This window comes from Centroberyx gerrardi, chromosome 6 (genome assembly GCF_048128805.1).
Source record: "Centroberyx gerrardi isolate f3 chromosome 6, fCenGer3.hap1.cur.20231027, whole genome shotgun sequence".
Lineage (NCBI taxonomy): Eukaryota > Metazoa > Chordata > Actinopteri > Beryciformes > Berycidae > Centroberyx > Centroberyx gerrardi.
This window is the reverse complement of record NC_136002.1, coordinates 2190919-2454097: the sequence shown is the minus strand read 5'-3', so window position 1 is coordinate 2454097 and position 263179 is coordinate 2190919. Positions and strand designations below refer to the sequence as shown.

General features: G+C 41.9%; 7 protein-coding genes across 7 annotated transcripts; 4 read left to right on the top strand and 3 right to left on the bottom strand.

Moving 5' to 3' along the window:
• Positions 1 to 13520: 13520 nt before the first annotated feature.
• On the top strand, positions 13521 to 24177 carry pou2af2 (POU class 2 homeobox associating factor 2). Its single transcript, XM_071905555.2, has 5 exons — positions 13521 to 13653; positions 15037 to 15137; positions 19390 to 19429; positions 20338 to 20642; positions 21829 to 24177. The coding sequence occupies exons 1-5, from the start codon at positions 13644 to 13646 to the stop codon at positions 22270 to 22272; spliced, it is 900 nt and encodes a 299-aa protein (XP_071761656.1). The 5' UTR covers positions 13521 to 13643; the 3' UTR covers positions 22273 to 24177.
• Positions 24178 to 26439: 2262 nt separating this feature from the next.
• On the top strand, positions 26440 to 31382 carry LOC139916634 (pou2af1). The gene is made up of 5 exons (XM_078284230.1): positions 26440 to 26621; positions 26948 to 27089; positions 28170 to 28221; positions 29147 to 29448; positions 30734 to 31382. Exons 1-5 carry the CDS (start codon positions 26440 to 26442, stop codon positions 31082 to 31084), a joined length of 1029 nt encoding a protein of 342 aa, XP_078140356.1. The 3' UTR covers positions 31085 to 31382.
• A 10788-nt stretch (positions 31383 to 42170) lies between these two features.
• On the bottom strand, positions 42171 to 57346 carry LOC139916633 (POU class 2 homeobox associating factor 1). The gene is made up of 5 exons (XM_071905559.1): positions 57258 to 57346; positions 48472 to 48599; positions 43988 to 44027; positions 43517 to 43809; positions 42171 to 42847 (listed from the first exon to the last, which is right to left on the bottom strand). The coding sequence occupies exons 1-5, from the start codon at positions 57271 to 57273 to the stop codon at positions 42413 to 42415; spliced, it is 912 nt and encodes a 303-aa protein (XP_071761660.1). The 5' UTR covers positions 57274 to 57346; the 3' UTR covers positions 42171 to 42412.
• A 21274-nt stretch (positions 57347 to 78620) lies between these two features.
• LOC139916624 (uncharacterized) lies at positions 78621 to 96597 on the top strand. The gene is made up of 11 exons (XM_078284368.1): positions 78621 to 78934; positions 81253 to 81374; positions 82371 to 82395; positions 82703 to 82749; positions 82903 to 83561; positions 85124 to 85229; positions 86146 to 86292; positions 90724 to 90784; positions 91470 to 91633; positions 92573 to 92668; positions 93071 to 96597. Exons 1-11 carry the CDS (start codon positions 78766 to 78768, stop codon positions 93086 to 93088), a joined length of 1614 nt encoding a protein of 537 aa, XP_078140494.1. The 5' UTR covers positions 78621 to 78765; the 3' UTR covers positions 93089 to 96597.
• Positions 96598 to 116545: 19948 nt separating this feature from the next.
• Positions 116546 to 120526, bottom strand: atf5b (activating transcription factor 5b). Its single transcript, XM_071905557.2, has 4 exons — positions 120343 to 120526; positions 119440 to 119661; positions 117856 to 119044; positions 116546 to 116890 (listed from the first exon to the last, which is right to left on the bottom strand). Exons 2-4 carry the CDS (start codon positions 119576 to 119578, stop codon positions 116704 to 116706), a joined length of 1515 nt encoding a protein of 504 aa, XP_071761658.1. The 5' UTR covers positions 119579 to 119661; positions 120343 to 120526; the 3' UTR covers positions 116546 to 116703.
• Positions 120527 to 131429: 10903 nt separating this feature from the next.
• On the top strand, positions 131430 to 169927 carry LOC139916636 (alpha-2-macroglobulin-like protein 1). Its single transcript, XM_071905562.2, has 36 exons — positions 131430 to 131591; positions 133436 to 133646; positions 135543 to 135699; positions 136759 to 136811; positions 137714 to 137734; positions 138369 to 138537; positions 138640 to 138724; positions 143478 to 143595; positions 143709 to 143823; positions 143935 to 144044; positions 144329 to 144493; positions 146215 to 146451; positions 146588 to 146651; positions 147138 to 147283; positions 147418 to 147567; positions 148170 to 148451; positions 149393 to 149480; positions 149782 to 149929; positions 151789 to 152014; positions 152987 to 153113; positions 154287 to 154408; positions 155340 to 155391; positions 157830 to 157913; positions 158517 to 158693; positions 159242 to 159323; positions 161342 to 161498; positions 163558 to 163632; positions 164210 to 164375; positions 164473 to 164669; positions 165142 to 165357; positions 166123 to 166241; positions 166879 to 166969; positions 167141 to 167209; positions 168424 to 168529; positions 168815 to 168856; positions 169400 to 169927. Exons 1-36 carry the CDS (start codon positions 131509 to 131511, stop codon positions 169420 to 169422), a joined length of 4533 nt encoding a protein of 1510 aa, XP_071761663.2. The 5' UTR covers positions 131430 to 131508; the 3' UTR covers positions 169423 to 169927.
• phldb1b (pleckstrin homology-like domain, family B, member 1b) lies at positions 169920 to 250886 on the bottom strand. The gene is made up of 22 exons (XM_078284376.1): positions 250760 to 250886; positions 249464 to 249553; positions 244028 to 244151; positions 241795 to 241965; positions 221887 to 222012; positions 213752 to 215271; positions 195489 to 195749; positions 193992 to 194129; positions 193738 to 193875; positions 191570 to 191698; positions 189123 to 189278; positions 188158 to 188268; positions 187989 to 188078; positions 182841 to 182957; positions 182503 to 182608; positions 182048 to 182092; positions 180207 to 180546; positions 178284 to 178374; positions 177700 to 177846; positions 176969 to 177188; positions 175415 to 175500; positions 169920 to 173597 (listed from the first exon to the last, which is right to left on the bottom strand). The coding sequence occupies exons 1-22, from the start codon at positions 250793 to 250795 to the stop codon at positions 173457 to 173459; spliced, it is 4383 nt and encodes a 1460-aa protein (XP_078140502.1). The 5' UTR covers positions 250796 to 250886; the 3' UTR covers positions 169920 to 173456.
• Positions 250887 to 263179: the final 12293 nt, after the last annotated feature.

Below are 263179 nucleotides of genomic sequence, written 5' to 3'. Positions count from 1 at the left end.
AACGCAACTGGCTCTGTTTACTGAGTCTAGTCTGTCAAAATGCTAACAATTGCAATGCTGCACCGCTTAGCAAAGCTAGTGAACGCCAAGTCTAAGGGCAGGGGCATTGCAAGGGCGGCAAGCACACTTAAATTTTCTTTAGAAAATTTAGCCTTTTCTAGTTAGTCTTCAAATTTTACTCTCCATGAGTTGCTTCAGAAACTGGCCAATATCGGCACCAAAACCTGCAGGTAAAGTTAAGAAACTGTAACATTAAATGGTCAAATTTAGCCATGATAGAAGCTTAGTGTAACATTAGCCAAAAAGCCACCCGCCCAGCTACAGTATTGGTTTGCGTTAGCCTGGTTGTTGTTTAGCTAGTTCGCTATCCTTGCTAGCTAGTTGGAATAGCAAAAGAAACATCAATGCGGTAACGTTATGGAGTAACAAGGATGGGGATTTTCAGTTTTTTATAATCCCTGATCAATTATTAATCAATTAAATGAATGACATGAATTCCAGAAACTTGGAAGTTGATAGCACAGTTGTGGGAGGAGAGATTCATGCTCTACATAACCCTGCTAATTAAAACTATTTTTACTCTCACAACATTTAAAATAAACTATGTTTTACTTAAGCAGATTTTTACACCAGTCATTTTATTTCTACTCAAGTTGGATACTTCTACTTCTACACACACACACACGCGCACACACACACACACACACACACACAGAGTGCTGTTGTTTAAGTAAACAGCCTCAGTCCTCTCCGTCAAACACAATGACACACACATACTTGCACCCACCCACACACACACACACACACACACACACACACACACACACACGAGTACACACGCAACCCTTGACCACAGAAGCACCTGTTGAGGAGCACTTGCAGGTCTAGACAGGTGAGTAAACCAAACACACACATCTGGGCCCTGAGGGAAGACACTGTACATAAAGGAGTGATTTAAGCAAACGTTGGGTTCTGTTTTCTTTTAATTCTTCTTGTCAGCTCGCATGGAGAGAGAAGCCGATTGACTGGCCCACCTTTCTGTGCTTTTGCACGACAAATGAATTGAAGTTGTCAGGCCCGACGCCATCAGCCAAAAACGTATGAAATACAGTCATTATGGTCCTATATGTTTTGATTCATGAGGTCAGTTTGGAAAGCAAACAGACTGCTGTATATTGCGCATACGCACACATAGTGAAAAGCAGCCGTTATCCAAGGTAGCGCGCAAGAGGAATAAGGAGAGGGTTAATGATGCCTGTTACTGTGAAAAGAGAAATGCTTAGTGTGCTGAGACTGAATCAACATTCGAACTTCTTCAATCAAGAGAGCAGACAGCCAACGCCTGCCCCCACTGTGCAGCCTTCTTACCTTACATAAGTCAGGGCCTGAAGACACATCTGGAAATCAACTCGTCCAACATCAGGCCTCAGTGTGCCCACGGCGGAGGCTTCGCAAATGGACCACACGTTGTACATCAATTTAGTCTGGACGTATTCTTTTTCAATTTGCGGGCCTCACTTCATATGTCATTGCTTTACGCGTTCATTTCTTTTCTGGCTGGATGCTCTGCGCTGCGTCAGTGTACGAGGCCTCATCTGCACGAGCAGTGCAGCTATTTGCCTTAGAAGCGAAGGCATCCCAGCAAACATTGAGACTGTTCAGTAGATGTTGATACACACCGACATTGGAAACCTGAGTAAATGAAGCATCGGAATGAAAGTTGAGACGATGGCCGTAGTCGTCCATAGATGCATTGTTTAGTGAGATCGCCACCTAAATATCTTTCTGATGTCAGTTCAGAACAGTTTAGTAGCCCTAGTAGTGAAGCCTTGAATAGATGTTGATACGATGGCTTGAACCAACATTGAAAACCAGTGTGAATATAGAGCCAAAATGAAATTTGAGACGTCCGTAGTTGCCCATAGCTGCTGCCTGCATCGTTTCATGAAATCAGAACCTAAATATGTTTCTGATACCACTTCAAAACAGTTTCCAAAGCTGTTTTAATATTAAATTTTACCATGCCATAGTACCATATTGTGAAAAGTTTGCGTTTGTTTGGGCTCACATTGAACTTGGCCACCGCCTGCATGTCACTGTCCGTCAAATGCTTGCAGGAATGCTTCAATAGCAGGACTTACCCAACCTAAACCATTATGCAATATTCACACGAGCACAAAGAAATTGCTACAGACTGTCAAGCAAGTTGAGTTTTTATTCCTCTTCAAATGTTAAAAATACACAGAGCTCGCTATTGAGTACGGTGCTGACAAAGAGTTTATGAATAGCTCATTAGCAATGATTCCTTAGTGCTGCCTCAGTTCTTTTCCACTGTCTATTACTGAGTGGAAACAAGCCCTCCCCTAAAAGACGGCTGGCTTTCTTTTCAGACTCTATTAAACACTGGACACTGGGTGGCCTGATGGATTAATGCACACAACACTATTCATGCTATTATCCATCCTGACCTTCCTCACAGCAGTGTGTGTGTGTGTGTGTGTGTGTGTGTGAATCAGAACTTCAAAGGCCTTCGCCAAGGGTGCCTCATTCCATTCAAGGGGACTGAACCTGTCAAAGCTGCTTTGCCATATACAAGACGCTGCTAAAGAAGCCGGGCGAAAGAGGCCCACTTGAAAGAGGCACGCATTCACACATCAAGTGAAAGGGCAATATTTATGGTGTGCGAATGTGCGGCTCACTTCACTTTCTCTCGCTCCCACCCTTGCCCTATTTCTTGCGCACACAAGCGCATACATCAATACAATGCACGCAGCCCTTTTACGCCCTTATACACATTCCTACAGTTGTTACAGTGATTTTACTTCGCTGAACCTGCGGCGTTCGCTGACGTCCGGCCTCGCCACATGCCGACCTCCCGGCCCCGGCAGCCCATTAGCCTGTCTGTGAACTGAGGGGCAGCTTCTCCACTGGGCATGGCTGGTACTGTACAATGTGATCCAGACTGGAGGGGGGGGCGGGGGGGCAAATGTAAACATACGCTTCTTCTCCTAGTCCACTACCTAGGCCACATGGGTATATGAGAATCCAATGATCCAGCCTGGTCTTGTGACTCTTTTTTTAAATGAGCATAAAATGCGAATAACGTGGTCTGTGCATGAAAAATGAGAAAATTGTTGTTTTCATAGGATTACATAGAGGAGATATGACTAGACACAGGCAGTAGTTTGAAGTAGCGCGGTGGAAAATAAGGGTAGATGGGCGGATACATTTACCTTCAACTCCAACAACCTGGGTTCAATTCCCAACTCATGATAAGAAGTTCCTACTGTGAGTGAAGCTCTCATTTTTAGCAAAAGATTTTCTTATTTAACCATGACAAAAATCTTGACATAACCCTAATCCTAATCCTAACCTAAACTTAACCATTAGCTAACCTTCTCACGTGATGAACATTGAAAATGTCGTGTCCAACTCAGTGCTGTTGTCACCTAATCCTGTCATGGAGGAGGAACTTCACATTATTCGTGTCCACGACATGTAATCTGCTTCTCAGAGTTTGTGCTCATTTCACAAATTTTTGTGAGACTGTGTGTCGGTGTTACTTCACCAGGCTGATAAGGAGAAAGTATGACCAGTTCTCTCCCAGTAGCCTGCTTTACCTCAGATTTCCATCTCTTGCTCCATCTTCTAAAGAGGGCTCTGCTTTGAAACTCTGGCTAAATAAAGTGTCCTGCTTACTATCACTCCTGCACATTAAAAGAGAACTTGTTTATAAAGTGCTAAAGAAATGGATTAGATTCCCTTCACCTTAATATGTTTCCATGTCTTTGGCCAAGAGCTGGCTACTGTAATATATCACTACTGTACTAAAACAAAGTACTCCAACTGTCTTTGTTCAGCAATAAAGTTGCCTAAATTCATTGTTTTTTGTTTCATGAGAACATTTCCATTTTGCTGTTGTGCCGTTTTGTTGATTGAGAAGTGTGACTTTGACATCGCCTAATCACAGCTCGCTGATTCGTGTCTGCTTAGTTAGATCAAATACTCAATACTTGCATTTGGTACGTCTGATAAGACAAAGCAGAGTGGATTCTTACTCTTACTCATATCAGGTGAAGTTGGCTCAGTACCCTTTAGCAGTGATGGGCTTAAATAAGCAATGAAGAGAGGGAATATAAATCTTCATAGTCTCCCCAAATGATTGAGCATGGAAATAATAATGCGCACCAAGATAAAGTATTTCTCCGAGGGTCAGATTCATGTGAGCAATATTCCTTGTGCCAAAGTGATGTGAATATCTGTGCACGCAAGCCTTGAATAAACATTTATATTACCCCACTCAGCAAAATACATCTTCCAGACTCTCCGAAGAATCTAAAGTATTTCTCTGGAGTGTGACGAAGCAGTATAATTTCCAAGAGAGAGAAAGTGGCTGGGGCTCAGAGTCATTTGAGACATACCGAAGCTTTACAAGCTGGAATTTAGTTTTATGAGAATAATCCCTATATGTGCATGATACGCACAGGAACCACGAAGAATGACTCCAATACAGCTTCCTCCTCCGCCGTAGACAGAACGCTTAGCCCTCTGGAAAATTCCACTCAGCGGGCCAAGACAATGTCCTGCGATAAGAAGCGTGTTATTCCTGATGGTGACAGAGAAAATAACAACCATTTATGGGATCTCTACGAGAATGAAATCCAAAACGATTTATCATGTATTTTAACCAAAGATATTTACAACATGCTGCTGGCTTTGCCATTAAATCTGACTGCCGAGCAACATGTTAGATATTTCTAATATGGCTTGACTTGCCCAGGGGTTCTCCGATGTTTTCATGTCACGGAACCTCCAAGTAGACACACATTAAGGCAGCGGATTCCTATTTGATCAGATAGAAGAAGGAAAGAATTCTAGACAAGTCAGACTGTTGTATGCACAAGGCCAGACTCCTTGCTGCTCCTCGACACCCACCAGTCTTTACGTAACAGGTAGCAGTGCAGAAGGGAGGGACGCTCTTTGGAGCATCTCCTGTAAAGAAAGGAGAAGAGAAGAATGTAGACAGTCTAGGGGTCAGCTGATATGGGCTTTTGATATTTTGCTGATAGCCGATATTTTGTGCTGATTGTTCAGAGTTTTATTCTTGTCAGGTCAAACAGTAGCAGTAGTAGTGGTAGAAGTTGTAGCAGTAGTAGCAGTAGTAGTAGTAGTAATAATAGTATTAGTAATAGCTGCAGAAGTAGTAGTAGTAGCAGTAGCAGCAGTAGTAGTAGTAGCAGTAGTAGTAGTAGTACTTACTCACTCTCCACATTCAAGAAATCCCTTAAAACACACCTTTTCAAAACTGCTTTTAATCTCTAACTCTCTTTTGGCCTCCTGGCCTTTTATTTTAACTGTCTTCTCTTTCTCCCTATTTGATATGTTCTATTCTCTGTCTTATTCATTGATATTATCTGTTTTGTATCTTGTTGACTATGTAAAGCGTCTTTGAGTATCTAGAAAAGCGCTAAACAAATATAATGTATTATTATTATTATAGTAGTAGTAGTAGTGGTAGTAGAAGTAGTAGTAGTAGTGGTAGTAACAGTAGAAATAGTAATAGTAGACACTGACTGGCTGATATCCAGTTTTAATAAAAGGCCAATATCAGCTTGATATATCAGTCTGACCCATCTGACACTAATACAGTCTGTTCTTTGTTGACAGTGAAAACAGCAACAAGGAGTGTGATCAGACAGACTGTGATAAATCATGACTCAGTAGTTTAGCATAATTAGCAAAGCTGTCAAAAACACCCAGGGAGGCGGAGATGGGAGTGAGTGTTTATCTGTCTGTTTATTCATCTGTCTGACTGACTGTTACGTTTACGCATGTAGGCCTCGGTATGGACGGGCGTCTACATTTTGTTCTATGTGTCTGTTTGTCTGGACTGGCTTTCTGACTTTTCTGTCACTGTATTTCTCTTCCTGCCCTGTCTGTACTTTTTTGACCACTTTAACTCAGAGTTGTCTTTTACTGCCCTCTAGTGGATCTGCAATATTGTGCCATGACTTCAGTACTGCAGAGCACTTCGGCTGTCATGACCAAATGATTCCACTGGAGGTCATCTTACACACACACACACACACACACACTCACTAGTTGATATATGGACATGTACATATCCATATAGTATGATACCGTATGTGCATGTCACCTGTGGGTTGATGACAACAAAGCACTGAATCTCTGAAACTGTATTATTACTGTGCAGTGTGCATTTTATTGCATGAACTTCTTGTGAATTTAGATTTTTTTGGAAACCTTTAATATCGATTTTTGCCACCAAAACACTTAAATTTGTCCTGACTGAGTTGCACATTCAAATTATTAATACTTTCCTAGCATTGCACTGAATAGTTATTAGGGGTCCAAGCACCGAAGGTGCTGGAACCCTATTGTATTTGCAAGGATTCTTATTATTATTATTTTTCTCCGCTAAAAGTATGTGCAGCTCAGAAACCGTAAGTCCCAGAGCAACCACATTTGGCAGGTGGGTTCCTATGGCCCCCCACTACTCAGGCAAGGCCATTCACCCATGTCGACCAGATGGCGGCGCTATAACAAGCAACTTTACGTTTTGGCCTATAACTTCTGAACCGTAGGTCGTAGAATCAAAATTCCCACTGGATTCCTTGGGTTATTCCGCATCTATCTGCATAGGCCACGCCCATTTCCGTCTGACTAGATTTTCCGCCATTTTGAATTTTATCCGAAACTCTTTTTTCGCTACTCCTCCTAGGCCGTTCATCCTATTCACACGAAACTTGTGTGTGCAGAATCTTGGGACCGTCCTCTTTCAAATTTGCAGAAAGGTTATCGATAGGTCAAATGGTTTGGCTTTTATCAACCAATAAACTTTTAACGAAACACGCCATAACACTAAATTGCCCATAACTCATTAACCATTCATCGAATTAAGCCAAAATTTGAAACACATGTTGAGAAGTGTTGCGTGAACACACCCCCAAAAGCATTTGGAGTTCCATCACTAGTGGGCGCTATAAATGCAAAAAGTTTATATCTCGTAATTGGCTACATGGATTCGTACGAAATTCGGTTCGCACGATCTAACCCATAAAATTTGGTAATGATTGATTAAAGTGGGCGTGGCTTATTACAACAAATCTAAATTTCTAGACATTTCACATTCCAAAATTCAAAAAATCTAAATAAATCACCCGTACATCCTACAGAGCTGAAATTTTTTCAGCACATCCACTGAATTGTGACAAAAGTTTGCCTCACTGCAACCTATGGTCAATTCAGAAGTCCGTCACTCTATATTTTTCAAAATATGCAAAATCAATTAACATCTATATCTCCACAAGTCTTCATTTATATGCTACCAAAATTGACACAGACATTCTCTAGATGGTAGATATCAAGTGTGTCAAATGGTGTTCAGATCGGTCAAACGGTGAGTCCGCAGTGATATTCAATATCTTACTGTAATTAGTACTGTATGCACATCATTTTCTATTTCGCCAAATGTTTGATCAAACTTCACCAAAATATTTGACAATACACCCGAAACCAGCAGAATGATGTGTGATTTTTTTCAGAATTTTATCACAAACATTTTGACTGTTGTAAGCGTTTTAAGTTTAAATAGACAAAAATACCCCAGTTTTGCACATGTGATGTCATTGCCTCAACTTGTGAGAAGGTGTATAGAAACCATGTCTACCCAGTGGTGCAGTCAGGAAGTCACCTTCTCTGGGGATGCAAAGGTCCAGGGATCGAATCCCCAGGTGGCCAAGTCCTATTTGCCAACAATGCAGTAATTCATGCATGTGGTATGTCTTCAAGTGCTTATTGAGGTCATATTAAGTCAAGGGTTTCCTATTGTGACCCCGTGAAAATTTATTTTTATTATTATTTTTCTCCACTAAAAGTATGTGCAGCTCAGAAACCGTAAGTCCCAGAGCAACCACATTTGGCAGGTGGGTTCCTATTGCCCCCCACTACTCCAGCAAGGCCATTCACCCATGTCGACCAGATGGTGGCGCTATAACAAGAAGTCACACTAAAAAGGCCATAACTCCCACACCTTAGGTCCAACTGACACGAAACTTAATACACATATGCAGCTGAACGTGCTCTACAACTTTGCTACCGGGACCACCCATGTCTGCCATACTGAATTGCCGCCATTTTGCGTTTTATGCAAAACAGTTTTTTCCCTAAGGCTTTTTCAATTGTTGTTCTATCAACACCAAAGTTGTCAAACAGCATAAGGAGCTTGAGATACACAAACGGACTAAAAACTGGCCAGATCGGATAAACGGCATGGCCGCTGTCAACCATCAAACTTAAGAAAGTTAGTCTGTTAGCACACAATTGGTCATAAGTCATCAACCGTTTGTACAATCATCACGAAACTTGGCAGATCTGTTGCGTAAGGATAGTGAACCATGTCTGCAAATTTTCATTAAAATCGATAAATAGGAGGCGCAACAAATGTCAAAACAATGGCATGGTGTTGTGAAGTCCCTACACCCTTAGAAGAAATGGTTCCATAAAGAACCTTTTCGGGTTCTATGACTTGGTACATATTTGGAACACTCTAAGGTTCTATATAGATACTGTATACTGTGCTAGCATGCCTTGCCAACTGCTAGCATACATGCACACCATGCCAGCATGTATGCTAGCAGTTAGAGCCCCAGAGAGAGAGAGACGTCTACTGCACACTGTCTAGTATTCTTTCTGAGGCTTTCAATATGGTTTGGATTATCACCTATAACTACTGACTTGTCCCTTTGTTTTGTTTCCCAACTGTGGTACACACCAAAGTGGAAGTTGGCAGAGTGGTAAAGCTCAGGTCTTTGGACCACAAGGTTGTGAGTTCAAGCCCCTGATGAACTGTGATCATTTTGAAGTTTCATGAAAAGTAAATCAACACTAAATCACACAGTGCAGAAAACTCAAAGCAGGTGTTTGACATCATCTGTCAATGGCAAAATACCTGAATGGCATCACTGATTGGGGTGTGGCCAGACCTTTCAACCCATAGAGAGCAGTGCAGCAGCAGTTTTCTGGCCCATGTGACTTACTATTGTTTTATTTGTTAATGGAGAGTACTACAATGTTCTATAATGTGATTAGCACTGTCATTCTGTCAATTATAAGTTGCAGTATCACACTACTTCTCCCTTTAGTTAGTTTCTCCTCACTAAACCTATAACGGGTATTTGGCTCAGTAGGTAAAGCATCGGCTTTTCATTGTGGAAGGTTGTGGGTTCAAATCCAGACTTGTTCTTTCCAAAGTCATTAATCATCAAGGACAAATAATAGAAAGTTTGGCTGTTGTTGAACAACAAGCAATGTGGTTGCAATGAAAAGATTAACTTGACAGAAGTCACGGGCCAACACAAAAGCCAGTGTTAGACTGCATCTTTGATCTTCACGTCAGTTTTTGTGTGTGTCTTTCTACCTTCTGTAATGCTTTGTCTATCTGTCTGTCTTATCAAATTGTGCTTGGACCCCTCAATCGCCGCTTGTGGCTATATTTATAGTTGTTATTGTTCATATACAGTTATAGCCTTGTTCTTGTTAGTTGTTAGCTCTGTTCTTGTGTTTTAAAGTTGTTGTTAGCTACAGGCTGAGACAGCTGCAGCCCCCTTTCCCAAACAATTAGCATTTTGCTAGCAACAAAACTGTAAAAAAAAAAAAAAAAGTAACTGAAGGATTCACAGGTGACGTTAGTTGATTGCTATTTTATTTCATGGAACAAAATGTAGTATAGCTAGTAAGCCTCTGTGTAGTACAGACTTTATTTGGTTTCTTGCAAATCCCATTCATATTTTCCATAGGGATTTCTGAGCGCTCACCAAACAGAGTTAACTCTACAGCCTGCAGAATGACATCAGACTTCGCCTCTCTGTTCCAAACAAACCACAAACGTAAAATGCGTCACTTCCTGCTTTGCCAGAGGATTTTTTCCCAGGAAAGCTTTCATGCTTTCATGAACTGGATATGGGTTGAATCATTGTTGTGTCACATCAATCAGTGATCGACAGTAGCAAAACATTTGCTTATGAAAATGTGGCGGAATTATTACTTTAAAAGGACAGCAGAACAACACACACACACACACACTGATATGGTCACACTCTGCAGCCCCAGTCATTCCTGTAACAGAATGTGACACCATTCATGGGAAACTGGACAGATCTCTTCCTTCCTGTTCTATCCCAGATGTCCGTTGCTGAGGAGAGCTGTGCATCGCTCTTATCTCTGAGTCATTAACTGATAAAAACTCCACGCAGCAGCCAGCACACGGAACGCCACCTCATTACACAAATACAGGCGGCCGCAACAACGCTATTGACAAGGAACTCGGCGCTGTTAACTCACTGTGCACACCGGGCCGGGCTCAGACCTGCCATGTTGATTTGGCACCGTATAGGGGAGGGAATGTGTCCGTACCTGAGAAAAGCCCCGTTCATTTCCTCATTGCAAAATGCAATATCATACCTCGTGAATGATTTGCTGCCTGAACCACAGCAAAATGATGAAATACTGTGATGCTTTATTGATCATGGTGGGGAAATTGTCTTTTTGGACAAGAAAGAAGTGCGCTTCTTCTTCTTCTTCTCAGGTTATTTTCAGTTAGCCTACATAAGGTTATAAACACTGCAATTAATGTGATTATACTGCATTTATGGACAGGTTATTTACCTTATGCAGGCTGGGTTCGTGACAGTGTGTCAAATCAAGAAAATATTTGACATACTTAAGTCATTTGGGTTAAGTCTACATATGTAAATTGGGTTACTGACAGGAAAGAAGGGAAAAATTCACAATTCTTTCACTAACCAATGATTAATACTAAAGTATGATGGATGTTTTGTATGATTTAATCTGGTGAACTGTAAAATTCCATAGTTCATGTCCTGTTTGAAATCATGTTGTTTTCCTCCTGGTTTGTTTGCTTTATGTTTTTTCCAAAATTGTCTCTAAAATGAAGTCGGCACTATGCTAGAGACAGGAAACTTTGCATGCTGGTAGTTTTGAAAGCAGTACGGCTTCCTTTGCAGTAGCACCTCAGTCGGCCATGTGGGGGCGCTGTAATGGATGGTCAAAGATGAAAACCTTTTTAAAAGCTCACACATTTGATGCTACTGCAACTCTGAAACTTGGTGCACACACCCAGCTATTTCAACTCAGTTTGAACCAAAATCTGTCACAGTGTGACAAAATTTCATGAAATCCTAAATACTATAATTACTATACTGTTGAATCAAGTAATTTAAAGCCTCAAGAATGATATATAATTATGTACAGTAATGTTCACAGTTTATTTATGGCACTTCATCCTACTCAGTGCTACTATCTCCATGCACTGCAGAAATCTCACCATTTGCAACCATACTGTATATCACACTGTCTGTATGTGCATAGTGGTAGAATGCTGAGTGTATAATATGTAGCATGATATGTATGATCAAGTGTTGGGGTCAATTCATGAATGAACTCATCAATTCCAATTCAACTGAGGAATTGGAATTTGAAAAAAAACCTCTACAGGAAACAGAATTGGAATTGAATCGGAATTTCAGGAACCTTTCAGCTGGTATTTGATGCAGAACATGTAATCATACTACATTATGACTGAATGTATTTGATTTGTTGAACTGTCTTTTATTTGATTCATAATGTTTGATTTGTAATGTTTAGCAAGTCGAGACAAACTCTCTTAGAAGTGGAATTTCATGGAAGTTAATGAAATTCAATTCTGTTTCCTGTTGCACCATATGTGCAAGTTTGTGGTTACGTTGCCATGTTAGTTGTCAAGTGTTTCTGTGAACCATGACAAATTTAAATGCACTGCACTTGGCAAGTAAAGCGATTGTCATTCCGATTCTGATTATAGTTAAGATTACGATCAGCATGCGAAATTTGTCTGTGATTGAGGTTTTTATCTGAGAGTAAGCACAGCAGACATGATCACTGTAACACTTGTTATACGTGTTAGCTCTGTTTCCAAATTGCATGCAAATCACTTGGCCTATATGGTGGAATTAGCTGTTCACAGTAATGTTCCTACAGCTATGGATGCATATAGATCATTAGTCACGATCTCACTGGATGGATGTCATCACTATGAAATAATGTGTCAAAGTGTAACCACTTTTGAATCTTTATCATAACACATAGGCATCAAACATGAAATTGTCACTTGTATCTACACTGAATGGACAAAATAGTAGGGACACTTACTCTTTCATGAAGTACACTGATGAGGTGAATCCAGATAAAAGCCATCATCCCTTATTGATTTCCCTTATTAAATCTACACCAATCACAAAGGAGGAGATGTAGCTACAGAGAAGCAGACGAGTTAGAGAAGGATTTTTAAAGCTTTGAGACAGTTGAGATGTGGATTGTTCTAAAGGAGCTGCAACTCAAAATCAGGAAGATATCCCTAATATTTTGTATATTCAGTGTATATTTTTATTCATAATATCCACATTTTAAATAACTTGACACAGTCACTACAACTTTCTACAACATCTAAAAGATTGAGAGATTTTAAAGTGTCTTTGGCTGGCTGAGGCAAACAGCTAAAAGTAGGATAAGAGCTTAATACCAGATACAAATTGAGTGGCCAACTGTGCCTCTAGCTATTCTTCTCTATCCTGCAAAGTTGAGCTGGCACATTTGTTTTTTATTTGCTCTAAGTCATTTACACAAATTTCAGCACATCAATTTGAGTAGAAAATTGCACAATTGTACTTTTATGCAAAAACATCCCACATTTCAGAAAACACCTCATGAAAGTCTGTTTTTTTTTTGTTTTTTTTTTTTTAATAAAACTGAGGGTTGAGGGTTTCATATGTGTGTTCAAAGTTTCAATTTAGAAGTTTACTAATACTATGTTGTGTTAGGTTTGTGGCAAAATGCTATGTTGCAGTATTGTTTGTATCAGTGCCTGAGCAGTTTCTCAGCTAGAGATACAGTTTCCATGTGTTTAATTGATACCATACCAATGTAGCTGTTAGTTAACATAAGCATGATGAAAAACCTGCAACGCTACAAACTAAATACACTTCCTTATACATTCTGAGTTGCTTCAATAGTATTGCATAGCACCATAATAAAGTCAGCTTTTATTATGTTATCTCCTTTCTGTCCTGAAATGCCAAACCTGAAGTACAGAAAACCAAACAAAAACACACATTATCCTATATGAGCCTTTCCCATCACACCAGCAGTAAGGTAGCTAGTGCGGCTATAAATCAAAATGTGGAAATAATATATCCTTTCAAAATTAGAAGGTGGGGGGGGGGGGGGGGGGGGGGTGTTGCCTGGCTGCTTCCCAGTCTCTCTCTTCAATGCTTATGATGCTTACTCCCCCTAATCTTGACTGCACATGCAAATAGTCTAAAAAACGTCCCTACCAAACATTTGCATTTAAACAAATAGATAAAGGTCATTTCAAAAAGCTGCCTCTCCATGACTGCAGTGTGTGGTGGCATGTTCCATGTGTCCCTGCCCTCCTGACAGCGTGGTTAAAGCTCCCATCGTGGCATGATGCTCAGTATGGTGCTGAACGCTGGGATTTAGCTACTGTAGGCAAATACCTCAGGGGAAGAACAGAGAGGCCTGTGTCAATACTACCGGTCTGCAGCATCATGGACCCAGGTAAGAAACACTCATTCATTATTAATACAGGCTGACACAGCTGCAAGAGGTGGTTGCCATCGCTATTGTCATAAACAAATGTAATCTTACCATTCTGATGATAGAGATTTTGTTTAAAAAAATTGACTTTTTACCCTTGTGAAAATCTGATTTTGTTTTCTTCTTTCATGGAGAAATACATGTATTTATTATTGAGAGATGATAGAGAATCCCTTCAAATTTTGCAGGATCATTTTGGTTTTGTGATGAAATAATTTGCCATTTCGATCATATTTGATGACATTTGATTTGACTAAATGAACATGAATGTTACCTGTGCTACTATTGATTGTCCATGGTTGCTCCATAGTAATATAACGAATGTTCTAGTGCTAAGTTGCAATGAAAAAAATTGTCAACAAGGAAAAAGTAAGCTGTCAGTGCAAGGTGTCACCTGTCAGTAAATGTCATTGCCTTCTCTATAATACACTTATATCAGTGTTTGATGTTTAAAGGCCATTTTTAATATCACACACTCAGAGGTTATCATATACTTCGTTAGTTACTTAATTAGTATAAATTCATAAAATATGCGGGATAATGCCTGGCAGGTTGTTGTTTTATTTTGTGGCAAAGTGCAAAAGCCCAGATTCTCCAAAGGACATTTCATATTTTCAAGAACAAACTATAATCCCATTGGTCAAGAGAAGTAGGCTTAGTTTATCTAAAAGATCCATTCAAAAAGCTGGGATCTTTTACATAAAGTTTTTTGCATGCAATTTCCGTTTGCATAATAAAGTTTGCATTTTCATCGGGTTTATGCTTCTGCTTCCCAGGAATGTGCCCAAATCACACCAGCACATATTGGATGTTGAGATTTATACTGACCAATGTAATGGCAACGACCTGGTACTATGATGCATACACAAAAAAAATCTGTTATGTGACTAATCTACATAATGTCTATTTAAAATACTTGATTTCTCTGTAAATCAATAAAAACAATAGTTAGCAATAGTTTATTTTTGACATAACCATCTAAAAGCCCATTTCTTTACTGTCAGGTTTAACCGATGGCGTTTGTACTAAATTGCTTCTTTTTAACAGTCAATTTGCATCGACCAAACCAAAGGCAATTTCCATGACATTTACACACGTATCCCAAAGAGTCATTCGCCTATATGCATAAAACTGTGAAACATTCAAATGAATACACATTTGTGGGGAAGAATGAAAATTTGTATGAAGTCGTATAAAGCACAGTACGAGTTAAACTGTTTTTGGGTGGGTACCAATCGCTTATGATGTGGCAATCCACCATTTTGTAAAGTTATTTGAATCACTTTATCACACTGAGACAACAGCTGCTATAAACTTACTCTTTCGTTTTTCTCTTCCATTTAGAATATTCTAAGAGAGTGTACCAAGGCGTTCGGGTCAAGCACACGGTGAAAGACCTGCTGGCGGAGAAACGATCCCGACAGACGACCGGCCCGAGATATAGTGTGAGCACAATCTACCCTAAACTGATTCTGCTTTTGTATCCCTTGCCATCCTGTCTCTCCCCACTTCATTTTTCTCCCAAACCAAACAGTGCCTGACCACAGTTGACATTCTGTTGGTGGCACAATTAAGAGGTCGTCTTTTAAAATCTCCCTGCCTATTTACACTTTGGCTTGGTTTTTTTGTGCGCTAACGTTCCATGGTCGATGCATTAACCACCTGTACCTCCCCCCCTAAACGTTCAAGTCTTTCTCCGCTCAGAGAGAAAAAACCCCGAGCGCTCGCAAAGCCAATCTGTAAATAGCTGAGTATGTGTGGAGGGAGAGACACAAAGCGCGGACTCCCGTCCTAACCTCACAAAAGAACACTGAGACAATGCTAGCAATGGTGACAGCCATGATCTCCAAAACTCCCCGAGGTGTGTGTGTGTGTGTTGGGGGGGGGGGGTGACGGGGGCGGTTGGGGCTGGACGGATAACGCAGACAGACAGAAAAGGGCCGTGCAGGAGGTAGCCTATGCAAAGTTAGATCCATGCACACCTGCCAGCCGACATTGTCCTGTGCCATGCACAGCCACAGACAAACCTCCCATTGTTGTTCTCAGACACACACACACACACACACACACACACACACACACACACACACACACATATACACACATGCACACAGAGACAGGAGACAGAGAGAGACATCAGGCTCTGCTTAGACGTCTGCCTGCACAAACAAGACTGGCTTTTCATCCTCAAACCGCCCTGTCAATGCCCCTTTACAGGACAGTATTCAGTATTTGTTTTCTGTTAGCGTTGGCATGTCCACTCTATAGATACACCAGCCACGGACGGCTCAGGTAATGGGGAGATTGTGTAAGAGAGTAAAAGAGAGGATACCATCAGATGCAACAAAGAGAGACGAACCCAAATGCTTCCATACTCTAATGCAATGCTCATCGCACATTGCTAGTATGGGAAAGAAACTGCCATCTGTGTACAAACACCAAGGGGTATTTCAGTTCCATCATGGTGCCCAAAGTTTTCTCTCTCATTACAATTGCAAGACAAGTAGCAAAGAGATCATAAGCAGTACCCCTACGCAGATTTGATTTTTTTTTTTTTTTTTCTACAAACATTTTTCAGAGGCAGAGCTGCTGGAGGCAGAAATGGTCTCATTGGTTGAGTTAAACCTCAAAAGAACCACAGTATCTTTGGCTAAGTAATGTTAGACTGAAGCTCAGTGAAAACGCCTATAGCACTCTTGATACTAACTGAAAAAATACAATCTAACCATACAAAGTTATCTAGGTTAGCTTGTTAGCCTAGCTGACCTTCCAAGTTCAACTAACCTATAGCTATCTAGGTAAGCTAGTTAGCTAACATGCTGACCTTCCAGGATCATGAATGCCATGGGAGTGAATAAATTAAATAACAAAGTCATTGCCACTCATATATTTTATTTATATTTTCACCAGAGTTCCATCTCTGGTTCCTTCTTCTCCTGCCATTCAAGTTTGCTAGTTAGCTAACTCGTGCTCCAAAAAACGGTGGTTCTTTGGTTCAGTGGGCTAAGGCACATAATCAAAGTTGGCTGCAAAGTTATGGGTTTTAATCCTTTGTCATGTTTCACCCCCTTCAATGTCTACAGTACTTAATCTAATAATGTTACAAGACTGCAGGTCAAAGCCAGGTTTATAGTCTAAACCAGGCATCATGGTGTGTTTGTGGAATCAGCAACATGCAGTTTTCAGAAGAGACAAGTGACTCTTTCAGGGGTCAGTGAGTCCAAAGACAAGAGCAACAATAACAATAGCTCAAGAAATTGGCTTCTGCTTTTCTTAGGCAACTTTTCCTATATGTGAAATACACCCACTCATGGATTATGGAAATGGGATTATGTTGCAGACCTCAAAATCTTGATTGTTTGTTTACGTTTCACTTTTAATTAGCCTTCACTGAGGTATAGATGCAAAAGTCAAGATAAAAGTTGATTTTGCATACATACTGTTTAGTTTTAGAAGCCCTGATTGTAATTGGCCCACCAAAACTGTTCTACCAAAGCTATGTTTAAAAAGGTAGTGTGACCATTGCTCCAAATTTGGATCAAATATAAACATTTTTATCATGTATTTTTCTATTTCCTAAATCGAGTCAAGTCAAATCTGCACATAATAGGTCGTGCATAAATCATACTGTGTTGTATACAGGTTTCTGGCCTGTAGTTCTTTGCCCATTCAATAGGAGGTTTACTTGTATGTTTACAAATGGGGTCAGGAGAGAATAATAGGCAGACCCATGAAGACTTAATGATGCACAGAGAAACAGAGTAGCTGAAGCCATCTACACCCCCACTCGAGCTCATGTTGTCTTTTATCTCAGTGCATAAAAGGCCATTGAGAGAGAAGGGCAAACTCTGACCGCACAGTGATTCTCTTCATGTTGCAACATGGTGAGGCAGAACTAAGGGACACTTTTCCGTCACAAAGGACCTGCTGTCCTCACAGTAAAAATACAGACATCTTACATCATTTCACTTCATAATAAACGTCAACTTCTCGTTTTATAAAATCCCTAATGAGAGGGTCTGTCCAAAGATGTAATCTCCAATGATGATTTTGCATAAATGGTTGCTCGAATTATGTTTTAAGTTTGTGAGAGATTGTTGTAAGGTCAATACAATTGCCAATAGAAACAAATGTCACTTATACACTTAAACAGACACTATCCTTATATAACTTAATATTAGTTTGATACTACTTAGGGTTAGGGTTAATGATGTGTACTAAGAATTTTCAGTTCTGAAGATCTTTGTCAGCCTAAAAAAGTAGTAAGGTTTAAATTCCACTACAATCCCTGGGTAAAATGTTTAATAAGCAACCGATACTCACAATTTTTGATAAGATAAAACTTTACTGATGCCTGTAGGGAAATTGGTTTGTTGCAGCAGCAAATAGTAAAAAGCAAAGAAAAATAGAATATAAATGAGAATATAGCAAATCGGGGTCATTTAAACATACGCAACTGACAGTTTCAATGCTACAACTTGTATGAATGAAAGTGTATAAAAAAGAAGGGGTTACAGCATTGTGAGGGTGTTCAAAATAATAGTAGCAGTAGAATCAATATGTATGTGCTGTACAACAAGTAGATGAAAATATGAAGTATATTCGCCGCAGGAAGGAATAGTTTTATATGCAACAAGGTCAAATGACATCATCGTTTCTAATTCCATATCCACGTTAACGACAAGCGTTTTTTTGGGGGGGGGTTTTGACGGGACGTTTCCAACCCCCCAGCTTTATGATGTCTCTCTGTCTGGTGCTTGCTTTGCCTCACTCTGCTGTGCTGTGAGCCCATGAGCTTGAGCGAGCTGATTTCCATACGCAGCCTTCAGAGATGCACTGAGCCATACCTGAGCCACATGAGGAAGTCTTGGCACTGGCAAATAACATTCAAATTCAGCCCTCAAAATTTGCTTGCCTCCCAGCCAACACAGCCTTTATATCAACTCTTTCATGTTAGCAATATGCAAACAAGAGAGCCTGTCCTCTGGAGCCCTCGCCGTGTGTCTCTATCTGTCTCCCCCACCCTCGCCTCTCCCTCTCCCGTTCTACCCATCTCTCTCTGTCTGTAGAATACAAATAGACAGGGAGCTAACTAGAAAATTGGTCAGCGAGATAAGATGAAACTTTATGATCCCTGGAGGGAAACTGGGATGATGCAGCAGGAAATAGTAATAGGATACAGCAAAGAAACATGTTAAGCAGGAATGTATGAATGCAAAGCATGAGAAGAAGTATGGATTACAGCATTATGAGGATGTGCAAAATAACAGAAGTTAATGAGACGAATGAATGCAGAATATGCAGAATATCCAAGTATACCAGAAATATAAAATGTATGAAGTAAATGTCAAATTTATTTAAAAAATATCAATATGCAATATATAACAAATGAAAAGGATTGAGAGAGAATTACTGGTCAATACAGTAAGACACTGTTAGTCAACACTGATCTGAAGTGCAAAAATGTATCAATTTGTTGCTTAAAGGCATTAAAAGGAGAATTTTTTAAAGGGGAAGTAGTGTTGTGCTGGTAACCAAAGCCAACCACAAAATGTGCTTCAGTAAACTCAAAGCTATACATTTGCAAGGTACAAACATGAAATGTTTTGCGAAGTTCAAGTGGATTTTGGCTTTATTGAATCATAGAAAGTCATATCACCATGTCATACTAATGCCTGCTTTATTTCTCTGTCACAGGGAGGTGCAACCACTCCACCTTCATTTGTTCAAATGCCAGGTGAGACTCACTCATTAGCGAAACCACCCAAAAACTCACTAGCCTCACTTGTTCCTACCTGCATTATGCAGGATGAATCGCGATGTGTAACATCTATTTATTCTGTTAATACCAGTTAAGTCCCTGAACAATAGAGTGACATTTTCTCAGGGAAATTTGTACATCACTCTGTATTAACAGGGTTGGACCGATATAATACCGATAGTGGCCTTGGTCAATATGATGTAGGAGAGGATATGATATGAGGATATGATTTTATTATTATTATTTTATTATTATTTATCAGTCTGCAAAAGCTGTAGTGAAACCTGCCTCACTCTGCCTGAAGGAACTGCTAACGAATTTAACAATTTCATTAGGCTGGATTTCAATGGAGAGTTTTAGTGTACCATGATGGTCTAAATGCTGTTTCAGGCTTTTCCCCCCTGACAAGAAGAAAATTCTGGGAGAAACACCAAATACTGATACCGAAAATATTGTTATCAGCCTTCAAAAACCCATATCAGTCGAATATCAGTCGAACTGGTAAAAGGGCGTGTACTGCAAATTGAGAGATTATCAGCACAAACATAATTTTACATATCCTGAAATAGTGGTTGATAAGGTCGTCAGTGATAATACCATGTTCATGTTATAATCTTTGAAATGTAGTAAATAGTTGGTTTAGCTGTATATTCTATGGATTTTGGAGGTAAAGTAATCCAAAAGTACCTGAAATTGATTAGACGTCATATTACCGAGTTTTACAGAGAAATATGTCACTGATTACAATTGTAGAAGCAGCAGAATATTATGGATTGGAAAGGTTACTTGAAAATCCACCCATACAGGTTACTTGAATCTATATTCTACAGATATTAAAGGTAACCCAAAAGTAACCTTTCCAACCCAACGCATCTACTCTGCAGGATCTCACATGTTGCCTGGCTACTACGGCATGAGGCGTCCCTTCATCTCCGACTCCGACTTCTGCCCGTCGACCAAGCAGTTCTCCACCGACGTCTACTCATCCTCGCTGGGGGGCAAGCCGCTGGGCTGTGACCCCTCCGCCATGGCCAGCTACTCCTCCCTCATCGACAGCTACTACCCCGAGACCTTCGGGGATTACCGGAGCGCCGCGGCCTTCTCCAGCTCCGGAGGGTCCATCTTCCCCTCGTCGGCCCTCTCCTCCCTGCTGCCTCCCTTCACCGGAGAGTCCTCTCATTTGTTTCTGGTAAGGAGCAGGGGTCTTCATGTCTCTCAATTTAAACAATGCAGAAAAACCAAGATGAGAGAAGAGAGGAAATAAAAGCTTTGTTGACAATGTTTTTTCATGGCTGCTAGCCCTTGTGTACATACTTTGCTCAGCCCCAAAGGTAATCTACAGAAAGGAAGGACTGTAAAAGGTGAGGGTTGGGATTCAGGGGGCCCCATGGTTACCTTTGCTTTGGGCCTCCAAATCACTAAGTGCACCCCTGATCCCATCTAGATGCTGGAGAGTGGTTGAACTGGTGATTACTGTCTCCTCACAGTCCATAGTCCGTTCTGTGTGGAGTTTGCATGTTCTCACTGTGTTCTCCTCGGTTTCCTCCTGTCAGTCAGGTGGATCGGAGACTCAAAATTGCCCATTGGTGTGAATGTGAGTGTCTGTCGATCTGTGTTAGCCCCGTGATAACATAGATGATGTGACATCATGTTGAGATATTTCCAGCGCAGCTACAATGGAGTTTGATAGCAGAAAAAGAGAAAGAGATTTAAAACATCAATGGTAAACGTCGGGTTTTGGTGTCAGTCCCTCAGAATCAAAGAGAGAGGGCTTTGTTCTAGACTCACCATTTTGAACAATCAACAATCATACAGAGAGAAATCCATCATAGAAGAGGCAGAGAGACCAATGTCCACCGACAGCAGCCTCAATAGACCAGAATGCAATGCAGCCACAAGACATGTTTGAGTCAGGAGCCACAATCATAGGCATAGACATGACATGCCCCAGTGTTCACCAACTTGCCAGTGAAACATACAAGCTTTTTCCAAATTTTCCTCTTGGGCTTTCTGCAGGTTGATACCCTAGTAGTACACACTAATGGCTGTCTGCCATCTGTAATTAGTGATTTTGGCAACACGCAAAATAATTAGCTTCTCAAAAGTAACTATCTAGCTTGAAGTCACAACAGACTGGTTACACTCGCAGGGTGAGAACCAGGGCGATGCATTTGCTGGGATTAGGAAAAGTGGGACAAAAAATCCAGTATATATCCTATATATATGTTCATATGCCCATACACCCTGACAGTGTGGATTTTTCCTTTACTAAACGAGTAGAGGAAATTAATGAATACATCCTCTCCTTTCCTCTCCTCTCCTCTCCTCTCCTCTCCTCTCCTCTCCTCTCCTCTCCTCTCCTTCCCCTGCTCCAGAGGGAGTCCTGGGAGCAGTCGGTTCCAGACTCAGTGTCCCAGGTGGAGGCTCTCTGTCCGGACAGCCTGGCCTCCGTCAGCATCCCGGCCTCCATGCCCAGCCCGGAGCCTCCGGGGAGCCCTTCCCAGTACCGCTCCCCGAGCCGAGGCACCTCCATGGGCCCACCCTCCGCCGCCCAGCCCTACACCCTGCACTCCCTGGAGGACGCCCACTACCACCCGTTGACCACCACCGGCTCCTACCCGGGCCCCTCCTCCTTCCCCTGCCCTCCCTACATGACCGGCACCGTCAACGACCTGGTGTCCAAGATGGCGCCGCTGGTCACGGACGAGGCGGCCGAGAGCCACGGCAGCCTCGCCCCCCACAGCGAGGCTCACTCCTCCTGGGCCAAAGAGGACGGAGGCAGCTCCTGGTCGCCCTACGAGATCAGGAGGTCCTACTGACTGGATGAGGGGGTCCAAGGTTGAGAATGGAGGTTTCACAGACATTCGTACATATCAGAATTAGGTGTCGGCTCGGAGAGGAAGGAATATGCCACTGTCCCTACTGTTGACGCAAGACGTTACATAGTCAACAAGCACTTGACACTGTGCAGCATATTCACTGCTGGCTCTTACTCGTTCAAACAGCTGATATGTTTTATTGATGGATAGGAGTGTGGTAGCCTTTGTTCACCAAGCTTTCCATGTTAAGGACCCCCTAAATAGATACACTGTAGGACATGGATCCCTATTTAAGAAGATTTCTCACCAGCGACAATCATCTGAGGAGATTGTTAGATATGATTTAGCACAGATTTACATAAGTGTATACGCTGCAGGTGGGGAAATAACAGCGGAAAGCGTGAAAACTCTGATCAGGATAGTGAATCTTAAACGGTCACACAAGATTGTAACTGGTTGTGAATAGAATGAAAGTGCAAATAAACTACTCTGCATTTTACTGGGGGCCCCTGGGTGTCCACAGACCCCACCACCTATTTGATGTGACCCCTCATTTTCATCGAGCATTTGCAACGGGACGACTGGTAAGAAAAAAACAAAAAGTCAGATGATTTCAGATTTCCAGATTGAAAGCTCTGCTTTGCTTTGTTCATCATATGGATATGTGGACATTTGATTGCCAATCAGTTTTATGAGGGAAAATATTAATCTGAAAATTACAATCAGTACCAGTAATTACAAACCAGTTATTGTTTTTAATTGAGAGTCATCCCAGTATTGCTCTCCTGAAAGGATTAACTTTACTTTTTGATCTAGAAATGACCATCAATGAGCTCTTATCAAGGTTTAACTATGAAAAAGGGTTGAATAGGCTATATGTATATCCTTATGTATACAATATTTGTGTGTGTGTGTATATACATATGTATATATATATATATGTATATATATATATATATACACACACATGGAGTGTATATACATACTCCAAAATCATAGCCATCATGGCATGTTCAGAAATCATATAACCAACCACTTTTCAAATTTTGATTGAACAGGAGAGGCTTTGCTGTTTGACCCAGGAATAAACATCGCAGTAAACAATAAACAAAAAAACGAAATAAAGAAACATTGTAATATTGGGGATGGTTATTTTATTAAACTCCTAACAATAAACTCAGGGAAAGTTTAAGCACTATATACATACAGTAAGGCAGGTGAACTGGGAATAGAAGTTCCTCGTTTTGGCCACTAGGTGGAGCGCGTGCACCACTGCTGCAGCAGGTGAAACGGAGTCTTGGGCTGCAACAACACAGGCAGAGAATATATGAATGCAATGGAGAAATACTGTACCGGGGGTTGAAGAATACTTGGTCTGTTTAATACTGTGTATGGAAAACCTTATGAAAGCTACTTGTATGATTACCAGATGACCTGCTGCGCTTCTACAGCGGCGGATATGAAACACGCACATGTTGGCTCTATGAAGGATCAAGGTGTCCAGTTTTCATGGAGTGGGAGTAATAGTAATAATAATAATATTCATAATAATACAGGTGGTTTAATGAATATTATTTCACCAAATGAGAGGAAAAACCGTCCAGCTGTTTACAAATGGCCAACTGTGAGAAAATTAGAATAAAATGACTGTATTGTGCTGTAATGACATAATTGTTTAATTTCTAATAGTTACATGTAAGTCTAATTGTCTGCAAACTTAAATGTCTATGTGAGTTATTCATGTCATGCTTCTTTACATGTGTTGCTGTCTGTCGGCTAGTGAGTGCTGCCAAACTTCCCAATGCTTCCCTGTATAAACTATTAAAATAAATAAATATTTTTCAGCATGAAACAATGTTACATGTGGTGATTTAGTGCTTGGACATGAATGAAGAAGGCTGGTCTACATTGAAGAAGACACAACTTGATATTGCATGGATCTTCATGGGGGAAATCGTTATTCTGAAAGATTTTTATAAATAACCAAAAGGTTGTATTAAAAAAATGCTTTAAAACTATAAAGTCTACTACTTTCCTTGAAGGCTTCAGCAGGTGAATGGAGAGAAAGTACTTTGGGCGATGCCAAAGATGGCTACTACCCTTTGCCACGCCCACTACTTTCCCACTTTTGTGTGTTTTTGTTTGGAATAAAGTTTAAAAAATATGTTGTAATATGTTGTTGGCGTATTGAGTTGTCCTAATAAACGTCTCATCGCAGCCACAAAGTCATTAGCGAAGTTTGAATCGAGCATATGACTGACCTAATGCTGTAGTGCTTAATGAGGGGGGGGGGTGATGTCCTGATATCTAAAAAGGAGGATAAAATGTATAAAACATTAATTTCTTTTTGGTCAAAATGTAAAATAATATTATATTCTATTAAAGGGGAGCTTATACTATGACTATATGTGCTGAATTTTAGTGAAAAATCTATATTTTTGAGTTGCCTCTGAATATTCAAATTGAAAGTAACGCGCAATCAAATCATTGTCAAATCATTGAGTTCTAGGGGTTTTAAATAGTAGGCATGGAGGGAGAAAATCACAAACTAATATATCCCCAGCTATATTACAATATTGTTGTATGCTCTGCCGCTGCTGTAAAACATTTGTGTTGAGATTTTTGGAGACTTTTGTGAAAATTTCGTTCTTGGCCATTTTACTGAGCCAGAAAAGGACGTTGTGGAGTCCCATAGGTCTTCTTCAGGGAGCCTTTCTCTTCATCTCAGCCATCATGTCTGGTGAGTTTGCCATTGGATTTTCGTCTGGAAAATGATTGTGATGTATTTTCTCCTGTAACACAGAAAAGAGAAAAGAGGAAATGTTTAAAAGACAAACTTAAGGACAACACATTACCAGAAGCCACATCAACACTGCTTTTCCTATAGCCTACCAATTCATTAATTCTTTCATCACAGCTTTAAATTGCGCACATGGTGACCAGCAGTTAAAAAACAATCTACAAATTGGTGAATCTTTGTGCATTAATGCCACCTGTTAGTTAGTTGATGGACTCTTCAGCTGTAGCCTAACAGGATTTTACCATTAAAACAGCCCTACACTGTATATCGACTTTCATGGATTTATTATACGTTTCATTCTTATAACTGCAGTCTTCTGACACACGTCGGGACATGTAGATTATCTTTTGCAATGGCATTTTATCATAGTTTAATTGCTCGTGTAAGTGAAATTTCAGCCGGAGCCTTTTTTGCCTGTACGACTCGTGCGTAAAGGAGACGTTATGAGTAACCCGGCTTTGAGTGGGATGTGTCTGCAACGGCGTATTTTGGCCCACTATTTGCCACATTTAAGACAAATCATGAAGTGACATTTCGGTGTATGAATATTTATCAGATGGGATTTCGCAGCCGCTTCCACGCTGCTTATCGAATCGCCTTTTTCAGCCAGCGGCTTGCCACTCCTGGGCGCTTTAAATTACGCCTTTAAATTACGTGCTGCCTATGCTGAGGCGTCCCTCCTGGTTCCTTAATCAGGCGGTTGGGAACTTCACTTATAGAAAAAAATACAGCCAATTATCGCCGCATGCGTGCCACGCTATTTCACATAGCCTACAGATACATATCCACAGGTTGGGGCGATTTAACACAGGTGGGAATAGCGTGTTACCTATGCTCCACATATGACTGAAATCGCTTTTGAAGTTTCATTAGATAACTGCGGCTTGAACAAACTGAAGGTGAAGCTATATTAAATGGCTGGACACGGGGCTCCAGATAGCGCTACGTTGCGCAATAACTAGACTGGGTTTTCATTGATAGGAATATGGCTATTTTACCGATACAAATTTTACCCTTTAGAATCGGCTATTACACACAACTCTACCTTACACCGATCACTTAAACGCATTTCTCAAGCAAATAATCCCATTTTATTGCCGATCGAGCTTTGTTTCCAGCCTCTTTTAGCTCCTTTGTTATACTAGCCTGTGAGTTTTACGCGGCAGCCAGCAGCGCCTTTACCAAACGACCCCTCTAAACGCATAGTTTAACCCCAGGAATACTTCACATTTGCCCCTCGCAGCGTGTAATCTACAAACTACGCATATATGATCTGAAATGTGCACTTACGTTAGTGTATTTTGCACCGCTTTTCCTTTCTTCCTGATCTGGGCGGGGTGGCTAGAGAGCACAGTCCACAGAGTGGAATGAAAGAGCTTGCTGATGGCGTAATACGAGACGGCAAGCCGTTCAGTGCTGTAAAGCGGGGCTCCTGGTGTGGGAGCCCCCGGGAGCCTCAGAGGCGAGGACCCTGCGGGATAAACCCAGAGCCAGAGCGCAGAACGAGCGTTGGCAGTGCGCTTTTACGCACAGCAGTTTCGGGCAAAACGTTGGATACCAAAGTGTTGCACAGAATTGGAAACAAGAAATTATATCAGATCTTATTATTTATTCATATATCCAGAGTTTTCTTTCTCAAATAAGTTGGCTAAACCTAATGTGTAACAGTTAGGGTCAGGGTGTTTGGCACGATATGGCAACATGATGTCTTTGCACTTTATGGGAAACAAAATAATGCATGAAATCAGTTGGGAGTTTGAGCATGAGACTTTGAGCGTGTATATGAGGGGGGGGTCAGCAGCTTGGGGTGACAGGAGAGGAGTTGGGGAGGTTGTTCTGTGTCTGTCATTGTCTGGTCCGATGGCGGGTGTTTAGTAAACATGAGCGGCACGCTGTTCTTTGTCCTTGTCATGCAGATAAGCCGAGGGTGTACCAGGGCGTCCGAGTGAAGACCACGGTCAAAGAGCTGCTGCAGAGGCAGCGAGCCCGAGAGGCGGACAGCAAGAAAGTCAAAACGGTAACACCCCCCGCCCCCCCCCCCCCGCTCGCTCCCCCCCCCCCCCCCCCCCCCCCCCGGTGTCCCTGGCCCCCACTGGTCTTGAGGACCCTGGTTTTATATCATTATGCTTAAAAAAATGGGTAATCTAAGTGAATCTGCCACTGTATCCCCATATATTGTAGCCCAGTGATTCTCAACCTTTTTCATATCAAGGAACCCTAATTTAGTCCACATTAGACCCCCATTTGATGATGATGTAGGTAGAGAGATAACAGCGAAACTATGATCAAAATAGTCATTCTTCTACATTCTCTAATTGTTTTAACTTCTTGTAAATGAAATAATTGTGACGTTTAACAATTCATCATTGCTGGGGACCCCCTGGAACCCCCTCAAGGACCCCAGGTGGTCCCCGGACCCCCCAAACACGACATTCTCTCCCTCTTTCTCTCTTTCTCTCTCTCTAATATATATATATATATATATATATATATATATATATATATATATATATATATTATCTTAACTGCCACTCTGCAAGCGCCCAAAACAATGAACTGCCCTTGTAAATCTTTGACTGCCCTTCCACCAGACAACATCCTGATATTTTGTTTTGAATATAAAATCCTTGAGCTAATAGAGACTTGTCATTGTGAATCCATTCCGCACAATATGCCGATCGAACACATATGGGTTGACCAGTCATTTGAACCGTGTGCTTATGCCACTTCCACTTCAGCACACATTTGAACCAGGATCCATGAAATCCCTATTAGGACAGGCATTATGATCGGTGATTCCCCAGTCAGGCATATACAAGCGCACACACGCGGGCACACACATACATACATACATACATACATACATACAGACACACACACACACACACACACACACACACACACACACACACACACACACACATTTACAGAAAAGAAAAAAAAAACAATATAGGCTATCCGAGCAAAACTATATATTTTTTTTAAATATTGATTAACGGAAACACATTAATCCAAATGTTCTGGTGCAGAAAAGCTGATCCTTGTCTTTTTCTCTTTTCTTTTTCTGGCTCTTTCTTGCTCTCCTCCAAATGTGCAGATATCCCAGACTTGCATGGACATTCAGGATCTGTGTGCGTCCACTTTTCCAGGTAAGCTGACCAAGTAATATCCCGCGATGTCCAGTGTCCAAAGTCCATTTAAAAAACGCATCTCCCCGACTGCAGCCTTTCTGTCCACCCTCACCCAAAAGAATCACATGCAGCAGCACAACAATGCTGTCTGAAATTTGCATGCAGCAGCAACTGTGCAATTACACGAAATGCAAATTCATCCATTCCACGAGTCTGATGAGCTTACTAACTACAAATCTATTGTTTAATATACTATAGCAAAAACCACTCTGTGCCAATGTGGGCGTTGCAGCAAGCAAACCTAACTACGAAACAGATTATTGGTATGATCAAAAGAAACGAAGTCCAAAACAACACTGCACACTTAGTTTGCATGGATCATAACAGGCAGCAACCTGTCCTGACCCTGTTAACTAGGAGCAACATACTCACATGGAAGACCCAAACACGACCACAACTAGTCAGAAAAGTCTACTTGGAATACAATTCTAGTTAACTATTGACAGCTACATTCCTAAAGTGCAGTGTAATGGGTGTCTTTTTATAAACGTGCATTCAAATGTGTTGGCTGATGGTGCTGTGACATCATGCTTATTTAAATGTCTGCCTGTGGTCTTTTGCCATGCCAATAGAGACCCCCGTGCTCTTATGTTTTTGCATAATAAATTCTCGATCTCACGCATATAGCCTATTCTATAGCAATGGGAGTAGATTGGGACAACATTTCAGCAATGCAGTCTTTAATTATTTATTCATAAAAAATAAATAAATAAGAGAAATAGAGAAGTGATATAGGCCTAATGTTTAAAAAAAACACTATGGTAGCCTATCTTTTATTGCCAGACCCAGATTACCATTCTGACGAGTTTTGTTCCTCCTTTATTTATATGTTTATTTATTTAATTTTTGCTATAACTTGTATGTTTGACGTGCACTCCGACAGGTCGGTACATGGACGCTACTGCAGCTGGTCACGTAGCAGACACGAGCGGCGGTGGCGCGCGAGCCCTTCAGCTGCGCGCCGCCTCGTTCCCAGTTCTGGACGGCGCGTGCGGCATCCAGATGCAGGAGAGCGCCTTTAACGACAACCAGCAGCAGTTTGTGGACGTGATGTTGCCGGGTAACGGCTACAGCAACAACGACAACGGCAACAGCTACAGCGCCTCCCTGCTTCCCCTTCCCAGCTTCCCGCTGCCTTGGTCTCATGGACTCTCCTCAGATGCAGACTACTACGGACATGGAATGGTAGGTATTTAATCATGACGGGGTTTCCTTTTCCATAGGCTAGTCCTGGGTGATAACGTGCTGTTTCTCCTGTAGAGGGAACGGAATGCCAGACTCCATTAAAAAAATCTGTCAATTTAACATGGCCTAACGAACACATCTCGTAGAACATGACTTGAGACCTTTTAAGAATCATTGGGCTCTTGTGGTAAAGTCGGCATATATGTAGCCTATATATAATTCACCAACCAGCACGTTGTCAGAATTGGTTAATTGGTCGCTACCACTCACCACTGTCTGTTTTGGTGGAGGACGATAGGAATAACAGGCGAACCTTTCTAAAAATTGAAATTACATTGGAATAAGTAGACTGGATGTAGGCTATGCCTAATCGGAGAGTAACAGTAGCCTAACAGTAACCCAAGTCATAGGCAACATTAAATTAACAATTCGAATGGGCTTTGGCGTGACTGTCTCTTCATTCTAGAGAACAGGGTGTCTTATTATATTTGGGCAACTTTAAATTAACAGCTGCCCATATACATTTTTGTGTTGGATCCAGTCACTAAGTTAGAGTTCAAACTTGGCGTTTCCCGTCGGTGTAGTTTGTAAACAAAGATGTAATGCTGTCAAGGGCTGAAAGCATGTTAAGGAACTACAACGACCATAATTCCTCGCGCCCATGACGCACTTCATCAGTCCTCAAGATGGACTTGTATGCTGAGGAGATAAACCTATTTGCAACTAGCTGCATGTCATATCTGCTTCACAAAACTAGCAACAATCAAATGGGAGTGTAATAGGCAGCTAATGTTGCAGTAGCAAGTTAGCAAAACAGCAACAATATCAAAGACTGAGCTTGCTAAATGAAACGTCTACAAAAATACAGACAAATATAGCATGTTTAGATATATACACACAACTGGAAACAACATTTTGTGCATCTTATTGTCTGACTGAAGGGTGTGGGGCATGATAGTTTATTGACCCTAAATCAGTAGTCCATCTGTTATCTGGGGGCCCTCGGGGGTCTTTGAGAGATCCCAGGGGTCCCCAGCAAATAATCCCCAGCAGCTATAATTTAATTAACTAGCAATTATCCTGCCACTCTCACCACAATTATCTCTCCATGTACAGTGAAGACAGTTACACAGTTCAACAACTCCACAGAAATGCTCCCATATGGGTCTCTGGGGCATAATCTTTTGAAAAGGGGGCTTGTGGCCTGATGTGTGTGCATTCGATGGTCTGTGACATGAAAACGTTGTAACCCCCCCGCCATCTTGATGTTTTCTTCTCTCTCCAGGCTCCCTCCTCACCGCCAGATTCCTTGAAGCTCTCCAGCCCGGTGGATCACAACAGCTACTCGCCACAGGACTCTTTCTCCTCCTCCTCGTCATCCTGCTACAACTCGCCCACCAGGATGGAGTCCAGCTACCACAACTTCACTCCAGAGCACTACCACTACCAGCACTGCAACCTCCACGACTGTTACTGCCTGCCCCACTGCTGGCCGGCCCAGCAGGAGAGCTTCCCCGCCCCCGACTACGCACCTTACTACGGCCCGACAGACTATCCGTACGCCTGTCCCGTGGAAGAGAACTATTTCAAGAGGGATTTCCCGATGGGTTCCGAAATGTGCTACAATGTACTATGATGTGACCTTCGACAGTATTGTTTTGTTATTTGATGTAAATACGATGCACTGCCAATACACAAAGTTTGTAATGAGGCTGCCACTGCCGGCTCCACAGTCCGCTTTGCATTTCAGCGTGTGCTCTGATTGCTTTTTGCTAAGAGAAAATGGTTGACTGAATGGATGGCTGAATGGATGGAAAGGTTGACTTTATTTTTGTATCAGTGATTCCTGTTTTTTTTTACTACTTAGATTATTTTCATATGGATGCATACCTTTTGTTGCTGTACTAAATAAAATGTGATAAACCCACCATGAATACCATTGCAATTCATTTCTGTATAAACCTGTTTGAAAGTTCAAGTTTCTCTCAAGGTTGACTTAATGTTACGGCTGATTTGACAACCTAACTATGAAATTAGCGAGTAGGGATTCTCTTTCATTTTGACCACTCAGCCATTAATAGATTATTATATTACAAAAAATAATTAATTCTTAAGGGGGCAACATTAATAAATCACATTCCTACTCTATTTCTATCATCTTTACCAAAAAGCAATCTTTAGCCTGGTTTCTTGTGCTGAAATCAATTACAAATCACAACTAACAAACAATTCAGTCAGTTAGGCAGTACTAGTTTTTACTCTGATAGTATTTGGTCACCATAGAATATCTTTGGCAAACAGTTAAGCACTGTCAATGATAGATCAAATTGTTACATTTTAAGTTCTGATCAGAGTCACTGCACATAAGTGCATAAATAAATCAACAAAACCCCTTCACTGGCATTAACTTTTGGGTTGTGATGCTTATCTTCTACAGAGCTTTATTTGGGTCTGAGAACCTGAGCCTGACCTGAGGTGAAACTTTAACAATTCCGTGAACTATTTCTGTCAAAACAGCGTTTGGTGCGCCCCAACACGGCTAAGGACCCATAAGTTGCTAACAACAGCATCTGTCAACAACCCTTTTGAACGCCAACCCGACCAAAAGCCGCATGTCAAAGCTTTGATCCGGGTTTAAGGTGCTGCGAACAGTAACAAGGTCAGGGCTCTCAGGCAGTGCAGTGAAAGGGCTCTGGCATGTGGGGGCTCCTAACTGAAACCACAACAGTTTCAACAGTAAAAGGCACCATCCTCTCTAACTTGACCTGCCCACCGCTCTTCACTCTGATCTGCTACTGTAAACAAGCCTCCGTACTGGTGAAGTCTCCCCGTTTACCTTCAGGGTCACTGCAGCTCCATCGTTGAGTTCCGCGTTGGCAAGAGGTTCAACAAGGATCAATGCAGGGGAGGGGGTGGGGGTGGGTTGAAGTTGAAGGGGGCTACTCCTATTTCACTGGCTGACATGCTGCATCCCTTCAGGTGTCTGATAAGGCCGTGAATGGGTCGCGTCTGATGAGAGATCAGGACATCGCCTGCCTCGCTCTGTCTCATCTGTTGTGAGGTCTTCACTTTCGCATTAATCAAAACACCCCGACACGTCTCCATCTTGCCTATCTCTCCACGCCAGATAAGAAGCCGAAGAATTTGTTATCCACACAATACATGTCTGCTGTTTTGCATATTAAAAGGGAAAAACTCCACCCTCAGATACTCTTACACCGGTAGATATCATCAATCTGCGATGCTCCATGCATTCCAGGAGTTATTTGGTGAAGTGTTGTAATTTACTGCGCTGGTGAACCCACTCGTGTACTTGTACTTCAGTTGATGGTTTCTGACAGTTCCCAGAATGACCCATGCCCCGTTACTCATAACACAGCTTCTACGATGGATTTCTCCCTGTATGATTGATGAACGTCGGTGCAAAATAGCGAGTCTAGAAAGAAGCCCTCGCTCTTTGATAATGAGGGACTAGCACCAAAACCTGACGTTTACCACTGATGTTTTAGATAGCTGAACATTTTCCACACATTGTCTACCTTTGGCCAGTTATCCACAGGAATAAGAACAACGCATCACCAAACACCAACACCACCAGCTATTTTGAACAGTGTTAAAGTGTTTTAGGGTGGATTTCTTGGCTTAAAGCTTGCACGTTCTACTTTGAAACATGGCTGTGAGCCTTTGCTCTGTAACAAGACTATATCAAATAGGGCAAAGATCTAAATATCATTGCACAGCTGCCTTATAATCTCTGCAAATGGCAAGTCGAGTCTAGCTGTGAAAATTGAAGCATTGAAATGCTTGCTGAGAGTGACAGACAGTTCGGGGACTACAACTGTACCATTCAAAGAGTTCCACTGTGCCAAAAAGTGGGAAGGATTTCAGAGGGTTTGACCCGGGTCACAAGAAAGTCTGCCAAGTCTGAGAAAAAACACAAGAAGGAAGGCTTCATGTCTTCCCGGATGCGCTACAGACCCAGCTCTCGTTCACGCGAACCAGAACGCAGTGTGTCAAAGTCAAACGCTAAGTGACTGGGGTGTGTGTGTGCAGAGTGTGTTCCAAAAGCCTGTTAGCATTGCCCCCCCACCTCCCCTCCTCATGCCAACTGATTGCTGCTGAACAAGCAGTTGTGGAAATCCCCCTGCAGAGGCTTGGCAGCACCTGATCGCTGCACCTCGGACCTGCGAGGAAACACCCACACTCCAGGCCATGAAGCGCAGCAACCACCAGGCAGCCGACTGTGTTTTTCCCAGAGCCAGGGGGAGTATTCGGAATTCACATTTTTCCCGATAAAAAGCATTTCTAAGGAAATTTACAACACACCTTGATTCAGCACATTTCTGCGCTGTGTGATACAGAAAAAAAAAGCCCCCTCACTACAGGACAGTTATTGGTTGTTTTTTTTGGCATGTAGCAACTGAGAAGGTGATAACAGCCAGACAATGTACTAACTTAATTTAACTTAACAAAATGTAATAAACTATCCCTCTAAATGAGTCAAAAATATAGATTTCCAGATAATGTCATAACATCACATTTTTGAAGAGGCATTTATTACTACTTGGTGTTTATATTTTATAATAACTGACCAATAATATAAAAACTCATGAGAAAAAGTAGAATGTAATACCTTGAGTTACTAAACCCTTCATCAAGTAATAAATGCTAGTTAATGTAACAACGTGAGATAATAATAATAATAATAATAATAACAATAATAATAATAATAATGATAATAATAATTTATTTATTCATTTATTTGTGTGGATAAAAAGTATGGGGGAAAAAAGCAAGAAAAACAACAAAATGGTAATGTGTTGCATTAAAAATGAATGCAAGTCGTCTCCTTTAATAAATAAATAAATTACCAGATTTTGTTGATTGATTTTCAACCCATGTAGAGGGACATTTTTATTACATTTTGACAGGTTAATACATTATCGCATTACATTATCAGAATACATTATAGCACAATACAGCTTGGCACTTGAGAACGACTTCTCCCAGCCAAACCGGTTCTTTTACACAGTAAGGTGATGTTGTACAACCGATACAGCTAGGAGCTAGGACCTTTGATGTGTCATGTTCTACAATGCAATCAAATATATAGAATCAAATCCTTGGCATCTAGACAGAGTGCAGAAATGGTGGCCTGAAGTGCTGCCTGTTTCCTTCCTTTCACTCAGTCCTATTGGAGAAAACCAGTCATGGTTCCATGTAGAAACCTTTTCCTTGGTCATATTTTTCCTAGTTACCTGGAAAAATACGAAATCATTTTCTGATTGCGTGTCATTGTAACCCTTTTGCAATGCAAGATATCGCCCAACTTTAAACTGAATACTATCAGTTCTCTGAAGAGAATAGCGGATGGTGTAATATTAAGAATATCACATTGTATTTCACAATATCTGATAAATGAGTGCTTCACCCGTGTTCCTATCCGAGGGCGTTTCTTTATTGACCAAATCAAGCTCTGTATTGACCCATTCATATTGCCCCAAGATAACACTACACCACAACCAGGCCTGATAGCACATATAGGTCTGCAGGTCAAGCTACACTGAGAAAGTGACAAGAAAGTCATATTTGCACATTGAGCATGAAGTTAGAGGTGGGTGCACTCACCTAATGCCAGTTTAGTGTTTATCCAACATGGTAAAGTCATAATGTGTGACATTTTCATATATATGAATGTATGTTTTGCTACTCTCTATTACTGATTGCTTTAACAGAATAGTGATTCAACCTATATCCAGTTTTTGGTTTGTTTGGAATAAATAGAAGCAGAACTGGGTAGTTAGCATGAGCCACCATGGCTGAACAGACAAAGAATGATTGACAGGTGACAGTTGACAGGTGATAAATGAGGATATCACCTTAGGATTTTTGGAGGAACTTTTGACAAACTTAAAAAAAAAAAATTGCCAAACAAAGCAAGGATTTTTCCAGGGAAACACCAGAGACAGCGGGTGCTTTTATGTTGAATCACTATTGTGTTACATCAGTCAGATAAAGAGTACCAAAACAGACATTTATGTATATAAAAACGTCATGGATTATAAAGTTAACATGCAAATTCACAGTTTACACCACTGTTTAGAATTGGTGTCAATACAATTCTGAAATCGTCACACATCATACTGCATATCATCTGCTTGTGAACCGCAGAGTTCAACTTGTGCACATTTCCTTTCATGACAAAAAAAAAGATTAGATTTGCACCTCCACCCTATTCCATTTTATTTGCAGTCTGCTATCTTGATGTGTGAAGGCTTGGGATGTTTGAGGGTGACTCACTGCAATTATTGCGTGAGGGCCAGCGGGAGGGCAGGCCCCAGCGTGATAACACCGATTAAATTACCACCGCTGCTGTTGGTGTTGCACCTCCTCCATCACATCCACCTGTTTTCTTAGCAGATAAAAAACCGAGATATAGCTCATCCACAAGCGGTGGGGGAAAAAATAATAATTGTTCTCAGAAGGATCGTGTTTTCATTGTTCCCTATACCGGATTTAGAGAAATGTTACGGCCCTTGGATGCGTAAAACCCTTATAAAAGCAATCGTGATTTCAAAAATGCATGGCGATCATTCCAACGCTGAGTTTGTTTGCCTTGGCAACCCTTGAAATCCTTTTATGAAAAAGTTTGTCTCCATCTTCGTCACAAAGCGTTGCAGCGGCGTTCCCAGAGATCACCTGTCAATCAAGCAGTGAGTCCAGTACTGTGACGTCTTTCTCCTTGGATTTACTGTTGATGAAGTTTGAGTTTCTGTAGGTGGCAATACATAAGGTATATGTGTATAGATTTGTTATACCGGCCATCCATCTTTGGAGAAGTTAAAAGGTCTATTTCCCTTCCCTTCCCTCCCAGGAGCTGCTACTTGATCCCCTAGACTTCCAGAAATTGAACAAAGCTAACTGTTCCCGTACCATCAAACTGCATGCAGAGACAAAAAAAAGCCTCCATGAGTTCATCTAACTCTTGGTTAGTAGGAAAAATAGAAAATTCACCAAAAGCCAAACAATCCCTTTAATTATCTGAAAACTTGTGATTTTTGGAGATTTTCACCTGATAGCAGCAATATAATGTCAGGACAGGTCACTGAACATAGTTAATGATAGTTGATAATAATGATGACTAATTGACAACTAATTGCTTCCATTTTCTCTGCTGACTCAAACATATCTCCCAATATCTCATGCAAAACCTCAAAGTCAATATTTGCCCTAAGTGCCGCCATTTTGGAGCAAAACAATCAATTCCAGTTCCAACCACTATTCAAAAGTCAGAGCCGGTTAGAACGCATGCATCGTCTTTGATGGATGAAGTTGACAGATATATCTGTTTCATCGCACACACCACATCCTGTGACTCTGAAAGAAAAAAACAAATACATAAATACATAAATGTTAAATATTTGTCTGCTTATTTTGAATTATTTATTTAATAATACATATTCATGCTATGCATTTCACTTTTTATGTGTTAATTAATTAACTGATTAATTACATTTTGTCCTGAATATTCCTCCATTCATGTCTTCAGATTATGCGTTTGATTCCAAAACTACCACGAGTTCGCATTTTAGGTTTTTGCTGTAACTCTCAGTTTATGACCTTTCCACAGACAAAGTGAAATAAAGATGAATTATCATCCATTTGTTAATTAATAATGAACACATGCGGTGTATGCTGATGAACACTTCTACCCAAAGTGTCTATTCTCTGTATATTGTGCACATCGCTCGATTGATAAATCTTTAACTGAATATCGGTGTCAATTTCAACTTACAACTACTAGTTATGACCTTCAGAATTCATGAGTTCATGACTTGTGTCGCTTATTAGCATACTTCCCAGCATGCATTGCATTTGAGCTCTCCAGAAAGCCTTCCTTTATGGCGTTTAATTAGTCTCACAACCCGCGCACATAAAAACCAGTCGCGCGCACGTGATACGAGCGCACAGAACAGTATCCGCGAGCGGAAAAGCATCCTCGCGAGGGAGCATTTCTGCTCCGCGTGCACAAATGCGGTCCCGCGAGCACGGGGCTGTGACGAGCGCTCGCTCGACCCTCCCTACGCGCTCGCAACTGCTCAACACTTGCTCGCTCGTCAAGTTGACTTTTGAGACTTTGGAGGCGGGGATAACATCTCACTCCTTTGCCTAAACCTAACCAATCAGCGGCAGAGTAGGGGCGGGTCTTCCAGAAAATGGGGTAGGAAAAAAAATAATGCGTCTCTGACCCCTTTTTTGGTGGCAGAATCATCAAGAAGATGTCGGAGAAAAAAGAGTTGTAAAAAATGTTACATTTTGGTTATGCACGATTTACTTGTGTTAAGGGCATTGTAGATGTGGCTGTTCCTCACTTTACCTCTTTTTTCTCCGACATCTTCTTCTTGATGATTCTGCAATGTTATCCCCGCCTCCAAAGTCTCAAAAGTCAACTTGACGAGCGAGCGAGTGTTGAGCAGTTGCGAGCGCGTAGGGAGGGTCGAGCGAGCGCTCGTCACAGCCCCGTGCTCGCGGGACCGCATTTGTGCACGCGGAGCAGAAATGCTCCCTCGCGAGGATGCTTTTCCGCTCGCGGATACTGTTCTGTGCGCTGGTATCACGTGCGCGCGCCTGGTTTTTATGTGCGCAGGTTGTGAGACTAATTAAACGCCATATTTCCTTCCTCTTGTTTGGACAACGTTACAGGATGGAGACTTGTTATGTACAGTATGTATGTTAGGTGACTTATAGGTCAGTCTCTGATATATATTTAAAAAAAAAATGAAAATCATGATAACCATGATGAAAATTAGTATTTAGTTCAATCCCTAAACATAACAGAAATTTCAGCAATTCTGTTAATCATGGCCAAGTACTTATTGTCCCATATGTTTGTATTAGAATTACTGCTTACTTCTTGCTGCATGGTATTAACACTAAAAACCTTCCAAGTCGTGAAAGAGTAAATAACACTGACATGCTGTTCATCAATTAGTGGACTAATAACTAATAAACACTTGTCAACATGAAAACTTATTGCCTTAATTTCCCTCAAGACCAGTCAAATATATTGTATTTGTAAACGATAGATAGATAGATAGATAGATAGACAGATAGATAGATAGATAGATAGATAGGACATGTAAACACATTTCCCGCCAGAAGCCAGTTAGACAGGGTCACTCTCTCTCTCTCTCTCTCTCTCTCTCTCTCTCTCTCTCTCTCTCTCTCTCTCTCACACACACACAAACACACACACACACACACACACACACAGCTTTCTTGGCATATGGTTTCGTCTGGGTTTTCCCCCCACATCTCCTAAAAAACAGGTGGATTGAGATCCATCACCTGTTTACATCACCAATACCTCCGAATTATACGCTGCTGTTGCCACACAGCTCATAAAAGGACCAATATAATAACACTGAACACCCTTATTATAATTATCATCACAGGACTGGATCACTATGTAGTAAAACGAGCATTCGGTAAACAGGAGTATGCGATGGTGCCGTGTACAAAAAAATTCACAAGTGATTGGATAGGGATTTTTTTTTAAAAGTAACACACCTATTCTGCCACCTAAGAAAGAAAAGAACTGGCTCTTCATAACTTCAGTGAGTAGCTGCTGACAAAGCAGGTCTACATCCTCTGAACAAAGCCGTCAACATCTCATTACAGCGCTCTGATGGTGTTTTTCCTGAGCGGCTGCCATCATTTTGATCTCTCAGGCAAAACGCCAGTTCTCCAGTGAGTGGATGTCTTGTTAGAGCTTTATGAACCAAAGAGGGGTCAACAATGGATAATCAAAACAGACATACAGTGTGGTCCACCTCTGATATGATGGATGCGATGCAGTTTGATTGATTACAGATTTATTGTAGAATTTATCAATACTACACTGGTTGTCTATAGGAAGACCTTAACCTGAACTGATTGACTTTGATCAGATTCCACATAACTTGGGTTTCAGTGGAGAGTTTTAGTGTCCCATGATGGTTTCATATGCTGTTTCAGAGGCTTTTCCACCCTGACAAGAATAAAATTCTGGGGGGAAACGCATGTAATTTTTGGGATTTTTTGGCATGAAAACAGTCAAATTTAAAGATATTGAACATTGGCACACTATATACAGTTTAGCTTCAATCCAAAAATATCAGTTCCAGTAATGCCCTTGAAACACCAATATCAGTCAAACCTGCTTATGCAAACACAATCAAAAAAACAGATGTGATCATTTCACGCTCGCCAAATTGTGAGCTTGTGTTACGACTGAGGCGTGAGAGAGGAACCAACTGAACGGGAATCTAATCGGGGATGAATTGTGAAATGCGTATTGCTGGCCTCCTCGGTCTTGTCAGTCTCTGAGAAGAGGGGGCAAGACTTCTCGGGCCCCGAGGCGCAACCTTTCCACAATAAGCCTTGGCAAGGTTTCCATGTGTCGCGCCCCTCTGTGCTATCGAAGGTGCTGCACGGGCACGTCCCAGCAACACCTCCTGGGCCCGCCGCCGAGCTCGGCATGTTAAATGTTTACCTAAGCACCCTAAGCCCCTCAGGGGTGTCTTTGTTTCACCCGCACTGTTTGCACTGTTTCCTATTTTTCCAGTTTTCATTACTGTAAGTGCAAATGTATGTCTGTATTGCTGCCATCTTGGCCAGGGCTCCCTCAAAAAAGAGATCTTGTAATCTCAATGGGACTCACCTGGTTAAATAAAGGTTTAATAATAAAATAATAATTAATAAAAATAAACCCAAAGTTCACGAGCCAAGGACCACACCATCAACTGAATGCAAATGAGGATGTTTATTTAACAGATATGAATGATGAAGAGGAGACTGCGATGAATGGAGGATGGAGAGATGTAGGCGAATCATCTGCGGTGTGGGGAAGGTTTCGGCGACGGATCCGCCCTTGCTCCCGAGCACAGCAGCAGATCCCCAGGGGGCCCTGTAGTAGAGAGGAGGAGTGGAGAGAGAGGGAGAGAGAGAGGGAGAGCGAGAGAGATCGAGAGAAAGGGGAGGGAGGGTGGGGCACGTAAAGGAGAACGAACAGGTATGCTGGGCAGGTAGGCGTTTAAAGGGAAACGACACGAAGGGGAGTGATTGAGGTGTGGTCCTGCTCCCGAACCTCAGCTAATATAGCTCCAATTGTTTTTTCCTCCAGTTTTCCCATCACCTCAGCATGCCCCCACGCCTCCCTCAGATACGATCTCAAGTGTGTCAAGGTGTGACTTGAAGCCCTTCCCTGCCAAGACCAAGGGCACAAGTCCCCAACCCAAGTAGAAGAGGATCCAAGGCATTCTGATGTGATACTAAAAGTTCAAAGCCTTTATTTTACATTGATTGATTGATTGGGTATGAAAAGATACAAACAATACAACCCAGAGGATAACACATAAAAGCATACATAAACATGCTGTTTCCAAGATGGCCCTCGATGGTATACAAAATCAGAACTAAACAATACGCAAAAAACATACTACTTGATGGGGAAAAAACAATAGAAATTTGACATTAGTAGGCTACAACATATTTTATCCATAACCTCTAATGAAGTAAAATTCCTACTAACCTCTATGAGATAACATTCCTAAATACTATCTGGCATTTTGTACACAAACCATTCTGCAAATAGTAAGTAATAAAAAGCAAAAAAAACACTCACAGGACCTGCCTGTCGCTAATAGTTTGATCGTTAACGGGATGCAAATGTTCTTTGTGCTACATTATTTACTCGTGGCACCCTACATGAGCGCACACTAGAATGGACCATGGCTATCTGTGATCCTCAGTATTCAGGGGCATCACCATTGATGACATCATACATGTGGTTCTGCTTCAGCTTTGTTCTACCCTGAGCTGAACTGGTAACATGTCCACTCTCTGGAATGCTTGGCTGCCAACATGAGTTTCGGTATATGCATTTAGTAAATACCGAATTATATTATTTTGCATAACCTGTAGTTATGCAATTGGCAATCTAAAAATGTAAAACTGACCTGCATGTTTCAGCTCAAATGGCAGCCTGACCACGGCTCATTCAAGGTGGAGAAGTGACCGTACCTGACACCAGAATTTCATTTGGGCAAATAATCAGGTCTCAATTTAGGGGGGATGGGCCACTCTTATCTGTTGATTTAGGCTGATAAAATGAGATTTTTACATAAAAATCTTGCCAAGTGCAGCTTCAATTTACATTAGTAATCTGAAAAAATAAATCAGTTTTAACTTTTCAGCTTGTCATCGTAAATTTTTCAGATTGCCATTGTAGATGAACCTTTACTATCACAATAGAGTGCCTCGGACCCTATTTGGTATTTCATGCATTCCAAAGAGCATCTGTTGCATTTTGCCATGGACATTTCTAGTATCAAGTAGCACTCACAAATCTTCTCCAAGTATAGTAAAGTTCTGTAGAAACCAAACATCCTTCCCCCCCAACAAGTCCCGAAGCGTTAAACTATACAAGATGTGGCATGGTACAGGCAGATACAGACAGTCACCGGCCATCCAACTCCTTGTTTTTCCTTGGTCAACGCCCCCCCACAGGCATGAGTCTAGCATTACTTCTCCAATACTCACATGAGTCATTAGCTGGGAAAACAGACAGCAGCAGCTGAGGCTGCGACCTCAAGGCAACGAGGAGGTGGACAGCGGCGGTTGATGTTTAACGCTTTCTCGGAAAACTGTTATTGTCTCTGTCATAATTCCTGTTTGGTAGGACAACAGAGTCTGCTTATACTCTTCAACGGAAATGTTTGGGTTGTCAATCAATATGGTACGAAAACAACTTTCACTACATGGAAATAATAGAAACTGAGTGCAATACTGAAGTAAAATATATGTATATATACGTATATATATTTAAAAAATAATAATAACTTGACCCCTGAGAAACGGACTGCAAAACAAAAAAATACTGATCACTGAAGAAAAAATTTGACACCCTGGAGATTTCATATCTTCAGACATTCGGTATGAAGAGTGAGCTGCTGTATGAGTCTTTGCCCTCCTCTTCGCCCTCCTCCTTCGGATCTTCCAGCAGCTTCTCCAGTGGGTTCGGTGGTTCGGGCTCCACTTCTGGATCCTCATCCAGAGATCGAGGTTGTGGCGCGGGGTTCAGCTGCTGGTCTGAAGGCTGCGGGAGGTCCAGGATCTGGGGCTGAGGCTCGAGACCGTGGGCCTCCAGCTGAGGGATCATGGTGGTCAAAGACATGGGCAAGGGCATGTGGAGCAGAGGTGACCCAGACAGGGTGGCAGAGCCGGGGGTAAACTGGACCCCTGAGGTGGGCATGGTGGATATGGTGGTCAGGGGCTGGCCCCAGGGCAGGTAGGTCAACCCTGAGTCCTGGAGGTCCATCTGAGGGAGGGAGGCTTGTGCTGGGGCCACAGGTATGGTCTAGAACAACAACAGATATAATCAAAATACTGATTTTGATCAAAATGAATAGACAGAAAGGGCATAGTTTGTCTAGTTTTGGTTGATAAGACTGACCCTGTTCCCACTGCGAGCAACACAATCAACAAGTCACCAGATGTCCATTACTGTAATTTTCCTTAGAACTGAGCGACCAGGGAAACTCGGCCAATGTGTCGCCGTCAACAAGCTTTTCTCGGTCATTAGCCATTAACAGCCAATGAAATTTCCATGCTTCCTTGTTTCCCTACCGATGTGATTTTGTTCCATGAGCAATAGTTCCACCTGACAAGTTCAAAATGGATGATGAAGCTGATTCCAGCCATACAAAGCTCCTCTACATTACAGTAAACATCTCAAAAACGATGGTTGGAGAGCATTTACATTGTCGTTGTGGTCGATGGTAAGTTCCGAAGTAATTTTACAGTAGTGATTTCTCTATTTTTCATGCAAGTTTAGTTTTCTCTGGAGTGTGTCCATACTCGACACGAGAATTTAATTTGGTCAAATATGGTGAATCTATAGTGTCTTAATTAGTGGGGATGGGACGCTCTTCACTGTTGTAGCCCCACTTTGTGATTTAGGCTGATCAGAAAAAAAACACTTTAAACTTGTTTTTGTTCCCACATGGGGGTAATATCTCTCACTCACCCCAAAGTTAGTGAGCAGCGGTGCATGTGTGTAGGTCAGCATGGTGTAGCTAGGGCAGAGAGTCTGCATATAGACGTCCGCTGTGAGGGTGGGCGGGGCTGGGTAGGCCAGGGGCTGAGCCGAGGGGTCCTGCTGGTTATAGTCGGGCGAGGACCAGGGCGTCACAGCAGCCTGTAGCCCGGCGGCGGTGGCAGTGGGCGGGGCTTTCCATCCTGTGGACTGCAGCCCTCCATCAGTGGCTGTGGCTGACGGGTCGGCCGAGGAGCCGCTGGCCACCTCGAACCCAAAGCTACCTGTATTTAAAAGGGATTTTGGAGTTGTTTGAGTTTGGGTTATTAAAGACATGCAGGAACACATTCTTCAGTTACAGTTTGGGAAATGTGTCAGGCAACTCTCAGCTGGCACGACATGAAAACTGTTGTTCAGGTTGTTATAAATGCAATGGCAGCAGACAAAAGAATGACTTCGTACCTTGTGCGTATGATGACTGATTGTTGTGTGGGACCACATCCTGGAGAAACAGATTACATCAATAAAGAAAGTGAGTTGGATGTCAATAAATTACAGTAGAACCATAATCATATGTTGGTACGGTAGATAGTCTATACTGTATTGTTGATATATAAATATGCAGTATTTACAGTTATACTGATCAAGCCCAGGTGTGTGGAGCAGGTGAGTCTTACAAATCGTGTGTGTGTGTGTGTGTGTGTGTGTTAGAGAGAGAGAGAGAGAGAGAGAGTTACAGATACAATCCAGAATTGATTTGACCCAAATGGGAGTGTATTCACATACAGGTATGGTCTTGAACAGTCTGATTTGTATAAAAGAAGCTTTTTGGATTGTGAGTCATATGTGTGACTAAAGCTGTGAGATTTTAAGCATTGCAAAAATGCTATCGTGAATGAAGAAAGACAACATTGATTTCCTCTGCAAATAACTGTTGTAAAGGGTTAGGGTAAAAAATAAAATAAAAAAATGATTTGGCCCTGCTACAGCAGTTGCAAAACCCAGGCTGAACACACAAAAATGAAGCTTGTTGAAGCTCGTAACTCTCTCTCCCAGAGGGAGAGAGCTAGTCATGATTGTGCAACTTGTGTGTAGCTTGGTTATTTAGGGTGTGTGTATCATTGTGTTGCCATAAAACTGTTTTCCACTGAATAAAGAAATTCATATTCACGCATCAATAACTTGATACACAACTGGCAACAATGGCAACAACGGGGGAAATATCTTCCAGAGGCCGCAGCTTACTGGAAACTTCCAAGCTGCAGCTTTATAATCAGTTGGATGACAAAAGTAGGAATCTTATTCCCTGAAGGCACAATTCACATGCTTGTCTCACACCAGTCCACTGCTTGAAGCTGTTTGGAGAGAGAGGGTGGAGAGAGCTCAGAACACACAAGGATTTGCCAGCTCCAAGTAAAAAAAAAAGAAAAAAAAAGTGGAAATGTCTTCATCAGTGGAAATGTCTTCTGTCATTTTCTGTCAGAATAGCCATTAGAGATCCCAGGTTGAAGTTAAAGGACAAGTGTTGTAATTGACTTTTTTGGTGTACCCACTTTCCCTCAACCTGCCTTGTCTAGTTGAAGCTATTGAGGCTCCTGTTGACGGAGAAATTGGTCTCTCTCTTCTTCTATGATGGATTTCTCCCTGTATGATTGTTGAACGTCTCTTGGTGCAAAATGGCGACTCTAGAAAGAAGCCCTCGCATTGATTCTGAGGGACTGACACCAAAAACCTGACGTTTACCTTCGATGTTTTAGATCGCTGAAACATTTTCTGCTATCAAACTCCATTGCAGCTGCGCTGGAACTATCTGGATGTGACATCACATCATCTATGTTTGGCCAGCTATTTGTGGGAATACGAAAAATTCACCATCAAACAACAAAATGGACCCAGAAATAGTCAATAGCTGTTTTTGTATACAGTGTTAAAGGGTTTTAGGGTGGATTTTTTTCTTTGAGGCCTGGAGGAGGCCACATACTTGAAGGACTCCACTCCATTATTAAGACCGCCTCAAGACAGACAGCACAAATGAGCCAAGTCATCTACAGGTTAAACGGTTCTGCTCAGTCATCCCCTGTTTGCTTATCTTTCTCTCTCTTTCCCTGTGTTGATTGTGCACACCCAGATGTGCATTGTGCACAACTACGTACGCGTAATCTCTCTTGAAAGACACCAGTATGCGCACATGAAAAGTTCTGTTTGTTCTGCGTGCCCGACCGGAGGACGGGTGCGCAACAAGCAGTGATACGGGGCAGGTGTTGAGAAATGACAAGGAACTACAGAATAAGCAGCGGTGACGGTACTGTCAGCCTTCAGGCGCTACACCACTCACTCGAAATACTGTATCCAGCAGAGCGTTAACATCTCTTGCTCGAGCAGAAGCCATGTGTTGCTTCACTTTTACTCAAGTACTGACAGTGAGAGGGTTTAGCTAGAACATTGCCCAAGAAAAAGTGAGAGTATAGCTCACTGATCATCTTTGAACAGAAATTTTTGCGGTTGTGCAGATGTTCTAAATTTGTTCTCTGTAAAATAAATGGATTAGCTGCTTTGGCCGTGTTCCTTGCAATTGATGTGATGAGTTACTTTTCAGTCCGAGGCTGAGGGATGGTCCTGTTTTAATCACATCAATAAACCTAGTATCAATTATGGGAGGTATGTCCTGACTGGGTGTGTTTTACTGTAAATGACAGCCCACTGACTGCTCCTGTCAAAAAATTAAAACATAGCCAAGTAAAAGAGGGAATAAATAGGCTACACAAGTAGCTCAAGTAGAAGCAGAAGCACAGACTAGGGTTAGACGATTTTATCAGGCCCATAGTGACCTTTTATTAAATAATAATAATAAACTTTTATGCTTTTATTTATGTAGCACTTTAAAAAATGTCTAGTTTTTCAGTTTCAAATACAGTGTGCAAGAGACTCGGAATACATGACTGTCCTATATGCATCATTTAGCTGAGGGGGCCCAAGTTAACTGGTTGAAGGGCGGTCAGCTCAACCCAACCTGCTGCCCCTCACATAAGGGCCAAGCAAATCTGCAAAAATGCGAACCTGTGCTCTGACTGAAACTGACCGTCCGGCCTGCAACCACCTGGCTATGGAGGCTGATTTTCGGAGGAGATTCTGAAAGTGATACAAGTCTCGTAATCTCAGTACAGAATCGCAAGCAACAAGTGTAACTAGCTCTGTGTTTGTTTTAATGGTACAACTTGACTGCATACTGTACACTGAATGTACAAAATATTAGGTACATTTTCTCTTTTCATGAAGTCCACTAATGAGATGAATCTAGGAAAAAGCCATTATCCCTTACTGATTTCCCTTATTGATTTCCCTTATTAAATCTACACCAATCACAAAGGAGGAGACGTAGATAGAGAGAAGCAGACAAGTTAGAGAAGGATTTTTTAAGTTTTGAGGCAATTGAGGCGATTTTGTGCATTCAGTTTGTGTTCCTTTCATTAATTATGCGCATAAATGGAGTAAGTTGATGTTTTAGATGCTTGGCAATACACCAGGAGAGATGTAAAGGTATCCATGTCTAACATCCTGGATGATACCTAACATGAGCTCCAACAGCTATTTCCATGTTCCCATGGAAATGCTTTCACAGGGAAAAAGGAGTATCATCAATAACATTTTGCATCCTGTTGGAAGAGAAGCTACACCTACATTTTGTAAAACGACACTTTATCCCCTTTTTTCCCCCCTCTTATCAGAGGGAGTGTTTGAGCATTTGGAGGGAGAGTGTGCGTGTGTGTGTGTGTGTGTGTGTGTGTGAGTGTGTGTGTGGTGCAACGTGTGTTGTGTGTTGTCTCCTGCTCTGGTAGGCATAATAAATAGTAAGTGGGAGGTCTCTTTGGCAAGGCTGCGAGTTGCTTTGCATAGGGCCCTGTGCCCAGCCCTGGAGCCATGCAGGGGAATGGCTGTAACTGTCATGGAAAAACACCTGGATTATATAAGGACAAAATCCCCTGCTCTGGGATAGGCCCCGGGTCCCGACTGCTAATATTATTGGCTCAACAGGGGCCCATTCTTTCAGCTCTAGAAGGCAGATCTAACGCAATCTGTAATTTGTTAAATGTTATTCCAATTGCCAAATTCTGCTTCTCCGAGAAATCTTGATCTGTCATGTTATGTTGTTATTTCTGCTTGACAGATTCCTTTGTCCTAAATTCCTCGTTCCTTTTCGAGAGCATCATTATCATCGCACACACCGCCACACACATATTTTTTATAATTTGAATTTTATGGCTTCCTCACGAGAGAAATCAAGCAGATCATTCAACCTCCACTCATCTTCAAGTTGATTCTGATGAGTGAGAGTGCCAGTTACAGCAAATCGTCAGAAAGCACTGGGGGGAAAATGTACCAGAGATGCCACTTTAAATATTCAGAGATCCATCAGGTAAGACTGGCAACACAGAGTCCATTAAAGATTTAAATTGTTTCATGTTTTTGGTCATGACCGTCATAAGACAACATACAAAAAGAAATGATTAGTTCATTGAAACTTAGCCACCACCATCATTGCCTTAACAAGGAATCTTTCCCTTTTTAAAATTTTTTTTAGTTGGATCTAGATAGATCCATTGCAGAACATTTATACTATACACTAGGAAACATGCAGTGGGCCATTATGCAGTCCCAACGTAATTTTTTTAATTTGTTTTGTTGTGCATATAATGTTTCAGACAGAAATATACAGTATATTCAAGACCTCTAAGAACAGGTTCCACATGGTATTATTCCTAATTATGTACTCCTAATAACTCCTGACATTTCATTGCCGTAAGAGACATTATTTCAGCTTCCTACTGAACTCAGATTTATAAGATGCCATCTTTTGTTGCATGCTGAAGTTTCTCACATGATTATTGTATTGTATCATGATCATTTCTGCCCTTTATACAGAATGCCAAGTGCCATGGTTCCCTCACCACAGTAGGGGGCGCTGTCTTGGTGCTGTGTGGCTCCTGGCCTCTCTTCCTCCTCAGCAGTTCTTTGACTGGATCTCTGACTCGAACACCCTGGTAAGGCCTGGACCTGGCCAGCACTGATGGTGGCGCTAGAGAGGCGGGAGACAGAGAGAGACACGTGAATTAAAAACACGTGACTCCACTTCACTTCCCTACAGCTATTGTCTGTCAGTCGCTGTCATGGATATGACTAGTGCATAGAGTTCATGAATAGAGGCAAACATGGCAGGCACAGACTCTGCAGGCTTACTGCGGCACATGTGGCCTGACTGCACGAACAGTGAATACTAACGCAGAGAGGAGTTTGGGTGTGAGCAGGGATGTAGCAGTGTTTGTAGAACAGTGTTTGCCATCTTTTTAGGCTGATGTAAGTCTTTATGACATAAATTCAATGAATGTATCATACTAAGTTACATCATAGTAAGTAGTTTCTTACATAAGTAGCAGTATTTTACATCATAGTAAGAAGTATTTTACATCATAGTAAGTAGTAGTATCTAACATCATATTAAGCAGTAGTATTTAACATCATATTAAGAAGTATATTACATCATAGTAGGGCTGAAACGATTCCTCGAGAAACTCGAGTAACTCGATTACTAAAAATCATCGATGCAAATTCTTTGCATCGAAGCTTCGTTTAATCCATATAACTATATACACACTCAGTGTTTCGCACGGATGATTATTACTGTTGCACAACGCGCTGGAGAAAGAGAGAGAAAATAGCGAGGGGCGAAGAGAAGAGACAGGCCAGAGAAAACGACAGAAAGTGTCCAAAGTTTCGGATCCAGTGTTGCCACCTTGGCGACTTTGTCGCTAGACTTAGCGACTTTTCAGACCCCCCTGGCGACTTTATTTCTCAAAAGCGACTAGCGACAAATCTGCCGACTTTTTCTGACCATGGGAAGCAATGTTAATGTGTTGAATCCCAAAGCATTTGGCAATAAATTGGTTCGGCTGATGCCGGTTTTCTCTACTTGCTTGTCTAATCCAGAAAGGTCTGATGATCGCAGCGCTTCCCACACACAGCGTAGCTCCTTCCCTCCGCTGAGAGCAGGGACTGTAGGATATGGTCCACTTGTAATTGCTACCGGCGTACGCCGAAACTGGCCGGGTGGGCGGAGTCAGCACTTAATATTAAAACGGGATGAGATGAAGGCTAGTAAAGAATGCACGTTAATTATGGCTATATGTAATGGCTAGTTAAGAACGTAAATCAATATGGTGGCTAGTTATGATGTCCCTAAGTTAGCTAAGTTTTGCTCAAGAAAATAACCACAGAAAATAAAATGCTGCAGTCAATTTGTGAAAGCCTGAGCTTCATTCATGTTATTATTATGATAGTCACACACATACACACACACACACACACACACACACACACACCCCACACACACACACCTACTCCCCTCACAGTGATGCATAAAATACCCCAGAAAGCAAAATATCAGGTGGTGTAAGTAGCAATTGGAGCCTAAAATGCACCAGTCCAATACAGCAGGTATATTCAGTTTAGTTTGATTGCAGTGAGTAGGGTCAGCAGGTGTAGGGCAACCCTTCAACATAGTAAATAAATGTACATTAGCCAGTCTTATGAACTTGTATGATATTTAGGCCTAGTAATAAATATCAATAATAATTATTATTTCACCTCGTTTTCAGTAAATCACAGTGTCGTATGGACAGCTTCGTGCGGACAGCTTTTCTCTTTTGTATATTTACTATTGCTCTTTAATAAAGCAAAAGTATTTCTTATCCGATTACTCGATTAATCGATGGAATAATCGGTAGAATACTCGATTACTAAAATAATCGATAGCTGCAGCCCTACATCATAGTAAGAAGTACTTTACATCGTATTAAGTAGTCATATTTTACATCATATTAAGAAGTATTTTACATCATAGTAAGTAGTAGTATCTTACATCATATTAAGCAGTAGTATTTAACATCATATTAAGAAGTATATTACATCATAGTAAGAAGTACTTTACATCATAGTAAGTAGTTGTATTTTACATCTTAGTAAGTAGTAGTAATCGTACCTTATAGTATGTAGTATTTTACATCATAGTAAGTAGTCATATCTTACATCATAGTAAGTAATAGTATCTTCCATAATAGTAACTAGTAGTAATCATACCTTATAGTATGTAGTATTTTACATCATAGTAAGAAGTATTTTACATTGTAGTAATTAGTAGTATCTTACATCATAGTAATTAGTAGTATCTTACATCATAGTAAGTAGTATCTTACATCATAGTAATTAGTAGCATCTTACATCATAGTAATTAGTAGTATTTTACATCATAGTAAGTAGTAGTATTTTACATCATAGTAAGTAGTAGCATCTTACATCATAGTAATTAGTAGTATTTTACATCATAGTAAGTAGTAGTATTTTACATCATAGTAATTAGTAGCATCTTACATCATAGTAATTAGTAGTATCTTACATCATAGTAAGGAGTAGTATCTTACATCATAGTAACTAGTAGTAGTATATTATATCATAAGTAGTAGTAAATTAAATTGAATTGAAATTTCATATCATCAGTTGTATCAGCAATATCTTTTATTATTAGTAGTATCTTACATCATAGTAAGTAGTAGTATCTTTAATTATAAGTAGTAGTTTCTTACATCATATTAAGTAGTAGAATTTTTCATCATAGGGTCTTTTAAAGAAAAAAACGTATAACTAAATTAATGCTTTTCTGAAAATAAATTGTTGTTCATATCGGTAGTTGTTTTCCTTATGATGATCACTGACTCAAGGTCATATGGTTTACCAACCTTTTTATTTACCACTACATCACTGGGTGTGAGTGCTGGGGGTTACTTGTCCTGGCCCTACATTTTTTTCAGTTTCAGCGTTTCTGCGTTATTTGATTTTATGCAGCGGGTAGCGACACCAAACTGAGCAGACGAGTCAGACAACAGAGGTCGTGAGTCGGATTTGAACCCACAACATGCCTTCGCCCACTCAGCCACACACACAGAGACAGAGAGCGTGACGGATTACAGTGGATCCATTTGATGTAGACAGATGTAGAATTCCTGTATAGAATATTATCCTCTCACCACGACCGAAAACCTATGAAAACATCCACTCATCTGGATGTCATTTATCACCAGTTAGGTCACAAATGAGTACTTGACAACAAATCATGAACAAGTACTTTTCCTGTATCTGTGATTTGAGAAATTACACGTTTTGTGCATTCTTTTTGCTCCTGGCTGTGACCCAAACCTGTTGCTACAGTGGCTATAAAAAGTATCCACTCCCCTTGACTTTGTGCACATTTTCCTGTGCTGCAAAATAAGTTAAAAATACATTTATTTGGGATTTGTGGTCTAAAATCTATGCAAAGTACTCATATCTATCAAAGTGGAGTGGTCTTTGCTAAATTAGCCTTCTGACTAGTTAGCTAGCTAACAGTTAGCTCAGGTTAACTGAGCTGAATCCTCTCACGCTACAACTTTAGCTGCAACTGTAATGGACATTTGGAAACAAATCCAGACTATATTCACTTTTTCTTATAACATTACTGAATGTATCTACAGCCACACCACAACAAGCATATTCAGCTAGCTCTCTTTTTCTAGCCTGGTTGTTCGATATTTCGCCATTATTTACGTACAGAAATTGAACCACCAGCTGCAGTTGCTGGGAGAGTTTGTGATGCAACTGCAAAGTCTCTATACATACTGTATGCCAATGCACATAAGAAGCAGTCGTTTACCGTCTTTCTCCAGGTAATAACACCATGAAAGAAGATTTTCCGTGCTTATATCGTACGAATGAGATGAATGTCCTCAGGAGCCAAGCTAGACAGAGACTTTAAATGGTCTTGACTTACAGTATGTCCAAATGTTTACAACCAGTGACTTCCTGCAAGTATAAGCATGAAAAGAAATCAGATATGACAGTGAGGGCCTCTTCTGAATGGACTTAAAGCAACACTACATTTGGAACTGTAGACAATATCATCAGTCAGTGTGGCCTGAGGCTGCAAAGTCATTGAGTGTGATGGCATTTTCCCCCACAGCACTGCAGTAGTATGAACCATCTGCAGCTGGATGGTGATCTATGACAGCAGTTGTCTTGTCACAAATAACCAAATGGACCTCCCATTGATCAGATTTTGTCTCAGGGGCCCATAAGGGAGTTTGGATCATTTCCAGTGATTTGAATTATAGCAAAATGTAACTATTACTCACCTTGCTGGGGACCCCCTGGAACCCCCTCAAGGGCCCCCGGAGGTCCTGGCACTGCACTTTGAGGATGACTGATCCATGAAAGAAAATGCTCAAGAGCCATAAACGGTGAGCTGTTCCTTCGGCTCGTCATCCTCTCTTTCCCTCCATCACTTTCTCTTTCTCTCTGCTCCCCCCCCCCCCCCCCCCCCCCCCCCCCCACAAGCTTGCGCATGCACACACACGCAAACACACATGCACCATCAATCTTTCAATGACAGGATCGTGCAATAATTAAGGGTCAGAAGTTAAATGGTTTGACAGTGCTCGGCTTACAAGGCATCTGCAATAAACTATTGCCTGCTGGCATTCTACTTTCTCTGAGGCCTCAAGTGGATTTACGCAACCAGGAAGCAGTAAATGTGGGACTCAAAGCGGAATGAGGCAAGATGCTTCTCTGTGAAGATACACCTGTCTTATCAGTCCAAATCACAAAGCGGGGTCGCAGCAGAGAACAGTTTTATCTGCCCATTCCGTTCGCCTTGCTCAACTTGCACGAATTCATCAAATTCCTCATCAATAATAAGCTACTGCTTATTGATTGCCCATGTCAAAGACAAGCTTCTCTCCAAGCGACAGACAATGAAATTTTCTTAAACTGAATCTGAAGGTGTTTTGCTCACTTGATGGTAGTTGTTGTTGTTGTTGTTGTTGTTGCAGCACATATTTCCCTTTTCCTGCTCAGAATTTCCTCCCGCTCGCGTGCCTGCCTGCCTGCCTCTCTAACCTTTAGGCTAGCATTGCTGTTCCCAATGCTTCCAGTGACAGAGCTGGGAGCTTAGCCTCCATCATTCACCTGAGGCTGTCCGGACACTTTCTAGTCCAGATTTCTATCAGCAGCTTGATTGACCTCGCTGCCTAAAAATTCCTGCCTGGGTCGAACAGCCAGTGTAGTCCGGTGTTGGACGGTATCGTATTACAGTAGTGTAAGGGATTACAATTTCAAATTCAGTAATTACATTACAGTTACTAATCCCAGTAACGCTCCGTTACTGCGTTACTTAAACCTTTTCTTTTCTCTGCTACTTTTTTTTTTTTTTTTCAAAATCCCTGTTTGTTTTTTTCCTCATATGTATCTTAAGGACATGCAGCAGGTTTACGTTGGCTACTACCTAAAAAAGCAAAACAAAAGATGGAGGGTGAGGGTGAGACGCAGACTTTCAGCAGCTGGAAGTTTTCCTATTACTTTGAATTGATCTCAGGCAAGGGTGCAAAGAACATTATGCTCCGATGTAAACTTTGTGTGAGCAGCAAAACTCTTTCCACAGTGAAAAACACAACATCCAATTTATCAAAGCATCTGATACGCAACACAGCAATGTGAAACTCCCCTGTTGAGTACTTAGTAATGTGATTACTTTTTAAATGAGTAATAAGCAAAGAGTAACTGATTACATTTTCAGAGTAACCAACACTGATGTTGTCAGGCAGAGTTGCCTTTCTAGCCAAACAGAAAGTTGTAACATGTCGCCATGCTGTAACATTCTTAAAGTAATAATCTCTGACATTTTCACGTGAATAAATTTCCATTGTACTAGTTTCTGATTGCTATAACACAATAGTGGTTCAACCTATATCCAGTTCATGAAAGCTACATTTGCTTTTTACACTTACATTGCTAAGTGTCTGGTAGATCTTTCCTCTGGTGCGCAGGAAGTGATGCATTTCACATTTCCGGTTTGTTTAGAATCAACAGAAGAAGAGCTGGGTAGCTAGCATGAGCAGCGATAGCCACCATGGCTGAACGGACCCCAAACTTAAGGTTTTATGGGTATAAGGAGACGGATGTTGACATCTGAAAGCCAGCAGTTCCTCCCTGATGCTCATATTCAGCTATTTCTTCATGTGTTCTTAACTGCTATGAACATCGGAGGAGGTCAATTACAGCAAAGAGTGCAGACAAGTCCATCATGCTTAGCTAAAGTTACGAGAACAGGCATCAGATTTGTTTTGACTCCGCCCCGCTGCCAAAATCTCTAACCTGGCATGATGACAGCTTACTAAAACTCAGATAAACTTGTGAGTCCATGTGACCTAATTACAAGTGAACCAAGGCCTGTAAACAGGCCTTGGTTCACTTGTAATTAGGTGTGAACATAAACAAACAAAATACAAAAATGTAACAAAATTAACTTTTGGTTAATTTATGGTTAAACTGTGGTTTGGACCACAGAAAACCAGCTGCAGGTGTGATCACACCTGTACTGTAGAACATTTCAGAGATACCAGACCAGCCCTAGCGTTGCAGGAGACCGGGAAGTGGATGGTTGTCACACAGCCAACAGCAACAAAAGACTTCTAAAGAAGCCAGGCAAACAGCCAAGGGACTGGAGGTAAGATTGTCCTGCAAACAGGGGTGTGGCGGCAATCACTACTACTGATTTATGACAGCGGTGGAAATGACCAATGATAGTGCCCGTAAAGGAGTTCGGTTACTTTATAAATCACCATTCAAACAGAAGGGTTCATTGAAAGCCATTTTGATTAGCCTCTTTTTTTATAAGGTCTAGTGACATGTCCAAGCTTTCATACTGTGTTGATCCTTTGGAGCAACACCCTTGGAAAGAGCTTGAGGTTGAGAAATCGAGTAGAAAAAGACAGAGTGAGGAGCTGAAATGTGGATTTTTGATGATGAAACCACATGGCGTCATGCCTTTAAAATTCCATTTCCTCATCATAAAGTATTTTATCAAGATTTGTGTGCTACTAGACATTTGGATGCAAAAATATCCATTCCTAAAGTTGTTTACGGATGAAAAGTCTAAAGGAGAGAACTGTGATTTTAATGTTTGAATGTATGTAAAAACCAGTGTTGTTTCAACCAGCATTTCAACCAAAGTATGGACCTTGAAATCACAGCTTAAAATAGATGTTGGCTTGGTTTGGAGATGCACTGCACATGTGTGTCCGCGTTACCGTGCTTCGCTGTTTATATAGCAGAGAACTTATAAAACATAAAGCAATAAGTGGGGAAATACATGCAAAAATAAAATAAACACAGCAATATGGATGTTTGATAAGGTATGGAATTGAACAGCAGATACGCTTTCATCTCTCTCTCTCTCTCTCTCTCTCTCTCTCTCTCTCTCTCTCGCACACACACACACGCGCGCACGCACACAGGGACTCTAGCAAAAACAAAAGAGGAAGCTCCACAGCTGTGGAGTATTTTACTGTGGTGGAGCCTGGTACCATTTTGCATATCAAGATTACAACTCATAGCAACACATAGCCCAACTTCCAAATGTACATCTTCCTCTTTCCAAAAGATTTCAACACGACAGTTTCACTACTCATCCTGACACTGTATCAGTTCAACCTTATCGTGCTGTTTTCTCCTGCCAGCAGCTATCCAAAGCTCCTAAATCTCTTTAATTAAATACCAGGATTAAAATGTTCTGAGTGGATGGAGAAATAACTTCGTACTTATCATTTGCGTGTTTTACTGACATGATTATCATCCCCAGTAAAAGTTACTGAAGCAGTATGTAAGTTAATGTAAAAGTTGTGACATCCCCAAACACAGCAGTTAAATAATGAAGAAATGATACACTTTCAGGTTCTCTGAATTCGATCAAGTGTTTTTATCTTGGCAGCAAAACCAAATTATGACAAAATTCAAACCGACTCTTGAGAATATTATTCTATATGAGCTTATACAGTTTACAGCATGTCGGCTTTGCATGGTAACACCTACTGGACGTCCGCAAAGTCAGGAATCATAGGAAAATCACTCACTCAATACAGTCAAGAGCAGACTGCCACCATTTGATCCTTATGATTCCAGACGGTTCAGACACCTTGTATTTGCCGAAGGCTAAAATGAATGACACAGCAAATTGTGGGAGCTTGTCAACAAGACTGAGTCACCTTTCCCTGCAATATGACCACAGCAATGCAGCCCACTGTCTCCTCTGCGGTACAGACAGTAGGCTTAAAGCCAAGTGGTTTTATGCATCAGAGAAAGGCACAAACAGAAATATGCCATTAATGTAGTCAGTGTTGTTATTTGTTTGCTGTTCCCTGTTCAACAACACATCCATATTCTATTCTATTCTATTCTATTCTAGTCTATTCCCAGAGTGCCAGTCACTTAAAGGGGCCCTTCATAAATGGCCATGATTTCACACATATCCCATACTGTTCACAGTTATTGCAAAAACAAAACCGACAAAAAACACAAAAAATTGAGAGCTAATGAGAGTTAACAAGAGTTAATGAGAGTTAACAATGTCATGTGCAGGACAATGATGAAATACAGTTCAGCACATACAGTATGTTCAACTAAGCTGTCGAAAGAAAGATATTATGTAAGATACATAAGTGGTAATAGCTATTAATGTACACTGACTTTACAAAATATTAGGAACCTCTATTAGGATAATATGGGATGATCATCATGAAAACAGTAAGTGTTCCTAATAATTTGTACCGTCTGTGTCTATCATTTAAACAAGACAGCAATGATGTAGTGTACTTACATTTCTCCCAGTGCATTCTGCACAACACGCCTCTCAGAAACAACAATAATTTGATTGCCGCTGCTTATCTGGACAGCAGTATCTTATAGTTTAACTGTAAAAAATCAAAGTGGCAGGTTGACCGAGGTGCTTTTTGAACAGCCTGGAGCCTGCCACCAAACCCCCTGGGATGTCACAGCTCCTCCAACCACAAATCTCCCTCATGCATCTAGTTTCAGTGTATTGACACTACTTAAGTTTAATTTGCACGTACTACACAAAAGGTGAAAACATTTCAAAAAGAGGGAAGAAAAACAGTACAAACGGTGGAACCTAAATGATTGTACTAACAAACTGTGGCGAAAAGAGATGATGATGCCCTTTTCTTGTTTAATAGCCGATTGATGACTTTCCATGATGTTTTGAGAGGTGTAAACAAACTTTATGAATTATTTCTGTTTTGCTATTTTCAGTAAATAGGTGAATTTATTAATGTATTTCATTCATAGGGTAGACATTGATGGTTTTCTTGTATAACTGAATAATTTGATTGGCAGATTTATTTAGAGCCCATGAGGAAAACCAACTTTTTTGGAATTCATTAGCTGTATATATTTTTCAAGAGTTAAGCTATAAACGGTTGGTATACTAATTCCTCATCACTGAAACTCTAAATGGTTTCCCAGGTGAAATCATCAATTAGCATCTTTAAACATCAATATATTATTGTTAAATTAATTGTGATACCTTGGTACTACCACAAACAAATGAGACCATGGTGGAGATGACTGGTAGCCTCTATCTCTAGCTTTAGCTCTGTTTGCTCTGGAAGAACAGCGCCCTCTTCCTGTTTTGTGCCGTAAAGCAATCCAGCAGTTTTCCCTCCAAATCCGAGCTGATGGCACACAATGTAAAATGCAGAGTAGAGGCCGCTAGAGGCTGACAGTCAGTCTCATTTGTTTACGGTAATTATACTAATGTCTGAAAATTTATGTGGTCATATTGATGTTAAAACGTTACACATAGCATCTTTAAATCAATCTTCACTTCTTGTTGAACACTGTAATTTGAGAATCGTTCCATCCCCTCCGGTCTTGCTGCGGCAGGTATAGTAAAGTGGAAAATTGGATACTGATCTGAGATGTCGGTGCACAGGATGCCAGTCATTACTCAGCAAGCTAACAGCTAAAGCTATTATCTGTAAGAGTAGCAAATGAAGAAGCCGGTTGGTTTGAGTCCAGAAAAAAACATAAAAATCTGCTGTGAGAGAGTGTGTCTCTAATTTGAGTTAATTTAATTAATTAATTTAATTTTAAATTAACGTTAAACTCAGCAAAAAGAAAACAGGTTGTACTTTCTTCGTGGAGTAGTCAATAAAACTGTCAATGTTAGCGTCAGGTGGCTTGCAGAGGCAGTTATCACTTGTTTATCTCCAAAGTAAGAAGGAGGAGATTTCAAGTTAAGTGTGATTCAACATCAGTCGACATCAGAAGAGAACAAAGTCTACTCCCCTGATAAACTGAAAATCCTTACAAAACACATTCCTCCACCAACTAGACTATGAAAATGTTGTTGTTTTGGCAAGAGTGATTCCCTAATTTGTTATTTTTTCAGTGGACAGCAATATCCTTCCCCAACCCCTTACACTGATTGGATAGCCTGTCTGAATTTGTCTGTATAACAGGCAGACTATGCTCGTTGTTCACATTTTGTTCACAAAGAAAATGTAAAAAGAAAAACTTGCTGAGGCTTTTCTGGCCAAGTATGGATAGATACAGATACAGCCGGCAGTGGTTGCGTTGTTTACAGTCATTTCAGCAGGGTTCAGTTCCTCTTTTCAAGACATGAAAGGGGCTTGCAAGACAATAAGAGTTATAAATGGAAGGATTTACTCCACTGAGAAAAGTCAGAATTCTGACTTTAATCTCAGAACTCAAATACATTTTTCACATGTGGCCCTAATCCTCTTCCGTAGGTATCACATGTTTCAAATGGCGCATAACTTGTTTGATTGAAACTCTTCAAACTATATATAAACTGCGTTAATGATAGCTTGGTCCTCAGGCTATGAGTGACCATTAACCTGCAGTGCATGATGCTATGAACGGTTTATGTCTCCTCAGTTCGAGTCGTGAAATACGACACTTCTCTAAGGTTACTCAAACAAAACAGCAACAACAGTTTGACGTTGGACTTGAGAAACAGGAACCACACAACTGGGTTATGTTCTCCTTCTTTACTCCCTATGGATTCCAAACCTGATCCTACAAAACCACCCGATCCTACAAAACCACCCAATCCTACAAGAAACACCAATTGGCTGGATTTGATTCTCGGTGCATTGAATTCCTCAGGACAAATGTTTTGTTCTCACCAGGCGCGACGTCGCATTAGCATAGAGAACAGCTGCAGAAATCTGGAGTCTAAATTCAGTCTGTTTGGCCGACGCCGAGACTGAAACCGGCCTGCGTTGGTCTATCTAGCGGCGCAGGAGGGAAACACCTGCATGTACTTAGAGGTTGACTGACCACCAACGCACAAAAACCACAAGCACAAACTCTTGTGACAGTAAGTCTTGAAACATCTGCACATTTCAGTGCATAAACTAAAAATAAAAAAAGATGAATTTACAGTATGCATTACATCAGTTTGATACGGCTTACTATGACGTACATTACATGACATTTAAGTCCTAAAGGTTCATGCCGCACAAACTCCCACTACATCTGCCCCTGCCTTACTTACAGTCCTGAGCATCATGTTCAGACGATGACCATTGCAAGATGCAGAAAAGAAGCAAGAACTTACATTTTCACTCTGCATTTTTTTTTTTTTTTGGAGGTTCAGTAAGTTCCAGCAAAGTCCTTCAGTCCACTGTGTGACTACACTTTTGTCTGCTGCTGGATTTTGAATGTGTGCAGTGGGTGATGCAAAGCACGGCTCCATGTAGATAGCTGATGCAAAGAGGTTCTCAAATGATTTAAGAGGGGAGTCTGGGCTTATAGTAAAATGCGATTGTACATCATGGGACATTCACTCAAGCACGTTCGGTGTTTTGCACAGCGGCGGCGGCGTGGATTTGTTTTGACAGCACCGCGGCAGGCTGCGTCAGTCACAGATCGCCAGCCTCGAAGAGCATGTGAAAGAGAGAGAGAGGGGGAAAACGTCAGAAAGACGAGTAAAAGACTGAAACGCGGTGAGGAAAAGAGAGAGAGAGAGAGAGAGAGAGAGTGTGACTGAACCATCTGTCCGTGAAGGTTACAGTTATTTTTCACTGAGCGCCCCGGTTTGTCAGTTTAGCCTGTGGGCTGAGTTTCGGCATAGATCATATCTCCGCGGCTCCCATTAGAGTTTAAGGACTTCAGCTGCCATCTCCGTCTACAGCAGCTTCACTGCTGACCCAGACAAAGACATTGGGATTCCTATCTGAGCCTCATCTCTCCCAGTCAACTGCAAGTGCCAGCAAGTGAGGCTCTTTAATACATCTAAACCCAACTACCGCACTGTAAAAAGACAAGGGAGGTGACTCATCTGCAGGCAGGGATGCATCCCTACAGGCTCGACTGGCATTTAAAAAAGAAAACACTAGAGACAAGGCAAAATACAGCGCTAGAAAATGCGTGTCACGCCGGATAGCATCATGCGCATAAGAAGTGTAATTGCCTTAGGGCTTTCTCAGACGAAACTACACACACATTCCTCAAGGGTAACCTGTTGTCATATCATCATTTTAAAGGAGAAATCTACCTTAAAATACTTAAAGGTTTTGGTGTTAGTCCCTCATAATCGAAGAGCAAGGGCTTCTTTCTTGAGCCGCCATTTTGCACCAACGTTCAACAATCATACAGGGAGAAATCCATCGTAGAAGAGACCAATTTCTCCGCTGACAGAAGCCTCAATGGACCAGAATGCAATGCAGCTACAAGACACGCTGCGTTTTGAGTCACGGCTGCAGATCATTCTGGGAAATGTAGGAAATCAGTAGTAGTAGACGAGGCAGATTGAGGGGAAAGTGGGTTCTCCAAAAAGGTAAATCACAACACTTCATAAAGTAACTCCTGGAATGTATTGAACATCACAGGTTGATGATACAGTATATGACAGTGTAAGAGGATCTAAGGGGGGATTTCCCCTTTAAGCAATGTTTCCATGTTCTATGCTCAGTAGGCCTTGCTAAGAGGAAAACTGTGTTCCTCACCCTGGCTATACTAGGTGTTCCATATCTAAGCTACATCAGTTACATTGTATTTTTACAGCTAAATACCATTAAAAAAACTAATTAATTAATTTTAAAAAAATCCCAAAACTATAAGCACTGTATGTAACTACAAGCATGAATTGCATTCTTGTCAGGGTGGAAAAGCCTCTGAAACAGCATTTAGATCATGGGACACTAAAACTCTCAATTTAAACCCAAAGAAAGAAGAAGAAGAAGAAGAAGGTGGACGACTGACAGGTTTTCAATGAACAGACAACACCGGCCCCATATATCAGCAAACATATCAGTCTACCTCTGATGTACAGAGATGAGTGAAACTGTAGAGTGACAGTGAAAGACAGATAAAGGGAATGGCATGCAGTAGAGGTCATAAGTCAAACCCATAATGTATTGAGTACACCGTTTGCATCTGCATGCTCTCTCTATGAACTTTAACAGGGATGCCGATGGCAGAAACTGTTGACTACTTTGCAGAAAGTATCTATTTAGGCATTCTGCAGCTCCACTGCTGCGCTAAAGTCACATATTTCCATCCTGCGTCTCAAACTACTTTGACCTGATGTGACCTTATTGTCTGACCTCTCATGCTTAACGACAGGCCATGCCGGGTGTGGCTTGTGTGTGTGTGTGTGTGTGTGTGAGAGAGAGAGAGAGAGAGATGGGATTTCCATGCAAAAGGCTGGTAAACCACTCTCCTCGCAGTAAAGCCTAATGAAAGAATGTGATAGAGCAGATAGACGGCCAAAACATTCTCTGAGGGAACGGGGAGTGAAAGGAGGTAGAGACAGCGAAGTGACAAGGAGGGCGGGGTTAGTGTGTGTGTGTGTGTGTGTGTGTGTGTGTGTGTGTGTGTGTGTGTGCCAGGCTCCAGCACTGCTTGGCCCTGGCCTGTGTGTACATGCCAGCCCTTAAAGGGTCTGAAGCATGCCTCGACCTGCAGAGCAAACAGATCTGCTCTGGGGGCTGTGGCTTCACGCTCACCTTTCACTTACTCATACTTACATACTCTCTCTCTTTCACTCACACACACACACACAAGCACACACACACACACACGCACACACACGCATGTTGCACTCACTTTCCCTTACCTGGATGTCAGGCCGGAGAGATGGAGGACACTCTTTGGCCCTTCACCCATCTGGAGGATCCAGGCTTGAACTCAAAAGAACACTTAAGGGGGGGAAAGTTGCAAAGTGCTTGCACAGCTGCTCCTATTGAATAAATGGTCAAACAGTGAGAGGATTTGACAGAATATACAACAACTAGTGTTAATCTTACTCCTGGTTTATTCTGACATGCGCAAAGGGCTATGAGTTGGAGTTCAGAAGAGTAAATGGGCAGTAAGCTCCTGAAAAAGTACAGGAACCATCCCCGTATCAACTGAAATAACATAGATAACAGTAAATGGAAATGAATGCGGGTGGCATGCAGTGCAGTGCAAAGTCATAAAAAAAAAAAAAAGAAAGGATTCTTTCAGTGTTTGTATTGACTGCAAAAAATCTGCAGCACGTCTGGAAAGCCCCCAGAGTGGCAGAAGTGGTTCTTTACCGGCTTAATATTTACCTTGCACACAATGAAATGACTTGCACATTAGTGAGTGAGCAAAATGAGAGCGTTAATTTTTGATGAAAGGTCATCAAATCATTCATGGATGGTGGATGTTTTTTTTTTTTTTTTTTGCTGTTTTGCAGTTTAATATGAGTATGATTAACGGCGCCGTAGATTGGCAGCACAGCATTTGCTTCTGTGATCCCCAGTGCTCCAGTATCCATTCATTTATTTGTTTATTAGAGAGAGAGAGAGAGAGAGAGAGAGCGGGACGTCTTTCTCTGGATACTGATTAAAAATTTTAATTCTGGTATGAGCACATGTAGTTTTAAAGGGTCAAATCCTTCTGAGCTACACTGGTTAATGAGTATAGAATAGTTAATATCACAAAAAAAAAAAAAAAAAAAGCCTCTCCACAAATGAACTCTCTGACATTCAATACAAGTCTAGTCATTTTTTTTTTTTTTACAGGAAAAAAATTACAGTCGTCGTCAAAAAGAAAAAAGAACATATTGCATAGCACTGCATACATTACAATTCTGTAAAAATGACATCAAAATCAGACAAAGATCACAGAAAAGTCTATGTAAAATAAATATAAATGCATAAAAAACACATAAACAAACAAACATAAATAATAAACATGTTAACATAACATAATAAATAAATTAACATGAACAACAAAAAAACAAAAATCAATATGCTCCTTGGAAGGCTAATCGGATTTTTGCAATAAAAACATGAACATAGACTATAATGTTTTAGCGTTATACTGTTATAGCAGTATATTATATGGTCTGGTGGTCTGCCTGGTGCTGCAGCCATGAAGACATCAAACAGCACGGCGGCCATATTCAGGAAGCTGCGGCACTTCCCTTTTCTGCTTCTGAGTGGCAGTGGGCAACAATGCCAGGTGCTTTTACAGTTTATCTTAGTTAAACATCAGCTTTCCTCAGAACAGTCTATCCCGAGTCGGGTGGGGGCAGAGAGACGGGCTGACCTCACAAAGCACGGACTTGTCCCACTGTGTCATTATTAAAGGGAAAGACAAATAAAATGAAATCTTTTCTCCACAAAGGCTCATAAAAACCCACAGCATCGTCTATCTCTCACAGCTTTAAAGGAATAGTTCACCCAAAAATGAAAATTCTGTCATCATCTACTCACACTCATGCCAGTTGAAACACGGGTGAAGTTTGTCCATATAACACACAGGGAGGTTGCCAGCACAACTCCATAGCAGCCTTCTCCAAAACAACTGAAGTCAGTGGGGACCAGTTCTTCAGAGTTCCAAAAAGATTTATTTACACCATAATATAGTGCAAATCTTAACTACAGCTGATTGATTTGCTGACTGACTGACTTCAGTTGTTTTGGAGAAGGCTGCTATGGAGTTGTGCTGGCAACCTCCCTGTGTGTTATATGGACAAACTTCACCTGTGTTTCAACTGGCATGAGGGTGAGTAGATGATGACAACATTTTCATTTTTGGGTGAACTATTCCTTTAAGTACAAAAGTAGATGTTTTACAGGTCGCTCAGGAGGCAGCATAGTTGTGAGATGGAGTAACCATCTCAACAACAAGGCAGGAGTAACCAATTAGAAGTGTATCAGGATCTGTCCGGTTGGAACTAGTTCCACGATAAAACATCAATGAGTCCTGCTGGCGATATCCACATAGAGGAGTGACTCACATTTCAATGGCGTGTTGATTCATCATTCGGTTTAGTGGGTGGGGAGATTTGGACATGCACTCGTATTGATTTGATTTATCCGCACTCTGAAGGGCTTGTTAAACATTATACATTCATTATACAAGGAGCATTCCTGTGTGCCATGCTGCACAATAAAGTCAGACATAATGGATTCCCTGGTGCATGCATGGCTATGTGCATGAGGTGTTCCCTATAGCGCTGACATGTATCTGCTTTCAGCATGCAGCAGACATACTGTGTCCAAGTGAAATTTTATTGTCATTTTTTTGAGTTTGGAATTAAAAGTAGGAGTTGGTTTATATTTCATTCACCTTTGATCATTCGTGATCCTTGAATGTTACTTTATGCTTGTGTGGTGTTATCTTTTTTGCAGTTAAATATTTAAAAAGATAGGAAGTTTTCTCCAGATGGGATATCATATCTTTGATTGCTCAATATCTCAGAATTCAAAACTCATAATTTGGTCCCAAAAAAGAGAGAAGGAAAAAGTGTCATCTCTGATTTACAGTTTTTGATGAAAATAGCCACTACCATCACTTTAGGAATTAATCGACTTAAGCGACTACGAGACAACCGATCTCGCAGCGAGCGGCACCCTGCGGCTTCTCCTCAGCCCCGCAGAACAGGAAGGTTCATCACACAATTGCCTTCAAACTCAAAAGCAATGCCGTGAGCTGCAGTGAAAGCGCTCACATGCTACATTGAAACTCATTTAATGAATACTCCCTTCAGCTCTAGCACAAGTGGGGTCTTGCACAGTTTCTTCAGTGTGAATCAAAGTAAACCGTGACTAAATACTCTACTCACACACACACACACGCATACATATACCGTGCCCTGCAGTTCATATTTGAGGCCTCAATGACGCATGTGCCTTTCTGCCAGTTAAAGTTGTTTTGGTTTTTTTTCAATCTAAACATGTTAACACATTTGTTTAACTAATATCAATCATAATTGGTGGTTCATGGTATGGGGAAATGTCTTCCGGATGTGAATTGGTGTAGGGGCAACTCAACTACTCAACAAACCTGTTTAACTGTTCCTGTCTGTGTAACAGATATATATAGGGAATTCCACCATATTGACGGGATGATGAGTCAGCAACGGCACATTGTGGCCCCAAGAACGAGAAAACAGTCAAGCAAACTGAATTAGAAGAATGAAAAATAGAGAACAGAGAATGGAGGAAACACAACTGTTGCATGCTGGTCTGATTCTGAACAGCATAAGCTGCGGGAGCCTTAACATATAGATAGAGAGAAACTCCAGTAAGTCTCAGGAGCCAGAAGGGTGGCAGTTTAAAGGGGTGTGTTTCATTATAATGCTCTACTGCCACCTGGTGGTAAAACATCTTCACTACAGATCATACAAGCAAAAGACCTTGCAGGATGATCCCCAAACACTAGATGGCGCCAGAGGTTTGGATACGATCGGTTTGCAGTTGCTGCCCATCATTTACAATGGAGATGAATGGGCAGATGATGCAAGTGTGGTTGAAACTATTTGGTTGTAGCAGCCAAGAGGAAGATCATTTCACGGTGGGTGATCACGCAACCAGTTAACACTCCAGTTGAACCACTCTAACTTGGCACAGTTTTTGGCTTACAATTATGACCAGCCAAATACACTAAAGGCTTTGCAACTCTTTTGTTTTTTTTAAATGCTACTGTCTGTCTGTGTCGACACATTCTTATGAACACAATAACTCAAGAACAATACATGACAGAAACTTCATACTGCACCACAGGTTCTGCCTATAGAGTAGATGATCCGATTGGATTGTGAAGCACCTTGCTGCACAAATCTCCATATTAATGAGGAAAAATGTTCTTGAAACTAGCGACGTGTACTGAATGTGCCTATAGTCTACAATAGCATGTTGCAAAATATTCCTCTTAAATGCAGTATCTTGATTTAAGGGAAATATTCTACAACACCACTAAATGTAATATGTGAAGCAAAAGCATGTTGCAGTCTTAATGCAACATGCTGAGGTGACAGCCAGCATTTTTTTCATTATGCCTTTTATTGTTTCCTTAAAAAACAATACAATACGCATAAAATAAGCAGAATCATTACCACAAAAGTTACAAAATCAACTTGGTAACTTGGGGGTTTCTTCTCCTTCCAATGCCTGCATGTCAACATCTTCATGCATATGCCAAAATGCACACTAATTTACAGAAATAGCCTGACATTGGCCAACCACCCATTAATGATTCATATTTAGTAATAAATGCGATTTTAGCTGTAAATACATACCGTAGCTTGCAACATGATAGCAACGAATACATCTATTAAACATGAATACTCAGTTTAGGTGAAATTCCAGCGGTAAGAGGAAAGAAGAGGACCTGAGGTGGGACTGCAGTTCCCAGCATTCTTAGTTCAGTTATGACATCATTCGCATGCAACGAAATCCCTTGGGAAGAGCAAGGTCCCTGGTGTCGAGGGAACTGCTGGTGCTAGAGATGGATAAAGGCAAGGCAGACTTTATTTATATAGCACATTTCATACACAAGGCAAATACAATGTGCTTCACATAAAACAGAAAAAATACATATACGCTCCACAACTATTTAAAATGACATTAAAAAAGAAAGAAAGAAAGATATTGAGCAGTCACTCTCACACTGGTGACACCTCTGGTCAGCCAGTATCAAATTAAGTGTGCCTTACCCCTGAGGATATTCAAAGATAATCACCACCTAAAAGACCTCCCGGAAACACCAGAGCTTAGAAACCCCCCTTATACTGAGTTTCAGTAGCTCTGAGAGTGACTGATCAATTTAGATGAGATCTTGAAGGATTCTTCGAATGAGCCAAGAGTCTTTCCAGTGGTCTTACCCCACCCTATAGGCAGCCCCCACAGCCCCTATAGGACTTGTAAATGTTCCTTTAGAACAATACACAGATCATCTAAACAATTCTAAACTTCAAGAAATCCTTCAATTCTTAATACAGGTTTGAGGATCCCATCAGAGCGGAGAAACTACTCACTAGAGTTCCTCTAGACTCCTGTTGGGATCCTGTTTGTGACGCCAATTGATGAATAATTTTGTATAAAATAGGTAAAACATAAATAAAAGAAATAAAAGAAATAAATAAAGATAACACCTGTTACATCTACATACAGATGATTTAGCAGAAGGCCACAGAGAAAAGGAATGTTTTGAGACGACTTTTAAAAGAGCTGACAGTGGGAGCACATCTCAGTGCTTCTGGAAGTTTATTCCAGTAACTGGGAGCATAATTACTAAAAGCAGCTTCACCTGATTTAGTTTTCACCCTGGGAACAACTAACAGACCGGTCCCAGAGGACCTCAGAGGTCTGGGTGGCTCATATCCTAAGAGCAGGTCAGAAATGTATTTTGGAGCTAAGCCATTTAGCGCTTTATAGACAAGCAGCAGAATTTTAAAATCAATTCTATGGCACACTGGAAGCCAATGCAGTGACCTAAGAACTGGTGTAATGTGTTCTGTTTTCTTAGTCTTAGTCAGAACTCTGGCAGCAGCATTCTGAATGAGCTGTAACCGCCCCAAAGTTTTTTTGGGGAGACCGGAGAGAAGACCATTGCAGTAGTCTAACCTGCAGGTAATGAAAGCGTGCATCAGCTTTTCTAAATCAGGTTTTGACATAAGACCCCGTACTTTGGTTATATTTTTAAGATGATAAAAGGCTGATCTTGTAATGGTATTGATATGTTTGTTAAAAATTGAGATCGGCATCCATAATAACACCAAGATTCCTAGCTTGGTCTTTACTCTTGAGAGACAGGGAGTCAAGGTGAGCCCTAATTGTCTGCCTCTTTTCCTTAGTACCAAAGATAATTACCTCAGTTTTGTCTTTATTTAGCTGAAGAAAGTTTTGGCACATCCAGTCATTAATTTCCTCAATACACTGAATCAGAGAATCTACAGGACCAAAGTCACTTGAAGAAAGAGATATATAGAGCTGAATAAAGACCGGGTTCCGGCGTTGAGTGCGGGCATTCATGTGACCAAGTGATGTCTGGATGTATGAAGGGCAGTACGGACTGGCTCGTGGTCGGGGTTGAAAGTTATCCGAGCTTGGACTCTTGCAAGCGGGTTTTGCAGCAGCAGCAGTAGTTGGAGCAGCTTGAGTGCAGTTCTTTCTTTTTGACAAAGCCTCCTTGAGGCAGTAGGAGCAGAAGAGGCAGAATTTTCATGATCCAGGACATTATCAACCAGGAACTGAAATCTTCATTCGAGTCTGACAGGGAGGTGAAACGTTATCTAAGATTTGAACACTGGAATGGATGGAATTTGGGCTTTTATTTGCCAGACGAGAGCTCCAACAGCAGGTTTGGGCAGAGGTGGTACTGGTGCCGCCGAGCTCGCCGAGCTTCATGTCTTCTGCCTCCGAGGATTCCTCATAAAGCTCGGAGCAAGACATCTTGAATAGGAGGCAGTAGGTAAGGCATCACAAAAAGACAGTGTCTCTTTCTCATCGCAAGCAAATACTGATCTGTGTAGAATTTTTTGGAGTGATAACAGTGACAGAGAGAGCAGCACAACCAGTCAGCAGCAGCGTGTCAGGTAGGACGCGTGGGGATGAACGAGGAGCTGACAGATTAAATGGCCCGCCTTGTTTGAAGTGTCAAACGTGATTGGTGTAGGTTTGGATCAGCTGACAGTCAGCTGATGTGGCTGATTTATGTGTCCTGTAGATACAAAGTAGTTCACACACCCAAATCTGTCAAGATGTTTTTGCAGCTACTGGATTCTGTGATTGTTGAACGCACCCCGTTTCTTTGCATCTGAGCGCGATGCCTTTTGTCTTTGACTTGTGTGTCCTGCCTGAAGACGAAAGCAAGCTTCATTCATGGGGAAATATGGTTTTCATTTTGAGGAACATTAGCACCAACAATACCACTGGTGTGAGATACAGGCTACCAATCGTCTCCGTGTCTGTCTGCGTTTTGACACATTCTTGTGAACACAATAACTCAAAAATGCATGACAGAAACTTCATACTCGCACCACAGGTTCCCCCTATGGAGTAGCTGATCTGTTTAGATTGTAGAACACCTTGCTGCATAAATTTGAATATTAATAAAACAATTAATGAGTAAAAACGATTTATAAAGCCTTAATACTTTTTAAGATATGGAGTTCATATTAATATCACCCATGTGTTATGTACATTAGGCAGCTCAAGTGCCTCTTGTTGATATATTTTACTAATATTGTTGTTATGCCCGCCAAGAACTTTGCAATAAACTTTATTATTATTTATTATGATTGTAGTGTCTTGGAACTATATAGATCAAATACTATTGGTACTGATTACCGCATCATATATTATCATCCAATCAGCATTTGCACAATCTCGCACTACCCACAATGTGTGTACAATGCCATGTAACCTCACACTTTGCATACTATGTCACCTTCCAGCTTCAGGAATTATGTCTATACTCCATAATGTGCATCATTTATTTCAAGCATCTCTTCCTGTCACTACCTCATGATTTACTGAACCCATAAAGTGCCATACTGCTTGAATGAACATACTGAATGTTAAATATACTGTATATATGTAAAATGAAATGTATGTGTATCATAAAGTATGTGTTGCATTCTACTGTGCCAATGTATGTATGCAAGGTCCTGCTGTCTTTGTACTATATGTTTGTATGTGCCACAACACAAAGTTATTGATATTGCATGTCTCTGCGCAACAGCACCAAGACAAATTCCGGTACATTACATTTATTTGAACTCGTCAACAAAATGATTCTGACATGAATTACAGGTAAGCTGCATTCATTCCAGATAACAATTTCTGACTCATCTGCCCAACACTGATCATTAGACAAAGAGAAGCCTGCTGTGATCTGAGCATGACATTTCTTAGGAAAATGTCATGTTACAATTGTGCAGTTAAGGAAACATGATTTTACAAGCTCTGAAACGTATCATGAGTGTCTGGAAAGCGTCCAAAAATTCTCACATGCAATAATTCAGCTACAACTTGTTTTGTCTTTTCAACCCTCACACATTTAAAAAGGTTTATACTCCGCCTGAGGGCTACATTACCTGTTTCCCTCCTATTATTCTCCTATACTACTCCTGTAACTATGCTGATAGGAATGAAGTTGCTTGAAGAACATCCATATGTACAGTACGTACCCACAATTACTGTGTACAGTGTATGGTACACAGTAGAGTTCCATCGTTACGGGTTTTACCGATATCTATGTAATGTAGCTGCCGATTTTGTGCCAATATTCAGTATCTTTAAATTTGACTATTTTCATGACAAAAAAAATCCCATCACTATTGGGTTAATTGAATCAGATACAGAGTAGCAAATTGTAGTAGTAATTGATATAAAATGGTATGGAATATTAGGGGAAAGCAGGGCATGTTGTTACACTTTTTACTCATTGGTGTATTTCTCAATAGTGCCTTACTACTGAGATACTATATTTTTCTAGCTAGATTCTCTTCTTCTTCTCTAAAAAAATTGCATTTTTAGATTTTGAATAATTTACTGGAAGAAAAAGTTATTACTGATGAAATACCACTTGACAACTTGTGACAACTTACCAGGCATGTGCAGAGGGGGGATGTGGATGTCTCCGTCTCCTTTCTTAGCTCAGTAGCCCAGATTCTCTCGTTTGCTAACATTATTTTTTCATTTTACATAATATATAGTGATTGGCTGCAAGATGCCCTCGAAAGCAAGAAGGGTAAAAGTAAAAGAGAAAGTAAAGCAGAAGGCAGCTAGAGGAACTAAAGACAGCAGGTGAGAGGCAGACTGGGGAGTCAGACGGTGGCAGGGCAGCTGATTTACCTTTATCATGCAAGGAAAAAAATTGATTTAGTGACTTTATCTTAAAATCTATCCAATAAAGATTGTTACATTTTGTTTAGAGTCTTTAGCTTGTACTATTATGATAGAAATATAATAAGATAATTGAGGATTAATCACTAAGATATATATATTTTTTTAATTTTATTTAATATTTAGCACAGGCAGACAGAAATGCAGAGAGATGAGGGGGAGAAAGAAGAGGACAGTGAGACAGAAAGACAAGAGATGGAAGCAAATATAACAGATGAGTAAAGTAAAGGGATAGAACAACACCGCATTGCTGCACTCCTAAAACACAGAGATTATTCCACAGACTGTTTGACACTGTAGATGCCCCTTTTTTCATTTGAGCGCCTGCCCCTGAAGAACTCTCTGAAACTTACCCCATGTCAGGGCATGTTGTCACACCTGACGGGGCATGTTGTCGCATAGACAAGTATGCTGTGTTTGTGCATACAATTCCATGAAGTATTATATACAATAATAACATGAACAACATACTTCATCTCAGAAATCGACACCCACCACACACCAGGTAAAATAACCCTTCCCTCACCCGTCCTGGGATGCTTAGACAAACATAAATTCTGATACAATTTCTAACAGTATGTACATGTAATATATACACATTTAATTTGATGTTTTATTATGTAAAATGGCTTGTTAGTCACTGAAAGAAAGCAGTGATAATAGTAATCTGCCTCTGTGGCTGTATGTGAGGGTGAACCAGCAGTGAGGCCACTTGCTACACAAGCCAAAGGTTAGTGGGCACAAGTACCAAAATCATATTTATTCAGAGAAGAATGAATGTAAAGCTATTTCTAATTAAAAAAAAAATAATGATTTGGATAGTTATGACAACATGCCCTGAAATCAATGTGACAACATGCCCCACCCAGGCTTTCCTGACAAAGGTCCCTTCCCTGAGCACAGAGCTTCACTAAACCGTCCAAATGTATTATCAGGTTATAGCTGACCCTTGCTTTTATGTGTCACAATGTAACATTATTTTGATTCCTTTATAAGAAAAATATGAGAAGAGAAACACTAAGATTTTCATGATTTACTTTCAGCTATACAAATTGCTTGAGTGTTTTGACTTAGACTGTAGTATTCAACATAGGTAACCTCTTATTAAGCAAGTAAATATTTTTGTAATTGGACTTTTGGCCCTAAAATATTTCGTTTCAGAAAAAAAGCCACTGAGACAACTTACCCACGTGACAACTTACCCCGCTCTCCCCTAATTTAAAGCGCGTGTCATTGCAGGTTTTACAGTAAAAAAAGGAGAAACCTCAGATCATATTAGGAGGAGTTTTATATATTTTTTCTGTTTTATGTGAAGCACATTGTATTTGCCTTGTGTATTAAATGTGCTAGCCTATAAAAATAAAGTTTGCCTTGCCTTGCCTTGCCTATTGGAGATGGGTGACATTTACTGGCCAGTACAGGCTTTATTGGAAAATTATATTGGTCTGAACCTTGTACGTAAAAGGTGAGTTTTATGTACGAGGTTGGATATCATGTGAAGAATATCCAGCAGTAGGTCTACAAACCTTTCTACAGCTAAAAGCAGTAAGTCACGCCCTGCCCTCCAAAATCTTCACAGGCCTTCTTGCTCTGAGGATCTTTTCCTTTTTGTGTTTTTTGGCAGCAGGGTTCATTGAATATCCTATGAGGTGCCCCTCAATCTGCCTGGGGGAGAATACAGCCTACTTAAGGATCTTGGTGCTGGTTCAAATGCCATTTCTTATTCATGTTCCCTTTATTCACCACCTTTAACAGATCTAGGGTAATGTGGGGTCATTTGTGCTGCTGTCAATCATTTTTCTTATATTTTGTAACATAATACTCTGGATCAATACAAAAGGCAACAACTATTTTCTCCTTTTGCCACATACAATTTTTTTGAAAGAATGTTTTTTAGACTTCCTCACTATTTTTCAGGAAATGTTTTGTATTTACCGTATTTCCTCTAATAGTGGCCTGTAGTCAATTAAAAGCCGGGTCTCCGATAATGGCCGGGGCCGTCGTCGACACAAACAAATAAAGGCCGGTCTCAAATACAGGCCGGGGGAAAAAACAAAGGAAACAAGACTAGGTCAAAACCTAGTATATAGCTGCACCGTGTCCGTCTCCGCTCTCCGCCGCTGCCTCTCCACCGCGCCCACGGCCCGCATTGATCCTCCCGATCCAAGCCCCGGACCCCCGCCGAAATCTCGGCCGGATCACCGGGAACACATCGGCGCCCAGGTTCAGTTAGCTTCAGTTAGCTTCAGCTTACATGCAAACAACGGTGGATACCGGTAAACTCCTGGTGCCTGTTTGTAACTGTAGTTTGTAGTAACGTACAAGTGCCACAAGATGGCTCGGCCGGCGGAAGTCTCTGGAGCATGCCGTCGTCGATTACCGTAATTATCGTAATGCATTGCAGTAACAAAAAAACGTCTACCTAACGTACCCCAAAGCAGATCAGAAAACAAGGAGGCTTCGTACTAAAATATGAGCAAATATACTTATCAAACAGAGGGAATTAGAAATAAAGGCCTGTCTCTAATATAAGCCTGCTTCCAATAAAGGCCTGGTACCCTCTGCAGTTGAGGTAAATAAAGGCCCGGGCCACTATTAGAGGAAATACGGTAGTTACAAATTAATCATGACATACCCTGTGCTAATCTGCCATCTATGGGCTGCTATCAGTAGATGTTAGAATTAAAAGTTATAAATATAAGCTATAAATCTGCAAAGCTTAGATCTGAAGGTTTGATCAGTAGTCCCTGAAGCTATGCATCACACAAGATTCACATCAGCCAAAATTGAATCAAAATGAATCATGGATTTTGTTTCAAACATTTTTTTTTCCCAAAAAATTTGAAATGGCAATTCATAGTTTGACATGACTGCCCTTAACTTTTTAAATAAGAGGCACAACTAACCCCACTGCAGGGATCAATTCCCTTTGATGTTTGATGTTAGCCTAGTTGAAATTACTAGGCCTATGTCCAAGTGGTAAAGATTATGCATTCCTGAGCAAACAGTCTCTTAGCATATCCAGTCTTTCTTTTTATTATTTTTTTTGACACATTTTATTTTCCATCAAGTGCTCCTTTTCTCATGGAACTGCTTTGTAATATTTCTTTGCTTATTTATTTATTCATTTGTTTATTTGGCTTTTTGTATCAGTTTATAGGCTGTACTATTCCATACTCTATTCTGTATGGAGGACCGGAACTGCCAAAATCAAAAATAAATAAAGAAATAAATAAATGACTCAATAAATAAATAAATTCCCCTATTTATTTATATTTCTGTTTTAATTTGCTTCTGTGTTTATTTACCTTTGTATTAATTCCCCTATTTATTTATACTTCTGTTTTAATTTGCTTCTGTATTTATTTACCTTTGTATTAATTCCCCTATTTATTTATACTTCTGTTTTAATTTGCTTCTGTATTTATTTCCCCAAACGTATTTATTTCTGTGTTCTATTTTTACATTTACATTTCTTTATGCGTTTCTGCTTCATTACGCAAATGAGGGGGCTGTGTCTCATGGGGTCAACTTTTCGCCTATTGGTTGATCGACATCAGAGTGCCTAGATCGACTATACATGCCTTGCTCCCACACCGGTGGCCAGGCTCACTCACTACAGAAATGGCTACCTTCAGTCAGGAGATCGCTAGAGAAAGGAAAGTTTTTTGCTTGCGGGTTTGTCTATCGGTGACATTGCAAGGCTTTTTGGGGTTGGTGAAAGAACAATTCACCGTCGGATGGCAGAGTATGGCATAAGGTGCGTGTGCATGTGAGGTCTCGGGGTGGGTTGCTGTTGCGGTAAGTTACAGGATTTTATGTATTTGTCTGTGAGAATTTAAAATTATAGCAACTGGTGTTACGCTGAAATCTGTGTGCCGTCAAAACGTGTCCGCTAAAGTAGCATGAGAATGAGAAATGGATACGATAGTTTATGGTATTTCAGTCCGATTAGCATCGGGTAACGTTAGCGATTTAGCTGCAGTCCCAATGAGAAAGTGTTTGATGTGGGCCTGTGAATACGAGGAAGCCTGTTGGCCACAACGACAACAGTTAGCAATCGTCTAGTTAACCAGGTCCCGAAAGGACAAACCTACTATGATCGAGGTTAGGGGCTAAGTTAGTGCCGTTAGTGGCATGCTAATCTAGCGTTAGCGTTAGCGTTAGCTAAGGTTAGCTCCTCTGGCTCACTTTGCGGACACATCTCTAACGTGGCAAAACTCGAACAGTACTTTGTTTATCGGGGACTCTGCTCACCGCAAACATTTCACTTCTAACGCCAACTGAATGGAAGGGAGTTACTGGCTGATGAGATGTAACATTTCATGTTCTGTCTTTGCACCTAGTCTGGTAACTCTAGTCTTGTAATCAGCTGGGGTTGTGGCAAAAAATAACTAGAAAACCTGAACAACGAGACTACAATAAACGCTACCTTTCTCGAGGTTGTAATGTCCTATTTTTTCTTGAGACTGTGTTTAGAATCAACTACATAGTAATTATTGAGGCTGTAGTTTGTGGTAATGTTACTGGATTGCAGTATATTGTAAGGCGTAGGTATTACTCATGATGCAATATCCTAAAAAATATTTGAGATAATTGGTTGCATTAAACATTGCTATTCCCTGCTATGAGGCCAGCACATCTCAGACAGTCATTAAATAAATATACAAATGTTATAACAAAGTATAAACTATAGTATAAAATAATTTATGAATCAGAATTGCACATTTTGCTACATACCAATGTATATTCTTTTGTAATGGAACAACTGATGACTTCTGTGTTTCTGTTACTCCACAGATTACATCGATGAGTTGATGGACCTCATCTTTGATCACGTCTTCCAGGACCGTGCACCTTATGTGAGCCAGGTTTTGAAGATCCCCATCCCAGAAGACCCGTGCGCCCAGTCTGACAGGCCATCATTGCAGCCACGTGTCTCGGTTCAATCAAGAGGCAGTCTGAACCCGACGTAGCTGGCAGCATCAGGGAGCTCACAGCATATGCACAACACCACACACACTGGTATCACTACGCTGACCCTGCGACCTAGAAAGCCCCAGCACTAGCTGACAAAGGATCTGTAGGCTAGACACTGAGAAGAGGGTACACATACTGTCAATATATTTCATTTGAATACTTAGTCTCTTCTTTTGTTGTTTTGGTTATCTGGCATGAGGTCAGGTTGTAGTTGGGTGTTTTCCACGAATACATAACAGATAACTAAAAACATCAAATTATAAATCATTTTGGTCATTGATACTGCACTACTTAACTACACTGCAATAACTGCTACAGTGGAACACTCCCCTGTGTAAACTCACAGATGTAGATTTTGTAACATAACAGCACTCCATTATGGTCCTGCATAAGCAGTGTTATGTTTTTACATGTGCCTTTTTTATGCTTTTTCTAAAATAAAATAATTGTATTCTGTATGAACAGTCAGTGTTGTGGTTACTTATTGGTTTCACATTTACTTTACATGGGTGTGTAAAGGGAAAAACATATATAATCCCACACACACTGTCTACACTTATATGGTGCTTTATTACATTTCAATGACTGAAATGTAATAAAGCACCATGCAAGTGTAGACAGTGTGTGTGGGATTATATTACTTATTCAGTAACTTTTGTCCTATGCCCCTGTCACTAAAAGACTTTTAAGTGTGCTGAAGTCTTTTCTACATGGATGTGTAATAAAGTATAACAACACAGTTATTTTACTCAAATTTATTGTCATGTAAAGTATTATCCAAAGTCACATGTTCAAATCAATTCATGCACAGAATGCTTAAAAGAAACTTAGTGCTCTATACCTCTAAGCTGTAAGGGCCCATAGTCTGCTTTATAAATGTTCATTGCATTCTGTAGTGAGAACACATTCAAACATACAGGCTCCAAACCAGGATGATCCACCATGCATGTAGGTGGATCCTGAAGCTGATTCATTCTTCTGGTAACCTAAGGAATGAGAAAGGGTAACTTATTGAATTTTGCAAGCTTTATAGGAACATTACACTGATAATTACGTTTATCTATATTATATGTTTATTATTTAGCACAGACAATTTAGAGTAGATGTGAGTACTGTACAAACTAATGTACAGGACAAAGAAAGGTGTCAACTCTAAAAGAGGTAAGATGTTATGTACAGGGGGAATGACCAGCAGGCCTCCATGAGATGCAATGGTTGAATATTACAGCTATAGTTCTAAAACTGTTGAGCTAGCGTTATAGCTGAATAACACTGGCATAAATTACGACAGTCATATGTCCAAATGGTAGAAAGCATGGGGCATAACCATATGTTTGCCGGTGTCGTGACTATATTTGTATCCCCTGAAGATGTTGACCCCATGAGACACAGCCCCCTCATTTGCATAATGAAGCAGAAACGCATAAAGAAATGTAAATGTAAAAATAGAACACAGAAATAAATACGTTTGGGGAACTAAATTGGGGGAAAATGCAAAGGGAAAATATAATACAGACATAAATACAGAAATAAATAAAATGAAAAGAATTAATAAATAAAATGGAAAATTAAATGGGAAAGTAAATAAATAGGGGAATTTGGTGCATTTAATGGCATATTTATTTATTTATTGAGTCATTTATTTATTTCTTTATTTATTTTTGATTTTGGCAGTTAAGGTCCTCCATAATTCTGTAGGCTATACTGTCATAAAATGTAGAATGTTCTCTTTTGTATAGTTCCTTGCGTAAAAAAAGCCCATAATCAAACACGTAAATAATATAAATCAGCAATAAATGCATAAATAAGTTAAACTAAAACAAAAATAGGCTAATGAGTAGCCTAAAAATGGCAAAATGGGGCACACTGAATCGCCTGGTGATGATCAGAGATAAGAGATGAAGCCTAAAGGAAATGTAACTGAGCCAGCGCTGTGGCAGCGGTACCTGCCTCTGTCAGACACAGAGTGAGCTGTAATAACCTGGAAAAACTGGTGCTGTGAGTCACTGAACATGAGCTCAGCACTAAAGGATAGTGGTTTACGCCCAGCTGTAAGATTTAAGTCCATATCTGACGCTGAACCTTGGCAAAGAGGGCTTTGGGCTACTTGACTCCCAGGTTACACAATTATACACGCTGTACATTATTCAAACTTTCGACATTTTCCTTCATCCGAGTTAGGTGCACGAGATGCGGGGTCGATATAAACGAAAGGACACACAAGGGACAAGTGATGAAACAACAGAAAGGGGAGCTGGGCTCTCACCTCTGCCAGGGGAACCTGCGACGGGCTCGGCCGGGCCGGACTCACCTGTTCCCGGGTTGACCGTCCTGGGATTGGACGGCAGTAGTAAGAAAGGTAAGACAGCCAAGCCTACCTGGCGACAATAACTAATAACCAGTCAACTAGCATGGTTAGCCTGCACCAACCCCGATAACGTTCCGTTCTCTATTGTTTGAGAAGCGTATGCCAAACTTTAATCAAAAATGGGCGATTTAATGGTACCTTGCTTATCGGCAGACGTACACACCTCGTAGAACATGACTTGCGACATTTTATGAATTGTTAGGGTCCTCTGGCAAATTCGGCATGTTACATAATTAACTAGAAGGGCACTCGGAGAGCGCAGACCTCCGCCAAGGTTCGTGCTATTATTGCTTGTTCGTGAGTCGGATCCGGATCCGCTCCAAAATTTAATGGGTTCTTCCTTGGCCCATGCTACACCCTTCCACGAAGTTTCATGAAAATCGGACCAGTAGTTTTTCCGTAATCCTGCTAACAGACAAACAAACGGCACCGAAAACATAATCTCCTTGGCGGAGGTAATTAAGCAGTACTTTTAAATAATATCTCAACTTTTAGAATTGTTTCACGCTGTTCGCTACCGCCCACCGCGGTGCAATTTGGTGGAAGACGAACTGGCGGAGCAATCCTAACAGTTGATATGTAACTGAAATAGGTAGGCTACTGTTGTAGCCTATTACATGCATGCTGATTTGAAGAGTGGATCCTATCGATTCTTGAAAGGTTTTAAGTCATGTTGTACGAAGTGTGTACCTCTGCCGATAAGCATGGCAGCGTTATATGCCAGATTTTTGCATGGAGTGTGGCGTAACTTTCATAGGAATTTACTGAGGCTAGGTTGGCATCCTGACTGTCTTGTCGTGGCTCAAATTCAGGTCGCCTACACATTTGAAGGTTATGGGGAAATGTGTCACTTAATCTCCGCACAACATTCGCAGAAGTAATGCTATCATAAATTATTTCAAATGTGTTGTGTGTGAGTGTGAGTGTGTGTGTGTGAGTGTGTGTGTGTGTGTGTGTGTGTGAGAGAGAGCGAGAGAGAGAGAGAGAGAGATAGTCTAACTGCCTAACTGATGTTCCTGTAAGGAAAAACCTTATTCGTTTTAATTTCTTTTTGTCTTTTTGGAATATAGTTTACCCATGGATGGATTACTGAACGGGCCAACCGGGCACAGGCCCAGGGGCCCAAGAGCTCAGAAGGGCACCTAAGCCAGAGCCTGATACATGATGATGCTGTCACTAACTTTACATTTACTGCCCTGCAGTCAAAGGGCTTAGTCATTTATATCAACACCAAAGCCCCAAAATTCCCCCTATAATAACCTAAACATTTGTTTTGAAGGTGTCACCATGGCACTGTCAAAGTGAGTGTTCCCCTCAGTTTATCTATAGCGCTACTGGTAGGTTTGCACCTTGTAATTCCTTTGTAATTGTTTATTTAGTTTTCTCTCCCATAAGTGCAATAACAAAGAAGGGTAATAGCCATAGCAATATTATATACGCAATGAGGGCATACAATAGTTTTTTATGTTCATCTCACTTTTGTATTTAAATAACTGTTTTGAATATGAATTTGAATGCAATCTTTAATAGCCTAGTTATTATCATCTTTCAAAAAAGATAAGCTTGTGTAGGCTTCCACTTTCTTTTCCATTCTCACTAGATTAACGGGTGTGTTAGGTAAGACTATTTTATGATTCTTTTAGCCTTCAGAGGTCTACCTGTTTTTGGTATTTAATTTGCAACATGACTTGCATTCAGTTGTTAGAGGTGACTTCAACGGATTCCAAAATTATATTTAGATAGGTGTTTTTCTAACGTGCTGTTGGCTTTGAGTGTGTAAATTCTGAGCTTGAGATTCAGGTGATATTGTGCGATTGGCTCTGCGTATACTTGTGCCGTTTACTTGTTGCAGTAATTTCTTGTTGAGGTAGCGCGTGGGGGTGGGGTTAATAACCATGTGATACTAAACTTTTCAAACACATGTACATCTGAGGTGGATTTAATTGGTGAAATCGGTAGGGAATCACAGCTTCCACCTGGATTCACTCAGTTTATTTCATATAACTAGTGCAGTGCACATTCGCCCCGCTGCTGCACAGAGCTCTGTTCGCTTGTTTATTCAAAGTTTATTAATATTGAACGTGTCGCGTGTCCAAATTGCACCAAATCCGACACTGGGTCCCCAGCAATACACCCGCCAAGTGTGAAGTAGATGGACGAACGGTTCTCGAGATATGCGAAGGACACACATACAGAGATTCCTTGCTTTATAGTATGAAGAGCAGGTGTTCCTAGTGTTTTGTGCAGTCAGTATATTTACTGTACAGAACCACAACTATGAATCACATTCTCCACTGTTTTCCCTTTAGGCCCAAAATGCTCCAATTATGATGGTGAGAAGAGATACCTGGGAGTCCGTGTCAAGATGCCAGTGAAGGACATGCTGAGAAACATTCGCCTAGCCCAGGGATGGGACCCTCAAGATTTTCAGGTAAGAAGTCAGCCTAGTATTAACTCAAATTGTTTTTGCTCATGTGGCCTTCTCTCTATCATAAGAGATATTAGTCAATATGAAACTTAAAAAAATACATGATCAGTTAGGGAGTGATCACACCTTAAGTTGTTGAATTTTTGTGTTTTGTTCACTTAGCTTCACACTGCCTAATTACAAGCAAACCACAAAAGTTACATGAACTCACAAATTGACTGTTTACTCAAGTTTTGGTAACCTGTCTTCCTGCAAAATTAGTGTTTTTGCTAGCAGGAGTCAAAACTTAGCTAAGCATAATGGCCGTGTCCGTGCTCTTTTCCGTAACTGACATTCTCTGGTGTTCATACCAGGTAAGAACACATGAAGAAATAGCTGTCCAGACTACAGTTTGTCCTTGTTTCATCTTGTTATGTTGGGCTAAGCATGAGCAACTGCTGGCTATCAGATGTCAATATCTGTCTCCTTATACCCATAAACCTTTGTGTTTGGTGTTGCTTCCTTTAGATGAGTCAGATTATGTTCTCACTCCTAATGAACCGCACCACAGTTTGCTTGAAAGAGGACTGAGAGACGGATTTTCAGGCATCTTGGTGCGGTTATTTGGTGCCACCCAAGCCTGAATGGCATTGTTCTCACCTGGCCAAACATGCTGAACTAAAGGAGTAAATGCTCCAGAGTTTGCTCCAAGCATTCTTGGTGTTCCTTAAACAGTTACTGTTTGTCTGTTAGGCAAAACAGTATAGATTTGATGCCTAACTGTTTGTCCGTTAGACATCAAATCTAAACTGTTGTGCCCTCAAGCAAAGCACCTAACTCTAGCAATTGCTCCAGGGTGCTTGATGACAGAAGCCCACCCAGTCCATTTAATCCCTAATATGATGTATATTTACGTGTGTGTTTGTGTTTGTACAATATGTCTGAAGAACTGGAAGCAGATCTTCTTTAACTGATGCAACTGTTCTTTTCTTTTCACATCACGCTGATCCGTGATCACAGGAGAACTGTGGCAAAAGATCCAAAGGTTAGTAAAAACCTAGACCCATCACAGTGTGGGTATCGCTTTGGCCTCCAGCTAATGGCACTGAATGCCTTTGAAGCTACAAGTGTTTGCTCTCCCGACTCTCCCTGTCTGAATTAAGCTCCAGGACATACCCCTGTTTACCAACTACAAATAGTGAAGAAGCACAGTATTTGTCAATGGGAGGAAGCAGAGCTAACTTATTCACACATCAACCAAACTCCTTTGAGGGGCAAATACTGTATACTTACACACTTGTAGAGTGGGTTGACACCTCACAATGAAATTCACAAGTCTTTTTCTTCCACAGGAGACAAGAAACGAGTGAATACTTGTGCAGAACGTCGAACTAGCAAGGTGAGTGTTGGAAAACACACAGGGAACCCCCCCCCCAGAAGGTTCATCCAGCTTTGTGCAAGAGGCAGGTTTTCAGAGTGTAGTAAATCATGTGTCAGTTCTGAGCAAGACGCAGAAATCACTGTGCATACCTTGGCTGTCTTTGACTTTCAGAGAAAACGCCCCACAAAAAGCCTGGAGGAGCTGGCGATCATTGTGGAGGTGCTGGAGGAGGATCTCAAGACTGGCAACACCTACAGCTCCCCTCCCCAGACGTTCTCCCCCTCCAAGCTTCCAATGTCTCCTGAGTACTCCCCTGAGCCTACTGATAATGCATGGGGATCAGAACCACATTTATACAGCTGCTCCCTTAAGTATGACCCAGAGAGGCAGATGCCCAGAACAGCAGACTACTACTTCGCTGGTCTCAACAGCCCTTCTGATGAATACAGCAACAGCAACTACCACTGCCTGCATGCCATATCATCTCACCAAGGTGCAGGGTACAACAGCGACGAGTCTGATGAAATGATCCCCAGCCCTGAATCCTATATGACCTACTCACCAGGCACAACAGAGTACCACCAGGCCCTGTCCCCTCCCGATTCAGTGTATGGCAGCCTTCAATCCCCCAGCTCTGACCTGCACCAAGACAGAAATATAGGAAGCGATGGTGGAGGAGGGGAAATCCAGGAGGAGTGGATGGCTCCCCAGAACCAGAACTGGAACCTGAACAGCGCTGCTTTCTTCTGGACTCAGCTGCAAAGAGAGGAAAGCCATCTGAGGGACATCTCTGATTCGGTACTGCTGGCCAAAGATGGACACGGCAGGACGTAAGTTTGGTCAAAATATGTCTCTGTGTGTATGGTAGGGTTGGCAATAATATATGTCACGGTTGGACCCTGTGTTCAACATGGCTTTGGTCTCAGTGAGAATCAGCTCAAATAATGGAATTTGGGATTTTTTAGGGTTTCAGAGTTAAGGTGGGGTGTTTTGTTAAGCAGCCCACCTTGCTTATAAAGCGCTGTGGCGGCAAACCCTGAGTGTCATGGACAAGGCTACATTGTAAATGACCAAAAATTTCCAGGAATTTCCATCAGTGATGATTCAGTACATCATCCCCAATGTATTCTTCCAATCATGGTTCCCTACTGGTGTGTGTGTGTGTGTGTGTGTGTGTGTGTGTGTGTGTGTGTGTGTGTGTGTGTGTGTGTGTGTGTGGAAAATGAATGATGCCAATCTCAGTGTGAGTGTTGGGCAGGTGACAGGTGCTACATGTAGCATTTTAACATCAATAAATCAGAGACATTAGTATGTTATCCGTAAACAAATGATACCATGACTGAGAAGATTGGCAGCCTCTACCGGCAGTCTCTACCGGATTTGGTGGGAAATCTGCTGGATTGTTTTACGTCACAAAGGGAGACTGCTTTATGGTACAAAACAGGAAGAGGGTGCTGTTCTTCCGGAGCTAAAACTACAAGAAGTTAAAGCTTTCAGAGTTTCTGGCAATGGCAGATGGTGGAAGGAGTGAAAGGCTGATAGGGGAAAAGTCACAATCAAATTTCAGCTCTTATCCTTTTTCTTGCTCTTCAAAACAGACTGAGAGCAATGCCAGAGAGGGGGACAAGTAGCAGCATCCTCTTTGCGACAGGGGTCGGGGGTTTATGGGAAATGTGGTCTTACAATACCATTGGCGTGAGATGTAGGCTAGCAATCGTCTCAACCATGGTCTCATTTGTTTACAGTAGTTATACCAAAATATCACAACTTTTTTGATAATGATATATTGCTGTTTAAAACTGCTATATGTAGCACCTTGAACATTGATTGTTGTCAGAGCTTGCAGTATCCCACTACGTCATGGTTATACCCACTATTCATATCTTCAGGACAGTGATCCATACAATAGCACGGTCACTCACATGCAATGGAGTTGATATCATAACCTGTTGTACAGGAATTCAATACACAAAAGGAAGTGACAGTATAAAGCAGGGAATGAGGTAATGGTGTCTCCAGTGGAAATATTAGATAGAGTGTTTTGTTTTCACTTTTGCTGAAGTTCATCAAAGAGTTTTTGTAATTCTTATGTTTAGGGTCTAGGTGGTTATCACGGGCATCTCAAAGAGCACAATAAGACTGAAGGAGGATGGTGGTATGGCAAGCAGAGATATTCATCTACTGCAGCATTGCCATATAGTGCCATATAGAAGTTGATATACTGTACCTGTTATACCTCAGTCAACAGATATTTCACTGTTTACATTATGATAAAAAGCACTTTCTATAGGGTAGTACAGCTCCAGGCATCTGAGATCGTCTGCTTCTTCTTTGTATTAGCAGATATACTCATAGTCAAGTTCCATATGAATATGTTTTCTTCTCCCTCCAGAGTTCTCCATAGAGTGGTGTGTCTGGGGAAGAGGGCGCTGGGCTACGCCATCGCCAAAAGGATGGCAGCACTCAACAACCTGGACCTCAAAGACTCTGAGGGAATGGTACAAAACAATTTATGAGCTTTTCCTGTATTATTTGTATATAAATCTGTGCCTCGAGGATTTCACATTTTTTTGTGATGATTGTAACCAAAAATGCTTACATTTACAGCGACCTTTCTAAAAAATTGTGATAAAATTTACAGTAAAATTGTGGGAATTACAAATTGCAAGTCAAACAAAAAATTGACAAAGAATGCCAAGAATTTTTATAACTACCTCCCATTAAGAGTCATATATGATCACTTCCTGTGATAGCATATTGCATATTACAGAAACTATTGGAAATAGTTTAATGCTCATCTTTTTTTATTTATTTATGAACAGAAAAAAGACCTTTACTTTTGAAACACATGTAGCATAACATAAAAATAATTTTGTAAACAAGAATTTGTTCTTAATTTGATAAAGCTTAGATAAACAACTCATTTTAGCACACATGTATTGCTATTCAAGACCTTAGGCTTTGAGGATACTTTATGAATGAATGGCCAAATGATTGTAGCATAAACACTGCATTCTGTAGCTCTGGACATTTCACATGTAAAAAGATTCTAGTCATGTTGCAAAATTGCAAGTTCTCACAGATACTGGTTGAATTTGGATTAATTATTGCAACTGTAAAATCATACATCCCTGGAGGGAATGAATAACACTTTGCAGTATAAGCATTGCAGTACCAAGACGTTGTCTCAGCTTTCATTTTGGTGCTTTATTTACACTGGTTTTCAACGGTGGTGCAGGCTATTCAACATCTAAATGCATGCTGGCTACTGCTACTGCTGCCACATTGACAGATACTACAGAATGACAGTGTCATAGTTGAACAGACACTTTCAACACATTTTGCAAGCAAGTTAGCATGATGTCTCATCAATGGACAAGTGGTAGTTTACTGTTAACGGCCTTCTGTTCCCAGACTGCCCTTCACCTGGCCGCCAAGCAGAACCAGCACCAAATGGTGGAAGACCTGATCCATCTAGGTGCCAGCGTCAATGAGAGGGACGGGTCAGGAAAGACCTGCCTCCACCTCAGCGCTGAGAACGGCTACATCCGGGTTCTGGAGGTAAGCACTTTGGATTTCCTTTCTACTGCTTTTTTAATGTGTGGGTGGGGAGCAGTGGCGGACTCAGGCTGTTTGAAGGGCAGGGGCGAAAAAATAAAAAGGGCACCTACTGCATGACATGGGGCCCCACCAGTGCGCAAAAAGCTATGATGCATCATGTATGATGAAATAGTCTTCATCCTTGATTAAGATTAACATTATGTTATTAGGCGATCCAAATTAAAAGTATAACCACACCCCTATGATAAAAACACACAGGGAACTATAAACCTTTAAAATGTTTATTTCACAAACACCTCCGAAGTAAAACACAGTAACTACATCTTAGAAGGTTACTTTACAACTTGAATATAGTCTATTATCGCGCAAAAAAATATCATGCCACAGAAAAGCATTAAGTAATAGCCCACTGTAAGAGATTATAGGCTATGCCACAAGGTCACTATAAACTCACCGCTGAGTAGGCTATCACAAACACACTGTAAGTGCCAAAAAGAATATAGTGATTTTTCGTTAGGGATGCAAAATGAAATGGTGAATAAAAAGAATATATGAAAATTGCACTCACATAGGCTATAGTCTATCACCACTAACCATTATCACCTTCAAAATAACAAAAAAGCTATCAACTCCATAATCCCAAAATGTAAACAGTTAGACTTATAGGCCTACTGTAGTTTAGGGGCTTTGTTTGCTTTGTTTGTAACAGGTTAGGGAAGGATTTTTACACTTCTGCTTGATTTCCAAATTGAGTCCATAGGTTAGCATAGAATCAGCTAAGCAAGGTACCTGTTTAGTTAGCTAGCTCCTTAGGCATCTAGGCTAAAAAATGTGATACAGCTATCTATAAAAGCACTTGCAGTGTACATACATTAGTATTTAGTAATTGGTAATTTGGTAAAACTCAATCTTTACAACTTCAAAGAAAGCTTGCTGTATTACCTACCTCACACACTGTAGTAGGATGTCAGGGTTACAGCTCAGACTGTATTAAGCCCCCTCTGACATCTGAACATTCTAGAGGGGGTGTGGCTAAAACTGAAAACTTAAATGGATGGAATAGATGTAAGTTTTTAACAATGGGAATGAGTATTTTAAACTTTATTGTGTCACCGTTGGCAACAATTTACTTTGTCTTTTACTATCAAATACAGTTAACCTAACATAATCTAACCTAACCTAAAGGGTACATTGAAAAATAAAAATCAGGGACAGTGCAGATAAGATTACATCAAAATGCTAGCTAGATATTAGCCTGACTTATCGGCCCCTTGCAAAAACGCAGAAAAGATTTGTTAGCGGCCATACAATGTGTTTTGAATGTAAGCAGGGTTTGAGAGGTAAATTCAAAATCTTATCAAAGTATTTGGCGGCACCCGAAGACTGTCGTCACGGCACCCACTTTGGGAAAGCCTGCCCTAGAGAGGGCACGTTGTAGGGGAGACTGTAGGGCACTGCATCTCATTTTCTTCACTGGGATTTTTTTCTCTCCATTGCAAGGGCACTTCATCGTGTTTTCTCACTTGGAAGGGCATCTAAGAGGGCACTTCATGAGTTTTTCATCAGAAAGGCACCTATAGGGAACCTCAAGTTTATCCCATTGTAAGGGCACCTATATGGCACCACATCACATTTTCTCCACTGGAGGGGCTACCATTAGGAAACTTCCCCACATTCTCACACATGTAGGGACACCCTTTACAGCACTGCATCACATTTTATCCACTGGAGGGGCACTTTTTGGTACACTGTCATGTAGGGGCGGCATAGAGGGCACTTCATAACGGCACCCTTTTCCATTGGAAGGGCACCCGTAGGGAACGTCAAGTTTAGATCATTGTAAGGGCACCTTATAGGGCACTGCATCACGTTTTCTCCACTAGAAGGGCACTCATTAAGACACCCCCCGAGTCCGCCAGTGGTGGGGAGGGGTGATGATGCAAAGCCACATTCACGTCATATCAGAAGAAGTAAAAGAATGGGATGACATGGAATGGAACATCTTGACATTGGAAGCATTCATGTATATAACTCATTGGAACACCCGCATCCAAAATCATTTTTATTAATGAATTTAAAATCAACCATAAATGACCTGCAGCAGATATTGCTTGCTTTTCAGAAGTAAGAGTTGATTGTATTAGTGTGAATGTTACTGATAATTTTGACTTTTTATTACTATTATCTGCCACTGTTTGCCACCTGTGTTGACACATTTCATTCACCAAGTGGGAGTCCTTCTTGTAATTATGAAGAGGCTGGCATGAACGTTTTTCGCAGTCGGTAGCTTGTATTTATGGTAAATCCAGCATGAGGTGAACGCAGCATCAGCACTGCATTCTGGGATTTTCAAAATGACCAAAAATTACTGAACCCAATTCATTCATTTGTTCATTCACTCCTGTTTCATATGCAATGTATAGACACCACTGATCGGATTTTGATGAAATTTGCATCTAATCGCTGTGTTCCAGCATATTCTAAATTACACTGATTGGCCAAAAGGGGGCGTTACAATAACAGGTTAAAGGTGACATAGGCCCCATTTACACTTGTCATTTCATGCGTCCCTTATCCGGATAGTATCCAGATATGATTAATCCACATTCCATTTACACTTGGCCACATCAATGCATCTCCGTTAGCCAGATAGAAATCCGATTGCATCTCTCCCTGCTTTCCCACGATGTATGCAAATGTGGAGACGGCAGGCGCCACAGAAATTCTGTTTTTTTATGCATTTCTGTGTATTCTTCAAGTTAGACGGCAGGTGCTACTTCACACAGATTATAAAAAAAAAAAAAAACACTTGTAGTGAGACTGTGCGTACTGCTACAGAAACTGACCCATGCGTGCGCACATTTTGGAGACAGTGGGGAATGGCGACTTCGATGACAAAGTAGTGAAATAAAGTAAAAATGGCCTTTACACTCATTTCCAGGCCGACTCTACAGCAAATTAGAAATCCCTCTAATAATAATATTCCATGTCAGAAGAACGTCTACAACTAAACAGTGTCTTTGTTGCCTATCGTTTGTCCAAAAAGCATCTACATTTCATTATAGGCTCATATGGTGTGAATTAGTCTGAAGTAAGTGCATTACAGTCTTTTAGCCCCAATTTGTTCCAAATAATTGCAACAAATTCAAGGTGTTAAGTAATTGGACTTAATGTCATAAGGTTATAAATGAATGATGCGTTATGGTTTTGTGGTGGTTTGAGCAATCGGATATCAAACTGTCTCCAATGCGTCTTGGTTGCATTTACACTTGGCTTTTTTGCGTCTTGAGCAGATGGCTCAGTGTAAATGGGGTAATATTTGACAAGGTGATATATTTGTTAATGATTGGCCCAGAGCTGGACTGCATCATTCGTGCAGGGCGACGTGTTTTACTGTTGCCTTGTTTTTTCTCATATGAAAAATCTCTTTGCGTACCTCATACTTCTCTAGCTGCTGTGACATCTGAACATATGTCGTTTTAATGTGTCATTAATTTAATGCAGACTGTTGATTTGTTAAGAATAAACGCAACACAACTGGAGATGGCACTTGCATACTTGGATCTGCATTTTCACATCAGCCACAAGTCTGGCAAATACATTAAAGCACAAGTGTAGTATTTGCAGTGCAGTGATCTAGGTAATATCCGGACTAAATGTTTTTGAATGAGTTTGGTTCCTCTCAAGATTAACTTAATGATCCTAACTGGCAACCCAAATCCTAAGTAAACCTAATTATCCTAACTGGTAATTCAGGTATATTTATATAAGCATTAAAATGGCTCAATCTTCAGTGGACTCAGTAAACGAAGTTTGTGAACAGACAAACAACTCTGACAAAAACTGACTTGGCCGGTTTTGTGAGGCACACCAGCTCCCCAGAGCTTGTGCTTTCGTGTCATCCTGTAATTATACAGTGTACTTTGAGTGTTTTAAATATTTCACCTGTCTTGTGTTCATTAGTGAACTTGCTTTGTGATTCATCCTGTATGACACATGGCTGATTTTGGGACGCCATATGCTTCATAGCACAAGAAGCCACATTGTCTACATGTCAGTGCGTATTTGATGTTAAATTTATGTCATATCTGCGTACAGAAAAGGAGCAAGTATTTCAGGTATACAAAGGTGAAGCTCAATGCTAACTTTCTTAACCAGTCATTATGGTTTAAAGTAAATGTTTTCTCAGTACAGTCACAATACAACTCGAACAATGGCATTTGACAAGACTCAGATGATAAAAATATATTCTTATGAATTCTTATGCAACTCATTGCATGTCAAAGCTTGTGCAATGTACAGTCAGGAACTTGCCGCTCAACAATCAATTGGTCTATCGCACCTTTTGAATTCAGTATATTGTAGGTATTTTTGTTCATACATGTCTGTGAACTTACATATGGTATATATACTGTATATGTTTTGTTTCAGGTTCTGAAACATATGATGAAAGACGGTGTGTACGTTGATGTTGAAGCCACTGATAAGTATGGTATGTACTGTAACCCATCTATTTCTTCATCTCAAAAGATACTGGAACCTTAAGAATAACACATCTTTGTAAAGAAACCTTATGTCTACTAGTGTCTCATTCATGAGCATGGGTCTGATAGAGGTTTTTGTTTAGCTAGTTCTCTACTGAGACTGGGAACAAGAGATGGCATGATTATCTGCAGGCTAGCTTGACTCACTGTCAATGAAGTTGTTGATTTTGGCCATTGAGTACATGACGCCTTCCTCTTCCTCTGTTGTTTCTTTGTTCCTTTGTCGGTATGAGGACCACACAGGGATAGAAACATGAGGAAAATCCTCCAAAGTGATGATATTTTACTGGTCTTCACTTCTATAAGGGGCTAGTTTAGAGTTGGGGCTTGGGTTTAGGGTTAAAGTAATAATCCATTACATTTTCATAGAAATAAATGTCTGTTTTGCTATTCCCTATCACTGATTGATGTAACATAATAGTGATTCAACCTATATCCAGTTCATGAAAGCTTTTCCATTTGCTCTTCTTAACACCCGGTGTCTGCTAGGTCTTTCCTGGGAAAAATCCACTGGTGAAGTGTTAAGGTTACGCATACAGTGGTGATAGTTAGGGTTAGGAGTTAGGGAATTAATTTAGTCAATGGACGCTCCTCATTAATTTAGTAATACAACGTGTGTGTGTGTGTGGCCAGGGATGAGTGTCCTCCAGTGTGCTTCGGTGGCTCTGAACGCCACGGTACGCGAGTGGGAAAGGAGCGCTTCCCCCGGTGAAACCAGATTCCACACACTCCGCAAAGAGCAGATGATGGAGACCCTGGAGTGTCTGCTGCAGATGGGCAGCTACCTTCACACCACGGTCAGTAGCTCCATGTTAGCCTGCGCAAAGATCCAGGCCTCCTTTCTTGTTTACTTGTACAAATCTGGCAAGCGCTTTCTGTCTATCAATAAAAAGCATTCAATCAGAAATATATGATCTGAAATCAGTGGTAGCTCTTTCTCAACCATGCCTTTAGGTGATGTGAAAATCTCGCTCCACCCGCGTTGGGTGGTAACGCGTTATAGTAATATTCTTACTTTGCCCAGTAACGAACAGTGCAACAAATTCCTGTTTTCATTTCACTAATGACATTAGTTACCGATCCAAAAAAAATGAGTTGTTACTTTTGTTATCACTCCTCTAAATATCATATTCAAGTTGAATTATCCAAAGCTATGTCCAAAATTGACTATGTCCCAACTATGTCCAAAATTGAGAGCAGAATAGGTAGTACAACAATCAATGCACTCAAATCACAAGAGTCAAATCAAAAGAAAATTTACTTTCAGTGCATACACAAAACATGTCCTGCCAATACACTGTATACAGGCAGAAAATACCAAGATTTAACCGAAAACCAAATAAAATCAACAAATCAAAATGAAAACTAACTAAAATTGGAGAACCCATCGTCAAAATGAACTAAAACTAAACTGTAATGGAAGTGAAAGTAAAATATAAACTCAAGGAAGTCATAAAACATTGCTAAGCTTGCTAACACTAGCCACATTTTTCATTATGGCCTCCATCATTGTCATAATTTGGCATGGCAGTGATTGACAGGGAGGATTAGAAAAACACATTCATTCTCCACATTAGTACATGGTAACGTTGATTGAAATTTAATGAACTCAGTGAATCACACATAATGTGCAGATCTGATTCCTCAAAGGACATTTGTGGTGTTTGTATGACAGAAGCAAACCTTGAGGCTGAGAAGCTGAACTATGTCTCAACATTTTAATGACTCTCTTTCAGAGTTGTGGTTATGGGGAGAATGCTTTTGAAGTGGCCTACAAAAAGGAATCTGACCAGTTTATGCAAGGAGTGGTTTCCAAATCCAGCATAAAGAAGGTAAGTGGTTTGAGAAGTTGGTAATACAGCAGAGCCGTTTTTATGCAACCATGTTTTTGAGCTGACTGGTATACTATTTTTAACTGCACTGTCTGTGACAACGCATGCATCTGAAGGCATGTCAGTTGCATATTACACTATACTAGATGTTTTTCAATCTCTGTTCAAGTATTTTCTGTATTTCGAATATTGTAAGCTTTGCCTCTGTATTTTTCAATGTATTGCAGTCAAGCTTCTGTACTTCATTATAATTTTGACAGTTGTCACTAGGCAACTTTTTGCAATAATGACTTTTATTCCTCTATAAACATTTACTTAGGCATGTAGATGTTTAGTGCTTATCCAGAGATGCTTTTGATTCTGACTTATGATCATTAATTCATGTCTCACTCTCTTTCTCAGGGGAGCTATGTGACCTAGAACTGGTTGATCCTTTAGCACATCTGTTTCTCCTGAAACTATGTGTTCATCTGCCCGGCAAGGCATATTGGAGACCTGACAGTAATGTTTCTGAGTTGGTTCAGGCTTGAACTTGCCTTGGAGTAAACCTGTGTGGTTGGAAAGCCCTCACCCTAATTAGTGGGGCTCTTTCGCTCCAAGCATGAATTCAAGCTTGTTATGTAAAGCATCTGATGTTTTGTGCGAGGTGAAAATGCCTGACTTGCCATCAGGTGTTTCTATGGCCTGCATAATACTTTTAGGTGCCCATTAGCTGGTTTCTGTGAAACTTCCATTGTTTGTTACATTAAAGTAACAAGTTGCCCCAGTTAGAAAGTCTTTGGAAATCCAGTTGTAAAATCCTATAGGAATGGTCTCCAAATATGATAGAGCCCAGTTGGAGCCGGTTTAGGGTGCTATTGGACATGTCAAATAGAGTAGTTAGAAATCTGTCAGATTTAGACAGAAGTGGGTTTTCAAGCAATTAGAAAACACTGTGGGGCCTCATTTCAAATGCAATCAGATTGTCCAATAGTATCCTTAAAGACTGTCCCCAAAAAACAGTAGTTTCCAGTTGGGGTCTATTTGGTTTTTTTTGGAGCCAGTGAGGTAGCATTCCTGTTGGATTCCTTTGTGACTTTTGGACTAGAGGTCATTACAAGTTATTAGTACTGTGTGGTGAGAGGGATGGGTGCTGTGTCATTTTTTCATATTTTATAGCTGCCTGGCCTTACATTCTTTTGTGACTCGGCCCCTTTGAAAGTGAGAGCCGTTGTTTTTAGCGTACCAAGTTTTTTATACCGTTTATCAGATTGTTATTCTTTATCATCTGTTTTCACACTCATAAGGAGTTGTTCTGCATTACCACTTGGTATATATTTGGCCAGAGGTAGTTTTTGACTTTAAAATGGTCTGGTTTTGACTCATCTTGATGACTTAACATTAGACTTGAAACTAGGGATTCAGGATACTGTTTGCTACTTTAGTGCACGTGCAAGATTTAAAAGACTTGCAGTTGAATATTATTATTCTATGCCATATGCAATGTACCTTGAAATGTATACTGCTGGTTTTTGTTTCTTCTCTGAATAGTTCTATTTTCAATCTGTCCAGACTCTTTTCTTGACATGTCTTCTAAAGTCTGTTTTCAAGTCCATAAAACCTGTGTGTATCTATTATACAAGTAATTGATCTGTTCATATAGGTTGTATTAACCTACAGATAGCACTACTTCTGTCGGATTAAAACCAACCAAACAAAAACGATTAAAAAAAAACGAAAAAAAACACTTTTGTATTTGAGAAAACGTCAGCCATACTCATGTTTTTCCAAACTTTTTATCAGATGACAAATGAAAGCAAATAAGCACAATGTACCATCTCAGCCATATGTTAGCATTTTGTTTAGCATGTGTTTTCCTTATTTTATTAGGTTTTTACAATGATCTGACGATGTTGACAAAAATGCAGGACTTTAATTTCAATGGGCAGAACTTTGGGGTAAATGTTTCAAATTCACTGTATTCACTTTTTGCCGTAATGCCCTACTTCTCTTTCACCTAATATATAACTTAACAGATTTTGGAAAACCTTTTGAAAGTGTGATCACTTTAAGTGAAAAGTGGTTTGACAGGTACAGTCCACATGCAGTGTAAATAACTTTTATAATCATATTTTTTCAATTTTCCACAAAAGCAAGAGTTTTTCTCTGACATGTTTTGTCCCAGTTCTCAAGAAGCACTTATTTTCTGTTTGCTTTGCCAACACTGCACTTATGTCACTTTCTCTATTACTTCCATAATAAGGGTATTATTTACTGGGTTATTGGCTGTTTTGATCTTGCAAGTAACAAATGTTTAAGAACTCCTCTGTTCTCCTGTGCTGTATATTACCTCCTCTTTGTGAATTTATAATGTGATGGTGGTGGACAGCAATGAAAAGGCTGAAAACATTAGATTTAATATAGGAATAGCTTCATATAATATATGAATAATATATATGGGGACATGTTTTGTTTGTTTTTAATTGTGGGGTCTTTAAGCAAAATTTGAGTTCTTAAGTAGGCTACTATAGCTAGGCTAAGTTGAAAGTTACCTTCTACTTCTAGATTGGACTGCAAGGCCATGTTGAATTGCTACTGTAGGTCAATGTTAAGAAAAAAAATGCTTAATTCTTTACTAATAACATTAAAGTTAAATAAAATGAGTCACTAGTAACTACAAAAATAAGTACAGTGTTTATTAAATTGTTAGTTGTAAGTAAATGTAGAAAAGTGACTAGTGACTCACTAGTATTTAATATAGCCTTTAACAGCTAGTAAAATTACAATAGCCACTGGTTAGGGTTTGTGTTTGGTTCAGTTTTGGGAGCAGCTGGCAGAATAGTGACTAGTGACTAAAAAATAAGTACTAGTGCTTAATTTTTAGTGATTAGTGCATTTTAGGGAGTAAATGACAAAAGGCATTTCTATTATTAGCAAAACTGTGGTTCTTTGGCTCCGCCCATTGAGGTTTAACTCAACCAATGAAATTATTTCTGCCTCCAGAGCAGCTCTGCCTCTGAGAAATGTTTGACTACAACTCCAATTACCTATGAAACTAGAAGGGCACTCGGAGAGCGCAGACCTCCGCCAAGGTTCGCGCTATTATTGCTTGTTCGTGAGTCGGATCCGGATCCGCTCCAAAATTTAATGGGTTCTTCCTTGGCCCATGCTACACCCTTCCACGAAGTTTCATGAAAATCGGGCCAGTAGTTTTTCCGTAATCCTGCTAACAGACAAACAAACAAACAGACAAACAAACGGCACCGAAAACATAACCTCCTTGGCGGAGGTAACAACTAGTAAAGTTACAATAGCGACTAGTAGCTGGCAGAATAGTGACAAAAAAAAAAAACGACTTTACTTTAGTGACTAGTGCATTTAAGGGAATAAATAAAACGGCATTACTATCAAAACTGTGGTTCTTTGGCTCCGCCCATGAAGGTTTAACTCAACCAATGAGATTATCTCTGCCTCCAGAGCAGCTCTCCTTTCAATAAATGTCTTTATAACTAAAACTCCAATCTGTAAGACCCATACTTGTTACTGTGTTACTTGACTGTTTTTAAATTAGCAGTGCCACTCCCTTATATTAAAGAGAGCATGAATATAACAGACTCTCATTCATTCCTTCTCTTTGCACATTATTGTACAGAAGCTTATTACACCCATGAGTTTGGCTTGTAAAACAGACAAGAACTGTGACAAGTATTTTTTTTGCCTCCATTTCACAGCAGGTCATTGCAATGTAATACAATTTGTCCAGCTGTTTTCTTAATATTTTATAAATGTTTTGTAAAACATGTATTGTTTGTAATGCATACTCAGTTGTGTTTGCGGCACAGACTCAAAGGGATAGTATTGTATGTCAATATCACACTTGATCAGCATATTTCTGTAACAATATCTGTGGGATAAGTATAAACTAGAAATAACCGCCTCGCGGTTGTATGCCTCCGCCAATAAACTGTTTTATCATTGCAAGGACAGTCTTTATTTATTGAACATAATTAATGGGATTATTAGGTCAACTTAAAGGATTTTGGTGTCTGCAAAAGTAAGTGACAGCACTTCCACCGTTTTTGTAGAATGACCCAAGATCGTTTTCTCAGCTACAGTGGTAAGCAAAACATTATGATGTCACAGTGAAGTGTCACATCAGTGACAGTGTCTCAACAGTCTCAACAGTGTCACATCATTTTATCCTAGACATTAGACATTTGTGTGAAATTTTGTCATAATTAGCGTATGAATTCTTGAGTTATGGCCAAAAACGTCTTTTGTGAGGTCACAGTGACCTTGACCTTTGACTTTTGACCACCAAACTCGCACATCCTGAAACCATTCAAGCTTGTTGATGATTCAATAAAAAGCTCTTCTCCTCAATACCTACTTGATTCTCTAAAACATCCAATGCAATACTGGAAGACATTTGGAGGAAAATGATTTAAAGATGCTAGGACCTGCAGCTAAGTGGCTGATGTTACAGTGGCTGGTTAGGATTCCTATGTGCACTATATATGAGCCAGATGTCCTAACTGTTGTACTATAAAAAAAAACTAACAGGCACATGTGAATTGAGTGCATACAGATCCTTCAACTAAAATATTCAGATATGATTACATCCGTCAGAGATAGATAGATAGATAGATAGATAGATAGATAGATAGATAGATACAGATGCAAACCCATGTATTTATGTTGATAAAAAAAAGTATCATACAAATTTAACTTGACTGTCTCATCTGAACTCAAAGTACAGGTCAGTTTTTCTGACCTGTACTAATGTGCTTTGTATTATTATATTTAATGTGGTTTGTATTTTTGTATTTTAATGTATTGATGACTCTTGCCCAGAGACTACAGATGCAAATTAGCCTTTGGCTACACTATATGTTGTATTGTGCGCTGTCCCTTTCAAATAAACAAATAAAATACATGTGTTAGCATGGAACCTAGTTTCACTCAACAGTGAATTCTCAAGTGTTAGCATAGAGCCTAGATCAATCAAAATTGTATGCTAAAGTGTTATCATTGAGCCTATATTCAACATAGTGTTGCTAAAGTGTTAGCATGGAGCCTATTATTATTGTTCAACATATGCTAAAGTGTTAGCATGGAGCCTATTATTATTGTTCAACATAGTGTATGCTAAAGTGTTAGCATGGAGCCTACTATCACTCACCAGTGTATGCTATAGTGTTAGCATGGAGCCTACTATCACTCACCAGTGTATGCTATAGTGTTAGCATGGAGCCTATTATTATTATTCAACATAGTGTATGCTAAAGTGTTAGCATGGAGCCTACTATCACTCAACAGTGTATGCTATAGTGTTGGCATGGAGCCTATTATTATTCAACATAGTGTATGCTAAAGTGTTAGCATGGAGCCTGCTATCACTCAACATAGTGTATGTTAAAGTGTTAGCATGGAGCCTGCTATCACTCAACATAGTGTATGCTAAAGTGTTAGCATGGAGCCTGCTATCACTCAACATAGTGTATGTTAAAGTGTTAGCATCATCCGGTCGCTTCACTGGCTTCCCATCTCTGCACACATCAAATTCAAGACACTCGCCTACAGAGCAGTACATCAGACTGCCCCTCCCTATCTACTATCACTGGTCAGGTTCCAAACCCCGCCTCGTTCCCTCTGCTCCTCCACCCTTGCAGGTCGCCTCGCCCCTCCATCGCTGTGTGGGCTCAGAAGTCGCTCATCCCGGTCGCGACTCTTCTCATCCCTGGCTCCATAATGGTGGAACGGTTCCCCCCCCCCATGTCAGAATGGCTGAATCACTGCCCATCTTTCGGCAGAGACTATAAACACATCTCTTCAGGTTACACCTGGACCCCTCTTGAACTAACCTATCTTCTTACCCTTCTTTAAAAAAAAATAAAAAAAAACAATGCTACTTATTCCTATTAAAAGGTTTAGCTGATGAAGACTGTGATGCACAGTTGGTTTCACTACTGTTGACAAAATGCACTTATTGTAAGTCGCTTTGGACAAAAGCGTCTGCTAAATGACATAATGTAATACATGGAGCCTACTATCACCCAACAGTGTATGCTATAGTGTTAGCATGGAACCTATTATTCAACATAGTGTATGCTAAAGTGTTAGCAAGGACCCTACCACTCAACATATGCTAAATATTAGCACTGAGCCTCCTATCACTCAACAGTGTATGCTAAAGTGTTAACATGGAGCACTGAAGCCAATAATCTATCAGGGACACATGTATGATTTTGGTGTCTATGTTCTCATCACTTACCCAGTGAATTGACCAACAGGGCAATATCACAAAAACTTGGTGTATTCCTTTCCAGAACACTGACCTAGGTGTATATTTTGCACATTTATTTATTAGCTGCATGACTAGATGCAGAAAGCATACTATCTGTAGACCAGAGTTGGAGAGTAGATGATTATGTGAATTGTCAGATTACATTTTGGTAAATGAGTTTGAGTAATTAGGATTAGGTTGTGCTCCAGTTCCACCTTGTTATCAACAGAAGTTAGGGATCATAAAATGAAATGAAACACACACACTCATACACACACAAACATACTGTAGTAAACACCTAAAGCAGGCCTAAGCCTGCCTTTTGAACATATCTGCTCTAGGGCTATTGCTCTCTTTCACTTACTGACTAACATCTCTCTCTCTCTCTCTCTCTCAATATCTTTAAATTTGACCAATTTCATGCCGGAATTAAAAAAAACAACCTAGTGTCTCCCCTTGGCAGGGTGGAAAAGTCTCTGAAAAAGCATTTAGAACACAGGACACTAAAACCACTCCACTCCACTGAAACCCAGGATAATAATAATAGATAATAAGAATTAAAGCTATACTCTTTAATTATAAAATGATGACTTATTTTCAATTTAAGTTATGAAAATCCACCCGTCAGCGCTGCACGTGACCCCCCTAGTTTGTTCCATTCCAGCACTTGTGGTCGGGCATTACCAGTGGCAGAAATCTACATGGCGCACAGGAAGTGATGCGTTTTACATATTTAGTAAACAAGGAAGACAATTATTCTGCGATCTGTGGACTATTTTGGTTAGAGAGAATAATGTCAACTACCAAGAGCTAATACATTAGATTACTTATTTTAAAATGTTGAAATTCTGTGCATTGTTTGGCTGCAATAATTGGAAAGAAAAAGTCTCTGTCTTTTCCCTGCCCACTTACAGGAAGAGAAGATCATTTTCCTCCCATTGATCGAATAGGCAGGGAGGTAAAGTCAACATCACACCTGGTATAGATGTGAATGCACATTACACGTGGGAGATTTGAATTGTCAACAAAGGAGGGCACATAGAAGATCAGCTGGTCGCTCCTGCAATGCATTGATGCCAGAAAACACTGTATTTAGGCGGTCTGTTCCCTCCGTTGAGAAATTGAACCGAGTTCTGAGTTGAAGCTGGGAGCTGCGTCATACTGTTTTAGTGCGCCACTTAACACGCTAGCGTTGGCGCTGCTTCAGTCTTCTCTCTGCTCCATCTATACCATGTGGTCATGGCCGCCTGACTGTGTAAATGTGGAGGGGCAAAATCTGAACAGAGAGGGTGGTCTGGAGGACCTCCCCTGGAATTGTTTTGTTTTTTTTGTTTTTTTTTAAACAAGCCATTTCCTGCAATTTTACATATTTATTTTTATACATTTGGTTTGTATACTGTGATACTTGATTCTCAATGCTACACTGAAGAACCGAATTCATTTAAAGAGATGCTATAAACACATTGTGGTCTAAAAATGCTTGATTTCTTTTTTTGTCAAATAACAGAATTCATAGGTTATATTGCACAAAATGACAAATAAGCCAGCTACATGTAAACATGAATTCACTTTGAATATCAGTTCTTTTTTTTTTTTCGCTAACGTTATCTTTTTGCTTTGGCATCCTACCTGTTGCTGTTGCTCTGCTGTTCTGACACTGCTAACAGTATCATCTTCAATAATCTGTTGAAAACATCTCACTTTAGCTTTGCTAGATAGCTTGCCAAATGTTAAACACACTTTCAGAGAGAAAGAGAGAGACCTTCGGCACACAGAACACGAAATGGAACATTAGCCAATTCATGTCAATGGGACCACAACCCAACTTCTCACTCAAAATATAAAGTCAATAAATTTTTTCGACAAGAGATTATGGTCTCAGTATCTAATTTTACTTCTTCTAATATGTGTCCATATGGCGATTTTCAAAATAATTGCGTCATTAACGGGATGTAACGGTTATAAAACGGGGTAGTTTTCCGAGTGATTGACAGGTCGCCTGTCCAGTGATCGACAGGTCGCCGATCACAGACTAATAGCAGGCTTCGCTCTGGCTGCTCCGGCTCCAAAAAAATGTCAACATGGCGACACTCGTAAACCCAAACTTTTGGCTTCAAAACGGCCCTTCAGAAACCTATGCGTGACGTCACACTCACTACATCCATCTTTTTTTACAGTCTATGATTTAGCGCCCTAATTAGCGGTAAATCACACATGATTAATGAGTGAATTCTGACACTTAATTCATCATCAACCTGCGTCTGCATTCACCAGTCGCATAAACAAATGTTGCAATTAACATGACATGACAAGTTAGCAATATTAATGGAAATAGCAAGAGAAGCATCTATATTTTTTTTTTTAAATGACAGCTGTGACCTTCGACCTGACTATCGCCTATCAAGAGAAACACTTAACAACCTCTTCTATCACTTGAGTGACCAGTATGACCGTGGCTGGGGTCTTGAGATAGAGATTCTTGTTTTTGTTTTCTGGTTGGCTAGTGCAACGTCACACAGAGTAGTGAGCAGAGCTTTTGACATCCCCCGTTACACTGTCAACAACATCATCCACACAGTGGCACGCAAGACTAAGACTCTGGAAAGTCAGATCGTCAGACCTGCATGTAACAGAATATAATGTGATTCCACTTGCCATTACTGTTATGGCTACGAATGTCACTCTGAATCCACTGGGACCCTCTGTCTGACAGCTTAATTTGACAACCCGCCCCCTCTTAGACCCCTGCAGACTTGGGGAGTAAGCCCCCTACAGTCTTCCCCAGTCTGCTGTTTCATGCAAGTAGGTCTATCTGCAGCCTGCAGGCTCGCTACAGGACACGGCCCCACCTACGTCAGTACAAGAAACGCCCCCTGAGACGGTGGCCGAAATGGGTCGAACAGTGGAACTTTGCAGTTCCGTGAAACTGGCCAAATAAAATTTCCAGTTTTCCAGTATTTTCTTTTCAAAATAAAAGCCCCATATGAGGCTGCCACTAAAAACACAGTTGTGAATCGTGAAATCTCTGTAACTAATAATTAATAATGTAGCAAAATGTTTAAGAGGACGACGTAGGCTGTTTCTGACTGCAGAAATCCCCCTTTAATGTCCATGAATCAATTAATGCTGAGCTGGCATAACAAATAGAAAGGTAGGGGGCATGCTGTAGAGTTTTATTGTAATTAATAGTATAATTTCCTTGTCACTTTGATATAACAGAGTACTTTGCATTGAACTTGGAATTGAAAATGTCAAATAAATGTATTTTGAATTAACAATGTAGAACAAAAAAAAAAACCTCTTAGTTTACAATTGGGCTAATCCTAAATAACTAAAGAATAACCCCACCACCAAAAACCAAATTGTGATTGAAGTAGTCTAATTGTATACTTAATTCACTGATCGAGCTCTTGATACAAGAAGAATATACAAAGGCCCCCACACTTACAATGACGATAGGTTTCTTAATATCTATACATTTTCTTATTCCTCTCCTGCAGATTCAATTTCACGGCCATTTCAAGGAGGCACAAAATGTAGTTTTCCCAGCCACACTAGCTGAATGTGTACTTTTTTTCCTTTCTGTGTGAATTAATGCAGTTTATATCAACCGCATCTGCATTGTCACAGTTTCTAATTAACATGTTTTTATTTATTATCAACAAGAGAAATACCATTTCATTAAAACATCAAGACTTTTATTTTAAAGGCAAAGACATTCTACCAGAAGTGAGTTTCCTTATTGTGGCTAGTTTCACACAGCTTTACTTTGCAGAAGGCAAAAAAAATATTTCCTATGAAAACGATTGTTTTTCAACTTGTCATTGATATAGCTTGCTAACCACATAGCATAGCATCAGAGTTGATTTAGCTACGTATGTTGCTAACCAAATAGCATAGAATCAGCGGTCTTTTGATAGCCAGTTAGCTTCTAGCTCCTCTGCCACAAATTTGAAATACCCGCCCGCCGAAAAAGCTATCATTGTGATGAGGGGGCGTTTCTTGTACTGACATAGCAGGTGAGGGGCGTTTCTTGTACTGACGTAGCATGTGGGGGCGTGCCTTGTAAGGAGTCTGCAGGCTGCAGATGGACCCTTCTCGTTTCATGTCCCTATGGTTGACATTTTTGCACCCCTACATTTTTTTTAATATATTGTTATTTTTATGTATAACTTTATTTTAGTTGTGAAAAGTAACTAGCTGTTGTTTATCACTTTGTTGACTGTTGTGGTAATCCAACTTGTTTTGTGACTGTTATTACGATGTAATTAACTTTGGCTAGCTTGGTGTCTCGTAGATAACTGTAGCCATGTTAGCGATCCCTTTAGCTAGCTGATGGCTTGCGGTTGGCTGATTTGTTTTCCATTTTTTTGTTTTAGTCTGTTGGTGCTTGGCTGTGATACTGCGTGGCTGCGAGGGTCTTTACTTTAACTGTTATTACCAGGTACATGTATTTTTAATGATTGTTGACCATTTTATATTTACATTTGTTTAACAAATAAATGTCCCAGTCTGCTGTTTCATGTCCCTGTGTCCGTTGGTGCTTGGCTGTGATACTTTCACTGTTATTATCAGGCAAAAGATACATCGGATTTGGGCGACTAGCAGAGAAAACCCAACGCATGCATGCATTCAGAATTGCTGTAGGGGCAATTGATGAGGGTTAGGATAAAACCCCCCACAGAGGATGCTAACTGCTACCTGAATAGGAAGTTATTCCATTCCCTTCAGCTACAGGCTGCATGTGACCATAAGAGCAGATTCATTGACATTTACGTGGGCTGGCCCGGGTCAGTTCACGATTCTCGAGAACAGTCCCATCTTCAATCAGCATGCTTATCCCCCTGAAAGGTGCTGCATTCTTGGAGATGGTGTCTACCCTTGTATCTCCAAACCAATTACGTTGATGACACCCTACAGAGAACTGGTGAGGGATCCAGTGAGATCCCGCTTCAGTCATCGCCATAGGCAAAGGCACGCAATATAATTGAGAGATGCTTCGAAGAAGACATGATGGCATACCATTTTCTTCAAGGCCCTATAGGTTAAGCCATCGTTTGCCTACATTGTGGTTACCTTCTGTGCAATCCTGGAAGTGGTTCCCCCTTTATTGGCCCACAGACTGGCTCCTACAGGTCTAATTGATGGTTTATCCATGATGGGTAACCACGTCCAAGAAGCCAGTTTCCTCCCTCTCCTCCATTCCGATGCCACTACAATAAACTTCACTTTAAGCATTACATAAAACTGGTGTTATATGAAGCTAAACCTAATCTGATCTTAAAGGTCCCATATTCTACACTTTCCAGTGTTTTATTTTGTCTTGAGGTCCATTAAAAGCTGTTTGTGTGGTGTCATGTACCAAAAACACTCTCAATCCATTTTTACACGTTCATTTTTACCATTACCAAACCTCACGAGATGGAGGTCGCGCACTGTTGCACACACAAACCTCGAATTTTCATGAAATAATGGATCAAATTTCATTTTTTTCCACTCATAGAGCGATCGTCAGGCATCAGAAGACTTTGATTATACTACACGAGCTTTATGGAGTAATTTTATGGACATTTATTGCCCTTTTTGAAGCAGAACGTCCGGCTCCCCATTCACTCCCCATTCACTGGAAGAAGCTCCTCCAGCAGCGAGCCTGGAGAACTCCAGGTAAGTTGTATGAAGAAAAAACACTCATCCGAGTTTGTACTGGCATGAGAATGAGTAGATAATGACCGAATTTTAATTTTTGGGTGAACTATTCCTTTAAGGCTCATTAATATTAACAACCCTTCTGTTCTGATTGGTTAACCGTTTCAAGAGTGAAACGTGAGACATCACAGCCCGGCAGCGACAGGTAGGGAAAACTCTCCAGTTAATAAACAATAAGGCTGGGTATTGGCAAGGACCTCACGATACGATACGTATCACGTAAATCAAATCCATTAGCTCATGGGGCACGTACCACACAACAACTTTTGTAGTCAGGGGTCACCAACAAAGTATTCTAGAGCTATACTGCCAGCAAGTCAGACCCACTTACATAATTGGCGGGGGGCTCTGGGGGTCCTCCCCCAGAAAAGAAATAGTAATTTAAAACAAATTTCCTGCATTTCTACACCACCTAACCTTTTGGATTAAGTCAAGAAACAGCAACCCTGTATAATGTTAACCAAAAATGTAAAATTATGTTATATTACTAGATTTCAGCATTGAGGTACTTACATTCATGATTTTGCATAGGCATAGTCTACTAACCTAAAAACCTATTATTGGGAATCGTGAGAAAGTTTCAGAGCGACAGAGACACAGAGCGTCCCCGTAACCATAGTAACTCACTCTCACTCCTGCCTGCGTGCGCACGGCGCGAGAGGAGAGGGAGAGACGCTGTGCTGCTGCCAGAAGAGCCGCTGTGAGAGCGTGTGAAAAGTGTCAATTGCGTGAGTCTCACGGTCAATGCGTGAGAGTTGGCAGCCCTGGCGTCTCCATTGACTTGCGCGACGCACGCGAGCATAGACTTAAAGCCTTGTTTGAGTGAGGCAGGCAGACGAGATGTTCAACTAACGTCAAGGTTAAGAAATGGTATGGTCCACTTTAGGGGTGTCTGAAATCATATTACAAGATTCTTCCAGGCATGAATATGGGAAATATATTGTAATATTTATGATTACAGGTAAGCAGGATATATAAATGATTCGACCCCCCCCCGACCTGTTGTTTTTACCTCTTTTGGGGGGGTCCAAGTCTTAATTAGGGGGTCAGACCCCCCCAATCCCCCCCGTAATTCGAACCGTGGATACATGGGTCACGATACGATTGTATCACGATACATTGCAATACAATACATATTGCGATACATTGCAATACTCTACCTAATTTACTGAAAATTTAAAAATAGAGCTGAAAATACAACTTGCTGTGTACCACCTGCAGGCCTGGAATTAAGTCATTTTTAGGGCAAGGCCACTTTGGCCTTTCATAAATACAAATTTATTGGGACATCGAGGCCAAAATGTAGGGCACCAAGGCCAAAACCAATGGTTATTAAAATCCTTTTTTCAGTTCTTTTTCCTCAACAAAATAAGTGCTGCAGTGTGATACAGCACATATGTAAGATGGCTCAGACTGCAAAGTTAGTTACATGTCCAGTAACACACGATAACGTAAGTGTAACCCAGGTTATTTTCTGTAGGTACAAATTACAGATGTCCCCTAAACGCCTCATATGCAGACTACTGCTACTGATAGCGTTTTTGCTGCTCTCAACCCGGTTAATTTTGCTATATTCTTCATTACAGCGGCTAATTACCCGCTGTACATTTAAACTTACACTAGTTCTGCTCAAGCACTCATAGCTCTCTCCTTCTTTTAGCGACTTTCTCGCTAATCCCACAGTTGTTTACACGCTTTTCAGATCTGCTAGTTACTTAGCTTAGCAGTTAGCGATAGCTTAGCAGTTAGCAATGGCTTCTCTCTCCCTCTCAGTTTAATTAATAATTAGCTGTTAATGTTTACGTTAACGTTACACATATATTTGCGGGAGTGGGAGAAATCTCGCGCTACTGTTGATGTCCAGCGTGATGATGGAGACTCTGGGAAACGTGAGTTTGTTTATTTGTTGCGTCGCATGTAGTTTTAAATGAGGAAATCCAAAACTTTCTTTTAAGGGCACAACGGCCAGTTCAAAACAGGGCATGCCAAACTGGCCGTGTGGATAGTTAATTTTAGAAGGGGCATTATGGCCACACTCCGGGGCATCCACGGCACTGGCCGTTTGGCCGTGGTGTACGTTAATTCCTGCCCTGCACCTGGGTAGTCTAATATGTAACTACATCACATTATATTGATAACTCAGCGGACAAATTGAGTCAAAACTATTTAATTCAAAGGGATTTGAGGGAAATTTAAGGACATTTTAAATCCGTTTAAAACATGAATAATTTTTTTTTTATGTATCGATAGGAGGGGCTGGAAAATCGATACAGTATCGTGGAAAAAAAATATTGCAATACTCAGCTGTATCGATTTTTTTGCACAGCCCTAATAAACAATGACAACTGCTTTGAAAAAAATGCTTTGTTAGCCTATTATTTCTTACAGAAATGATAATGAGCGAACCTTTGTGATCCACAAAGTTACTAAAGTCCAAACAGCTCGTTTAGAGGCTCGCTTTTCTTGGATTGTGTGGATTTAGTTGGCGACCGTGCGTTTTGAAACTTTCATGATGTTTAGATAGCACATCCAACTCCTTTATAATCAAAGAGGCAAGGGAAATCACATTTTACACGATATGGAACCTTTAAAAGGTTTAAAAGTGATAACTGAAACACTTTGTCACAGACTCTTAGATCAATTTCAAAACTCTGATGCAGAGAATTCAACGATGTTGCCATCTTAAGCTTTGGTGAATAAATATTCTATGCATCGGAGTTATGTGTACGGCTACTTTTTCTGTTTAGTTACTTTCACACAGCCAGCACTTCGCCAATCCAGGTGTGCGGTTTCCTTCAAGTTTTGGACTTATTGCTAGCTGACATTAACAAAAAACATATTACAATAAGTTATGCACCATATAACTTGCTTACCAAATACAGCTACAGGTCTTAACAGGTTAATGTTACTAACTACTAACGTTAACTAACGCTAACTCAAGCGTTAACTAGCTCAAGTTAGGTTAACAAAACTTGCACTTATAATTATTATTATGAATGAATGTTATTATGAATTGACAGTTAAAAGAAAACATCTTTAGAATAGCTTGACATCTTTTGGGCAGCATTTACTTACATTTGTAAACAAGGTTGGGTGAAGAAGAGGATTTCATCATTATAAAACCATGAAAGGGTTACAACTTTGTTGTTTGGCAGCAACCAGGTAATGACAGACTCGCAATGCATTTTGGTATACTTTCACCGTTTTGGTGACCAGGCTTGTTCACTAGATATTACAATGCATTGTGTGAAATATGTAGTGCCCTCAAAATCATTCCACAATGTAATTTTACGATTCGGACACTAAGAAAAAATGTGTGACGTAAGTATTAGTGCCCTAAAACGCAGATATGGATCCATTCCCCTTTTGTATTTTTAGCGCGGTTTGGAATATACCACTTGCGTTTGAAAGGGGGTGTAGCAATCCATCTAAATGCAGACAGAGAAGATATTTTACTTTGGTTTTTATTAAATATTAGATTGAAAATATTTGATTTTTACTAAATTTTGACTTCTAAAAGGGGTGAAAAGTGGAGGAGCAAAAAGACAATTTTAGGCATCTGCCTAACTTGCCTAATGGTGTAGGCGCCAGTGCATGTGGTAACACTGAGTTGTTACAGAGGGAGTTGCTAAAGCTGCAGAAAACAACTTGAGGCATGCACACAGCACCGGTTTCACAAGACGTGTTCGTCAGGAGCCAAACTCAGGTCAGTCTGTCTATCAGTCAGTCAAACGGTGCTCTCTCACCTCATATTGAGTGATGCTTACTCGCCTGGCACTACAAAACCAAACCCCTTAATTTTACCCCACGACAGTCAAAAAAGTATAAACTAGAAATAACCGCCTCGCGGTTGTATAATAAACTTTGTTTTATCATTGCAAGGACAGTCTCTATTTATTGAACATATATAATTAATGTGATTATTAGGTCAACTTAAAGGATTTTGGTGTCTGCAAATGTAAGTGACAGCACTTGACCCAAGATCGTTTTCTCAGCTACAGTGATAAGCAAAACATTATGATGTCACAGTGAAGTTGACCTTTGAACTTTTGGATATAAAATGTCATCACTTCATCATTTTATCCTATTAGACATTTGTGTGAAATTTTGTCATAATTAGCATATGAATTCTTGAGTTATGGCCAAAAACGTCTTTTGTGAGGTCACAGTGACCTTGACCTTTGACCACCAAATTCTAATCAGTTCATCCTTGAGTCCAAGTGGACGTTTGTGCCAGATGTAATGAAATTCCCTCCAGGCATTCCTGAGATATCGCGTTCATGAGAACGGACGGACGGACAACCCAAAAACATAATGCCTCTGGCCACGGCTGTTGCCGGCGCGGAGGCATAAAAACAAACAAATGAACAAAAAAGGATTATTGTTGAATTTATTGCACTGGCTGCCCAGACCCTGGTGGTGGAGCATTTGGAGAGACTCGCGCTACTGTACAACAAGGTATGTGAACACCTTTTGGACTCTTTGAAAGATGTGACTGCAATTAGTTTCATCACAGACATTTGGAGTTCAGATGACTGCCACATGTCACTGCTGAGTTTGACCGTGCGCTGGATTGGTTCCAGCTTTACAAAGTGAAAAGAAAAGAAACACTTAAATTTAAGAATGAAAATGCCTAGTGTAAAAAAAACTACATTGGTTGACTATGTGTTTTGCTTGATGAATCTTGGTCGACCAGGAACAATCTTAGTCGGGGACACCCCTAGACTGTAGTAAGTTAAACTACAGCAACAGTTGATGCTGCACACCTAGCTAGATGCTGTGGGACTGTACAGCAGCATCTGTACTTGTCTGTGTCTTTGTTCGTGTACGAACAAGTAGAGTGAGGCAGTCCTCTTCCTGTTTTGGTTGAGGCTCCTCCTTTCTACCGTAAGTCAATCCTGCATATTTCATGGGAAATTCTAGCCCAGGACATAAACACATAGAGAGCAACATAGAACAGCAATGGTCTTGTTCTTCTGCACCCATTATACTATACTATCAAAATTCATTTGAGAATGATATATTGAGGTAAATATTCTACACATAGGGGCTTTAATGTTAGCCTAGCATAGGCAACGCATAGCATTTAGGCCCTGCACCTCATAACATTTGTAAGCTAACCACAGCTAGCCAGCAAACTGCACAGCTACACAAATCTTTTGAACCCTCTCTGGGTTCAGATCCTCCAAAACAAATGCCATTTTAGGGCTTTGTCTGCCCGCATTTTAGTCCACATGGGCATGTGGAGCTATCTAACTGTAGAACGTGTGTTTGTGGAGTAACATGATTTGATGTAATGTTTTTATTTTCTCATCTTTGTCTAGGATAGGTCCTTAAGCAGAGTTTGGAGTGGGCTCTGTCAGATGTACCAGGGTTTGCACATACAAGCACAGCAAACACCACATAGAAATGTTATTGCACAATGAACACACAATGAACTACAATAGAAGTACCAACCATATACAAATTAAACAATGAGATCCTCAGGATTATTTTGAGTCCATTATTTTGACTCATATCCATCATATCAGAGGAGGACAACACTGACTAACTGATATCTGATTCAATATCGGCAAACCAATATATTGCTCTAACCCTAATTCCAAGCTATGTTAAACTCAGTAAACATAGTGCTGCACAATGCTACATGTCAAGCCATTTATATTAAATTACAGTGGACAGAAAATAATAATAATAAAAAAAAAAACAGCAGTGTAATGACACTCAAGTTGTCAAGCGTTTCCAAATACTTTGGAAGCTTTACCTGGATTTGTTAGAGCTTGCCTGAACCAGCATACTTTACCTGCATGTACATACAAAACAGTGTGTGCAGCTCTGTGAACTGTATATCCCTCAGAGCCAGGGTTTGACGCAACCTTTACCTGTGAAAGAGTACGCAATCCTGCCTGAAACCCCCTTCCTCGACATAATCTGACTTAGGTCACTGATTGGATCACCTGCGTTACTCACCGCTTTCCACCGAAATAAGAGACACTTACAATAAGAGACACATTCATTGCGTCACTATACAGAATATCAAGCACGTACATGACTGATCTGACAGCGAAAGGACTCACGACAATCAGCATGAGTATCATATGGAGAACCTACAGTACTTCCATTGAGATATTAAGAAGCATTGTTAGGTCTCGTTGTCTGTAGTGAATGTGTTTTGTCAGGGGGAATCTTTTGCTTAAAGGGGCATTAAGTAAATTATGACCTTTAATGACTTCTATCAGCAGCTAGTAGGAATTACAACATCAGCAAGGCTACACAAGTAGCCAAGCAACCAAAAGCAAAGAAGCGATTTGATAAAACGCTGAATGAGGAGACAAGGAGCTAAAAGACAGGAGGAAGGAGAAGAATGTTTGTGTTATTCACCTGAGGGAAAACTTCTCTTTGCTCATCAGACAGGCTCAATATTTGAAATTGTTGGACGATGCAAGTTCACTGGCAGTGTACTATTTCATGCTTCCAATTAGATTTCAAGCGGCAACGATGTCTGAAGGTTGATACCAGTGTTTTGTATGCCAGAAATTCCATTCAGGGGCGTCCTTGGTGGCTCTGTGGTCCAAAGCGCATACCATGTAACTGTGACATCCTGGGTTCAAATCCAGCCCAGGACCTTTGTTGCATGTCATCCTCCTCTTTCTACCACAATCTTTCCTGTCTTGCTCCACTTTTAACTATATAAAGGCAAAAAAAAAAAAAAATGCCACAAAAATATTCTGAAGAAAATACATTCAGTGTACAGTGTTTCCCCCCAGAATGCTATTCTTGTCAGGGTGGAAAAGCCTCTGAAACAGCATTTAGACTGAAACTCTCCATTAAAACCCATACTAATGAAATTCCTTTAGGTAGGTTGGCAGCCCCTTAAAGTAATAATAATTATAACATTTGCTGGCATGTGCGCGGGGAAGCTGGAACCCTTATGCAACTTATTTCCCTGCAATAAGTCATACTGGTCATAGATAACAGAAATACTAGATAGTAAATGCTAAGATTATGTTCTGTCCTAGAGTAGGCGCTATGAAGTGTAAGAAAAAATTGAAAATCTTTGCTCTCATACACCTGGCTGTGAAGCAAATTATCCTTATGAATTGGGTTGTATGTGTATCTATTGATGTATGTGTGATTATATGCAATACAACTGTATAAACAATGGAGGTGGATGACTGTCTGATAATAACCCTAGTTTAGTCTAACCTTAGACAAGATCCTCTATATCTAGTGGAGAAATGATAGTGAGTGCACTTCTAAATTCAGTTGAAAGTGGTCGTTTATATATAGTATATAAAGATGGACAGAATATTTAGTTAATGAAAGAGTAGCGCTGATTGTTCCAACCAGCCAACTGACATGTGCACTGTAGGTTTTCTACTCCACAACATCAGATCCTTCCTCACTATGGACTGAAGCTTCTTGTTCAAGCTCTAGTCATCTCTCACCTGGACTGGTGGTGGAGGGTCGACCCCAAAAGTGTCAATTCCTTGACTCCATCAAGCTGGAGAGACGGGGTCGGCCCTCAGCCAATGACTCTGGATGTTGAAACTGAACAGAGTCGCCTCTCGGTATCGATACCGCTTTTTCAACCAAAGATTTTTTTTGTCTTTTGACATAAAATGGCTAATTGGTCAAGAGGCGTACCACTTGGAAATCTGGGACTTGTGCACCACTATTTTGGACTACTGCATCTCTCTCCTAGGCGGGCCTCCTGAAACGCTCCCTCCAGCCTCTCCTACACCCCCCACCTCTACTGCCTCCACTGGCTGCATGCGGCTGCTCATAATTGAATTCAAAACCCCCTCGCCAGCATACAAGGCTTCCAACAGAGCTGCACTCCTATGCCTGCAGGCCGTTTTGCAGCCCTGAACTCCAGCCCATTCTCATTGCTCTGCTCCTGCTGGGGGATAGTTCTCCCTACCCTTTCCCCTCCAGGTAGGACAGCAGAGTCATTCCCTGTCTTCCATCAACCCGAAAACTCATCTCTTCAAAATGCAGTATGTCCCTCCCACATCTTCCTCCTCTACTTGCTCTAATATGCTCTTGAAAAACACATCATTCACAGGAATATGGTCATGTTAGTGGTCATGTAACTGGTCATGCAACTAGCCATGTTAGTAGTCATGTTACTTGCCCATCACGTCACTGGTCATGCTACTGGTCACTTGTTACATTTGTTCTCTACTTTTCTTACAACTGATTGCTTGTAATCTAAGAATTTAAGCTTATTCTGCTGAGGCACTCATACGTTTCTTAGGATAAGCGCATCAGCTAAATCCCTCGATCAAGTGATTGAATCAGGTGACTTGTATAATCAACCGGTTATCACTTATTTTGTACCACATTTCAAGAGTCATTCAACATCATTAGGATCTAATTTGAGAGCAAGATCTGTTCTCTCAAACTAAAAATCTGCATGGATACTGTATGTTGTTGATTAGAGAGAGCTAGCAGGTAGGTCCAGCCACATAACTTAGGACCATTAGAATCCTCCATAACCACAGGTTTATATGCAAGTCTTTGCCACACAGTATGTCACATATGAGCAGATGGGATGATTTGGATGCAAGGTTTCGATAGAAGTGACACACCTAATGTGGGCTGATTCATACCTGTCTGGGTTTGGATACACGTATCCACAAACACACAACATTCCTGCTCCCTTCCCGCCCACGTTCCGCCACTTCAAAGCTGTGATTGCTCTACGTGTGATGATCTGATGATAAAGCGAACAATTCAGCACTTTATTGAAAAACACACTCACACACACACACACACACGTTTGTAGTAGTATACTTGCGAGGACGTTCCATTGACAAGATTTATTCATGTTCCAACCCCTAATACTAATCCCCACCCTCTCCACTACATACCAAACCTTAAGCCTCACCTAAACCTAATCCTAGTACTAATCTTAACCCTAAACTCAGATCCTAACCCGAAACTAGCCACTCGAAAAAGTTAAGACCAGCAAAATGTCCTCAGTTTGGACGATTGTCCTCATCTTTCTATTCTTGTAAGGACATTTGATCTTCCTAAGGATAGAAGTGCAAGAAAACACACATTTACTCACACACTCAGGCCTCTTAACATAGTGAAAATATTAATTCAATTCCTGCTTTCCAAGTAGCCAAAGAGAGAAAGAGAGGCAGATTTTGTTGTCCACCTCCACTAGCATCACGCAAAAGTTCAAAACAACGTTTGATTTGAAGCCAAAATGCTCCTTCTTTACCCAAACAAAGAAATTGTCTATCCGTAATTCCACATTGGAACATAGTATAGTGTGTGTGTGTGTGTGTGTGTGTGTGTGTGTGTGTGTGTGTGTGTGGAAATGACAGTTAAAAGCAAGACAGGCTCAGGCCCAGTTAAGTCGTTTTCTAAGCTTAGAGAGACACCTTGTGGTGAGGGAATACCATTTAAGACGTGCTGGAACATTCCACATGAGCTGAGGAGAAATCTTCATTTGGGTGAACCTCTCTCTGTTCATACTGTATGTACGGCCTTGTGCAGATCTGTTAATGGGAACTTTACACACATTTGCACATTTGTTGCTGTAAATTAAAATTCCTCTAAATCCTTATATGTTATATATTGCATATATCTTGATATTTGTATATATTTGTCAGTTATATCACACCGTATATATATATTTCACATCTCGTATATTTTGATATGTACATATTTTTCATTCTTTTTTTTCTGATGATGCTACTGCTGTTATTTTTGAACACCTTCATAATGCTGTAGTTCTTTTTTAATTTTTAACTCATATATTTCCGCTCATTGTGGTCCACTCGATGTTATTGGAATTGTTGGTTGGTTATGTTTAAATTAAATTAACCCCCATTTGCTCTGTTCTTATTTATATGCTATTTTTCTTTGCTGCATCCAATTTCCCCACTGGGAATCATTTCAGTTTCATATCATCTCAAAAATGTTCCATAATTTAGCTGTTACGGAACTCAAGAATTTTATTGAATACACATAGCAAAAAAAAAAAAAAAACAGTATGAAGTATTTTTGTTTATTTCAGATTATATTATAAATCCCATCTTTGTATTACAAAACACTTTCACATTGCACCTGTATCAAACAAAAAACAAAACAGCCAAAAAAAAAAAGAAAAAAAAAGAATGAATAAATAAATGTAATGGCATCGTCTGTCAAGCAAGTACTTCTTCATTCTCTGATAGCTCACTGCATTTCTCTCTCCTCTCGCTCTGCAAGTATTGTGTGATATTGCCTCATGCACTTGAAAGGCCTACGACTGCTAGAAGAGATACCAAGAGGTTTCACACACACGCACACACACATATTCACACACACACACACACACATACACACACACCCTCCACTAGCTGGGAGATGAGATAGGCCACTTGTGTTGTCTGTTGACTGCCGGAGCTTGATATCACTCCATTCAGCCCCGGGGATCGATCACAGTGCATAAGTGTAGCGCAGGCAAGAAAGCCAGCGTGTAAATGAATGAAGAAGAAGAAAATATTATACTATCTAACATGCCAAACGCTCATCAGTATGTCTCCATCTACATCTCCCTCATTGTGTGGCTACGTGCACAAACTGTCTCTGGAAAAGTACTTTTTTTTTCTTTTCTTTTTTTCTGGATGTCAGATACCATGCTGGTCAGCTGCCAGTCAAAGCCCCTGCCTGCCTTGATGTGCTGCCTTCCAGTGGTGAATGCTGGGAAGTGGCTGGGACTTTGACTGCAATGCAGCCAAAAAGAGGGGTGGAATCAGCAATCATGGGGCAGGGCACAAAATAGAGAGGAGGAGCAGAGTGTGTGTTTATTCTACATCTCTCTCTACGGCGCTAGTTCTTTCTCTCTCTGTCTCTTAAGCCCAACCTCTCCTTATTCTCCGTCTGTTGTCTCTGACACAATTCACATCATTTGGACAGCTGTGGGAAGGCATCATAATGACGTTATGAGTAACAGCATGCATTGAAAAACAGTCCAAAGGCGGCAATGAATGATACTACATAACTGGTTTATTTGGCTGCAATTTACCTGATGTAGAATTTCCTGACATTGACATCAATTATTAAAAGGACCTGAATTTCAGACACATCAATTGATCAATTGAAAACAAAATTCCCATGAAGTCGTACCGTTACCCAACAACTATTTATTGTTGCGTCAACAGGTGATTGTTTGTTCGCAAATACAGCCGAGAGAGAAGAAAAGGAAAAAGCCAGTGAATGTGCTGCGTTTCTCAGAGCAGAAAACCAAAACCAAAACCTGAGGATGAATCACACTGGCGGGTAAAACTCAGTGAATGTCGCCAATTGATGAGAATAAAAAGTCAACTCAGCAAATTGACGCGGTGGAGATCTTGAAGCCATGCAGTAAACAGAATATTGCCTTCATCAAATAACAATCGCACATGCTTTTCCAAAATCAAACATGCATTGGGTATTTCAGTGGGGTAAAGAAGTGTAAATACTCAACATTTTAGCAATACAAATTTCTAAATGTTTCGCGACATTTGATAATGAATATTTCTAGAGCATGTTACATACTTTTCCAGCAATCCCTTTATTCAGTTGATTGTTTTAAGCAAATGATGCGTAAATGAACATAATAAAGTAAAAATAAAGAATAAAATAAAGTATAATATTATATTATGGATCTGCCTTGATGCTGCCAATGCGTGTCACAAAAACCACAAGCAAATTCAATCACTACTACTAATTCAAAGAGCATTTTGTAAACGGTCAATCATTGCAAGCGCAAACTCAGTCATCACAAGGCTGTGAGTGCAGTTCGGATCACAGTGGTCACGGACAAGTTCAGCATCTCCTCTAGAAGCCACCTCACTAAGGCTTGTAACATAGTTTAGTCACCCATTTGGAAACTTTTTTTTTTTTTTTTTTGGAAAGGTATGTTTTTGTTCAATTATCCTCTCGGAACAATTATATTTTTAGAAAAGAACTACCAAAATCATGCAACTACCATTTCATTTTTGTGAAACAAAACCAGTTGGTGCTCTTGATTTCTTAGTTAGTGCTGGTTGGGGAGGTTGGTGAGGTCAGCGTGGGCGTTTTAGGCACTGCCATCCTGTTTCAGCCGCTGACTGCGAGCCTTGTAGACCTCGATCAATAAATCTTTGACGTATTGGATTTCTCGTTCCACCGACTCCGCCTTGTCACGAAGCTCCCGGTTCTGTCCCTCCAGGCCGTGGAGCTCCTCCTCCAGAGAGTCCAGCTCCGCCCTCTTACGCAGTCTGTACCTGCAATAGGAACGAATGCGCACGGTTGCTTTTAGTTTCTGCTGCCTTGCATCTTCATTACAGTAGGAAAAGGAACATGACCCTTGTGTTATATCAGGTGGATTAGTCATACAGTACAGCCCCAGACATCCCCTGGCCTGAGGTCAGACTATATACTGACACTACAATTCAATTAGTGAAGGAACCCTGATTGATCCATTTTTACCCAAATGCAATCTTTTTTCAAATTAGTAATTCCCCTTTTAGAACATTTTAGAGACTTTTTGTATGCATATCCCCTTTAAAATAGAAATGAATGAACGCACACACACACACACACAGACTAAAGAGACAAGCTCACAGAAACGGTTAGGTGGGGCTAGATTTGGCAGGCAGTATGGGACTTTCCATAGCCCTCCTACACTCTGCAAGACATTACACTGGAAGCACTGGGCTGGCTTTTCAGTCACTACCACCTCACTATGAACATAACCTCAGTGCAAATACAGACATCTAGCTATACTTTAAAGTCAGGTTTCCAAAATATTCCTGAATAAGACAACATCCGTAATCTGCGTGACCATTATAGTTACAAATATCAAGGAAAAGTGTTTGGGTGTCATTAATTAATGGATAAGGCATAAACAACATTAAGGCAAAGACTTTCCTTTGATGAATATGGACATTGTAATACACATGAATTATCCAAATTAGTAACACTTCGCTTAAACAAAAGAATTGGTTGGATTAATAAATAACCTCAATTTGGTGTAGTTATGAAAATTTTTTAGTGGTTATTGTCATGAACCGTAATACATTTCTATCAACATCAATGCATAGCTTAATATTGCCCGAAAACCCATTCATGAGAGTTGTTTCTAGATGTTTAAGTAAAGATCTTAGCATGTTGTTTAAGAAGGAGAGAGACAGAGAGGAAGGCAGGGAGACAGAGAGCGAAGAGAGAAGGAAGCAAACTCGTCGCTTACCTGTGAGCAGCTGTCTTGTTCTGGTCTCTCTTCTTCTGCTTCCTCTCTCCAGTGTTGACCTCCAGAGAAGCAGCGCCCACCACCAGAGCTGGCTTCAGGGCGCAGGGCTCATCCTTTAGCCTCTGGGTGGGGCGGTGGATGGAGGCGCCCACCAGCGGCCCCTCGCCCTCCCCTCTGGACAGACATTCGTAGCTTTGGTCTGCAAGGCATTCTGGATAGAGGTAGTGGCCATGTTGGGGCTCTACAGCTTGTGCTTGTGAGGGCTGATCTAGGTCACCTATAAAGCTATGGTAAGGCTCTGTGCTGGCCATGGACTGGTGGAAGTAGCCATCGTTGGCCACCATTGTCTCTTGGGGAACACTTCCGGAGAGTCCTCCGTCTTTGCTGCAGTGCAGGACCTCCAGCCCCGTACCGTCGTAACTTCCATTTACCTTCACGTTGTGCATCAACTGTCCTTCTCGCTTGTGGTGGCTGTCGTACGAGCCACCGAGACAAAAACCTCGCGCAATCTCTTCGCTGCAAAACATTCCTTCTGTAAAACAATAGCTCTCCTCTTCCTTCAACGATAAAGCACATTCTCGGACCTTCTTTACGCTACCAAGGCTATTCTTGCCAACTGTCTTCAGTGTGGAATAGTGGTTCACAGACAACTCTGTGCTTCCTGAGTAACTTCCCCTGGAGCCCCACGTATCAAGTCCAACTTCCTCCCCGACTTTCACAGCATCACTAATTATTCTTCGCCCATTGTTGTGGTGGTAGCGGTGGTGGTAGTTGTATGGGGCAGGTCGCGCTATTTTGGTTCTGCCGATGGGACCGCCACAGAAGCTCGCCAGGTCCAGTTCCCCTGTTGCCAAGGTAACAACCACAGGGCTGGTTTCTGATTGGCTGGTCCCATACGAAGCATAGGGTAACTGGTAATAAGACTGAGTGCCCATGGCTTGGGCACCCTTGTCACATTTTGAGGATTTTTCCAACTTGTTTGTCGTGGATGTGGACTCGGAGCGGAAGTAGTCCTCCAGCTGAGCCAGCTCCTCCTGCAGTAAAGAGGTCATGACCTCCAGATCCGAGGGCACCTTGACATCCTGTTCTAACGGCGAGGGTGGAAGGGACGAGCTCGGAGAGGACTCAGTCGTCGACACAAATGAAGACAAATCAACTTTTTCCGTCATCCAATCCGTGTGACCATCACCTATAAAACGTTTTTAAAAAAATGAATTAATCAGTAAAGCAATCCATTTTTTTCATTCAGATGTTTATATAGTATGACTGAAGTATAAACAAATGATTCAGGAAAAAATTCTTTAAATCACGCAAGCTTGAGACGATAACTGTAAAAAAAAAAAAAAAAAAAAAAAAAACAAAGCTAGAAAGTTATCAAAATAATCAAATATTAAGTAATCAAATATTAAGTCCAAAATATCCAAATGAACAACTAACCGATCATCTGAAAATGATTGAACAGCATCGTCTGCATTCGATAAATATCCACTTAGCTGTACTCACTGTACGACATTAGCCCCGTGCTGCACTGCGGCTCCGACCTCGGGATGTGGAAAAATAAAAAAGCGTCTTGCTGTAACTCACCAATTAAGTGCTGCCTCTCCACTGGCTCCGCCCCCGTCTCGTGCCGTGATTGGCTGCGGCTAGCCTGTTGGAGAGGGGGAACGCCGAGGTCGCCTGTGGAAATGGGAGGAATTTTCCTGCGAAGGATCGATGCCGCCATTGTATCGTCTACTTCGGTCGAATTGTTCAAAAGCACAAATTGTGCACTGGGTTGAGGAAGGAGTTGTTGAAAGACCTGAAGACCTGTTGAGAAATGGGAAAAATTGGAAAAATTTAAAAAAAATTGTCAATTTTGAAATTTGACTTAAAGCCCTCTATTCAAGCCTCCAAAACACCAAATAATACCACCAAAATATTAAAAATAATGTCAGATTGTTCAAAAGAAAATACTGTTCAAGAGAATTTTTTAAAGGTTTGCTGAGGTCAATACTTAACTGTACACCTGTCTGTTCACCTGTCACTTCACACTTTGAAACCATTATGAATTTGTCACAATATAATTATCCTTCAGTAGCCTCCAAAACAGTAACTTGAGATACAATGAACCGTGTAAAAAATAGTACACAAAAAAATATATAACTGTAAATGTAATAACAAAATGCAAAGACTCATGTAGCCTATCTCATACATACAAGGTGTGCAAAGTTTATTGTCAAAATGTAAGCTGTAACATAAAACATAATAAGTTATTCAGTTAAAAGATTATCAAGATGCATGAAGTTAAATGAATACACTATTTTTTCCACGTGGAAAAAAACTTTGATATTGTGACTTTAAAATAGGTGTAAATGGCATAAATAAACAATGAGTGCATTAGCCTTTCATTGTAGTTTAAACAGTGTCTAAACTGGTTAGTGAACTAAAGGAAGAAATAATTACTAGAACTTTCCGCTGTTCCCCCAAAGGTAAAGCAATTTCACTTACCCCATAGTTTCTGAATAGCCTTGTAAAGTGCGTCGCAGGAGCAAAGCGCACGAACCCTTATAACGACGAAGACGACAGGCACAATTTAAAAAGCCATATTTTCCTTTTGGAAGCCAAGGACTCTACATGAAGTGCTATTTAGACGAATACACTTGCAGACAGAAAGTTTTTAAATCCGCTACTTCTTCTGCAACTCCTAATGCCCGGACCGGATCACAGCAGACAAATTAATCCGCAGTTTACAGAGTTCACCCGGCCGTTACGTCATGAACCTGGGGACTTTCCCATTATCTAGAGACCAGAAAGTGTTTTTATAACCAATTCAGGGTGCTTTCTCGTGTCCTATTCTATGTATTTCATTTTATTTCATTACATTTTCATTATTATATATATATTTTCCCCTTTTTAGTCTGACTCTTTATTTAGAATATAGGCTTTTTACCATCTTGGTTTCTTTTTATGTTGTAGAAACTATTGGAATAGCTTTATTATGAATACTAATACCTATATTATTGTTATTGAAATACCCTTCAATAAAGAATTCTGAGAAAAAAAAAACAGAGTGCTAGTACAACATGGAAATGGACTCAGCCTTTCCTACATATTCAAAGTGCTGCTTATCACAAAACGACCTATAAAGGAGATTTCCCTGTTTTTGTTTTTTTCTATTACAGAGTCAGAATCGGTATATTTTGTACAAACCATGTTCAAGACATAATTATAGCGCCGAAATATCCAAACCAACACAAACAGTGCATAGAATTGACGGATAAGGACAACAGACGTAGCGGGTGCTATTTTTCGTTGCGCCGTGGCGGAAGGACACAGTGTTGCAGTTCGAAGGTGTAACTTTAGTTGCAGCCCTGTTGCATCAGATCCGCAGGGGATTCGCTGAACGCTGTAACAATGTGGCCACACCATTGGTTTATGTGGGGAAGTTTTCTATTTCTATTGGCCTGCTATCAATCTTACAATAATTGGTAATCATCATGCAGTAGGTCCAAACTGGGACCTTTGCACTGTATATTATAACCAGTCATGTAGTGGTAACTAAATGGGTAAACTATGAGCTCCAGTCAGTGATCATCATAAGGGAAACAACCACCCATATCAACAGAAATCAATTATACTCCAGAAAAGCATTCATTTATGCCTTTTCCCCTTAAATTACCCTATCCTCATACATCAGTTTTACTTACTATGATGTATAGCCTGCTGGGAATTTACCTAAAAATGATTAATATCAGACTAAAAAAGTGGACCAACTCGCTTTGCAAATAAAAAAGGTGGGAAAAAATAGTTTGGCTGGGTTTACCCTCCATTACATCCATAATTGTAAGGAGACTGAGGTCATTTATCCAAGTCTACATCACCTATGTGAGCCAGAAGCCCTTATTAACAGAGATGTAGTGGAGGCTAAACCCACCTAAACTCACTTTACCCACAGAGTTTACCCATCGATTTGCCTGACACAAATCTTTGTAATATAGATTCATAGTATACATCATACTAAGCATAACAGTAGTAATTTATATGATGACAGGATCTTTTGGATGTTTTTGTGAAAATATAATTTATTTGTGTTTTGGTGTGTTTTGTGGGGGTTTTTTTTGGCTTATGATGATTGCTGACTGGAGCTCATAGTTTACCCAGCGTCTAATTTACCACTAAATTATTCTCTATTATAGTACTGTGTAGTGATATCTGTAAGCGTTTTATGATTTGAACGTTTAGAAAAATTGATGAATGAATTTGATTGATAAATGAAATTAATAAATAGAATAATTATAGAAAATTCACCAAACTACAAAAAGAAATAAACTGAGATCTTAGGCCTTGGGGTATAACTTTCTGTACACATTTTAGTGGTTCTGATAAGTGTGTTTGTGTGTGTGTGTGTGTGTGTGTGTGTGTGTTGTTTATATGTGTGTATGTGTGTGTGTTGTGTGTTCCTACTTGTAATTCTGTGTCGACAGTGGACACATTTGACACAGTATTGCTTTAGAATATAAGTGACACAAGCTCGCTGTGGCATGCAAACACACACACACACACATACACACACTCACAAACACACACACACACACACACACGTCCACACAGAACTTACACCATACAATTTCACCTGTCACTTCATACTTTGAATCCATTCTGAATTTCTATTCCAGTGATATAATTATCATTCAACAGCCTCCAAACAATAACTTAAGATACTACAAGGTAGAGTACACTGTTTTTAAGCTAGTTTGTAATCATGTTCTGTAATTCTGTAAAGAACTTGCCAATGCAATAAAGGCATTTGAATTCTTTCCACTTCAAGTTGAGTGCCTCAGTTTCTTGTATCCTCCTAGCTAATATATCCTCTGCCAGAGAGCCCCTTCTTGTTTGGTACAGTTGATAGTTTCAAGCAGCTCTCCAGTCCGGTCGTCCTCTACTGCTTTTAATGCTGTTCTCTACGGTTACAATCGGCAGCACTTTTTCAAATCATACCAAATGTGCGTGTGCATAAATATGCGAATGAAACACTTTTTCCCCTTGAAACATGCCTGAATACTCCAACAAGTCATTTCTGTAATCCAGGTGTCATCTGACAGCTGGGTTATTCCGTAACAGGTTACAATCACCGTTTGATTTTATGCCGTCCACTAATATAACCCCCCCACCCCCAGCCCTTTGTGTTTGTGCCTTCTTGTAATGTACTTCCAGGGGGCTTTCGGGGGGCGTCGGGGGCCGGCGTGGCAGGAGGACGCGTGGAGGTCGGAGAGGACGGCCGACAGCCAGCCTGTCCCTGTCCCGCTGCCCTCATTAGTAAAACCACTACGGTGCTTCTTCCCTGGCTGGAGCCCGCTCTGCCTATCCTCTGCCTCCCTGAGAAACCAAAAGCTGATTGAAGCAGCCAGGTCTTCCTGTTGCTATAGTAATAGGCAACACTGGCTCACCCCAGCTCAAAAACATGTTTTTGGCACCTCTGTAGCCGTGGGTTTACAGCCTCCCCCTCGTCTCTCTCCACCCCCCCCCCCCCCCCCCCCCCCACCCCCACCCCCCTCGCCCATTGTTTACAGTGTTCGTATTACTATTTTTGCAGACGCTGCAGTTTTTTATTATGCATGATGCACCTCTTTAGTCGCTTTTGAATTTGTAATCACCCCCGGGTCGTGGAGATCAGGCAAAAGCACTTGTGTCGAATCTTTCCTGTAACCTCCACCAAATGAGTTATTAAGTTCGGTTATTAAATTCATCAGTATCAGCTATCCATATTTTCTTTCATTACAAATGTTTTTGGGCCGGCCAGGAAGAATTTCACACAAGAGCTCAAGAATTAAGAACAATTATTCCACAAAGAATTAAAAAAAAAACATTGACTCAACATTGATACACAAGCCACAATTTACAGCATAATACAGTGAAGTGCAAATTTCAGTTGGTTTATTTTTGCATCGACGTACAGAAGTCCTCAGTATATGGATTGCTGCTGTGAAGAGATAAGACAGTATGGATTTTCTACATCTGAACACATAAAAGAAAACTATATTTTTAGACCACATTGATTACAAATCTAATAATGACCTTGGGACAACAATTACACATTCTGTTTGATATTAACCTCCCACACTGTACATGTGTGGGATTTTAAATATTAGCCTACCATGCGCCTGTACAGTAGAGTCCATAGGATTTCAGTGGCGTGTGCAATATTGAATCAACAATTAATTCAATGAACTTGCATGGGTTTTCTCCATTGCGGCAAAACGATTGCCTGTTTTTTGTGCAGTATTGCCCTCCATCTGTCCGTTGTTACTGTACAACCATACAGGAGCTCTCTCCAGCAGTGCATCGTGGGATGGGAAGAGCCTCCTTCAAAGACACAGGCGGCCATGCACTTCTCTACTATGGCACATTGGTATCAGTTACACCATAATTTCATCACCAGCAGCTCCCTGTGAATCCTGCTTACATTAACTTTTTACAGGGATTGGCAACATAGAAACAGAGATGCATGGCACTTGCCAACACTTGAACCTATTTAGATTTAGTCTCATATTTAGTGTCTGGCTTCAACGCATTGTTATCTGCTTGATGAAGTGTTGTATTTGTACGAGCAAATTGTATGAATTGTGAATGTTTCCCCCCCACTTACAGAGGGATTAAATTGGGAGAAAAGGCGAGCGGATTAAAAAAACAGGAGGACGGGGAGATTTCAAAGTGGCAAAGTGTGCAGCGTTGTGTGTGAATGACGGCTGGCGTATTGTTTTGATAAGTGTTCCCCGAGGAAGACGTGTGAGGAGCATGTCACTTTCCCCTCTCATCTCTCCGATAGGGAGCCGGAGAGCGAGGGAATGTCAAAGCAGCCGTAATTACAGAGCTGAAACAACAACGCCGCGGATGGAGGGCGGCTGGTTCATATTCAGAGAGCGTCCCAAACACACGGATACTGTAGAAATGCAAATTAATTAATTTGGTTTAAACATGAACATGAATTAACACGTTAGACCCTGAGATGATGATAATAATACCGCTGCTCAGGGAGCTGGGAAGCACACAGAGCATCAAATGCAGACAATTTAATCCAATCCCCATGACACACAGGTCTGTTTTCATAGCTGCTAACTGTGATGCATTTATTTGTACTGTATTTGCTTGTTATGACGCAAAGCACAATGTCAAATATACTGTAAATTTCCTTTTTGTTTTCCTTGCATGAGTCAAAGTCGGAATCTGAAACTTAAATTAGTGATGTTAGTGTTTCTGCTTGCAACTGCAAATTGCAAAAGCAATGTGAATTAACATAAATGAATTGACTCATTACTTTGACCATGAACATCTTTTAGGTAAAATTATGACAGAATCAATTACTTTACATTTCTGTCGGTTTGAATAATCCAAATATATTTAATGGATTTGTGGATTTACAGATTGCAAACAAGATTTCACATAAATCACCTCTAAAACATAAGCCACCTGGAAATAGACAATAGAGACAATACCACCCACTACATTACAAATTATTTGATTGGGTTTATGTAATTTATCTAAATTAGTTTCTCCTCCGGAAAGCAACTTCATCCCATGCTGTTCTCTCGTCTGTACACTTGTACTCAGTCGTTTTATTTTTTACAGCTTGACATTGAATTCACCGTCATCTTACTGATGCGTGATTCAGAGGGAACTTAAGTCAAAACAAGCTTTTCCACGTCTGATTTAAACACTTGGACTAAATATCTGGTGAAAATGACCACGACCAAACCCAGAGGACAGTTGAAATGTGACTCCTCTCTCCTCTAAACCTTCAGCCTTCTCCCTGTCACCTCTAAGCAGAGATCAATAGGAAATCAGATTGATCTATGCTGTATTGACAACTAGGGTTAGACCGATTTACTGCTAATCTATCAGGTCGATATTGGACTTTTATTAAAAATCAGATACGGTCCAGTCAGTCAGTCCACTTCTGATGGATATGGTACAATTTGTTTGATTACATATTTATTGCAGGGTTGATACACTGGTTACCTATGGAAGGCCCATAACCTGAATTGATTCTAATGTGACATTTTGATCAGATTCCACAAAAGTAGGCATGAATATTTTTTTATTAATATCACCATCCTGGCTTTCAGTGGAGAGTTTTAGTGCCCCACGATGGTCTAAATGCTGTTTCAGAGGCTTTTTCACCCTGACAAGAATACAATTCTTGGGAATTTGTTTGCCTTGAAGATGGTCAAATTTAAAGACACTGAATATCTGCACAAAATATTGGCTGTTGGATGCTTCAATCAAAAAGTATAGGTATCAGCCTTCTCAAACCAGTCAACTGACACTGACCTGGATGGACCACACACACACACACACACACACACACACACACTGTCTAGTACAGTTAATGTGGACAAACACATTGCTTAGAGGCAGGTCACGTATCAGGCCATCAGTCAATGTCAGCAGACTGAGGAAAAAAAGGTGTGACATTGTATAACATTATACACAACACTTCCTCCATGGTCGGAGTGATGATTTATCTTATTGTATAGATCCAGATTATTATTATACCCCAGATTATTAGCTGGTCACTCTCCGCTCCAGTTTTCTAGCAGGAACAGAACAGAGTGAATTTATATCTTTATATCTACAAAAACCCACATTGCTAGATTACTGTTGTCTTTCTCAGGGTGTTCCACCACGGTCTCTCATAACAATATTGTGGTTGGGGGAGAGTGTACCAGCCATCCAGCGATTTCAAGTCATCGTGGTCTCATTACAGCAGGCTGTTGGTAATCCTGTGCCTTTGATCTGGGAGCTAAAGGGAGCTGTGTTTTACAGTAGTGCAAACAATGTTCTCCCTGCTCCCTCAGCACCTCCACCAGGAGCCCTATGGTAGCTGAAGAACTACCAGCCTCAGCCCGAGAATGGGAGCGTGCGTGTGCGTGTGTGTGTGTGTGTGTGTGTGTGTGTGTGTGTGTGTGTGTGGTGGTGGTGTGAGAATAAGAGACAGAAACAGAGATTAGAGGTTTGTTGGTAGTGTGTTAGTCAATTTGAGGTTAACCAGAGGGAGATGTGGTCGATTGACAATGGGATGGGAAGGAGAGCTCTAGCAATGCTGTATTATTAAAGGGAAAATGCACCCTAAACCATTTGGTTCTTTGGTGGTGTATTTCTATTATTCCAGTGGATAACTGGCCAAACGTACATGGCGTGACGTCACATTGAGATATTTTCCAGCAGCTACAATGGAGTTTGATAGCAGAAAATGTTTCAGCGATCGACAACATCAGCGGTAAACGTCAGGTTTTGGTGTCAGTCCCTCAGAATCAAAGAGCGAGGGCTTCTTTCTAGAGCCGCCATTTTGCACCAAGAGGCGTTCAACAATCATACAGGGAGAAATCCATCGTAGAAGAGGCAGAGAGACCAATTTCTCCACCCACAGGAGCAGGAGAGAGACCAGAATGCAATGCAGCCACAAGACATGTTGGGTTTTCAGTAAGGGGTGTGCTCGCGATCGTAGACAGGTCCCAATGTTCACGAACTAGCTTGATTGACAGCTCACGCCCCTTCTCTGGCGGTTGTTGAAAGTCATTATGGGAAATGTGGGAAATCACTAACCGCAGTAGAAGTAGATGAGGCAGGTTGAGGGAAAGTGGGTACAATAAAAGGTAAATTACAACACTTCATCACAAAATAACTCCTGGAATACATTGAACATCACAGGTAGATGAGATCTAACAGTGTAAGAGGATCTGAGGGTGGATTTTTCCTTTAAATCTGAGTCCACAGACAGCCAAGGCACACTGAAGCTAACTGGCAGTGTCTGGGTCTCTGGAGCACCCATGGGACTCCTGAAACCAACCAAGACGGTGCTGACTAACCCCCTTGGAAACTATAGAGCCAAGAGAACTAAGGAAACCAAAGGCAGCCAGCTCTCTGCTGTTATCCACCACCTGAAGCTCAGCATATCCCCGAGTAGCCCTGTTCGAGCTTGGTACACACACACACACACAACCCATGGATTTTGTTATACCAATATGGGAATCATATTGCTCTCATATGGACATCACTGACAACAATACTCTGGGATTGTGCTCATCGCTGGCTCATGTACCGGCGCTGTGGGCTTCTGTTTGTCCCTGATCTTCAACATTTTGGTAGAAGTGTGGATTCCAATAAAGGCTTGTTAAACAACAGATTTCATTCTCCGACTCAAGAGGGCCCTGCATGGCCCAGAGGCGTAAGCTGCTCCTTTGAACATCTAAATCCCCATGCAGCGTCTGACTTCCCTTTGTTATTCGCTGGTGGTTGTTCCTTCACTCGCGCTATTTTCCTATGCGCGCTATCAGTTTGGAAAAGGCTCCGCCGGACTGCATAGTGCGGGGCTTTTTACTGTAAAAGTTCATTTCATTGAGATCGTCAAGCCTCGGTTAATTGAATTTTTAAATGGTATCTTTGTAGGACCAAAGGGTGCTCATATTGTTTTAATGAAGAATTCATCAGCCAGAGATGGGAAGCTAGATTTAATGAGCCCCTCCCTGGAATGGAGATGAGAGACATGAAACACATGAATTAGTCTCCCCACAACCCTAATGTCTGCTGCCCTCTCCTGCCTGTTGCTGTAAATACACGGCCGTCCAACTGAAATGCCCTGTTTAGTGTGCTTACAGCTTCAAAGCCAAAGTGCAGTAACTGTAGTGCAGCAGTGGAACCGACAAAAATGACCAGTTTATTGCCTGTGGGCTGTCACTTAGTAGCATTTATCAGTATAATTTTAGGTGTTATGAAATCTAAACACTAGTCATGACCTTTGATGGTTAAAACACTCAAAAAGTGGTTACTGCTGTTTGCCATGGTAGGGGAGTATAATTATACTCCTCTACCGCATATTGACTAGGGTTAGACTCATATGGGGTTTTGCAGGAAATACAAGTGTTCTGTGTTTCCCCCAGAATTGTATTCCTGCCAAGCCTCTGAAACAGCATTGAGACCATCATGGGACACTAAAACTCTCCATTGAAAGCCAGACTAATTAAATTCTTTTAAATGTGTTAGCAGCTCCTTAAGGCAGGGTGAGGCAGGTTTCACTGCAGGTTTTACAGACTGTTAAAAGTGAGTAAAATCCTCTCACACCACAGAAAATAAAAGGCCAATATCGTCCAAATATATTGCCAAACCGATATATATCAGTTTAAGATTGACCACTGCTGTCTGGTTTGTTAACCTTCACAGCACCAATAATTGATTGATGGGATTTCCATTTAAAACAGTCTTTCCTTATCTTGGGATCTGGACTCTATATGTGGTCCAGTGGCATCAAAATAGTTTTCTTTGAACAATTCCAAATCAGAGGGTAGGAAAATGAACAATATACAACAATATCTGATTGCCATTTTCAAACAAAAACAGTCTACTTTGAGACTGCACTGAAGCCATTGTGAAAGCTACACAGCATTACTTGCCCATAGTCAGTTGTTGTTGATCAGCTCAGGAGCAGCTTGATTTCTGAGGAATGGAACATTGTTCCTGCCCTGTGAACACTGTGTCAACAGGCAATTTTATGTCCTTTAAGCACTGTGTTCCCAGGAACTTTCTGACCTCAGTATGGCTTCAGTATACCTAATCAAAAACAGTTGGGAACCTCTGAGCCAAACGCTTAGGAAGTGCAGCATTGTGGATAAATCTGCCACCAGAATAGACTAGTACAACATACAACCCTAATGCATCCATAGAGGAAAAGACATGGTTATAATTTCTGTGGCATTCAGTCCTATTTCTTGATTGTTTTTTTGTTTTTTTTAGCAGCAGAGATCAAACGCCAGTGTAGACATAAAAGGAGACCTGGAGCAAAGACAACCTGGAAACTGTCACCTTGTTGTCTCCGGCATCAGCAAACTGCAGCACTTCTCTAAATTAACTGAAGGATTGGATGTGTCTGTGTGGGTGTAAGTGATGAGGGAGAGACAGAGCTTTGTGTGTGTGGCAGAGAGAAAGAAAGAGAAAGAAGATGTGTGTCTTTAGTAATGTGTGTAAATGGGTGGTAGACTTACAATTACAGACTGTCTAATGCCCACAATAGTCCCTAAAAGCCCCCCAACCCATACTATATCTGCCAATGTCTAATTGAAGTGAATCAATGGGAGAAATTTGTAAATATGCTGTTTAGTGGAAAGAAAATTCAGAGCAAAAATTAGTTAGCAACAGCAGCAGTGTGTCCCTCCCAAACTCGAAATGAAACCTATAGGTGTGGTATAATGTGATGATTTGCACCGACCAACAGGCCATTCTGGCTCTCAGAATGCAATGAATGCAATGAAAACTTTGAAATGATACACTGGCAACACTGGCCCTGTGCATTGTTATGCAGACCTCCTATATAATCAGTTACTCGAGCACAAATCCAGGTTTTCATAAGCCAAAAAGTGGAACCACCGCTTATCTTTGCTTTGGAGCGTCTCCACATCAGTCTTTGCATTGCATAGAGCGCTGATCTGTATTCTATTTCCAGTCCGTTCAGTCCTCGCTGAGGAATGGACTGAGGGAGTGCCGCGTCTCAGGGAGAAGCTTTTTGATATCCGGTGGGAAATTCTCCTCATGTTTGCCCGTCTTGTGCCATGGAGGAAGCGCCTGATCTCAGCTGTGCTTGATACACGATGGCCTGTGGTGCCCATTCCCTTCCAGTGTGTGTTAAAAAGTTTGTGCTGTCCCTCTGGCCATTAGTTCAGTTTCACTCCTTCCAAGACAAACAGGCAGGACTCTTTTGTCGCTGCCGCCTTAGGCCTCCTAAATGTTGGTTATCAGGGAGGAGGAAGGCCAAGATTGTTTGCCAGTCGTTACGTGGCGGAGACGTCGGTGGTGGTTATGATGATGATGACGATGATGATGACAGTCTTGGCATCCTAGAGCAGGGTTTCTCAAATGATTTCAAGGACTCCCAAATAGAAACACATTGAGATCCACAGACCTGATAAGATTTAGTCCCCAAGACCCCCACATGCAAAGATTTCTGTTGTTGCCTTATCGAACTGTATAACTGTCACTGTATATGGAGAGATAATAGCGGTAAGAGTGATACCTTGATTCTTATACTTCTCTAATTGAGATACTTTTGAGCAAATTAAATAACAGTGGAATCAAACTATGCCTCATTTTGCTGGCAGACCCCTGGAACCCTTCAAAGACCCCGCTTGAGAACTGCTATCTTATCTCTGTTGGCCTCGATACTCGAGTACTGTGTGGCCCGTTGTTGTCCATTAAAAAGGAGCGGATTTGGGTCATCATGCCCATCCCAAACAACAGCTTCTGTCCTCTCACCAGACCTACTAAAATTTGGATCCCTCGCTCTCTTTGTGGTGTGGACTTTCTCAAAGTTTCTCAAGAGAACCGGAGGGGTGGACTGCTTGGCAGCAGGCACGGCTGTGTGATTCAACTTTTGGGAAGTGAAACCTCTTTAGGGAATAGGGAGGCGGCTGCGAAGGGTCCAACGGATTCGGGGGGGAGTGACTCAAGGGGTGGGGGCGGCGGTGGTTTGGGTATAAACAGAGGCGTTTGTGCAACTTTCTGCCCTGCGCAGCCCTCTCTCTGACCGACAGGGGGGAAGTAGTGGAAGAAGTGCGATCCCTCCACCGCAGTCGGGTCCGCTCGTTGTTGTCCCCGCTGTTTGCAAAGCGCCGACAGTGTTTTGCAGGCATGGCACCCGTCCTCCAAATGTTTGCTCTCATAGTCGCATCAGCGCTTCTGCGAACTGCGACATCGGTCCACCTCAATGATACGTAAGTACAGCAACTTTTGTGTGCTTTTTGTTTTTTTCTTACCAAGCAGCGTCCCATTGCAAACACCTTGGACTTTGATGTGAAACCCTGTTCTGTAAAAGTCCGGTTTGTGCGTCAGTATACTGCTGCATTGTCCACTATCTGCAAGCCAAGCTGGCCGAGCTGCAGGAGCAGCAGCACGTGATAGAAAGTTGCAAAAACAAATGACAGTATAGTGCAATTTGATGTAGTCGTGCATTTTAGTTTGTTATCACTGACTGGCCAAAATCAGCATCGTCCAATTGATATGGCAGAGTCCAGTGGTTGGCCCTAGGATACGGTTATGCAATCTTTGGAAGAGCACCCCCCACCACCAACACACACACACACACACACACACACACACACACACACACACACACACACACACAGCTGTGTGGGAGTGTGTACTTAAACTCTAAACTGTGGCAAAGTCTCTCCATCTAGTATCATTCGCCACCAAAACTCCAAATCTCCTTATATCTACTAATATCTGTGAACAAAGTGGAACAAAGACTGCCTGGCAAGATTTTAATTGGTCAGTGTGATGGCTAAATAATTAGACATAGGTCACCAAACAATCAGCTTAGAGGGAACATTGGTCCTGAATGCTCCCCTTGATAGATTTCTGGCTATCTTTGCTTGTTCTTTGCTCTCTACTATAATGATTAAAAACTGCATTATCACACTTGGACTCACCTAGACTAAGGCATGGTGGATGCAAGTCCCTGAGTATTTTGTGTTTGCATACTGGTTGGTTTGCATGTTGATTTTTTCCTGTCCTATGTGTTCTTTACATTCTGATCATCATAACACTAATCCCTTTCATAGTTTTCATATCAGGGTTGACAGGTCAAATGCATCATGAGTGACTGCCTCCCTGGCAGAAACGGCATCGTTATTCCCAACAACACCACCTAAAACTCAATTAAATGTGTCCTTTATTTCTCATTGGCAGCAGCAGGCCCCTCTGTGCGAGGTGCATCAGAACAACAAGAAACACAATTCAGTACAGCAGCCTGGCTGGATCTAGCTAATATGGTTATTTAGATGTCGGTATTATGACCACCATCCCAATATTGAGTCGCATGCCTTTTTACACAATCCGTGTCTGAATACATAAACATAGCTCTTCCCCTTCATCTTCAATTCCCCTTCATGACTAAAATGGATTTCATAGGTAAAATCAGAGATCATATATTTCACTTGGTCAGTCTATTTCACAGAAAGAGAAGCAGGTCCTAATATTTTGTGCTTTGTAAGTGTCGGCCATCTGTATGCACAATTAACAAATTGTGCAAACAAGTTGGTGGTTATCAACAGTGGTAGGGGACATTATGTGAGTATACGGTGGGTATATGACCTACTGCATCTATGGGCACTATAAATAAGTGATTATCAAACTCCAGGGGTCCTTGAGGGGATTCCAGGGTTCCATGAAGGGGTTCAGGGATCCTTGAGGAGCTTTCAGGGTTCCATGAAGGGGTTCAGGGGTCCTTGAAGGGGTTCCAGGGATCCTTTAGGAGCTTCCAGGGGTCCTTGAAGGGGTTCAGGGGTCCTTGAGGAGCTTCCAGGGGTCCATGAAGGGGTTCCAGGGGTGTCCAAGCAAAATTAGGAATAGTTTAAGATACTTAAATACACTAGAACCTATCAACATGAAACTGTCTGAACACCCCTAGATGGACGATTCATTGAAAAAGAATACTGCCACACTTAATTTCCACAGTTTCGTACTCATGTTGCGGTCCAGAACCTCGGCACATCACGTTACATTTCCCAGGAGTCTCTCTGAAATGTCCCCCCATGTGTCTTCTCTGTACCTGCAGCATTTTTGCGGTGACGGTGAGCTCCCAGGTAACAGGAGGCAGCCAAGAGACCCTGTGTGCCCAGATCCATGGCCCTACAGAGCCAGTCTCTCTGACCATCACTCTGAGCGTGGAGGATGGCAGCACCAACGTCATACTGGATGGCAACAGCACCACCACCATCCTGGAGGAGTCCGTCACACAGGACTATTACCGCTGCGTCACCTTCCAGGTCTGGCTCCATCACGCGTATACACATCTGGCAGTGAACTTGTAATCATGGGTTTGATTATTCAGGATTTTTTGGGGGAGGGATTACATGTAATTCTAATTGGCGATATCCATTTTCTTGCCACTTTTCTACAAAACACGTTTTGCTTAAAGTGATAATCTGCAATACTCATATTTTTCTTGATTTTTCTTGATTTCCTACTTAGGAGATAAGCAGTCGTTGCGTTGGTGTTTTGCACTCAATGTAGGCACATGGCCCAACATAAACATGACGATACTCAATGTAGACTGCAGCCAGTGACCAGTGCACTTCATATTTGGGTGGTCATGGATGAACACTGGCATGATCATTCTGCCCCTTTCCCCCCAGCCCTCCGTTAAGCCAATAGAGCAAGTCCTGACGTCATTATGTACCTAATGATCGTGGCTGTCATAGTTACTCTGCTTTCTGTCACACTGCTGCTTGGTGTTATGCAACCCACCAGCCTCGTTCCATATTGATTCTAAATGAACCGTCGACGCCAATCAGCTCTGTGACAATAGCACTTAGTTTCAATTCATTCCACAGTGTTTTGCCCTTCTGCAGCCCTGATCTGGCATTTCTCTATTTGCAACTAAACAAAGGCTGCTTTCTGCCAGAGGCCAGCTACGTACCTGCATTCCACTGAAAAACCCCCCCAACCCCCGACTTTCAGTCTCTCTCACACACACAAAAATGCCCCTCACAAATTTGGACGTGGTTCCAGTCTCCAGTTATGTAATAGCACTTCCATTAGCAAGTGAAAACATATGCTACAAGTATGGTTTCTTATGATAATTGCTGTCATTAACCTTCTGCAGTTAAAGTGGTCGGTTGTTACTCAATTTCAAGCCCACATAACGGACCTCTGGCAGAGGAGGCACATGGGATCTGCTTCAACTGTTTATGCGCAGATGTTTCTACTGGTCATTTTCCACCATTACGTTATGTGGCACAGAAGAAGAAGGATTCTGTATGTAGCATTTGCAAAAGTGCTAGTCAGGACAAAGTGAGCACAGTTGTGGTCAGTTAGATTCAGTTTGGCTTGGTTTAGCAAGATCGAGATGGGGGTGGGGGAGGGCGGGTGGGAGGTATGTGGGGTGGGGTGGTCATAGCTCCGAAGGTAAGGGCGAAACAAAAATTGAACTAGATGGCACTCAGTAGAGCACATACCTCCACCAACGCTATGCAATTGTCAACATATGCCAGTTCCACATGTCTGATTTTCACCAAAAGTTAATAATTTCTTCCATGCCACATTGCCAACTTTGTTGCACATCGGGAGATGCATACATTTTCATGGCTGGACCTGAAATGAGACATGAGATCTGCCTGTTCAAATTCTCGCTACCTTTAAGCATTTTAGCCGACTGTCACAACACCAAATGAACAATCAGGACTATATATGTTCAGTGGCCATTAGTGCTGCCCTTCTACCGCTGTCCGAGTTTTGGAGAAATTAGCAGGGTGGTTATGGCTAAACTGGAAATGAGCTCTCCAGTGCCCCCATGTTGTTTGATTCGGTCAGTAATGGAGGGTTTGCCTCCTCTTATGAATAAGTTATATGCCTTTTTGTCAGAAGCCACGCCCACAGCCACGCCCCCTTTGGCCAATTGGTATGACAAGTCAATCAGTTCTTTCTTGCCCCGTGACCAATCTTTCCACAACATTTCATGCAAATCCATTGGTAACTTTTTGAGATATCCTGCTAAAGGACAAATAGACGGAATGAGGGCGTCCTGGTGATTGTTGGTACTTAAGTAAAAATTACATACTATCGGGACACTTTTTTTCCCCATCATTTGTATGTTGTATATACACCGCACCTCCTCCCCTCCTAGGTCCTTTCTAACAAATGTGTCTTATGATACATTGCAGGCCCCCACGGTGACCACTGCCATTGTGGCCACCATGAATGTCGTCCTCCAGGGGGAGATGGACTCGATGAGCAAGAAGACCAAAATCCTCATCAGTCCTAGGTCCTACATCAACATCATCCAGACTGATAAACCTGTCTACAAACCTGGACAGACTGGTTAGTACTGTATCTAGTGTAAAAGCACCCTCTTGAGCTTTACGTGTAGCTTATTCTGACGCTTAATAATTAATTGAATCTCTAAACTCGGCTCCAAATGCTGTCCACTAGGAGTTTTATTTGAAGTATTGTAGCTCCCTGCTGGGTGGTAGAATTTCTCATGCTGCCGCTCCGCTGCTGTCATACTATTCATACCATCTACATTATCCAGTCTGCATTAATAACCAATTCAGCAGTATTTGCACAATTTTGCAGGGCTTCACAATATCTGCATAACCTTGAGCCACTTTGCTGCTTGACAGCTTCAGGAATTATGCCAATGCTCCGTACACACAGAAAAAGGAGGATTCCTCGAGGGTTCTTCAGTTTCTATTCCTTCTCTTCTGGTTCTATAAAAATCCGTAATGACTGAAATAATCCTCTGTTTTGATTAAATACAACAAAAAAAAGTTGAATCAAAAACCCAGTGTGGTTCTGATAAAGATAAACATGTTGGAAGTGATTCCTCCTTTCACTCCTTCCACCATCTGCTGCCAGAAACTCTGAAAGCTTTAGCTCTGTTTGCTCTGGAAGAACAGCGCCCTCTTCCTGTTTTGTGCCGTAAAGCAATCCAGCAGATTTCCCGCCAAATCCGACCTGATGGCACACAAATATAAAATGCAGCGCAGAGGCTGGTAGACGCTGCCAATCTTCTCAGTCATGGTCTCGTTTGTTTACAGATTATAGAATTATGTCTCAACATTAATGTGGTAATGATTTATTAATGTGAAAATGCTACATGTCGCAGCTTTAAATGGTTCCTTGCAGCACCATAAAGGTCCTGTGTCCTGCTATGCCAAAAGAACCATTTTGTCTTTTTTGTAAAGGATGATAACCTTAATAACTGCTTCATGCTATTCATTTACTGTATAGTGAATTAATGTATGTTGAGTGATATGTATAGTGCGCTGTATGTGAGGTCCTGTTGTCCTTGTACCATGTGTATGTTCCTGTACATTTATTATATTTGTTGGAAAAATTGATTCTAAGTCTGATAATTCCTTCTTTGTTTTTTTTTAGTCCAGTTCCGGATCGTCTCTCTGACTACCGGTTTAGTCCCTGTGGCGCGCAAGGTAAGTTCAGTCCTTCAAAATGATATAATTCCTAAGTTTGATCGCACCAGCCAATGAACTTTGCAATCCGGTGTTATTGCCTCCATTCAGTCACTAAATCTAAGAACGAGGTCTATTTTGGTTCAGGAGGGCGGGCGGCAAAGGGAGGGCTGTTTGTTGATTTTTAAGACAGCGTGGGTGTGAAACGCTGTGCGGAGGTGGCTTGACAAACACACTGTCAGAGTTCATTTGGCACACAGCACATGTGACCCAAGCATCTGAATCAATACTGGCTCGAGGCCTTTACGTTTGCGAAGAGAGATATTTTGGCTGAAACCAGATCTGGGTGCAGCACGCACTTGAAATTCATTTAAATACATCATGTGATGAGGTTATCTTGCGGTTAATGTCAGATATTGGAAAGTCCACAGTTCAATTTTCATCAACAGTAATCAACATCCTTGGATTTACTGTTTGAGTTCCTGTAGGTGGCGCTGTTTTCTTTGTCTGTAAAGCCATGGTGGCTATCGCTGCTCCTGCTAACTACCCAGTTCTTCTATTTATTTAAAAAAACAAACAAAAACAAAAAAAAACGGAAATGTAAAACGCATCACTTCCTGTGTGCCAGAGGGAAGAGCTACCAGACACCAGGTGTTAAGAACAGAAATGTAAAAGCTTTCATGAACTGGATACAGGTTGAATCACTGTTGTCGCATAGCAGTCGGTGATAGAGAGCAAAATGGACATTCATTTATATGAAAATGTGACAGATTATAAATTTAAAGTTTCATCTAACCTACATGATTTTGTAGCAGAGGTCTGGTAAGTTGTTTCTTGTATTATTTCTGTTTTTTATTGTAAAAAACAAGTTCCACTTTCTGCCATCCAACATTCACATAATTCTTTTGTTTCTTTCATTTCAGTACATATTTGTGGATATTGAGGTAAGAGACACATAAAATCTTTGCAAACTAAGAATTGCATGAAAAGTTGACTCATCAACTAGTTGACTGTCCTGCCAAATGTTGACTAAACACCTAAATAGAAATAAGACCCACAAAGGCAATCTGTTATTATTGTGCGCATGTAAACATAGCCAAATATGACTAACCGAATGCAACCTTTTTAATCACTTAAGTAAAACAAATGACAATCGACAAAATTATGGAAACACGTTTTATTGTACTACGAAGTTCGTTGTAACTGCACATGTGGTTGTTTTGTGAATTTTCCAACATACAGCAGTCGATGCGCATTATTATGCACAGGCTTTAACTATGTCCAGAAATATGAATTCAGCTTTGAAGTGCCGTATAATTCTTATTTGGGGTGCTGTATATTCGTTCGTCAGGCATGCTGGCAACTAACTGAAGTAGAGGTAGACAAGGCAGGTTGAGGGAAAGTGGGGTAAAGTACAACACTTCATCACAAAATAACTCCTGGAATGCACTGAACATCACAGATTGATGAGGTCTAACAGTAGAAGAGGATCAGAGGGTGGAGGCCACCTGTAGGAAAAGCCTGAGCTCTGAGCTCAACCACAAATAAAAGTCTCTCTGTCTCTCACGTTATTCGTAGGACCCTAAAGCAAACCTTATTGCCCGGTGGAAGGACCCGGCAGTAGTTGGCGGCATCCTTGATCTTTCCCTCCCCATGAGTCCCGAGGCAGCGCAGGGAACCTACACCATCAAAGCCTACACCGAGCCAGGAGAGGACATATCCCAAACCTTTGAAATCAAGGAATACGGTATGTTGCTGGGGAGGAGGGGGGGGGGGGGGGGGGGAGTCGCGAATTCCTGTTTATTGATTTTTAGCAGTACAGTAATATTCATGTTTTTCTTTGCTTTAGTTTTGCCTAAGTATGAGGTGAAGGTTCACCTGCCCGGTGTGATTACCATTCTGGACCAAGAAGCAGCGCTGAAGATTTGTGGAAAGTGAGTGTCAAATGATGGACAGAGGTGAAACTAAGTAACGGCATTGAAGGTCGGGTTCGATCACTATTTTTTTCCCCGATATTGGCCATTTATTAAGAATTGGATATTGGCTGTCAGTGTGGTCCACCTCTGATATGATGCAGTTTGATTGATTACACATTTGTATTTGATCAATAATATACTGGTTGCCTGTGAGAAGCCCTTAACCTGAATTGATTCTATTGAGACATTTATATTGGATTCCAGACAAGTATGCATGAATGTTTGAATCATTATCTATTACTAGGGGTCCAAGCACATAGTGCTGGGAACAACTCTGAAGTACACTACAGAATTTTGTGTCATTTCGCCTATAGGGGGCGCTACAGCAACATTTTACATTTTAAATGCCCATAACTCAGTAACTACACATCATAGAAGCAAAATTCTTTTTTTCCTGTATTCCTTGGGTGAAGCTGCATCGTTTTGATAGGCACCGCCATTTTAGATTTTCCGCCATCTTGAATTTTCTCAAAAACCTATTTTTGCGAACTCCTCCTAGACCGTTGAGGCAATCATCTCCACATTTGATATGCATGATCTCTGGACTCGCATGATTAAAAGTTATCAAAAGATGTCTTGTACTCCATATCGTTTGGCTGCTATATGCCAGTCAATTTTAGGGCGTGGCACATATTTGACAACATGAGCCATAACTCATGAACGCCTTGTGCTATCTTAACCAAATTTGGTGCACTTGTGCAGTTATCAACTCTGAGGTAATGTGAAACATTTGGTGTCTACGTGGACTTGGACCCCGTCATTTGCTGCTTGCGGCTATATTTATTAGTGTGCTTGCCGTAGGCAGAGCACACTCTTACTATCTTGCATACTTATTATTATTAGTGTGCTTGCCGTAGGCAGAGCACACTCTTACTATCTTGCATACTTATTAGTGTGCTTGCCGTAGGCAGGGCACACTCTTACTATCTTGCATACTTATTATTATTTTTAGTGTGCTTGCCGTAGGCAGAGCACACTCTTATTATCTCACATACTTATTATTATTAGTGTGCTTGCCGTAGGCAGAGCACACTCTTATTATCTGACATACTTATTATTCTTATTGTGTGATTGCTGACTCAGCAATCACAGGTATAATATTCTCGCTCTTTATTATTATTATTCCGTACGTTTTTTGGCACTTAACTACTTCTGCATACTTTCACTTAGAGACTCCATTCAAACTTTAAAATGTTCAGCTTCATTGGGAATCGATTGTGTTTACTTTTCTAAGCAATTTGACTTTTACTTTTTAAGATATTCTACTTTTTTCTACTATGGGCGGAATGTTCAAACCATGCCCTCTTTGAACTTTAACTACTCTTTCATACTTTAAGCTAGAAACTTCATTCAAACTTTAAACGGGTCACCACTTTTAGTACTTTATCACTTTAATTCAGCTTTTTGACAACTTTTGTACTTTTTGAGTAATCGCAGTTTACGTTTTATACCTTTTTAAACCTTTATAATGGCAGCCTATGGAGTTACGCTAGAGTGCGTGATGTCACAATTCAATCTAGCAGACTTTACAGGCCGTACTTTTTACTAAATTCACACATTTTAAAACTGTGACAGTTCACACAACTTTAACACTACATACACATACTATACATCAAACCCTTCAGCTGCTTCTGCTCTCACTCACAATGTCAATATATAAGCGATGCAATGTATAGTTTTTGAGATATTAACTTTTGTTTGACACTAGTGTTCCACTCTTTTTCACAGTAGTTTCTGCAGCTCTTCTGCTTATTTCACTCTTCTCCATTTCAACATGTCTTTTACATATTTTCATACCTTTTTTACTTTTTAGTATTATTACATTTTAGTACATTTCTAACATTATTACTTGCCACTGCCTTCTTACTCTTCATACTACTAGTACCTTCCAGCTTTTCACATAAGCCTTCCTACTAACAGATAGTTTGTTAGCCTTCGTAGTCTTCCTACCAACTACATATTTTTATACCTTTTTACTTCTTAGTACTGTTACATTTTAGTACATTTCTAACATTATTACTTGTCACTTTCATATTTTCTGTTTTTTTCCACTGAATATATACCTACTTTTCATACCTGCTATTCATACCCCTTGTACCTTTCAGATTTTACAAAATACTACTATCTCCTTCCACATTTTACACATAAGCCTTCCTACATATTTTCTTACTTTTGTACTTGTTACTATTATGAAATTTTAGTACATTTCTAACATTATTACTTATCACTTTGGCACTCATTACAGCTCCTTCACAGAAGTGTTTTAAACTGCCACATTTCTCACAGTTTTAACATTACATACACATATTATACTTTGCTTCAGCCGTTTCAGTTTGAACAGACGATCCACAGTCATGTTCAAAAACACGCGCGCACACACACACACACACACACACACATACAGCTGCTGGTACGTACACATCCACCCGCACGCACGCACGCACGCACGCACGCACACACACACACACAGACAGAAATATGTGACATAGATACAGCCATAGGATAAGAAAGAGGGAAAGAGGAGAGTGATAGACCAGTCACAGACAGCCAACAGAAAGGGTGAGCTGTACCCACACTAAACTGCACCAGTGCCACAGTTTGCACTCTCAGCAATCACACGCATTTTCTCCAGAAAATGCACCTTTCTAGTTAGTGTGCTTGCCGTAGGCAGAGCACACTCTTATTATCTCACATACTTATTATTATTTTTCCGCCAAAAAGTTTGGCACGCTACTCCTCCTACAGTTTTTACAGTACATACACATGTGAGACATCAAAACGTGCGGCTCATTGAGGAATCGTGTGCTATTACTTTTCTAAGAGATCCCTCATAAGGTTTTTGAGATATTAAGGATTAAATGCCATTTTAGACGCAAGAGACCATGAGTTCCCCTCATGGGCTGGCTTGATGCATTTGGGACAGTGTAAAAGGATGAGAACCTGAGAACCGTGTGGACTCAATCACAGGATCACAGAGCCAGAAATTGAAGTTTGGTTTTGTCCTTGTTTGTCCGCGGAGATCGGGAGGCTCCCACCCAGTAGCTGAAGCTAAGGTAGAATCAGATCAGTATGGATGTATTTGGCCTATTATTCTGTATATTAAAAGTCTAGTGCAGAGTTTTTAATGGCTGGCTTGGTGCATTTGGGACAGACGGACGGCGCCGCGGAGATCGGGAGGTACGTTAGCTGGTTTCTCACACACAGTAGCTAAAGCTAACTGAAGCTAAGGTAGAATCAGATCAGTATGGATGTATTTGGACTTTTATTCTGTATATTAAAAGTCTAGTGCAGAGTTTTTAATGGCTGGCTTGATGCATTTGGGACAGACGGACCGCGCTGCGGAGATCGGGAGGTACGTCTGATTTCTCCCACACAGCAGCTGAAGCTAACTGAAGCTAAGGTACACACAGAGTATCGTGGTTTCTGCGCGTCGGCCGACGCTTAACGGAGCTTCTCACGAGCTCAGTTTTTAAGCTAGAGCGGAGCTTTTTTTATTAGCGGAAACTAGACATCCAGACGAATACATAGGTACCAGCCATGTTATGTAACATAGCTCCAAAGTCGGCAAAGTTTTTGACAAAGGTAAATGGGCATGACTATTTTCAAACGGGTCCCTTGACCTCTCACATCAAGATATCTGAATGGCTCATTAGAACCGCAAGAGTCTTAGCTTTACAGCCATATCTGACATATGTCAGCTACATAGGGTATATGAGCTCCAGGGTACTAAAGACACAGTGTTCTGCATGCAGTGAAAAGATGTTATTCTCGCCTTTTTTTCTTTCCCTATTTCTGCACACTGTGGTACCTAAACAGTCATGGAATTGTAGAAATTGGGTATGGCTACAAAGCTGAGACTCTTGTGAATCCAAAGAGCCCAATTGCATTCATGTGTGATTAAATATGGCCTCATAGTAACCATTTCAATGTGATGACAGCATTTTTTATAACTTGACCTTACTGTATAAAATGACATGAAATTAAATGGTCGAGCTCATTCATGACAGTGCTTCGACACAGCCAGCAGATGGCGACAGAGACCATGAGTTCCCCACATGGGCTTTCTGTCAGCCTCGGCGCCGACTTTGTGATGCGTTTAGGATCCTTGGAAAGCTGGGAATCTGTAGTTTCGTTCGATACCAAACATGTTGCTGTGCAGTGATGAGAAAAGTTTCCCAGTGCCTTTGAACGCAACTGGCTCTGTTTACTGAGTCTAGTCTGTCAAAATGCTAACAATTGCAATGCTGCACCGCTTAGCAAAGCTAGTGAACGCCAAGTCTAAGGGCAGGGGCATTGCAAGGGCGGCAAGCACACTTAAATTTTCTTTAGAAAATTTAGCCTTTTCTAGTTATTATTATCATCCTGGGTTTTAGTGGAGAGTTTTAGTGTCCCATTGTGGTCTAAATATTGTTTCAGAGGCTTTTCCACCCTGACAAGAATAACATTCTGAGGGGAAACACTACTTAAATTTATTTATTTATTTATTTTTTTGGGCACACATTGGCACAAAAGATTGTCTATTGGTGGCTTGCTACAATCCAAACATATCTGTATCGGGATTGGCTTTCAAAAGCCAATATCTGTCGAACCCTAATTGAAGATATGGCCTTTTGTTATATAGCCCATGTTTCATTATCTTTAGCAATATTTGCTTGTTCTCGCTACTATTAAAAACCACTCCTTTTATATATCCGTCTGCCTTTTTCTGTAGATACACATATGGGAAACCAGTTCTTGGATCAGTCAAGGCAGTGGTTTGTAGAAAGGCCTATCGATATTACTGGTTCTCTGATGACAAAAGTGACATCTGCAAGAAGTATGACCTGAGGGTGAGTATCCTAGAGCAAGACAATCTTTCTGTGAGCTCGGTGCTCTTTCGCTGGTCATGGTTCATAATTTATTTTTTATGTTTGCTTGCAATTTACTCTCCTTATTCTTCTAGACGGACAGAGACGGCTGTGCGACACAAATGGTGAACGTGACCGAGTTTTCCCTGAACAAGAGAATGTATGACGACCTCTTTGAGGTGGAGGCTGAGATGGAGGAGTATGGGACCGGTAGGGTTACTGAATCCCGAGTCGTTGGATCCGAGTAATGAGTAAACGAGTAATACAGCACATAGTTGTCTTCATGTTGACCCCTGACCTTTACCTGTGCTTTCGTTCTAGGGGTCGTCCTGAAAGGCAGCGGCCGGACTGGCTTCACTAGTCAAATCAGAACTGTCACTTTTAAGGATGTGCCTGCAGCATACAAGCCAGGGATTGTATTTGAGGGAAAGGTAATGACTGTCTTCATTGAACAATGGAAATTACCTGTTGTCTGTTGCCTGTTGTCAGCACAGCAATTTGGATGAAACTTGGAGGGACGATGCATTATGGTACTGCACTCTGGCAGTTAAAAACTACATTGATTGTCCGATGGCGCAATCAAAGGTCAAAATTTCAAACTTTGAAAAGCCGTAACTGCTACACCACCGGTCTGATTTTGATGAAAATTGCAGACCACACGTTTACCGTCGCCTTGTTTTTACATTTTACATATTTTCCTTTTTTTTGTTTTCAGGTCAAAGTGACTGGCCCAGACTCCAGCCCAGCTGCCAGTGAGCCGGTGTACCTGTTTGTCCGCAGTGCGGAAGTATCAGAGAACCTGACTCTCACGACAGACAACAAAGGCATGGCTTCGTTTTCTCTGGACACCTCCCTCTGGAAGGACGGTGTGTCTCTGCAGGTAGGTTACCTGTCTTGCCTCCTCATCAGCAGAGTTTTCCCTAGGCATGACACTTGCAGATTGATTGGCAAACCGATATTTTTGGATTGAAGCTGCTGTTAGCTGAAATTGTGTGGCGATAAGTATTAAGTGCTTTCCCCAGAATTGTATTTTTGTCACAGTGGAAAAGCCTCTGAAGCAGCATTTAGACCATGGGACACTCTCCATTCAAACCCAGGATAATAACAGTAATAGTAGTAATAATAAGAATCATATAGATTCAGGCCTACTTTTGTGGAATCCGATGCCAATACCAATATTTTTGGATTGAAGCTGCTGATAACCAGTATTATGTCCCATTAGCATCAGTTTCAGTTAAGGTCTTCTCATAGACAACCAGTGTAATATAGATCAATTCTATAATAAATATGTAATCAGACAAACTGCATCATATCCATTATATGGTAGATGACGTTTAATAAAAGGCCCAAATTGGCAAACTGATATATCAGTCTAACTTTACATTCAGTGATAAGTGCTTCAGTGCTTCTTCTGCAGCCTAGAAATTAGGGATGTCAGTTTCGGTTAATTTTGCTTTTGATAGGCCGACACCCATTAACCGGTAACTAACCGGTTAATTTTTAAGAAAGAACGCAAAATGACGTGAAATACAAGAAAGTGGCACTTTCCTTTTAGTCCAGCGCTCCATTGACTCAACTAGTGCAGTGCCCGTTCGCCCCGCTGCTGCACAGAGCGCTGTTCGCTTGTTTATTCAAAGTTTATTAATAATGAACGTGTCCAAATTGCACCAAATCCGACACTGCATGTCCTTGGTCCCCAGCAATACACCTGCCAAGTGTGAAGTAGATCGGACGAACGGTTCTTGAGATATGCGAACGACACACACTCACTCAGACTCACAGACAGACAGAGATTCCTTGCTTTAGTAGATAGATGAGCTTTGGCGCCGCATTTCCAAGCACTGTCCATTTGCTGTAATTTGCATATAAATATCTGCACTTGTTATGCACGCCGCAGCGTAGCCCGTTTTAATGTTAAGTGCTGACTCCGCCCACCCGGGCCAGTTTCGTCGTACGCCGGTAGCAATTACAAGTGGACCCTATCCTACAGTCCCTGCTCTCAGCGGAGGGAGGGGGCTACGCTTTTTGTGGCAAGCACTGTGATCGACCTCTCTGGATTAGACAAGCAAGTAGAGAAAACCGGTATCAACCGAACCAATTTATTGCCAAATGCTTTGGGATTCAACACATTAACATTGCTTCCCATGGTCAGAAAAAGTCGCCAGATTTGTCGCTAGTCGCTTTTGAGAAATAAAGTCGCCAGGGGGGTCTGAAAAGTCGCTAAGTCTAGCGACAAAGTCGCCAAGTTGGCAACACTGGTGTATGCAAATTAACCTATAGACCGACATGCGTAACCGGTCAAAAACATTCTCGGTGGTTAACCGATTAACGCTTACCCACCGAGAATGTTTTTGACCGGTTACGCATGTCGGTCTATGGTTAACCGATTAACGGTTAACCATTGACATCCCTACTAGAAATACATGTAGACCTGCTATTTTTTTGTATAGCATTTTTAAAGATGCACTTGGAAAAAAGTAAGAAAAAGCAGCATAGAACAGCAAAGGAACCAAAATATCGGCATCAGTGGGGAGTGGGTTGAAGGTTGAGAACCGGTGGTTGACAGCTAAGTGGAAAAACTCTCCACTGTCGTTTCAACAGGCAAGATCTAGAAAGAGAGAGGAGGACGAGCCGTACGTGCCGAACCTGCGCAGGCCAGAGTATCGCTCGGCGCACCACAGCGTGACGGCGTTTTACTCCAAGAGCAAGAGCTTCGTGAAGCTCCTGCAGGGCAGCAGGAAGTTCTCCTGTGACGTGGACGCTTCTGTGCGCGCTCAGTACATCATCCAGGGGGAGGAGCTAAAGAGCGGACAGGACGTTCTCGACTTCTTCTACTTGGTAAGACTAATGCTATGGCTTGACTGTTGCAAAAAGTGCAGATTCCAGATTTCATCATCCTATTATGTGAAAGATGTCTAATGTCATTCATGCATGTCCATAAATCTCCGTGCCTGCGTTACTTTCCCTTTTACAGGTGATGACCAGAGGTAGAATTGTGCAGCATGGCCGTCTCCCAGTGGCTGTTACAGCGGGAATTGGTAAGATCTATACTGTCATTTAAACCAAGGTTGCTATCCTAATTCCTCGGGGTCAACTGCTTGAGGATAACCTAGCAGATTTCTAGCTCTTTTGTCCATGCCCATTAACGATTATTGTGACAATACGCATTGTATACCTTTCTCAAGCTCTCCATTCAAATGATATTATTTGCACTTTGTAATGACGTTTTTAAATTGTTGTTTACATTCTAGCAACCCAATGCCATCACTAGAAAGGTTTGTGGCTCAGAAATAAACAGAATTCTGCACAGCCAGACTTTGTTGTCATTTAACTTTTATTTAATACATCGCATGGTGGTTGTATTGAATCATGAACCCCGTATCGTGTATCGTGAGATAAGCCTATCATCCCATCCCTAACATATTGTGACTTGAAATTAACCAGCAGCTAGCTTTTGTGGACTTTGACAAATTCCTACAGATCTTCCCTCCATGTCATCCCTCTTTTGTTTCTTGCCGTCTCAGTCAACAAAGGGGAGTTGTCTATGTCCCTGCAGCGGGTGCTAGACCTGGCACCGTTTGCCCAGGTGGTCGTTTACACCGTGATGCCCAGTGGAGAGGCTGTGGCCGACAGCCAGGACTTCCCTGTTCAGCGCTGCCTCAAAAACAAGGTACCTGCTGAGTCTTCCTAAAGCGGAACAGCTGCAAGGACTTGTCTCTTTGTGTCGTACTTTTGCAAGCTTTTCAGGTGTGACCATGTGCAAAATGCAGCTAATGAATGTCCACCCTGGTCTCTCCGGTACAGGTGTCTCTGAGGTTCTCCTCTCTCCAGGAGCTTCCAGGAGAGAAGACCATGCTGAGTCTTCAGGCTCAGCCGGGCTCCCTGTGCTCTGTCAGAGCCATTGACCAGAGTGTCCTCCTGCTGCAGTCAGAGCAGGAACTCACCACCGGCTATGTATGACTCCGATTTCCAGTGCTATTTTGACCCTTGTCAACATTTGTACCTTTACCGTAACTTTGATATGGTGTCATTACTATAATAAACACAATTTAATCACAGTGACTAGGGTTCGAACAACATGGATTTTTGAAGGCCGATACAGATATTTTAGAATTTAAGCCAATACTTTGCGCCGATAATCAACATGTGTAAATTTGGCATTTGCATGGCAAAAAATGTAAAAAAAAAAAAAACAAACTAAAACATATTTAGTGTTTGCCCCAGAATTTTATTTTTGTCAGGGTGGAAAAGGGGTTAGCAGCTCTTTAAGGCAAATAAAATGTCATTCCACACACTGTTTTTATGTAGCTATAGTCAGGGAGGAGCCTCCATCATATCGGCAGTGGATGACACCGACTGGCCAATAGTTGATATTTAATAAAAGGCCAATATTGGCCCCATATATCAGCAAACATAATTATTTTTTCACTAGTTAGGAACTAATCAGCTGGTGTAGTCAGGTTGGAATGAGAACTCTCCACAGTACATGGTCGCCCATCCCTGCTCTAAACCCTCACGGTGCTCATGTACTGGTCTCTCTGTGTGGAACATTGCAGGTGTACAGCCTGCTGCCCATCCAGAAGCTGTCAGGATACAACTACCAGGTGGAGGACTTTGATCCATATCCCTGCTTACTTCCCCCGATGGTGCCTCAGCCGGAACCTGATCCTCAGCCTGATCCTCAACCTGATCCTCAAACTGATCCTCAACCTGATCCTCAAACTGATCCTCAACCTGAGCCTGAGGCTGAGGTCGAAATGGCACCAGCTGGTCGAGTGAAGCGCTCGTTCTACTTTGGACCAACCAATGAGAAGAATGATGTCTACAGCATCTTTAAAGTAGGATTCTGATCAACTTGATTAGAATTAAAGAGTAGTTTAGAGGAGATACTGACATTGTCGTCGTTTGGTTGTGCACTTAAAGCAATATTCCACTTAGTTTTAACATGGGGGTTATTCGGCACTTGACCACCATGAAAACCAGAATATAAACTAATCACCAAGACCGGATGCAGCTGGATGAGTTTGTAGTGTTCGGATTTTTACTTCCCATTCGTTTGAATGAGGCCACGAAAATAGACTGAAAACTGTCATTTAACACGTTGGTGAACAGATTCAACAACAGATCCTGTTGCTGTGATTTTCAACTGACTGTGGGTCCAACGTTTTGGAACATAATTTTGCCAAATAGGATTTCTATTGATAGACAAGAACATAGCGGAGGGATACCATTTAGGAGAGATAGTTCCTGTTTGGGAGACTGGATCTACTTTTATTTTTAAATACTAATTTTAGTGTAAACCAAGAATAGAAATGCAAAATGACGATGGACCCAGGATGCTTAATTGTCTTAAAAGCAGGATCTGTTGTTGAATCTGTTCACCAACGTGTTAAATGTCAGTTTTCAGGCTGTTTTCCTGGCCTCATTCAAATGAATGGTGGTCAAGTGCCAAATAACCCCCTTGTTCAAACTAAGTGGAATATTGCTTTAAGACTGAAAAGAAAGTAGCAGCCCAATATATCAATATAGTATGATGGAGAGAATTATATTAACATTGATCAAAACAAAAATAATTATATGAATCATCGTTCGTTGGAGTCGTTTAGCACATCTTATTAATTTGATCTCCACTGAGAACAATGTATAGCTGGCTTGTATTTATCTTGTGTCATCAGCGATCAAAACATGTAACATAATTTACTCTGTATGCCTGAATGTTGAAGGCATGGCTTCACAGTGTCTAATTTTGTGGAATTATCGGTACTTTTCCCTTTTTTAGGAAATTGGAATCAAGATTGTGACCAACTCCGATGTGAAAAAACCTCATGACTGCCGTGAAAGGATGATAGGTTTTAATTATGACTATGGTAGGTTATAACTTTATGATATGCCCTTGCCCGGTTACAACCACACCGATTTGCTATGATTGATTGCGCATTCAAGGTCCAAGGCTCCATGATGAGAAACCACTGTTACACTTTAAACCTATGTGCAGGCATGTTTTTAGTGGTTTATAGTGACTCAGGAATGGATCTCATGGGTACGGGTACAGCTGCAGCTGAGGACACCAAGGAGACCGTTAGAACATACTTTCCCGAGACCTGGATCTGGGAGCTGGTGTCTGTAGGGTAAGTTTAGGTGTTTAACTGTTTTAACATTTGTTCATAGATCTCGTAGATTCCCCGGTTCCCATGGCCTTCAACATGATGCCACAGAGTGCAGAAAAAGGTACGCCGAACAAACAAGAAGAGGAGACCAAGGAGACCGTTAGGACCTACTTTCCTGAGACCTGGATCTGGGACCTGGTCCCTGTTGGGTAATATATAATATGAAAGGGCCAATACACAACAAGGTGTGCGTTAAAAGCTTTGAATGGAACAACCTGGTTGCCTCTTGAGCCCATTGGAATTGTTAAAAGATGTTATCTCGCTTATACCATCACCGCTTGCCAAACGTGAAGAATTAGGCTTATTCATTCAGTGTAATTCAGTATTATTCACTTACAGTAAAATATTTGGGCTTTATTTATTCACAGCTGAATATAAAAGCAGTCTAATAAATCTGTTGCTGAAGAACTAATGCTTTCCAGCCCAAATACCTTGCATTCCCAAACATAATGAATACAGCACATATAACAATAACTGCACAGTATATTGTAACTAAGATTACTAGAAAAAAGCATAGCATTTAACTGGTGCAGTTGCAGATTTCACATGAATTTGAAAGTAGCAGTGGCACAGTGTGAGTAACAGTAAGTTGATGCGACGCTCTAAATACCAGAGTGGGAGGATAATGGTGTCTTGTTGCATTATAATGTGACCCATGGGAAAAACAGTCCAATAATAGCACAAAACCCAGATTATAAAAAGAACATTGAATAGTCTATAAACAAGGCATTGAACAAAATCCAAATGGTAATCAAGACACCGGAACTTCCGTTCAGTGTCTGTTTGCAGGTTAAGACAGTTTAAAAAAAAAACCCAAGAACATTTATTCAAGCTCTTTATCCAATTCGTGACCTAAATGTAATGCTGAAACTTGCTTATGAATTTATTTAGGACAGTGTTCAACCAGTTGACTCGGAGGTGTTAACCAAATTTACTTATTACCAATCCTGAAACTAATGTGTGCTATGTGGAGATTTCATTGAATATCCACACAGCATCCAGCTGTTTTCATCTCTTTTCTAAAGCTTGTTGTCAAATTCCGCTCCTGAACGAAGCTCCTCCCGCTCTATTCAGTAGCTTTTCATTTTTTAAAACTAGCTTGTCTCCTCCCTCGCTGTTTAACAGCGTAAAGGCGGAATCGATAAGGCGAGCGAGTAAACTTGTTAAACTAGTAAACTTGCTACCTACCTCTTCACTTGTCATTGTGGGACATGTAACCTTCAGCGGGAGAAAGTTCTGGCAAAGTGAGACTGGTACCGGCAACATTTCTCTGCAGGTACGTTTAGCTTAGCTATTAGCATTTATCATTCCATTTGTCCTTCTAGGCTTCCGTAGTACAGTGGCTTTGCTGTGTGTTATTTACAAATGTGTTGCAGTTCCTATCGCCCTCTAGTGGTCAGAAAGTTACGCTCATTGCAGCTTTAAAAAAACAGGCTATTGGTAATAGCTGATGCAATTATGGTACATAACTGTATAACAAAGTATGTGCATGAGGTAAAAAGTAAATAAAAAAGGAACAACCAATAGAAGTGGGGGGAAAAAAACACATGGTGCACAGGTTTGATTGTGCTACCTGCAACTGTACTTTGCTAAACTTTATGACCAAATGCAGTTTTGCTCTGTTTCTTATGAATTTCCATTTGTGTTTACATTAAAATCTCTGTTTGTATTGTTGATTTTCAAAAATGTAATCATGATCTCAAAAACTACTATTGCCCAAATAACTTTTAATATTAATTTTATGGCTAGGCTCCAAGCTACATCATCTCCATCTTTACCCCTGTTTGTAATCCGTATTTACACTTTTATTGTTCATCTCATTGCCTTTTTCGTGCCTTTTCTGTAAATAAACAATAACTTTATTTTATTATCATCACATCATATACTACACACATTTCAGTGCAGGTTTGTGTTTTTCTTCACTCCTTCAAATCAGCTTAGTTAAGAAGTGTGCCACTCAAGCTTTTTATTTCACTCCATATTTGCATGTATGTTTCTTTTGTAACAGAGACAATGGAACGGTGAATGTGGAGAAGACGGTCCCTGACAGCATCACTAAGTGGGCAGCTGGAGCGTTCTGTACCTCGTCTGTAGGCTTCGGCGTGTCGCCCAACATTGGACTGACTGCCTTCCAGCCTTTCTTTGTCAGTCTCACCCTGCCTTACTCTGTCATCCGAGGAGAAGTGTTTACGCTCAAAGCTACCGTGTTTAACTACCTGTCCAAATGCATTATGGTAAGTGTGTGGGGTGGTATTGATGGAATCTATCAGAATGGATTAACGGATGACTGATTCAATGCATTGGTTGATCCCATTCAATCTGTAGGTGAAATTAATTAAACTAAATTTAGGCTTCATTCATTGGTAAAGGTAATTGTGGGATGTTGAAATTAGCACATGCATGATGTTTTTGCATCTGTTAAGATAAGATGAAACTAAAATGATTTGTGACATTTTCATGGACATAAATGTACATTGGTCTTTCCCAGGAAAAATCTTTCCAATGTGTTTGGAATAAATGGAAGAAGAACTGGGTAGTTAGCATGGGCAGCGATGGCCACCATGGCTGAAAAGACAAAGACAAAGAAAAGAGAAACTCAAACTTCATCAACAGAAAAAAACGTCACAGTACTGGAATCACTGTTTGATTGACAGGTGATCTCTGGGAAGAGCAGTGCCGAAACACCACAGCGATGAGCGCTGAGCGACAAAGATGGAGACAAAATCAAAAGCATTTTTTTTTTTTTTTGCAGATTATCACTTTAAATTATTCCTGTGGGGAAATTAGGTACAATTCAAGCAAGAATATAGCAAATGGGGGTTGCATTAACACGCAGCACCCAATTTCAACAGTAGAACATGTAAAGTAGACGTATGAATGAAAAGTATGGATTACAGCATTATGAGGATAGTGCAAAATAGTAACAGTGGAACCTACTGAGACAAAGAAAAAACGCATGGAAAATACATGCAGTATGGAATAAGGATTCAAATAGTTGTAGTATGAAATAACTGAAATTATAAAAACATTTGTTATTCATATATGTTATTCATATGTTATGTTATTGATGTTTTTATAATTTTTCACTTATTTCATGCTGCACACATTTGAGACCTTATTTCATACGGCATACATTTCATATTTGTGGTATATTTTCATCCCCCACATGAGAGGGTGAGCATGTTTTTTGTGTGTGTTTTCTGCAGGTGAGGGTAGCGCTGGCTGATTCAGAGGAGTACACCTCCAGAGACTGTGATGACTGCCAGTACAGTGTGTGTCTGTGTGCGGAGGAGAGCAGGACCTTCAGGTGGATCGTCACTCCGACCGCCCTGGGTGAGCTGTTCTGACGACTGCCGCTCCTCACGAACGACTGCCGGCTCATTGGTTACATATTTGTTGTATAATCGATCCTGAATCAGTTTTAATGAATCATTTTCATTGGGCAAATATGCATGAATATGATGTTGATGATGAGAATTATTAGTATCCTGGGTTTCAGTGGAGAGTTTTAGTATCTAAATGCTGTTTCAGAGGCTTTTCCACCCTGACAAGAAGAAAAATCAGGAGAAACACTAAGTATTACAATTGTAATTGTTTTGGATTTTTTGGCATGAAAATGGTCAAATTGAAGGATACTTAATATCAGCATAAAATATCAACTCTTGGCAGCCTCAATTTAGAAACTATTGGTTCAAAAACCCATATTGAACAAACCCTAATCTCATGGTGTCAAACAGTCATAGCGCTGCCCTCCATGTCCCTCATTATCCCAGATAGTTTTACCAATGACTGCCAGGAGTTATTTACTGTTATTACTATTAATAACGATATAATGCAATGGTAGGATAATTTCTTAATCCTAAAATAATTTGTTTGAAATACTCCTCCTAATATATATATATATTTGAAAAAGATAGTATTACACCCAGGTGAGGCTACATAAAACAACGTAATTTATCCAGATTAAGAGCACTGACAGCCTTTGCGTCTGCATTGCCTGAAGACAAAAAAAAGCGGTGTTTTTTCAGTGCTGCTTGGCCTGAAACCTGAGGATTTCTATCAGCCTCCATCAGCAGGGATGGAGACGAGGCTCTGATGAATGTCAAATTGCGCTCGTCTACCCCGCCCTTAGAGGAATGCTGACAATCACTTGTACTAACGAGTCAGGCAGTATCTCTGACGAAACACTCAGAAACTTCTCCCTCTGGGGGTGATCTGTAATTGTCCTCTATGAGCGGGATTGTGGGTTGTGAAGGTAGGGAGGGGGGTGAAGGAGGAGAGGAGAGGGGGAAGGTACAGAGAGAGGTACTATAATAAGGCGGTAGATTGGGATTAACGAGGGGGAATGGGAAACGTGGGAGGAAGGAAAACGGGGGAGGGGAGGGGGCAGAGAGGGGTGGAAAAGGAGGGGGGAGTGCTGTTTTGCCTGTGTACACAAATTGAGTTGACAGGGTGACAGTGAAGCTAATCAATACATGTCGACTTTCATACTGTGTGTATGTGCAGGCGAGGTGGATCTGAAGGTCAGCGCTGAGGCCCTGAGGACGGACCAGCTGTGTGGCAACGAGGTGGCCACCGTCCCCGAGAAGGGACAAATCGACACGGTGGTCCGCACACTGCTAGTGGAGGTTAGTGACCGCCAAACACCGTAAACATCACAATGGTCTGTCGCAAAACATGACAGTAGATTGTAGGCTTGGGCCGATATTCTTTAAGATGGAATATCGCAATTGTTTTCCGAATATAGCAAAACATGATAGTAGATTGTAGGCTTGGGCCAATATTCGATAAGATTGAGTATATTATATATTATGAATTAATTATATAATAAAAAAATTGAAGAAGAAAAAAAAAAAAAACAGAAGAAAACACAAAACGGACAACAGTTTGTGCTATTTAGTACCAGTCCAGGCATTAGTTTCCACATCAAATGTACAAAATATTAGGACCACCTTACAAATTGAGGAATTGCTCCTTTTGCACAGTCTGCATCTTCATTTTCCCCAACGCTGATACCCTTCGCCTGCATTTCTCCTGGTTTGAAAAAAAAGAAGAAAAAAAAAAGAAATATCAGGTTGTGTGTGTGTATATTTCGTAATCGAAAAGTGACATGAGCAGAGCTTTTCAGTTCAGACGCTTCACGCCAGGAGCTCCATATGTGAAAAGCACAAACGGGCATGGCACAAACACATCTCTCTTCTCTGAGTACTCTGAATATGTTGGCCATTTCGCCCACGGTTATTGATGGAAAAACAATGGCAGGATTATGGTACCTGACACAAAGTCTTAACTACACATTTGATAACCCCTATCGCTTTTCATGGCTGTGGATTTAATAGAAGAAACAGGTAAGTGGCTTTGATAGATGAAATCTACAAGGAATCAGTTTTCACTTGGATTCACCTCCTGAGCCGGTGGTCCTAATATTTTATATTTTCTGTAACTGAATTGACAACCTAATTTTTGATCACCTATGTTTCTTGAACAAAATGAATATCATTCACTGATATCAACGGTATCCTTGTAAATAATTCATTGTTGTCTCTTTGTCTTCACAAGGCTGAAGGAACACCAGAGGCAGTCACCCACAACGCTCTCCTCTGTCCTGCAGGTCAGCATTCAGACAACCAGTGTATTAGAGATGTCCCGCTCTATCAGCACATCTCTGTTATCTAAAAGCCTTGGGGGACCAGGTACTGATCTACTGGCCACTGACCTGAACATCTTGACCCTCTCATTCTTAAAGACGAGATGAAATGAAAAATGCCTTTTTAACCCTTTTAGATCACATCCCTGGTCATACTGTGCACCTATTTAACAATATATGCCAAAAAAAATACCAAAAATCAATTTCATTGTATTCTTATATCAAAATTCAGTCATGTTTTCTTCCTGTAAAACAAAATATGCCGTGTGCTTACGTAAGCATGCCCGTAACTAATTTCAACCAATAATATCATGACATCCACCCATCAATCAATCTTCAACTTTTAGCGCACAGAGCTAAGAGGCTAAGATTCATTAGTTAGCTAGCTAGCAACAGCACACCCACTTTTCAACGTTCAAATCAAATTCCTCCCAACGTTATGTCCCGCCTGTCTTTCCTGTTTCACTCGGAAATACGTCCCGATACGGAAGTTAGATACTCTCGAAATGCCGTTTCATCTCGACTTTAATGGCCTGAAAACCCAAACTGATAGTTGACCAGCTCTGGCTGGGCGGAAGTTAAAGTTCTCCAAGTTGTTCAATGTAACGGATGATTGAGTCTTAGCGGAGTGAGTCATGTAACCGTTGAGATGCATTTGGAGATAATCTTGTCAATATGAAATGGATGGTTTTAGTAATTATCCACCATCTCAGGGCTTGAGGACACCAAGAGCTGCATGGTTACTTGGTTACTAAAGGGATACACTGACATATTGAATTTTAGTTGGTTGTTTTTATTCACCAGATAGTTGTCATATTGTGGAAAAACGTTTCTACACGTCTTTGTTTTCCTTAAATGTCTCGTTAGCACTGTTAGTATTTCTCATTGAAATCAAGAGGCGGCAGCTACCAGCAGGTCTCGCTTTTTTCCACAGTACTGCGTGAAGAAAAATATCCAAGTAAAAATGTGTATCCCATTATAAATAACCATGAATGTTTGATTTCGCTTGTCTAACTGCATGTATAGTTTCATTCCAAAACAAAGGAAAAAACATTTCTGACATGAAAGCAATTCATTGTAAACTAGTAACGTTTTTTAAAGGATAATCATTTATGTCCTCAAATATATCTTTGTGCAGGAGTGGATACCAAAATATCTTACTCAAGTAGAAGTACTCTTTGCTAAAATTTTACATAAGTGGAATAAAATTACTGGTGCAAAAGTCTATCTAAATAAAAGTAAAAAGTAACTCATTTAAAATGTCCTCTTGAGTAAAAGTTATTGGGTTACTTAAAAAGGATGAGATTATAGGTTATATAACTTTTTTTTTTTTTTTTAAAGCCCATTGTTCAATAACGTAACTACACGGTAGTTTTTGTTAGCCATCCAACTAGCTAGCTAGAAAACTAGCTATTTCGCCTAGCTAGAAAACTAGCTAGCTAGGCGAACTAGCTAGATGATAACCAGGCTAACACAAACAAATAACACTAGCGATAAATTTCTCCACATGCTTGCATGTTAGATGCTCTTCAGTTTCTGATGCAATGCAAAAGACGACAAAATTTGTACTCAAAAGGATGCGATTTAAAATGTTGCGACGTAAATACTTAAGTCAAAACATGCTTCACTAGCTAAAAGGAAAATGACTGACTTACAAAGAAAAGACGTACACAAAAATGCTTCTCAATCAGTAGTGCGAGTAGGTTAAATGCAGTTTGCTACGTATCTGTTACTTATCTGTGAATACGGGATTGTCCCGTATTGAAAAATAAAATGCACTGTCCCTTACTGAATCAATACGGGACGCAATTTGTCCCGTATTTTCGTGCACACCCTACTTTAATGCATACACTACGTTTTCACATGCTTGGAATGACATGAGAAATAATAAAACCAAAAGAGTTTCACGAGACATAGCGGAGAAGTATTAAATCAGAATGACAGGCAAGTTGTCTGTCACTGTCACTCAACGTCATCGTTGTCCTGGTTACGGAGACTCAGACGCGCGGTTTTTAAAAATGTCGGCGAATAACGTTACCTCCATATACCAAATAGTGTATTTTGACAGACCAAGCATTTTGCCCATGTATATGATCTGATGTTTTAATCCTTAATATAATTGATACAACTATGCTTTACTCTTATTGACTCTTTATTTCCTTTACATTCATGTTGAGAGTAGCAGAGGACTTTGAAATTGATGCATAAAAAGCACAAATTGGTGCATAAAAATTCACCAGAATGCAGGAAATAAAGTGTCTGACACTCAAAATCTCATGGGAGAGGACCCCCAGACCCTCCGCTTGATTTGTGTCCCCCGGGCATGGGGCCACTGGCAAGGTGTCCCTTATTTTTCCACATTGAAGGTGGCAACCCTAGTTCTCTCCCTCTGTTGTCACCAGACGGGCCGGTGGAGAAGAACGTCTCTCTGCTGCTACCTGAGATGTTCGTGGCCGGATCTGCCAAGGCCTCTGTCTCTGTACTGGGTCAGTAACATCACATGTAGACACCCGACATGGCGACAATCTCACTGACTCTGTTAAACATTATTCAATTTATATCTGCATGATTGTTGGAATGCATAATTAGTGGAGATAATTAGCACTTCAACACTTCCTTTGCAATCAGTTTAAGTCTGAGCATGTATTCCATCATCCCTGATATTGCATCTAGGGTTAGACTGATATCAGTTTGCCGATATATTGGGTCAATATTGGGATTAATTAGCCTTTTTAACCTGAATTGATTCTAATGCAACATTTTGATCAGATTCCAAATGTGTGTGCATATTGTGCAGTTTTATTATTAGTGCTGTTATTATTAGTTGTAGCAATAGTACTATCTTGGGTGGAGAGTTTTAGTGTCTAAAAATGGACTAAATGCTGTTTCTCAGGGGGAAACATTGAATGCTTGTAAAAAAAAAAAATTCAATTTTTTGGCATGGAAATTGGCAAATTTTAAAGATATTGAATATCGGGTACCAGCAGTATCAGCCTTCACAAACCCATGTCAGTCGAACCCTAATGTTGAAAGCCGAAACCTTGCCCTCCTTAACTCTCCTCCTCACCCTTCTCCTCATGCTTCTCCAGGTGACCTGATGGGCCGGGCCTTGAGAAACCTGGACAAGCTCCTGGCCATGCCATATGGCTGTGGGGAGCAGAACATGGTGCTGTTTGCTCCCAACATTTACATCCTCAACTACCTGCAAAGCACCGGTCAGCTCACCAAGGAGATTCAGGACAAGGCGAAGCGCTTCTTGGAGAGCGGTGAGTCCTTGGGTCGTTCTCAATGTGTGTTCTTGTGTCCTCCGTGATGCCTTTTTATGATATATCTTATGGCTGAAGTACACTTCCAGAGCAAAAGAACACAGAGGACGGGCAAAGATCACAGAAGTTTACTTGGACAAAATATAGAGGATGCATCGGATGGTGACCTGGCTGAGGAGAATGAATGGGAAGCACAATTGTTTGCACAATTCATGAAATTGTGCAAATACTTTATGACATTTATGAAATTGTGCACACAAATGAATGAAAATGAGGGTACGAATTAACCAGAACGAGGGAATGATATGCATTTTGTGCACTCGAGTGAATCATCTGCACACAATACCTTCTCATACCTCGATATAGCTGCGGCTCAAAATATATATTTTATTCTCCTGCCGCCACTCTTGCCTCCACACTCTTGATAAGAGCAGTGGCTGATTCCCAAACGTGTAAATGTAAAACGTTGAAATGGAAAACAGAGGGTTTGCTTTTCCATAATTTAGTTTTGTTTTATGGATGTGTTAATTTGTCCGTGTGTGTTGTAGGATACCAGAGGGAGCTCAACTACAAGCACAGAGACGGCTCCTACAGCGCCTTTGGGAAGAGCGACCCGTCTGGCAACACTTGGTCAGTACGAGTCAATAATATTAATAAATGAATGCTGGTGAGGATATGAATGCCAGATAACAGCACTGTAATGTCGGTAACAATTTCTATGATGATGTAGTAACTGATGATGAAATAATGTAATAAAATGTCCCTCTCTAAATGAGCATCAAAGATGTAATGAAACTATTAATGTAATAATTTGCCAGCTAATATAATCACATATTCATACTGATATTGTCATTTTTTCCCCCTGATAATGTAATACATTGTTCTATTAATGGAAGTTATTACATTATACGGGGTATTATTTAATATTCAAATATTAATCTGAAGATGTTATATTATCCACCAATTTCTAAAACATTTTATTACATTTTTATCTCATTTAGAGGGATATTATTACAATTATAACATTATCCAGCAGCAGTTATTACATATTTATAATGCATTATTAGGATGCTTTTGAAGCCTAAATAATAAAATGTAGATAGCTAAATAATAAATGGCTTTAATATTTCCATAATGATATATGAGAATATGGTTATAAATACACATAACTCGAGGTATTGCATCAGTTGTCGTAACCCATTTATAAGTATTCTTTACTCGGAGCACAGCTTATGATTTTTTTAACCAGCGAGTTATATAGGGACTGTGTGCAGTTCATATAAGCAGCATCATATAAGCATATTTTCAACTCATTAAATCTCACACCGTTCATTTGACGGAAAATGAAAACTGTCTTCAAACACTGTGGTGGGTAGATGTGTCCTCTGCTTTTTGGCACCAGCCTGCAGAGGATCCTAATATATTTTATTTTGAGGAACCTTTCCAGAAAATATTAATATTTCCTTTTTAATTGGCTTAAAGCACAATGCCTGTAGAGACTTAGCCGTTTTCCAAGCCCTTTACTGTTTTGAAAGGGTGCTGGGCAGTTTGGCAGTTGGTGTGTGTGTGTGTGTGTGGAGGGGGGAGTGGGAGGGGGAGGAGGGGGTAAGCAGAAAAGCAGAAACTAGGGCAGGGGCGGTCGTTCGCATCTATGTTTTCATTTGTACATACAAAAGTATATATTGAAATTCCGGTGGGTGATTGGATTAAATTGCCCATTAAAATACCAAATCACTCACATCCTGAATGCACAGTGATGTCAGGTTTTTGGAACGGAATTGGATGTCTTTCACTAAAGCATGGCCAAATAACATTGATTTTGATTTGAAGTGAGTGGTGTGTTAGTTACCAAAGTTGATTTAGTACTACAGTTTTGAAAAAGTCAAAATATGTATGGCGTTAAGCAAGGTCTTATGACTTTATTTGACATATTTGACAGATATATGTTGTAACATATATGTTTTCATTTACTGCTATTATGATAGCAGTAATTGAAGAGGAAACCATGATCTCCAGTCAATGAGTACCATAAGGCAATATAAACAAAAATCAATTCATTTATGCTTTTCTTTATTTAAAAGACCTTACTTTCAGATAACTTGATACATGATAACTATGATACATACTATGAATTTGCATTATGAGGATTTATTTCCCCCTAAAAAGTTCAGTAAACTGAGTTTAGGTGGATTTACCCTCCACTACATCCCTGATGACACTATGTTCTAATGTAATGTGAACGGTGTATAACACATAATGAGATGTTGCCACTGTCTAGAACTATATTACTAAAGCATTACGATTGAATTGTGAGACTGTATGAATTACAAGCCATAATGTGGGCCTTTCTAATGCCATCATAATCATATTGGACGTGGATATTGCACTTTACAGCTGAAAAGCATCGCTAGATTTGCCACCTCTTCATCTGCCTCAGTTGTGTGTATTGTGCCTGATTGGTGTACGGCTCTGAAGCAGGAGATCATGTTGTGTTCAGGATGCAGACTCGGGCCAAGTGCTGTGCGATAGTGTGAGGCAGGAGGTTATGTAATTGTCCTGAAGCAGGGTTCAAGTCGGGGCTACCACCACAGTTAGTCATGGTTAGATTGTGTTCTCTAAAAAGTGTGTGTGTGTGTCTGGCTGTTCAGGCTGACGGCCTTTGTGATGAAATCCTTTGGAGGGGCGAGACCGTACATCTTTGTGGACTCCAGGCACATTGAAGATGCCAGGAGGTGGCTGGCTGGTCTCCAGCGGCCAGACGGCTGCATCAACTCTGTGGGGAAACTCTTCCACAACGGCATGAAGGTAAATGGATCAGTTCTAATTCTAAGCATCTAATCACACCATCAGTTAAAGGAAAAGTCCACCCTCAGATACTCTTACACTGTTAGGTATCATCAATGTTGTAATTAGTCTCAGTGCTGTAATTTAGTTTTTGGCCTCATCAACTTCTACTTAAGTTAGTAATTTCCTACATTTCCCAAAATGCCTTTCAACAGCCTGGGCGTGAACTTGTTGCTTTCAATAAAAGGTGGACACATGAGCATATAAAGGGCTTGTTAGACAAAGCTGTGTCCCTTACTCAAAACATAAGATGTCTTGTGGCTGCAATGCATTCTGGTCTATTGTCGATGGAGAAATTGGTGCCTCTGCCTCTTCTCCGATTGATTGTCAATACATCACGTAATCTATGTTTGGCCAGTTATCCGCAGGAATAAGAAAAAATACACCACCAAACAACAAAATGGACCCAGAAATGCAGTATACACTGGCAGTATCTGTTTCGAACAGTATTACCGTGTTTTAGGATAGATTTTTCCTTTTTTAAGATGCAAGCCCAGAATTAGCTCAATATGAGAACTAATTTGCATAGAGAAGTATTTAAGGGAGCGGTGGATGTGTGCAGGGAGGGATATCGCCCACGGCCTGCAGGGAAGCGGCAGAGGACACACACGCACACACACACACACACACACAGCAGAGGAAAAATCCCAAACAAGTTATTGCTAGTCAGTCCTAAAAAAAAAAAAATAATAAAAAAACCACTTCCTGAAGGCCCCCCCAACACCAACAAGTCCTGACAACTGTGTGTCTAAGGAACGGTACACTTGTATCCACAGGGCTTTCACTTGTTGTTGGGTAAGAGCTCAGAAAATAACATCAAGCCTTAGCTGATAATAGCAGTGGCAGTGACACTAAAACGGAATGACAACCTTCCTATACTTAATTTAGTAGTGGGGAGAGGTTTTTTGCAGATTGGTCACTCCGTCGTTTATTTTTTGAGGCAAGGAAAGAAGAGACAAGAAGAGGCATGATAACATTTTATTCTAGTTCTGCATACAGTTAAGTAAATTGGAGGCAGAACCAGAATGACTTCATTCACCAAGTAAAACAGATATACACAAATGTATCTTGGTGACACTGGTGTAGGGACATACTGACCACGTAGTGTGACGAAGAAGTACACACAGGTCAAGGACAACATGATAGACAGTGGACTTTACATGGGTGGAAAGACGACCAAAATATCTTACTCAAGCAGAAGTACTTACTTTGCAGTCTACTTAAGTAAAAGTAAAAAGTAGCTCATTTAAAATGTTATCAGAATTAAAACAACACACGCTACATCTTTCCCAAGCCATGTAAAAAAGGATGGAAGGACAGAGAGTTCAGTATGTGATATTGTACATGTTGTGGCGAGTGTCACAAAAATAAGATGCTGAAATTCATGTTATTACTCAATATGTTATTTAAAAAACAACAACAATATAAAATGTCCAACCACATTAATCAATAACGTCACTACATTGATGTTTCTGTTGCTATAAGCTATCGTTTAGCAACTAGCTAGCAAGGCTAGCGAACTAGCTAAACAACAACCAGGTTGACACAAACCAATAGCTGTGGATGGGTTTTTGGCTAATATTAGCTAAGATATTATCATGGATACATTTAAACATGTAATGTTAAAGTTAGTTTAACGTTTCCTCCACATGCTTGTGCAGTTTAATGCAATTTACAACTGGCTAGTTTCTGATGCAATGCTTATGGATAGCCTATAAAATGTACCTGCAATGGATGTGACTTAAACTGTAACAAAATAGAATACACTTTGGTCAAAGCGTACTTAAGTAAAAGCAAAATCCTGAGCTCAAAAAATACTCAACAAGAACACAAAAACCTACTGAGTCACAGTAATTACAGTAAATGTAATGCATTACATCTGCCCTTGACTTCACATGCATACATTCAGTAGGCCCATCTCTGTAGCCTACATTGAGTGTACCATGACGTAGTTCTACAGAATAAAACAAATGGCATAAAATAATTGAGTGTTCCTACCGTGATGCTGTGTTTTCACCAGGGAGGAGTTAGTGATGATGTGTCCCTGACGGCCTACATCACCGCCGGTCTGCTGGAGCTGGACGCTAACGTCACGGTGAGTCCTACAAACCTTCCTTTTCCCCCTGCACTTCCGCTTCACCTCCATATGGAAGGAGCGGAAGAACGGGATGACATCTGGTTGCTGCATCTCGGAAGCGCTGCATTTAACCAAATGACTGCTATTTTATTAATTAAAGGAACAGACATTGCTGGCTTTTTGTTGAGTAGATTTGATTGTAATAAATCAGTTCATTCACTGAATCAGTTGGTAGATCTCTCTCCAGAGGTGGAGAGTTGAGTCACATGACCTGGACTCGAGTCAGACTCGAGTCACAATTTGAATTGCTTGAGACTCGCCTTGATGCATGACGAGAATACTTCTGATGGCTTGGGGCTTGACTTTGACTTGTACTTTGATGACTTGAACAGGCTTCTAAAGTCTTGACAAAAGATCCTGGACTCTTGATCCGTTCTGACTTGACTTGGTAATCTCCATTTAGACTGTAGACTTGACTTGAGACTTGTGCCTCAAGACTTGCGAGTGACTTGGGACTCGAGCAAAGTTGACTTGGTCACACCTCTGTCTCTCTCTGACTTTACCTCTGTCCCGGCCTGTGGTGTGTGTGCACCAGGTCCCCCTGGTAGAGAAGTGTCTGAGCTGTCTGAAGGCAGCGGTAGCAGGCCAGCTGGACAACCTGTACACCACCGCTCTGCTCTCCTACACCTTCACTCTGGCTGGGGACCAGGAGACCAGGAGCAAACTCATCACCTTGCTGCACCAGCAGGCCAACACTGAGGGTAAGTCAGGGGATGAGAAACCACCACCAAAAGTAGTGCACTTTGGCGCAATTATCTGATGGATTAAGGTCACTTTCCACTGCCATTATACACCTAGACGGCACCCGTCACTGGGACAGAGCTGGGGCTTCCGCCAAGAGACTGGACTCTCTGGAGGTGGAGATGACCTCCTACGTGCTGCTGGCTCTGCTGTCCGGTCCGGCCATGCCGGGCTTCGGTTTGGACTATTCCAGCGGCATCGTCCGCTGGCTGGCACAGCAGCAGAATGCTTTCGGTGGCTTCTCCTCCACACAGGTAGGAGCACACACTCACACACACACACAAGGGTTAGACTGATCTGCCCTTCAAAGGAAAAAGTAATTTTTTAATTTGGTCGCAAATGAGATTTTGATCATTGTTGTGTGTCAGTAAGTTAGGAATAAGATGATAAATGATAACGATAAAGATCTTCCAAGTCATTTGGCTGGGCAGTAAAAAAACAAAAAAACAACAACTTTAAAACCTTATTGCTCAGTTTCACAATCTTAGCAGTTGCTGCCTTTGCCTTGTTAGGACAGTGATACAGTTGGCTGCTGATATACGAGGCCGATATTGTCTTTTTATTAAAAATCAGATATTAGCCAATCAGTGTCAGCCACCTCTGATATGATGGATATGATGCTTTACATATTTATTGTAGAATTCATCAGTACGACACTGGTCGTCTATGGGAAGCCCTTAACCTGAACTGATTCTAACGTGACGCTCTAACCGTTTTGCTCCTCAGGACACTGTGGTGGCCCTGCAGGCGCTGGCTAAGTTTGGCGCCGCCACCTACAGCGTGGAGGGCGCCACTACAGTCACGGTGACCTCGGCCGGAGGCCTGAGGAAGGAGTTCAGCGTGGACCAGAGCAACAGGCTGCTGTACCAGGAGGAGCAGCTGAGCGAGGTGCCTGGAGAGTACAGAGTCAGAGCCCAGGGACGGAGCTGTGTGCTAACACAGGTATGCTGCTTCAGTCTACTGATGAGGTCTATAGGTAAAATAAGATGAAACTTCAATGGACAAAAAAAAAACAATATAAAGGGAGTATTGCAAAAGGGGGGGGTATTTATTAAACATAATTCAACGATCATTTCAACACTAGAATATGTTAAGTAGCAAACACTATGACACTTTAGTCACATTATGTCACTTTGCACTACAGTATTATGTTATGGGTTTTTTTCTTTCCTCCTAATGCATGTTTTTCTGATTCTTATATTTATTTTAATTCTCTATTTATCTTTGTGAATATATGTTACTATTATTTTTATACTGAGAGGACCCAGCATACAAGCATTTCATTTCACTGTTTATCCTGTGTATGCTGTGTGTGTATATGACAAATAAACAGACTTGAGCTTGTATGAATGAAAAGTAATGGGCGGAAGAATGAACAACAGTATTATGAGGGTGAGTAAAGTAACAGAAATATGATATATATGCCGTATCAAATAAGTACACAAGCAGACTTTGCAGCAAAAATAGAAAAACCAGTAGATGAGGGGGAGCGGACCTGAAAACAGCACATTCTTGAGTTTCATCAAACATTTATTTGGTGCAGCGCTGCACCCCTGGCGTTTTTAACTCCAGGTCATTCGTGGGGAAGCTTCCAAAGCGCCCCACAGTGCCATACATACATTTTAAAGCTGTGGTCATCAAACCCCCTAACCATGGCATGGTAAATAAGTTTGATAACGAATTGTGTGATGAACCGTCTCTCCCCAGATCTCCATGCGGTACAACGTCCCCCCTCCCCCCGACTTCTCTGCCTTTCACATCTCCGCGAACGTCATGGCCAAATGCAACATCACCAGGCCGCAGCTCATCGTCTTTGTGGATGTCAGGTACTGTGCGGGGGGTGGGGGTCTTTAACCTTTTTATTCATTCGGTAAGAATCTGATGTCAGCCAGTGTCGTCCACCTCCTGATACGATGGATGTGATGCAGTTTGTTTGCGTACATGTTAGGGATGGTGCGATATATATCAAAATTCAATATATTGCGATACAAAACGGTGACGATGCGTATTGTGGGGCAGAAAAATGAATCGCGATATTGGCTCCATTTTGTTCTGCTGTAGTAATCACAAATGAGACGGCTTGACCATCACAGTTTCACAAGCTCTCAATTGAAATATTATCACTTTGTAATGACATTTTTAAAATGGTTGTTTACATTCTAACAAGCTAATGCCATTGCTAGAAAGATTTGTGGCTCAGAAATAAACATAATTCTTCAGTCACACTTTGTCATTGAACTCTTATGCATCACGTTGTATCGTAGGTGTACTGAATCGTGAACCTTGTGTCGCATATCGAATTGATAATTGAGATAAGCATATCGTTCCATCCCTAGCACATATTTATTTTACACAACCGACAATGTCAACACTAGTTAAGTAGAAATCTATGAATGAAAGTATGGGGGGGGGGACCCATATCAGTTGGACTCTACTCAGCAGTCTTCTGTTGCTGTGCTCCAGGTACCAGGGGAGGCGGGAGGAAACTAACATGGTCATCATCAACATCAAACTCCTGTCTGGATACATTCTGGAGAAGAACTTCCTCAAGCGTGTAAGTGTGTGTCGGCGATCGCAGCGCACTCCGTCACTCAGTTGGTCACGACCAAGCCACATTAATTCCATGTATTTTACAGGCTTGTGCTTCAATACGACAGAACTGTCGTATTTGATATCCTACTGTATATTGATAATGTTCTTTCATACCTGACTGTCCTCTCTCTAGTTGAGGAGTGACCCTTCAGTCAAGCGTGTGGACGTGGAGGAAGGATACATCAACATCTACTTAGACGGGGTAGGAAACTGACAGAACCACTGTGTGTGTGAAATAATGTGGTGGTAAATAAAAAAGCTTACCTCAAGTCATCAATCAATATTTTAAGGAACACATTCATTTATGCTTTATTTTCCTTAAAAACCCTATCCTCATATAATTGACATCAATTTCATACTACTTACTGTGATGGATACTATGAATTTGAGTCATAGAGACTTATATCAGCGTAAAATGGTGGCACCATCATGGAGGTCCATTGGGGAATTGGCTGTATGCAAATAACGCAATTTACCAACCAGACTAGAAAAAGAGAGATACTTGAAAAAGATTGTTGTGGTGTGGATGTGGCTCCATAAACTATTGTTATAAGTCAAAGTGAATAGTTTGACAAGGTAGACTTGTTTCCAAATGTAGGTTACTGTGACACAGTAAACTGTCTTGTCTTTAGCTCTAGTCTCTACTCCAAAACACTCTGAGTTGTAGCTTGAGAAGAGTCAGCTCAGTTAACCTGAACAAACTGTTAGCTAGCTAACTAGCCAGCAGGCTCATTTAGCAAAATAATAACTTTATTTATATAGCACCTTTTTAAAAACAGGGTTTACAAAGGGCTTTGACAGTCAAAAATACAAAATTTGAATTTAAAAAGCAATGAAACAATAATAAACAGGGATTAAATTCAGATAGGAGGACAGAGGTGGAAAAGAGCAGCATTCAAGTAAATAGTGATAACCGTAAGATGAAAACCAAAATAAACAATAAGATAAAAATTAAGATAAAAAGATGTTAAAAAAAAGACTATAAAAAGATGATAAAAAGATAAAAAAGAAAACACATTACTTATATTACTGTCAATATGACTACTAGCCACTGCTACCGCTAACGCTAGCTTCTACTAGATACGTTAGCTAGTGTTAACAGTAATGGTTAGACCAGATACTATGGCTAGCTAGCTAACAAGCTGAAATCAATCAGATGATGAAATAATCAGTTCCCAGTCAAAAAACGGCACAGAAATGAACCAGGTCTGCTTAATTCTGTTTGAGACAGCCATGTTGTACAGTTAGAAACGCAGCCAGCTGTTCTCAGCGGCCGCTGCCCAAGAGCTGAGGACCTCCAATATGGCCGCCAGAAGGTGTGTTACTTATTTGACCTTTTCATTCACTTCTGTAGAGTGAATAGTGAACCTGGACAAACTGAGAATTCCATTTGTGGCCTGTTGTGTTTGGTTGCAGCTGAGAAAGGACGAGACCAAGACGTTCAGTGTGACAATAGAGGAGGACATACCGGTCAGGAACCTGAAACCAGCTGTGGTCAAGGTGTACGACTACTACCAGACTAGTAAGACCCCCTGCCATTTTGTTTAGTTATGAGTTTTGAAGTGTTTCAATGAAAAATGTCTTATTTCAGCCACCTGTTTGCAGAACTACATTATCTAAAACATCATTTTGACCCGGAACGTCAGATGAAACCTTGTACTTCTAAGTAGGGTTTGACTGATATGGGTTTTTTCAAGGCCTGACACCAGTTTTTCCTTTCTCTCCCTCTCCACCGTCCCAAATACCAAAGAGACGACTGTCCACTCCGTGTATTATTTCTTATGTTGTTGCTTTGTCATATTTTCAGGTGATGAGGCAGTCACTGACTACACCTCCCCTTGTGCAGAGAGTAAGTGTATTAAATGCCGTTTCTTAAAGACGAGATGAAATGAAAAATGCCTTTTTAACCCTTTTAGATCACATCCCCGGTCATACTGTGCACCTATTTAACAATATATGCCAAAAAAAATACCAAAAATCAGTTTCATTGTATTCTTATATCAAAATTCAATCATGTTTTCTTCCTGTAAAACAAAATATGCCGTGTGCTTACGTAAGCATGCCCGTAACTAATTTCAACCAATAATATCATGACATCCACCCATCAATCAATCTTCAACTTTTAGCGCACAGAGCTAAGAGGCTAAGATTCATTAGTTAGCTAGCTAGCAACAGCACACCCACTTTTCAACGTTCAAATCAAATTCCTCCCAACGTTATGTCCCGCCTGTCTTTCCTGTTTCACTCGGAAATACGTCCCGATACGGAAGTTAGATACTCTCGAAATGCCGTTTCATCTCGACTTTAAGCTTTAATAAGTACGTGTTAATGCATATAGATAATTAAAACGGAACAGGGAATACTCAATAAATCAATGTATTTCCTTTTACAGGTGACAGCATCAACAAGCTTTAAAAATGTACTAGGAAATCCTGCCAATCCCCCCGACCGGACCAGCTCTCCATGCCTTCCTTCACTTCCATACTTGGAAGAATCACCGTTTCAAAGAGAGAAACTCCTAGATGTATATTTTTTCTTACAATGCCAGATTAGTTGTTTTTTTTGTTGTTGTTGTTGTCGTTTTGGTTTTTTACTCCTTTTTAACATTTTAGAGCTGTATTGGCATTGTAAGTGAATTCCACTTTTTTTTTTTTTTTTCTGGTGGAACTGTAGAACAAAATTATTTTTTTAGCTTTTACCTTTTTGTTTTGTTCTACTTACTGTTGCATGGTAGACGTGACCTTGTACACCCAAATGTGAGGCTTAGTAATGTGCAAATAACATTTCAGTGTTAGAAATCCATGCAGTGGGAACCAGTGACTGCCCCCCCCCCTCCACCCTTCCCTCCTTATTGAAACTAGAACATTCAGATTATTCTCCCAAGTTGAATTCAAGAACCAAAACCGCCAAGATTCTGTAAGTTCTGTTTTTAATAGATTTGACAAAATCCATATTATCCATACGTTGAAAGTGACGCATGAAACATACAGGGTACCGCTAACACAGTATGGTCCGAGTATTGACTGTGTGTGTGTGTGTGTGTGTGTGTGTGTGTGTGTGTGTGTGTGTATGAATGAAAGCAGGATCTACTTCGAAGAAAAAAAAAAATGTACACAGTCTCGTGGAGTGCTAAGTGAGTTATCCTTGGTGTGTGTGTGTGGATTTGTGTGTTCTGCTGTACCAATAAAAAAAAAAAAGGTAGATCGATACACCACTACCATACAATTCGAAATGTAACTGACTCTGACAATAAAATTTCTAAATGACAAAAAAATAGGTAAAAATTGTACTTTTTTTTTCTCCATACAATACTGTTTCATTTCAATAGTGAGATTCGTTTTTTTTCATTCAGGCATCCTTTTTACAGTATATTTAGTTTCCTTTCTTTTCAACATGGATCACTACAGTACTGTATATACCACCTACTATCAACAGACATGATTCAACAGCCTTGCCAGTGCTGAATAGTTTGGTTTGCGCACATAATGGCGCAGAAACTAAAAGGCAAGGGAGGGAAATAATAATATATTAAGGTCTTTTCACTAGTCTTTTACTTCTCCTTAGAAGTCATTGCCCACTATCCCAGGCATCACAACCATAAATTATCATTACTTTACCGACACATGAAACTAAACAACAGTTCCACATGCTCCATAATCACAGCGTAGTCTCGACTCTCCCCTACGAAACGGTATGACTAGAAAATGTCACATTCACAGCCCCGGCAATAGATTCACAATGCGATGATCAACACTTTACAACAATTGACGCCAGTCTGACCCGGTCGTTTACACAGTCCGTTAAAGCGGAACACACCAGATTTCTTCATCCATCCATGCATGCAGGCCTTGGATCACAGTGGGGGATTCAAACCAGGAATTGATGGATAAAGATGATATATCGTTTATCATTGTCGTGGCTTTTGCTTTGACTTTATCATTGATGAAGGAAATGTGTAACGTTCTCTTCAGTGATGTGGTAAATTAAAAGGGGGGTCAACTGTGAGTTCTGGTCGGTGATCCTCATAAGGCAAACAGCCACTAATATAAACCGAAACCAATTCTCAAAAAAGCATGAATTTATGCTTATTTGCTTTAAAAGACCCCATCTTTTAAATTGACACTATCTTGCATGATGTGTACTCTGAATTAACATGAATATTTATGTCAGCCTAAAAAAGATGGGGAATCTGTTCTTCAAATGGTCCCTGGTTAGAATTATTATATACACTGAATGTACAAAATATTAGGGGTATCTTCCTGATTTTGAGCTGCAGCTCCTTTAACACAATCCACATCTCAATTGTCTCAAAGCATAAAAATCCTTCTGTAACTCATCTGCTTCTCTGTATCTACATCTCCTCCTTTGTGATTGGTGTAGCTTTAATAAGGGAAATCAATAAGAGATAATGGCTTTTACCTGGATTTACCTCATCAGTGTCCCTAATATTTTGTACATCCAGTATATGACTGACTATTATATCATCAAACCAAAGTGGCCAACTAGTTTGGAGCTCCCCAGTGTGCACGAGGCCTTTGGTTATTTCTGCCATTAAAGACGCTACAGGCAGGCGGACTTCCCTCCGGTGTAGGAAACCTCATGCAAATCTGTCCACGTTGTATTACAGCTCGGCAGCAGAAAACAAACTCACAGACAAGGTATCTATAATGACACTTAAATCAAGGCACAGTTCTGAATTGCATTAGTCCGTAGGGTCGGTGTCGGATGCGGTGCTGTGAGGTGCGGTCTCTCTGGCGCCCTCTAGCTGTTGTCGGCTTAGGCTGGCAGTGATGACGGCTGCTCACGAGGGGAGTCGAGCGGTGCGCTCGGACGATCCAGTTAGCAGTACTTGGCAAACAGACGAGCTTTTTCTGTGTATACGTGTGTGTGTGTGTGTGTGTGCACATAGGTATGCGTTTTGCACCTTGAGTTGGCAACGTGACAGTACGACAGACAGTGAGATATTCCTGTTCACCATATTCAGAAATACACCGGCAGTTAGGGTTAGACTGATATAGCGGTTTGCCATGTTCAACTTTGAAATATTGGATATGGGCCAGAGGTTCGTCCCTGACCGCAGCTGCTTAAAAACACTCTGGAAAGCCTGCATAATTCTATTTATTCAGTAAATTGTTCAATAATGGCTTTGGAAATTAATTCTCCATTTAAAGGCTTTAATGTATTGCATCAGTAAATGGGTGCAGTGGGGTCACTCTGCCTTAAGGAGCTGCTAGCCCTAGAAGAATTTCATTAGTCTGGGTTTCAGTGGAGAGTTTTAGTGTCCCATGATGGTCTAAATGCTGATTCAGAGGCTTTTCCATCCTGACAAGAACACAACTCTAAGGGAAACACTGAATATTTGTCATTTTTTGGCATGAAAATTGTCAAATTTAAAGATAGTGAATATCGTCAGCATATTGTCCGCCAGCAGCTTCAATACAAACGTATTGGTGTAGGCTTTGCAAACCCCATGTCGGTTAAACTCTAGTGGGAACTGCAGAGTGTATGAACTACTGAACTGCGCCGGGTCAAAGTGTAACAAAAGGACTTTGGTAAGTCTGTGTGTGGAGTATTGTGGGCAGGATGTAGCTCAGAGTACCAGACTGTACTGTATGTGCTGCACTCCATTTTGTAGAAGACTCAGTAGGCTACAAACAGATTAGGAGCAGCACTTTGACGTTTTGCACTTTGAAGTGACAGTACTCCGCTAAGTTTCATGGCAACAGGCGAGTTGAATAAACCCCGGATTTGTGTATTTGCCTCAGATAAATAACGGTGGATTCTCATCTCCGCTCCCCCCGGTGGCTGACTGATTTCTAATGTCTCTCATACATTTATACAGCATTTCAAATAAGATTCTTTAAAATATATTTCCAAAAATGATTACACCTCTTGATTGAAGATGATTTGAAGTTTCATATCGCGTGATGACCATGTGTCTTAAAAACAAACAAAAACATTGGCATTATGTCATTTGGCAATTTCCTCTATAATGAATTAAAAAAAAAACAAAGAAAAGAAAGAGAGAAAGGAAACAACTAATACAAAAAAACAGGTTTAACAATCTGTAACTAGAACAAGATCTCCATTTGGCAATATAGAAAGGCTTTAAAGTCTTTGACAGGTATACATTTTGGTTTATATACAGAAGTGTGTGTGTGTGTGTGTGTGTGTGTGTGTGTGTGTGTGTGTGTCCTCCAAGGGCTCCCTTTTTCAATCCAAACAGAATCAAGTAGAAAATGCGGTGGTGAGAATGTCTACACTGGGAAAAATGAAGGTATGAGATTAAAAATAGATCATGAAAAGTAACAAACAAGGCGTTTTGTTTTGTTTTTTTGTGTAGAGTCTGGTGACGGGAAGAGTCCCTGCCGAAACAATCTAGGTGTCGCCTTGTTTTAAGTTTTTGCCACAGCAGCGTCTTTATAGGTGTGTGTGTGTGTGTGTGCGTTTCAGTTCATGAATTGCGTGTATCCCTCCGCTCCTGTGACGATAACATCCATCCAGATCCTCATGGCCTCTGCTGAGGGGGCAACCATGTAGTAGAGCCGGTCGTGGGTCTTGACGCAGAAAGTCAGGGAGGGGTTGGGGCTCTGGAAGACGAGAACGACAAGAGTCAGATTCATGGAGATTTAGCCTCTGCCTTCTCATTGAGACTCTACTGTTAGATGGCTGATATTGGTATTTTATTAAAAATCGGATATGGTCCGGTCAGTGTCGTCCACCTCTGCTATGATGGATATGATGCAGTTTGACTGATTACATATTTATAGTAGAGTTGATCAATACTACACTGGTTGTCTATGTGTAGAACTTAACCTGAATTGACTCTAATGTTCCGTTTTCATTGGATTCCACACAGGCATGCATAAATGTTTTATCATTAGTATTTCAGTGGAGAGTTTTAGTGTCCCATGGTTCTAAATGCTGTTTCAGAGGCTTTTTCCACCCTGACAAGAATAAAATTCTGAGGGAAACACTGAATACTTGGAATGTTTTGTGATTTTTTTTTGGCATGCCAATGGTCAAATGTAAAGATATTAAATGTTACAAAATATCGGTTATCAGCAGCTTCATCGACTGCATCATTTATTTCTTCGTAACATATTTTCCACTCTGCTGCATCACATTCCTGTGTTTAGGATTCTGTTTTCTTCTGGTTCTGTTATTGAATGTCTATGGTAAACCTCTTTTTTTGTTTTCCTCTGTAGTTTGATACTGTAGGGGACTTAACATCCAAATCACAAAGTGTTGAACCATGCCACACAAAGTAAGGTGCATTACGAACACACACACACACACACACACACACACACACACTGAAGATAAGGAGGCAGCAGCTCAGCTTTACACTGGAGATGACAAGTAACAAACATAAAAGGGTCAAGCAGCAAGCAGCCCTGATCATAATGTACAGAAATATCCCCCAAAACTACACATACGCCTCTAACAATAAGAATACATAAACACTGCTTAAAATGATCATATACTGCACTTTTTATATATTAGAAATACACTGAGTGTACAAAATATTACAACCATCTTATATTCAGTTGCATCCCCTTTTGCACAATCCATGTCTTACATTCACATTTACATTTAAGACATTAGAGTAAGCTTCAATTTCCTACCAAAAATTAAAGCAACTGAATTAAGAGGTCAAAGGTCAAGGCCTTAGTGCCCTTACAATATTCCTGAGACCACAGAGTGATCCTGTAAGAGCGAGCGCTAAGAAAAGAAATAGAATAAGAGCTTCTCCTCCCCTTCATCTCTCTATTTCTCCCCTTTGTGAGCGAAACCGCTTCAATAGGTGGAATCAATAAGGAATCGCTCCTAAAAAACTGCAGACTCAGGGATATTCCTCTGCTATATTACATATATAAACCAGCAAGATCCACTAAGACCCGTTCTTGTTCTCTAGCCGTTCCACTGGTTTACATTGGGCAGGCTGGGATGGACAGAGGGATCAAGCGGGATTCAAGTTACAACCAAATTCACACAGTAGCAGATTCAAACCGATGCAGTTTCCGAGGATTTCAGGAACGGGAATTCACAAAACACACTTCCCTCTGCTGTTTATTAACCATGCACAATCAGTAGTTACACTCATGACCTTCTTATATTCTCTTAACTGTCACAACCGTGGACACACAGGGTTCAGTGAGGTTAGATGGGCCAACAGAGGAAAAAGTGGATACATACACTGGTCAAATTCAAGTTGAAAAATCCCTTCTGTGATAGCGGCCGGCCAAAGCAAAAGAGCGCAAAAAAAAAAGGGAGAAAAGAAGCAAAACACAGACAACGCCAGAGACACGTTTGAAACTGAAGAGAGTGACGAGTGGAAATAAACAGTGAGATTCTGAAATAAATGAGAGAAAATGATTATGGTTGCGTTCAAAGTCCGGCGTACCTTTGTGGCGCTGCGGAGGTGATCGTAATAAACCTCTTCTATCGCCTGGAAGTAGATGACACCCTTCAGCTTGGTCTCGTGTTTGTCTGCGGGGAAAGAAAATAAACATATCGGAAGTGGAAACATATTGACGATGACGGATGTTTCTTGGCTACAAAAGCCACGCCGATCACTGACGTGTCACCTAGGATAACGACGCCGAGAACGGATGGTAGTCATAAAAAAAAAAAAAAGAAAAAAAAAAAAAAAATTTGATCATCACCAATTCATCACTTGTGATGATGGATAGAAAAAGACAACCACAGCATTTTTTTTGCCTCTGTGTTTTTTTACCAATGGCGCTCTCATTGTATTTTCAGACTTGACTGCATTCTTACGCTTCTCTGGTACATCATTGCAGTTTGTTTCATCAGCCACTGCAGAACTGCAGTAGGGAACCGGTGGGGAACTCAACGCCCCTCTCTACCTCCAGGCACAAACACTCCACAAGCCAACTTAAGAGTAGTAGGTAAGAAACGGAGAGCTTCATTTCGAGGAATAATGGTTTCGTTTTAGCACGCAGCCATTATCCGCTAATGACCTGTTTTAGCATTCAAATAGCCCTGCATTTGCATCTCATTTGAATGCGTCCAAATTACCGAAACGCTCGCCGCGGTTTGAGGCCGATTAACCCGAATTAGCGGCACGGGCGACTCGGGCTCGTCGCCTCTCGTTAACTCCTCGCTCAAGGTCAACAGACAAGGGCGAGGGCTTGCATCTCAATCGGCTCCCTCGGAGAGAGCGGCACCGCTCGCATATAAACTACCGCCAAAGTAATCTCAGTACACCTCCTCACGCTGGCATGCTTACACCAAGGTACGCTTTAAGCAGGTTTAAGCGGAACCGTTTGAAGTCTTCAAAGGGCCTCGTGGAGCAGAAGTGTCCCGGTGCTCACAGCACAAGATTACATTACAGCTTCATGTATGCTACATACTGTAAGTTATTCTTTTGAAGGTCTACGGGATCTATGCATTTTCTAAGACTTGTCAGTCTTCTGCAGCAGACATTTCTGCCACTTTAAATATACACATCAGGTTCAAAATTAGAATTTTAACCTTGTTTAATTAATAATCTGACATTTTCATATAAATAAATGTCCGTTTTTGCTCCTCTCCATTGCTAATTGATATAAGGCAACAGTGATTCTATATCCAGTTCATGAAAAGCTTTTCCATTTGCTGTTCTGACCCGGTGTCTCTTAGGTCTTTCCTGAGAAAAATCCTCTGGCGCACAGGAAGTGATGCATTTTACGTTTCTGGTTTGTTTGGAATAAACAGAAGAAGAACTGGGTAGTTGGCGTGAGCAACGATAGCCACCATGGCTGAATGGACAAAGAAAAGAGAAACTCAAACTGCATCAACAGAAAGACGTCAGTACTGGACACACTGTTTGATTGACAGGTGATCTCTGGGAAGAGCAGTGCAGAAACACCACAGCAATGAGCGCCGAGCACCAAAGATGGAGACAAAATTAAAAAAACAAAAAATGTGCAGATTACCACTTTAAGCTACTTACCAACGTAGTAGGAGAAGGTCCTTTTGAGGCGGTCAAAGACGAACCAGCGTTTCTTCCAGGACTTGATCTTGCCTCCCATCTTGACCAGGTAGCCCTTGCACATCTTCTCGGTGAGGATGACTTGGTAGCAGGTCTCCACGCTGTGACCCGACGACTCCACGTGGGAGCGCAGGTCGAACTCCTCCTTCCGGATGGGCAGGTAGCGAGTCATGGGACGGGCCTGGGGGCAGAGGGAGAAAAAAATGAGCTGAGAAATCGCAGGCTGGTGTACAACTAGTACTTTGGAAACAGTATGCTTTGATGAGTTAGGGTTAGACTAATATATAGGGCCGATATTGACTTTTATTGAAAAAACAGCCAGTCAGTGTTGTCCACCTCTGATATGATGGAGATGACGCAGTTTGATTGATTACATATTTATTGTAGAATTTATTAATACTACACTGGTTAACTGCCCTTAACCTGAATTGATTCGATGTGTTACATTTTGATCGGATTCCACATAGGTATGCATGACTGTGTTTCATTATTATTATCCGTGTTTTCCATGAAGAGTTTTAGTGTCCCATGGTCTGATTGCTGTTTCAGAGGCTTTTCCACCTCAACAAGAAAAGACATTCAAAAGAAAACATTAAAAGCTTGATTTTTGGGGCTTTGTTTTTTTGGTACGAAAATGGCCAAATTTAAAGACATTGAATATCAGCACAAAATATCGTCTGTTGGCTGCTGACCTGAGAGAAGTTCTTGGACCTCATCTTGACCTCCTTCTCCACCAGCTGCTGCCGGTGGGAAGTTTCGTCGTGCAGTCTCTTCTCCGCCTCCTCCCTCCTCCTCCTCTCCTCCTCCAGCATTTGACGACGGGCAAGGCTCTCTCGTTCCTGGAGGAGACCATTTTCATGAAACCTGTTTTTTCAATCCGTGAACAATCTGCAGCTATGCAGTGAAACTTTTCAAAAGGACGACTGAAGGAGTGCTCAGTCCAGAGAACTAAAGCTAAAATCGATGGGGGGAAAAAGGACGGCGAGCGGATCCCTTCATTCATCTTTATTGGTCTATGCATTTCAGAGCAAGCTTCTTTATCAGGACACAAAGGGACAAAGAGGTTTACTCTGAAACGTATAGGCCAATAAAGATGATTAATGAAAGGGATCGAGTTGCCGTCCTGAACCTTTTTCCCCCCATTCCTATTGACTCTAGATATAGTTTGATACTTTTTAGAGCGGGCATTGACAGCAACGCCACAAAAACCCTTATCAATCACCGAGTATAGGTTCAGGATAATCTATTCCTCACGACTTCTGAAGTCGCTTCTTACCCGCGATTCGATAAGTCTGGCCTTCTCCAACTGGGCCTCCCTCAGCATCTTCTCCATCTCCTCAATCTTCAGGGTGTCCATTCCACTGGCACTGGGTGTCAAACACAAACATACAGTGTACAAGATGAGTTTTCACAGCCTGAGACATATTTGTAGAACTACATTACACTTATACCTGAATAACAAATTTTCAGCCAAAATGTCACATGGAACGTTATACTTCCAAGTAGGGTTGGAACAATATGGATAACAATATTTCTGGATTGAAGCCACTAAAAGGCAATACTTTCTGCCGATACTAATTCCAATTAATGACAGTGACATTTTCCCCCATAATTTTATTCTTGTCAGGGTTGAAAAGCCTTTGAAACAGCATTTAGACCATCATGGGACACTAAAACTCTCCATGGAAACCGGGACAACAACAACAATAACTACAATAATTACGATAAAACATATTCATGAATACTTGTGCGGAACCTAATCAAAAAGTCCCATTAGAATTAATTCAGATTAGGGGCTTCCCATAGACAACCAGTGCAGTATTGATCAAGTATGCAATAAATATGCAATCAATCAAACTGCGTTGTATCGGAGGTGGGCGACACTGACTGGACCATATCTGATGTTTAATACAAGAAAAAGTTATAAGAGCAGTGAAGCACTTCTGGCAGCTAAAACTATGAGCATCTGTGTGTGGGGATGAGTTTGAAACATCAACACATCTGCTGTCTATCTCTATCTGTGTACCAACAACAACCTCAGATGTATTTCCTCAAGTCCCTGAGATGGAAACTACAATACAGTCTACGCTAAAGAACTTCAGTAGCTTGGAGTGAATGAGATGGACTAGTCTGAGGCAGGGTGAAATATTCACCTATTGGAAGAAAGAGGGGAAGTAGCATATTGGGAAGTGATCCTCTCGTCATTAGAAAGCCAGTGTCTTGGCCGAAATCTGGCTCATAAACTTTGCTGAACTGTCGTATCCTCCCACCTCCTTGTCTTAGCTGTCATTTCTCCACTGCGCATTGTTCATCACAGAGGAAATCCCATTAATCTTGAAAAACGCTATTAGCAGTATTTGGAATTTGGCTCTTGAGGGCTGTGAGTGGGATATTCACAGTGGGTTCTGCTGAAAACATGCGGAGGTGAATACTAAGGTAATACAACACACAGCTTGGCCACATTAACAGATGGTCTCCAAATTGGCCAGCCCGTGGATAAGGAATTGAAGTGGCGGGGAGCAGAGTGGTGGTCTGGGAGGATCAGCATGCTGTCAGTGCATCTGTGTGTATGTACGCCTGTAGGCTTTTGTCTGTCTTTTTGTCACGTGCATTATAAAACTACAGAGGGAAGAAAATGATTCACTTATGGACCTTCGTTTGCAAGATGAACCACAGACATTCAGTGCCAGAACCAGATGAGAAAAGAATCCTAAACACAGGAATGTGATGATTTAGAAATGGCATGGTGATGTAGCAGAGCGAAAAACATGTGTTATGAGGAGATAAATTATGCAGTACTTGGGTTCGACCGATGGGGGTTTTGAAGTATGACACCAACAATTTCGAGTTTAAGTTACATGCCATTATTTGACCATTTCCATTCCAAAAAATTACAAATATTCAGTGTTTCTGATCAAAATGTTGCATTAGAATCAATTCAGGTTAAAGTTTGCCCATAGACAATCAGTGTAGTATTATTCAATTCTACGATAAATATTTAACCAATCAAACTGCATCATATCCATCATATCAGAGGTGACCGACACTGATTGGGCCAGATCTGATAGTTAGTAAAGGGTCAATATTAGCAAACCAGTACATCGATCCAACTCTTGTCTATATGCATGTATACTGTATGTATCCATGTGGGCATGACTGTGTGTGTGTGTGTGTGTGTGTGCGTATTCTCCTATCATACCTGGACATGTTATCTGGCGAGCAAGCCGAGTTGTTGCCGGTGGACACACTGGTGTCCATGCTGTCGGAGCTCTCCAGACTCAGGGTGTCGTAGGGCTGCTCGCCCGCCGACGGGGGCTGGTGGTGCAGGATGGAGTGGTGCACCAGCGGAGGGGGCCCTCCGGAGCTCTGGCTCAGCCCCGGGGCGTAGGCCATGGCCGGGGAGTAGGAGGAGGGAGTGGAGGAGGTGATGAGGTGGGGCTGGGAGCCGTGGAGCGCCTCCCACTGGCACTGAGCCTCTACCGCCGCTCTCTGCTTGAGCTCGGCCAGCCGGCGACGCTGCTCCTCGATCACCTGCTGACCTGGAGGGAGGAGGGGTGAGGTCTGATCAGCGGATCTCGTCTGCGTTTGGTTTAAGGCGGAAGATCTAACCATAATTGAGCATTCACACTGCGAGCAACATGATCAGCAAGCCACCGGAGACCGATCATTTCCTACAGCTGAGCGACCAGAAAAAACTTGGCTGATGCGTGGACGCTCAGCAAGCTTGTCGGCCACGGCTGTGACCACTTTTCATGAACAGCAGTTCCACCTGGCAAGTGTAAAATGGATGAGAAGTTGATTCCAGCCATTCAAGTCTTCCCAGTTCTCTACAACTTTTATCTGAAAGACTATAGGTGTCGATCTAGCTGCAGACCACTACATAGATGCAATCTCGCACCACCTACAATCGGTCAGAATAGAGCGACCCATCAACCAAGTTGCTCGCAGTGTGAACACACGGTACGGAACAAGCAGCCCTATAGGCAGCCCTATAGGCCACTGAGTTCAAACCAACATGCTAGCCATAGGTCATCACAAGCATCCACCTGCTGAAGAATCACCAAAATAATACCGGTCAGTGTAAAACCAGTACTAGCGCCAGCCCATACACCAGGAGACCATGAAACCATGCATCACACATACAAGTATGTGTTCACTCAGTATCACAAGCCCGAGCATGAACGCAACAACCCGAAATCGCCCATCACTAAAGAGTTTCGACAGCTGGAGCAAGAGTTAAGTTGCTATGTAACTTCTCTCATTGTCAAATCCATGCTACTGTGCAACCGATAATGGGCAGATACCTCTGGAAAGAGGCACCAAGGTCAATAACTCCAAAGTAGGAGTGCACTGAACACTGAACATGCAATATTGATTCTCCTGCCGACAGGAACATTCATAGAAGATTGATAGAAGAAAGAACGTACAAGGTTTCAGACAAAGAAAAGATGGGGGGGAGAAGAGTTAATGACACGAAGAAGATGAAAATGGAATAGAGGAAACTGTCAGGTGAGGTCAGAGTCCGAAATTACCACCTGCCAAGCACCAAATGCCGGTAAAATTTCTATTTGGTAGATAAATCAATAAGGGTCACCTGCCACACTGGCCAGTTACTTTTTGAGACGATACCATTTGAATGCCTTTGCCTGTTTTCAAACGTTCAGACACGCTCCTGATTGGCTGCATGTTACGCTGCTCTGCATAAAGTGGTAGTGTCTACACGTCTGTTTCTCCGCTGGCTGAATGGTTAACTAGGTTAATGTTAGCTGAATTACAAACTTGATCCACTGTATAAATGAGCAAACACATTTTTAAATGAAACTCAGGTAGGGTGACATATTTCTATGAGAAATTGTTCTTGGCAGGTAAGATATTTTAGTTTGTTGGCCTTTGGCAGGTGAGCCAAAAAGTTAATTTCAGACACTGGATGAGCTGTATGTAGAGATGGTAGAGAAAGGACGACAGGACGACTCCCACTGAACAAAAGATTAACAAAAAAAACACGATGAGTCCCACTCCTGGACGCAGTGATCCGTCTACCTGCTGGGCTTTCCTCTATGGTGGGGTGGCCGGAGGACTGGGGCTCTGTGGTGCCAATAGAGGGAGGGACAAATCCACAGACAGGATGACAGACAGAGAGACAGACAGACAGGCATGAGGACAAGCTGAACTACAGATGCCAACAGATGTGACCGGCTCAGGTTTCCGACCCAGCACCCGTGGGTGGCCGCCCGCTGAGCTAAAACACTGGCAAACTGACTGGTTTCTTCGAATCCATTTTGTCAAACAGCAGACAAACACTGAGGGCCGTCGCTCTCTCTGAAACAGACTGATGTCGCACACATTCAGCTCCATGGAGCAGAGCAGGGTAATGCTTCACAGTAACTGTTACTTAACCACTGAAATAATGATTACTTCAGCATATATCAGTGATGGTTACTGTAAAGTGTTACCCAGGGCAGACTAGTGGCCACCTACAGTAGCGGGACAGTTACCTTTCTGCTGCAGGGCTAGTTGTCTCTTGGTCTCGATGTCCTGCAGGGTGGCAGCCAGGTTCCTGGGCAGACTGCCGGTGCTGTTGGCCGCCAGCAGGGGGCTCTGCTGGGACAGAGCGGGGACAAAACATCAAACTCAAATGTCAAATCCAGCTTTATGGATTTCCAGTGTTCAAAATTAGAATCTGGATTTTGGGGGCAAGTGTGGTCGTCGTTCGCAAAGAGGATGGAGAGGTAGAGAGTGCATGAGGGGTCGATGAACACATCACCCCACCATTGAGACAAACCCTGAGAATACTGCACACACACACACACACACACACACACTATCACCCTACCTTAGAGGATGTGTTGCGTCCCAGTGTTGCTGCTCCATGCTGTATGGGGGATCCAGAGCCTGTTTTATGCCGATGAACCGACTGACCTGCATCGCTGTCCAGCTTGGAGCGGAACACCTGATGGAGGGAACATATACCGAGATCAGAAATACAGTGCCGATAAAATGAAAACAAACCCGAGCGATGGCTGAAATGGTGTTTTAGAACAATGTTAAGAGCACAGCTGAAATCCACCAAGGATGAGCTGCAAGCACTCGCTATGAAACAATGGTTATAAGCATGTTTAGCATTATGCCGTGGCTATTACAGATGATTAATGCGGTGTTAAAATATAAATATTGTACATCAGTTCAGCTCAGCTGCACAGGAACTGGCATTAACAGTCCATGTTCCATGCACTGCATCCTGGAGATATCAAAGAGCCCACAGACAATAGTTGAGCTTTGGTTGAACACACACACACACACACACACACACACACACCTGGGACAGCAGCCTAGTCCCCTTTCATTGGATGGCACTTTGATCAGGCTCACTGAAGTTAATGCTGCATTCGCGTCCTATGGGAATTACTGTCGGAAAGGCTTGATGGTTAAAAGCAACGACTTGGAAGTGTTCACACGCTCAAAACGTGTTTGAAGCCATCAAGACACCATGTTTGAAGTTTTCTGTAGACTTTGGCTTCTCCTGATGATTATTCTCCGTTTTCTTACACGCCTGACACACAGGCACTTAGTGGGTGATGCATTTGAGTTCATGTTTTACAGCAAACCAAACACTGCAGATGTTGATCACGAACAAAAAAACATCCAGCAAGTACTTGTTTGCTTCTGTGGCATTTTAAGATTTGTGATCACAAAATGACTGATGTGAAATGCATTCATTTTTGTTTGCTTTATTCAAAGTGAATATATCATTCACTCATCATTCCCCCTGCTTGACTTCACCACCTGAGGTGAAGCGGAGGTGAACAGTATTTTCAAGTAGGAAACTTGTCTCTTCCATCTTTCCCATAGGGTATGAATGCAGCATAATTACAGACCTGATGTCAATGGTCTCTCTCTCGCTCTCTCTCTCTCTCTCTCTCTCTCTCTACAAACGCACACGTCCCACTCCTTGTCTGGGTGTCAGTCAATGGCAGGAGGTTGTTGACAGAGGCATTATGGCAGACAGACACCATGAAAGAATGAGAAAGAAAAAGAGGAGAGACCCTTCTGACCTGCAGCGTAGGCCTGCGGCCCGAGAGCGACTTAGCGGGGAGAGGCGGAGGACAGAGCTGGCTGGCCTGCCCTGCAGCCATCACCTCCTGGTACCACTGCTCTAAATCTAGCCTGGGGAGGTGAGGCCTACTGCCCTCAGACTGGTACTGGAGACCGCACAGAGAACCGGCAGACCCAGCAGACAGAGAAGGGGAGAGGAGAGAAGAGAAGAGAGGAAGGGAAGAGAAGAGGAGATGAGAAAGTTAGCAAGCATTCAAAGAAAGAGGAAAAGAGCAGAAACAGGTTTCATGTTTTGCATACCCTGATAATGCATATGGATGATGCATTCATATTTTCTCATGCTTTCATCATGCATTTCTACTTCAAATGTCCTTGACACGTTGGTATTGTTATGCTCAATACCCTGCAATTGCTATATTCTTATTCATATTCTGTTTCTTTACTGTATCCTATTTCTATTTTGCTGCTGCAACGACCCAATTTCCCCACAGGGATTATTAAAGTTTTATCTCAGCTTACTGTCCTTGGACCCTAATACATATCTCCCCAGTGTGATTTGACATGAAGATCAAGCATCATTTTACCACACACGTACAATAACACTGCATAGGCTCACTGACATCTTAGCACTTCGAACAAGTTGGATTGACTGTGCATCTGTAGTTTTAAGTACATGGCATTTCAAAACAGATTTCCTTGTTTTTTCAGTCTCAGTCTGTTTGTTCATCCATCACACGCGATATCTCAGACACTGCTGATTGGATTTTGACAGAACTTGGAGGAATGCTGAATCTCACCACTGCGTTCAGTCTTATCAATCTATCGGTCATGTTCAGCCCGAGATTGGTGGGCAGCAGAAGAAGAGGGAAGGGCGACACACACCTCCACAGAGAGAGAGAGGGAGGAGCCATGCGGAGAGGAGAGGCAGGAGAAGGCGGGGTCTACCGCTCCAGACTGCAGGGGCTGGCGAAGTGGGGAGGTGGGGGAGGACTCCACCTTCGGCATCCCATACATCTGATTTAACTGGCCAACAGTCACATACTCCTTTCCCGCGGGCAACCCACGCACGCAGCAGGGGGAAGAGGGAGGAGGGGTGAGGAGAGGAGGCAGAGAGACAGGAGTAAAGACAGACACGTCAGCGAGTGGAGGACAGACGCTAGAAGGGAGACATGTCAAGAACATTCAGTGAACTTCTGCGTCAGTCATGAAGGTATGAGGGAAGGAAGTACTGAAAGGAAATGCGGACTGGATTACAACATACAGCCTAAGGCAACACAATTCACACAATCCTTATATGGGGCCAGTATTGGCCTTCTATTGAAAATCAGATACGGTCCTTTCAGTGTCCACCTCTGATATGATGCATTTTCTTTCATTAAACATTTATTGAATAATATTTATTAATTGATCAATATTACACTAGTTGTCTATTGGAAGCCTTTAAACTGAATTGAGTCTAATGTGACACGTATAAATAAATATGTTACTTTATCTTTATTATTATCCTCAGTTTTAGTGTCCCATGATGGTCCTAATGTTGCTTCAGAGGCGTTTCCACCCTGACAAAAATACAATTGTGGATGAATACTTTTTTGGCATGAAAATGGTCAAATTAAGTAAATCGGCAGCCTCAATCCCCAAAATAAATAAATAAATAAATAAATAAAACACTCCAGTGCATTACTAATCCATCCTCCATACCAACATTAACGTCTACTGTAAATTAACACTGCCTTCCAGCTACAGAGGGGTGAGTACAAGCTGCTGACACCAAACATGTAGCAGAAAGCAAGGCCAATAGTACAGTGAGTATGCTACATGATAAACAGCCAACCAGTAGAGGGAGCAACATGATATGAAAATGGAAGGATGGAGAGAGACAGAGAGAGGAGAGAAGAGCAGAAAGAGAGAGCTGAGACAGTCAGAAAAGAGACAGACAGTGAAGTGATGGTACCTCGCTGGGGCCGGCTAATGCAGCATCTATGGCAAACGAGCGGCCGTGTGAGGCGGGCCTGCTGCTTTCACGGTAGCCATCGCTGCCGTACATCTTATAGACGTCCGACAGCTTCAGGTAGTCCTGAGCGCCGGCGAACAGCGCAGCCAGACGAGACGAGAAGCCGTGAGGACAACGCCGTACTGTACTTCTCATACACAGCGCATACACACATACACACAAAACAGCCTGCCGAGAGCAAGACGCGTCGGGCTTTTTTTGGGGGTTTGGAGATTAGAAAGCATCTTTGTAAGCGAAAGGTCAGGCCGATCTGTTATCTCAACTAAAGGGTGCATGGTGTGTGTGATGACAGACAAACAGTGACACACCCGGCAACAAAAAAAAGTGTGCATCTTCGGCGTTGCAGTAGCTGTTACACAATCAGGAGGTCACACAAACAGGCATTTTGTTGGTTATCACATGGCTCAACCAGTGATGTAGTGGTGAATAAAAAAGTGGGTAAACTATGAGCTCTAGTCGGTGATCAGCATAAGGCAAACAACCTCTAAAAAGCATTAATTTATGCTAAAGTCTATCCTCATATACCATAGGTCAGTTTAACACTACTCCTTATGTATACTATGAATTCACATCATAAAGATTCATTTTTAGGTGTGTTTACCCTCCACTACATCCTGGGCTCCGCCACACAGAACAGCTTGAGCCGAAAGCTACTGTGCTGGCTCCTTTTTCAACATAGTTATCGTAACTATGCTCAAGCCGGACAATGTGAAAAGGAATGGGCCTGGGCCAGCACAGTATGGCGCCTGAGCCGCAGCGTGAACAGGGCGTTAACAAGGTGCGATGTGGGATTTTTAGGGGTGTGTTACACAAGACAGCAGAGGGGGAAGCTGCGGGGCGTCATGCGGCGGCCGTTAGTCCGGTTACCTCCGTCGGGCTGCTGGGGTACAACTGACAGGAAGGGGAGGGATGTAAGTAGGAAGAAGAGGCTTGACAGAGGGAATGCTGGGAGGAGTGGACATCCTCTAACAACAGGTCGATCTCGTTGATATGGAGTGCATCCTGTTTCAACAGTTCAGGGATAATTGCTTTTACTTTCTGCAGCGAACTTGCGGGACACTAGACACTAAACTGCTGAGCTCCCCACAAAAAAAACACACTGGTGTTAATTGTAAGTGAGAATGTCTAAAAACAGGGTCTTGTACTGATTTCCCTCTGTTGCAACCTCAGCCAGGTTTGTCTGATGACACCATGTCTGAGTTAAACAATTTGTCCAGTGATGTAGTGGTAAATAAGGCGGGTGCACTATGACCTCCATTCACTAATCATCAGAAGGCAAATGTCAAAAACAAAAATCAATAACATTCCCAGAAAAGCATTGATTATATCCTTAAAGAGTAACTAAACCCCAAACCCAAATCTGTGTAAAGCCTGACATTTAAAGGTAAAAATGCTAATGAAATTGCCATCTGCTATTGGCTGATCTTTGGTGTCAGGTGATGTCACCACCTGCTGTACTCTATAGAAAGCGATATCACCTGGTACCAAAGATCAGCCAGTAGCAGATGGTAATTTCAGTAGCATTCTTTTTACCTTTAAATGTCAGGCTTTACACAGATTTGGGTTTGGGGTTTAGTTACTCTTTAAAGGATCCTATCCTCATAACCTAAATCAGTTTGATAATACTCACTATGAATTCATATCATAAAGATTTATATAAGCCTAAAAAGGTGAGTTTACCCTCTTCCACTACACTACATTCCTGGATTTGTCCGCCAACACCATGCCTGTTAAAAGGTTAGATCTGTCTGATTCACACCAAGTCTGCACACAAACAAATCACTGTAATTAAACAGGTAAATGTGATCAGGAATCAAACAGACGGCCATCAAAGCTCCCTTTTGTTTACAGGTCGTGAGCATTGTGTGTGTGTGTGTGTGGTTCCCTGTATAGAGAAAGATATTGCTCTCTTACCTCCCTCATGGCACTGGAGGACTTGGGGAAGCTCTTTCCTCCCGTCAGGCTGTGGTATCTCTTCTCCAGGGCTGACAGCCTCTCCTTCTCCTGGAGCATAAAGGTAAATGTTAGTACGAGGAGATTTTGGTTGAGACCCTATTTAGTACACTCAGTAAAAAAAGTGTACCTTTTGTAGCATTTGCAGTGTGAGAGTCCTGTCCTTGGCCAGCCGGTCGCACTCCTGAGAAGCCTGCAGGCCCAGCTGGTTGGCCTGGCTCTCCAGAGCAGACACCTTCTCCTAAGGAACAGAGGATAGAAAGAGTTACATGTGGTGGGGAATTCAGGCAAAAGTCAAAATCATAACACGGATATCTACCATTATAAGTCATGGTACGACAAGTGCATCAGCGCTTTCTTGGTGCTTGGGTGGAGGGGTGGAGTGGGGGGGTACGCATGATTGGAGTGAGTGAAACTACACTGACTTTAAAAACTCCCCAACATTTTGATCAGATTCCACACAAGTATGCATCAATATGTACTCTTATGATTATTACGCTGGGTTTCAGTGGAGATTAGGGATGGGACGATATGCTTATCTCACGATACAGTTCCATATGCGATACAGGGTTCACGATTCGATACAACCACGATACGATGTCATGAATAAAAGTTCAACGACAAAGTCTGACTGTGTTTATTTCTGAGACACAAATCTTTCTAGAGAGCTTGTGCAATTGTGATGGACAAGCAGTCTCATTTGTGATTACTACAGCAGAAAAAAATGGAGCTAATATCGCAATTAATTTTTTTGCCCCACAATACCTATTGTCACCATTTTGTAAGATAAGATAAGATATCACTTTATTAATCCCCTTGGGGAAATTTGGGATCCCAATTGTATTGGGATATACTGAATGTGGATATATCTTCCCATCCCTAATGGAGAGTTTTAGTGAGAAGAATAAAATTCGGAACACATACTTTTTGTCCTTTTGGCATGACCATGGTCAAATAGATATTGAATATTAGCACAAAATATCTGCCATTGCCAGCTCCAATGGGTCTTGTCCTTCCAAATGCCATATCGGTGGAGCCCTAATGAGGATATTCTGGTATAGCAGGTATCCCGCAGTCTGTCAGAGAATTCCTCACCTTCCTCTTGGCCACGCTGCTGTGGTACTCTGCCCTCTCCTGCAGCAGCTGCTGGCTGATAGTTTCTCTTTCCTCCTCCAGGCTGCTTTCCCTCTCCAGCTGTTGAAACTCCAGGTCCTCAAACTGTTTGGTGCCTGCTTCCAACGCCTCTCCGTCCTAATGGAGCCACGCACACAATATCCGCGGTTACAACATGGACACCTGAGCTCTTACCGTACACAGGCAGATCATTTTGATAGCAGCCGCCATTCTCAGATCAACATAATGGGTAGCAGCGAAGCCGGACGCCTTGGCTTTTTAATGTAAGATTGTGTAAAACGTTTTTCTAGTGTGGTTGAAGCACTTCCTTGGAAGGGTCAGCGTGTTTTCCCCCCAATAACTTCAGCAGACTACTAAAAAGCACACGGAGCTCAGCCAGGCAGACAGCCATGGAAGAACATGCTTCTACTGCAGCACGGCCATTGGTGTAGTAAATTAGATGTACTGTACAGGGGACAAGTGCCGATAATCTCTATCAAAACTTAGTTTGCACTGGAAGATTTGTGGTCAAAAATGAGATTTTGACTTGATGTCATTTGATTTGACGGCTATTTTATCTCCATCACTTTCACTTTTCAACCACAGACTTAAAACTAACCCCAACCCTCAACTTAAATGGCTAAAGAATGAATACCTACAATCTGTGCTCCATCCAACCACTACTCAATGCTATATGATGGTTATTCTGTAAATACTACATGAAAAATGTGATTTGGTATTTGAAAAAACATTATGAGTTATTATTAAAACTTTTCAGCATCTTAAGAACTTTGCTTACACAACGGTTATGTTTTTTAGGGGATGAAATTATCTGTGTTTCTGATATATATACACTGTACTGTATATTACAGAGACAGGCCTATATCTTTGGTACTCCCCTGTCCTTGCTGTCACTATATGGTTGCTGACAAGGACAAGTTTTAAAGCGCTTTACAGGAGATCGTGTTTGGGTCTGAAGGCTTTCACTTGTGAAGGACTGGACTGCTGGCAACATCAATCCATCGAACAAGAGTCATCTTTGCAAGCGGTCTGATGAAGAGCAGGGAGCTCAAAAACTCACACACGTCCAGGTGTTAATAAATTCATACACCTCGGGAGCAAGTTACAGTATGCAGACTCTACTTTTGTTCTCTGTTTAGCTTGTGTTTTGTCTGGCACCTGGTTAAGATTGAGATGTGTGCATTTTTTATTGTTCAATTCATTTTTACTCACAGAGTCTGAAATTTCGGCCCGCTGAGCGCCAAATGCTGGTCAAATTAGTATTTGGTGAATAAACCAGCAAGGCTCACCCACCACACTGACCTGTAACTTTTTGATGTGCCTTACATATTGAGTAAAGGGTTGCATGAGGAATGAAGAATAAAAAAAACATATTGCCATCTGTGTGACAAAATGCAATGAAGTTTCAGATCACTGGTAAAACTAACAACAGAACCTTACTCTAAACCAAGCGCATACATTCATTTCCATAACAGAAGTCACAGGATGAAAGGGAGGGAAGAGAGAGAATGGGACTAGTTAGGGTCTATGTTAATGGATTAGTGAGCAGTTACAAATTATGCAAAGCGTAACAAATCACAGAAGAGATGCGCATCAGAATCATGCATGCAACGCAGCACATTCATATCCAAAATGCAGCTCTACCGGCTGTAGTGACCAGGAGCCGTTGCTATGCTCCCGTCTCATCCTGAGGGCTTCAGCAGCATGTAGGTGTGGTGCAGAGGAGGGAAAATTCCAGCAGCTTGTGGCATTAGCAAGTCTGTGAGGGGCACTAGGAGGGATTCTCACAAATGCAGTGAGTGTGTATGTGTGTGTCTGTACACCATATGTAGCGGGCCCCAGCTAAAGGGTTAAAGGTGCCAGTAGCACTACGTATGGTGGTATGTGCCAGCCAAAAATACAGCAACATACACATGCTCCGTGCTGACACAAACACTAAGAATTTGCCACGACACGACAAATGGACGCCACATTTCTTTCAGCGCCAGATTTTACAGATTTGAAATTCCACATGGGTTTTCCATGCCAAGTGTTTCTTCTGCCAGTCAGGCCAATGTACTTCACCCTCTTTAAAGAAAGCAATGCTGTTAAGCTTGTTATTACTTTACAAATACCATCACTGTGCTGAAGTAACAGCACTGTGCTGCTGGAATTTCCCACTGAACTAGTGGCGGGGGGAGGTTGCAGGCTAGAAGGAACTGGGGGTCGGTGCTGCTGGTGGGCTCTAAAAGGTTGTGGGTGGGAGCGAGTGATCTCAGGATCGGGTGTGTGCGGTGGCGGGGTGATAGTTTGGGTCAGGGTTTGTAGTGGCACAGGGGCAGGCTACTGCAGATTGGGAGTTGGGGGGGTGGGGGGGGGGTGGAGTTCGGTGGGTGGGCTTGGTGCTTCTGCTCGACTTGACGACCCACCCTTTTGAGCTGTTCCTGCAACTGTTCCCGCAGAGACTCGGGACAATTATGAAGCTGGTTCTTCAGCTCAGCGTAGCCCTCCTGGAGGCTCTGCAGGGCCCGGCGCTCGGCCTCAACATTAGCCCTCTCCTAGAAAGACAACACACGCCCACACACAGGATGGATGGACGAGAGGAGAGAGAGAGCGAGAGAGACAGAGAGAGAGAGAGAGAGAGAGAGAGAGAGAGAGAGAGAGAGAGAGAGACAAAAAACACACTGCTCAAAATCCACGCCATGCAAATAAAAAGCTGCCTGGTGTTAGCAAGAAATAGGCCATGTTGGGATGTTATAATACAAAGCCTAGGATCCATAGAGCGCATGTGGATTTGCAGTTTTAACAGCTAAAATGCGAGCCTCAAACTGGTCAGAACAGACAATTCCAGCTCTCATACATTTCCTAATGCAATCCAACGCTATACATTGCTGCAATATAACCAAATAAGAGATGCTGTGACTTGAGGTTTTTTTGTTATGTTCTAAGACTGAAAGTATCCCAACTTAGTCGTGATCAAATCTTGGGTATAAGCATCCATGAATGCCTCTTTGGGTTCGCTAAAATGATCAACCTATTCTCTTGCATGTCGTTAAAGCTATTGGCAATAAATACCCTGCGAGAACTTTTAGAACATAAACCGCAATATACCGTGAGACAATTAGCCTCGTAATTTACTTGACATCTATGAGCCCCGGAACATTTATGAACTCACTTCTCATAATCCTGACCAAAGTAAGTCTGACTACGGTGAGGTGCAGCGGCTCGGCTGCCTCTAGCTGAAGTGCAGAAGCGGCGTCTCCCGGGTGCTACTCCAGTTTCCAGCTCAGGAACCGATCGATAAACCTTGCTGTTATTGCCCGTGTTGGAGCAATCAGTCAGCGGGGTGGCTTTAGTGTTTTCACCCTCTACCATCATAACAACTACAATGTGAAAAACCTGAGCGCTAGTCCACTCCTCCAGGACTAGCGGCACTGACAGAACTCTTAAAATTAAAGGCGGGTTGTGTCTTGAGAGGCAAGTGGATGCATCTGATGAAGTAAACGGCAGTTTCAAAAGATTCATTGACATACCATGATACAAAAATGCTATTATTGTCTGAATTGCACAACTGGTTTATATTCTGGGAAGGGAGGTAGCATTGAAACATCTGAACAAAGAAGTAATTCCTATAACATTCTCTCACGGAGCTATCTTCAAATAAAATTAACAGTGAATAATGCTGTTCCTTATTTTGCTGGGAACCCCCTCTTCTCAAAGACCCATGGGAGTCCCCGGACCCCGGTATGTCTTGACATTTCAATAATTTAAATCTAGAGAATTTATTTGAGACTTTTTCAGACTTTTTAAAGGACATGTAGAAACCTTGTGAATGGGCTAAAGCTTAACTTCTGTCTCTGCTACTGTTAAAATGTGGTGGGTGCAGGTAAGAAGAGGAAAGGATGCCCTAAAACCACTGTACAGAACATGCTAGTAGAGAACTACTGTATCACTTTATTCAGGGTGACTTGCAGAACCCGTGCACTACAACACCAAAGAGTACAGAGCCCAGAGGGTCATTCCACAGCAGATTTCGGAAGGACTGTGCTTCTGGCCCCGCGCGATCTGCCATGCAGGCGGTGAAGAAACAGGAGAGTAGAGGAGCCTAGAGATGGTTGTGAGTGCTGAAGAAGTAGAAGAAGGGATTAGGGGGTTAATGGATGTTGGTTAGTTAGTAGAGGCGAGCGGAGAGGAAAACAGAGATGAGAATTGACCTGAGACCAAACCACCAAGGAAAAGTCAGACAAGAGAGGAGAACACCCAAAGGCAAATGCAGTCCTTTGTTTGGACCTTTACCTCATACCTTGAAAGAAAAGGGCTCAAAAAGAAGAGGGAAGTCTTCCATCTGCACCAAATTCAAAACACTACACACACTTCACTGTCAAATATTAGGGAAGCTTGGAATGGATAGGAGTGCTGTCTTATGTAGTAAAATGATCATTGATCATCCAGTAAAGAACGTCAGAGACCAGAGAAGACTGTTTTAGGACAGGAAAAGAACAGGCAGTGTGTGTGAGTGTGTGTGTGTGTGTGAGCTCTATATACATGTATTCCCTCCCAGCCTGTCTCTTTCCCCCACACCCACTGCTCTCTCTACCTTGTCTTTCTCCCTCTGGATGGCGCTCTCCAGCTCGTCCAGCCTGTGCTGCAGCTGAGCGATGACGTCCGACTCGGCCTCTATCTGGTCCAGCTCCGCCTGCCTCTCGCCCTGCAGCAAGGCGCGCTCCATCTCTGCCTGGGAGGGGTGGACCAACCAAAGTCACACAATGTCACTTGTAAGCTACTAACCCAATAACCCATAACATGATGTGGTGATGGTGATCTATCTCTATTTGGCATCGCTCAGTCTACCTCTTGTTTGGACTCCTGGAGCTGCTGCTCCAGCTCCGTCAGCCGGGTCTTGAGTTCATCGACCCGAGCCAGAACCCGAACCCGCTCGTCCTCCAGGTAACCCAGCTCCAGACGGCCCGAACTGGATGAGTCCTCATGCTGTAGGGAGAGACAACAGAGTGAGACCAAGGCCTTGGAGAGAGAGAATGGAGAAAGAGGGAAAAGGGAGGATATCGGCAGCTTCAATCCAAACATATTGGTATTCAAAAACCCATACTGGTCGAACCCAACAGAGATAGAGAAAGAGAGGAAAAAAAGCCCCAAAATAAGAGCTGATGAACGATGGTCAGGAGGTGTAGAATGCAGTTGATTGCAGCTCTATATAGTTGATGTTTTGGTCTGCAGACTTTTTCCCCAGAAATACAAGAAACATTTAAATGACTTGAGAGTCAGAATGCATCTTCATGCCCTTGCAAAGGTCTGCTGACCAAAACATCAACTACATACAGACATGATATTGACTGCATTCTATACCCCTTGACTCCCTTTATTTCTGGTCATGCAAGGCCACAGACATACATAAAAGTCCAAACATAGATAACGTGCATGATGTTGTGAAACGACATTCAACCAAAAAAAAAGCAACCATGTGTACACTTACAAATAGTGAGCCTTTCCTTTGTGGAGAAGGGATAATTTCATTACTTTTTAACACTCAGGGGTTCCCAAAATTTTGTCCAAGGGACCCCATATGGAAATAATTTTGTTGTTGTTGATTTAGCATTTAATTGTGCAGTGGTTTTCAATCATGATCCATCAACAGCCTGCAGGTTTCGATTCCAATCAAACACTACACCAGCTCGTTTCACCAACTAGTTCTGCCCTCTCTGGTTGAAAGTATGCAAATGAGTTAAATCAAATGATGCAGTGGGTCTTTCTCAATATGCATTCTTGTGTCCTCCATGACACGTTTGACACAATATCTAACAGCCAGAGTATGATTCCAGAACAAAAAAACATGAGGACAGAAGATGGACTGAGATCCCAAAAGTTTACTTGCCAGCCGAGGATGCATTGGATGGTGACTTGACCGTGGAGAACGAATGGTAAATCCTATGAGTGGCTTTGATGGCACATGGTTGAAAACCACTGGTCTACTGGTGGGGAGGTAATAGTGCTGAGAGGCGACACGTGCAATATGAATAGTCATTCTTATGCATTCTCTAATTGGGACAATGTCTAGAGAATTCAATTATAGTGAAATTAAACTTTCCCTTTGCTTGGGACCCCCTGAAACCCCCTGAAACCCCCTGAAGGACCCCCGGTGGCCCCCAGACCCTACTTTGAGAACCACTGATTTAGCTAACTCAAGCCATTCCCTGGTGTTTCGCACATGCTGGCATCCACAGTGGCATGCAGAGCGTCTCCGGTGGGAGGAAGGGAAGAAGCATTCCCTCTGACCTGTCTGTCTCCATTGTGCAGTGCTGCTGCTGTGCTCAGAGGAGGAGATGTCCTCACCTCCTGATGAGTGCTCTCCGTACTACTACACTCCTCCTTCAGGTTCTCCTCGTCGCTCTCCCTCTGTCTCTGGGCCAGACGCAGCGTGGACGAGGTCGGCGTCCCCCCTAGGATGTTCTCCATGGACGGTCTCCGCCCGGAGCCGTCGGCCAGCCCCCCGGGGAAGCCCGTCCTGCCCGAGCCCAGAGCGTCCAAGCCGGGGTCGTCGCCTTTGTTGTACTCGGCACAGAGGTTCAGGATGGTCTCCAGTCGCTGTCTCTCCTGTGGAAGGACACAAACACACAAAGATTAGGGTTTGACTCTTTCTCTCATCACTTTCTGATCACTCTTCACTTTATCCTCTCACAAATACTAGTCTAACCATAGAGTGTAGATCTAATAGTAAGTATCTAATGTGTAATCTAATGTCTTCCTACCATGCTGAGGGCTGCTGGACTCTTCTGCATGCTGTAACCTATAGTGGATCAAACCCGAGTCCACGTTTAGGCATAACATGAATTAGTGGAGGCTAGAAGGCTACTTAGCTACCCATGTTACAACATAAAAAATCTGACTGACTAGCCATATCCCATTTTTAATAAAAGGCCAATATTGGCACAGTATTTCAGCAAACAGATATATCAGTCTAAGCCGACATCAGATTAGATCCAGCCGTGGCAGAGCATATGCCCTGGTATCTCATTTCCTGTTTGTGCGCTGGCCGGCGGGGTCCAGCCAGCGACTGATGCCAATCTGGAGATGGGCTGGTCAGACATGGCAGTAGAAAGCAGGCCAAAGGCTGATTGGCTGAAACAGACACTTCAGAGTCAGACCATCTCTCTCACGGTTAATCAGCATAACTGACATCTCCCTCATATCCTGTATGACTCAGCTGAACCTCAGTTTCAGTATGAGCAGACAATAAGTCTGTGATGACCCCTTCTCACCCCTGAAACAACACAGCACCCCGCACTCTTCCTCTTCCCAGGGTGCTGCCTGGGAATCCTACACTGTGATTGGTTGTCCAGCTGTCGCTATGAGAGGTCAGCCCACCTATGGGGGCTCCGGCAGACTGGGCCAGCGGGTGACCTTTGAACTCTGAATGTCAGCTGCTGTCTGCAGACACAGCGTCTCTGAGGTTTGCATAACCACATAGATGGCAGCCGACAATACGGTGAGCCTTACCGGAATAAACCAAGCTTTTGGGAGATTCTCGTTGGCCAACTTGAGCCGTTAAGTGATGAGAGCATAGACGTTCAGCACAAAACATCAACTATCGGCAGCTTCAATCCAAAAATAACAGTATTGGCTTTCAAATAATCATATCCGTCGAACATAGATGCACACCTAACTTTTCAAAAAATGCATCTTTTCCTTGTTGTTTACGGTGGATAGGAAACAGTTTAGGAACCAAAGGAGCTGTGTGTCATTTTACACTCATAGCACTGGGGTCAGTCCCTATGTGTTTCCTATGGCTGCATAGCAATACTTGCCAACAAGCCAACTTGTTTTCACCACAAGTAAATGCTCCAGTGGATCCTCAGACGAGAGTGAGCATGGCTTTCCCACTGCTTTCTGAGGGAGTGTCTGCATGACAAGGAGCTTTCTACAGACCCTCCATTAGCTTCAACCTGTAATCTGGGATCAGTTGGCTCTTAACTGAGTGGGCGGGAGTGAAAGACCCCTGGGCTATAGAACAGTGTCCGTATGTTCACTGGAAAAGAGGCAGTACAACAAGTCACATACATGTCACACAAGCCCTCCCACTCAAACATGCGTTTGCACACATGTGTTCGGATCAGACCACGCAGCGCTCTGACACCAGTCTCCTTTTTAACAAGAAAGTTGATTGAGAGCCGACTATCATCATCTCATTTGTATACCAGACAGTCTTTACCAAACCTGTCTCATGGCTGAGTCGCAGGAACCCAGACAGATTTCATACTATTAAATCTGTGTGTTTTGCCTCAACATAAATCAACTTGACACAGCATCAAATTTGAAGCTAGACATCTGCAAATTGGGCTCAAATTATGCTCCTGTTCAGTGGCTGCCTGGTTGACAGATTTGTGTGAATCCCACATTTTCTCTCCATTTTCTCATGTGGGCTTTCAAATACCGGAGGTGTTTTTTATGTTCAGAGGCTGTTGCTGCTACAGACACTTAAAAAGGTCAGATCCTCAGTTTATAAGTCTCTCTGTAGGTATCATTAGTGGGTCCCTCCGGGCTCCTAGAGCTGGCTGAGAAGGAACAAGGTGGTACAACAGGTCACTGTGTTAATCCAAACCTTTTTACCAGATGCCAAGCCCTGATGTCCCAGTTGGACACAGTGGAGTTATGGCTTAGAATAATCAAAGGTATTTGTTTTGCACTGGTGAATGGCTGAGAAACATGCCCAAAAATACAGTAAATGGCTTCTCCTTGACTTCTCCTTGTTACACATTCAAAGCATCAAGACATACAGCTGACGTTTTAAACATTATTTTTAGGGATGCACCGATCCGATACTGATATCGGATATCGGTCCGATACTGACTCAAATAGCTGGATAGGGTATCGGTGACAATGGGGCCGATCTATTCAATTCAATTTTATGTTTATGTCTACGTGCGCATACTACGTCATGCGTCAGCAGCGCGCCGGTAGACCCGGCCATTTGCCTTCGGTCCGTCCGGTGGCTCCTCCGGTCCAGCAGCTCCGGAGGATCCCGGAGGATCCCGCCTGCCGCGCGCAGCGTCTCCCGCACTGAATTCTCGCTCGTGGGGCGCGAGCCTCCCGCAGCTAGCATCCAGGCTAACAAGCTAACCTGGCGCCCAACCCTCATAACAGAGCCGGGGTCGGGGTGAGCTGACCGGGGGTCGGTGCTGATGCTCGGTAGTTAAAAACACACCTGCATGAATACTTTGTCTCGGTTATATGTTTAAACTCTCCCGGGTCACCGCGCGGCCGAGCAGGCTGCCATTTAACCTGCGAGGTAAAGTAGTTTTCCACCAATTATACAATCGGCGCGTCCAGCCAGACTCCATTCATAAATCCAAGGTTTACGGGGACTCGGCTGTAGGTCAACGTTGTTTCCTGCCACAACACGATTTCAAGTGTTTTCCGTGTTCGTCAGGTACTGCTGCTCCATTCGGCCGACACATAGTCAGACTAACATACCTTGATTTTTTTTCTGAGGGCTGTTTCATAAAGCAAGATTACCAGTTAAGCCAGAGTTATTTCAGTAATTTAGGTTTATTCTGCATATTTTGAATGTTTTGTTTTTACCAAGTTACTTGTTTATACTACTTGTGTGAATTGTGATTTAATTTATCAAGTTTGTTTGCACTAGTTTGTGACTTAATTGTGATTTAATGTTTACATTTTGTTCTCATTTGATGCAGTTGTATTGTTTTATACTGGAATTTTTATTCCTGACCAATTTGTTGCTGCATTTAAAAGGTTTACACTTGAATTGTAATTCCTGTTAATTTTGAAGATGTTTTACCAAGTTGCTGGAGCACGATTATTTATTATTTTAATAATAAATAACAATTGAGTACATTTATATCTATGTATTTATTTGTTACATTTTGTTTTACAAAGTTAGGAAAGCAATGTTAAAGTCAAGCCTGATGTTGCCTTACACATAAAAGAATGATCCCAGTCTCTTCCACACAGTGAGGCATAGCCTACAGTTTATTAATTAAACACTGGTATCGGATCGGTACTCGGTATCGGCCAATACCCAAAGCCCAGTTATCGGTATCGGTATCTGGACTGAAAAAGTCGGATCGGTGCATCCCTAATTATTTTGATCCTGTCCTAATTTCTGTTTGTTTACACCCCAATAACCCGCCACCACCTTGAACCTAAAATCAGCTGTGTAAGAAAAGTTACTGTGATCCTGGAAAAACGAATGAAAATCTGGGTTTACTCACTCTCATGATGGACGGTGTGAACAGCAACAGCTCAGACAAGGCAGTGAGGCACACATTCAAACCAAGCCGGCTTGGCCAAAAGGCAGATGAACAAATACTGGCCTTTTACAGCCAGCACCACCCCCGTCCACCACCACCAACACCACCACAACCCCCTCTACCCCCTTCCTCTGGGAGCTAAGAGTTTGATGCTGACAGAGCTCCATGGCCCTTGGTAAACATTCAGTCTTCTGCTGCTGTTTACAGAAGCTTCTCATGTCCAAACCAAAGGCATATTATACTCCTTATCCTCTTGATTCATATCAGACCTGTTTTAAAGATTAATAGAAGAATGTGTATACACATCGCATATGTGCGAGATGAGAAACTGTGCCATGGGCTCATACCGAACCAACAGACTTCAGATGTACACCGCTGGTGCAGAGATGAGTCACACATGGACTCATTTATAAAAATGTTCTTTGACTTCATCAGGTTTCATCAGTATTTGCGGGTTTCAGAAAGCCAAATTTAAGATCTTTTTTAAGACCTTTAAGACTTTTAATGCTACCTGAAATTGAATTTAAGATCAATTTAAAAACCTACATAAAGAAACAAAAAGCTGGCAAAACCAGCATAATTCTGAAAATGGGTAGCATAAGAAAAGGGACAGCAGGAAATAATTAAGGGAAGTCCAATTGTATTTAGCAAAGCAGATACGATGCATATTGTACTAGTAATCCTGTTCTGTATTAACTTGGCAAAATATTTAACAAACCGAGAAAAACCAAGAAAAAGAGAGATACCTGAAAAAGATTGTTGTGGTGTGGCTGTAGGCCAATTCAGTAGTGTTATAAGTAAACATCTGACAAGGTGGGTTTGTTTCCAAATGTAGGTTACTGTGACACAGTAAACTGTCTTGTCTTTAGCTCTAGTCTCTACTCCAAAACACTCGAAGTTGTAGCTTGAGAAAAGTCAGCTCAGTTAACCTGAACAAACTGCTGGTGTTTGGCTTTGTTAGCTAGCCAACTAGCCAGTAGGCTAATTTAGCAAAGCAACTAATGTTGACGTCAACATGTAACCAGTCACTGCTAATGCTAGCTTCCACTAGATACAGTATATGAGGAAGTGCAAATCAGATGTATTTACAACAAGACAGCTGACCAGCTGACCAGATACTATGATTAGCTAGCCAACATGGCAATATTATTTAAACACAAAATCGATCAGATGTATGATTGAGGAAACAGTCAGTTCCCAGTCAAAAACAGCTTCAAAATTAACCAGGTCTATTTAATTCTGTTCGGCCAAGTCAAACATTTAGAAATACATGCCATTGATGCCCAAAAACTGTGGACCTCCAAAATGGCCGCCAGAGGGTGTCTTACATCACCTGAAATCCTATAAGATGGTTACTAGTTACTATGATTGTTGTTGTCTATACTGCATTTTTGTCTGGATGTATTTGGGTGTGTTGGTGTATTTGGGTGTGCAGTGTGTATTGAGTTCTTTTTAGCGGTATGACACCTGAGTTTCTGTGTAGGATCTTTTAAAGCATACCTCATTCCACCACATTATCTGTTCCAGTGTTTATTCTAATGAAAGCTGATTTGTACCAGCCCACAGCTGAAACAGCCTGTTTGAGCCCGTCTGTGTCAGCTGGGCACAAGGGGCAAAGCCAAGTCACAAGTCTGAAACCACCAAGGATCTGACACACATACACACACAGCTTAGTTCAGCCATGTTAGCCAAGCACCTCCTGAGAAACAGTGCACAGTCAGAGCCCTGCAGTAACCAGTATTTCATAATCGGCTCTAAACATAGACATATTCTATGAGCCATCACTAATGTCAGTTTTCTGTACGGACTAAACGGCACAGCTTGAGTCAACGCTTGACTATATATACACAGTAGAACCAATTACCGATGAATTAATGATCAGTAAACAAAGCCTCCCTATAAAATGACCCTCCTAGAAAATTGTCTTCAGAGCCTAAATTCCCATAGTGTCTGTCCAGTAGAGGTTAGGGCTCGGTGGACTATTAAACCACCCTGCTGCCAAGAATAAAATTCTGGTGGAAACACTGAATGCTTAAAATTTTGTGGAATTTTTGGGGCTTGAACGCGGTCAAATTTAGAGATACCCAGTATAGGCGCAAAATATCAGCTATCGGCAGCTTCAATCCAAAAAATTGATTGACATCGGCCTTCAAAAACCCATGTGGGTCAAACCCTAGGTCGTTGTAGCTGCAGTATTAGGCTGGTGTACAGCTAGTGTAAATCCCATGGACGTGAGTTTATGTGGAGGCCTTAGCAGAGGGGGAAAGTTCTCGACTCTGCGCCTTCCGGAGAGAAAGGGGTGACTGATACTTCTCTGGGAGAGGCATTCTTCCACTTCTTTCCACCCAGCTAGTTCCCGGCATTCCCCCAAGCGTTGGGTGCCATTTCCAGCCTGCATGAAGACCAAGACATCCCCCGCCCGGCCGACCCCCCCCCCGGCTTCTGTTCCAGTTCACACATTCCACAACCCTCTATCCTTCCCCTTTTGGGCTTACGGGTGGCTCTCATGAAAACTGGGTTTGACCAATATAATTGATCAATTCTACAATAAATATGTAATCAATCAACCTGCATCATATCCATCATATCAGAGGTGGATGACACCGACCGGCTGGTTTTTAATAAAAGACAAATGTTGGCCAGATATATCAGCATAACACACAACAGCATAAGTGCTGAAAATCCTAACTGCTGGGTGGCTCCTTAAGTGTTACAATTGGCGAATTTATTTATTTTTTGCTCAAAAATAAAATATCTACTATTTGAAAAACACTTATAAAGTAACGGCTGACATGAAAGTTCAACTTATTATGGACCATAATTGAAGTCAATTGCTATCTTCAGGCGTTTGATTTTTAAAATAGTAACTTTTTTGAGGATGCAGTGATGATCTTTTTTTCCTGCAATGTATGTGCAGCAATTAGGAATAATCCCCTTCATTTGGTCTCCTATGTAGACAATTCTCTAAAGAGATTTGCTATATCCTCTCACTGTCAGTTTCCCTCATTTAGTCGGTATGCTTTCCCCGCTGTACTCTTCACTTCCTTATTTTCATCCTCCCAGCAGCCAGCATCGTATCCTCATCTCTCCCTCTCTCCCCTGGGAGTCAGTGTCTCCCATTTCTTTCTCATGCCCTTTAATTTATCTACCTCCCCCTTTCCCTCCTCTTCCTCTAGCACCCCGGGGCAACTCCACAACTGTGTACCTTTGATCAGGGCAGTTACTGTTGAATGTACAGCCGTAGTCTTCTTTTCCACGTTCGCGTACGTCACAGGCGTAAACAGAAACCTCACGCGCGTAGTATTTCAAGAGCGAACTGGGAAAGTTCAACAAAGCCTCATTCTCTGCATATATCTTCGGGCGGGTGGGAAGATTCGCACTCGCCATCTCCGTAACAGTCTGCAAAACAAACCCCATTCATGATCAGACTCCTATCCTTGGAGGGTTTATCGTGCCCAGGTCCCAGGGGAGGCACAAACACATGATCCTAACAAGAGACATTTTTTATTTTATTTTCTGCTGCTTTTTCCCCCCCTGTGGAACACGCTTGTACCGTGTAGCAACAGAAACAAGCATCAAAGCCACGGCACTCGCAAGCCCTCCAGAGGAGCCAGCCTCCCTCAATAATGAACTGGTGGTCTTCCATGCGGATGTCGCTGGCACTAATCTCAAGTGGAAACTACTGGGTTGTTGCTCCCGGTGGAAGCGGTTAGTATCTAAACCGGTGAAGCCTCCTCCTGAACTGGGATCTAGGCCTTGGAGGCATTTCTCCATGGGAGGAGATCGGGTTCCAGTTATCATGTCAAACACTTCCCAGCTTAGAGATGAGAACATCAAAGACGAGATGCAATGATTAAAGGCGAGATGGGAATGGTATTTTTACATTCTCCAAACACTGTTGGGGATAATAGGCAGGCTTACGGCGTGATTATTGTTATACGATAGGGATAAGACCAATAAGGAAACTACAGACTACAAGTCTGGAAGATCTGCACCCAGTTACATCAGCTCTGTTAAGTTAAACATTATGCCAACAAAAAAGCAGAGCTGAACTAAAATATTAATGATATCTATGCAGAAGAAAATCTATGAGACAATATATCAATATCCCCCCTAAAAATGTGAACTACAAATCAATAGCAGCATGTAACAGCCGGATGTGCTAGTTGTTACTGTAGTGAACTACTGTATATCCATATGAGACTGTTTGGCCAGGGGAGATTTAGTGAGCGTACCAGCCAGTGTAAACAGTGCCGAGCAAACAGTTCCCCAGCTGTCAAACTGGAGGATGCGTACAGCCGCCTGGAGCTCAACAGCCAGGTTTCCATCCAAGTACATCTGTGCCTATTAGGACGTATCGGAGTAGAAACGCTGAACGGAAAAGGCAAATTTCAATAAAATTTCCTCAATAATCACATAAAAGTTTTTGTGCTTGCTTGAAGCTGAATTTATTTTGTTGATGAAGAAATTATGCGATAAATAGCAATGGAACTAAATAATGGAAATAAATAATGGCACAGGCTTGAGATGATTCATTGCACAACAGTTGCAGAAATGTTGTCTGTAAAATATCTGTCCACAATGTCATACCTGCTCATTTGTAGTTCTATAAATATTAGTTTGTACATAGGAGTGTTGCGAAGAGCATTTAAGCATGACATAAGGCCAATATTAGCTGACACTAAAGAACAATAACAACTTGCCCAATACTAATAAATTCTTGCAAGACTCCATTTTTCTGGTGGATGTGTTATTATTTTGACATTCAGGAAGTCTTATTTATTTGCCTCAGCCCAGCTGATGGAAATGCACCTGATTCACACAAAAGTTTGCTTAAAATTTGCTTGACAGTTAGATGGAAATGAAGCTCTTGGGAAGCTCTTATTCTCCCTCTACCTTTTCTCCCTTCTATTAACCTCTCTCTCTCTCTCTCGCATTTTCCTACCTCTCTCACCTCACACTACCTCCAATATCCATCATCATTATGACCATGTGCCACCCTCTGCAGGCCTTATGTCAGCAAGCTGACAAACCCGCAGGACATAAAGCTAGACTAAAACTGTCAATCTACCAACTCAGCGAGCTCTACCTGCCCCGCAGCACAGCTTGGTGACCTCTGACCCTTTGCAGCTCTAAAACCAGGCTTAGACTGTTGTATGGGTTTTCCCATATCAGCCTAATATTGGCTGACCTTTTATTAAAAAGTTTGTCAGATTACATATTTACATTGTAGAATTTATCAATACTACACTGGTTGTCTGTGAAGCCCTTGACCTGATTCCCAGTGTTTTCCTGCCCCATGGGCTAAATACTGTTTAGAGGTTTTTTCACTCTGCCAAGAATAAAATTCTGGAGGAAACACTGAATCCTTTGTCAGATTTAAAGATAGTGAATATCAGCACAAAATCTCAGCAGCTTCAATCCAAAAACATCAACCGTCAAAAACCTATATCTGTTGAACTCTAGTTCAAACCTGACATATATCCATGTCTCAGGCTTAAAATCACTTCTTTGTGCCCGCAGCTGTGTCAGAATTGTGTCATTTTTTCAATGCATCTAAATTGCAAGTTTGTACCTGCCTCTCTCATTTACTAGAACTGGAGAACAGTCATTGGCTACGTCAATCCACCTGGCATTATGTGATTACATGTCGCATATTTCTCAAGCTCTAGTCGTAAAATCCCCCAAGTGGGAAAAGCAGTTTGAAAAGGCTGAAAGCTCCCATTGTGAATGATTGAGCCAGCAGAAAGCTTGTAACCCAAGCATCACATGTACGCATATTCACAGTGGCACACGCACGACCCGTGCAAACTGAGAACATACATATGCAGATGGATGGGCGACCGTCAACAGGCCTTTCCAAACAGCGACATGCATATTTCATCCAAATCAAGAGTCAGATCTGGTTGGACGTCAAGGAATTTGTTTCTTAACAATCACTTAAACCCCACCACACAATCCAGCTTCAACACCTCTTTATATGTACTGTAGCTCAATACCTTAGCACAGTCCATTTAAATATAGTCAGAGAGCAAGAACTGCAGGACTCTCGTTAATATTAGCGCTGGCATCAGTTACCTTCATGAGTGCTGCCACGTTGTCGAGAAAGCCGGGGCTCTCTTTTGCCAGAGCAAGTAGATAAACCATGGCCTGCTCCCTGTTCTGGCCTTGTCTCAGCGCCGGTACCGTCCTGCTGCCGTTCAGCATGTGATACCGGTCCATGACACACAGCTCGTCTGTGGACTGGAAGCCTGGAAGTGCCGCGAGACACTGTTGTCTCTGCTGCTCTCTCTGTCTTAGTCCAGAGAGTTGGGATTCTACACTGACTCCCACTGTAGAGCGATTTCACAACTGGCTGTGCTACTTTGGGACAGATGGAGAGCCCCCCCACACCTCCTCCCAGGTCTGGTGGCGGGGGGGGGGGGGGGGCTTCTCTGGAAAAGGGGGAGGAGTTAGTGATCCTAAACGTGTGCAGGGACTTCCTCGAGTGGGATGTGGCTTGCGGGTTGGTTCCAAGAAAAGAGCTTACTTTATATACCGAGCACAGAAGTTTATCTGCACTGCCTGCTCTTTGCTTGATACAGGCTAACAAGGTGAATCCAGGTGAAAGGTGTGATGATTTGCAGTCCTTAGGTTAAATCTAGTAAAATTATGAAGGTTAGGTGTAGATAATGAGGATGAAACGCATACGATTAATTTTTTAAGCCTTAAAAACTGTAAGTTTGCCGCATATCGTACACTGGTTTGTTTAAATAATTTATCTTTTGAATTTTTCATAATGCAAGAAAAGAGGCTCACCCTTTACTTGAAGTGCATTGTGATGCATTACAGGCAGATTGTAAGCCCAGCGGAAGCATTGACAAACTTTTCTTAGTTACAATATAATCAGACAAACTCCTGACATTTTTCAACCCCCTCATTTTTTTGCACATTGTGTTTGTTATATAATGCATCTAATCATAATAATGACCATGTATTTGTAATGTGCTTATGCTGCTTTATAATGCCTTATAATGACCACCATTTCCAAATAAAGTGTTGGTCTATGAGTGATTATGTATATGACAAACTTAAGAGTTAAGGTTTTTCTGCATTTTTTCTACAGCTATGCACTGCTTGTAGGAGATGGATTGAGCAAAAAATAAAGTGCAACTCATTTGTAACTTAAGATGCTTCTAATATTTTTCCTACTTAGTGTATAGTTAAGAATAACCTTAGACCTTTCTAACCTGATCAGACACATTACCAGATTAGTCCTCATTTGAGGGTCGGAGATGAAATTCCACTTTAGCACTGAGCAGTGAGACCACCCCCTCTAGTGGAGAGGTCACAAAAGAACAGAATGCATTGCTATGGGTAAAACAAGATGTCTATAGTTGAAAAACTATCAGCAAACGTTACACTGCAGCCAAAGCCTCTTAGGACTGAGAGAAGAGGTCTGCATCCTGTACTGTGTGTTCTACGATGATCCATTAAACAACAACAACAACAACAACAACCACCTCATTTGCTCAAGTCCAGAGGAATTACAGAGAGAATAAAGCCAGTGTTGCTTTAAGTAACACAATGTGTCCCAATCTAGTACTTGTTTATAGTAGGTCAGTACTGACAGGCAAATCCACACGTGGCACATTTGTTTGCTCCGTCTCAAGACTGGATTACCACAGCTTTTCCTTTAGACGGACAGAGAAACGGAGATTCACCACTGTCCCAGATAATGAGTGGCAGAAAAGTGAGTCTACTCAACTGTCTTATCCGTCCCAGCCCTTCTCTTCTCCCTCTTCCCGTTTCCCCACTCCTGTTTGGTTTTCAACCAAAACAGTCAGGATCATAGTAATCTGACCTGCACCAGTAAACTGCACCCATAAGCCCACAGTGATTCAAACCACCAACACAAACACGCACATGAACAGGTTGGATACTGTAGTCTAAACATGCATGGCAGTGTCATATTCTACATCTCCAGCAAATGACAGGCAAATTGTCTACCGTACTGCAAAAATAACCCTTCAGCATAAATAAAATGACACCAGGTGGTCACTGGGTCTATATAGCATTAACCGTTGCTACATTCACACTGCAACTGCAACTGCAGTTTTCGTCACATGACACAGATGTGATGTTTTCTAATCTGTGTGAACAGCAATCTGCATGGAGTCGCATTTCTCGATCTAACCGATCTAGACAAAATCCGATCCCGAGGCAGGCCACCTACATGTGACTTGTATCTGAATGCTAAAATTGGAATTTGTCAGCGTTGCCATGACAATAAGTAAACCTTACATCCTTCATCTGAGATAACCGTCATACATTTTGGCGCCACAGCAACTTGGCCGATCCAGCGTTTGCATGGAGGACAGCAAGACACAACAATGGGAAGAAAGCCTAACAGACAACACCTCAATTCAGTCAAAACTCAAAGGTTCATACATAACTGAAATGTGTTGGAAACAAAAACCGATCTGATGTTTTTTTTTATTATTGTTCCTATGCGTCCACGTGTCTTTTCCACATCGCTGTCAGTTCATATTAGTATCAGATACGGGTTATATCCTAGACTACATATGAACAGTCATTCAAAAAAAGTCACATATGAGCAGCGATTCAGAATTAACCATGAAGTCCTGTAGTGTGAACGGAGCCAAACACTGCCGTTTCCATCTGGACATGCAGGTCTCCCCGTTACAGCCTTGTGTGGGTCGGACGTGCTGGATATATTTGGCTCCCTAGGTGGGTAGGCTTGCTGTCCAACAGTACTAGGTGGATATATTTGGTGGTGTGTTCTGCAAGATGCCGGTATATACATATGCGGTGTTCTGTTCTACAGTATGAGGGTATACTTGGTGTGCTAATCCACGCGGACACAGGCAAAGACGCCAGCCACGCAGGGGAGACCTTTCACCGTGTCACGCAACATTTCTGACGTCCTGCCGGGCTGGAAAATCACAGAGAGCATAGCAGGTACAAAAGAAAGAAAGAGAGGAGGGGAAAGAGAGAGAGAGACAAGAGGTGACAGGGCAGACCGGTTCAGTCAGGTGGTCGGAGCTGGTTTGTCTTAAGATGATCACCGACTGAAGGTCATAGTTTACCCTCCTCTTGATTTACCACTACATCACTGCCTGGAGCAAAGTATTGTGAGACATATGAGGTCCCATCACTGACATTTCTATGGCAATTTCACGAGAAAAAAAAAAACACAAAAAAACACTGGCATCTAGAGAGAGTTGTGTGTCTGGGAACATCCCTGTTGAGTGTCCAAGATGGTATTCTGTCTTGTAGGCCTAAATTACGTAACCTTTACCGAACTCCATTGGCAACCAGTAGGAATTGCAACAACATTGATAGAGCTCATCTCCTTCACAATTCTCTGAACCATTACTTTCACCAAACAACACAGCCATAGAACATTAGTTTATGATAAGAATGCAAAACTCATTCATCCAAATCCTTAAAACAGAAAGCCATTGTTACATGTGGTGGCAATGTGACGACGGCACCTTAGGATCTCTCATGAAAAACAATGACGTCATAGGAAAGATGAAGTCATCTCTGGTGGGTGGAGGGAACTGTGTTTTCACACTTTATCCGTCTGTCTGCCACAGACCGAACATGCTGGGACTCGGCTCATATGCCAAGTGTGTTTGCCAAGACAGCATGTCAGTCAGACGGCCATGTGGAGAGGCTGCTGCCAGGCCGGACAGCTTGGATCAGATGGACATGGGAAAATACACTCCTTCCCTGCAGACTGCCCATTAGAGAAAGCTTACCTCTGGGCTGCAAAGCAAAACACGAGACAGCCTAGTTCAATGCGGTTTAAGTAGTTCACAACGTTTGTCGCTTGTATCATTTGACTGATTGATGCTGCTGAATACAAAGTATTCAGTGTTTCCCCAATTATCAACGCTGATGATGGCTTATTGCTGAAACGCGTCCGTCGTTTGTGCTCTATAGCTGCCCATTCAAATATATGATAAAAGGACATTAAGAGTGCTGGCTTTTCTTTCTTCATGTATTATTCTTTGGCCGTGCACCTAAGGAGGGTTTTTTTGACCGAGTTGTGCTCGCATTTGGCGGAGTTTGGACCCAATTATTAACACCATGAGACACTAAAACTCTCCATTGAAACCCAGGATAATAATTATAAAACATGCATACTTGTGCGGAATCGGATCAAACTGTTCCATTAGAATCAATTCAGTTGAAGAGATTCCCATAGAAAACAAGTGTAGCATTGATCAATTATACAATCAATATGTAATCAAAGTAACTGCATCATCCATCACATCAGAGGTGGACCACACTGACTGGCTGATATCCGACTAGCTGCTGTAACCATAATACCCAGCATGCATTAGCCTCAGTCATGTAACCAAACCCCTGGAGTACTGCAGGCAAGAATAACCAGAGCACAAAGTGCACCTTCCCTGAAGCTCACAGGGACTTGAGCAAAGTGGTTAAGCACTGAACCAAAGTGTGGTAACACTGAGGTAAATATAGCCTTACTAACCAGACTCTCTGCACTAGTCCTTCCAATTCCACCACCCCTCGTGGTCATGTGACTGTCCCTCGGTTGAGGTCGATTGCAATCACACCTCGCTGAACACAAGAAAAAAACATAATCTCCAGGGAAAGATGAGTAATAGTCAGACATGGTTTGCCGCGAAGGCCTTCCAATAGGAGTTCAACGTAAACAGTGCTTGAAAACTCATATTATGAAAAAGCAGGTTCCAAGGAACTCTATTGGCTGTACATAATAAAAGGGTGAAAACCACTAACCAACACAATTTGGCTCAATGACCTTCATCAGGCTTTTGAATTGTTTTTGGAGTGCCTTGGATTCCACTTTTTCTTTACTACTGAGGGCCCTTCAAAAGGCACGCAAGATTTTGTACTTTTTAACATGAGCAGCTGAGTAGCATTCCTCTCAGTCATCTCATGTTAAAAAATGTCTTCAGGTTTGAATCCAGCATGGGGTCACACTAGGCCCAAAAATTCAGCACCTGCATGAATATGTTATTATTATCATCATCATGGCTTTCAATGGAGAGTTTTAGTCCCATGACGGTCTAAATATTGTTTCAGAGGCTTCTGCGTCCTGCCAAGAATACAATTCTGGGGGAAACACTGAATACACAGATTTTTTTTTTTTTTTACACAGAAATGATCAAATCCCATATTGGTCCCATATTGGTCAAACACTACTAGCCTGCTCCAGACTTAAGGTTATGTTTATCCCTCTACAGAGCTCAAACACACAACTAAAAAAAGTCTGATATTTATAGGAAATCACCATTTAGTAGTATTAGTGCTCCCTCGGGAAACACTCAAATACAGAGACAATGTTTCACACATTCTCCTTATGTCATCATATAAGAATCTAAATAGGAACCGTTGTGAAACTGCGATGAGGTACTAGGTTTGGAATTGGACTCTGAATGAGAATTTCCCCCCCTGTGCAACAGCTATAAAAAAAGATACGAGCAGGAAACACTGAAGTTAGATGAATAATGACAACAGCAGCAGATCTTGGAGAGCTCGCTCAGGCAGCAGTAGAAATGCCTCTCCGGAGTCGCTGAGGATCAAATCCCTTCACACTGCACCGAACAGCAAATCCCACCTCAGTTAACCATTACGGTTTTACGGATATGGGGTTTTGAAGGCCGACACTGATACTGACAGTGCTGAACTGAAGCTGCCGATAGCCAATGTATGGGGTGTTTCCGCAAATTTTGTTTTTGGCAGGGTGGAAAAGCCTCTGAAAGATTTAGATTTAGACCATCCCGGGATAAAAAAACTTTCCAGTGAAACCCAGGATGATAAAATGAAGAAAAAGTAACCTGCGTACTTGTGTGGAATCTGATCAATATGTCACATTAGAATCATTTCAGGGGTTCCCATAGACAAACTAGCCGATATCCAATTTTTACTAAAACGCCAATATTGTTATGTCAAGACTCCTTTTCCTGAATAAACCTTTCTGAGACTTTGTTTTCTGTTTAACTTTGTTTTAATGAATTGTATGAAAGCGTAGCGGGCTGTGTGTGAAATGATTTAAATGTGAAAGCTCTGGGGCAAGAAAAATGTGTCATGACAGTGAGTCAACTGTGACTAATTACAGGCCCTGCAGCTCCACACCCTGCCTCTTTGAAGAGCTATGAGTTTCTGTGTTTGTAAAAATACAATAACCTAACAAATTGCTCAGAAATCTGTTGCCTATGTCTGTCAGACCTTCCCTGTCCTTGTATGTCGTATTCACTCGACATGAATGTGTTCTTGACCTTGATATTCCATGAGTTATCTGCACACATCTTATGTCAATATTTTTCAATCTGTGCCTATAGTGGTACTGGTCCAAAGGTTGTTTAAGGGCGAGCAGCAATAAGCTTTCCATCAACATGAACAGAGGATTACAAATTAAGAGTTGGACTGATATGGGTTGTTGAAGGCCAGCACATATTTTTTTGTAGTGAAGCTGCTGGTGATATTCATAATATTTTATTTTATAATATTCTTTCCATTTTCATGCCAAAAAGTAAGTATTCAGTATTCAGTGTTTATCCCACAATGGTATTCTTGTCAGGGTGGAAAAGCTTTTGAAACAGCTTTTAGACCATCATGGGACACTAAAACTCTCCACTGAAGCCCAGACAATATTCAAAGGTAGGGGAAACTTGGGGATAGATTACTACCTTTAAATTAACAATTAATTTACAAAAAACAGTACTGAAGAATTACATGAATAAATAATGTGTAAAAAGAAAATTTAATTTCATTGCTGGTTTTTTGGACCACATGACTGGCCGATGTCTGATATATAATAAATGCCAATATCAGTCTAACCCAATCACAAATATGATCGAACTGCAAAGGTCTGAGGACTCTATAGTTCAGAACAAAACAGCTATATCATTCAGTTTGATCAACACCTGCCTTCATGACAATGCCATTATCATTTAACATTTAAGGTCTACCTCTCTCTCTCTCTGGCCTTGTGGCATTTACCACAGCTCACTTCCCCGACAGAGCTTAGACAGGTTAAACAAAGCCTCATTGTATGGATTCGGGCAGTGAAGACACACTTTTTTACTGGCCTGCCTCTATAGAGAGCATCAGAGCAGGGCGAGGTGCACACAGAGGGAGGGCATGTCGTCTCAGTCTATCCAACTGAGCGGCCTTCACTCCGTCTCACACCCTTAAAAAACACCCACTTTGTAATTACAAGCGGGGCAGACAAATGCCTTCTCACGCAGGCACAAACACATATAAAGGCTTTTAAAAGGACTTTGTCTCGGCCGCTTCATTCAAACTGGCAGACAGGTCCAAGATGTCTAGCGCCGCTCCCTCCCCCCTCTGCTCAGTTTAGGAAACAACAAACAATGTGGTTGCCATGGGCTCATCTGGGCGCCCTGAGACCGCATGTCAGCAGCAGCTTAGACAGCCGACAGCCCAGTTACAGACAGTTCAGCTGGATGGTTACGGGCCTGGTCACTCCTCCTTTTCCAAACAAACATGGAGATACTGAGATTGTTACACTCCCTTCCTCTAGGAGGTTATACAGATAAGGGTTCGAGTCGACCAATACAGGTTTATGAAGGCCAATACTGATATTTTGATTGAAATTACTTATATTTTGTGCCAATATCCAATATCTTTAAATTTGACAAATTTTTTTACCCCCAAAAAATCAAAACAATTACATTGAAATTAATGAAATTCTGTTAAGTGGGTTAGCAGCTCCTTCAGGCAGGGTGAGGCAGGTTTCACTGCAAGTTTTACAGGCAGTTGAGTTGAGTAAAATCATCCCGTACCACACTGGAATGATTTCTCTCGAGCCATGCGAAATAAAAAAATAATAATAATAAAATCTTATCTATGCATACTTTTGCATCTGATCAAAATCCTGCATTAGAATCAATTCAGGTTAAGGACTTACCATTAACAACCAATGTCAGAGGTAGACAACATAAATGGACGAAATCCAATTTTTGGTAAAAGGATAATATCTGCCTGCTATGTTGACAAGCCAAAATATCTGTCTATCTGTATATCTGTCATCTGGTTCTGTGAACCAACACTGGTAGAGAAGATTAGGCTAACTTCCTAGCACACACAAGCAGTCTAGCAGAAGACGCTTTGTGACAAGCCGCAACTCAAAATTGAAAACTAGCCTACAGTCATGAGTAAAAACCTTCAGTACCTTCCAAATCAACTTGAGAGATGAGTAACCAGTGTATGTATTAATTGAACTGTGGATTTTTTTATGCAACTGCATAGTGTTGGTTTGCTACAACATTACAGAGTTGGTGAGACATGTTCCTCACTCACCAGTCTCTCCATCTCCTGCTCACGGAGCCTCTCCTCTCTCTGGCGTCGGTGGTACTCCAGCAGCTCGTCCTCGTTGTCGCTGATCTCCGTGATGCTGTTCTTCCTCTCCCTCATCCCTGGGTGGGGTCTCCCCAGTTCCCGAGGGCCGGCGGACATCTTCCTGTGGCTCCTGGGGCTGGCTACTGGGGACGAGCCGGGCAGAGAGCCCAGGCTGTACGCGGGGGACAGGGTGTTCCCAAAGCTAGCCTTCCTCACCCCTACTCCACCACCACCGCCCTCCATCATCAGAGAGGTGGGCGAGGGGCTGCGGGCTCGGATCCCCCTGCTGCCCATCGGCTCCTCCGGCGGGGATCCGGTCTTGCGTCGGAGCCTGGGACTCTCTGGGACCAGCTTGCCCAGACTTGAGGGGCTATCCGGGGTCCTCAGGGTGGGGATTGACCCCGGGAGCACCCCTGGGAGCACCGGGACGCCTCTCCGAGCCATGGAGGGGCTAAGAGGGGGCAGCTCTCTCATACTGCTGCCCCCTCCGCTGCCTCCATTCAGCTCCATGTTTCTCCTGGCCATCCGAGGGCTTTCGGGGGGCTGCAGTGAGCGCGGATGCTGCTGAAGCGGGGAGCCTTGGATGATGTGGACAATGGGGTCCAGGGGAGGCTGGAAGGCCCTGGAGGGCTGGGAAAGCTGCCTGGAGGGGCTGGAGGTGAGGGAGCGATCGGCCAGGCCGGTCTGCTCTCTGAAGGGGCTGGCCGGTCGCTCCTGGAGCACCGTGGCTGTCTTGGTCCTGGGGCTGGAGGGGGACGGGGATGGGCAGGTAGGGAATTTAGGAGTGAGTCTGGGGCTACTTGGCACAATGTTTCTGCTACTGAGAGATTCAGTAGAGGACAGCAGATGGGTCTGTCGGGGACTCTCAGACCCATCTTGGCCCAGTCCTCTGCGGCCTGGCTTGGGGCTTGGAGGAGCCTCTGCCAAGGCCTTCCGCTGCAGCCTGGGGCTTTCCTGAACCTTCTGGCCGGCCCCGCCGCTGCTGTAGTTAGGCAGCATGGTCCGTGGCTGGGGTATGGGTGGAGGCTGAGTGGTGAAGTTGTAGCTGGAGGAGCGTACAGGCACTGGCGGCAGAGAAGAACTCTGGTCCTGGGGTCCTCCGCTAGGAGAGGGGCTGGTGAAGCTCCCGCTGCTGGCCGCTGAGGGGGAGGAGAGGGGCGAGAAGGGAGGGGAATTATTCTCATAGCTAGACCCTACGGACATGGCCCCTGGGCTGGTAGGAGGGGACAGCAGATACCTGCCCCCTCCATTCACCATAGGCGACAGGGGGGAGTGAGGGATGGCGTGGCTCCCCGGTGGCTTTTTGGCCTCTGAGGAAGAAGGCTGGGGGTCATCCATCACTAGGGAGTCCATGATGTCCTGCAGGTCCTTCTCAATAGAGCTGACAATTGCACTGTGCTCAGATTGGACTCTCTCTCCAGGAGCTCGGGGAGACTGGGCCGGACTGGACTGATGATTCCCATTGACCAAGCTCTCTGTGTCTAATGGGGGAGATAGAGAACAACTGTCAGCAGGCTTTGGCTTATAAAACTGTCCAACCTAAAATACAATGTGTAGAAATTACAATACATACATGTTTAACTTCTTGCAACACTGAGAGCCTAAAGCAGTAAATGAATTAAATGAATAGTCTACATTCCCAAATTGAAGATTTTTTAACAGAACCTTACCCAGTCTTTCAATGTGAATCAAGTAGTCAAAAGTTCAGTTTATAGATACGTTGGACTTACAGTGGACCATTTAAGCTCTTGTCTACAAAGTGAATGCACTGAATACAACAGAGGGCCCTAACCATTTTGCTCCTCATCCCTTCATCAGAATGAAGTGCCTTTCCTCAGTTCCCTTTACCACTGGCCTTGAGCTCTTAACACAAGTACCTTCAATGACTCTTACGCTATAGTAATGGGCTCCACTTCAACCAGCCTATTATCTATGACTAGTTACACTTGCAAGCCCACCGGTTGCCCCGACGTCAGCTACATTAAACATAAATGTTGCAGTGCTACGGAAAGGACAGGGAAGGAAAGGAGGAAAGGGTAGGAGAGAGGGAACCGAAAGAGATGACCAGGAGCAAAAGGAGGAGAGACACTTAGAAGGACGGATACAAGTAAGGAAGGAGGGGTAGAGGAGAGGAGGCAATGGACAAGTGCAGGCTGCCCTATGCCTCTTCCACATTCTCCAATTCCATACTTTCCATTCCATAAGTCTGACCATTTGACATTTTCGGCCAGTGGCTGGTAATGTTAACGGGCAAGTAATTCACAGCATGATGCAGGGAAATTGTAGACATTTTCACATTTTCAATCACATTTTCTTTTTCATAATTGGTTTTTCCTTGCATGGTTTCCACCATGGCCCTGATGACTTTTCCATGACTTTCCATAACCTAAAAATGTTCTTCCATCCTGGTTTGTTCATGTTGTTTTTCAGTGCAAAAAATATCTAAAGGGGTGAACAGTCTGGTGTCCACTTCAGTTGGGCTGCAAACCACCATGTAATGGAATAAATGTGTGAAACAATTAATGCATTCTTGTATAGTCTTGTAAGTGACCCATTTGTAAAATTCCCTGATATCCCCTGACTTCTCCAGACAATTTATCAAATTCCCTGACTGGAATACAACTGTCTAACTAGGATATTGCAGAAATCCCATGACCAATGGGAACCCTGTTGCTACTAACTGGGACGTGGAAATGTTCAAAATCATTTTCTAAACCGTATTTTCCAGCCCAGCGTAGGAACCCTGCGGGACAGGTAAGGATGAGGGCAGAGGAGGGATGAGTGGTGAGGAAGCAAGGACACAGATGAGGAGATGAACAGATAGACAGGCCTGTACAGTGGACAGGGATCAGGGGAAAATGTGCCGGTATAACCCAATTACTGCGTGGCCCGAAAGCAGTGCAGGACACAGACCGGGTAATCTAATCTTAACTGTCTCTCTCTAATGTTAACATAGTAGATTATAAAACAGCAACGCGTGGCCATGTGGGAGCTTCACTAGCATGGCCTTGAGGCAGGGATCAGAGCAAAGATCAGGTTTGATTAGTGCTAAATGAAATCTGTTAAAATTGGGTTATATGGACCATGAAGATAATTGCAATGGTGCAAACATTGAGAGGAAATAGAAACTCCCTCAATAATTCTTGTTGTTGCTTAATGAAAATGATCCCAGAGAGAGATGTCCCAATTGCAAAACTGCTCTAAAACATAGAAGCTTCACAAATAATGCATTAGCTCTGCTTGTTCACGGGGAGATGGGAGTAGCTTCCTGCCTGCTCCTCTGTAACGACTCCACTGTACAGTAGAGCTCGTCCTGTCCTGATGACAGCCTGACCACAATTATATCTCAATACATTTTCATGGAAATTATACAACATTAAGGTCTGTAGGCTGTTAAAATAATCAGTTATACAATTCTTTCACTACAGGCCGCGTATGGATGTGAATGTCACCGGCATTTCTCAAAAACAATAAATAGGCTATTATCATATGCAGTCAAAAACGAAGGGGAGTTTGACGAGCGTCAAAAAATAAATGCAATCGTTTGTGGGGGAAAGCCCGTGCAATGATGTCATGGGCTACAGAATCTCGCGCCCTAGCCCCCCATACAAGACAACGGCACGCCGAACGCCGTTCACAAACCTGGCAATTTAATGTTGCCTTGCTTATCGGTAAAATTACATGCATGGTAGAGCATGACTGAAGACTTTTTAGAGTCGTTATGATACATTATTCAATTCGGCATAAATTCAACCCACCAATCAGCGCTTATTTCAATAAAATGCCAACCTTTACAATTGGTTCGCCCGTTATACCCACAATCTTCTCCCACCAAAATACACCGTGGAGGGCGGTAGCGAGCAGTGTGAACCAATCATAAAAATGAAGATTTTATTAAAATGTGGTGCTGCTTGTTGGCTCATCTATACGCCGAATTTACCATAATAACCTAATGAATCATAAAACGTCTCAAGTGGTGTCCTACGAGGTGTGTAGGTCTTCAGCTCAGCAAGGCAACATTAAACTGCCAGATTTTTAATGGAGTTTGGCGGCTGAGCGGTATGTATCGGGGCTTCTCTCGCCCAGAGCTGTGGCAATAAGCAGTAGGTTACTCACATGAAGGAATAAAACTGCGACCCGGTCAGTTTCAGTGCGGTTCACCTGCTTTGAAACACACTGAAGCCCACATCATCCAGATTTCAGTAATACACCGGGTTTAACGGAGACCCGCCGTGCCCGGCTCTACACACACCGAGGGAGATTTGGAGGCTCACCACCGAAGTGATATCTCAGCCGGGGGTTTGGTGTGCCAGGCACCGCTACCGCCTCCAGCCGACCAGTGTCAGCTGAATCAAAATAAAACAGTGTACTTCCGGTTACGACCTTCAAAATAAAACCCTTACTGAGCAACGTGCTTCGACGCTGAGGAATCTTTAAAGAAAATACAACTGCCATGTTTGTAAAATGTCCTAATAGACAACCGAGAGATAATATAATAATTAGTCAAAGTGTAATGAACTGTCCCTCTAAATGGGTTGAAAATGCAATAAACCTGTAATGTAATACATTGCTGGATAATGTAATAATGACCAGTGAATGTAATAGTGTATTACACTATCAAGCAGCATATAATTACACCAGTCAGAAGATGTTATTACATTATCCAGCAATTTATTAGTGTCAGTTTGCTACAGCCCCTCTCACAGCATATATTAATAATAGCCATAGAGGACTATACAAGATAGAGGGCTGCCAAAATATACAAAGAAATTCTCAAACAGACGTACACCAGACAACTCAAAGAGAGTCTACAATCTTATCAAATCAAATTTCCCAGAAATGACAAATGTTACGCTTTTATTTTGAAGGCAAAATCGCCTTACTTCCGCTCTCCGTGTGAATAAGTTCGGCTAGCTTGAAGCAGCTCTTCCTGTCCAGGGTGATGTGAACTACTGCGAGATTTACCGTGCTGTTTTAAAGAGCCATGGCAGTGGATTTAAAGGCCTGACACCCAGTTGTTTCTATAAGACACACTGTGACAGTTTTAGATGTAGACAAGGGTGGAAACGGTTAAAAATATATATATATATATCCATCTCTGTTGTTTGTACTGTTTTTTTTTGTTGTTGACATTTTAGTTTATAAAAATTGTAGTTTGACCAGTATCAGTTTGTTGATATATTGGGCTGCTATCTGGCTTTCATAAAAAAAATTTAAATAACTTATTATAATTTCTTTAAATCAACAGAATAACACATGGAATAGGCTCCATGTATTCTGAGAGAGAAATAGGTTTTCAGGTCCTAAAGCAGTATTCTGGTAAGAAAAAAGTACTGTAACAAATAAAGCCCAAGCCAGAATTAATTTGGCCATACACACTTTGAGTACATTCACACTGATTCGTGAAGAGTTTTACTTCCCCATGAAAAACACACACACACACACACACACACACGCAGCATTAGGTCTGTTTTTCCTTGCTTACGAATATTACTAACATGATAAAACAAACCTTAGTATGATGTATGAAAGAATGTCAATTTCAATTAATTGAAACAAAGGAGAACATCTGAAGGGTGGGATTAAAAAATACTGAAATTAATTGTATGCGTTAAGTGTTTTGACTCATTGTACTCATTGTACCATACAAACTACTGCCTGGAGAGTTATTGAGATCATATGGTGAAATATAAAGGAAAAAAAAGAGGACGTGTTGTCCTCAGGCATGGAGATGTGGGTTTTGACTGGTTTGGAACTGGAAAAGGGTTGTGGAATGTGGTGCGGACTCTATGGAAAAAGGTTTTCTTCTTTTTTTCCTCTCCTGTGTGCTGTGTAACACTGTCCCATCCTTCCATTTTAATTACGGGGGCTTATTTTCTTTGAATAACACAACGCAATATTGGAACGGCAGAGATTCAACATGCGGTGGTGCCATAGTGATAACTATCATCTGCATTACAAACTGCCTTCACTGCTGCCTTTTGCAGGCTGTCAGATAGCCAGTGACAGATATAACAGCCAAGTCAGTGAGAGATAAAGGCCTTTTATTTATAAAAAAAAAAAAAAGCCTAAAACACAGGAGGAGGGTGGGCACAGGATGGAACTGGAGGGGAAACCCAGGGAGTGGAGGGGAAGGGGGGCAGACAGCAGAATAAGACCGGAGGTTTATAAATAGTCTCTGTAAAAGATAGTAGCCCCACGCCGCCAGCCACTTTAAATAAGCAGCCCATAGCCAACAGAGCTGTCTGCTGGCCTGGAAGAGACGGCACGGGAAACCTCCAGTCTGTGAAGAGGTGTCAGCTAAGTGACGCCGCTCACTGGCGTGCAGGTGGATGTGACCGGCATCCCAATGCGTGTGTTTATTTGTGGTTGAACTGGGACGATGCGGAGCCGTCTCACACTCATGCCAGGTGTTGTAAAGGGGCAATAAGTGAGGTTTTTCCTGCCCCATAGCACAAAATGGCCATATTATATCTTGCAGGGGGGGGGGGGGGGGGTGATAGGCTTGTTGATCAATACCAATGAGTCAACGATTGCTTCACCAACTGCTGAGATTTCTGGCTTTCAAAACTCACTTTCTGGCCCCTCTCCCTGTATTGCCCCGTTACTTTAGGCCTACAAGACAGAATACCATCCTGGACACTCTGGACTCCAGTGTTTTTATTGTGGAACTGCCATTGACATGTCAGGGATGGGGGCTTCATACGTGTCTCAGAATACACGATGTAGTGGTAAATCAAAAGGAGGGTAAACTATGGCCCAACATAAGTCAAACAATCACCAATATCAACAAAAATTTATTATACTTTCAGAAAATGTATGCTTTTTTCCCCCTTATAAGTCCCAAAGCGTACTACGAATTGATGTCATTGTCTTATTTCAGCCTAAAAAAGTGAGTAAGCTGTGTCCCATATAAAAAGGTCAGTGAACTGAGTTTAGATGGGTTTGCCCTCCATGACGTCCCCGGTCCTCGAAGTCCGATTTTACGATCTATCCAATCAGATATGACACAGCGAGATAATGCCCAGATTATTATGGGAGTGGTAGGAGCGGGCCTCCTGTGAACCCAACCCAGGAATGCATAATTGAGGAAAATGGTACGTCTCTAAACAACGGAAGGCATTCATTACTGTATCAGGAAGTCCGCAACACCCAGTGTGCATGTGTGCTATACTTACCCCCCCCCCCCCCCGGTGGCAGGCGGCGTCAACAGTAAAAAAAAAAAAAAAAAGAGGGAAATAACAAGATGCTATGACAGATCCTTAGTAGCGGAGCTGGCCAAGAGGAGGTACGCTTTACACTTGTGCGCCTGCCAGGAGGAGCATCCAGAATGCACACACACACACACACACACAATCACACACAAGCAGCTGAAAACTTTGCCTGGAGACCCCAGAGGAATGAAACGCTCATAAAACATGCATGGTGTGAACCCCAGCACCAGGTCCCAGCTGGGCACCATGCAGGCTGCAGGGTTCAACCGATGCGGGTTTTGAAAGGCCGATATTCTGATGGGGGGAATATTAAATATGTTTAAATGTGAGCATTTTATGCCAAAAAATGACAAGCATTCAGTGTCTCCCGCAGAATTTTTCTCGTCAGGGTGGGAAAAGCCTCTGAAACAACATTTAGACCATCATGGGACACTAAAACTCTCCACTGAAACTCAGGCTAATGAAATGACCCACCACACATATTCAGTGGTAGGCCGATATCCATTATTTCATAAAAAACAAATATTGGTCCGATATACTACACTACCTCCACCCATGCCAGGCTGGAAAAAGAGGGAAAAACACTGGGGGGATTTACTGCTGTGCAAACAGGCACCTGTAAAAGATGCCGCCCCGCTGCTCTGCCTAGCCGCCGGCCTGTTGGGGCTCTGCAACAATCTAGGCCATTCATCCATACGGGCCGCGCTGAAACGGGAAGGACACGCTCTTTTTAGGGCTTACTATTCATGTGACAAAAGGTCAGTGTGCTTTTATTCACACAGGGCCTGGGTTTGTGGAAGAAGGAAACCCTCGCTGAGTGAAGACAGTCAGAAAATACAGTAAAACAGATGACTGGACCAGTGTCAGTGTGTTATGCGGTACCTGTGCGTAGTCTGTAGTCCCTGGCGGGGCCCCTCCCTCCCTGGGGCATCATGCTCTTCATCCTGAAGGCTTCCTCAGGGTGGTTGAAGCGGAAGAAGGCCGACTGGCCAAAACACAGCATACAGCCTGGAAGACACCACATGTACAGAGAGAGACTGTCAGCTGGAGTTATGACACTGCAGTGAGGCAGGAAATATTATACAAGCGCACAGGGTAGCCTCTATGTGTGGTAGAGGACAAAACAGCTGCGCAATTAGATTTCATTAGTGTCATTTTCATCTGTATTGCTTTTGCTCTACTGGACCTTCAGCAGAGCGTCCTAAAGAAAGAGAGAGACACCATGACAGCTTAAAGTTTTCTCTCAACTTAGTCGTTAAAGGATAAGGCTGGTGTTTTTTAATGCATTTCTTACCGTCAACAAATCCTATGAAAATAACAAAATCTGCAATGAATTTGTTTTGCTAACAAGTCTCGTCCATGTAGCCGGTGCCCAATAAAGCCATGTCTCAGCAGCCATAGAACTCCATTGTATTAAAAAAACGATTAAAAACTCATCACAGAGCCATGCTGTTGCTCTGGCAGCATATTTCATCATCACGATGCACCGGGCCAGCCGACTTTTTCCTCAAACAACTTAATAAGCCGACCGTAAACACGTTTCCCATCTCAGGAAAGTAGTTCCGCAGCACTGAAAATAGTCCCCGGTGTAATGAAGAATTTGTTCCCATTTGAATTTGATTTGGTAATAACTACAATAGCCTGACTTTTCATGGTAACAGTTAGCGATTTTTAAAATGTAAACTATGTCTTTGTGAGCTGTATTTCAAGGTTTTTAGCTTACAATTGGAGCCAATGACTTCCGGGTTGAAGGCTAAAAAGGGAACGTGGGAAGTCGGAAAGTAATGGGAGTAGAGCAAACGCATTGTTGGTTTTGTTATTTTCATAGGATTTGTTGATGATAAGAAATGCATTAAAAAACACCAGCATTATCCTTTAAGTGAGAAAATGCAAATTTGTAGCAGCTGCAAAGCTAAATGGTAAACTAATCTTAGACGATATGCGGCGAAGTCTGGCAGTTTTGTGTCGGAGATTGGTAAAATCGACATAAAATACGATACTAAATAACGATCTGTTTTGAACTAGCAGGGACTACTTTCACTGTTTCCATAGGAAGTGAAGGTGGTGTGTGATGGGAGACTGTGTACTGCTAAAAATCACTGAGCAGTGATTGAATACGTGGTTGCTCACCTTAAAATAGTCCCAAAAATAAACCTGGTTACATCAGTTATATTGAGTTAATGAGATTTCATTTTTTTAATTTACGAATCTACAAGCCATATAATAAAAACCAGTAACTTTTTATGACTAAAAGGTCAGTCCTGCTATCACTCAACATAATGTTAAAGTGTTAAGATGGAGCACTAGGGACACATGGATGATTTTGGTGTCTGTCTCATCACTTAATGGGTACGTTGACAATCTCCCAGAAACATTGTGTATTCCTTTAATGGCATCCAGCTTGGATAGAGACACAAAGAACAGGGTTGTCGTGATAGTGCGGTTGACCATACAGGCAACAGACAGCTAAGCAAGGTGGATAAGAGGCATCAGACCTGTTTTGACAGCATCATGACCAGAAGCATAGCACACTGCTCCAAAAGTTATGTTAGTGCCAGGAACCCACAGCACAAGGAGGCTGAGCTGACTCAGACTCTGTGTTCACCATCATCAACAGAGGGCACAGCGTCCCTCATCACCTCTGTAAAGACCAAGATCCATGACATTTTGAGCTGATGGCCGTAGACAGGAAATATTACAACCCATACGGAAGACATAAAGGACATTAAAGTATCAGAAACATGCTCCAAAATGAGATATTAGACAGCATTAATCATCAGCTGACTGACTGTTTATCCTCATACTGAGCAGCAGCAGGCTATTCCTCTCCGACGTGACCCTGCTTGGGCTGATGAGCAAACACACAGTCTCTATGGTAATAACATCAATCGCATTCACTTAGCAGCCAGGTTCGAAATGTCAAAACACACATAACGCCCGTGTGCCACGAGCTGGATAGCAGATAAGCGATCACATGTTTAATGCTGTCTGAATATAGCGCCATTGTCCTGCTGCGATTACGGGGGAAAGGTCTTCCGGCCCCAGCAGAGATAAAACCCCCTGCCTGTCGTCAGCATAGGGAACTCGAGGCCCAAGGTGAAGAAATGGAAACTTCTCAATCAGACGGAAGCACGACAAAGCCAGATGCCCTTTTTTTTTTCTCCTGAGCAAACACACACAGCGCACTGACAGCTTGGGAAGAAACGACCCGATCGCATCACAAGCTCTGACGGGGCCGGACCGAGGGGGGAACCGTGGAAAGTTTGTTTGAGGTTTGACAATTTACATAAAGAGGTATTACACGCAGCGCAGAAGTGGTCGCAGGACAGAAAGTGATATATGTTGAAGCCACAGTTTACCACACTGAGGGCAAAACAGACCGCTGGCACTTGCTTTGATTAAAACATATCCTTCCCTCGTTCTCATTCATTTGTACCCCTACCTTCCTTTTCATTATTGTGTACACATAGAAGGTGTTTTGGAGCAGGTTTTGATCAGGTATAAGGAGCAGAGATGAATTAATAACAATTTCACTTCAGGCAAAAAACTGATGAGTTATCAAGGCATTGCCTGCTAACAAGGCTTGCCATGCAAGGCCTTATTGTTATTAAGAAACAATTGACAAGGATATTGAGAGCTAATGGGACATATCATTGTCAATATAAACTATATATATAGACTTTATAATTTGATTTTGGATTTGTACCATCAACACTTTGAGCTCGCCAAAACTAAGTCTCCGAAAAGGGCTTGGTGCACTTGCATTGGCTCTATATATTAATTTAATACATGCAGACATTTTATATCTATTTGCATGCTTGTTACGCAACTCAAGCTCATGTTTTATATACTGAGTCCACACAGCAGCATGTCACTGTGCACACAGTTAATACTTCATTACCACGAAATACATTTGTTTCCTACTGGGCAGCCACTGTTGGAAGAATTGCTGAGTGGCAAAGTGGTGGAGACGAATACCAGCAAGATGAATAGTTTATAGCGGTGTGTTTAATTCAATTTGAAATCCCCTTTACATGTGGAGGGCCCATTCGAGCATGACGCTGATATGTAAAGTATTGCTGACCTGCGCTAGTATTTCTTTTTCATAATCAATATCTGTATATGCGAAGTGGCACAGAGGCCTGTTTCAAAAGCTTCCTCCGCCGTTCCCCCCTCAGCGGTTACCACACCGTCTTCAATGTCAATGTCGTTCTGGCCGGCAATTTTCCACAGTCTGATTTGCTGAGTGTTTATGTCAGCTGCCGGGTTGATACTCTGAAGCCTCCGCAGCGGGGAGGCGAGCGCACCGGCAATATGGTTATGAAAGTGAAAAACAAAAAGATGCTGAATAGGACGCTTGGAAACAGTCGTCGTGATGTTAATGGAGAGCCACGTCAGCTAAGCCACTGTGCCTTCATGCTCTCTGCCTAGCTCTTTCCTCCTTCTCTCCCCCCCCCCCCCTCTCTTCTCCCTTCCTTCCATCTCCCTGACTCACAGCAGATGCTCCCGGGTTCGGACTTGCATTAACGTGATCTCTCTGGTAAAGATCAATTCACTCAAGTCACTCAAAAACAGAAATTTGCCATTTGAAAAAGGGACAGAGCTGGAAGCTGGATCTATCTGACACAGTCATGACAAACTCACTGCTCACTGTGAAAGCTGTATGGGCTTGGTCCCGACAGCTCTGTGGCATATTTTGTCATTTTTAGTCAGCAATTCTGTCAAACAGTGTGTGTGTGTGTGTGTGTGTGTGTGTGTGTGTGTGTGTGAGATTTGGAGTCTGACTATAAGAGCTAAGAATCTCAAAGAATAACTGTATTGAGTTTATTGATACGCAACATATCACCATTCTAGTCTTCTTAGAACTGATGCAGTATTCAAAATTATCTTTATACTAGCTTTATGCTTAGAAAAGTTATTTTTCCTAAAGGTCTGCTGTAATGTAACTCGGGTTAGACCAATATATGGGTTTGCCAATATATTGGACCAATATTAGCAATTGGGCCATTATTATCAAGATGAAATATAGATCAAATATCAGCCAGTCGATGTCGTTCATATGATGGATATGATGCAGTTTGATTGATTACATATTTTTTGCATTATTGATCAATACTACATTGGTTGTCTATGGGAAGCCCTAACCTGAATTGATTCAAAAGTGACATTTTTGATAGGATTCCACACATGTATGCAGGAATATTCTTTATTATCATTAATATTAGGATATTGTTATCCTAGGTTTCAATGGAGTTTTGGTATCCCATGATGGTCTAAATGCTTTTTTTAGAGGGTTTTACACCCTGACAAGAATAAAATTCTGGGGGAAACACTGAATACTTGGAATTTTGGGGATTTTTTTTTTTTGCATGACAATCCAAATTTTGGATGACATTAAAAAAAAAAATTGGTATCGGCCAACCCATATCGATCAAACCCTAAATGTAACTTGAAAAGGAGTGTGATTGCATCGTGTACTTTTTGTTCAAATTTCATTTTATTGAGATTAGTTTTATCAGCCAATACCAATGTTTGCCATTCCCTTGTGCACATGCATGCGTGAACACATGAGATGTGTGTGTCACAACACGGGCGGCATGGTAACAAGCTGCGAGGCCGGCCCGTTCATGTGAGCCGGCGCGGCGGGGCTCTGTGCGGGCGGGAAACCCAGAGAGCGTGCGTGGTGACGAGGCTGCCGGATGCTGATGGGAGAAGACGTTTCTCCCCTCCACTGTCCCCTCAGCACAAACTGCTGCCGGCAGCTGCCATTCACTCACTGCTTCCCTGCCCTGCTGCCCTCTGGGACTCTGACCCACAGACCTCAGCAGCCTGAAGAGAGTGTGTGTGTGTGTGTGTGTGTGTGTGTGTGAGTGTGAGAGAGAGAGAGAGAGAGAGGCCATCGGGGATCAGCACATGAGGATGAGTCAGCAAAGCAAGCAAAGAGCTCTTACTCTAGCTCCAACAGACATGTGCACACACGCACACGCACCGGAACGCAAAAACACATACTCTCATTCACCCCGAGAGGTGCGTCATATTACACAGCATAGTGCTGCAACATCCTCCAACAAGAAATAATCAGGGGCGCCCTGGAGGGTGAACACACCCGAACACAAAATACCCACCTTTTTCTTTACGGAACAGAGTTTACTCACTCTTTTTTTGACAGAAATTTATAGTATATGACAAAGAAATTTGCATCAATTTCAAATGCTTTTCTGAGAGTACAGCCTAACTGATTTGTGTTTATATTGGTGATCACTGACTGAAACCACCTCTTTATTTACCACTACATCCCTAGAAAAAATGTTGACTCATTCTCTCAAATCTCGTCATCTAAACCCATCAGTGACCTCTTCTGTCTATGATAAGCATAAGTAAAATAACAAACTTGGGGCCGCTAAATCATAGACAATGACGTCAAGATTTTCCATTGTCCGGGACGTCCCGCTCGCTCGGCGAAGTGTACTCAAAAGAATAGGGTCGCACTTGATATTTCTAAACAATATTCATTTCGTGACAGACAAACATTTTCGGCACGCCTGTCTTCAGATTGCAAACCCTTTTGTATCTAAAACAGTGCGTTTGTGGGTCACAGTTGAAACCAGTTCAGTCAAATCATATTCAAAGTAGGTTCACATGAATACACATTCATACATGTGCGTACAGGAAATGATATAAGTTTAGATGCATATACATATTTTTCAATCAACAGTGTGTATACGACTTGTTGAGTTGCACTTGACTACTAAGGACTAATAATAATGATAATAAGGACTAATGTGGTTACTGTAAGCATCAGACAATGAGCCATTCATAAGGCAAGATCAAGATCAACAGAGCGGCGTATGCCATGTAATAACATCACAAGTTTGAATTCCTGTGCACGACCTTAGTTGCATCCCATGCACGTCTTCCATCTTCCCTGTCTCTATCCTAATGTATATCTTTAAAAAAAATTAAACACTCTTATACCGAATCGGTCTCAATTCATGATATTTCAAGATGACAAATTTTCTATTATGGAATCTTTGATATATTTTAATTTCACAGTGGTAAGCAGGGAAAATGTGGTACGAAAAACTGACCTTTAATAGAGCTTGTTTAATAATACTTCAAAGTGAAAAAACTCAGTGTGATTTGTGAGAATGACAGAGAATCACAGAGCAGAGCGGATGTCATCATCATCAGTGCATGGACTGCAGCCACAGAGACGACATTTTCCTAATCAATCCATCTGCTTAAAGGTTTTGGTGAAGCGCTGTCGGTGAGGTCCATTACTGGCGGTCTCTTGATGCCAATTAGCAGTCATCAAGGCAGCCATTACAACACCAAGCAGCTACTTATCAAGATGGATCCTCCCACAGCGGGGGACGCGCATCAGGAAGTGTCTACAGACAATAGATCTTGACGCCCTAACTGTAGATTTATGGTCCTGAGAGAGGCTGAGTATTTATCAAGCTCCCTGGAAACGGTTTAGGATATGGCGATGCTCTAAAGAGGCCATGTATCATACTCAATGGGGAGGTGGGGGAATTACAGGACTTTAGGACCATAAATCATACACACAGTCACTTCCCTATTCATTATAGAGCACCCACACAATGTTGACACAGTGAAACTATAGCGACTAGTTTTGTAATTACAAGAATGAAAGGTGATTTAATAATGCAAGCGCTGTGCGTAGAGTCAATAAAGCGTGTATGCCGATTGTATGGAGATCGCGAAATAAAATATTGTACATGTTTATGGAGTGGTAACTGGTAAACGGATTTAGGGGGCAGAAAGAGCAAACGGGAGCTAGGCAACGGTATATCCAGACTGCTCGTTTATTGAAAGAGCGTCTGTCTCTGGTCATGGACACCAGTCTCCGCCCAAACAATGGGGGTTTTCCTACCTTATCTGCACCACAGAACAGATTGGAGGGAGACACACTGTTCTCACACTAAACAGACCACTGGGAGGGACGCTTCATCAGACCAGAGAGATGCCTAACCCCGACCACGCTGACAAATTAAACCACACCTCAAACCACACCACCCGATAAACAGCCTTTGTCAAACTACGAGCGGACTGAGTCAAGGATGTACGGGATGAGTCTATTTTTCTGGGATGCCCCGATGATTTGTCAGCTATCTGGGGCGTCCCGTTCCAGTTCCATGTTCAGTTGCCAATGGTCACACCATTTAGTTAATAATGAGTTATGGTGATGATGTATAATACAACACGAAAGACACCAAGACAAATTCTTTCCAAGTAATGCACTCAGTTCAATTCATAAGCATTTCTGATACCTTAAGAAGGACAGCTCTCCTTAGGTGGTCCGGAGGGAATTTGGAGTGAACTCCTTCACAGGTCAAATTCTCTACAGTTGCTGACTGATCAATCATGGTAGGTCCTAATCATCTGACATGACAGGGAAGGTGAGGAGGAGGTGAACCCAGGGGTGATGGAGGTTGGCCTCTTTGGTGATCAACTTTCCCTACGGCAAGGAGGGTGGTCGTCTGGAAATTGAGTTTCAAAACTTGCAGCTAGCTGCATCCCCCTGTTTATAATGAGGAATGCCGACAATGCAAAGAAGGCATTTTGGGGAAATGTTGAAATATAATATATAATATAATATATAATGTGACAGATGTCTGGAGAAGAAAAATAATAATCAAGAAATGTAAAATGGCAGGGTGTCAAAGGCTATCTAGCCTTTGATAGCATCCAAGCAAGCTACTGGTGGATGTAAAACCTTTGGAACGGTACTAGGCTCAATTCAGACTGGGTAAAATTGGATAGGTCTTCTGCAGATTGACATCTGCATGTTCGAACTGTTCCTATTCAGACTTGGACTATGTTGTGTGCGAGTTTGGGTGTGTCTTTGCTTGCACACGGGTTAATTCAAGACCTTGGCCTCTTTAGCCTTCCGATCAGTATAATGGAAGATCTGGACACAGATTTTGCCTTTTCAGGTCTTTCTGCAGAGGCATTGCCTTGAAATACCGTGCACCTTTAGTTCAATTTTGTTTAGGCCACGAACTGGAAAGAAAAAAAGTTTTATATCATGAAATGCTCTTTGCCATTAAGACCTATGCCATGCAGTGGAAGACAAGAAGACTGAGATATTCCCACAGCATCCTCGGACACCCCTTGAAAGCTCTATCCACACCAAAACAATCGATGCACATCGCATGTATTAAATTCAACACATTTAAACTAGTTCTCAGCACCCTCCATGCTCCCTGGTAGTGCCGTCTCCTTTGACGACCCCTTAAAAACTTGAGCACATAAACAGCATGATACATCTTGATTGTTTAATTGTAGAGAGTCATTAAACTGCATTAAATGCCACTCCAATTGTTCAGAGACCAATCAACAGCATTGCTTAACCTAATTTGTTTCCTTCAAGTTTTTGTGACTCAACAATTCAAATCCTATTTTCATGTCTTTGGCATTTATTAGAACACATATTTCTTGTTGCACATCAGGAAATCTAAGGCCATACTACACATATTGTTAAAGTGGACAACGCTTTGATTTACATATTCATCACTTCAAGGTTGCTGCTTGCAGGAAGCTGCTTATCCCCATATGGTATCGGTGGAGTGTTGTGGAATGGTAAAAAACGGACCGTATGTTTGAACAAATGGGAGCCATTTTTTCCCATACTCAAGCTGAGGTATGGCATGCAAGTGAACACACTTCATTCAACCAGTCATCAACAATTAATGAGCGGCAATTTGGATCAGTTCTGCTACTGCTTGGGTTCATGTGGAACGGTGAGATACCTGCTCCACATCTGGCGTGGGCATGCTGGCTATAGGCTGCTAGATAAATCACACCGGCAGCTCTTTCGTCTCTTTCCTCCCCTCTTTAATAAGAACCCTCTGACCCAGGATAAGTATTTTGAGGATTCTTCCAAGAACCGGCGGTTCAGAAACATTTCGGGATCAGTTTTCTCAAAGGCTGAGCTCAGCGAAACGACTCAGCTGCGGTAGAGACGGAGAACGAGAGAGAGACGTTTAATCGTCCGCTACGCTTCGATGCGCTTTCTGACGGGAAAATATGACGCGTCGCCATTTTCATAATTAGAATGCATGAAGTCATTTAAGAAAGGACGGGCATCGGTGGTAAGCAGGGCCGGCTTTGCAGAGCAGAGGATAAATTGAGATGGGTGTATGTGCGTGCGCTCTGAAATCCCCCCCCCCCCAGTTAATCAGCTAGATTGATCCTCTGACCGATGTAAGAGAGAAGAGTTTCTCCCTCAACACTTCAATAGCGGTTCGACTAACCGCTGCCCTCATCACAGTGAGTGCACTCTGGGAATTACTCCAAGAACGGCATCTTTCAGCCCGTGGTCTGAGTCTGACAGTGAGATGATTTTAACCAAGAAACAACCAGATTCAAATCACAAATCCGTGTTAAAAGCGCTTGAAAGATGAAGAATTTGGGAGTGGTTAGACTTACTGTGTCATGTTATCATTACCTGTATCTGAACATAGATTTTCCCATAGTGCACTTGCTTAGGAGTAAAGACAAATAAAGCTCATCACTGCCCTCCCACTAGGACACTGTAACCCCATCCACTAATAAAAACGGAGGTGACATTTTAGTGGATTATAGGCCACACAATCCCTACAAACACTGGTAGGGATTCAGCACTCAAGGTGAAAATCCATATACAGTATTTGGCAGTCAGCAAAATACAGTAAAAAACACGAGGGCCTCTTGCTGCATAAAATAAAGCAAAATGTTATTCTTAAAGGGGCCCTATCATATGAATTCAAATGTTCCTTTATTTACATATTAAAGATGTTTAACATAGATACTGTATAAAATCAATTTTGCTTGAGTGGTTAAATTTATTGCATTATCAAAAATCCATTCTTATTTCCAGGCGGTTTCACATTAACTCCAGTAAACGCATCACAACTGGACTTGGTCCTGATTGGCTCCCTCACTAAAGAAAGGCCAGTTTCCAGCATTTGAACTGGAAAGCCTCCACTCAGCAGGTTTACCTCATTTGAATTAGAGGAACTGCAGAGTTTTTTTAACTGAACTACATTTATTTGCAAAACATCATGAAAAACACTATTCTTATCCTGAGCCATATTTCATGACTGAATAATGTGGGACTTTAAATATGAAAGCAGATTGTAACTATTGAAAAAAAAATTGACTTAATACCACAGCTGACAAAGACAATCATTACTAAAGCCGGGTGAGTTTTCCTTTGGGACCACTCGGGCCGATCAGTGTTAATGCCAGATCATGCCTCAAGGGTATTGTGGCATTTAATGGAGAAATGGTTAGCAGCCCAGGTCCGTTCAATCTATCTGAAATGCGTTTATGGACCAAATACTCCATCATTTCTCTAATAACATCTCTGTATTTTTTTCCTTTGGTCTGGTATGACCACATTAAATCTTTCCAGTGCGCCGGCTTAGCCTCAAGTACATTTCCCAGAAGATTAGATCAGAGGAGCCGTGGTCAGAGGGGGAATGCTTCAAATTCTACTGGAATGAGTTCATGTAGAGTTAGGAGAGTTTACTTAAGTGTTACTCCTCTATCGTGATATGACAGATAAACACTGTTATATAAATACATAGGCTATTAGTAACATGGAGTTGGCTCGGCGGAGTAGAACACAGACCATGTAATCGTGACGCTGCAGCTTTCGAATCCAGCTCATGACTGCTGTCACATGTTATTCCCTCTCTACCAGCCTCCCTGTCATAAGCAGTAAAAACATATTGCATCTTGTGCAAGCACGTTAGCAGGATTCATGTCATCCGGACTCATGTGCAAAACAAAAAAGAATGAATCTATGGCATCTCAATTAGCAGCACCCGCTTCTCTATTGCAGCCCCACTTTGTGATTTAGGTTGATAAGATGGGTGGATATTTACTTAAAATCTTTGCCTAGTGCAGCTTTAAATGCTCAAAGAATGGAGAGTTTCAGGAAGAGATCTTTACATAGTCTATTATACAAAATGAAAAATGTTAAAAGCTTAGAAAAATGTAACTGGCAAAGTTTACCACTTGATACCATGAGAAGACTATAGGCATATCATCAGCTGAGTCCTGACTGCGCTTCAAACTGTGGAAAATTTCCATAATACCCTGAAACTGTTTTTAAAGAGCTTCATTACACTCTGAAGTATAAATGTAAATTAAATTCCAATCATCCCGTCAACGAAAAATGCACTCTCACCACCAAGACTGTATAGTGATTACAACTTTTTATTCACTATTAGTTAACTATTCGGAGAGCCCGCAGAGTTGGGTCATTTCGTGATTTTACTGTTGCGCATGACAAACAAAAGCGCCGCCGTTAAACCGCCGGCGCGGGACGTCACTAAAGCGGCGGAGGAGCTGCGGACAAAGGGATGCCCAGAAGTACGGCTGACAGTTGCCATGGAAGGCCGATGTTTTACAGCCCAGGGAAAGGCCGGGGAGTCAAACCCACCAGTTAATCAATGACTGCTTTCGCCCGAGCCAGGGGCCATCAAGTGCAGATGCGCATACCAGAGGAAGATACGGGACTGGTTTGAAAAGAGTACGGGGGGGGGGAGGATCTTATGCCGCATTCACATCATGCGAGAATAACCGTCAGAAGATCGGAAGAAACGACTTGGAGGAAGCGACCAGTTTGAATCCAGCAAGACGGCAGGATTTTGATGTCAGAATTCAGGAAATCCAAGAAATTCGAGTTCCCAAGTAGTATTTACCCCTGAAAGTTGAGGTGAACTCTATAGTCAACTCTATATAAAAGAGTCAGATGTCCAGACTCATAATGGTTTCATATCCTTTATCACACACTTTCCCATAATCTGATCATCTAGTTCACAACACCCACATCCCACACACAGCCCAGATGTAATATGTAGCAGCCTGTTAGCTGCTGTCTCTAGCGGACAGTCATCACAACAAGGTGTCAGTGGCTGCCTGGTAATACTGCTTGTCCTAACAGATGTTCTCTATTCTCCCACTCCTCCTACTCCCTCCCTCCTTCTCCTTTTGTCAGAGCAACTAAAGCCAATCCCCTGCTGTTAAACATGGTCCCAGAGGCAGATGGCTGCAGGCCTAACGATAAATCAATATCAAACCAAGCCATGTGATCTACATGTGGCCACGATGTAAAGCTGGGCTACCTTCACACTGCAGCAGAAAGTGTCCCAATTCTGATTTTTTCCCCCTCAGATGTGACACAGATCTGATGTTTTCTAATCAGTGTGAACAGCAAAAAACTGCATGGACTCGCTTTTTTCAGTCCTGATCTGGATCACATGGACTACGGTTACACTTGTCAATTCAATATGATGTGATTCTTAAAACGAGATTTTCTGAGATCATATCGCTGTATGTCCAAACCTGGCCTGAAAATGATTGCTATTCTTCTCTTGTGGCTAGATTGATTTAAATCTGTGTCTGCATTACTTTCTCCCCACTCTCCTGCTCCATCTCTTTATATTGTGGATGGACTGCATCCAGATTACATAGAATTCAGATCACAACGCGAGCCTGACCACTTCCAATATGGTTTTAGCAGCATGAACAAAATCCGATTTTACCTGTCTCTTAATGCAACCTAGCATGATCAAATAAGTCACTTTGAAACAACAAGTGTAACTGTAGCCTTGGATATGTGTACAAAATCGGATCCCGAGACATGCAACTTACATGTGACTCAATTCAGTCAAAAACTCAAAGGCACAGCCAGTAACCAAAATATGTTTGACACAAGCAGAAGGGTAGTTACAAAAATGAATGCGACATCTTTCGTCATTGTGTCTCTGTGCACACGTCTTTTCCACATTGCTGTCAGTTCATATCGGTATGGGATATGGGTTGCATCCTAGAATACATACACAGCCATCCAAAAAGTAAGAAATGAGCAGCGATTCAGAACTGAGCATGAAGGCTTGTGGTGTGAACGCAGCCTTGGTCTACTCAAGGCTCTATTTGCAGTACCTAACCATCTTCTCATTTGGACACATTGCCTTGACCTCGGTGCAGGATGTATGGTCAAAGACTGTGTCAACAAAAACATGCACAAACACACACACACACACACACACACACGTGCACAAACACACAAGGCCCCACCATACACACTCCAGCTGCTACCAGCTTCTTTCCTTTCTCTCGGTGCTGTGATGCCCTTCTTCCTTCACACATGCTTGACCTGTGCTCCAGACCCAGTGGGATCCCACATCCCATCTACAGCAGCCTGATGATTGTTTGCAGAGGGGCTTCTCCCTGACTCCTCACATCCTTTCCATACAATAGGGTCAATGCAATGTGTCACACATGACAGATGTTTAGATGTAATGGTGTGAGGAGCTGAAATGGCGGCGATATCGCAAAACAACTACACTTGTGGAATAATAGTCAGCTTGTCTGAGCATAGCAGTTGTTGTTGTTTGCACAATCTTGCACTAGTTGTAATGTCTGGACAAGTTAGTACACTTCAGCCTCAGGATCACTGCATGTACAAAACATTAGGGACATCTTCATGATTTTGAGTTGCTGCTCCTTTTGCACAATCTACATCTCAACTGTCTCAAAGCTTAAAAATCCTTCTGTAACTCGTCTGCTTCTCTGTAGCTACATCTCCTCCTTTGTGATTGGTGTAGATTTAATAAGGGAAATCAATAATGGATAATGGCTTTTATCTGGATTCACCTCATCAGTGTGCTTCATAAAAACATAAGTGTCCCTAACATTTTGTACATTCAGTGTATATCCTGGCTGCACACGGCTCTGAGCTTATTCCACGCATTTCCATCCTACTCAGCACTAATATCTCATGGAGTGTTGTTCCATTGCTCTGCCTACTGCATACCACACTGCATGAATTCACACAGTGACAGAATGCTTTTTGTATACATCCAATTATGATGAATGATTATGGATTATTTTATCCAAAGCATGTACTGCCAACTTATAGTTGGCCCCAAAAGAAAACAAACCACACCTACAGTATGTAAAGCTGAGGTAGTTCTCTAGCCTTTTCATTTCAGAGGCTTTGGACTCAACGGCCTATGATTATGTCACTCAACTTCAGACAAAGAGTGTATCATGTATCATTCATCAGAAAACAATGTATAAGGAATCAGTTTCCCAGCCCTATACACCTCTACCTTTAGCCCATTTCTGAAGCTAAAGTCATAGAGTATTTAACATTCCAGTACCAGATATCAATACAAATTACTGAACATATATTATGTAAAAAAAAATCAGATGTTGTGGACCCAGCGGCTTCTGAATAAGCAGAATGTATGAAAGGGAAGCTCTATTCTATTCCAGTTACCAGCCTTGCTTAGGTCACATTGGCCACCAGGAATAGCAGTGTAACAGTAGACGGACACACTGTGGCCATGCCGGGGGGGGGTGTATCTGCAGATCTGGTAGACTTGTATATGTTTGTAGTCTATAAATTGACCTCACATGGAGGCAGGAGGAAGTTGGGGCTTGGGACACTCGGGACTGTGCGGCTGGAGAAAGCAACGTGAGAGCAGGTGTTCCTATCGCTTAGGTGAAGAGAACACAGCGCCAAACTCCATTCAAAAATCTGTCAGTTTAATGTTGCCTTGCTTATGAGTAAATGTGTGTACATCGTAGAATACGACTTAAGACCACCCACCAATCGTTGGAGTGTCCTGGTATATTCGGCATATAAATTATCCACGAAGCAGCATTTAATTCAATAAAATCTCAACTTTCAGAATTGGTTCACGCTGCTCGCTACAGCCCACCACGGTGTATTTTCTCGGAGGAAGATAGTCAAACAGTGAATTCTAAGTTGTATTTTAACTGAAAGAAGTGTTTGGATAGCTTATATGCCCAATCGAAGTCCCTAATGATTCCTCAAAGGTCTTAAGTTAATGTTTTACCAGGTATGTACGTTTACCAACAAGCAAGGCAACGCTGAATTAACAGATTTTTAAATGGAGTTTGGCGACACATTCTCTCCATATGAACGAAAGCTGCACGTATCGGGGCCGAAGCGCTCGTGCTGGTTGAAAAGAACTCAAGTAAGCAGAAAAGGGTAAATAAACGAGACGTAAACAGTGTCTTCTGAATGTATGTGGCTATTTAGTCTTCAATACGTCAACTGACAGAAGCCACCTATTGGTTTCAGTTTTGTCTCTTCCCACAGTCTACTGTAACTTTAACACCGTCCACCGGCTACAACAATAGGCCACCAAAAACCATCTAAGCAGCTAGATAGTAAAAAAACAAGACTTACTTTAACTCCAGTGAATGAAACTCCTCTCTCCCTCCGTTGTTACCATCGCCCCTGCGTGCTCCTTTAAATGAAGCCACGTGTTTTTTTCTACTATACAGCGAATTATTGTGGAACAACAGGAGCGTTTACAGCCTACGGTTTTGTCCCGACGCGCCTTTGTTATGATAATATTAAAACCCAATAGGCTCTAATATATTCTGCAGATATTTGAATGTTCACAAAGGGAGCTGTCTGCTTAGCTGCTTGTTAAGACCCCGGCTCATCCAGTGATGCGTTGGTATATCCCGGTCCATTCAAATCGGTGCGGGAGTTTACAGTCAGTAGCTAGCTATAGTCTTTGTCCATTGTCCTTCTCCCCTCGTTCACTTAACTACGGTCCGCTATCTCCCTGCCGGCGCTCCTATAAGAAATAACAGCCGGCTCAAACTCATCTCTCGCCCCGCAGAGACAGAAAGAGTCGGTGAGCTGTCAGACACCAGAGAGAGAGAAACCGGAGAGGAGGAGGAGGAGGAAAAGAAGGTGGAGATCCTGAGTCAGAGCTATGCGATGAGAGAGAGAGAGAGAGAGAGAGAGAGAGAAAGAGAGAGAGCGAGCGAGCGAGAGAGAGAGAGAGAGACTCCAACATACCAGATACAGAAGAAAAGCTTCAGATACTACTGGGGGAAAACTTAAATTCTGCAAATGAAGGCAAACACACACATTTTTCATCCTCCATATAATCAAATGAATGGAACAGTTAAATTGATTTGAATTGAATTGTTACTGAATTATTATGGCGTTATTGCTGATAACACTGATATTTATTGATTCTTGCTTAATTACTACTAGTTATTTGTTACGAGTTAAAATGTTACCTCAATTTATTTTATATTGCTTTGGCAACAGATTTCTTTCCTGTCATGCAGAGAGAGAGAGAGAGAGAGAGAGAGAGAGAGAGAGAGAGAGAGAGAGAGCATGGGTGTCAGTAGGGTATGGCAAGTGTGCCACACCACTCTGCCATAGCCTACTTTATCCTAAGGGAGTCTAAATTCCACCTTGTAGAGATTTATTGTTATATTAGAGCAAAGATCAAGTTGGCAGAAAGTTATTTGGAAGCCATATAAAAACAAAACATACACATCGGAGGAGCGTTCAAGAGCAATGTTCTCTCTGAGCCATGGGTTTGACAACTTTTTCATATCAAGCACCCACAAATAGCTAGACATTAGCACACGGAGGCAGCACTTGATAAGGTTTTGTCCCATGGAACCCCATCTGAGAAGATTTTTGTTTGTCAGACAAAATTATGTAAGCGTCTATACTGTCATGTGGGGAGATAATATTGGAGAGAGTTAAATCTGTGTCATTCTTATATATCATTCTTATGTATTCTCTCATCATATCAACTTCCACAATATGATAATTTCTTGTCAATCATCAGTCATTGGCCCACTTGTACCCACAAATAAAGTGGATATAACCATGTGCAACTGGAGAGCAGTTGGTGGAGAGCAACCAGTTTGAACAAAATAACTTCTTCTCTTCCTTAAATAATGTTGATATTGCGGTTGAAGCACTCTCCCCCCATTGTTTTTCCTCTTAGAAATCAAGTAGACCGACCTTTATCCTTTTAAATGATCAGCTCATCCAGCTTTGAACAAACTGGCTTAGTTTTCACACGCCCATTCATCGGCGGGATTTCCCTCTATTGGCCCTTCTGATTTATATTGCAAATCCAAGAGGATTATCACTAAACGCTCGTTGAGCACATTTTCATTTTGTAATAATACGGACTTGTTGCCGCTTGATTTTCTGCACGCTGAACACCGATAAGCCCAAGCCATGAAGACATGAAGTATTTATTTCCCTGAGTAACAAATGCAGACAAAGCAACCGTTAGATCATCTGTGACACACACCAGTGTCATTAAAGCCTTACTGAGTCATAGTTTACAGAGATAAATCATGTCATTGTCACTTTGACAATACTTAAGGAAAAGAACATTCAAAATACTACAATGTATTACCTATATAACTCAATGGATAAAAAGTTGCGTAATCTATGAAATTTACATCAGTCATCTGCTTCCTACTGTGCAATTACATCATTAAGATTTGTGTGAAAAGCTTGGTCAACTCTACTTCCCTTTCCTACCAGTCTCAGCTCTTCACTATATTTTACTACTCTTCCAGTATCCTGACAGTGAACTCTTGTGTACCCCCCCAGTCATTCTTCAACCTTAACCCCCCCCACCTCCCCGGGGCTAAAGTAGGATCTGTCTGGGGTAGAGGGGCAGTATAAATAGCCCCGTGTCCCCACTCAGGTTACCCAGCCAGTCCAGGTTGGAATACCGGAAGACAGAGGGACACACTGACAGACAACACACGCATATGCTTCCACACCCACACACACACACATGAGTCACGCAGTACACTGGCCCTTGAGACTGTGTATGCAGAGATCAGAGACCGTATGTACATTTGCAAAAGCGGACACACTTCTGAGAACGACACTACACAGTATATGATGGCAGAGCAGCATAAAGGGAAGTTCACATCCTGTGTTCGCTGTGACTAATTGTTAGTAGTATCACTGCAGCTCTGATGTCAAATTCCAAGACTTATCAGAGCATTTCCATGACATAAACTGTTGCTTCCTTCCTGATTTGTCTGAGCTGCGCTAGGCAAGATATTCATCTAAAAACCCACCCGTCTTATCAGCGTAAATCACAAAGAGGAGCAGCAGAGAAGAGCGTCCCATCCCCACTAATTGAGGCGCTAGATTTGCCCTATTTCTACGTGACAAATCCAAACTTAAGAGCGAAAATCCAAGTGTCTCCTAAGCAGCAGTGTGCGAGCGCTTTATCCAGAGATAGCTGAACCTCATTAATATTAACGACCCCTCTGTTCTGATTGGCTAACTGTTTCAAGAGTGAAATGTGAGACACCACAGACCCAGAGACAGAGCAGGCAGCTACAGGTAGGGAAAACTCTCCGGTAATAAACATTGACAACCGCTCAACCGCTTTGAAAAAAACACTTTGTCAGTCTATTATTTCTTACAAAAATGATAATGAGCGAACCTTTGTGACGCCACAAAGTTACGGAAGTCCAAACGGCTCGTTTAGAGGCTCGCTTTTCTAATATGGATTGTGTGGATTTAGTTGGTGACCGTGCGTTTTGATACTTTCACCATGTTTAGACAGCACATCCAACTCCTTTATAATCACAGAGACAAGTGGAATCCTGTTTTACACCGTATGGGACCTGTTGTCTTTCTGCTTAGAAAAGTTATAAAGGGATGAACAGTCTAGTCTAGTTTCCACTCCAGTTGGCCTGAAAACCCTCTGATGCAATGAATGTGTGAAACATGGTGTAAAATTCACCCTGCTATATTCCTGTCTTCCCCAAAGAATTTATCAAATTTCCCCAACTTTGCCTGTCTGGAATACAACCTCTCAAAATTCCACAGTATTCCAGAAATTCCAGGGCCAGTGGGAATCCTTCACTAACTCTGCCTGATGACCTTTAGGTTCCATATAGTTTCCCAGGAGGCTTCGTCTCCTTTGAAAATATCCTTTAGTGTTAAAATCGATCCCAGGGGATAATTTCACAAAAATTCTAATATCCAGCCAGACTGAAAATCAATCCGGCCCTCCCTCCGGTTTCTCCTATATCCGTGTTAAAGCTCGCCCTGTTAACTCATTAACACAGGAACCGCCAGCTGATCCTCAATCGATATGCGTATTAAAAAGCACAGCGTGTGCGTTTTATCGACCAGACCTGCCGGCTCTTATGCTGCCTTCCCATTGACCAGGCAGAGACCTGATGCATCGATCTCTGGCTTACAGTAATTGGGATCATGTACGTCGGTAGGCAGGTGAAATTATAGCTGGTTTAAACAGAGAGCGTAGATCCTTTTGCGTCTGGTCATCTGTTTTCTGTAATGCGTATTCTACATTAGAGACAGCAGAAAATGGATTGTTCAGTCCGTGCAAAGCAGAAGCGATATATAGATATTAAAATAAATCAAAATGCTGTTGCTTTGACATTTGCACCTATTATTGGCTGCTTTGAATGCTGGTGACAAGAGCTGCTGGCTGTCATTGGAATTTTTTTTTACAAATACTGATAACTTTCCATGCTGAACGAAAGCACATGCTGTTGTTTCGTAGTCATTTTACAAGCCACCCACTTTTCTAAGTAGAATCAGACCATATTCAAAAGCACTGCATTTACTTCAAGCGGTGCTCATAAGGCATTATAAGGCATCATAAGGGCATTATAAGCAGTTGTTGAATACTTTATGGGACGACTGTATCATGTGTATAATGTGTTAATGACAATATTCAATTCAGTGCGATTTGTATATGTTTATCTGATGATTGGAAGTTTATTTATGCTTCTAACGGGCCGACAATCTGCTTGCACCGCCTCACAATGCACATGAAGGAAAGTGTTGCCAAAAAATGCAACGCAAAATGCAATGCAGTGAAAAAGGAGAAGTCATCCAATGCAGCGGAGGGGAAACTGTATATATATAGGGCAGGTATTTGAGCTGATCCCTACCTTGTGACAGGCGGACGGGCTGGGTGACCTGCAGCCCGTCCACAGCGCAGGGGTTCCCACAGGGGTGCAGGGTGATGAGCCCCGACCTGTTCTCTATGTAGCAGTGCTGGGCCGCCACCCCGGGGCCCTGGATGTTGATGTCCATAGGACCATGACCCAGTGTGGTCCGGCCTGCGGGGCAGAGGGAGACAAAAAGACGAGGGGTTAGACCAATATGTTTGATGATATATATATATATTTTTTTTTTAAAGATCAGATCTGGTCCACCTCTGATATGATGGATATGATGCAGTTTGATTGATTACATATGTTAATTGATTAATGCTACACTGGTTGTCTATGGGAAGAATTTAAGAATCGATTCTAATTTGATTCCACACATGCATGCTATTAGAATTTTTCCTATCCTGGGTTTCAGTGGAGAGTTTTAGTGTCCCATGATGGTCTAAATGCTGATTCAGAGGCTTTTCCACCCTGACAAGAATACAATTCCAGGGGGAAACACTGGATTACTTATGAAAATAGTCAAATTTAAAGATATTGAATACAGGCACAAAATATTGACGTCCATAAATATTGGTATCAGCCGACCAAAACCCAGATTGGTCAAACTAACAAAGACTTGATGAAGTGTTGATTTAGAAGCCAGTTTGGAGTGATGAGGAACTTGAGAGAAAGCCAGACAAACAGCAACATACACACACACACACATGACCAGTCATTCTTGATCTGCGTTGAGTTTCGAGATGAGAGGCCAGGGCCCAGTGGAATGTCACAGACAAGTATAACACACAGTCCTGGGCAAACACACACACACACACACACACGCACACACACACGCACACACACACACACACACACACACTCACACTGCCCCTGGCTAGCCTGGACATAACCCCTGATAGAGGAATCTCCCTGCATTCCAGCCTGTGGAGGCACAGACAGAGACGGGAAGGCTGACAGACATTCAGGTACTGACCAGCAGCCTTAACAGACAGACAGACAGGCAGGCAGGCAGACAGACAGACAGACAGAGAGGCAGGCAGACAGATAGACAGGCAGTCAGACAGACAGACAGACAGACAGACAGACATACAGACAGACAGGAAGACAGACAGACAGATAGACAGGCAGTCAGACAGACAGACAGACAGACAGACAGACAGACAGACAGATAGACAGACAGACAGACAGACAGGCAGTCAGACAGACAGACAGACAGACAGGAAGACAGACAGACAGACAGACAGACAGACAGACAGACAGGCAGTCAGACAGACAGACAGACAGACAGGAAGACAGACAGACAGACAGACAGACAGACAGACAGGCAGTCAGACAGACAGACAGACAGACAGACAGACAGACAGACAGACAGGAAGACAGACAGACAGACAGACAGACAGGCAGTCAGACAGACAGACAGACAGACAGACAGACAGGAAGACAGACAGACAGACAGACAGACAGACAGACAGACAGACAGACAGGCAGTCAGACAGACAGACAGACAGACAGACAGACAGACAGGCAGACAGACAGACAGGAAGACAGACAGACAGACAGACAGACAGACAGACAGGAAGACAGACAGACAGACAGACAGACAGACAGACAGACAGACAGACAGACAGGCAGTCAGACAGACAGACAGACAGACAGGAAGACAGACAGACAGACAGGAAGACAGACAGACAGGAAGACAGACAGACAGACAGACAGACAGGAAGACAGACAGACAGACAGACAGACAGACAGACAGACAGACAGGCAGTCAGACAGACAGACAGACAGACAGATATAGAGGTGATAAGATGCTCAGGTCAACAGTGGTGTGTGTGTGTGTGTCCGTCCATGTGCGGTTGTGTGTAGCGCCTTCCATATCTATCTGCATATACATGTGTATGTAATCTACATACCCGTGTACAACCAAGTGTGCGTGTGTGTGTGTGTGTGTGTGTGATCCCTTGTAGAGGCCTATAACGTAATAAAATGCCAACAATATAATAAAACTAAATGTTATAAAGCCTACAATGTAATAAAAAGCCAATAATGTCATAAAACCTTGAATTAATAATAACATAATAGCATTTTTGCCAATGGTGTTACAATTTATTATACTATAGGCTGGTTATTATTGCTGACTCGGTAACCATGTTTGAATAATATACATATTCCTCCACCTCCCTTTCTAAAGCTGATGAGTGTGTTGGTGCTGCAGTGGCAGCCTCACCCTCAGGCAGGGGCAGCAGGGTGATGGCTGTGCTCAGACGTCCACTACCCAGGCTGACCAGGTGGGGGCGCTCCGCCTGGAACTTCAGCCCCTTCCCTGTCTCAATCAGGTCCAGCGGTGTGCTCTGCAGAGAAGGTCAAAGGTCACAAATGAAATCACCATAAGCACTTTATCGGTATCACTTTACAATCAGGAATTTGCGGTATCGCAGTCACAATAATTAATGCAAACAATCCTTGTAATATATGGGGGAACTCGCAATTACACCAAATTCACAAAAGCTTTTTTTGCATGAAATGGCCAAATCAAAAATTGACAAAAGACGGGTGTTCTTTGTTTTCATTTGACCTCCACTATTATAGTTTAAATTTATCCTGAGCCTTTGGCTTGCTGCTAGTCAGAAGGTCACAAAGTCTACCTCAAATATAAACGGGCACTTTTTGAATGCAGCTACACAGTTTTATATTCATGAAACATATTCAGCTGGACTGATTTTATTTGCTTACTGTGCTGATGTCGAATTGGAGATTTATTTAGAGTGACTGGAATGTAAGCACAGTATTTTTCTTTGTTGTAACTTTCTTTAGTGTCTCTTTAGTACAATTTTGTCCTCGACTTGGGATTTTTTTTAACCAGCAATTTTACTGCAAAAACACCTAAACCTCTGCAAACTGCATCACGATTGCTGAGAAAAGCTGTGCAAACAAGCATTTTTGCTCGCAATAATCACACAAAAACTGTGAAATCCTGCATGGAGGGAGTGATAATCAATTTACAAAGCTTTACTCGACTTTAGCCTGGCCATAACATGATCACTGATTGACTGCCCACTTTCAAAATGTCCACAAAGGAAATGTCAATTCCTGTGTCACAGTAAGCAACACATGTAATCTGATGCAGTATCCAAACCTCCAAACCTAAAGTGAGGTCACATCCTCGGTCGCTACTGACACGTGATTGGACGATAAATCTATAAACGGCATGCCGTGAATTGGATTTAATTAGCAATCATCTCCAATCTATTAGCGGAACTAATTGCTTCTGCGTGACACAAACAAAAGATAAACATGCGATTGAAAAATGAAAAGGGGAGGAAAATGTGCAATCTCCATGCGGCGATCAACAATTTGTCAAGCTATGGCGGCTTGGGAATAAACTGACAGAGGAACTGACACAGCTATGCACCCTTTTCTTTCGCTGATAATGCAATCAAGTGAAGAGAGGGATGAGACAAAGAGGAGAGAGAGAGGATGCTTGCTCCATCTCTCCCTCCAGCGCAGCCATTATTTTTATTCTTTATTATTTTTTATTCATCCTCCGGTGTGCGGAGGAGAGGGGGAGCCTGAATGAATGTCTTCACTATGGGATGCCATTTCCATAGCTGGCTGCCCTGGCTGTTTACATATTGCTTTACACAGTGAGGGAAGTGTGTGTGTGTGTGTGTGTGTATATATATATGTGTGTGTGTGTGTGTGTGTATATCATCTCCCTCCCCCCTTCCCCCTGCCCCTCCCTCCAAGCTCTGCCTGAAGCGCCAACATGTGCTGTGGGCTCGGTGAAGGGGGGTCGAGGGGCGGGTCGCCATAGCAACAGCACTCCGCAATTAAGAAACACGAAGCTCCTGGAGGGCGTTCAGCGAGCAAACTTGTGATGAACGCTTTTGAACACAACGGTGCCCCGAACAGAAAGTACATTTCTGCTTTTTACTCTTCCGTCATTGCTAATAGGAGTTCTGGAGTACTAAGAAAAATCTATGAGTGTTGTGGGGGTTTTTTCCCTAGCTGCCTCTGTAGTTTCACCTCAACAGGGATCCTGATGAAATGAACTAGTCCTCTTGTTGGGCTACATCCATTGGCATGAATTGGACATATGGAAGTGATATATACAAAAATCACATCAAGGGAGCGTTCAGGATCAACGTTCCTCCTAGGCAGATAGTTTAGTAAGCGATCTCTTAGAATTTATCACATTGGCCAAATAATATCTGCTCAGTTGTAAGTCATCACTCCACTTCATTTTCATGGTGTGGATGATTGGAGAGATGTTTGTCCACTCTTAAAGCTCATCTGATCTGTGGGACGGCTCTTCAAAGCTATCTAAAAGAGTTGAATCGACTGTGATGCTGTGGACTGACAGGAATGCCGGCGACTCCCCACTGCGATTGCATTCCCCCGTCCCACTACTGAGCCCTCATACTTCAGATGAACAAATTTCCTCCTGAAGTCGTACAGGATCACTGTGTCAGACTCTCCGCCCGCGTCTGCCTAATAGGATTATCTAATTGTAGCAGTGCCATCGGTGGAGTGGGGTCAAGCCTAAGAGGATTGGCAAGGCAGAGTCTGGGAGGGCATGGAAGGCGCTGGGGAGCGACTGGGAGCGACTGGGAGGAGAATGGGGGGGGTGGGGGGGTGGCAGTGAGGCAACGCTGCAGGATGTAGCGGCTCATCTACTGTGCGCTGCTGCTCCCATGTGGTGCTGACAGCAACCGCCTGCTCCTCTCTCTCTCTCTCTTTCCGCTCCTCCGTTCCAGAGCTTTTGGTTAAGCAGAAACAGCTTGTAATGTACATATCCGATCAGCATGTACTGTAAATATGTTATCTACATGTGTAAAGTGGATATTGAATATATATATATATTTTTTTTACAACACATGTATGCGTGCCGAGACACTTCCTATACATGCAGTAGCCTATGTATGGCCTTCTGTAGTGCTGGTGATGCAAATATGATGTACATTTTGCACATCATATAAGCTGTAAATTCATTTCTTCATATTCTTCTATTATACTATATATCGCATATATCTTTTACTAATCTCATACTCTGTATAGCTTGTATTGGAATAGATTTTCATATTGCACATTATGTTTTATCCGTCTCATTATGTTCTCCTCCCACATACCTTCATAATGCTATAGGCGTTTTTATACTGTTCATTCATACATACATCATTCAGTTGTTCTTGTATTGAAACTGTCAGTTGCATCAGGTTTAAATAACTCCAATTTGCTATATTCTTATTTATATTCCACTTTTCCTTGCTGTATCTTGTTACTACTGCTGCTGCAACGTCCCAGTTTCCCCACAGGGATAATTAAAGTTTCATCTCATTTTGTTTCATCTCTCATTTCTCCCTCTCTCTCTCACACACACACACACACTCAAAAGAAAAACAGCTCACACACACACACACACACACACACACACACACACACACCCCCCTCCCCTCAGCCCCTCAGTTGTGCTAATGCCTGATGGGATTGTCAAACCCAGCAGGTGGGAAACAAGACATCCAATCTCCGGGTCTGTCTAATTACTGACTCTGTGCTGAGATGCCTGCTTTACAACATGCTGACATGTGCTATCATAACCCATCACAGCTGTGTTGCCTGACCCAATCTGCTGCTTTTACCTTCAGTGGCAGGTCAGCACTCAGCTCTGTATGGTATATGAGCTCATATAATAAAAAAAGAACTGAATAGACTGAGCTAATTACTAGTGTTAGACTGACATTTTGGCATGCCATTATTATTATTATTATTATTAGTAGTAGTAGTAGTAGTAGTAGTAGTAGTAGTAGTAGCAGCAGCAGCAGCAGTAGTAGCGGTAGCAGTAGTAGTAGTAGTAGTAGAAGACGTTGTGGCAGTAGTAGTAGTAAAAGTAATAGTAGTAGTAGAAGAAGTAGTAGCAGTAGAAGAAGTAGTAGCAGTAGTAGAAGAAGTAGTAGCAGTAGATTAGTAGTAGTAGAAGAAGAAGCAGGAGCAATAGTAGAAGTAGTAGTAGTAGAAGAAGAAGTAGTAGCAGTAGTAGAAGAAGTAGTAGCAGTAGTAGAAGAAGTAGTAGTAGCAGTAGTAGAAGAAGTAATACCAGTAGTAGACGTAGTAGCAGTAGTAGAAGAAGTAGTAGCAGTAGATTAGTAGTAGTAGAAGAAGAAGCAGGAGCAATAGTAGAAGTAGTAGTAGTAGAAGAAGAAGCAGTAGCAGTAGTAGAAGAAGTAGTAGCAGTAGTAGAAGAAGTAGTAGTAGCAGTAGTAGAAGAAGTAATACCAGTAGTAGAAGTAGTAGCAGTAGTAGAAGAAGTAGTAGCAGTAGGCTAGTAGAAGAAGTAGTAGCAGTAGTAGAAGAAGTAGTAGTAGCAGTAGTAGAAGAAGTAATACCAGTAGTAGAAGAAGTAGTAGCAGTAGTAGAAGAAGAAGAAGTAGTAGCAGCAGTAGTAGTAGCAGTCTGTGTTTTGGGAGAAACACTGAATACTTTTTTTTTTTATTGTTTTGGCATGAAAACGATCAAATTTTGCAGATATTGAACATCTGCCCAAATATCATTTATCAACAGCTTCAGTCCAAAAATATCAGTGTCTGTATCGGCCTTGAACTCCATATCAGTGCAACACTAGAATTTAGTCACAGCAGCCAAATGGCTGCAAAGCCGTGACATTCAACATGAATGGATACAGTTATCAGGAGAGAAGAGGGAGTTCTGTGTGGATGGATGGACACTGGAAACATACAGCAAGACTGATACGTTGATGACACACAAGTATGTTTTCCTATGAAGGTTGCCAAGAGTAGAACAAAGGAGTCCTGGTCCGAGTCCTCTGGCTCTCTCTCTCTCTCATTCCTTTTCTCTTATTCTTCCTCTGTCTTCTTTCCCTCTAAAGGCCCTGACACACCAGGCCGACGGTCGGCCGTCGGCCAATGTCGGGCCGACGGTAAGCGTCGGTGTCCCTAGTTTTTGCGGTGTGTCCTGCACCGTCGGCACTAGTTGGACCCTGTCGGACCCTGTCGGCGTCTTTTCGGCCGATTGAGCATGTTGAATCGGCGTCGGAGCCGTCGGTGAGAGAGATCACTCTGATTGGTAGTTCGTGTTTTGCCTCTGGATGATTGGACCGATAAATTCCTTCAACATGTGGAACTGAACAGGAAAGAGCCAAGCGAAATTTTTAAAATCGGAGGTTTCATTTATCTCCAGCTCTCGACACAGGTTCGGGAAAGCCCCTTGAGCCTGTCGCTGGAGTATTCATGATTTCACCCATTTAGTGCGGTTTCTCCTTATTTTTCGCCTCCACCTCTTCCTTTCTTCTTCCACAACCAAAAGACCAAGGGCTGACAACGCCAGTGCCATTTGCAACTTCTTATCAGACATAAGGTATGGAGAGTTATTTCTCCTCACGCAGGCGCAGAACGTACGTGCTAGTTGGCCGTCGGGTGTAGTCTTTGCGGTGTGTTCAAGTGCAACTTTTTGGACCAGATGCAGGCGACGTGAGGCGACGCAACAGTCGGCCTTCGTCGCCGCTGGTTCTTTGAAGTCGGTTTGGTGTGTCAGGGCCTTTAAGCTCTCACTCTCTTTGTCTCTGTCTCCCCCCCCCCCCCCCCCCCCCCCCCCCCCCAACCCACTTCACTCCCCCATGTCCCACACACACACACACACACGCACTCACCTGTAACACCTGGTGGGTTTGCCGTCCACACTCAGGCATGTTTCTGTTCAGGCTGTCCATGTCCGCTGGGCTGTCAATCACATGAAGGTCCTGAGGGAGAGAATAAACACATCATATTACATATATTATCCATAAAAACACAAGATCTGATTGGGAAAGCTGATGATCGTTGCTACAGCTGTTTGTTTTTTTTCTTGTTCTGCTTTTATGGTTAAGTTGAGATCTTAACACGCGTTTCAAGTCGTTGTCTATGAGTTTTACAAAGGCTAAAAGTCATACAAATGTGTCAAAATGTTAATGAATGTGTGAAAGGTTAGTAAGAGAAACTTGAACAATATTTACTGGGATTCCCCCTCCCCAGTCTGCCCAGACGTTAATGAGTCAAGTGTGATTCATGCTGTTAGCACACACACACACACACATACACACACACACACACACACACACACATAACAGATGGTAGACAGGCTTTAGGAACATACTCCGGTGATAGTCCCACTCAGACTACAAGGAGCGCACACACACACACACACACACACACACACATTTAAAACCCTCTTGGTAGTTGACACATCCACTGGAAATTGGCCACCTTGTCTGGCTGCCCTCCTGTCTCTATCTGTACAAACACACACACACACACACACACACACACACACACACACACACACACACACACAGAGTGCCCAAATCCCGCAAATTCCTCCCCTCTTACTCAGTGATTTTGGGGTCTTTCCATCAAGTCAGCACTGAACAAATGGCTATAAATAATATCCCATGTCTATATTAGTACACGTGTTACATGGCCAGATATGAGGGCGAGTAAATGTGAGAAAACACTTATGCAGCCATTATCTGAGATGTGAGAGGCTTGCGGTTGCGAGGAAAGGGAGAAAACCACAAAGAGAGGTCAGAAAACACATAATTACAGCAATCACAGTGAATCGGAGTGTACCCGGAGTCGTTTGCATGCCTAAAATGTTGTGCAGCGGGGATGGAAAATATGGTTCTGATGTACTCTGCCCCCAGGATAACAAAACACTCTTGCAATATCATCATCTTTGCTCTTCTGACAGACCCCCGAATTGATATTCAGCAGAATGAGCCTTAGGCAACCCTCGAACAGTAAATCACAAAACAGTAAAACAAAAATATGTCCATCTGCAAAACACTCTTCGAGGCGACGAGAAAGCCTCGCCTGAGCCAGAAGAAGGAAGTTTGGGAAGCTGATGTTTCATGCAGCAGTCTTTCTCATGACTTGCTAACCTGCCCTTTTGTCGTCTGAGTGATAGTTACCTTTCGCCAGTTGTCCAGCAAATGCACAGCCTCCATTGCAAAGAGCTGCTGTCCACCACAGAGTCAGTCCTGTTGGTTTGAACCTGACTGAGCACAACAACTCCAAGACTGCAGTGAATCAACGCAATTTCTTCAATGATACTTCTTCCCATGGGCTTCCGATTGTCTCTTTGTCTAGCTCTCCCTCCTTTGTCTATAGCCACCAGTGCAGTATCCTCTACAAACTCCCATTCAGAAGGTGGACCTGTTGCTGCTTGCTCCACTAAACTAAGACCTGCATTCCTGACTGGCAGCACCAAAGTCCCAGATAACAGAGAGAGAGATGTGGTGGTAGTGTGTGTGTGTGTGTGTATGTGTGTGTGTGTGTGTGGAGGGGGTGATCAAAAGAGAGAAGAGGAACAGAGAGAGAGGAAGAGAGACTGATGAGTGAAAACATTTGACAAGGCCAGAAATAAAGTGGTGAACAAGTGATAGCAGGAAGGCGGGCTCTGTAATTGTGGGCAATACAAATGAGCAACCACAGTGATTTATATACAATAGGTCACCATGAATGAACAATTGGTATAGTGTGAATTGGTCTTTATATCAGGGATGCATCCATATTATGTGATTGGGATATGATTTGTTTTCCCCTCATTAGATCGATTAGAAACACTAAGAACACCATGATTACTGCTGCATTACATCACCACTCATAAAAGATTACAGATATAACTCATACTAAGTACAAGCATCACACCAGAGGTTGTCAGATCCCAATGGCACAACCTTCATATAGACTTCATAGGATGTTTGCACTTATAATTCATTTTCAGTCATATCTATAATGTTTTATGAGTGCTGACATAATGCATCAGAAAGCATTATGTGTTCTTATGGTTATAAGGCATTATGAGTGCATTTTATTTCCTTATGAGTGCCCTTATAATTATTGTAGATGTGGTAGTCATAGAAAGTGTTACTGAGCAATCTAACATCTTTTTTGTGTCTGAAACGGGAAACAACCAAGCGTCATTGCTTCAATTTCTGACATGTTACCCATGGTTCTTAGCATTGGATAGTGGTATTAGATCAATTCTATGACACCAGACCTCAACTTTAGCCCGCTATGTCTATGGGGTCTTACATCAGACATGGCCAGAAAAAACGTGGCCAATTTCCAGTGGATGTGTCAACTACCAAGAGGGTTTTAAATATGTGTGCGTGTGTGTGTGTGCTCCTTGTAGTCTGAGTGGGACTATCACCGGAGTATGTTCCTAAAAAAGCCAAGGGGTAAAGGAAGTAGCTAACATTATGAAGCCTAGCGTTCTTGTTACAAACCATACTGTTAATTAGGCTAGGTAGTTAGCCTAGCTTACCTTCCAAGTTCAAACTAGCCATACTGACCTATCAAGGTAAGCTAGTTAGCTAGCCTGCTGACTTTCCAAGATCATGAATGCCATGGTCATGAATATTCAAGAAGTCATTGCGTTTTATATTTTTTATTTATATTTTGACCAGAGTTTCTTCGTTGCCATTCAAGTTTGCCAGTTAGCTAACTCGCGTTCAGAAAAACTGTGGTTCTTTGGCTCCGCCCATTGCATTTTGACTCAACCAATGAGATTATTTCTGCCTCCAGAGGAGCTACACCTCCAAAAAATGTTTGGAGAACTTAAAGCCCAATTCCCATACTATCAGTATGAGTGCCTGTTCCCACCACTTCAAAGACCATTTCTCCCAGACTGTGGGGGGACATCAGCAGCCGGCTTTTTCTCTCTCTCAACTCCAATAGACTCTCATTGCACACACAAACACAGAACTCTCTATCTTTCTCTCTTTCTTTCCCTTTCTCTCTCCCTCCCTCCCTCCCTCTGCCAGGACAGAAAGGCTGGCATTGTTTTCTGTTGAGCAGGCATGGATCTCTCCTCACACATGAGGGAATCTTTTTTTCCATGGGGTTATGAGGGGGGGAGGGAGGGAGGATCACCATTTAGTTGGAATGCAAAAATGTAGAACCAGGCAGGGAAGGAGGACGGCCTGCCAACTAGTTGGAGAATAAATGTGTTGAGGGGATAGATCAAATGATGATAGAGAGAGTGAGAAAGAGAAGAGTGAGATGCAATGGGGGTGCAGACAGGTTACTCTGAAAGTGTAATCTTTTACAGTGAACCACCGGGTAAAATTGTAATCAATCACATAATCCACTAGATTATTCAAATTCAACAATGTGATCCAAAATCAATAGATTATGATGTAAAGAGATCATTCAATCCAGTTTACAGACTCTAATTATCATCTACTGTAACCTAGAATAACCTCTTGATTACTTCAATATGTGCAAAATAATATTTGTGTCTATTTGTGTCCATGATTTCACAATCCAAATCCATTTTTCCTTCAAACAATGTTACCTAACATTATTTTTTCAAAAGTGTCTGTATTCTGATTACTAAGGCTTTTCATACTCAGTGACATAGTAGTAAATAAAAAGGTGTGTAAACTACAATCATAAGGCAAACAACCACCAATATAAACAAAAATCCATTATACTTTCAGAAAATAATTGACTCATGCTTATTTTCCCCTGAAAGACCTTATTCTCATATAATTTACATCCGTTTGATATTACTGACTATGATGTATACTATGAATTTAGGTCTTAAAGATTTATCAGATTGATCAGAGTTACCAAATTCTTGTAAGAAGAACACTGTAGCCCTATTAAATGTAAGCCATTACTCCCCAACAACCTGGTAGCAGAGGAAAATACTGAATAAAGAGAGAAGAGACTGAGAAGGAGAGGAGATCAGAGAGGGAGGGAAGTGAAGTTCTAGGGAGTGAAGTGTGGCTGGCTGAAGGCTTTTGGCCCTGGGCAGGGGAAGGCCAGGCCAGCCTCTCCTCCACCACAAGTCACTCCTCTGGGACAAACAAATCAGCCACTTAAACAGGCTGGGGACCATCAGAGAGAACATGGAGATAATCAGGAATGTCTCCCTACCACAGTGCAGACAGAGAAAAGCGAGGGTCATTTCATACTCTGAGAAAAAAGCGGTTCATCCGAGGGACAAGAGCGTCCGCCATATTCCATAATATTCTATTTTTCTTTGCTATATCCTGCTACTACTTGTTGTAATGCCCGTGTTTCCTCACAGAGATCATTAAAGTTTCATCTTATCTACTCAGTGGAATAAATGGAGAAGGCCAGATGCACTGAATCTTGTAGGCATTTGAGACAGCTTTGGGACAAGTGATTTACAATATGTATTGCATGCAAACATGCACACACACACACACACACACACACACACACACACACACACACACACACACAGAGATACAGATACACCCCTGTATACTCACTTTCTATCTCTCTATCTTTCTCTCAGGCTCACACTTTTTACAGTGCGTACTAGATTCTTCAGTCAGGTCATAGCAACAGCATTGCTAGGTGGTCAGGTCTGTTGGGAGGCCAAGGGTTGAATGGCACACAACCAACAGCCTTTAATCCCTGAAAGGTCAAACTGTCACTTTTGAAGTTTAGGAACAGATTTAGGCCCTAAAGGTACGAAGATCTGTGTCCTATCTGATCCAACTGATGTTCCCACCAGCCTGCAGCGGGTTTTGCAGGTTTGATCATGTGCATAAATGAATTGGCCTGATGCATTCTGTAGCCACAGGCATGACGCCGTGCTGAAGAGACGCTTTATGAGCACGGCATGAAAATGCTGATGTGCTGGAAACAGTGCTAGGAATTTAAATTAATGCAGGGGAAGGAGGAAATGTACAGGCTTTGGAGTTGCATCACAAACTTCCTGGCAAGCACTGCTGGCGCCATCTTGGACATCCATTGAAGAATTACAAATAATGTCTAAACATATAACAACTGGGCTATAAAAAGAGAGATACCAGGAAAACATAGTCGTGGTGTGGATTTCAGTAGCCTAATGTTAGAAGTAAAAATGAATAGTCTGATAAGGTAGATTTGTTTTCAAATGTAGGTTACTGTGACACAGTAAACTGTCTTGTCTTTAGCCCTAGCCCCTTTAGCCCTAGTCCCAGTCCCTTTAGGGCTAATTACCCCTTTAGTCCCGGTCCCTTTAGTGCTAACCCCTTTAGCCCTAGTTCCTTAGGCCTGGTCCCTTTAGCGCTAACTTCTAATTAGCCCCAGTCCCTTATAGCGCTACCCACTTTAACCCTAGTTCCTTTAGTCCTGGTCCCTTTAGAACTCCTTTAGCCCTAGTTCCTTTAGCACTAACCCCTTTAGCCTTAGTTCCCTTAGCCCCGGTCCCTTTAGCGCTAACTCCTTTAGCCCTAGTTCCTTTAGCGCTAGCCCCTTTAGCCTCAGTTCCTTTAGCCCCAGTCCCTTTAGCACTAACTCCTTTAGCCCTAGTTCCTTTAGCACTAACCCCTTTAGCCGTAGTTCCCTTAGCCCCGGTCCCTTTAGCGCTAACTCCTTTAGCCCTAGTTCCTTTAGCGCTAGCCCCTTTAGCCTCAGTTCCTTTAGCCCCGGTCCCTTTAGCACTAACTCCTTTAGCCCTAGTTCCTTTAGCCCCGGTCCCTTTAGCACTAACTCCTTTAGCCCTAGTTATCCCCAGTCCCTTTAGCCATAACTCCTTTAGCCCTAGTTAGCCCCAGTCCATTTATCTCTTCTCTTTACTCCATACAGCCTGAGGGGAGTCAGTTCGGTTAACCTGAACAAACAGTTGGTATGCAAGCAAATTTAGCGAAGCAGCTGATGTTAATGTTACCATGTGAATAAATAGGCACTAGCCACGTTAGCTATTGTGCAAATCAGAAGTGGTACATAACAACAAAATTAGTTCGCCGACAGATGGTTAGCTAGCTAACTAACAAGGTGACTTATCTAAAACAGATCACTATCAGTGATGAAATTGTTGGTCAGTTCTCAGTCAAAACCAGTATAGAAATTATTATGTAATCTACATTTGAGACGAGTTGTAAATTGAGAAATGCAATCCCCTGTTCTCGTTGCCAAGAGTGGGAGGACCGCCAACATGGCTGTCACAGGGTGCACCACATCACCTAAAAACCCTCTACAGGAGTCTCACATGCATTTAGTCTGCATTGAAACGAGTGACGACTGAGTGGCAGATCCAACAGAGAAATAGACACAAAAAGACAGAGGAAAGGAGAAGTGGTGGCAAGGAAGGGGGAGAAGAGAGATGGCAGGATGATGGAGGGAATAGAGGGGCAGACAAAGTAGATGATGCTCTCTCTGTTGGTTAGTTATCTTGTCCAGCCAGCTGCCACCCCAGAGCTCTGCCCCTGTCCTGTGTCCTGGTAATGAAGGCTATTGGATAATCCTCCCTCTGCAGAGACATCCCTCTTTCCATCCCTCTGTCGGTCTTTGTGTCTGTCTATCTCGCTTCATTATTTGCGCTTTAGTCTCTCTCTTCGTAATTCTTCTGCTTTCTCACTTATCTTTTCCGTGCCCTCTATCTGTCTGGCTGCACTCTCTTTTCCCTTGGCTTTTCCTCCGACACACACCCACAAAAACACACACATACTGTGCGTACGGGTTTCACATGCATGCACACACAAATTAGTACAATAAAAGAGCCTTCAATAGGCCACCGGGGTATGAGGTTTGGGGCTTGGGAGAAGAGCAGGGGGGATCAAACGAGTTTGCGAGGTCACTGATTCGTCCTTCTGAGCTAATGCTATGTTCTCTGTAGACTGTAGCATACAGTAAATCTCACATGGCTGTCATGGCAGATCTAGGCCTTCTCTCTGGAGGAACATACTCATGATTTCACTTTTTGTCTGCCACCATGAAATCACCCCATGAAGGTAAAAAAAAATAGTTTTGAGTTGTTAACTGATATAAAGCTACATATTGCCAAATGTCAGGTTTCTCTACTGTCATCACATCACATAGCCTTCTGCAGGAAACCTGTTAGAGATAAATACTTGCCATTTCGGGCAGTCTGCTGTACACCGCAATGTCACTTTGTTTTTCTCTGCTGGATGTGGCCAGAGCCAAATGACACTTTCTGTTTTTAGAAACAGACCACAGAAATGCAGTAAACTTGTGCCGTGGGAAGACGGGTGGATCTACAGTAGATTTTTTTTTTTTCAGACAACACAGCAGCCCAGAAGCTTTTATGTGGCAAGTTGTCTAAAGTGTTGCTATTGGTGCATTAACGGGACAGCATCCAAAGCAGAGCATTTTACTGTAAAATCACTGGTTACTCCATTTCAGCTGTAAAATTAAATAAGTGGCTCTTACAGCTGTATTTAAACTAATGAGACGAAATGAGGTAGTCGGTTGGGATAAAACATCATAACAGCGACACAATAGTTAAACATCTGAAAACAGCAACATGAATTATACAAGTTCGCTTTTATGGAATGCACAGCAAAGCGAGGCACGTATTTAGCTCAAAGCTGAAAGGGAGTTTATGAGAGTGAGGAGGAGGGAGAGGCAGACCAGCATCCAACCTATATGAAAGCCACACTCTGACAACACCCAACACCCAGCCATGGTCTGGTCTAGTCTACCAAAACAGCAGACCCTCACATTTAACTGCATAGAGACCTTCAAACTCAAAACACGTTATTCATGTTTTTTTTCTGTATTTGCAAATGTCGGACACTGTGGCTACAGAAAATGTGATATTAGCCAAATGATTTCCCAAAATGATAACAAGTATGTTTTTATCAGATTAAAGTATCCACATAAAAGCTCAGAGTTTTAATGTAATGCTTGCACTGGGACCAAAACGAGGACAGATATGGAACTGAAACCAGAGTTATTCCTGAAAAAACAGGCAATTCATTCACGATGTCATATCAAATGTGTAAATTTGTGTATGTAAAACAATGCAGACTTCTCTTACGAACTCTTAAGTTTGGATCTGTCTATTCCTGTGGATGGAGAAGTGTCCATACTGACCCCAGACTTTCATTTGAGCAAATCTGTTGAATCTACATTGTTTCAATCAGTGGGGATGAGATGCTCTTCTCTGCTGCAGCCCCACTTTGTGATTTAGACTGATAAGACAGCTGGAGTTTTACATTAAAACATTGCCTTGCGCAGCTTTGACTGACTACCAGCCAAAGATGGCTGGAGTGCATTGCTTGCAGGTCTGTAATGACAGAGGTGTGAGAGGAGGTTTCCACTCCAGCATCAAAGCCTGTCCTCCCAGCTCCCCTCCACCTCAGCGCCAGTAATGACAGATGATGTCTTTATTACAGGGGCCAGACAGCAGAGACAGAGGGAGGGTGGATGGTTGATTCATCTGGCCGGACCTGAGAGGACACGCTTCAAACTGGAAACAGTCAAAGGTGAGATCACTGGGTTTCTTCAAATGACCCCCAGCCTCCCCACTGGTCAGGGAATTTCTGGAATATCATGGAGTTTCTAGAGGGAATTTGATAAATTCTCTGGGGAAGTCAGGGGAATATCAGGGAGTATGTATTTTCCAACTTGTTTCACATATTTCTTAAATTAGATGTTGGTTTTCAGACCAGCTGCAGTGGAAACCAGACTGTTCTCCCCTTTAGAAAAGCAACATGAACAAATCAGGAAGGAAGAACATTTTCAGGTCATGGAAGTGCTCCGACTCAGTTATGGAAAGTCTTGGAAAAGTCATGGAATGTTACATCAGGGCCACAGTGGGAACCCTGGACCCCATTACTCCTTGGTGTGGAGACCCATGAAGTCCATCTCCGGAGGTTTGGGCAGGTCCGTCTGCAGTCTTAAATAGTAGAGCCAGTTTTCTCTTTACTGTTTTGTGCTCTTTCTCACCATTGTATTGATGTAACTAACATGACATACAGTAGGCATCAGTGCTCTTGGGGAATCCAGTGGTGGTTTCCAATCCAAAACATAACCCAAACCTAAACATAGCTTTACAAGCCTTTTCTGAATAGCTCTGGTGAATGGCATCAAGCCAAGAAGGTCTTAGCTGTGGCATCCCAGCATGAACAAACAACTCTCTGCTTCCCTTTTGTATGCTTATATTTAGTAGGTCTTGCTTACATGGACAACTCCTCATGGTCCAAATTGGCAGAAAGATAAAAAACTGAAATTCCTGATTGAAATATGAGAAATGCAAGGTGTTGGGAGGAGTGTAGCTGTCCCAATGAAGATGGGGAAACTATTACCTCCAGTCAGTGATCATCATAACACATCACTACCACCAATATGTTATATTACTATGATGTATACTATGAATTTATGTCACAAAGTTTCATGTCATGTTAAAAGATGGGTACCTCTGTTCTGCAAATGAATAGGTGGGAAAATTGAGTTCATTGGGTTTACCTTCCACTACACCTTGATATACCCAAACGATGAGCATGATTGGATGATTGGATGATTCAATGTGAATGGTTTTCCTGCCTGGGGGAGATAAACGCTTTAGGAAGCTGTGCATAAAGGTAACTCAGTAGAATATGAATTTCTCCTACCAGACTTTTGTCATGGACTCCCAACAAATGTGCCTCACATGTTGTACACAGGCACATGCTTGCAAGACACACAGGAATATAGAGAGAGGGCAACAGGAAGAAGTGTGTGTGACAGACAGAGGAAGAAGATGACATACAGAGAGCCATCATCCAGCCACGAAACAGGCCAGCAGCAGCAGTCTGAGTGTCACTATATGTAGATTTCCTGTACGGCTGGCTGAGCCAGGGACCATTTCCTGTTACACAGAGGCCAAGGTCAGGGTTAGCCTCTACCATGGGACAGAACAGACCTAAACCATGGACACTACTGATGTCTGAAATGATTAGGCCTGTTCAGACTCTAGTGTCATTATGACCACCAGTTGATGATCATCATTATGCTTTATCCCCGATCTTCATATAACAGTATGAACATAATTAGTATCAGTTTGATACTAAGTAGTATGTTTCTTTCCTCCATAAAGATTCACGTCAGCGTTAATAGTTGGGTAAACTGAGTGAGTCTCTGGTTAGGACCCCAAATGGGCCTGGTGTTTCTGGTGGGTTGCCACATAACAAGAGTGCCAGAACTTTCTAAGTCTGGGTCCCAGGATGAGGCTGGTTTCACTCAAGTCCTAGGCTGCAAACCTTTAAGGGCATTTTCAACACTTGCTTTCGTTCGAATCAGGGGTTCAGTTACATTTCACATGTCAAAATTTCAAGCAAACGCCAATTTAGCAAGATAAGCCATATGGTAGCGGTCATTTGCTTCATTGGTCAGAAAGTTGGTGCAGGAAATTTCTGTCTTGCGGGATAAAACGTGTCCACAACCCATAATACCGAGCATGCTTAAGCCATAATGCGCAGTGCTTCCTATACTTCGTATCATGTTCTCATTCCACATGAGATCTAGCTTGGAAATACACCAGCCTCTCAACAAGGTCTTGGCCCAATTAATATGTTGTATGCCCACATGAAATCTAGTATGCAGGAAAACACACCAGGGTTCAAAATAACTGCTCAAAACAAACTAGGGGTGAAACCACCTTCAAAACCTTTGTTCAACTGTATCATCTTTAACTCTTCATTACAGAAAGGTTTGCTGGATTGAATGATGAATTACATTTTCTTCTGAATGATTACTTCCATGCTATGGATAGCAGAAGTAGTCTTTTCATAGACAAGAGTGAGCTAACCCACATTATAATACTAAATTATGCATATTGAATGGGATACCGGCATATTCTACATAGCCTGAAAAGACACCTGGCATCCACATCCCCTGATAGTGTGAGGATAAACAGAGATTCAGGTTTCTGGCATGAAAAGCTCTGTATTGGAGGGGCGCCATTATCAACAGGGAGCTAAACACACCACCTGCCCTCTCCCTGTCTGTTGTCTGTTGTACACACACACATACTGGCATGAAAACACACATGGATAACTCTGCACACACACACAGCCATATGGGTGGCGGTGGACGAGCAGACAAAGAAACTGGGGAACTGTAGGGAAAGTGACGCTCTCCCCTCCCTCAACAACTACGGTCAAGGTGCTGTTGAGCAAGGCACTGAACCCCCAACTGCTCCAGTACAAGACTGTGGTTGTACTGGGCAGCTCCCAGTGTGAATGTGTGGAACTGCGTGAAGTAGAATGTGAAGCAGGATGGAGCTGAAAAAGAGCATGGAGCTCAGCTGACTTTCCCTGCATAAATAAAGGTTACAAAATATAAATATATAAATAGAGGTGTGTGTGTGTGTGTGTGTGTGTGTGTGTGTATGAAAGCACGTACACACACACAAATAAAGCCATGACCTACAGCGATTCACAGAAGAGCAAATGGCATGGCATGAAAACCTGCATGCGGACTATTTTGCTCTACTGTGTATTTGCCTACTTCGTCATCAAAGCTGTGAAATCATTCCCAGCAGAGATTACTGAAACTGCAGCACAGCAGTTTTGAGGATCAGAGGGCCTGTTATTATTAGATTATTGTCTCCAGTGACAGTAGAAATTACATCTCAAAGCCTTCACAGGAGCACACTTGTTGTCATCACCCAAACCACTGTTATCCAACACAGCAAAATGGTAAGTTTGACTGAGGCACTTAGTCAAGTCACCGCAGCCAAGAGTGACTCAGTCTTTCTCTGGCTACAATGTAAGGCTACCTACTTATACAGGAAGACCAGAGGGGGTGGGAGGGTTGTAAAATATCAGTCAAGTGGAAGTAGTTTACCGACATTTTACCTGGTTGAACTAAAATTACAAGTGTAAAAACCTACCTAAGTAAAAGTAAAAAGTAGCTAATTTAAAATGTACTCAGTGAAAGTTACTGACTTACTTTTTGAAGTACGAACATGCTTACATATCTTTCCCATCACAGACAAAAGGACATGGAATTTGAACTTTGAATTTGATATCTCTGCCCTGTGCACATGCTAACACTTTAGCATACAGTATGTTAAGTAATCGTAGGTGATTAGCATTCAAAAGCATGACGATAAACCTTTTAGTAATCAAAGTTGTTATTAGTTTTTATTCTATGGACCGTAGATTCATCACTTCTGAAAACAAAATCTCTAGTGAATCATTAGTTAAGAGCATTACGAATCAACAAAGCAAAAACATGAGCGGTCTGGCTAACTTCGCTCACTTCCTCTGTAAACAAAACAAATTATGCTGAAAGTCTCACGAGAAGAGAGATCTTTGAAAGTGCATTTGTTTTTTGTTGGATTTTATGTCTATTTTACCAATCCCCTAAACAAGCCTAGGTTTAGACATGTGTCATTAAAATGAACTAACCCACCAGCCTTAGAGCTGCTACAAGTTCTCAGTGTCTTACTTTTAGGATAATGCTAGTAGCCTACGATTACTTAACATGCTGTATGCTGAAGTGTTAGCATGTGCACTGGACAAAACAATCTACCGGAGACACAGATTATTTTGGTGGGGAAACCCTCTCATCATATATTGGGCAAGGTGACCAATGGGACAAATTCCCAAAAAGACAGACTAGTCCTTTAAGTTTACTTCACTTCTTTCAAGCAAATGAGCTCGAAATGTTTACAACCTTTATGGTGCATTGGTTAACTCTAAAGTACAGAAAAAAGCTACTCAAATACAGTAACAAGAGTAAATGTAGTGTATTACTGCCACCCCTAGAGGAAGACATGGTATGGGGGAACCAGTGGGAGTGAATAACTGGGAATGTGGTATTCCAACGGTATTCCATTGCTCAGTCGTTCCGTTGACTTTTGGCTCAGTGTTTCCCAAAGACGCGGAGCTGGACAGGCATTCCAGCCTGGCTGGGACAAAGAGGCTCTTTCAACAGCAGTAATCCTCTGGAGGAGGAGTGGGAACGGTGCTGGCCTGCTGCTACATACTGGACTACAGGACCCACGTTGTGGCTCACACACTGCGTGACCGCAACACACTTGAGTGGACAGGAGGATGAGTGTGTGAGTACACAAGGGCTATACCGATATATCAATTTGCCAATATATGGGACCATTTATTAAACATTGGTTATCGGTATCATCATATCAGAGGTGGACGACAGTTGTGATATGATGGATATGATGCAGTATGTTTAATTACATATTTATTGTAGAATTGATCAATACTACATTTGTAGTCGATGGGAAGCCTTTAATGAATTGATTCTGATGTGACATTTTCATCCAATTCCACACAAGTACGCATGAATATGTAGTTTTCATGGGTCTCGTGGTCTGAATGATGTTTCTGACTCTTTCACAAAGAATACAAATCTGGGGGAAACAATGAATACTTGTAGATTCTTACATTTTTTGGTCATATTTAAAGTGGTAATCTGTAAGATTCTTGTGTTTTTTTATTTTGTCAAGATCTTTGTCACTAAGCGCTCATTGCTGTGGTGTTTCTGCACTGCACTTCCCAGAGATCACCTGTCAATCAAACAGCTGTCCTTTAGAGGCACACAGAAAAAGGGAGAGCCAGAAAATAATATACTGTAGATTCCGTCATCTGAAGTCAACCTAAGATTAT

What these genes read in the sequence shown, in the direction of transcription:
- LOC139916633 (XM_071905559.1), bottom strand. An exon ending in TCAGTCATCATACGCACAAG is followed by an intron (nt 43,810 to 43,987) that starts GTACGAAGTCAT and finishes TTTTAAATACAG; the next exon opens with GTAGCTTTGGGTTCGAGGTG. An exon ending in CGCTGCTCACTAACTTTGGG is followed by an intron (nt 42,848 to 43,516) that starts GTGAGTGAGAGA and finishes TTGTTGTTCTAG; the next exon opens with ACCATACCTGTGGCCCCAGC.
- atf5b (XM_071905557.2), bottom strand. Translation starts at nt 119,578, where the DNA reads ATGGCGGCATCGATCCTTCGCAGGAAAATTCCTCCCATTTCCACAGGC. An exon ending in GGAGAGGCAGCACTTAATTG is followed by an intron (nt 119,045 to 119,439) that starts GTGAGTTACAGC and finishes AACGTTTTATAG; the next exon opens with GTGATGGTCACACGGATTGG. An exon ending in AACAAGACAGCTGCTCACAG is followed by an intron (nt 116,891 to 117,855) that starts GTAAGCGACGAG and finishes TTCCTATTGCAG; the next exon opens with GTACAGACTGCGTAAGAGGG.
- LOC139916634 (XM_078284230.1), top strand. Translation starts at nt 26,440, where the DNA reads ATGAAAGAGCTTGCTGATGGCGTAATACGAGACGGCAAGCCGTTCAGT. An exon ending in GTGTGCGTCCACTTTTCCAG is followed by an intron (nt 28,222 to 29,146) that starts GTAAGCTGACCA and finishes GCACTCCGACAG; the next exon opens with GTCGGTACATGGACGCTACT. An exon ending in ACTACTACGGACATGGAATG is followed by an intron (nt 29,449 to 30,733) that starts GTAGGTATTTAA and finishes TTCTCTCTCCAG; the next exon opens with GCTCCCTCCTCACCGCCAGA.
- pou2af2 (XM_071905555.2), top strand. An exon ending in CGACCGGCCCGAGATATAGT is followed by an intron (nt 15,138 to 19,389) that starts GTGAGCACAATC and finishes TCTCTGTCACAG; the next exon opens with GGAGGTGCAACCACTCCACC. An exon ending in TTCATTTGTTCAAATGCCAG is followed by an intron (nt 19,430 to 20,337) that starts GTGAGACTCACT and finishes TCTACTCTGCAG; the next exon opens with GATCTCACATGTTGCCTGGC.
- LOC139916636 (XM_071905562.2), top strand. Translation starts at nt 131,509, where the DNA reads ATGGCACCCGTCCTCCAAATGTTTGCTCTCATAGTCGCATCAGCGCTT. An exon ending in ACATATTTGTGGATATTGAG is followed by an intron (nt 137,735 to 138,368) that starts GTAAGAGACACA and finishes CGTTATTCGTAG; the next exon opens with GACCCTAAAGCAAACCTTAT. An exon ending in GGCCTCTGTCTCTGTACTGG is followed by an intron (nt 157,914 to 158,516) that starts GTCAGTAACATC and finishes ATGCTTCTCCAG; the next exon opens with GTGACCTGATGGGCCGGGCC.
- LOC139916624 (XM_078284368.1), top strand. Translation starts at nt 78,766, where the DNA reads ATGCGGGGTCGATATAAACGAAAGGACACACAAGGGACAAGTGATGAA. An exon ending in GGACGGCAGTAGTAAGAAAG is followed by an intron (nt 78,935 to 81,252) that starts GTAAGACAGCCA and finishes TTTTCCCTTTAG; the next exon opens with GCCCAAAATGCTCCAATTAT. An exon ending in GGGACCCTCAAGATTTTCAG is followed by an intron (nt 81,375 to 82,370) that starts GTAAGAAGTCAG and finishes CCGTGATCACAG; the next exon opens with GAGAACTGTGGCAAAAGATC.
- phldb1b (XM_078284376.1), bottom strand. Translation starts at nt 250,795, where the DNA reads ATGGAGGCTGTGCATTTGCTGGACAACTGGCGAAAG. An exon ending in GGACTACAGACTACGCACAG is followed by an intron (nt 215,272 to 221,886) that starts GTACCGCATAAC and finishes CTCCCCCATTAG; the next exon opens with ACACAGAGAGCTTGGTCAAT. An exon ending in CGGAGAGCACTCATCAGGAG is followed by an intron (nt 194,130 to 195,488) that starts GTGAGGACATCT and finishes CTCTCCCTACAG; the next exon opens with CATGAGGACTCATCCAGTTC.